Source organism: Equus caballus, chromosome 2 (assembly GCF_041296265.1).
Source record: "Equus caballus isolate H_3958 breed thoroughbred chromosome 2, TB-T2T, whole genome shotgun sequence".
Classification (NCBI taxonomy): Eukaryota; Metazoa; Chordata; class Mammalia; order Perissodactyla; family Equidae; genus Equus; species Equus caballus.
Window position 1 is genome coordinate 41,001,504 of NC_091685.1, and position 288,358 is coordinate 41,289,861.

Here is a 288,358-nt window from a genome sequence, read left to right on the forward strand (position 1 = left end):
CAGATAACAACATCAGTAAGTACTCTGGCAGGTTTTTTCTTGAGGAAATAAAGATAACATGACAAAGCCTGATTGAAGGAGCAGGCTTAGGCTGCCCAAAACCCTACACCAAATCCACAGGCCTGACTTAGAGACAAAGAGAGAGAGAAAGGCCTGGGAAACAGAATGGAACCAGACCAAGCCGAGCCCGTTGTTTAAATGTAATTCTCTGAAGTGTTTATCATGAAATAGTTGACATACAAAAAGGCAGAAAGAATGTTACCATGAACATCCATATACCCAGTGCCCAACTTATGAAGCAAAACATAACCAATAGATCCAAGCCCCCTGTACACTTGCTCCCGCTCCCGACTGCCTCCTGTCCTTCCCTCCAGAGTTACCATTATCCTAAATCTGCTGTTTCCTGCATTACCCTGGAGTCTTTTTTTCAAAGAAAACAAAGAGGAGAAAATTAACAAGGCTAGAAGGAAACTGAGTCAAATGTAATGAAACTAGCTGCAAATCTTTCTGCCAATGGGGATGCTGGCTCAGTGTGGCTGAGATGAGAATACGGATGAGTCTGGAGAAAACGTATAAATATAATGTAGCTTTTATTAAGTAGAGGAAAAAGGGAATTCACCTGCATGATACAAAGGTTCCAGTTTGATCAAATTCCACAAAAACCCTTCCCATCTATGTGATAGGAGCTGCTGCCTCCCCCATCCGCAGGGACGTGTGGAAAGCCCGGCTTCAGGCAGCTGGTTTGCGCCATCACGAACATGATCACTTCCTGGTCAGTCCCAAGAGACAAGGGCAGAGGGCATGACGGTTCTCACAGAACTACCTTACAAATAAACTCAGGTTGACTTTTTCAGGAGTCTCTTACAACACTTTAAGAGATGTGAGCAGAAAATAGGGCAAAGGGCCATGTAAGCAGTGCTGTGTGGCAAATGGAATGTCCTGGTCTATGGAATCGTGGTGGGTAACACAAGGAGTCTGATTAGGCATTGTACGAAGAGGATGACACACTGCCGCCATGGCCTGTCCAATTAGTGTGGATAAACTGTCCGGGTTTGGCTAAGAGTTCATACGTGTGAGCCCCAAAGTAATCCCGCTGAGCCTAGAAAACAAGAAAGTAGTTTGGTTAGGATAATCCAGAGGCACACGACCCTCACATACCAGCCAGGTTAATGTTTACCACCTACTCCAAAGCCTACCTGGATTAGGTTGGCTGGTAGCATTTCATGTCTGTATCCATCATAGAAGGAAAGAGCAGTGGTGAAGCAGGGCATGGGAATGCCCATCTGGACACCAGTACTGACTGCCCGCCGCCAGGAGTCCTGAGCAAGAAAAAGCCAAAGACTAGTGATCAGCCCACAGAAAAGATAACTGGTTCCATTCTAAATGACAGATTTTCATACACATCAATACTGGTAAATGAAAAAGACGCCCCCAGAGCAAAACCCCCAGAGACAGAGTCCCCACCACCCCGCTCAGGGCTACGGACCTGGCAGCTTTCAACAGCCGACCTGAAGAAGTCATCCAGCAGCAGATTCTCAAGTTCTGGGTTTCGATCAAATGCATCTTTTATTTTTCCTAGGAACACACTGAAATAATTAAGAGGGAGGAAATTAATGAACCTTACTTATAGCAGGCTGAATGCCAGCGAAAAGTTGGAAGCTGATAGATACCCTAGAGAGGATCAAAGTTACAGTTCTCACCCCTTAAAGCTGGCTGTACACTCAGTGAAAACAGAGAGCCAAAGAGAGGCAAGGCCAGTGGGCACGACAGTGCTCACGGGACTACTTTAAAAGGTGTAGCATAGACAATCCAGAATAAGTGACATACAGGAAAAAAAGTGAGATGTGACAATCCAAGCCTGTCTTGTCGCCAGGGTACCAGTGAGAGGACTAACCCCATCAGGTATAGGGAAGTGTTCACACAAGTGCCCGAAGAGCACAGTTCTCCGGCACAGAAGCATGGCGGTCCCTCCCCTCACTCACCTTCTGATGATGCAGCCGCCCCTCCACATCAGGGCAATGCCGCCGTAGTTGAGGGTCCAGCCAAATTCAGTGGCTGCCTGTCTTAGCAGCATAAAGCCCTGAGCATAAGAGATGATCTTGGAAGCATAGAGGGCCTGAAGAATGACACAAGACATGAGAGTTGCAATGAGCAGAGTAATCGCCTTATGTCTACCAGCCATGTCACCCCCCGCAGTGCAGACCCTAGAAAGGACAAGAGTCTGGGAAAATGCTGCAAATCGGATCACCCGGTGGCCTCAGGATGCTCTCCTTCAACAGCCCCCACCCCACTGCCTTCCAAGGGACCAATGACAACCGTTGGTAGGGACTGAGCCCACCTTTCGAATGTCCTCCAGGAAAGATTTCTTATCACCTTCAAACTGGATCTTTCGAGGACCCTTCAGCTTCCCGCTAGCTTGAATCCTCTCATCCTTCAGAGACGATAAGCATCGAGCAAAGACCGCTTCTCCTACATGGGGGCGGAGAGGGAAGAGAGAATATATCCGCGAAGTTCACACATGAGACAGAGGGAAAAGAATACACACAAGCCAGAGAGAATGAGGAAAAACAGCAATGGAGCAGGACTTCCAGTTTTACAGAGAATTCCAAGTCTCAACCTTAGGCCACAAAATTTAACCTGGATCAGAAAGAACTCTTATAAAAAGCTCTGAACAGTTAATTTGATAACTAAAACTCCAAGTCAATCTTCCAACATAAATATAGGTTTGTTTTGTGACTTTTTAAAGATTTTATTTTTCCTTTTTCTCCCCAAAGCCCCCTGGTACACAGTTGTGTATTTTTAGTTGTGGGTCCTTCTAGTTGTGGCATGTGGGATGCTGCCTCAGTGTGGCCTGATGAGTGGTGCCATGTCCGCGCCCAGGATTCGAACCGGCAAACCCTGGGCCACCGGAGTGGAGCACGCGCACTTAACCACTCGGCCACAGGGCCGGCCCCTAAATATAGGTATTTAACCACAAAGCTCACCATGAAATTCAAAGAGGAGCTTGGGGGCAAAAACAAAGAGGTAAAACCACTATTATTCAGAATTACTCCATGTTGGTCCATGAGTAAAACTTCAATTTCAATTGATAGGACCTTAATTTTTCAGTGCTCACCAAAGACTCATTCATTTTCTTTTAAAGCACTAACTACCCATCAATTTGAAACAACTGTTGAGAAATAACACACAGAATGACCCCTCAAAAATTCCACCTTCTAATTCTTGCACTTTACAGTATGTCTCTGATCACCATTAAATTTCACAATTTTACTTCATTTGAATAAAAAACATTTCAATATAGTATTTTAATATTAAGACATTTAATATCTTCAAAAATTCTCCCTTATAAAAGACTGTTTGCTCAACTGACAATTTGTATAATTAGAATAAATTACTCTGACCATTTTTTTTCTTTTCCCACAGACAAAATGAAGTCAAATTTCTGGGAACTTTTCTTTTTGAGGACTTTCTTTTTGAGGAAAGGGTACTAGCCATCAACTTGAGAACACTACCCAAGCTTGAAACACACCAAAAGCAGGTGCCTTCCCCTCCTTGCCCAGCACCCGCGTGGCTCCTGCGGTGCACACACGATGACTTAGCACTTCTGGGAGGAAGCTTCGTAAGACAACTGGCGCAAGGAGGCAAGTGTGGCGAAACCCTTGAGCGTTACCCAAGGGTCAGCTGAAGACTAACTTCCCCATTAGTTCAGCAAACAAAAATGGCACCCGTCCAGGGACTCGGCCTGGCCGGCCTGCAACTGGTAGAAAGGGTACAAAGTCTCTAAACCAAGAGCAGGATTCTTTCTGAGACTGCACTACTCTTCTAGTTGAGTCAGTGACAAGTAAACTGCTCCCAGCTATTGTCCCCTCAGTCCTCTGCCCAGGGTGGCACTCAGATTAGCTAAAAAGCAGCCAGCTTCCTTCTACATAGAGCCAGACTAATGAACCCACTTCCCTCCTTACTGGGCCTCACAACCCGGAAGTTCTTTGTAAAGAGGCTGAGGCATAATAATCAGGAATCAAAAGGAGGGAGGAGACGGGAGGGAGTGGCGACCTGCAGCTGGAGGAGCAAACAGGAAAATTTGTTTTATTACGAGGGGAGCCATTCTGCCCGGAGCAAAGATCAGCCTTTCCGTAAACATGCTGGGCACCTTTTCTGATTCTCCTTTTTCAATCTTGCCAGAAGTGTATCTATTTTATTCTTAAAGAACCAACTTGTGGTTTGGTTAATCTTATTATTAATTTTTCTGTTTATTTCTTTTATTATTCCCTTCTCTTTATATCTTTTTGAGTTTGATGCTTAACTCATTAATATAAAAAACATGAAAGGGAAGGGCATACACCAATGTTAGGATAATGATTTTCTTCTAAAAGAAGAGAGGTAAGGAACTTAGGAAAAGAATACTGAAGAACTTGAAATGTATACGTAATATTGCATTTTTAAAATATCTAGAGGGAAAAAAACATCCTCAGCAAAATATTACAATAAATGCTGAGTAGTACATAGGCTTATGTTATTCTGTGAACTTTTGTACCAAAAATTCCATTACAGTTGCCTTCCCCATTAAAAAGTCTTAGGCCACTGACCACATTTATATCACTAATGCTAAAACTATCTCAAAGGTCAAACTGGCTAAGACAGACAGTAATGTGTGAATTTGTGTCAAAGCTCATATGACTGGGAGAAGGATCAAAAGAAGAGATTCAGAAGCAGTTTCAGCCTCTCTCACACCGTGAGCTTTTCATATGCAAACAGAAACAGCTCGGAAAGCTGAGCAAGGTTGAACAGATTCTCTCAAGACCCGGGCCTTAGCTGCCAGTCTATATCAACATTCCAGAAGGACATCAGGGTCAAAGCAGTGAGAGCAAAGGGTACAAGTGAAAGCTGAACATTACCGATGAGGGTGACGGGAACACCGTACTCCAGGGCCGAGATGGCAGTCCACTTCCCAGTGCCCTTCTGCCCCGCACTGTCCCTGATCTTTGGCAGCAGGTACTTGCCATCGGTATCTTGAAACTTGAGAATATTGGCTGTGATTTCAATCAGGAATGAGTCTAGCTCTGTCTTATTCCACTCCTCAAATGCCTACGTGCAGGACGTAAGGAAACAATATGAGAGAAGCAAGGATCATACAGAAGGTCCCTTAACTGACTCCTTGTCTTATGTAAAAACTGACGAGTGCTCACAACTGGCTCAGCACCGAGGCTCACAGGCTCCTCTCTACTCTGCCCCGATACTTCTGCTCCCCCCAGCTGAGGCTTCCGCTAACCAAGAGTCAGTCGTGTTTGGTTTGCACCTGGTGATGCTGATTTTCTGACGACCACAACTGTTCCTTCCTGAGCACACGCTCCTCCCTCACCTCCTCAGAGGCCTGCCTGGGTCACCTCTCACACCCACGTCCTCTTCTTTCTAACAGTCACCATGAATGGGTTTTGTATGCTTTCTGTCATCATTACTGCCGGTCTCCCCAGCTCCGTGAGGGTGGGGCTATGTCTTCTCACAGTCGCACCCCAACCTGCCCGGCCTGCAGGAGAGCACTCACATCTACGTGCTGAATGAATACGTTAACTCTTATACAAACCAATTAAATATGAACACAAAAAGCAAAGCACTGTTTCTATGAAAACAAAGTTAACTTTGTTTTGGAAAGAATGATACAGGCAAGTCAATGAAACAAAATACATGGGGACGACAAATTTTGAAATTAGGAAGAAAAATGTAAAAAATTTGGAAGGATTCTGTACTGTGTACCTTACCAGTAAGTGTCTTTAAATCAGGTTCCACTTGAAATAGTTGAAACTAGAAATTCTAGATGAAAGAAAGATGACTAGAACGCAATCAGAAACACACTTAGAGAAAAGGACAACTGGTGACTGACTGTACCTTCCTGGACTTTCAATAAGACAAATGTTTGCCGAGTTAACAATGCCAGAGTATTCAGAGAAAGGAGTACTGATGTCTGTGGTTTACTTTGAAATGTACAAAAAAAGTCAAATGGACAGAGGGCCGGACAGAAACTCGACAAACCGAGTGCAGCAGAACGTTAATGGCAAAATCTAGGTATTGTGTACACAATGTTCAAGGTCAAATTCAACTTTGCTGTATATGAAATTTTTCATAGTAAAATGTTGTGGAAAATGCTTATGTTTCCCCACTTTGACGGACTTTTCTGATTAACTGTCAAAAAGCCAGTCCCAACTTGTTCAGAAAAGAAAGCTTATACCGCACCTCCCAGATGGGAACCAGGAGGATCAAGTGAGACGTACATAGTGACACAGCGCCTGACACACAGTAAGGGTCACTAAATGGTGGTAATGATTACCACCGAGATTCTTTGGGAAATTCTGGCTTAGTGACTAGCTATCATATTTTACAGTCCTGTTACTGGCAGCTTCCCTTAAATTAGACTCAGGCCATCCAGGCTACCAGAATGACCAAGGGAGAAAGAATGAGGAAGGATTTATTGTCACCGGCAAATCCCTTCTCCTCTGAGCAGGGATTACTCACTGCAGCCTGAGGACAGGGCCTGGGCCTCACCTTTGCCATCTCGTTATGCTCCATGCCCAGAACGTCTTTCATCAGATGGTAAGCTTCACAGATCAGCTGCATATCGCCGTACTCTATGCCATTGTGCACCATCTTCACAAAGTGTCCTGCTCCCTCGCTTCCCACCTGTTCAAGCGACACAGCAAGAGGCCTTCAGAGGCAGGGAGCACCCAGCAAAGCCCGCAGCAAGTTCTTGGGCCAGGCTCCCTCCCCATACAAAAACAACAAATATCTTCATAAGAGTCACTGTATAACAATTTAACACAAGCTTCAATCGAGTCCAGTGTTATTTTAAACTAACTCTAAATCCATTCCTCTAAAGATTTTTCAAAATTCCCAAATTCACTTAAAGTAGCTATAGCTCTCTGCCCTCCATATTCCATTCTTTCTCATTGTTATTAAAAGCAACTCCCCAGCCCCCACCCACAAATAAAAGAAGTCTTCTTTTTCCCCCTAGGTTACCACTTTTCTGGCAACTAAAGGTTACCATAAGTTGTCTAATTAAATCACTTGTACTTTTTATATCATTTAATAACATAAATGTATTACAGTTGTTCCTAGTGGCCACTGAAAGGTAAAATGAGCTTAGATCCCAGGTCTGGCCCTCAACCTTGTAAGCCCAGAAATGGGTTCTTGCAGGGGTCTCATAGTTGACAAAACATCGATTTATAAGAAAACTGGCAAGATGTATAAAACCAGAAAACCAGTTTATGAATTTACTACAAGAAATTTAACTATGGATTTCGGCACTTACAAGTGTTAGTCAATCAACACATTCTGCCCTACAGACGAGCCACTGGGGAAGTCAAACTGAGAACTGTTTAGTGGGCTAGGAATCAGAACAAAGTGGGTGGCAGGGGTCAAACATTTAATGGCATCAGGATCTGCAATGACATGCATCCATCTCCAAGCCAGGGGTACACCTGCCCGATGGACCAGATGTCTGGGTGCCCTGAGCACCCCCTCTCCCGGCAGCCACTGCTTGGACCGATCCACCGACGTTTACATCAGAGACCTCCTTTGTCTGTTATCACTGCTGACCTACCCCCTTCTGATTGTGACACCTTCTCTGGCCAGGAAGTAACACGGCTAATAACATCTTACTTCACACCCCATCCTTCCTGTAACTTCAAAAATGAACTAAGGAGTGCCCGCTTTTAGTATCTATACCAGTTTTTTCAATACCCTGAGACTAAGCCTTGAGGCTATGGAAAGTCAACCCTGACTTGACCAAGACACATAAGGACAAGTACTGGGGTTTTTTTCATGATTTTGTCCAAAGTATATCTAAAAAGAAGTTACTGACACTGTACTTTTATTGTAGTATTGTACGGTTAAGGAATGAAAGTTCCCTCCCCAGTCCTTCATACTAAAGAGAACATTACTCAACCCAGCCTCTCTCTACCCTACAGATTCTGACTGAACTCAATGACCACTGGCTGAAATGGAGGACCAGCTTAGTGACCAGGCAGTCAGGACTTCCTCATTCCTCATGTGCCCTAGTGCTTTTTTCATCTCTACCTTTTATCTCACATAAAACAAAACTAATACAATAAAAATAGCATATAGAAATGCTGATACAAAATTAAAGGGGATTAGGAGCTAAAGAGATCTTGAAGATCGTCTAGGCCAAATCCCATATTTTACAGACAAGAAAACTGAAGCCCATGTAAGTTTTCTGGCTGACTTGCGTGATGTCACCCCGTTAGTTAATGGAGAGCCAAAATTACCACTCAGGCCCCCAGCCTAGAGTTCTGTCCACCCATGGTGTGGACTGAGGCTCATAAGGGATAAAACTTACTTCAACAGCAACACAAAACACAGGAAGTGGAGGTATGTGTGACCGAGTCAGGCCTCCTTCACTCTCAGTGGGGGCAAAGGCCACAGCTTATTCTCTTCAAGCACAGAATACTCACATCTCAACCTTGGCAAAAGAGATTTTTCCACATCCATGGCAGGACATGTGACATAGCAACAGCCACTCAGTCCTCCTACTTCCACCCAGGCAAGCAAAGCCCACTTTTGATTTTGACATTTTCTTTAGCCATGTTACTTCATGGCCACTTACTTTACCTCATCCTTCCTGTTCCTTTTTAAGGAATCATCCTTTAGATGAATCAAGGAGAGCTGTTTCAACACCAACCTCAGGGCTATGAATGTTCAATTAAGACACAAGGACATGTACAGTCAGCACGCACTCTAGGCATTAGCCGTGCTAGCGAGTTAACGAGTGAGAAGCTCATGTCACAAAGCCAACCGCTGGGACCAAGGTGGTCCTTGCTCTGTGCCCTTTGTCCTGTCTATGCCCACGTTGCCAACCGGCTTTAAGGAGCAGCTCAGAACTTGCCCAGTCACAGCAGGGTTCTCCTGTTCCTACTTTCGCAGCGATGCCTTGGAAGATCGTCTTGATGTGAGGCCTGTGGAAAGGAATCCTGTAGTTTAGCTCCTGAAAAGACAGAGTCTGAGATCTCAATTAAATATTCAAAGACTACCCTCCCCTAATTAGTTCTTTCTAATGGGAAGTGGAAATGCCCATGAAAAAGAATATGCTGAGCCGGCCCTGATGGCCTCTGGTTAAAGTTTGGTGCACCCAGGTTCAGTTCCCGGGCACAGACCTACACCACTCATCTGTCTGTAGCGATGCTGTGGCGGCACTCACACCCAAGAACTAGGACTTACAACTAGAACATACAACTCTGCACTGGGGCTTTGGAGAGGGGAAAAAAAGAGAGAGAAGACTGACAATACAAGTCAGCTCAGGGCAATTCTTTCTCAGCAAAAAAAAGAAAAATATGCAAAGTCCTCAAGGTAAACCCATCAGAGGCTGTGGACTGATTTGAGAAGAGGGACAAAAAGGCTGGGCGGAAGCATCATCAAAGCCCCAGAAGAAACTTCTATCGCCCTATCCAAAGAAGCTGTGATTCCAGACAGCAAGCAATTCCATGAAAGCTCCTGTAGAGACCCTCTTTGATTAGTCTGGACGTGTTCCGGTACAGCATGACTGTGAATGAGAGAACCTGCAGGATTTCCAGGAGCCACATTCGTTATTATCCAGAGGAGCAGCAGTGGTTCCGCATTCCTTCCACAGCTCCCCGAGGGGAATGTATTAACTCCTGAGGCTTTTTCCTCACTATTGACCAATAAAGGTTTCTTCACAGAAAGTTTTAGGTAAAGACACAAAATCTGACAGGTTTGCAAAGCTGATGCTAGGATTAGGGGGCCAAGAGAGCTACACCTTAAGCTTTAGAATGTCACTCAGGGCTGGCCCAGTGGCACAGCCATTGAATTCGCACATTCCACTTTGGGAGCCAAGGGTTTGTTGGTTGGGGTCCCGGGCATGGATCTACACACCACTTATCAAGCCATGCTGTGGCAGGCGTCCCGCATATAAAGTGGAGGAAGATCGGCATGGATGTTAGCTCAGGGCCAATCTTCCTCAGCAAAAAGAGGAGGATTGGCAGTAGATGTTAGCTCAGGGCTAATCTTCCTCAAAGAAAAAAAAATGTCACTACGTCACTCAACTTTTACTAATTGTTTCAGGTAAAGGTGCCATATTTACTTCTAACAGATCAGTGTGAAAAAAATTAATTAATGAGCAATGGGAGCATCCCCATATGTCAATATTTTCATGTGTGTTGTCTGTATGTCTAATAGTCCACTGGGTTGGTATGCCAAGATAAATATTTTTAAGCTTTTGAGAAGCAGGAAAGCGTCAACTTCTAGACTTCACATACTGAAGACAATCTCCAGCCTTACTCATCAGGGGGGTAATTTAAAGAATAATCTGCCCCAATTAACCCTTTCCCTTGGGGATTAGGTTGGATCACTCCTTACTTTAGTGCCTAATATAATCCTAGAATGTTGCAAATCAAACTCATTCAGAAAAGAATGTTACCTTTCCAGGTCTGCCTCAAAAGGAGCCTTCCTTTTCTATTTCTCTCTCCTGCTCCATCTCTATCTTCCTCTGTCTGGCTTTCTCTTTTTCTGCAGTCTCAGCAGCAGTATTTCCTCTCAGTCTAATGTATAATTAATTATTTGTATCTTGTCATTATGGTTCTCTAGCCCACTCACCACCCCCACCCCGTCTCATCCAACCCTTCTTTACGTCACCAAAGCACCTCCCTTCCACAGCCAATCCTTTCTCATATATATATATATATATCAATCACAGGGAACAGTGTAAAATTTGTTTTTTCCCCAAGTCAAATAAAAAGTGTCCACTTCAGGGGCTGGCCCCATGGCCGAGTGGTTAAGTTCGTGCGCTCCGCTGCAGGTGGCCCAGTGTTTCGTTGGTTCGGATCCTGGGCGCGGACATGGCAGTGCTCATCAAATCACGCTGAGGCAGCGTCCCACATGCCACAACTAGAAGGACCCACAACAAAGAATATGCAACTATGTACCGGGGGGCTTTGGGAAGAGAAAGGAAAAAAATAAAATCTTAAAAAAAGAAAAAAAGTTTCCACTTCATTTCCAGGGACAAAAGAGGCCCTGTGAGATTGTTCCATTACTCACAATTATTAAGTAAACGGTTATTTTATGGCTGTACATCAGCTAAACAGGCAGATCTTACTCCCAAGTCCAGACAGTACACAGGACATTATCTGAACTCCTTCCTTAAAGCCTCTGAATCCTTTAAGCCTATTTAGAAATTCCTTTATCAGTATTGGAGGGAATAACAGAAGAAAAAAGGGCAAAGATGAATACGCACATAAATTACACCAAAGCAACAAGCTGTCTAGATGAAAGAGCCATTCCCAGCACATCCATCTCCAGCACTCAGATGCCAGAGATCAGGGCGGCGAACTGCTCACAGCTCCTCGTTCTCAAAGGCCAGGCTCCCTTGTGCCGAATGCAGTGGTGTCTTGGTACTCACCAAGCTTCCTTGTTCCCTCCTGGCATAAGTGACGGGCCATGCCGCGCCCCCTCTTCTCCACCACTAACTCCGCTCCCCACAAACAAGATGCCCTTGGCCTTGAGGTCTCGACATCGTCTCTACATGAAAGAAAAATAATTTCATTACTCTTCCATAAAATAAATTTCTCCCAATGAATGAGTGGAGATGCAAGACAGATATGGAGATCTCACATTTGACATGAAATGATCCAAGGATCCAGGAATAACCTGATCATTCAAGAAATCTAACCCTCTCAGTTTGGGAGTTAAAAAAAAAAAAATCCATGGAAGTTTAAGATAGCTATCCTGTCCCCAAAGGGAAATAATAAAACCAAACATACAGGGGCCGGCCCCGTGACCGAGTGGTTAAGTTCTCGCGCCTCCGCTTTGATGGCCCAGGGTTTCACAGGTTCGGATCCTGGGCACAGACATGGCGCTGCTCATTAGGCCACGCTGAGGCAGCGTCCCACATTCCACAACTAGAAGGACCCACAACTAAAATATACAACAATGTACTGGGGGGATTTGGGGAGAAAAAGCAGAAAAAAAAAAAAGGAGATTGGCAACAATTGTTAGCTCAGGTGCCAATCTTAAAAAAAAAAACAAAAAAACATACATTCTCATTTTACTGGAAAAGACCTTGTTCAATAAGACTCAATTAAGAGTTGGTTTAGGGGCCCACCTGGTGACATAGTGGTTAAGTCTGCACACTCCGCTTCAGCATCCCAGGTTCGTAGGTTTGGATCCTGGGCGCATACCTAAACACAGCTCGTCAAGCCATGCTACATGGCAGCATTCCCCATACAAAACAGAGGAAGACTGGTACAGCCGTTAGCTCAGCAACAATCTTCCTCAAACAAAAAGAGGAACACTGGCAGCAGATATTAGTTCTGGGCCACTCTTCCTCATCAAAAAAAAAGAAAAGAAAGAAAGAAAAAAAAAGAGTGGGTTTAATACAAGTATGACTTCTGCCATTCGGCACGCTGGATTGTACAGGGACTGCTCCCCGGATATGAGGCCGTTAGAGCAGTGGTTCTCAACCGTGTTACAAACTGATGCATCATGGATTGGTGGAAGAGGAAGGGAAGAGTTAAGCATAAACTCTCAGCCCGCTCTATCTAAGGAGTAGTCATTCCTTCAAGTTACATGTGTCACCAGTGAGAACCTCACCCATCAAGTACGTCTGAGCAGAAACAAAGGCAGAGAACAACAGCGTAAGTACCAATCCCCAAAGAGTCAGCACCACAGGACCACTCTCGTCACATGTGCAATGCTGATACTTTCTTCTAGAATGTTCTCAACCTTGGAAGAATCTGGACTGAAGAATACTTACTGTAGTATCCCTGTACTCAGAATTTCCTCCATCAATGATGATGTCACCAGTGTCCAACAATGGTACCTGTAACCAGACACTAGCATTAACGTGGACCAAAGAAATGAAAGACAAAAATAAAACATACCTTGACCAATTAAAACAGACAAGAATTTATCCTAAATAAACCCAGTCTAAAGGTATGTAATACTTAATCTTCAATAATCCTCTCTGCGACCAGAGCTAGCCCCTACTTAAAAGCTTAGGGCCAGCAAACCCAGTCAGAACTCCCCACCACTGAAACCATTCTTTAACTATTCTAAGATTTTACAACAGACAAAACCTACCTGGAAAATTCTGCATATCCAACGTGTACCACCTGCCTGGTTTATACTCCCAAAACTAGGGACTGGATGAGTTCTAAAAACTTAACCCACTTCCTCTAAATCTCTGCCTAGAACAGAGCAGGAGTCCAGTTAATATATGTCAAACGGCTTCACGTGTGAATGAATGATTTCATCACCACTGAGTGGAGATGGCAGGAAGAGACCAGGCCTTGAACGAGAATCTCTTCCTACGGCACCCAACCAGGCTGGCTTCGTTATTTATTCCAACTCCCCCACAAGGCGCCAGTTAACCTTACTTAGTATCTTCCCATGGTGACGAGTAATCGACCATTTTTCAGTCCATTCTGTCTACAGCTAATCACAGGCAGCCTGGCATCTTGCTACACAAAAAGCTTGGTATCTCCTTTCTTTATCAGAATGTTCTTGCTTTCTAGATCATTTTTTCTCTAATGGTAGCATACTGCTCACAAATTCCTCTCCCTGTAGAAACAACCCCGCTGTTAACACTACTCCTGTAGAAAAGGAATGTTCACCCCTTGCCTCCGTTTACATCACTACATTTCTCACAATAACGGCATTTCTTCCAAGTGGCTAATGCTGTGGTTTTTTCAGAGCTGTTACTGTAGAACTGGTTTTCACTATCTAAATAACTTCCACTAGTTTGCCTTCAACCATGTTTTTTTTTTTTTTTTTTTGCGAGAAAAGCACCTGGAGGCTGCAGGATACTGGCAACGAGGGCGTGTGCACTTATCATCGGTGAGGAAAACCCTCTCAAGTTATCACAGTGTGATCATTTCCCAGAGGTCTGTTGAGGGAAGGGGCCTAGAGGTGGCCCAGAAACAGCGTATAGCAACAGTGCTTCCCTCGAGTGCTGCTGACACATCCCTGGGGAAAAGGCAGCTGTCCCCTCAGCTCCTCCTCTCCCACGGCCATCCAGGCGGGGAGCGGCCATCAGTCCTTCGGTGGGATCAGGGGCAGAATGGACAACAGACGAGCGTGAGGAGACAGACTGGCAATGACCACGAACAGGAATGGGCCCACGACCCCCCAGCCCTGGGGTGGTGGAGGAAAGCCGAAACAAGGGTCAGACTACAATGTGTTAAAGAACCAAGATTAGCACCCATGTGAAGCATGGCCCTCGCAGCTGAGGATCAGGGACCAGAACTGCCACTGAGGTCTGCCTCCCAGAGACCCTCCTGGGGGGCTCAGCACTAGGGTGCCCCCTGCCCCGGCATGGCCATCACAGCCCATACACAGATTTTTTTTCTTCCAGAACAGATATACTTGCTAAAGCCAACAAATTGTTCAGTATGAAAATAAGAACCTAGGGTGCAGTTCCTAGGATTCACTAAGGGGATCTCTTGTCATTTACATTAAATTATACAACAATTGGAGAATTTTGCTTTACAGGAATACTGAGAAAAATGAAATTTATTTCTAAATTTGGACACTAAAGGTTTAGTAGTGAATAGAATGAAATGTTCATAATACACAATCAAAACTGTAAGTTTTTTTGAATACCAAAGGTCCCACTAAGATCACTATTGTTTCTCTTCTTGTTGTTAATGAATTCTTATTAAAACATGTCTTAGTGTCCTCAGAATATTATATATAAGGAATTATTACCACCCAAGGATACGTTATTACTTAATTAGTGCCAGTCAAGTTAACCAACACTGAGACATTCAAGCAAGTGTTTTGTCAGAACTGAGCAGTTCATATCCAGAAATTTAAGAGGCGGAAAAATCCTCTGAAGTAAAATAGTGAAAGGAAGGAATGAGAAAAGTTCTGTCCCAGCAGTAGCAGCCGAGAGTAGAGCTGGCCTCACCAACTTTTCGATGAAATCGTCGACAGCCTGGCCAGCCTTCACGAGCAGTATGATCCGCCGTGGCTTCTTCAGCTTGGAGACCATCTCCTCCAAGGAGTGGGCCCCAACCACCTTGGTGCCCTTTGCCTCATTGGCCAAGAAATCATCAACTTTGGAGACCGTCCTGTTAAAAGCACAGACCTAGAAGGACATAAAGGCCTGATTAGAAGATCTAGACCACACAAGACCATCAGACTGCAGACCACGTGACTACGAAACGTCTATTCAACCGAAGGTGTCTGGGACCTCAGACCCTGCCTGTGCCTTTCCGCCGCCCAAGTGCTGACTGATCACTGCAAAGGTAACTTGATTAGGATGAAATGGCAAAGAGCTGAATACCATAAGCGAAGGTCAACTACCCAGGGCATAGCAGGCTACAGCCTGTCACTAGCTGGTTCAGACTCAGAATCAAATCTAGGAACCAACAGGATGTAGACTGCTAACTGTTGTCACTGATAATCTTTGTATCTGAGCCAGTTTAGTATTTATACATAAACTTTTTACTATCCCCGCATCTCCTCAGGCAACAGAGAGAGAGCTCTGCACACCCAGCGGGATTTCTCCTCAAGGTACTTACCGGTAGGTCTATTCAGGCCTCAAACCTTCCTGCACTGACAGCTACATTTAGCTGGACTTTTCCTCCTCAGAGCATTGAGGGGTTGGCCCTGCCACACGCTCAGGGAAAGTGGTGTTTCTCCCTTCTTTGCAAAAAGGTCATAAGCATCAATAGAGCACATACAAAGAGAAACACGTTCCAGATTACATGGCATCTTTGAAATCCGCAGAACCACCACCCATCACGGCACCCAGGAACCCCCAAAAGAGTGTGTCCCTTATGACTTACCACAAAGCCATGATCATTCATGTTCAAAATTAAGTTCTGACCCATCACAGCGAGTCCAATCAGTGCAATATCAGCTCTGAAAGACCGGAAAAAGGAACAAAGAAAAAAGTGTCAGTTCCACTTAATCCGTCCCAACGCAAGGACCCGAGCTTTCCAGCTTTCGCTGTGATTAACTTGTCTTAACTTCCCCTCAACCCCACTACTCCCTTTTACACTTTAGGACGCAGCCTTCCGAGAAACTCCAGGCAGGCCACTCCCCACCGCGCCGCTTCGAGGGACCTCAAGGCCTCTCGCCGACAACTGGCCGCGCACTAGGAGGGTCTACCCGGCACGTAATCTCCCCCGCGCTCCGGGCTATCGGGCAACGACTCGGTCCAGGCGTCCGTTTCCCATCGCGGGGAGGAGCCCCTGCAGGCCGGGCCGCGCCCGTCCAGCCTCTTGCCCTCCGGATCCGGGTCTTGGCTTCCCCCGGCCACGCTGCCCCCTCCCCACCGGCCATTTTAGGAACGGGGATCCGCCCCGCCTGCGCCGCCGCGAGGGCAGAGGGGCTGGGTCCAAGGGGAAGGCGCGGCTGCGGGGCTAGCTCGGGATCGGGGGAGTCCCGAGGCCTGGGAGGGGGCTGAGCCCCTGGGGGTCCGGGGCTCGGGCACCACGAGGCCGGGCTCAGGAGACCTCCGGAGCCCGGGCGCATCGGAAGCGGCTGCGCTCCCCGCGCGGGCCCTCGGAGAGTTTCCCGGCCGCCGGCAGGCGTCACTCACTGGGCCATGGCGGCGGCAGCGGACCGGGCAGGAACGGAAGGAACCGAAGAGTTAAAGAGCGCGCGGCGCGGGCGACCGAGGATGAGCAGCGCTCGGGTTCGCCCCCCGAGGGCGCCGTCCCGGCTTTCCGGCGGCAGCCAATCGAAAGGAAGGGGCGGAGCGATGCGGCCACACCATTGGTCCTCCCTAGCGCCAGTGAGACCACCTGAGGCAAACGGGCCCGCCCACTCCCAGGGGCCAGCTCAGAAGAGCGCCGAGCACATCGATGACCGCGCCCGTGTCCGCGCAGGAGGCGTGGCGCCGGGACAGGCGGAGCGGGGTGGGGCAGGGGGGCGGATGGGGGCCGGGCGCGGGCCCGGGGATGCCCGGGACACCTGGAGGGTGCAGAACGCGGCGCGGTGACAGGCGGAGGGGGCAGAGCAGAGGACACGCGGGTCCCGGACTTTGTTCGCCGGCTCCGTGCGTAAGGCGGTGGCTCACGTTGGGCCGCGCTTTCCAGTCTACAGGCACTTGGACGCCTGTTGTCCGAGTGTCCATCACTCCTTCCTCCCATCGCCGCGGTGCATTGTGGGGTTTATGCGTCGTATGGCTCAACTCTGGGAGGGGACCAAGGTTTATTCTTCTGGTTTGTGGGCATGGGTAACGGGTACGAAGAAGTGGTGGTCCTCACCACGACCCTCTGTGGGAAACATGAAGCCCCTTTTTGCAGGTGAAGAAACAGGCACAGAGAGCAGGCGGTGAATGCACTTGTTGGATGTGATGGGGCCAGGCTCGGAGGTCGTGTCATTGAACCTCTTCCCGTACCGCTGCGGAACCAGAGGCGACGCGATGCTGAACGTCCATCCAGGGTATTAAATACCATCTCCCACGTGCAGTCCTCAAAAGTCGCCCGGTGCGCCCAGGCGTCTTGACCCTCAGCACTGAACCCTGCCGCCTCTAACAGCAGGTGCTTGTGAAGGAGGCTTAGCTCCTCCAGTAAAATTTAGGGCTTTTTGTTTTGCTGTGAATGCTTCATATGAGATGACAGTAACAACTTGCACATAGTAAGTGCTCACCAGATGTTTGTTTTTTTGTTTTAAGATTTTATTTTTCCTTTTTCTCCCCCAAGCCCGCCCCCCCCCCCCCCCCCCCCGCCCGGAGTACATAGTTGTGGGTCCTTCTAGTTGTGGCATGTGGGACACCGCCTCAGCATGGCGTGAGGAGCGGTACCATGTCCGCGCCTAGGATTGGAACTGGCGAAACGCTGGGCCGCGGAGGCAGAGCCGGGGAACTTAACCACTGGGCCACAGGCCGGCCCTTCACCAGATGTTTAATTACAAGAGTCACACAGCTAGTTAATGGCCCAGTTGTGGCCGATTCAAAGCTAAGGCTATTCCCATCACACCAATTGCACAGTTACTTTGTAATACAGTTTTTAACAGATACTGTTATAATAACTTCCATGTTAGCAAATGTCCCACTATAGCCTTTTTTTTTCCTGTTGGAAGTTGTGTTAATTAAATCACAGTAACAATATTTTTAATCCAATAAAGGAATCTTAGTCTGAAATTTTTAAATATCACAATCTTATATGTAAATATTTTTTCTATATTAGGTTTTCTTCACCAGAGGCATTCTTTATATCAATTTGTTCCTTTCCTTGAGTTCCGTATTTGCCTGTTTTGTGCCAGCCAGGTCTTAAAACTCCTGAAGGTACCGTTTTTCTTTTCGTTTTATACTCCCATTGCCTGGCGTGGTGTTCATGGACTGATGTCCCCAAGGGGCCAAGCTTAGAACAGAACTTCCTGAGGAGAAGAGAGGTCCGTGTCCCATGGGCCCTTCCCTTCATTCCTTCTTGCTTTTACTGGATGCAAGCCCAGAATTTATTTTAAAGCTATAACAAGGTGCCTTGCTCCCCTCAGCATTTCCCTGAATGGGGAAAGAAGTGAGTAGAACATGGTGAACTGATCGCCACAGCAAAAGCCCTGCACGGAGACCTGGGTCTTAATCCCAGCTCTACCAAAACAGCCGACTTCACAGCTTTGGATGAGCCAGGCTGGCAGGAATCTTGGAGCTCTCCCAACCCACTGTCCCAAACTCCAGCGTGCAAGGAAGCTTGTTAAATGTGAATTCTGATCCCACAGGTCTAGGATAAGCCAGGAAATGTGCATTCTGTCAGGACTCTCAGGTGATCTGATTGCAGGTGGTCTACCTTTGGACCACCTTTTGAAAGAATTCTCAGAGTGTTTCAGGACCCCTGGAAGTCCCTCAGGTGCTTTCAGGTGGAAGAGGGGACAAAACTATTTCCACAGTAGCAGTAGGACACTATTTGGCTTTTTCATTCTCATTCTCTCACGAGTGTACAGTGGAGATTTCCAGAGGCTACAGGGCATGTGATAGGGAAGAGATTAAAGGTAGAGGCAGACAGGAGAATCCAGCTGTCTTAAGCTGTATGAAGCCAGATGTTACAGAGGTTCGCCAAGCTGTCAAACAGTACCACTCATCTCCCTGAATTTCCATTTGTTTTGAGAAATTGTTATTCAGAAGTTTCTCAGTTTTAATTTTAAAATGGGAAATATTGACTGATATATCTCACATAAACAAACATTCTTTGGTTCCTCCATAATTGTTAAGAGTGTAAAGGGGTCCTGAGACCAACAAGTTTGAGAACCACTGGTCTAGCCCAACTCATGTTTTAGAGATGAGGAAATTGGGGCTCAGAGAGCTGGGACTTGCTGAGGCACATAGTGACAAACACTAGAACTGGGGATGGGTTAGATGCTCTCCAACGTCTCGCTCAATAAACCTGCGATTTGGGGAGACAGCCTCAGTCGTGGGACAGCACACCACTGCAGAACTCAGATCAGATGGCTTCTCAAAGGATCTGGAACATCTTTCTCAGAAGCTGCTTGATGGAGAGGGAAAGGAATGGATTTTGGTGCCACATGGACCATGGGTTGCTCCGGTTCCATTTCTTTCTAGTTATACAATTTGGGGTAAGTTACCAAATCTCAGCTTCCTCATGTGTAAAACAGGAAGGACGAGATCTCACAGGGTAGCTCTAGGGTTAAATGAAACAAATGGGAACTTGCGTTCTGATACTTAGTACCTATATACTAGCTTCTATCTTTTTTATGAAAAGGACTCAAAAAGAAGAGACATAAACTGCTTCCTGCAAAGTTCCTGAGCGGTTCCCATGGTTCAAGCTCAGCTGGTGATAAAATGGTTCATTGTTGAATTGTTTGCCATAGAAAAAATTCCGATTGGATAATGACATAACCATGAATTTCACAATATCCTGAACCAAACACACATCATCCCAGGCGTCTTCTCCTCTCTTCCCTATAGTCATTACATGTTCTACATCACTTGACGGTGGCCTAGGTAGGGTGCACCAGCACATCCTATTTTAAATGCCTTTTTCCCCCGGAGCATCCCAATACAACTCTAGGAACAAACACCTCAGACCAAGTCCACCGGGTTGACCAACATGACTTATCCAGGGGGGCGAAACAGCCCTTTCTCTGCTAGAGCTCCAGCCTAGATGATGACTTTAACTTTGAAAGACAAGCAGTGCAGTCTTTTTTTCACAATACACAACAGTGTATGACAAATACTCACCTCTGTCCTCTTCCCTTGGCCACCCCTATGCACTGTGTTCTAGAGACACTGACTGACTTTCTGGTTCCAGAACAGGACGTGAGTTGTCACCTTACTACATCCTACCATCTTGCAGTCCTGGCTCACAGGAGGCTTCCTCTATTTTCCTGAGATGACTTAGACACCTCCCCCACATTCCCGACAAGCCCAGTGCTTGTCGCTGCCTGCTTTCATTTCCATCTCCCTCAATGCACCATCAACCACAAGAGTAGGGACCATGTCTATCTTGTCCCTAAGTGCATTTCTATCACCTTCCCATGTATAACACGTAACAGATGGCCACTAACTGTTGCTATCAAATGACAGGTTTACACCAGTTTTTAAAAGGGGGCACTGGAGCTGGCCCTGTGGCATAGTGGTTAAGTCTGGCACACTCCACTTCAGTGGCCTGGGTTTGCAGTTTCCAATCCCGGGTGCAGATCTACACCACTCGTCAAGCCATACTGTGGCAGCAACCCACATACAAAATAGAGGAACATTGGCACAGAGGTTAGCTCAGGGCTAATCTTCCTCAAGCCAAAAAAAAAAGAAAAAAGGAAGACTGGCAACAGATGTTAGCTCAGAGCGAATCTTCCTCACCAAAAAATAAATAAAATAAAATAAAATAAAGGAGGCACTATTCCATGCCAGTTGGTCTGGAGCAGTCCTGGTTCACACCTGCCTTCTTGCATAATTTTAATAAGTAGCCCTTTCACTCTCAGAATTATTCTAGTTTGGATGATAAATTATATTGGCACCCTACTTTAAAATGATGTCATTTCTTCATAGCACTGTCCTTTAAAAAAAAAGATTGAAGTGTAATTTATATGCCAAGTAATTTGTACCTTCTAAGTGTCCAGTGGGATGATTTTTGATTTATACAGTTGTGTAACCATCACCCCAACATTTTCTCTTGTTGCTGTTTCTAGTCAATCTCTGCTCCCACCCCCAGCCCCATGAAACCTCTGATCCACTTAATGTCCGTATAGTTTTGCCTCTCCTGGAAATTTCATATAAATGGAATAATATGTAATTTTTTGGGTCTTTCACTTAGCATAATGTTTTCGAAGCTTATAGATGTTGCATTTATGAGTAGTACATTCCTTCTTATTGCTGAGTGGTATTCCATTGTGTACAATTTCTTTATCCATTTAGCTGTGGATGGATATTTGGGTTGTTCTAGATTGGGCAATAAAGAAAGAATAAATAATTCTGTTTTGAACATCCATGTACATAAATTGTAGTGTGAGCACATGTTTTCATTTCTATTGGGGTAGATAGATACTTGGGAGTGAAATTGGTGGGTCATATGGTAAGTGTAGGTCTAACTGTTTAAGAACTGCTAAATTATTTTGGGAGTGACTGCACCATTTTACATTCTCACAAGCAGTGTAGGAGGGTTCCAGTTTCTCCACATCCTCGCCAACACTTGATACTGTCTGTCTTTGTGATACATCCATCCTAGTGGATGTAAAATGGTATCTCATTGTGTTTTTTATTTGCATTTCCCTAATGACTTATAATGTTGAGCATATTTTCAAATGTCTATTAGCTACTTGTGTACCTTCTTTGGTGACATGTCCATTCAAATCTCTTGCTTGTTCATTTTAAATAAATTTTAGAACAGATTTAGATGTATAGAAAACTTGCACAGATAGTTCAGGAAGTTCCCTTATAGTCCTCACCTAGTTTCCCCTATTGTTACTATCTTCATATTACCATGGTATATTTGTCGCAACTACGAAACCAACATTGGTATAATATTGTTAACTAAACTCTAGATTTTAGTAGCATTACCAGTTTTCCACTATTGTACTTTTTCTGTTCTGGTCCTATCCAGGATACCACGTTACATTTAGACATCACGTCTCCTTAGTTTCCTCTGGTCTTCTTCGTGTCTCCTCAGTCTCTTCGTTTCTTCTTATTTTTTATGACCTTAACGGTTTTGAGCAATACTGGTCAAGGATTTTATAGAATGTACTTCCATTTGGATTTGCCTGATGTTTTTTCTCTTGGTTATACTGGAGTTATAGATTTTGCAGAAGAAAAGCACAGAGGTGAAGTGCGGTCTCATGACATCATATCAGCGGAACGTGTTCTCAACACTAATGATGCCGACCTTGGTCACCTGGCCGTTTCTGCGCTGTGAAGCTGCTTGTCCACTTTTCTATATTCTGTTCTTCGGAAGCCATTCACTAAACGCAGCCCACTTTTGCCTGTTTTGTTTTGTTTTGACTAGGATTGTTCGTGTTACTGAGTTTTAAAAGTTCTTCATGTCGTCTAAATACAAGTTCTTTATCAGATATATGATTTGAAAATATTTTCTCTGTTTGTGGCTTGTCGTCTCATTTCCTCAGTGGTGTCTTCTGAGGGAAAAGGTTTTTAATTTTGATGAAGTCCAATTTATTGTGTTTTTAGTGATGTATCTAAAAATCTTTGCCCAATCCAAGGTCACAAAAGATTTTCTCCTATGTTTTCTTCCACAAGTTTTATAGTTTTAGTTCTTACATGTAGATCTATGATCCATTTTCAGTTAATTTTTGTCTAACATATAAGGTAAGGGTCTAAGTTCCTATTTTTGTATATGGATTTCCAATTGTTCAAGCAACATTTGTTGAAAAGACCCCATTGAATTATTTTGACGTCTTTGTCAAAAATCAGTTGACCACAAAGGTGAGTGTTTCTGGATTTTCTATTCTGTTGCACTGACCTTATGCCAGTACCACACTGTCTTGATTACTGTAACTTTATGGCAATTTTTAATTAAAATAAGGTAATATAAGTTCTCCAACTTTGTTGTTCTTTTCCAAAATTGTTTGGCTATTCTAAGTCCTTTGGCATTTCCCATGTAAATTTTAGGGTCAGTTTGTCAATTTCTACACAAACCCTGGGATTTTATACGGAGTACGTTATAGCTGTAGGTTGAGGGAGAATTGCCATCTTAACGATACTGAGTCTTCCAATCCATGAACTTGTTATAGTGTCTCCATTTATTTAGATCTTCTTTGCTTCAGCAATGTTTTGTAGTTTGAGTGTACAGGCTTTGCACTTTTTTTTTTTTACATTTTATTTTTTTTCCTTTTTTCTCCCCAAAGCCCCCCAGTACATAGTTGTGTATTCATTGTGGGTCCTTCTAGTTGTGGCATGTGGGACGCTGCCTCAGCGTGGTTTGATGAGCAGTGCCATGTCCGTGCCCAGGATTCAAACCAACGAAACACTGGGCCGCCTGCAGCGGAGCGCGCGAACTTAACCACTCGGCCACAGGGCCAGCCCCGCAGGCTTTGCACTTCTTCTGTTAAATGTATTCCAAATGCTCCTTTTGATGTTATTGTAAACGGAATTTTCCTCATTTCATTTTCAGATTGTTCATTATTGGTACATAGAAACAGAACTAATTTTTGTACGTTCATCTTCTGTCCTGAGACCTTATCATCTGCAATCAAGTCAACTGTGAATAAACACAATTTTACTTCTTCCCTTCCAATCTAAATGCCTTTAATTTTCCTTGTCTATTGCACTGGCTAAAACCTCAAGTACTGTGTTGAAGTAATGAGGGGAGACATACTTGCCTTGTTCCTTATCTTAGGGGGAAGGCATTCAGTTTTTCACTACTAAGTATGATGTTAGTTTTAGGCTTTTCATAGATGCCTTTCATAAGGTTGAGGAATTTCCCTTCTATTCCTAATTTGTTGAGAATTTGTATCATGGATTTTCAGTTGTCTCTTTCTCCTTTCACATCTGTAAGTTTTGCCTCACGTATTTAAAATCTAATGCTAGATGCATATACATGTATAATGGTTATATCTTCCTGATGTATTGACCCCTTACAATTATGAAATGTTCCTCTGTGTGTCTAATATTTCTTTTCTTAGTCACTTTTGTCTGGTGTTAATATAGCCATTACAGCTCTCTGGTCATTACTGTTTGCATGGTAAATTTCCCCAACCTTTTACTTTCAAATTATGGGTGTCTTTGACTCTTAAGGGTCTCTTGTAGACAGCATATAGTTGGCTCTTGCTTTTTTAAATCCAGTTTAACAATCTCTGCATTTTGATTGGAATGTTTAGTCTATTCACATGTAAAATATATTATTTATATGGTTGGCTATATGGATGCCATTTTGCTATTTGTTTTATATGTCTCATGTCTTTCATGTCCCTGTTTGTCCTTTTACTGCATCTTTTGTGTTAATTTTTCTGTGTGTGTACAATTTTAATCCCTAGGTTGATTTTTTAAATATATCTTTTGAGTTATTTTCTTAGTGGTTGTCTAGGGATTATAATATGCATCTTTAATTTATTACAATGTACTTCAGCTTAGTACTAAAAATCCTAGTGACATATAGCACCTTTATTGATTATAGCTCCATTTCATCGCTCTTCCTTTTTGCTGTTACTGTCATGTATATCAATATATGTTATAAGCCCAACAATACATGTTATAATTACTAGTTTAAACAATCTTATGTTTGTTTGTTTGGTTTTTTTTGAGGAAGATTAGCCCTGAGCTAACATCCACCGCCAATCCTTTTTTTGCTGAGGAAGACTGGTCCTGAGCTAACATCTGTGCCCATCTTCCTCTACTTTATATGTGGGACGCCTACCGCAGCACGGCTTGACAAGCAGCATGCAGGTCCGCAGCTGGGATCCTAACTGGCGAACCCTGGGCTGCTGAAGTGGAATGTGCAAACTTAACCACTGCACCACAGGGCCAGCCCCACAATCTTGTTTTTTAAAAAATTGAGGAAAGAGAAAAAATGCAAGGTATTTTCTATTTAGGTGTGTATTTGTCATTCCAGCGATCATTTCTTCTGGTGAATCGAGTCATCGTCTGGTGTCATTTTCCTTTAGCCTGCAGGACTTCCTTTAGTATTTCTTCCTCTAGCATTTCTTGTAAGGCAGGTCTGATAGCACTATTTCTCTCCATTTTTTTTTCTTAACTGGGAAGGTCTATGTTTTGAACAACGGTTTTGCTGGATGTAAAACTTGGTTGACAATTTTCTTTTTCTTTCAGTACTTTGAGTATCCCATTTCAGTGGCTGTGACTGTCACTGTTTCTGATGAGTAGTCAACCATTAATCATATTGTCATTCCCCCGTACATGATGAGTGGTTTTTCTCTTGCTGTTTTTAAACCTGTCCCTTTGAGTTGGTTTTCAGCAGTGTACCTATGATGTGTCTAGGTGTGGATATTTTTGTGGTTACCCTACTGGGGTTCATAGAGTTAACACTGTAAATTAAAGTCCTTCAACATATTTAGGAAGTTTTCAGCCATTAATTCTTTAAATAATTTTTTCTGCCCTTTCTTTCTCTCCTCTCCTCTCCTCCTAGAACTCCCATTTCACATACGTTGATGCTCTGTTCAGTTTTTTCATTCTTATGTTTTTAGCATGGCTGCCTGAAGGTTGCCCTGTGTCTCCGTAACTTAGTGGCCAGTGAATGACTTGGGAAGATGTGCTCAGACACCTCAAGCCCATAAGGCTTCCACATGCGCACTGTCTGTGTGCGCACCGGGAAGTGCATTCTCAACTCCCCCACTTCTCAAGTCTCCCTGGGGTTTTACCTTCTGCGGCGCTTTCTGGAGTCTCCCCTGTGCACCTGCAGTTTCCCAGTCAGCCAAGGATGTTGTGAGAGCTTATCTAGTCCTTCTATGGCATTCTCATTCCCTGTTAAATTTCTGGAAAGTCTGCTGCTTGCCCAACTGAAACCTGAGACTAGAAAGCTGCAGGTTTTCCCCATTCATTTCTTTGAAGATTTGCTACTTTTAGCTGATAAAAAAGCTACAGGTCTCCTCCCCTGCAAACAAATATGATGAAGTTTGCACCCTTTGGAGCAAAGTGATTGGCTGGTAAAACAACTTTTCTTACTAAAAGACAGGAGGTAGAGATGGGGAGAAGAGGGGAGCAGACCCAGGTAAGAAGGATGCAGGCTCCCAGTGCTCTTACCTGAGGCTCTAGTAGTTTTTTCCAAGAATGTGCTTCTTGGTTTGTCTGCCTTTGGTCAATTTCAAGAGCCTTGAAATGTTTTTAATAATTTTTCCAGTTTTATGGTTTTTTATTTTTTGTAGAGAGCACCCCCTATCCTCTTAACCCTGCCGTAGCCAGCGCTCCCTCCATATCACTGTCCTTTTGTCTGCAGTTAAGGCATTCATCTTGAGTCCGGCAGGGAGTGGTCAGGGTCAGGGGTCTTTTACTGAAGGCACGGATCATGGGGCATACTGACATAGATCCTGTGCTGCCTCCTCTCGCATCCCTCTTTCACAGGCTGGATTCGGCACCTCAGCCTTGAAGCAAGTGAGAGAGACCCAGAATCAGGAAATTCGGGGAGAAGCTTCAAAAAGGACAAACAGACTGGAAGCTTCCCAAACTCCTGCCGCTCTCCAGGGCCGTCTGCAGGCTCCTTGACTGCAGGATACCACCTCCTGTCTGTGCTGCCTTCTTCCCCACATCAAAATGAGCTCATGTCTGCGAAAGCTCCCTGTAAACTTCAAATTGCTATACAATGTTAAGATGTCATTATTAATATTATCTAACATGACAAACTCAGCTCAGAGAAGTTGACTTTCTCAGCTAGTTACTGGGAGAACTGAACTTTAACCCAAATCTACTAGGACTGAGCCCAGCGCTCTTTCCTAATCGGATTAGCAGACCATAATCATGTAAACTCAGAGACATATTTTCCCAGTGAAGTTGGATATATCTGTATGTTGGAGCTGTTTAGTTGACTTTAAACGGAAATTAACTTTCAGTGACTAGTTTTGGAGAACAAATAAAACGTGCAGAAATTTTACAGGTAGAACTTTACACAATGGCTCCCTTCAAGACGAGATCCTTGGTGCCTCTCATACCTTTCAACTGTGACTATTAAAACAGAGTTCCTTATGTCTAAGGGCTTTAAGATGAAGCCAGGGAGCCATCAAGGAATGGGGGTCTTAGGCATGTCCTCATGGGGCAGAGCATGACCTTTTGAACTGAGTAACTGCAAGAAATCTGCAGCTCCTCACAGTGAGACTTCTGTCTCCCTCTAACTAGCTTTATCCATCATGCTTAACCAAGATTAGCTTTCTGTCACCAACCCTAATTAACAATTCTTTCTAATAAACCTCTCTCTTTTGCCTTTAAAAGCCCCTGCCCCTTACTCCCTAGCGGGACACTATTTGGGCTGCTTCCCAAATCTTTGTACCCCAAATGGCAATTCTTTGATCCCAAAATAAACGCCTCTCATTTTGACTATTTTTAGGTTAACATAACTTTGTTGCAACTATTTCCTCTTTCTGTAGGGCTCCTTTACAAGAAAGGCCTAACATCAGATTGTGTTGCAGGAACAAATTGATTGCTCTAGTCTGAGATTTGGCAACAGAGAAACTATGCTGAGTCAACGTGACTAAACATCGGGACACACCCAAGTTATTACAGAATAGGCATTATTTTAGGCAAACATGTTTAAATATCTAATCAAACAGCCAATAATTTTTTTTTATTACTAATGTTACATGCTACACAGCCTTCCCATTTCTTCGTTAAGGTGCTAACTAGCAATAAATAAATAAATAAATAACTGCTTCCCATGATTGTTGGAAAACTCCAGCAAACTGGCTTAAGGAGAGCAGGGCTGGGACAAAGGCAAGACTCTCCCGCAGATGAACGGATAAAGCCAGGGCTTGCCAGAGCTGGAGCCGGAGCTGCAGGCTGCTTCATGCTGACCTTTAGTTTTTAGGAAATCCTCACATGCTTGGCTTGGCTTAAGAAAAAATAGTAAGAATGTTTACTGTTCTCCTTAACATTTTGCCTTATCCTAACTCCCCAAATCCCAAATCAAAGCATGGGCAGGAATTCTACAAAAACAGCCCTTCTATGCAAATCTTCTAGGGCAGAGAATTCTTTGATTTATGAAGGGTTCAGAAAAGGCCTGCCTAAGATGCACCACTTTGGCATGAAATATTTTGAGCTAAAGGCAATGGAGACCCTGCGGACTCAAGAAACTTTTTACCTCTTCCTTAAAGAATTTCAACTGGGGACTTGTCCATAATAAGAGCTATTACCAGAAATAAACTTTTATCACCAATCAGTATAGCAGGACAAACCTCTAATTAGTGGGCATCTGCTCTTCTTATTGCCCCGTGAATTACTCCACTCCCCTCTGAAGCCTCAGGCCCCTATCCCATTCCTTAGCTCAAGACGGCACACGTACCTCAATTCACCTCTTTGTCTCTGACCCTCTCATGTCTGTGGGGTTCCCATATGTACAAAATTAATTAAATTTGATTTTCTCCTATTAATGTCTCATGTCAATTTAATCTTAGACCAGCCAGAAGAAACCAGAAGGGCAGAGGAAAATTTCTTTCTTCCCCACACTTACATAAGAGGGTGTGCGAGTAACATACTAGTTAAGGCAGATTTGACAATCCCAGCTCTGTAACTCACTTGCTGTATAATTCCTGTAACTGGACTCCAACGGCTTGTTCGAATGACAGGTAGAAAGCAATTCTGAAAAAACCCAGAGACTATACATTCTAAAGCTACAGTGTAAGCATGTGATGTGCTCAGAAAAGCTAAAAATTTAGGACTGTGCAAAGACAAGGACCTCCCAAGGGAAAGTGGAAAAATCTCCTCATCCAACCAAAAGTGGAATGACAAGAAAAATCAGAAAAGTAATGCATTAAATGTGCACGGTTCCATGGGACCTCCTGACAGAAATTCTGAACTATCAGCTTTCTGAGAGACACGGTGACTCGGAGAGCAACTCTAGTTAGGGATCAATCCCATATGACACTGGATGAGGTCTAGTTATAGTGGACAGACAGCTTTTAAAAAACTAATTCAATTTAAACGAAAAGTCCAGTGGAGTTCAGGAAGACATGGCCTAACGTAACCCTGAGAGGTGAGCTAACTGTTAAGGCCGAGTCCCATGGAGAAAACAACGATCAGAAGAGGCCTAGAGCATGCTCTATGGCTTAGCTGGCTGTCTGCTGGTTGCCCACACATTTTGCACTGCCTTCTACTGCCGATAAACCGGCAGTGCTCCCCTAGGATCTAGGACCTACGACTCCACTGTGTGTCAGCTCCAATCCCACTGGCCTATTGCTGGGTATCACTCCAGCAGACCCTCCGTTCTGGTTTCTTCCCATCGTCAGGTTCTCTCTTCCAGTTCATTCATTCCAATCAACATACACACATGCTGGGCTATTTCCTTTCTTTAAAATAAAAACCTCTTGGGGCTGGCCCAGTGGCGTAGCAGTTAAGTTCATGTGCTCCACTTTTGCAGCTCAGGGTGCGCAGGTTCGGATCCCAGGCACGGACCTAAGCACCGCTTATGAAGCCACGCTGTGGCAGGCATCCCATATATAAAGTAGAGGAAGATGGGCACAGATGTTAGCTCAGTGCCACTCTGCCCCAGCAAATAGAGGATGATTGGTGGCACATGTTAGCTCAGGGCTAACCTTCCTCAAATAAAAAAATAAAAACCTCTCCTTGACCCTATATCCCCTTCTCTTCTTTCCTCTCAGTAAAAATCTCTGCAAGAATTATCTGTACTCACTCTGTCAACTTTCTCTCCTCCCATCTTCCCTTGAATCTCCTCTAGTTAGGCTTTCTTCGGCACCAGTCAGGAAAACGCTCTACTCACCAAAGACCTTGCTAGAGTAGAGACACTCCTGATATCTCCTCCCATGGGAGGCCATCTCCATTACTGGAACATTCCTGCTTCCCTCAGTCCCTCACACACTCCCAGGAGGAAGTTGCCCCCAGGCATGGACAACCCAGCCACTTCCTCCCTCTCTGAGGACCTCAGCTGCCTTCAGGAACATCCTCTGTTGTCCTTCTCTACTTTTGCTACTTAAAGGGGGCCCCAGGAACAGCAGCATTGACATCTCTTGGAAGCTCATTAGAAATGCAGAATCTCGGGCCCCAACCCAGGTCTCCTCAGCCAGAATCTGCATTTTAGTAGGTCCCAAGGTGAGTCTGGTGGACGACAAAGTTCGAGAAGCACTGCTCCCACAACCCCCTAATTCTGAGGTTCGGTATGAGGAAATCCATTTACCCACAGATGTAAGCCACAATCTCCAATCGCACCTTCAATAGTAATAAGGGTGAAATTTTGATCTCCTATCTGCCTTAATTTTGTTGACTGGTTGGCTCTGAAACTGGGAAAAAGTGATGGTATTCACTGACTCTCTCCAGCTTCCTAGACCTCTCTGTTGCTAAAACCTGTACTCACTGCTCAGTTCTTATTTTAGCGTGTCAGCTGTACTGGACACAGTTATCACTTCCTCCGTCTTCAAACACTTCCTTAACTTGGTTGCCAAGTAACACTCTCTCTTCGTGGCCACTTCTCTTCATCTTTGCTGGATCGTCCTCCCTCTTTCCGACCTCTACATGTTGCAGTGCTCCAAGACACAACCCTTGGTTCTCACCAGCGACACTCATTCACCAGGTCTCCTTACCTCTCGTCTTTATCTGTCACCTTCATGCTGACAACTCACAAATAGATGTCTCCAGCCCCACCCTCTCCCCGCAAATCCAACTAGTACATCCAATTGCCTCATCAACTACACATTCAGGCAGAAATGTTGATATCTCAAAGTGAACATGGCCAAAATCAAATTCTTAATTCAGTAGCACCCCTTACCTGTCCTCTCAATCTCCTCCATCTTAGGGAACTGCAGCGCGGTTCTTTTGCTCAGGCACACATCCTTGAGTTACCTTTCTCTTATCTCTCTGACTCTACACGCAGTCCCTCAGCAAACCGTTAGCTCTAACATTAAAACCTATCCTGAATCTGACCATTTCTTCCGCCTCTACTGCTCCCACCTTGGTCCAAGCTGCCATCCTCTCCCCTGGAATTGGGGTAACCATCTTCTATTTTGTCTCCCTTCTTCCACTGGTTCCTCTAACCCCACACACAGGCTGTTTTCCACTTAGGAGTCAGAACAGTCTTTTAAAAACACACATAGGATCATGTGACTCAACTACTCAAAATCCTTCACTGGCTTCCTATTTCACTCTAATGAAATTAGTTAACCTCAGCCCTAAACCACCTGGTCCCTGGCTACTTTGTGACACCATGGCCCCCCTAGAGACAGCTCTCCCCCTTACTCCACACCAGCCTCCTTGCTCTTTTTGGAACCTACTGAGGACACTGCTGCCTCAAGGGCTTAATTTCTCTGCCTAGTGACCTCTTTGCCTGGGATTTGCATGGTTTACCCATCCTTTCATTCAGGAGTCTGCTCAAATGTCATCTCCCAAGAGAGGCCTTCCCTGATCACATGATCTAAAAAGACGCCTCCGTCCCATCCCTTCTAATCTCATGTTCTGTTTTGCTGTGTATTACTTACACGTGACATTCTAAATTTGTGTCACAAATGTCTTCCCTCACTGGAACGGCGGGGCCACAATTGCCAGGACTTGTTCTGTTTGCTGCTGAAGCATCCAGAAGGCACAGAGGGCACAGGGTGGGCACTCAGATGTGAGTTGAATGAAGCATTCCTTTTTGCCTGAATGCTGCTTTTCCCTCCCTCTTTCTGTTTGTCCTCAATCACCCAGGACAATGGTCCCTGCTCATCCTCTGCTCACAACTGGGACCTGGTGAATTAAGCCGATATGGTAACATTTTTGACCCCCCACCCAGCCCCTAAAACCCCAAAAAACACTACAGAATCACTGGTAGCTAAATAAAGAGAGGCTTCAGGAGAAAAAAGACAAATCTTCCACCTCAAACAGCCACATCCATATTTGAGAGGAAAGTACTTTTAGAGAAACAGCACCACATTAGCTTTCCTGATTAGTAATAACTGCTGTTTGGAATTATCAGCAAGGAATATGTAGGTCATAGCATCGTGACTTTTGTCCTACAAAAGTAATATTTTGCAAGTCAAGAAAAATCTTTGCGTAAATATCTTTCGAAGGGTGCAAGAATAAATGCACATCAAGAGCCTTCTGATGCACTGGCTGCACCTTTATTATTTTTACCTCGTTCACCAACAGCTCCGTGATGCAAGGTTACCATACACAGTTAGATAATGTCTGCATTGCACATCTAAGGCTATACAGCAAAAGAACCAGAATTAGTACAAATACAAGAACTATATTTACATTCTGTATACTCAAGCTCCAAACATCAGATATTTACATAATAAAACATGAAAATGAAAGTCTGAAATTAATAATGTACATTGTTGCTAATGTGCTCAACTCCTCCGCTGGGTAGAGATCAGTTTGCAAAGTCTTGGTTCAAAAAGGCCACTTATGCTTCATGGGTTTTGTTGTAGTGCACAAGGATGGTGACAAGAGACTTGAAATTTCAAGGACAAGTATTTTAGAGCCGCAAAATCTAAGACAATTCCTTAAATGTGAGAGGGCTGATGGATTCCTTAGGTGAACTGATGCCAGAATATGCAGCATGAAAAAACTTGAAGACATGAAAACAACACACAACAGCCAGGGTTTGGCAAGAGACCAACCTCAGCTCAGACTTTCCACTTGAGCATAGCCGTTTGGCTGTGTGTTTTTAACATGAAATTTGCATCAACTCTAATTTCTTTCTTTAAATGATTAGAGGCTTTCCTAGGATTTTATGGGGCTCAAATATGAATTTCATAAATGGCCTTTTGAACAACAATAGCAGATAATCTCTCAGCTGATATTTCAATTTACTAAGGAAGCACAAATCAACACATTCCTTCTACATACAGTAACGGTCGGGCCACACACTTGGGTGAATCATTATTGGCCACGGTGGACAGCTGCAGTGTGCACGAGTTAGAGTCCTATTTAAAATACATTCAGCAAACCTTCTGAGAGTAGCAGCAGAATTAGTTTTTTCTTTTAGAGGAGCAAGTTAACAGTCACATTTTAAAAAGGGAATCAAAAGGAAAAATGAAGGAGCCAAGTCAAACAAACGAACAAGCCCTGATACTGTCCGGGAGAACCCGAGTGGACACAGCACAAGGGAATGCAGAGTACCGATAGGTGCTACACGCTAGGTCATCTTTTCTTTTCCAGTCCAATGTGCAATTAATTACAGCTGTATAAATATACAAATACCTTACAAAATTAAATATCCCTGTAAATTAGACAACAAGCAGCAGGCAACAAAGTCTTTGCTTTGAAGTATGTGCCAGGAGAAGTCATTTTATTTTTAGATCCTAAAAGACCTTTCACAACGATTTAATTTATTCCTTCATCTTAAGAGCTAAAAAAGAAAAAACCCATAAAAAATATGAGTAGTTGTATAAGTTCTATGTCGCTGAAGGGAGAAAAAGAAGTGGTTTCTTCGTTGGGAAAAATCCTTTTCCCTCGCCTTCACCACGTTTTAACCACGTACTGGAATTCAAGTGCCAGCCCGCTGCCGAGGCAGCCCCTCCCTGCACTCCTGGCTGTGTGCAAGGGCTGGCTGGCCCCGCACAGCCAGGCCTGAGAGCTGACTGACTCCCAGGCAGGCGCAGAGACAAGGACAGTGTGAGCACTGGTTTGGTGTGGGCTGTGAGGCCATATTTCGCTTTGGCAGGAGAAAGGAGAATGGGGGAGGGAGGGGAAATGACTAGTTTTAACTAGTAATCATTTCTCCTTAATTTGTGTAAGAGTTTTCTTTTCTTTCTTGCTTCTTTTTTTTGGCTTGTTTAAAGGAGTGCTTTAGGGGGGGAAAAAAAAACCTCAAAAGGTGATTTCCTTAAAGGTTAAGTTCGTTCCTCAACTTTCCTGCCACTATGGCTTCAGCTAAAGCTTCATTAATAGTTCCTGCCATAAATCTTCTCTCAGAGCTTTAAAGTGGGGATAGACCTGTCCAGAAAGGGAACATCAATTCTGAAATTGTTCCAACTCCAATCTGAAGATGGACCCCTAGAGAAAGAGGGAGACCAACAGGAGCTATCCATACTGTCAGCCATAGCAGAGGCTCCTAGATGATGGAAAGCATGCCCGCCCGCGGCCCCTGCTTCCTCAAGAGACCTTACCTGCACATGTGACCAACGGTCCAGTTCGGCCTGTTCTAATATTTGACACCTCCAAAGCAAAGACTTTCCAAGCCAGTTTTGTTTTAGTTAGGAAGAAACAACAAAAGTCATTTCAGTGTATCATGTGATTTTACTCTCCCTTAGTGTTCCCCACGACCCTTCGTCACAAATATGGATCTTTTTATCAAACTTTGTAACAGCAGCAGCATCCGTGATTTAATTCTAAAAGTAACCTTCAAATTTCATCTTCATTTCCCTGAAATTAGATTTAATTCCAGTCCAGGAAGCTGTCACTATGCACCAACGGATCCTGAATTTGAGTATACACCAGAAGGGCATTTTGTGTCCTCTAGACAATGAAGAAACCTCTAACTACGTTAAAAACCTCACCTACTGCTTAGAAAACAAATAATATCGTTGTTAATGACCTATGTTTTAAGGAGAGGAAGAAAGTTAAAAAAAAATCTACCATAGAGTTTTTATTGACCATTATCTAAATAAGGTCACAGCCTGTGATTTCTATCCTTTCTTTTAGTAAGCTCTCTGTGACTCACTTTTCCTCCCCTTTGCAAGGCGATTACAATGAGCCCAACCAGGAAGTCAGAGCAAGGGTCTGGGTGACGGTGAGCCTGCCGAGCAACCTGCCCAGCAACCGTCTGCAGAGTGCATAAACCCCGCCCTTTGCTGCTGAAAGGAGAAAGTCATCCAATTCACCATCACCTGAGAGTCAGCAAGCTCAAGGCTGAGGACCCTTGGTCTCCACAAAGTGAGGGTGAGTAGATACTTTCCTGAATGCCTGAGGGATGGGCAAACAGAAAGGTTTGAGCAAGAAAGGTAAAAAATGATACAAAACAAGCCCAAGTCAACCAGCAAAGCAACTGAAGTAACCTGGAGGCCTTCTTTTCTCCACGTCATTCCTGTAAAACTTACTGGCAGCTGAAAGAGAAAGAGTATCTTCTATGATGGCTTCTGGAAGCCGATGCCCCTGTTCTGTCAGAGAAAGAGACTGTCAGCAGTGAGCTTCCTCCTTTCTCCCCTGGCAAGAGTTCCATACCCGATGGAGACAAGCAAGGAGGAGAGGCAAGGTGGATGCAAGCAACAAACCACTGGGGCCAGGGCTCAGGTGGACTCTCTTCTCTGCCCCCAGGTGTCCTTTTGTTTTGTTTTTAAGCAGTGGGAGGGGGTTGATTTTAATCCTGGGTTCCAGAAAACAAAGCCTGCCATGTTTGCTTATTTACGAGTATAGGGAGACAAGCATCACTGAAAATATTTTCAATTTGACAAAGATCATTGAAAATGACCACTGGATTCAGAAGGAGACTTTCAAGTTTATACTTGAAAGCTACATTTCTTTGATCAAAGGGAGCTACAACAAGCACAAGGTCACTATTCAGCATTATAATTATAATGACAACAAAGACCATCAAGTTCATCACCAGAAAGTGAAAGACTCCCTCCTTGCGTGATATTTGTGTATAACACGGCACTAATTCCAGACTACCACCATCAACACTAATTCCAAGCCCAGAATTGAGAAACTCTGAGAGAAGGGGTTTCCTTCCAACTGAGAAAAACAGTTCACAGGAATTCTGCTGTGAGGAACTATAAGCATCCTACTGACTGTCTGCCTTCATGGCTCACTGCCAAATCCTCTGGCCTTTTGAAATCCTCCAGCCGTATCCTTGGCTCCTCCCTTCCGACAAAGTCAATGGCAGCCAATGCACAAGCCTGCTAAAAAGTCCTCTCTCCTCTCTTCCACTAAATGAAAATTACATAACTATGTTCTAAATAAGCCCCAATTTCAGAGACTGCACCTGTCCCATTTCCAAGCTTACCACACCCTTTTCCCTGAATGGAAAATGCAGGGATTAGCCATGGCAAAAAGAGACAGAAGGGAAAAAGGTCAGTTTTCTCCTCTCAGGTTTTAAGAAGGCCAGATATCTCCTCCCTTAGTCTCTAAGCCACCCAAGAAAAATTAAAGTGATATCACAAACGGAAAAAAAAGTATTATGTTGTCTTGAAATACAGACAAAGATATCCAAAGACAGCAGTACAGACATCAGAGGTGGTCATAATGGGGACCTATCATACAAAAGGAAGCCAAATACGCCAAAAGATAATTTGGAGATTTAGTGGATCCCCTCTGGGTTGTATTTTTGTTTGTTTGTTTCTTCCCCTTTTGTTAGGCCACATGCTTTTAATAAGATTCTCAGCACAGGAAAAAAGAAAAGAATACAGAGCAATGGAGATGGGGAACAGGAGAGCTAGAAAAAGTGCGAGACAAAGGGAGTAGTTAAGCCACAGGATTACATACAAGAGTAACCGTCAAGAATCACAAAGAGAAATGAGAGGTAACACTTTCTTTATCTCTTGGAAGGTGAGTGAGGGCGCTCAGCAGAGTCGCTCAGCAGAGTCACTTAGAACTTCGGTTGGCTGGGGCATCTGCGGGAGAGTTTTGACCTATGGGTGACAAATGCAGAGGCAGGATTAGAAAACTGATCTAGAAGGTCTTCTCCTCACAGGTCTTTTTCCTCTCTGGTTCCCTCCTCGAACTTCCTCCTATCCTGCTCCACAGGCCCAGGTCTCCAGGCTCCCTGAACAAACAGGCTAGGCTGTGGTCTTCTCCATCCTGGTGACCCTGGGACACAAGCCCCTCCCCTAGGATCTGGGGCTGAATATTGGGAGACCATTAAGATTCTCATAATCTTCCCTTTACACATTTCCACAGACTCCAGCTGCAGACCCCTTAAGAACAAAAAGTCAAAGCAAGAGATTAATTGGATGCAAATGCGAGTCTCCTTAGCCGTTCAGGACACTAGATGATCCCTTATGAAAAGCTGAAGCCTCAGCACCACCCTACAACCACACTTACACTCCCGTCCTTCCTCTATTTTAAACCAGTTTGGAACAACGCTTCCTTTCCTGTTTATGTTGATGTCCTGGAACCAAAAGCCAAGGAGAGGAAGGAAACACAGGAATGACTTCTTACCGTATTGTGCCAGCAAGGAGTGGGTTAAAGGCATATAACCAGTCATTCATGTCTTTGTCATTGAGAGCCTGCAAAAGGACTCCCCGGTGCTTTGTGCACACAGCAAAGGTGTTAGGTGTCTGAAAGAGACACAAGAAGATGAGAAAGTCAGTATGGGTGCTGAGCAATGGGGACCACCCTGCCATAGTCATAGGCACACAGTACTTCTCACTGAAGGTTCAGAGAGACCAGATATAAAGAAGACATTCCACACTATACAACAGAGAGCTCAGTACTCAAAAGGGAAAGGCATGCATGGCGATGAAAAGCCAAGAGAGGGAAGAATGACCTTCACCATGGCCTGCTGGTCCTCACTGTATTCCACCTGTGCCGTGGACAGGTTAATGATGCCACGCTCCACTGGGTCTTTGTCACTGTTATAGATGAAGACATACGGGCGACGGACTATGACAAAATGTTTAGCCCAGTTACTAGAAAGTGGCTCCTTGAAATGCAGGTATCCTTTCTTAGAGACCACTGAGCTAAAAAGGACAGTACAAGAGAGGTTAGTTTCTCACAAAAAGAAAATGATCATGAGCTGAACACCATCAAAATATACCTAGGCCAAGTCCCTACACTGAACGAAACAGGTAAATGATCTATTTGGCCTAGAATCTCATCTGCCAAAGTAAAACAGCAAAAGAGTACAAAGCACCACCACAGCATGCTGTGCCAGGGTGGTAACGCATTACAAGACACATCTGGAGTGGAAACCCACCCCAGCTCCTTCACCCCAGGTTCCATTTGCATTAGACTATAATATAGACCTCATGTAGAAGAGCTAGAAGTAAATTCTTATTGCTGATTTGATCTGTCTTTAAACCAGACAGATTTAAACTCCTGGTCAATATACTACTCACCCCGGTCTAATTTCTTCAATATCTGGAACAAGATTGAGAAATTCATTTTTTCCTGCTCGGGCCAAATAGGGCGTTTCCACAGTTGGAACAATCTGAAACTGTTCAAATTCTGGGCAGGGACTAGAGGCCCTGGAATTGGCTTCTGGAGTCCTTTAAAAGAGAGGGGTTAGGAAGAAGGGGTTCGAGGTTCAGTAAGGTCAAAGCATGATGTGTACAACCATCTCACCGGGAGGAACAATGCCTCTCCCTGCATACCAGGGGCCTTGTAAACATCAGTTTCAGAGAGCTCGGCTGAGAAGACAAGCTGGTGTCAGAAAGTTAATCCCAAATTCAACTGGTGTCATCCTTTGGAAGATACAAAAGGAAATTGATCATTGATGACCACCAAGTCTCTTCTTATTGTGAAGCCCTCTGAATAGAAGTGTCTGGAATATGAACTCCATTCCCTTATATGTTTCTAATTTAGTCTCAAGGCAACACCTAGGGCAGTGGTTCTCAAAGTGTGGTCCTTGACCAGCGGCATCAGCTTAACCTGGAAACTTGTTAGAAATTCAAATTCTTAGGCTGCAACCCAGACCTACAGAATCAGGAATTCTGGGTGGGATTCAGCCATCTGTGCTTTAACAAGCCTTCCAGGTGATGCTGATCACATTAAAGTCTGAGAACCAGTGCCTTAGGGATTGGCAGAGAAAGCAAACAAACAGGAAGAACCTGGGGTCCTGAATGACCATGGAGAGCAGAGCTGCGTCACCGACCGGGACCAGTCCAGGACTGGTATGTGAGAAATAATTCCTATGCGCTATATTGTTAGTTATCTTGGTAGAGCAGCTTAGCCTAGTTAATCGTATTTCACCAATTCTAAAAAGCCCATTTTTCTTATACTTTACCATTTCTCGCATTGGGATGCATCTTAGAATTGATGGCATGTCACATTTTAATTGGCAGTACTTTTTCTTTCTCAGTGGCACATGAAATAATGTCTTACATTCGATGGCATCCTAAATTTAATTATTTTCTCCAGCCACACTCAACTGTGTCAGTGTTGGTACAGTAAGATAGACAATGAGTTAAGATAAGCAGGTGAGTTCTGACAGGTGAGCATAATGAATGGAGACAGGGGCAAAGGAATGTGATGGTGCATTGCAAAGAAGTGATTATAATGATGAATTCATGGCATCTAGAATAAATCTGCGTCACCAAAAATATTTTTTCCAAAGTAGTTTTAAAATATTTTTCCCAAGATGGGGCTTCCTACGCATGATATGATTAGGGAGACAAGCAGGGGTGGAAATGGAAGGACAAAAGGAGCAGATAGGGATTAAGAATAGAAGTCAATGATTTGCGCAGAAAGTGAGGAAAATATGATGTTAAAAGATGTCCGTAGCATCTCCCCAGTCATTGTGATATCCAGAAAGCACGCCCACATATTTCTGAAAGTTGCCTAGGGGGATGGTGCTGCCCTCAGTTGAGAACCACTGAGCTGGAGGAAGGCTGGCATTTCCCTTGGTTCTCAGATTAGCTTCTCTCAATGAAATCTGGGTACTTACTTCTGATCCAAAGAGTTGCTCCTAGAGTCTACCAGAGAAGGGCAGGTGGAAGAGGGAGTGAGGGTAGCACTGCTGAAACTGGACACAGAAGGATCCCGTCCAATTGGAGAGATATCAGACAACTGGAAGCAAACAGAACACAGCAAGTGAGACTCAGATGAAAAAAAGTCCTCTGCAACAAGGAGCTTTGACAACCAGTAACCACACTTTCATAAAGCTTCTGCTTCAGGTCATTCAAAAAAGTAAGCCTAGGGGCTGGCCCCGTGGCCGAGTGGTTAAGTTCGCGAGCTCCGCTGCAGGCGGCCCAGTGTTTCGTTGGTTCGAATCCTGGGCGCGGACATGGCACTGCTCATCAAACCACGCTGAGGCAACGTCCCACATGCCACAACTAGAAGGACCCACAATGAAGAATATACAACTATGTACTGGGGGGCTTTGGGGAGAAAAAGGAAAAAAATAAAATCTTAAAAAAAAAACAAAAGCCTTACAAATATCTTATGGCCTGAGCGTCACATTAGGAATCAAGACATTTACAAAAGAGGCAAGGGTGGCTTTTTACAGTATTGCTACTGCTCTCCTGCATTAATTAAATGACTCTATCTATATGTGCCAAGCACTTAGAACAACAGACGCTGTTCTAGGAATATGGCAGAGAACCTGCCCTCCTGGAGCTTACATTCTAGTGGAGAAGGCAGCCAATTAATCAATCAACAAATACTTTAAGAAGCAAAAGACAAAGCAGGGAAAGAGGTTACAAAGTTACAGGGAGCTGCTGGATTCACTTAGGGTCGTTAAGGAAGTCCACTCCAAGGAAACAATATTTGAATAGAAAAATAAAATAGATGAGGGAAGCAATAATGAGAATATCTGGAAGAAGATTATTCTGGGCAAAGGAACAGCAAGTATGCAAAGACCCCAAGGCAGGAATGAACTTGGAGTGTTTAAGAAATAGCAGAAAAGGTGAAGATGACTAGAATATAGTGAATGATACAGAAGTTTTAAAGTGTTCACCTCACTCTTCATCAAAGGCAACAAAATTTTATGCCACCAAGAACCTCAGGACTTCTTAGGCCCTGTTATACAATAATACACCACCCCCTAAAGAATATTCTTCTCCAAGGGATTCAGGGAAAAGCCGAAATGTTTCCCATCTGATCATCATTCTAAGAGACACAGAGGAATACTTTTATCGTCAGAAGGCAAAGTTCTGACTCGGACAAATCAAATAAATACAGGAACAGATATGTCATACATCCTCAAATACACTGCCAGTGCCCATCTCAAGCCACCCAAAAGCAGTGTAACCTGGGGACAGGAAATCTGAGATGCTCACCTTACAGTCACTGATGCTGCCGTGCACCTGGCTGAATTCTCGGTTGAAAGTGTGGGTGAGAAGTTGCAGGCACTAGGGAAGAGAAAGGGAAATGTAAGTTTCCCTGGTTAAAGCAAGCCCTGGATACAAAGCAGGAAGGGAAAATAACATGCCTAGGACCCAGAGTGGAGCTCAGATGCTGCCCAACCACCTCTAGAAATTAACTAAGCATATAGCAAGGGAAGCCTAGTATATGCCTAATAAAGAGCAAATAAAAAATAAGTGGATAAAAAGGCCATTTTCAAGACTACAAAAGTGAATTACTGCAAACACCATAGTTTAGACGTGTTTAAGATACAATAGCATCCTTTTCATTTTCAATTCGCCCTGGTATTAAAAGGCGTGAAGGGTTCTAGATGGACATACTTTCCTAAATCAACTAAAAGACTATTCGATTATTGAAACAAAACAGACACAAAATCTCTCTCATTACTATATTCCATCGTCAGCCAGTTGCTCAAACACCATATGCCTTAGAGTCATCCCCAACAAGCCCTCTGCCCTCTCCCACTACACATCCAGGCAACAAGGAATGCAATTCTACCTCCCAAATTCCCCTTCTGTAATACCCCTTACCCTTCATCCCGCAGACCCCTGCCTTAGTTAAAAACCTTTATCATTGGGGCCGGCCCCACGGCCGAGTGGTTAAGTTTGCATGCTCCACTCCGGCGGCCCAGGGTTTCACCAGTTCGAATCCTGGACCCAGACGTGGTACCACTCATCAGGCCACGCTGAGGTGGCATCCCACATGCCACAAGTAGAAGGACCCACAACTAAAAAAATATACAACTATGCACCGTGGGGTTTTGGGAGAAAAATGAAAAATAAAATCTTAAAAAAAAAAAACCCGTTATCCTTTCTCATCTGGATTATTGCAATAAAGAGTTCTTCCTGCCTCCAGTTTATGTCTTCACCACAAATCCATCCTCCTTTATTACTGCCAGAAAGTCTTTCTAAAACACAAATACCTGTTTAAAATATTTCTGCATCACTCCCAGGATACTCTAAACTCTTTAGTACAATACAAAGATCCTAATCTAGCTCTGGCCCATCTCTCCAACTCCATCTCCTGTCCCTCGGCCACGTGAATTCCCTAATACTGAGGGACACCACTAGCTCCCTCTTGTGCATCCTTCCAAGGTCAGTTCATGAGCGCCCTCCTGTGGAGGCCTCCCCTCGGGCTCCCACAGCATTCTAGGCATACACCTCTATTAAATGCTTGTCATCCACTCGCCTGTAAGCTTATTAAGGGTAGAAATGGAGTCTGATTTATTTCTATATTCACAGTGTTAGCACAGGCCTTGAAATAGAAGGCCTTAAAGGAAAATGAAAAAACTGACAGACCAGCTCACAGTCTCACAGTGGGAAAAGACGCAGCAAAGAGGAAGGGATTCACACCTTGGTAGCCAGCTCTTTCTCTCGATCCACTAGGCTTTCAATGTCTGCTGAGTCATAGCCACTGCTCTCACTGGGTGTGATGGCACTTTCAAAGGTCGTGGTTGAAATCTGAGAGGAGATGCTGGTGGAGGTGCTCAGGGTCCCACTGCTGAGGCTGGGGGACAATGAGTCACTCAGGGATTTGGGAATGCTGTCACCAAGTCTCTCACGCAGCAGCAGGAAATGGCGGGTTTTCTCCACCTAAGAAGATCAACACTATTGCCTCAGCAAACACAAAGCTCATTACAATTTTAATAAGCAAAACACTATGCCTCCATCATGATCAAAAACTGAAAACCCAGGATCATAGAGAGAAGGTACACATAAGACAGACACTTTGGAAATCTTGCCCAAAAGTTCATTTGTGCATCTGCTGCCCTTGGATACCTCGTGGAGGAGCTCCAGCTTCTCTAACTCCCACTGGTGCTCAAGGATGAGGCTGTCTCCACGCGGCCGCCAGCCTGCTAAGTTCTCTTCTCCCCGCACATACGCCACTGATGTATCCAAGATTTTTCTTCTCCTCCTCTGCATGCCTGAGACAAGAGGAAACAATTATTTTTTTCAGAGAAAAATCTAATTCCAATTTTAGCTCAAAATGAATTAATAACTCATATACATGAAAATCTAAGAGAGAATGGTCTCAAGACACAGAGGGTTTTGTTTATTCATAAAAATTCATCCCTTTTTCCCTAAAGCAACTCTCTGAACTTGTTTTATTATTTATTTATTTTATTTTTTCGTGAGGAAGATTGGCCCTGAGCTAACATCTGTTGCCAATCTTCCTCTTTCTGCTTGAGGAAGACTGTTGCTGAGCTAACATCTGTGCCAATTTTCCTTTATTTTACATGGGACTCCACTACAGCGTGGCTTGACCTTGCAGTGCTAGGCCCACGCCCGGGATCCAAACCTGAAAACCCCAGGCCACTGAAGTGGAGTGCACAAATTTCACTACCTCACTGGGCCAGTCCCTCCGAAGTTGTTTTAAAACTGAGTTTTATATTCTCTGATAATTATGAAGACGGCAATACAACTTGATAAAATGCTAAAGTTACTATGTTAAGTGAAAATATAGAGATTAAAGAGTCTGTACACTATGGTTCCAAATATATAAAAGTACATTCATAGGGAAAAAGGTGGGCAGGGACTACAAACCCATCCCCCACATTCAAATAGGTCAGTTACGGTGGCAGATGACAGGTGGCTTTAGCCCCATCACTTCCCGTTAATATTTTTAAAATGTTATACTGGTTTGACATATAAAAGACATGAATTTATGTTAATTTAAAAAATTCCTCAAGGAACTATCTGGACACTATAATTAGCTGCCATGGGGACTTGGATTCATACCAAAGTTTTCTCTGCTTTGATCTAATCTTACCTGTGGGCTCTGCCCTTTTCCGTAATGTTCTCTAAAATGATTCAAACTCACATGAATCAAATGTTTTTCAAAACCCTGACTTCTGTCTATGTTCCAGTTTACAAACACAGAAATGCAACATGCTGCTTAAGGCCGCCGAGCTGGAGGGAGAACAGCCATGCAGAGAGACATCAAAAAGGAAACGGAACAAGCTCAGCTTATTAATTCGTCTTCTAGAGCAGACGAAGTTCAAATTCTAGTTTGACGGCACCTGTAAAGTTACTGCTAAGTTATCTTTAGGGCTAAGGTGGAGAGGGAAATGGTTATGAAGTTTTTCAAGCTAAGTTCATTCTAATACACTTGAATATTTATAATGTTCTAAAGCCCAGTAACATATTATTTGATGCAGTTTTTCATAAACCAAACCATGTTGCAACTCAGAAAAAGGTAACTCCTACCACCACCACCACCACCACCAAACTGGCTTGTAAAGTAAACGAGTTTCTAAAAAATTCTGTATCTATCCTACACAGGGAGACTCTCCAATTTTTGACATAATATACTCCAAACATATGCAAAGGTAACTATCCCTTCCCAACCCATAAGAGCTTACCTGGACTACCTGTGTCTGCCATTTTGCATAAACTGAGTTCATAAATTCCAGTGACGCGATTGCTATTTGAATTAAAACAAATAGTTGCTTAATTTTGTGCAGTACAAAAACAAGAAAATCTCAAGTGTCTCTACTTAAAACACTGTCTTCTCTGTAGGGACTGCAACCACTCGCAAATATAATTACAGACATTTCTTATCAGTCGCTGTTCTTTTTCTATGCTGAACTTAAGAAGTATATCTTATTCCTAGAAGGAGTCCGTTTTCATCTCAATTTTTTGAATATTCTTATTTCAATAGGATCAATAAAATTGAATGATAAACTAGAAAATGTGTAACACAAAAGTGAATTAAAAATTTGCCTTTTCTTACCAAAAGAGAGAGAATGAGAGAGGAGAAAGTCTGACTAGAACAAAATGATGAACATTAAATTCTGGGGAGTGTGATTAGGAAGGGGTACTGACCCTTCTATTGTATTAGTAATCTTTATTTTTTAAGCTGGGTGGTGATGCAGCACGCGTATTCACTGTATTATTCTTGATGCATTTTTGCATATCTTAAATATGAATAAACCTTTAAAAGAAGAAAATCCTAAGTGATCTGTTAAAAAGAAGAGTAATGACATTTAAAAAAAATTTAGTCCCTGAAAAACTGTTTTGGAGGTGTTCACAATGCAACATTCCTTCCTTCGTTAACTCATCATCAGCCATCAATATTTTATTAAATGCCAACATTCAAGTCACTGCACTTCAGGTATCAGTTACCAAAATGGCAGCTTGTAAACTAACCCTGAAACAGCAAGCCAGGGATATCTAGAGCTCTGCTGATTCTGTATTGGGCAAACCAACTGAAAGCTAAACTTGTTGCAAAAACTTACGAGTCTGGTGACTTGGAGTAGCCACTGCCAAAGAGGCTGCGCAGAGAGCGTGGCGGTGAGATCTTGGCATCCCGGGAATAGAAGACCATGCACACATCCTTGGTGATGACAGCTGGCTGGATGCAATGATCCAGCTGAAAGCAGACAAGAGTGGGCTCCGATTAAACGCAGATGGAGCATCTGTGACCATATTTGGAAAGCTGGTCCTAGATGAGGGGGCTGGAGGATTTCAGCTCTACCAATTATTTCGATAGCAACTCAGCGGATAAAATGCGCATGGTTTGTTGGTATTCCTTGCAGATGCATTCATTTTTCTCAAATTTTTTTCTGTAATGACTAATATTTATTATTTAATAAGTGCTAAGCACTGTTCTGAATCCTTTGATATGACCTCTTAGCAACTTTCTGAGGTGAATGCTATTGTTATTATCCCTGTTTAAGAGATGAGGAAATTGAGGCACAGAGAGATGAAGTCACTTGTCCAAAGACAAGCTGGCAGTAAGAGGCAACACAGGAATCTGAACTCAGGCTGGTTCCAAGGTCTGTGCTATCAACCACTACTAGGCTCTGTCCACAACTACAAAAACAAGACGTGAAGTTTTCTTAAAATCATACATTCTTTGAAGAATGGTGATTAGGCTACTAAAGCTGAAGCTATAATAAAGCTCATGTGACTTTTTGATTAAATAGAGATCAGGAACAGAATGTAACATAGTCAGATCAGCAAAGTATAATAAAATAAATAATTTAAGGATGTGGAGGAGAAAGGAGGACAAAAATCAGCTGAATCTTCCCTGCCTATTTCCTGCTGTAACCTGCCTGCTGGCAGGGCTGGCCGTTCATAGAAATTCAAGCTCTGGGTCTCCTCACCTCTAGGTAGGCCGATAAGGTCATGTAGATCTTTTCCCCATAGGGTGTCACTCGGTTCAGAAGGAGAGAGTTATGGAGGGAGCTGTCCCACACAGCCTCGAAACGGTAGAAGGTCCTAAGGTCAGAAAGGGAAGAGAGAGTCATCCAAAAGCAGCTGAAGTCACCTTAGTTTGGGTACTGTCATTGTCAGCAATACTACAGAATCCTACACCAACCAACGCTTTCAATTTATCGAAATCTAACAACAGAGCAGAACCTTCATCTCTTAGGAGGAAAAGATAGGTCCCCATCCTCTTGCCCCAACCTATCATCAAGGAGCACTTAACTATGCTAGTTTTTTGTGGGTTTTTTTAGGCAAGACTGCTTCTCCTCTGCCTATAAACATAAAAATAGTGAGATCAATCAAAGGGATTACGATGAAAAGGATAAGTGAGTATGGACAGAACCTAAAAGAAGGAAGAAAGACTAAGTAAACTCCACTGTCAGTGAATAATGAGAGGAGGAAGCAAATCCTCAGTCAATTGTAAGCTACAGTCTTCATATCACAATCCAGTTCTGCTGAGCCTCAGAAATGTCTCATCATATTTGTGGGAGGATTAATGGAGGAAACAGATAGTAGAATTTAATTACAGAGAACCTCATTTTAAATAAAAGAACAAGAGGTTATGCTTAGCTGATGTATCACTAAGACAATGATTTTTAACACCAGAGCTAGCCAACTGCTATTTGCCAGTTTTCAAAAGAAAATCCTTGTGAAAATCAATCTCACATTTAAATAACAACTACAAGCTTGATTTAATAAATACCCTTAAACTGGTTTTTACTTTGTTCTAATATCTTTTCTCCCACTGGTACACCACCACAGACCCTAATGGACTAAGAACCTTCCAGTTGAGCAAGTCTCATCTGAAGCAGAGCAGTGAGTTCAACGCCAGTGTTACAGACCAACCGCCAACTCCGCCCCGCGCCTCCCTTCTCTGACCCACAACAAGTGCTGGGGAAGCTATCTCCTCTCCCCTTGCAGAGCGGATTTTCCATCACCACTGGCTCTCTGCACATGTAGTACACTTCACCCAATTCAACTAGAAAGAGATTTTGCACACTTTGTTCCCTCCCCAATACATTCCTCCTTACTTCTTCCCGATAGATAACTTCGCTGTTGCTCTCTTTTCTAGATTTCCTATGACAAACGGCTGGCCTATCTTCTCTCTAAACACATTCCCACGTTTCCTTCTCCAGAAACAATCAGAGAAAACTATACACTTCTAAAAGAAGTCCTTCACCGCACCTCATCCTCCAAGTGCCAGTGTGTGGAACCTGATCATGTCATTCTGTAGCTGCTTCTGGATCTAAGCCTTCTTGAAGTACTTGATACTCTCTCAAATATCTAGCTTGTGAGGCAGCATGAATGGGTCAAGAAAATTCTCCACAAAGACACCAAAGAAATACAGAAATAACTAACAAGACAAAGACGGGCAAAGTGACCAAGAGACCCAAATAGCAACCGCAACGAAGGACTACTAAGTTTTCCCAAGGCTCCTGGACTCAGCAAACAACTTTATGCATCCAGAAAGCCTTGTTTTGATCAAATCTCCATTTGAATTGGTTTAAGACAAATTCTAATATTGGGTGGTGATATCCACTACTTCAGCAGAAGCCACTGTGACCCTGAGAGCTGCTCTTCTATTGCATCCCTGTGTTTGTGGAGGTGCATGGAATGGGGCTACCTGTCGCAGTGCAAGGCCTCAACACGCTTGTGCTGAAGTGAAATGAACTCCCCTTCTTGGAGTGAGAGCATTTATTACTTTGGAGATTACTTGACAGAAATTCCTATCACTGCTGCCTTTAATCTATGATTCATCAAGTCCCAAACCATAATTTAGCACTTCCCAGTGCCACTACTTAGGTTTCATGACTCTTTCAACTGAGGCAAATGTTTTGAATTTGTGTAAGAATCCCTCTTCATATTTCTATTTTCAGGTTTTCATTTAACATACAGAGAAAATTCACTGGTAGAAACCTGGCCAACATAAAGGAATTTTTGACTCCACTAAAATCTTACTGTTTTGGGGGGAAAAAGTTTTTCATTTTGTTTTGCTTTGTTTGGTGCTTGAGAGTTACTGCAGCACATTCTTTTGGAATACCCACCAAAGGTAGCAATTCTTTTTCTTTCTTTGTTTTTTTTTGAGGAAGATTAGCCCTGAGCTAACATGTGCCAACAATCTTCCTCTTTTTGCTAAGAAGACTGGCCCTGAGCTAACATCTATGCCCATCTTCCTCTATTTCATGTGGGACGCCTGCCACAGCATGGCTTGACAAGCAGTGTGCAGATTTGCAGCTGGGATCCGAACTGGCGAACCCCAGGCTGCCGAAGTGGACTGTGCGAACTTAACCGCTGCACCACCAGGCCAGCCCCAAAGGTGGCAATTCTTGAGAGGTGGTTTAAGAAATACAACCAAGACTGGTGAGAAACGTCAACTGAATCAAGTTTGCAAGAGAATGTAGAGTCAGAAACAGGGCTGAGTCCTGAGACACGTTTTCCGATATGGCTCCTAAGGCTGTTAGGAAATAATCTCAAACGGATTTCTCAAAATGTTCTGAACAATGGCAGTGTATGTGTATCTTTTTTTAAAAAGCATTTTAGGCTACACTGTCATGTATCATATATCCTTCAGTTTTCTTCCCTAAATCAGATGAAGAGACGGGGAAAAAACTTCCTTCACTAGCAAACCAGTACTTTTTCCTATTGCAAAAGAATAAACAGATGAGACAAGCAGCCCTGGAGGGAGAAAGAGAAATGTTTAAAAATAAACAAACTAGTTCTCTTAGACTCAATTACCCAGATAGCTAAGTTGGTCTCTACTAACACACAAGACAAAGCACAGCAAACAGTGAACAATTATGCAAAGCTACAGAGCAACAAACCTTTTGAGCTTTTGACAGAGAGAGGACAGCAAAAGAAAAGAACAGAAAACAAAGCCTAAGATTCCATATGAAATGAGGGGAGTAACATTCTACTTCGTAATGTAGAAGAGGAAAACTCGAAGTGGGATAAGAATAAAATAGACAATTATGAATACAATGAGAAAATAATTAAAAACTCTACAAATCGTTTAAGAAGTTATATGTGAAGCTGTACCTATAGCAGAAAAACCCAGGGCACAAAGGGTACAGAATGAAGTCTTGCTCTATCCTAGGTTTGCATGAGGAAAACCACTAAATTAAAATAGCAGGCAAAGCAACATAAGACATAAAGCATTCTGATACATTAGAACGTTTATGTGCAAAAAAAGCAAACAGAAAATACCTAGGAATATCCTTATCAAGAAAGAGCCTGCAAAAACATAAAAAAACTGTTGTTAGTGCAGCAAACAAAAAGGAAAAAGAAGGAAAGAAAAAAGAAAAGCAGAAGAGAAAAAAACATATAAAAAAGAGAAATTTCCTGATAAGCAAGGTGAATTCAGGTGGACAAAATTCCATGGGACACAATTTGATAGAGGACTTACAATGACATGGGTCCCTCTCCTGAGACATTCAATTAAGGAAAATGCTGGGCATGGAAGGGAATGTGGACACCACCTCCATTAACATCCCTTTCAGAGGTGGCTTAGTATTGGAAATGGTAGGAAGTTGCTGCGGATTGAAGGGAAAAGCAAGTCGATCAGGTAACATAAATGTAGGACTGGGAAGAAAACGAGTAATGGCCCTTGTCAGTTACACTCCACTATCAATGTATCAGAAAAGTCCTCTAATGTGCATATATAACACATCCACACTGGAGCTCTGGAAGTTCAACTTTAACACTAGACCTCAGACAAATAGAACACAAGTTCTCTTAACCAAACTCCATTTAGCAAATTACCATATAACTTATGCTCTTCATGCCCCTAAAATATAGAGACTGACGTCCATTTCTCATTGGACATTCTAAACTAGAGAGATTATCTCGTATGCCCAGATAATTTGCTCCAAAGAGCTGAGGTGTGTGCTCATCAAGTGTCAGTAGTATTTGGTTCCACACCACTTTATGCAGTTGTATTTGTTATTATGATTACCTAATTTAATTAAATATTAGGCAAATCAATAAAATGAGGGCAAAAAATTTTTGTGTGAAACAAAACTAAGTGTGAAAACTAAGTTGAACAGTTTTTTTTTTTGCAAGGGAAGATTTGCCCTAAGCTGACATCTGTTGCTAATCTTCCTCCTTTTTTCTTCCTCCCCTGCCCCTAAAGCCCCAGTACATAGTTGTGTACAGTTGTAAGTTCTTCTGGTTCTTCTATGTGAGCCACTGCCACAGCACACCTACTGACAGACAAGTGGTGTGGTTCTGCCCCTGGGAACTGAACCCGGGCTGCTCAGGCAGAGCGTGCTGAACTTTAACCACTAGGCCATCACAGCTGGCTCTAAGTTGAACATTTTTAAAAGATTTGATAATGGTGAGTTGTTTAAAAACAGCTGTTCAGTTTGGGTGAGATCAATGTAAAAGAAAGGGGGAAATTATAAAATTTTAATGATAAATGATAAAGTTTAAAGGATTTTGCACTTAGATTTTTTTCACAGGTTTCTAGTTCTTATTCCACCAAATTGAAAATCATAGATGATGAATTTTGGTGTTGTTTTACAAGAAAGACAATCAGAAGTCCAGTAAATGAGCCTATAATTAAAGAGAAAAGGCCTTGGTCCTACAGCAAGAGCTTGACTAATGTACATTTATATAGTTTAATTGAAAACAAAAATGTTTAAAGTGTGTATATCTTCTTATTCTTAACTTCAGCCAGTTTTTTTAATTAATTAACTCTAAGCTTCTATTGTGAAAGATAAGCTGCTACTAACAAAGCCAAATTCATCTCCTACAGCCTCTAACCTGCTGCTGGGCATGAATCACAGGATTTCTGAAGGTTACTCTAATGTAGGCAAGTTTAGCACAACCAGCATTTCAACCAAACACCATCTTTCCCTGTGTACTTTCCTAAATACCCTAGAGAAATTTAAGATATAGTTCTCACAGTTGCAAAGAAAATGTGGTGAATGCCAGTTGAATACTTGCTATAAATGTCTGGAGAAGAGAGAATGCTATGTGGAGTTAATGCTGACTTCTGAGAAATAGTATTCTTCAAGATTTCGGCCAGAAATAGGCCAGGGAGCGTCAAAGCACCCATCGTTATCTCTGCCACTGCTCCTTTCAACACATACACATCCTCTCACACTCCTTCCCTGTCTCTCCACAGCCCATGCCAGCTCCTCTCACAGGCAAAAAGCAACAGACATTTGTTTCTTTTTTCTCTTTCTTATGCAAAACTATAACACAAGGAAATAAGGGAGAGAAATTAATCTTGGTCCAAACTTTTATTCTGTTTCTGCCTATTGTCTTATTTTTCCTCTTCCTCTTCCCAACATAGATGTGAGCAAGTGTTTCAGGAGCAGACAGAAGCCAGAAGTCCTGAATTGAAGGCAGTGCTCTGAGCTCACATTAGAACAGGCAGTAACTCGTTTCCAGGGCCTCACTATGTAAAGAAACAGAGTGTCTGTGCAGAATGACGGCACTCCTTTCTTGGGAAGGTAAGAGGGTCCCAGCAGACTGATTTCCAGTGTGACGTGACAAAGTAGTACAGCTGCCTACTTTAGGCATTGCCTCTCATCACTTGATTATAAAATGAAATTTTAAGGGAAACTAATTTGAAATTAAAAATAAAATAAAATTCATTATTTCTAACAGCTAATCTTGGTCAGAAGAGTTTATATTCATTTATCGCCTTTACGCATAAGTCAAAATGAAAAGCAAATACTGACAATCCTTGAGCCTATAGTGGCAGCAGCAAAGATTAAAGACCAGAGGGTTCACCATACCTTGGAGGGCATGTTTCCATGACACTTAGGACCAAGAGAACCTTCTCCACAGCAACCACTTCACAGGAAAACATTTAGTCTTAACAATAATTAATTTGTACTATTAGATGCTTGGGTAGCATGCTGAGTTTTCTTTTTCTGCTTTTTCTCTATCACTGTGCTACATCTTCTCAAACTCCATAGGGGAGAGAACACTGCCATTCTCTAAGGTAAATGATCACATACACATATCTCCAATTATTTATTTACTTATTTTTGGAGAGCAAGGTAGGCAGGGCAGGAAATAAGGACTTTTGAAGTGAGAAGGGAATCAGCTTCTTCATCTGAACAGGAGTCACTAATGAGCAAAGACTCTAACGGTGCAGCCATCAACACCCAGGGCTGACAGCACACTCCCGAGGGCCCACCTGCTAGAGCTGTGGGAAGACTTCAGGTACTTGGCAGAGACGATATTTAGGGAGAGGATGGCATCAACTGCAGCTTCATCCACCTCAGCCTTATTCCTAATACGGCCTAAAGGAGAGAATAAAGAAACCACAACATAAGTACATTTAAAAACAAAACAAACTCATTATGCCAAAAAGAGACTTTTCAATCTGTGCGTAACTTCAGGTGCTGTAAGCATCATTTGATTAACAGTAGGATGGTCAGTTTTCCATTCCTCTCCACATTGTCTTCCCTTTACTTCCCACATTTAGTCAACTGTGAAACCTTATTGATTCTTTGTTCAAAAACGTTCTCATATTCATGTCAACTTTTATTCCAGTATCACTGCCCTGATCACAAAGGTCACCACCCTCTGATCTGGGACACTACAATAGCCTTTTTTTTTTCCTAAGCAAGATTCGCTCTGAACTAATATCTGTTGTCAATCTTCCTTTTTTTTTTTTTAATGTGAGCCACCGCTCAGCATGGCCACTGACAGACAAGCAGTGTGGTTCTGCACCTGGTTACCAAACCTGGGTCACGAAAGTGGAGTGTGCCGAACTTTAACCACTAGACCATGGGGGCTGGCCCTACAATAGCCATTTAACTTGTCTACTGGCTGCTCACATCTCCCCCTTTCCAATCCATCCTACACTCACCTTATACAAACTTCTTAAGCCATTGCCTTCACTGTACCACTTTCTTGCTCAAAATCCTACACCTCTGTTTTCAAATTAACACTAGGAGATGTGGCATTGCATAGAAGTTAAGAGTACAGTCTTTAGAGCTGGGCTGCCTGGATTCAAATCTCAACTTCAACACTTACTAGCTGTGAAGCTTGGGCATACTATACTGTTCAACCTCTCTAAGCCTCAGTTTACTCATCTGTGAAGTAGGAATAACAATTCTTCCCCTATAAGATTGTTACAATCATGTTATATGTTTGTTATATTATGTTATATTAAAAATAAACTAATGTTTTTAGAGCACTCAGAAAAGCACTTGTCACACAATAAGCCCTATATAAGTGTTTGTTAAAAAAAAGATTAGCAAGTCATAGGGTTCTTCAGAGAAGCCTTAGTAACCACTGCCTCTGCACCCTACCCAATTCTTTCTTGTTGGAAAGCATCTCTTGCGTTTTGTGTAACAGTGTTCCATATAAAAATTCATTTTTAAAAAGCTTGAAAACCACTGCCCCAGACAGGAGTGAGTGTAATCTCCCTTCTGGAGGTTGCTAATCTGGTCTACAGATACTCAAGGGGTCTATGTATAGAATTCAGGAGGTCTGTAAGCTTGAATGGGGAATAAAAATTACAACCTTCTTTTCACAAACCTCTAACTGAAATTTGGCATTTCCTCCAATTATGAAGGGGAGGGACAAACCACAGGAGAATCAGCAGCACCTGTGACTCTGTCCTCAGTAGAAATCACAGACGTTTTCATATTACACTAATGTAAAATATCTTGACATTCATCACCACTTTGAAATGATAAAAATTAGACCCTCTACTTATTTAATGCATCAATAAAGAGCTTATATTACAAATTGGTTTAGTATTTTAACAATTTCAGTATTATTAGTTCCCTTTGTAATCCTAAATACTTTATTTTCTACATTTAAAAATATAATCCTGAGGCTTCACCACTGACAAAGGGATTCATGGCAATAAAAGGCTCCGACCCTTGGGGCCGGCCCAGTGGCGCAGCAGTTAAGTGCGCATGTTCCGCTTCTTGGTGGCCTGGGGTTCACCGGTTCGGATCCCAGGTGCGGACATGGCACTGCTTGGCAAAAAGCCATGCTGTGGTAGGCGTCCCACATATAAAGTAGGGGAAGATGGGCATGGATGTTAGCTCAGGGCCAGTCTTCCTCAACAAAAAGAGGAGGACTGGCAGTAGTTAGCTCAGAGCTAATCTTCCTCAAAAAAAAAAGGCTCCAACCCCCTGCTTTAGACTACCATTCTAAAGCTTACAATGTATAGTCAATGTTTCCCTCTCACTACTCCATAGTTTAATTTCTCCACTCTGGCCAGGGGTTCTAGCAATTTGCATGTTAGACATCTTTCCCGACTCTTACTCAAAATGTTGCTGTGTGTGGAAAACAAAACAAAGCAAACAAAAATCATCTAATTTCTCTTGAATCTATTCAGATCCTCTCCCATAAAGCTAATCCAGTCCTCCTGGATCCTTTTCGTTGTTAACTCTCTTAGCACCAGTCTTTTTCACTTGTCCTCATTTTGGCACTCATCAAACTGCTTTAAACATATACACGTTGTCTCCTCAACTAAACTGCAAGCACACAATACTTCTCTATGTCCTCTCACAGCCTCTAGTACAGAACCATTCCCAGGGTAACTGAGGAAAATAATGGTCAGTTGAATAACATATCCTTAATGATGGGAGCTGAGAGACAAGAGCAGTTTCAAACTCAAGGCCTCTATATTCTCCATAGTCCGTGTTCTCCAGTCCAGTCTTCTGCACATTCCCTGTGCTCCATACAGGGACTAATGATATCTCTAAAAAGCCTGGCTCTGTCCACAGCCGATGGAACGTACTCACCTACCACCAGCTCGCGAACATCTTTCCAGTGGAGCTCACTCCCCTTCTCATGGATGATGGTCACTGTGATCCGTCGCTGGATGCCCTAGGTAGCAGAGCAGGGCTGCAATTTAGCTGTGGCAATCTATTATTTCCTCTTGTTTGCTGCTTTCTGGATTGTATGGTGTGGGGCGTGCAGGAATGAGAGGTAGGGAAAGGAGGGAAATGCTGTCCACACTGTTACTCTAAACAAAGGGACATAGGACAGGGAGTGAAGAAGAGCCAGGTTCTGAAACGGCTTTAGGAACAGATGTCTAGATTGTATGTCCTAGAGTATGAGAGCCCCAGCTCCTATGCCCAGCTGGGTCATAAGCATTTTTCAGCACTGACTGAATCTACTTTTGATTTACCAAAGGGGGAACCTATATTTCATGGCCAGATCTTTAGTCCATTGAAACTTTCACCCTCTATCCCCTTTAAAAACTTTTGGCTGTGAAAGCACAGTTTGCAAACATGAAAATTATACACAACAAAATGAAAATTGTATAAAATGACATGGGAGCTGTACAAACTATGTAGTAATTGAATGAAACAAACTCTTTTTCAAAACAGCTCCTCTAAAATGTATTTATATATAAAAGCAAGAATATATATAAGCCAAGGTCTGAGAAAGAAACACTAAAAAACAAACATACAAAAAAAGAAAAAACAGGATAAGACAATGTCCCCCCACCCCTGAATCTACCTTAAATGGAGACGAAAAGCAGAAAAACAAAGTTATTATGCTTCTTATTCTGAACTTGTTTTGGTGTTCCCTCATAGGCTCTCTTTTGCTCCCTCATTAGTACCTGGTGAAGCAAAAATGTCCCCTGGCAGGGCAGGCCTGCTGTATGGTCAACCACAGCTGGGATATACCTATAAAAACAGAAACACAAGAGAAAGAAGAAAGACAGAATGCTTACGCTAACTAAGTGCTACTTCATCTGCAAGGTCTTCCCTAGCTGCTACAGTCCCCAGTGGTCTTTGTTTTTCTAAACTCCAATCCCATGCCTTTCTTACCATTTGGGCATTTAATCATACAGCCATTTGCACTTAAATCTTTTCGCATATCTGTGTCTCATCATTCCTACTAGAGACAAATGCTCAAAGGACAGTAACATCCTGTGGCTCCATCCCAGCCCCTACGTAACAGATATTCCATAAATAATGTATAACTGCAACAGCAAGTGTCGGAAGATAAGAAAGAGAGAATTTCAGATTCTAGATAGTTTTTTAAGAATCAGAAAGTGATAAACTCAGTAGAAACTATTACTGTAACTACCTTTCCCTCATAATGCAAGTTATAAGCACATTATACATCTGTCTTGGGAAAGTCAAATTTTTTAAAACAATGTCACTACAGAAAACTACATATAGGATTGGTAGAGCCATTCCTCACACGTAACAGGAATTCAATGCACGTTTCATGGAGATGATCATGATGGTGGTACTCAGCACTTATAAATAGAGGATCATTAGGGTAACATTTATCCGCTACCCTTTACATTAACTGATACAGCCTCTTGCCTGTTTCAGGAGTGGGATCTCTTTTATTTGTATTTTTTCAAAAGCGTTTTAGAGACAACTATAAACCATAATTATACTCACCACTTACTTAACACAGCTCATACAGAGAAAGCAAGCTGATGTTGATCATTTTGATCTAGAACAATAGTCCTCAACTAGGGGTGATTTTGCCCCCTAGGGGACATTTGGTAATGTCTGAAGACATTTTTGGTTGTCATACTGGAGGGGAGGTGCTACTGGCATCTTGTGGGTCGAGGCCAGGGATGCTGCTAAATATCCTACAATGCACAGGATGGCTCCCCACAACAGAAAATTATCTGGCCCAAAATAGCGCCAAGGTTGAGACACCCTGGTCTAGGTAAACATTCTGCCCCCAATGCCCTCACTAAGATTACTAAGATAAGTCTTGACTGTATGATGTGCAATATGCTTCTGATTCCCTTTACTTTGCTGCTGATCAAACATACTATGTAGGGTTTCTTCTCTCATAACAAAGTGCCATTCTCCATGATCTTGCTGTTGCTAACACAAAGGGAAATTATTACTGAATAGTAAACAATTACTGAATAATAAAAAATATACTGAATAGTCAGCTTGCTGATAAACACCTGATTCAAAGAGTAATACCAAGACCACTAAAATTCAATTCAAAACAGGAATCTGACAGTGACAATGATTCATGAACCTGAATATAAGAAGAGAGACTCAAAATTACATTTTCTATTTTTGAAAGACTTAGCCTTATTTCAAAATTTAGAAAGTTGGACTTACTCTCCTGTAGGCTCCAGTTCACTGATCTCAAACCAAACCAGAAGATCATACTTGCTCATGCTCTGGCCAAGGCTGGTTTTGCTCATGGTGTTTAACTTGGTGGCTGGAACTTTTAAAAGTTTTGAGAAAATGTCAAAAGCTGGTCTAAATCTACTAAGTAAAAGTATAAGTTCTAACATCAGTCTTCAACAACACACTTGGAAAAGGTAGCAAGAGTCAGGGGATAAATTTCAATGCAGAAGACCCAGAGAACCCTCACCATCAACTACCTTGGTACCTCTAAATTCAGAGAACAAGGAAAATGGAGAGTCAGTATCTTTCTCCCTCTCAACCAACTGTATCCAACAATGAGAAAACAGGTTTCATGCAGAGTAAATGTGCTCAAAAAACCTCCCTTAGAGTCTCACATTTGGTGGCATGCAGAGCATCGTAACCATGTGGGAGAGACCCATGTGGGTAGAGCCTCACACATCACAGGCCCTCATCAAAGCTGGTGTGGGGGAGTGGAGACTCATCCTCCAACTCAGCAGTTCCCAAACCTCCCTGTAGGTGAGAGTCACCTGGGGAATCTTGAAGGCGGCAAAGCCCAGCCCACACCCCAGGCCAATTCAATCTCAATCTCTAAGGAGGTGGGACCCAGTCCTCTGAGAGGTTTGAAACGCCCCAGGTGATTCCAATGTGCAGACAAGTTTAGGAACCACGAGTCAAATATATAAATACAGGATTCTGTAAATGTTCTTATGTTACACATTTTCTTCAGATTTAAATTCCATATTCTTAACTGTATTGATGAAATAAATTAGCCAAAAACCCAGTATTTCCAAGAATTTCAGATTCTACATGGTGGGCACTTTGAAACACTACAGAGAAATTCTAAAATCTGGCAATACAAAGACGGTCCTCTGCCCAGAATCTGGGAGCACTAGAGTGACAGTCCAATGGCTTGGGATCTAATTATTGCTCAACCACTAACTAGCTATGTGGCTCTGACTGAGTTACTTAACTTCCGGGTGTCTGCTTCCTCATCTATAAAATGAAGATCATGATATTTAGCCTGCTATCTCAAAAAGGTATTTTTTTAAAGATTGGCCTTAAGCTAGCATCTGTGGCCAGTCTTTTTCTTTTTCTTCTTCTTCTCCCCAAAGCCCCCCAATACATAGTTGTATATTCTAGTTGTAGGTCCTTCTAGTTTTGCTATGTGGGACACCGCCTCAGCGTGGCTTGATAAGCAGTGCTAGGTTCGTGCCCAGGATCAAAACCGGCAAAATCATGGGCCGCCAAAGCGGAGTGCACAGACTTAACCACTTGGCCACTGGGCTGGCCCCTCAAAAAGGTATTGTGAGGATCCACTGACACATGTATCTAAAGGCCTTTATGAGTCATACAGCACCATTCCAATGTGGAGCCTATCAGCATTATTCACTCCAGCTGAATTCCACAAGAGTTAGCCATGCTGAACAAGAAAAAAAAATAGGGCTACTGATTCTGGTAGTCATCTGAGGGTCAGAAAACAAAACCAGAAGCATGCAAAAAATAAAATCTACTAGTAAAAATCTTTACAATTAAAAATACTGTTGCGAAGAATCTAAACAAACAAAATAAGGAGCCCCTCAGCCCTAGGGTGATGTGGAAAAGGCACAAGCAGCCAAGGTGCGTCCTAAAATCTCTCTGAAGGAAATGTGACATGGTCTTGACATTGTGCTTAGCTCTACATTCAGCTCAAGGAGCAAACAGAAATGTCAGTGCTTCATACACAGAAAGCCAGGCTTTAGGACAAGCCCCTGAGGATGGTTCTACATCTAAGGCAGAGTGAATTTAGCTACTAACCATCTCGTTTAGGTAACCTCTCGCTCTGGCAGCTGGGAACTGGCAGAAAGAGAAAAGGCGGCAATGTGTCAGCCCCATCCTGGAAGGTGGCAACAGCCGAGGACGCAAGCACATTGGCGTGCTCAGAAAGTGTGTCCAACACATGCACATTCACATAGCCAGATACGAGAAATCGAATCAGTTCAATCTTTCTCTCATGGTCTGATGGCAGGATGGAGATGAGGAGGAGAGAAAGAGAGTGAGCAGGGGGTGGGGTGGGAATGTGGCAAGTGAGCAATGAGGAAAAAGGATGAAAATAAACAAAGAGAAATCAAAACAAGATAAACGAATGTGCAGAATAAATTTAATATGCACAGAAATGCCCAGTCACCTGACAGTTACGGGGAGTTACATACAAAGCAGAGAGATTTAACAGGGAGCTTATCAAAATCTGCAATAAGAAGACCAGAGATTTGGCAGGGATAGAGCCCTATTGTTTCTTACTTCTTATTTTAAATCAGGGACCAAGAATTCTAGTTCCTATTAGATACAGGAGTATGTAAGGACACACACAAGTGTAGCAGGAATTTGAATATGATTTTTATCTGAAAAGTCATTCAGAATAAGAGATGTAGTCACACACAGAACATCATGCAAAAGACAAAGCTAGAGCTCACCTGGCTTGGAGAGTGGCATGGGCGGAGGGAAGAATCGTCGAGATGGCTGAGGTGGACTGCAAAGGAAGGGAGACAAAGTTCTTCAAGACTAAAGAGCCTCATGTTGACACTAATGGCATGTTTAAATCCCCTTTAGAAACAGATCGTTTGCACTTTCAACTGTGGCATAGTATCAGATAACAGACATAACCTCACATAGTAAAACTGGGGCTAACATATTTTAATAAAAGTCCCCTTGTAAGTCATAGCTAATAAAAAAATTAACACTGACACTCTGCCATCATCCAAAAGTCTCCGTCATTGCTCTGCTCACCAATCTTGATGTCTCCATTTAGAGCTTATGATTCATAAAGTTCTGGGTGGTTAGGAGCATTATACATGATTTTCATATTATATCCCTATCATCTCACATTCCTATCCTATTCAAAGACTCTTCTCACAGAAAGATGGTACTCAGGGTCACCAGGGCAAAATTCAATCTTCTCTACCTACAATTAGTAATTAGATGGCTTAGAAAAAAGGTGGTGAAGATTCTAAAGAGAAAACACAGGGTAATATATAAAACTATTATTTAGTTATCTTAATCCCTCAAAAGATTTCTTCCTTTCCAGCAAGTGACAATAACAACATCATCAACAACAAAAACTGTTGCTTATTTGGTCCAAACCTGTTAAGCTCCTGTCCTTGCAGGTGAAGTGGGTGCTGCTGATAATGCCCAAAGACTTCAAATACTATTGGCTTAGTTTTGATGTATTCCACAAATGATTCAGTGACCTCCACTGCAATCTAATAAGGAATAAAGCCAAGCTAGATTAGAGAAAGATCTATTATAAGAAAACTCATATTTTTGCTGCAAACAGAACTTTAGCACTTTTGAGCACCCAGTATGTTCTGGGTATTTTACTATGCAGACCTGCCACACCAAAGGATAGGCGCTCCTCTCTGATTTTCATCTAAAGCAACTTTACTAAGTTTTGGCATTCAGGACCCTCAAGCATCTGCCCCAGCTGACCTCTGGCCGGCCTGCTGCCCTTCTCACACTTATCTTTTCAGCTCAGTCAACCTCACCTGCTGCTCCTTTCGCCTGCTCTGTCCCCTGTTGTGCCCGAGGATTGGCCCAGGCTGCAGCCCTGCCTGGAAGGCCTTTCCATATCTCCATACCTCTAAGTCATTCCTATACTTCAAGGCCCAGCTCAAATAGCGGCAGCAATATGGAAAAATGACTGCTGACTATGTGCCAGGTACAATGCCAAGTCTGACCCTTCTTTTCTTATTTATACTACATCCTTCAGGAAATTCCCCCACCTCCTTTCTCCACCCAACCATCCATCTCCCAAACAGAAGAAGTAACGTAAAGTATCTTTCCATTAATGGAAATAACTTTCCCTTCTCTCTACTCCCACTGCATTTAAAGAATATCTTTCTAATGTCTTTATATCTTGTACTACTGTTGTTTAAATACGCATTTTATTTCCCCTATCATAGTCCTAAGCACTTCAGGGGCATAATCATCTGTGATTGATTTGTGCATTCCCCAGTGGTGTCAGGCACAGTCCTTGAGTACAATAAGCCAATCAATATTTATCATACACACGCATGCTCATATTTATACAATTAAACATTAAAAAGAAAATAGTGCGTTTTGTGTTTGCTTGTTCCATTTTTGGAGTTGTCCCTTCCTCTTCTACTTTAAGGAGTGGATATGACTAGGAAGAAAATAAGACACCGTTTCATGTAATAGTGAAGATCCTGGATGCTAGAACTACATTTCTGTGGGTTCAAATCCCACCACTACCTCATCCTAGCTTTGCAATCTTGGCGAGTGACTTTAACTGCTCTGTGCCTCAGTCATCTCAGCTGTAATATAGGTATTATGATAGTGTATGGCATAAAGGTGAGGATTAAATGAATTAAGATACAAAAAAGCACTTAGAACAGTAACTGACAGAAACTAAGTTCTCAATGAATGTTAGCTATTGTTATGAGGATGACGACTTTTGAACAGAGTTTGAGAGAACCTTCCTAGAGGATATGGAAGGTCTGTTTTCTTATTCCATATATGAAAGAGTTGTAGGAGGTATTAACGGATTAGTCATAGCATCAGCTGCAAGGAAAACAGACTCTAAATCTTAATTTAGCTACACAAGGTATTTAATAGTTTCCACATTATTTGCAACAGAGCAATGTATCTTATGGTTTAAAGGACAATATATTAACTTTAACAAATCTCATGTTAAACATATTTTTTCTAGGAAGAAACACTAAAAACAACTCGCTACATGCAAACTGATGGAAGATTTTATTGGCAAACCAACCCCCACACTACTCACGGGACCCATTGTAATTCTGAGAAGCAGCCTGGCTGCTCTGTCCACTGAGGATTAGCTCACCACTCTGGCCACTCCCTCCATTGTCTATTCTCCCCACAGAGCTCCCCCTAGCACAGCAGCTCAGATCATCATCCTTCCTCTGCTGAGAAAGGCACACATGACGCCTGCCTCATACCAGCCGCTTCAAGGTACACAAACCTACAAAATGTTTGGAAAAAATGAACCTGTCACTTACATTCTGCACATGATAAAAGCCCAGAGGACTTCCTCTGCCATTGTTTTTGAGGGGTTCAGTGGAGAATGCTTCGTCATGGCGATGCAAAAAGCTTAATAAAAAAATAAGACACATGAATTTCACATTAAACAATTTCATCAAGATCTATGTTTTAAGAGCGCAACTTGAATCCTATGGAAAGAGGCATCCTACTTAAGCAGAGTCTTTAAGTGAGCCAAGTTATTTGTATTTCCTTGTCAAGAACATTTTCCACATCATTCAAATAGCATTTTAGATTTTATTTCAAAAATGAGTGAAAATTAACTGACCCTAATCACTTAGCTATGTGGATGTATACGCAAGAATATCTTAGTGTGAAAAATGAATTCAGTGAACTGTTCCTTTGTAGAAGTTTTTTACTGAGAACAAAAATTATGAAATCATTTTGTGTAGGAAAGATCTAGCAGATGCAAGTTTCTATAAGGCAGTACCAAAGCCTGTGTTTGGCATACTTGCCTAGAGTCTAAGACCAGCTAAGAGCAGATTCAAATGTCACCTCTTCCAGGAAGTCTTCCCTGACTCATCCAAACAGTTCTGTGTTCCCACAGCACTAGGGACCTATTTTTTTTCCATAGCAATCATTTCACTGTTTATAATAATGTATTTATACACCTATCTCCCCAAAAGAGAGTGAGTGTCTCCTATAGGGCTCAAAATACAGAAGAAACTCCTGAAATATTTGTTGAATCAGTAGGCTATATTTATTCATTCTCACAAGTAGTGAGATTTTATTGTTCTCTCTTTCTATTATTAGTCTGAAATAAAAAGTGGAGAATTAAAAAATACTCAATACAAAGATTTACTGTCAGATAGAAAATATCCATCAGAATAACATTCCATACCCAGCAAGAAAGAAAGGAGAAAAAGAAAATGAACAGAGAATAGAGGGACCAGGAGTATGAACTCCTTGTCTTCCAAGGTAGTTCAGTGAGTCTGAGGAGAGTGGTGTACTTTTGCTGGGCATTCCAAATCACCGATGTCACGTGTTGCTGGCATTGTAGCATTCTGTTACATGTACCTTTATAAAACTATTTTCTTTCTTCTCATTCTTCTCCTTACCTCTCTCCCTCTCCTTCTCTTACTTCTTACTCCTTTTTTTTTTTCTTCCAATTTTTTCCTCTCTGGACCATACACTGTACCTGCCAGAGGCCCCATGGGCATTAGCTGATCTCTGATCTACACTCTTCCACTGGTCTGCTTGGAGCAGGTACAAATATCCTGGGGTTCCACACTGGTGACACATGAAATCATTCACATTGCTCTACAGCTGTGTCTTTCTCAGAGGCCAGATGAGAGTCTATAAAAACCCAAGAAGAATTTGAGTCTTCTTTCAACAGGAGTCAACACGCCCTTTCCTCCAGAGCTAACGCCAGGTCGAGATACGGCTCTCTTAGGAAATACTGCTCTCTTAGGGAGATTTCAGGGCAAAAGTCAACACACCACTATTGCCCTTTCAGACGTCAGTTAACCAAATAGATCTTTCCCATAAAACATATCAGTTACCTGACTAGAATAATAGCGAAAGCTTAAAAAACTGATTCATCTAGCCAACTCCATCCCACCCTAAATTTAATGCTGCTAGTGAAAACACATTAAATGGGCAAAATCAATATTGGAAGGATAATATTTCAATAACAATTATGAGTTATAGCAAATGATATTAGTGGCTTACTATGCAGTAATCACTTTAACTCAGGACTTGGCTAAAATTTATATAAAGGCAAAGCTTTATAAACTGCATTAGGACCTCTAAGAAGGCGAAGGCACACACTGAGGGGAGAGGGATGGCAGAACTCTAAAGCAGCCTTTTGGTGGCAGGAGTAGTAAACTGGGCTTCAGGAATGGGGTGAGTCAGACTTCCTTTTCTTGTACTGTGGCCCTTTCTGAGTACTGAAAAGACATATTGATGTTTGGAGGTATTAAAACTTACGATTCTCAAAAATGTGTTTTCCTAGGGATGTCCTGAGAAGAAAGCATCTAGAGTATGGCATTCAAGAGGCTTACAGGCTAGAAAGAGCTTGCATGTGGGTGAGAAATGAAACCTGTCACATCTTCTCTACATAGTACCTTTTTTTCAGTTGATGTTGAATTTTACTGTTCTTTACACTATTTAAATTTTCCTTTTCCCAAGTATTAAATAGGCAAATTGGCAGCTGGATAATTCACTGCTTTCAGACTTATTTACTAATAAGAGATTTCAGCATGAAGAGTATTAAAAAGACTAATAGTCTTCTATTCTAATAAATAGCTTCTTATCTGGATTAGATCCTATATTCTTGGCCAAGGGGGACAGTCTCAAACAGAATCTTCTACCAGGATGCACGGCCATGCTCCTCCCCACAATGAACCCTGTTTCATTCCATTGTAGGTTTCCAGTTCTTACTTCCATCTTGAGTGAAGAAACCATTTTATTTCAGAGACTGGCAGTCGTTTAACTCTCAAGAGTGTTAATATCTCACAAATGTAAAGCACTCTACAGTGCGCAAAGGACGCCACCTGGGTTAAATGCTAGGAGGCAGAGCAAAGGGGTGGCTTACTTGAACTGACAGAAGATATCTGCATACTCTGGGAGGATTCCACTGGCCTGCAACACTGTTACACGGAAAGTGAAGGCACTGCCCAGTTTCAGGTGGTTGCCAATCTCTTCAGAAAACCCTTCCATTACCATCTTACCATCCAGCAAAGTGCTTGACTTCAAATCTAAAGAGGGTCAAATGAATACACATATGGTTCAAATAATGCACACACCACCTTTCAAAGAAGAGAGAATAAGGCATTCTTTCCACTCCTAGCTGATGAAAGCGACTATCTCCCTTGACAATGGTCAATATTTTCCCCCTTTGAAAATGTCCCCAATCATAGTAAACTGTCTACGCACCCAAGTCATTCATTCGGTTGATTTCTTCTGGAGGAGTGATGACTTCAGAACTCTGACCCTGTCCTTCCACAATCCTCAGCTCCTCCAAGGAGAGACCAGAACGAGTCATTGCAACTGAAGAAAAGTCACTCTGAAAACAAGGCAGGGTAGATTAATACATAGCATGGTTTTCCTCAGTTTCCTTATTTATGTTTAATTGCCTAACAAATAATAGAGACTGGAAAATTATGTGGATTAAGAGCTGCCTGAGAAAAGACAATACAATAAAATAGAAATGTTGGGCCTTCACCTTTACCACTGCGATTGTTCGACATGTCCCAAATTCTACTGAACAACCCTGTAGTTACCCATACTTGTTAGTTCTAGGTAGAAGAATTGTTCTCCAGTGTTGAACATCCTCCTTATAAACCTGTCTATTTCTTTCTCCTTCCATAAGGTTATCCTCTTCCTGGAAGCCTTCTCACCTGATTAAAGTACTCGTTATCAAAAGATATTTTAGCTGTTCCCGACTGTCGAATTCCAGAGCCATAATCAGGAGCTTCTTCATCCGCTAAGCAGGAAAAAAAATAAGCAAGGATTGAATGAGACTACAAATGGGGCAGAGGGGGAATGACTCCTATTGGATTACAGAATAAATAGGAAAGTAGCAGAGACTTAGGGTTCAAGAACTTTAATACAAGAGGAGACACTAAAGAACAAGTCTTTTGTATAATAAAGACAGAGACTGGAGCAGTAAAGTCACATGGGCTGCTTCCAACTCTAATCAGGTAAATTTACAACCTCCTTAGCTCAAATGACACTAGTGAGTAAAGAATCAGTTTTATTCTTGATTTTGCCCAAATGTCATACTTAGACATACTGATCCCTTTACTTAGCAAGATTGTATACAACAATACTCAACAAATATTTGAAAATATTAGATTGTACTTGTGGAAAATTCCATAAACTCAACACTGGTGGCTATGCCAGAGATTTCCATGGGGGAAAAGCTAAAAGGTCACTAAACACAGCATAGTGTTTAGAAATTAAAACAGAAAAATTATAGGAAACAGCCACATTCTTTCCTCGGAATGTAGGCTGGATCATGGAAAAGTGTTAAGTATCAGAATCTTGATCCATGCATTACAAAATAGTAGCCAAAGGACAGAAATGTCTAGCAGAAGCACTCTGAGAGAAAATTAGGCAAGAAAAAGTCCTGAAAATCCTTTGTTACTTCTGAAGCAGTTAAGATACATTATTTAAAATACAAATGGCTTTTATAAAGTTAATCCAAGAGTTGTTCTTAATGTTAAAGGAAATCCTTTTGCCCCATTATTCCAAAAGAGCAGTAGCCCAGACTAAACACAATCTATTTATGATACTTGGGAACAATAGTTAGAAAGGAAGCAATAAAAGCTTTCTCTGAGATAGACAAACATACCACAGTTTGTACATGTAACTGAAGTGTGGCCCATACAGAACTGGCCTGCTTTGTCCTAGGCAAAGAATCCATGGCTCTCATTTCAGAAGAGGGTCACCCACCTGCAATGGCTTGTACAGCCACGCGAAGAAATCCCCGCACTTCGCCCTTCTCGCTGACAATGGCCACCCTGTGAATCAGGGGCACAGGGTACAGCAGGTTGCTCAGGTAAACAAATGCTCTAGAGACAGAAACCGGAAGACAAACATCTGAGCATCCCACAGACAGAGAAGCTGGCTTTCAGATTTACTGCAAATATATTCATGAAACTGTGAGCTGGCTTCTGGGTATTATCTTAAGGTCAACTCTATGTTCTGTACTCAGACTGTCCCCAGCTGCCTTTTCAGCAGACAATATATAAACAAATGCAAATGCATGGTAAAGCAACTGACAAAGACCAACTGACACCAAATTACTCCCTATAAAAATTACCAACATAGGTAAAAGAGTTCACAATTGGAAGAAGACTTTCAAGATACTGCTCTATGAATACTGCTAAAGTAGGGGAAAGGGAGACTGCTAAAGAGCTTAACTTTTTAACATAGGAAATTACAAAGAGGTCTGTTTTTGTTTTTCCCAATAGATAAAACAGAAATCAGGAAACAAAAAAGGTAAGGAAATGTGACTCAAATACAGTTAATAACTCTAAAATAGACTTCAAGTCACAGCATTATGGGTCTTTATTTTTACTCTAAGAAATGACTATTATCTTTAGGCAGGGTGACTGACACATATGGGCAGAGAGGCTATGTGGCCATAAGTCTCTGAGTTGCGAGCTTATAGGAGACTACAAGGGCATCAGTATAAATGCCAAGGGAGAAGAAGATAGCTGATCCCTAAAGGGTTGCTTTTGCTCCTAGAGTCCAAAACCTAATTCAGAAATGCATATATTAAAGGTAAGTTACAGACCCAATTTTCTATTTCAAATGAACTAGCAAAGTCCTATCACATTTGTACTTTTTTTTCTTCTTTCATTATTTTGTAGCTATTGATTTTTTTTAAAGCAATAAAAACTGGTGATCACAAAGCTTAACCATGTTCATCCCAATTAGTGGATGGGAAATAAAATCTAGTTCCTGCTGTTACTCCTGTCTTCCCACTGGGTATATGCTGATCTTTGAACACAAGACAAGACAAAGAGCAAACATTTGCATCAAGAAATCAAACATAACTAAACATGACACATATGCCTGTCTGCTTCTCTTCCTGCTCTGAAGTCTACTTTAAAACAAAGAGAAAACGAAGATGGAGTGGATTCTTGGGATTTCAACTCAAAGTAATGAAAAAAATTCTGAATAGACAAAATACACCACAGGAAAACAAATGTTAATAAAACTTTAAGAGCATAAATGAAATATGAATGAAGAGGATAACAAAAATAACTGCAAGTGAACACTGAATCAGATCAAATGATGTCCACTTCCCTTTCAGTCTGCTCCAAAGGCTGGGAGGGCAATGCCAAGAAACAGGGTTAAAGCTTTGTTTAAAAAATTTAAAAATGAAAAGTCTTCTGGAAAGGATTACAAACAAGACTCTCAAATATCAACTACTGTGATAGACTTTAAAGACTACGAATTTGGTATAAGTTACCAAATGGATAATTTCACTTCCGAAGTCAGCACACATACAGACCACCTTCCTTTCTGATTGGCATTCCAGCCAGACATGCCCACTTTCAATGCCTGGGTCATTTAGAGAGCCATCAACGATGCTCTGGTCCTTGCGTGGAGTCTTCTCTGAACTCTACTACCCACCTCATGCCTTTGATTTCACATCTTCAGGTCTTATCCCAAACACCACTCTCTCATGACAGGTCCCCCCAATGTTATATGATCTCCGTGACACACATGATTCCATCATTGCTATGATTTACATTTATTTACGTGATTATTTAATTCGTCTGTCTCACCCACCAGACTGTAAGCCTATGAGGGCAGGAACCATGTCTGGGTTTGCTTGCCACTGTCTGCAGAGGGCCGGACATTACTATTAGTTACTCAGTAAATATCTGGTAAGTGATTAAATATCTATGAACATAAATGAACAGGAAAATGATTTGTCCTTTAAGTGGAAGATTCTTCAGAAAAATGGGTTACACCAGAGATACAGAAGCAAAGCCATCCAACTTTATATTAGGTTGATTTTCAAAGCCATCCTCATGTTGGATATTAACTATTTACTTCCTCTACTTTATATGTGGGATGTCTGCCACAGCATGTCTTTTCTATTTTTAAGATTTTATTTTCTCTTCCTCTCCCCAAAGCCCCCCAGTATATAGTTGTACATTTTAGCTGTGAGTCTTTCTAGTGTGGCACGTGGGACACCACCTTAGCATGGCTTGATGAGTGGTGCTAGGTCCGTGCCCAGAATCCAAACCAGCAAACTTGGGGCCACTGAAGCAGAACAAGCAAACTTAACTGGGCCAGCCCCCCTAGAAGGTGTTTAGAGTCCTGACTATACTTAATTTTTTTTTTTTCCTTTTTCTCCCCAAAGCCCCCCAGTACATAGTTGTATATTCTTCGTTGTGGGTCCTTCTAGTTGTGGCATGTGGGATGCTGCCTCAGCAGGGTTTGATGAGCAGTGCCATGTCCGCGCCCAGGATTCGAACCAACGAAACACTGGGCCGCCTGCAGCAGAGTGCACGAACCTAACCACTTGGCCACGGGGCCAGCCCCTATACTTAATTTTTATAGTTATTTTCATACTTAAAAATAGCTATTCAGGGGCCAGCCCCTGTGGCTGAGTGGTTAACTTCGCACACTCTGCTTCAGCAGCCCAGGGTTTCGCCAGTTCGGATCCTAGGCGCGGACACAGCACCACTCATCAAGCCATGTTGGGGTGGCATCCCACATGCCACAACTAGAAGGATCCACAACTAAAAACATACAACTATGTACTGGAGGCACTTTGGGGAGAAAAAGGAAAAATAAAATCTTTAAAAAATAGCTATTCATGGGGCTGACCCTGTGGCATAGTGGTTGGGTTTGGTGTGCTCTGCTTTGGCGGCCTGGGTTTGTGGGTTTGGATCCTGGGTGTGGACCTATACCACCCGTCAGCCATGCTGTGGTGGCAACTCATATATAAAGTGGAGGAAGATTGGCACACATGTTAGCTCAGGGCTAATCTTCCTCAGCAAAAAAGAAAGCTATTCAAAAGCAGGGCACTCCTGTTTTTTGTGGGTTTTTTTTTTTGAGGAAGATTAGCCCTCAGCTAACATCTGCCACCAATCCTCCTCTTTTTGCTGAGGAAGACTGGCCCTGAGCTAACATCCGTGCCCATCTTCCTCTACTTTATATGTGGGATGCCTACCACAGCACGGCTTGACAAGCAGTACATAGGTCCACACTCAGGATCTGAACCAGTGAACCCCAGGCCGCTGAGGTGGAACATGTGAACTTAACCACTGTACCACTAGGCTGGCCCCAGGAACTCCTGTTTTTAATTTTATAAAAGTTTACCACTTGAAGGCACAGCATATCATGTTAACACACACACGTTACAATAAAGTCCTATTTGAGCAAATATTAAAGACATATTCTGCCTATGGCAATGACTGTTCCAAAGGTGGAAGAACAAGAGGTACTCTTGCAGATTTCCCTTTCTAGAAAAGAGAATTCTACAATTCTATGGCAGTAGCAGGGGCACTGGCACTGTGACTACACAAGAGCACAATCACTAGACAGCTCCTTGTCCTATTATCAGTACAGAGTCCTTAACCCCAAATCAATGCTGTATAAAAGTTCTCCTTTGAAGTTTTCTAGACTGAAATTTTTACTCTGCATTCTTGAGAGTTCTTATACCTTGACCTAGCAGACTGAAGGAGAACAGGGATGAGAGGGGAAGATGTAACAGATATATTAGCAGAAAGTTCTGTGAAGTTACATCAAAAAGGGAAAGAAATTTTGTCAACATAAAGATAAGAAAAATCAGCATAATTATGGTTCTAGTTACAGCAACAATGTCAGTTCAGGTACTCAGGTCACAGAATAACCATCTTTTGCCCCCTTTTAACCCAGAAGACTAGCTTAAATATTTACATTTCATCCAAAATTATGATGGATGGTTCATAACATCCCAGCATGCCATAAGAGAACAGCTAAAGGGACAAGCTCTTTTCATTTTCATATAAAAATTCACCAGAGGCAGCCAAGGCCAAGAAACAAAATCTACAAACAGAATTTCACAAGAACCTGGAAAATTTTACAAGTAACTTTTTTTGCAATTATGTGCCAAATAGGGGAAATTCAATCCTGTGAATCACAAGAATGAGACAGAAGTTACTCTTCTTACACATACAATGACCTCTACATAACTGGGTGACGTTGCATTATTATCAATTTTGTTTGTAAATAAGAAATGTAGTTAAGGGTGAAAATAAACCGCTATCCTTCACTTTATTGATTGCTATGATTTCACCTCCTCCCCTAACCTTTTTCTTGCAAAGCAAAGTTAGCTTTAGAACCTGGGAACCCAAACAAATAAAAATGTCAATTCCTAAGCCATAGCTCCATAAACATTTTATTTGCAAATCAAAGTAAAGTTGATTGCTTTATACCTACACTTAAATGTGCTATGATTAAAATGAATAAAACTAGAGAGAATAATACATATATGTTAAGTTAGTGACTTCCCACATTAAGCGGGATTCTGACTTAAGTTTTCCACACAGCTGACTCATAATACAAATGCTTCTGAGTGGTACTCTTAACCAGCATATTCATTTTGCTAGTGTGGATGACAGAATCTGAACGATCAAAAAGATCTTTAAGGCTCTTTTTTTTCTATCTAACTCTTCATTTTACACTTGAGAATGAAGCAACAGGCCTCAGCTTAAGTTGGTTGTCCTAAGTTAGGCTCCTCCTGACAATTAGGTCAGTGTTCTTCCCATCATGCCATGTAAGATGAAGCTACCTACTCCTCACCGTGCAATGGCGTAAAACACAGTGAGCAGCGTTAGAAGCTGCGCAACTGGCACCCGGACCAAGCAGTATGGATAGAAACTTGGTTCTAACTTTCAACTCTCTAAGAAGAGGATGGAAATGTACTGAAGGGCACACATGCTATAAAATAAGGAAACCATTATGATCCCATTATTTGTACACGAAACTACCTTTCTCAATTTTAATATCAATCAGCTTCTCTGAAATTCTCAGGATCTACTCCTGGCAATACACGAGCAGAAAACAATATTCATGATTGTATTAATCCCTTTATGTTTATTCATGGAAAAACTGAATAAATGCCCCTTCGCCATTTTTGTAAAACCCCAAGAAAGTCTACTACTACAATCAATAGTCATAACTGAGGCTTTCATTTTTATCAAAAAGGCTTTCTTTTCCCCTATTCCATAACAGTGATCATCGTTTACATTATTTATTTAGTTCTCACCAAGTAACCAACACCAACTATAAGTTAAGTTTTAGAACTCATGTCTCTACTGGGTCAGGAGACTTGCTGCAATTTAACTTTTAGATAACTGGTGCTTAGCCATTTAATACTGACATAACTCCCTTATTTTTAAAGGATTCAACAATGTGTGTTCTAATGCACCAATAGAATTAAATTTAATACCTTAAAATCTGCCCATATTTTTTTGTTAATCCAGTGAGTGTTGCACTGTTGAATCTGTGATTAAAATTACTTCAGCATGAAGACTGGATCGTAGACAAAGACATCAGTATTAGGAGCATGTGCATGAGAGTTCTGCATCACTGACAGATGGAGCCAGAGACAATGCCTCATTTAGGTAAACTAAACTTGACACAAAGCAGTTTCATGGAGCACTGAACAATATCTATTGTTGATGGTGTAACAGATAATTTTACGAGATTCATCATTATAAAGCCTAAAGGTAAAATTTTAGCAGAAGCCAAAGAAAAGACCTCTAGATAGGCTCTGTGAACCTGGCCAAAGAAAGGCATCCATTTTAGACAAAGAGAAAACTTCATGTTCCTGATTCTTTTTTGGACTCATAGACTACGCAAAAAATAAACCTAACACTACTCTTGATTCCACGTTTGTCCTCTTGATTCCTGGTGGTGCCGCAAATCCTTTAGCCTAACCTTGGACTTGCTCTGCTCTCGTCCTGTTATTCCCATATGCTTCCTCACTCACATTACTACAAAAATGAAACAGCAGACCACAATAACATTCTTCGGACCTGTAACATTTGACTCCTAGCTTTAATTACTTTCTCCTCTGGAGTTTCCTCCTTCAGAAGAAAATTAGTGGGCAATTTAAGACCACGGGTCCTCCATGTAGAGTCTCCACACATTGCCATATGCTGTACCGAGTAGACCGAGTACCTCATGAACACTGCCTGAGAGCTCTCTCTAGCCAGATCAGCGTGTCAGGAATTGAACTGTCTAAAGCAAGATCATCCAAAATTGCACAAGGAGCCTCTTTAGAGCAAGAGCTGGTCCCTTTTTGCCTTTCTCACAATAACCTCACCAACCTTCCCACTAAAATGAACCATGGGGATCGGTCGTAAAACGGGTCATGCCCGTCACTGAAGAGATCTGATCCCTCCTCCGTCCCTGCGTCAGAGCCGGTGTCATCCACGAATGCCTCATCATCAAAATCCTCCATCTCATCTTGCTGTTCGTCAGCCAGCTCAGTGATGTCGGAATCGGCCGTGGAAAAAGTGGGGGAGGGTGTGCGGTCAGCAAGGCGCTCATTCACACAGCCGTGGAAAATGGGGGAGCTAGACACCAAATAAGACGCCGATTGACACAGCCAAGGAGAGAGGAATAGTTGGTTAAACAGGAAGCTATAGGTGCCAATAGGACAGAACCCACTGGGGAATCAACACAATAAAAGCAAGTGGAAAAGCCAAAAAGATAAAAATAAGCATAAATCATCTTGTTCAGGTGAAAGGGAACAAGGACTGATCCTTAGAATAAGAAAAGCAAAGGAAATACATGAGCAGAATCTCTTGGATAAATAATGCACTATAAAACGGTGATGGTCTCCATTTCACACAAAAGATCAGCAGCTGGGCCTCAAAGGAGCCATTCGACATTAGGTGAAATAATGAGTTTTAAATCTTTATTTTATGTCATCTTGGAGCAGAAAACAAAATGGATGAAATGGTATACAGCAAAGCAAATATGTGCCTTGCTTGAGTAAGATGTGTGTGGCCAATTCATCTCTTTAAGAACACTACTGTCAGAGTAGGGTGGAAAGACTTACTTCATTTCTACAAAATACTACGACTTCAGCTCCACCTTTTTACCCAGTTCCTTTAAAACTGTCAGAAAGTTTTTGCAATTGAAAAACAATTCAAATTCTGAAATCATTAAGCTCAAAACTTACATTTCTCTGCTTTCTCTAAGCCTCTAGGAACTTGACTCAATATGGACTCACAGAGGCACTATTTGTGTCCATTAAATGATAAAGTAACATATACACAAAAGAGGCTCAAGCGGACTAAACTAAGGTATAGAATTAATTCACCCTTGGCAGCCTAAAGAGAAATGAATGCTTTAAAAAAAAAAAAGTGAGGACATATCAGATCATGGAGAGGCTGCATTCTGCTAAGTTGTAAGCCATACTATGATTTCAAACTGTGCAGGATACAGACATAGGTTTTCTTTTTCTTTTAAATCTATCTTGTTCAACTGTAAAACATTTTGTGAATGAGATGAAAAGCAGGGGAAGACTGTCAATTACTTTGGTTGAAAGTTTGAGACTTAAAACAAATATGCACATTGAATAAAACCAAAGGGAAATATACCAAATGACACAGCAGCTGCGACTGACTGGCTAAGACTACAAATGGAGCTTTCTCATACTCTTTTTAACTTTCTATAATATCTGCTGAGGTTTTAAACAATTAAAATAAAACCAATCATTATTTAAAAAGAAGACATCAATAAACTCACTACATACCTTCCTACAAGTTTGAACCAATGGAACCGATCATAAAATGGATCACTGCCAGTCATAGTGGTTTCGCTTTCGTCTTGGGCACTGGAGGCCATCTCACCTGCCCTGTCATACATCTCTCGCATCAAATCCAGCCTCTGCCTATATAGTAAACATAAAGTGCACTGGGTTAATATCACAAGATTGCATTAAAATTTCACTTTGGAAGTACCTTCCATGCAAGATTAAAAAAAGAAAGCTTCTCCCACCATTTAATGATATTAAAAAAGAATGAAGGCCAAAAGTACAGAAACCAAAACACCCAGTATCCAAAGTGTCTGAGTTTAGAGACAAGCCACCAAAAGTCAAGAATAGCCACCTAACCTCTACCAAGTCGTAGGAGAAATGTAGTTCAATGGTGTGTGACATCTCAAATATACTGCAACAGCAGACAATACCCCATCATGCTAAATGCAAAGGAAGCTACTTATAACTTTCCTGTTTACTATTGATCATCAGGAGATCCAGAACAGAAAAAGATAAGTAATTACTAGATCCAGGAAAGAAAGAGATACTATGAAACTGGAACACTTAAAATGTAAGAGGCTCTATGGAAGGTAAACTTAAATTATATCTGCAAATGACAAAAAGCTGTTTGTGAAGTGGGATTCACTCACTTAGAAATAATCGGATGGATAGTACTCTCACTGGCCAACAGCAGCAGAGAAGCACAGAAAAGGGAGTAATAGTGATATCATAGAAAGGAGCATTTGAGGGCGTCCACTTGAGCAATTCATTATTATTTCCTAACTAAAACAATTAGCTTTATGAATAATGTTTCCATACTTGAGTTTCTCCAAAGACCAATAATGTGTTGCTCCGTTCTTCAGATCCTGGACTTCTACTGCCACCACCGTACGAGGGAAAGGCCTGTCTTCGTGAGTTTTTTCCATCTCAGTGGGAAGTAATTCAGGAGGCAAAGGGGAGTACAACGTGTCAGTCAGCAGAACAAACTGAAACTGTACCTAAAAGGAAAGAATAAACCATTGACAAATGGCCTTTATGTTTTTGGCAAGTAAGCTTCAAAAACGAAGGGAAATAACCACACCCAATGAGAAAGAGGTCAAGTATATAGTATGTGCTCAACAAACAGCTTGTGATTGACTGAAAAAAATGGCCACTTACACAGTAATCATAAAGAATAATTCTAATTTCAAGTTAAGCTATTTACAGACTTTGCTTTCCTAGCCTGGCACAGCGTTTTTGCATAAACTAAAATCTCAATAAATATATTTTGGTTGACTGAATGAAGACTTTTGTAAAATTTATTCAAGAGAACAAAAGGTAGACCCAAGAATGCATCTCTATTCTCTCACTAAGAAGAGAAGGTGGAAACATGTCACAATGTTCCATTTTAAATTCAGAGGATTACAACTAGTACTCTTCAAAATGTTTACTATATGTGAAGTCCTGTGCATGCCTTATGGCATTTTTTTCTCACTACCACCCTATATTTTCAGCAACAAATATTAATTAAATGCTACATACAGCAGTAACAAAAAAAGACATAGTCCCTGTCATCATTTAGTCTACACGAAGAGGGGAATAGTTAATAAATAATTACAAAATGAGACGGGTTGCCAAGATTATGAATGAAGAAGACAGCTTATCCCCATTTTACAGAACTAGAATATAGCCCTAGAAGATTGTGAATTTTCCCAAAGTCAGGCAGTCTGTGCTCTTACCTACTATGTGATATTGCCCCCCACTGTAATCATAGTAATCAGGAGACTGTTAGATAGTGGGACACACAGAAGAATGAATCTAAGAACTGGTGTGATTTGTTGGTAATAATTAAGACAATCAGTAACATTTACTGCCTTGTACCATTTCCAGGAACTATTTCAGCACTTTACAAGTATTCACTCTTTGATCCCTCACAAACTCCCTGGACAGGAGACCCTGTAGCCAAGCCCATTTTGTAGATGAGAGAATAGAGGTACGTGGCTATTAGGGTCAACACAACAAGGAGAGCTGGGCTAGGAACCTGCTGTCTGGGTGCAGAGTGCATGGGCTTGTCCACTACACAAAACTGCCTCTCAGACCCTAGAAGAGCAGGAAGCACACAAGTGCAAACTTAATGGTAGAAAACTAAAATAAAATTGAAGTTTTCAGAAACCCAAAGGAAGTATTTTTCTAATAAGCTTCTCTACCTCCTGGGATGGATACAGTCTTCTCATTTGTAAAATAAGCTATATAAAACAAGTTATTTTAAAAATTTCATTTAATAAATATTTAATTAGTATCTACTATGCATATGTTCCTGGCACATGTATTAAATAAAGGCATATATAAACCTGTTTCATAGCAAAAAGCAATTGAATTCACCCAAGAGAAAGGTTAGTTCAAGATGGGAGCCATGAATCCTATCAGGCTCAGCTTCGTCACCAGATGGTCCATGATCCCCCCTCCCTGTACCTTCTTCTTCAATTCCACACTGATGGCATTGGCCTCCTTCAGGTAAACGGCATTGCCCCAGAGCAAGTCCCTTAATGAAGTAAACTGGTGCGACTTCCATTTCCGGAAGGCCCACTGAGCCAGCTCAAATTCATGTTGTGTCCAAGGAACTGAAAGAGTGAATGAAGCATAGTTAATGGTGATTTCATAACTGTGCAGAAATCACATCCCTCCTCTAACTCCTCTCTGTTATCACATTAAGATATTTTCCAGTTTTTCTACATTTGGCTGCTTTAGTTTTCTTCTTTTCAATAAAGCTTACTAAATTCGGTTGACATTACAAAAGAAGTATACACATTTCAGGATCTAAAAAAATATCCTACTATTTATTTAAAATAGTACATCAAAGAAATAGATTTCTCTTGCTTTTTTTTTTTTTTTTTTTGGTGAGGAAGCTGGGCCCTGAGCTAACATCTGTTGCCAATCTTCCTTTTTGAGGAAGACTGTTGCTGAGTCAACATCTGTGCCAACCTTCCTCCACTTTACCAGTGGGACACCACCACAGTGCGGCTTGAAGAGCAGTGTGTAAGTTCATGCCCAGGATCTGAACCTGTGAACCCTGGCCCACAGAAGTGGAGGGCACGAAACTAACCACTACTCCACCAGGCCAGCCCCTCTCTTGCTTTTTTTTAAAAAGATATATATCTAATGTACATAATAAAAACTAGTATGTTTTACAACTTCATATATATCTATTTTTCTTTCTAGTACAGGAAAAAAAGGTTATATTTTACCTCAATATTGAAAAATAAAGAATTTAGTAAATAAATTAAGAGTTCCTTCAAAGTTAATTTGAAGCCATGAGACTACTGAGAGGTTGAGTGAAGAAATGAAATGGGATGAACGTTCACACTGTATTATAAGGCAACAACTAACAAAGTTCAAATTCAGCTAAAAAATTCTGGAAAACTTAAGACATGTAGGCATGACTAAGCAATGTGATTAGAAATCTGTCAGAAATGGCTTTAATGTATACTGATATATTCCTTCACTGGGGAATCCCTGACATAAACCATAAACCAGCAAATAGAACAGAATATCTTAAAGATTAAGCTCTATATTTATTTGCAACATATATGTGAACTTCATATGTACAGTGATATGAGACAGTATATTTACATTGCCCAAGGGATTTATATGAAGAATGTGCTCAGAAATCTTGTGTTCTAAGGAACTCTATCAGTCCTACTCTCACCTCATAGACTATAGCCTGGATTCTCAGCATTGAGCATCTTTTAAATCATCTTTAAATTGGCTCCGTAAAATGTCAATAAATGGTAGGGTCAACTATGATCAAATCCAGTTCTGATCACAAATCCAAAAGATATACATAGGAAAGTTTCAGTCTCTAGATTTTACCTTCTTCCTCCTCCTCTTCTTCCTCTTCAGTTGTTTCTGCAGCTAGGGATCGGGTCTCAACCTGCTTCTGCAAGGCCTGCAATTTACTTTCATAGTCCTGAATGAAAAGAAAGGAGATAACATGTAGGAGAGAGGAAATATGAGGTGAGGAAAAGAGAAGCGAAAGGCATATTGGGGAACGTAAACAAAGCAAAAGACAAAGAAAAGAAGACAGATGCAGGGAACAACAATAAAAAGACAAGTACAGAGAAACACTTAGGAAAAAACTGCAAAGCACACAAGATAGTCTGTAATGGATAAATGCTAAAAAAAAAATTTAACTGCAGTCTCTCTCTGCTCCCTCAGACTCAAGAGTTCTTTACTTGGGGTTGTGGCAGAGAAAGATGGGATTCTGAGGGGAAAAATGCATGAGTCCCGTATTAAATGCTAAAATATATTTAAGAAGTACCTTTGCAAATCAAGGAGTTTCAGAGAAAAAGAATATTAGAAAAGATTAAATTCACCAGTGTCACCAACAGTTCAATTATCTAGCTGTTTGGATGGGAAAAATTTAGGACTGCAGACTTCTGAAACTCCCTATGGATGAAATATTACCATTTTTGCAGCTGTAAGATGAACTCAGCCTTCAGGTAACTAAAAGATCACAGAGCAATTAGGACTGAAATAGCCTATACATCTGATTTAGTTATCCAAGAAAGATATTTTATTTTAAAATATACTATTATAATACAAAATGTATTACTATAATACAAATCAGATTTAGCCTTCATTTCTCCATCTACTCCATGCATTCTCAATGAGGGTGATTTTACCCTGAAGAGGACAAAAAATGATTCTTGAGGGATAAAAAAACTTACTTTTTATGTATAGAGTACAAATATACATACAGTATGTAAACAGATATACCATATGTCTGAGTTATTAAAATTTCATGGTGGGAAGAGATTAGGGAAAAAATGTCCAAAAAGGTTCCTTGGAGTGTTAATGAAAAAAACCTTGCACTTTTTGAAAATAAAACAAGAAGGTTAAGATAAGACACTTCACATAAGAAAATCCCAAATCACAGTACAAGTAGAGCATTTTAATATACATTGCCTGGGTTTCCTGCTTCTTTGGGAGTGACCTGATTACAGGCTGTCGTGAGACAAAGGTTTAGGTATGACCCTGTACAGTTTTCAAACAGAGCTCTCCCAGTCACAAATCAACATTCTATGCATTATAGAGGACCACTGAAAGCCTCTTAGCACAATGCTAAGAAGGATGCAAATATTCTCAAGGCTCTAGTCATTTATCATTTAGTCTCACAAAGGAAGCTTTCTTTCTAGCAGTGACCAAGAGCCAGTGACACAGCTTCATTAGATATTTAAACAAACCTTTTAGGAGACTATATACTATGGCAAAAAAAGAGACAAATATTAAAACTAGCAGGTAAATGACTTGGGTTTTGCTCCTGGCATCTGCTCGTACTAGTCTTTATAATCCTGGGAAAGTTAAATCCTCTCTACATCTCACTTTTATCATCTTTAAAATGAAGACTTTAATATTTGACCTGCCTATTGCTCGAGAGTGCAGGAAGGACCAAATAACGAACTATTTAAAAACATATGTGGGGAGGTCGGCCCCGTGGCTGAGTGGTTAAGTTCGCACACTCCACTTCGGCAGCCCAGGGTTTCGCCGGTTTGGATCCTGGGCACAGACATGGCACCACTCACAAGGCCATGCTGAGGCGGTGTCCCACGTGCCATAACTAGAAGGACCCACAACTAAAATATACAGCTATGGGGGAAGCCTGGTGGCGCAGAAGTTAAGTTTGCACGTTCTGCTTTGGCAGCCCTGGGTTCGCCGATTTGGATCCCGTGTGCGGACATGGCACCACTTGTCAAGCCATGTTGTGGCAGGCGTCCCACATATAAAGTAGAGGAAGATGGGAAGAGATGTTAGCTCAGGGCCAGTCTTCCTCAGCAAAAACAAAGAGGAGGATTGGCAGCAGATTTAGCTCAGGGCTAATCTTCCTCAAAAAAAAAAAGTAAAATATACAGCTATGTACTGCGGGGATTTGGGGAGAAGAAGCAAAAAAAAAAAAGAAGACTGGCAACAGTTGTTAGCTCAGGTGCCAATCTTTAAAAAAAAACACACACGTGGGTGCTGGCCTGGTGGCATAGTGGTTAAGTTCACGCACTCCACTTCCGCAGCCCGGGGTTTGCAGGTTTGGATCCCCTGCGCAGACCCAGCACCACTCATCAAGCCATGCCACAGCAGCATCCCACATAAAAGAGAGGAAGATTGGCATAGATGCTGGCTCAGCAACAATCTTCCTCAAGCAAAAAGAGGAAGATTGGCAAGAGATGTTAGCTCAGGACCAATCTTCCACACACAAAAAATAAATTAAAACACATGTGAAAGTCCTCGTAAATGGTAACACTATTAAAATGACAAGCAATATTTTAAAAAGTTTATTTTCCAAGTATACCTAGCACCTAGATCTTGGTTTCTAAATACACTCCCCACTAAAAGAAACCAGGGCTCCTTGAGAAAATGACTGATTCCAGGTTTGGAGCAAGGAAAGGACAGGGTGAGCCCAGAACACCTTGTGCCAAAAAGCACAGAAGTACTCAAAGACTGACAGGGCCACTTTGGAAGGAAACATACTCCCACGGGCTAATAAATAATAACAACAAAAAATATATAGCACACTGAGTATAAAAAGATCCATGAGTCCATACTGATACTGAAAGAAGAGGAGAAAAAAGGAAAGCTCTTCTTTGCCTGCCCCCCCCCCTCCAAAAAGCCAGTTAATAAATGCACAGGGAATGACAATTTAAAAACTACCATCTTGCAACCCCAAATGTAGTAACTAAATCAGGCAAGGATCATTTATAAATGCTAAAAACAACTGAGTAGAAAGGAGGATGAAAAACAGAATATTCACACAATCCCAAGTGCCACCCCAGATATCTATTAAGAAGAAGGAGAAAGAGCTGGGAAACATCACAATAACTAAATTTACTACATTTTAAACATTACTGATAATAGAACAGGTTGACAATTTGTGTCTACTGATGTGATGCAACGGAAGTATACAATGTCATCTTTAAAGCAGTATTACCAAAAAAGTTTACCTTAAATCTAATCTTGAGGAAACAATCAGACAAATCAGAATGTAGCCTAGATTCTTCAAAAAATACCAATACAACGAAAGATAAAACCAAATGCAATATATAAACCTCAACTGAAGCTTGGATTAAAACACACGCACACTTATAACATTTATATTTTTTAGACAACTAGGGAAATTTGAAAATGGACTTATATTACATGATACTGAATCTGTATTAAATTTCTTGGATGGGATAATGGTATTAAGAGTATATCCTTGATTTTAGGAGATACACATAGAAGTATTTAGGAGTAAATTGTTAGGATGTCTGCAACTTACTTTCAAATGACTTATAAAAAATACATTAATATGGGTATACAAAGGTTCACTGAACTATTTTTGCAGCTGTTCAGTAGGTTTAAAATGTTTCAAAATAAGAGACTGGGGATGGGGGAGGTTTTTTCCCCCTAAAAAAAACATGTATTATATAGGATTCTTTCAGTAAAAAGAGAAAGACTGCTGGTTTACCTAAAAAATCATCAGGTGGAAAAAAATGTTAATATTTTATCCTAAGAGTTTTTTTATTTTCATTTTTTTCCTCAATTTTTTTATTGCAGTAAAATACACATAACATAAAATTTATTATTTTAACCATTTTTAAGTGTATAGTTCAGTGTTATGAAATATTCATAATATTGCGCAACCATCACAAGCATCTATCTTCAAAACTCTTTTCATCTTGTAAAACTGAAACCATGTCCATTAAACAATAGATCCCCATTCCCCCACCCTCAGCAACCACTATCCTACTTCTGTCTCTGTGATTTTTGACTACACTAGGTATCCCATCTAAGTGAAATGAGTTTTGACTCTCTGTGACTGGCTCATTTTTTGAGGACTTCCTCAAGAGTAGGTGTACAAGCCAGTCAAACTACCAATGAAAGATCCTTAGATTCTGACTGCTGACAGTATGAGAACAACCTTCCCTAAAGGCTCTGGCTGTGCTTCAGTGGCAGTAAAGCTGACATAAAAAGACTTCCCAGAATGCTATGGACCTAACCTTAACTGCATTTTGACCAGGGAAAATTTCTATAAGCACTGACAGTCCAAATAGCAACACCATTTCTCGAATTGGCGGCCTCTTCCCCAAACCACGCTGCATAGGAGCTTCCAACAAAGACATTTTGTAGGTCACCAGAAAAATTCTTAAGTGTTGGATTTTCCTACAACAAATGGATAAAGAGATTCAGATCCTACTGTTCTGTTAATTTCATGGTAAAAACTAGGATAATTACAGAAAGTACACTAAAACATAATGTATTTATCAGTAGCTTTTTTGTTTATAAAATGTTCCACCGAGTTCAATATATGTTGTATGCTTTGAGGATTCAATGAGCTAATACCTGCAAAAAGTTTAGTGGTGCAAGTAAATGCTCAATACTATGAATTATTATCTTCATCATCAAATGCTAAACAGATTTAGTAAGATGAGGACTGAGAGAACACCCCCGGATTTGTTACCATGAAGATCTTTGGTGGCCCTGATAAGAGTGGCTTCAGCGGTGAGGTGGGAACAAGAGTCTGATTAGAGTGAGTTCAAGCAAGAATGGGGAGAGAAAACAATAAAAAGAAATAACGGGAGGTAGACAAGTGGGAAATAAGAGCAGAAAACTCTCTATTCCCATGAAAAAGAACAAAGAAATGGAGTGGCAGTTCACAGGGTTCATGGGACTTTTTTGAAACTGGTCAAACGAAGATATGTTTGAATGCTGACAGGAATCATCCAGAAGAGAAAGTGATGTTGTAAAAGAGAAGGGGTAAATGTATAGTAAGTCCTTGGGAAGGTGACATAGATGGAATGCAGGGAACAAAGGCTGGGCTAAGACAAGAGCAAGGACACTTCATCCACCAACAGGAGGGGAGCCGAAGTATTGGTACGGATGCATGATGAATGCATGCAGAACCAGAAGTAGGAAGAAAAGGAAGTTTTCTTCTGATTGCCCCTTTCTCAGTGAAACAAAATAAAAGATCAGCTGAGAGCAAGGAAAGGCCACCTTTCATTCCGAGGCACCTGGTTGCAAACTTTCAGAGCACTATGTATTTTCCCTCATGGCCTATGTCATAAATGTACTGTATAACTATTGGTGTGATTGTTTGTCCAATGGCTATCTCCTCCACAACCCTGTGAACTTCACGAGGTCAGAGATCTGTCATTCACCACTGAATCACCAGCATCTAGCACATATCTGTCTTCTAGATCAAATACACAGCCATGTATTGCTCTTTCAGTTAATAGTTCTCAAAAGTGAGTATCTTCCAGATCAGGGGTCAGCAAACTGGCCTGCAGGCCAAATCCAGCCCATTGTCTGTTTTTGCAAATATAGCTTTATTGGAACATAGCCATGTCCGTCCCTTTGCATAATGTCTACGGCTGCTTTTCTGCTACAATAGCAGAGTTGAGTAGTTGTGACGGAGACCAGGGAGCCCACAAAGCCTAAACTATTTACTTTCTGGCCCCTTACAGAAAAAGTGTGTCAACCTCTGTTCTAGACCAATGGTTCTCAAAGGTGGTTGCTGATCCAGTAGCATTAGCATCACCTGGGAAGTTAACAGAAATACAAATTATGAGGCCCCACTCCAGACTTTCTGAATCAGAAAATGGGGGTGGGTCCAGCAATCTGTGTTGTCCTAAGTCCCCCAGGGGATTCTGATGCACACTATACTTTGAGACCCACTCTTCTGGGTGATGTGTATAGATGAATGATAAAGCAAACAAGACAAAGAAGGTAGTTATTCTAGGTGTGTTTGCATTCTCAAGGAAGAAGAACCAAACAAGTAGGCAAGATAGGTTATCGTTATTAAAACAAGGAGAGTTGGCCTGGGGCAGGAAAAGTGGCACATGAGTGCAGATCCAGAAGAGGAGTAAAGCATGATGAGAAGGGATTGCACTCTTAAGGAAGTGCAAAAGCCCAGAGGTGGGAACAAACTTGGCAAGTTCAAGGAACAAAAGTCCAAAGGGCCTGCAATGTGAGAATGTTAAGTGATGAAGTCAGAGAGGCAGGCAAGAAGCCAAAACATGAAAAGTCTCACAGGCTATGGTAAGAAATTCAGATTTTAAAGTGCAATGGGAAGCCACTGGAAGCCACTGATAAGATCCGATTTTTGTTTTTAAACGATGATGCTGGTTGCTACGTGGACAAAGGATCATAGCGTTCAAGAAGAGAAGGAAAGTGGGGCCAGCCCCGTGGCCGAGTGGTTAAGTTCCCGCGCTCTGCTGCAGCGGCCCAGGGTTTCGCCGGTTTCGATCCTGGGCACGGACCTGGCACTACTCATCAAGCCATGTTGGGGTGGCGTCCCACATGCCACAACTAGAAGGACCTACAACTAAAAATTACAACTACAACTATGTACTGGGGCTCTTGAGGAGAAAAAGGAAAAATAAAATCTTTAAGAAAAAAAGAACAGAAGCAAAGAGACAAGTTAGGCTCCCATGGTACTCTAGGTGAGAGATGATGGTGCCATGATTAGGGCAGCTCTGAGGAGGTGGCACTTAAGGTAAAACCAGTGTCATCATTCTGGGTTTTCTGGTTAGGCTGTTTTTGACATCAGAGGCTTGGCTCCTTTTACTAATACTGCCTTCCTCTTTTAATGGCAGATTATAATTAGCAAGCAATAGCCAGAAGGGAGATATCTACGCCCCAGTTCTTGTCAACACCTCAATTTGCTCACCAACAGCAGCACTGTACAGACAGTCTAAGATCTATCCCTCGAGGGGTCCCACAACACCTATTCTTAGACCCGAGCAGCTCCTATTTTCTCCCAATCTCTCAGTCCCATCTTGGTCTCATTTACTTTACTTTCCAATCGTGATCCAAGCAAGAGCCTTCATCAACCTGTGGGTTGTGTATACGAGGTTTATTCCACCCATAAACTAATTCAATTCTACCTCCAAATTATCTATCAGAGTCATTCCCTCTCTACTTTCTCCCTGCCTTTGGCAAGCATCATTTCTTATTTAGTTCACACAGCAACTTCCCAACTGGAGCACTTGGCTCTGAATTTGCCTTCTTCAAACCCATCCTCCAACCCTAACTTTGGCCGTTTCTAAAATGGCCAAATGAATCTAATAATGCAATCTCCCCACATAAAATCATTTGGTACCTTCCCATCGTACTCAAGATAAAGTCCCAAACCCCTGGCGTGCCAGGATCTGGCCGTGTCACCCCAGCCCTCTCATCTTTTACGGCCCCTTGACACACAGCTGCTATTCTGACGACCCCAGGTTACTCGCCCTTCCCTAGACCTGACATGCTTCCCCCTTCCCCCGCCATTCTTCACTTGGAGAAATGCCCAGTTGTACTTTAGGACTCTGCTCTTGGCTCAGGGCTTCCTCCCTCAAAAATCTTCTCCCCTCACCCTATCACACACAACTATCACTGCACATATCATACTGCAGTGGACTCATCTGTGTCACCCTAGAAATGGTCGGCTCTTGGCAACTTTTCCACCAGTTTCTCCAATAGCAGAAAAACACAAAGTACCTGAAGGGAAAGAGCATGAGGCCTGAACATTCCTCTCAAGTTCTGAATTTCACATTAAAAACTAATGGGGGAAAAAAAAATCTCATGCAGATTTTCTTTCTACTCCATAATATATGATTGTATTGTTTTTCAATATAAAAAACGTCATGACCAAATGTTCAATAAGCCTCATGGTCCACTCCAGAAAAATCTTCTGCTTTGTCCTGTTTCACCTCTAGCATACCACCAATACTCTGGGTGGAGAAAAGCAGTGATTAAAGGAAAAAAGAAAAGCTAAACAGAGTTACTCAAAGCTTCTTAGAAATTTAGCTTCTATCTACATGAAGGGAAGTATACCACTTCATTTTCTAAAACTTCAAATCAAGATTATACAATAAAAAAATTGAAAACAGTTTAACGTAAACTCAAAGAAATCAGAAAGTGATATCTGATAACTCATTTATACTAGAAAAGTTTTTAAGTAAAATGTAGCATAAAGTAGGGGTTAAAAATCTTATTTAAGAAAGAATTTGAAAAAAAGAAAAGGGTAACAAAAGGAAAAGCTTTAAACTAATCAAGTTCATGTAGAAATATATATATATAAAAGATCTGGATCCATCTTCAGATGAAAAAGTAATAAATAAAAGTCAAGACCAAGTTTAATTAGTATCACTGTTTCACTTTTCCCTCCTCCCACATCACAGAGAAATCACACTCTTAAAAAATGATTTCAGCTTTTATTGAATGAGGACTTTATTTTTTAACATTACATACTAACTCTCCCTTTCTGAAAAGGTAGATCTTGCACTCAACAACAGTCTTCAAGCATTTTTTTTAAGAATCGGGGGAGAAATCCATAGTTTGTTAACAAGAACATCCACAACATCTTTTTACAGTAATGATGGGAGGAAACCAATACATTTCACAACCTAGAGTGGTTCAAACTATCTATAGCAGATTTAAAAATCTCAGACAGATGACATAAACTGGACAATTGTGAAAATTGCTCATAATGCAGAATCCGGCTCTAACAGTATAGAACAAATACGTGCTTTGCATTGTGCCTAAGAAGGCATCTTCATTAAGGTACACCAGGACACATTAGCTTTCCCTCCTCCCAGCCTTTTGAACAAATCAGTAAGGCGAGTCTACAAAGGACCAGTAAGGCACAGGGGTACAGCAGCTGACCAGAGGAAATCCAGGTAACTTCCTATGGTCTAATAGCCTTTAATGCAGACATGGGTGTGGCAAATCTGTGTTTTGTTTTTTCAGCATCAGCCTGCACCTAAAGCACGAGAGGTCACTTCAAGTCACTTCAATGGAATAAACCACACATTTCCAGTGAAAGGAGAAACAATTTGAAGCGCTAGAAAGAATTATGACAAAAATAAAAGAAAAGCCCTGTGGTTGAGACTTATTAGATAAACAGAATGTCTTTAACTCTCCAAGGAATACCATTTTGGTTTGTGAAACTATACCAATTAATTAGGACTCCTCTACATTTCCATTATTGTCAGATCACTGTATAATTTCAATAGCACAAACACTTTTCATTTTTCTATGATAATAGCTAGGAATACTTTAATAACATAATAGTTTAATGATGACCATTTCTCTTTGGTCTTATAGTATTTAAGCTTAGGGAGAGATACTGTCAAATTTAAAAAGAAACAAAGCAATATAGGCTACACTAATAGCTCACAAAAACAAAGCAAGGTCCTAGTTACTTATTCAGTGAAAGAGTCAATGAAATACTTTTATTCACACAAAGTTATTTTTTAAGTCAAGCATCTGCTCTGAAATGCATGAAGGGATATATATGGCAATCAATCAAACCTTGGTTCCTTTCTTCCTGGTCATGTGAAATTAAGGGCTCCTTTAGATATCTAAACATTTCAGCAATATGAGGGCAACTGGATCAGCAGACAAAGCACAAACACAAACCTAATTCTTTGGAATATCAGTGTGGGTATAGTGATTACCACAACCCACATTTCTAAGTGAAAATATTGTATTACTTTTCATTTTGCAATGTCACCTGATCACCAGTAGAAACCCATTCCCATTGTTCAGTGGAAAAGGAGGCACCTGCCCATAAGAAGATTAAAAGGCCACCATAAAAATGAAAATCTATAGGTCTATCCTATGTTACTTCAAGTTAGGGAAAATGAGAGCTCACTTTTGCTACAGAGTTGAAAGCTGAGTAATTATTATTATTAATATTAGAAAATTAAATTTTTGCAAGAAAGGAGTAGTTAACATATCTATGTCTAAGAAGAATAAAGAAGAACAACTGGGGTTTACACAAGATGCACTGAAGTGACTGACTTGAAGTAGCCTATCGAGTACATTCAGAACACATGGTACAGGAGATTGTCATCTCAATTAAGTCAACCCATTACAAACATCATTCACCCATGTCTAATCTGCCATAAAACCTCAGTTGAAGACTAGGACTAGTCTAGCTACGAAGGCAAAAATATCCCCCAAAGTTAATTGGAAGCAATTTTCTGTGCATTAAAAAAGCATTTTCTTAAAAGCAAAGAAAAAATACTATGATTAAAAATAATGTGTTCTAATAAAGCATAGTGCCCACACACAAAGGAAAAAAAAACCATATAATCACGATCTTTAAGGTTTCCTTGAATGCTAATTGCTATTTTGGCTGCAATTTTTCACACCATCTGGAAGACAAGAGTTTGACAGATGACTTAGGGTGACTTAGGAATCTTCAACAACATGAAGTCAGGCAATCTCACAGACATCTCCGGCTCTTCACACCACCTCTTAAAAAAGTTTCCGACAAGTTCAAGAGATGAGGAAGGATGTAGAAAACTATCCTTTTCTTCTCATTAAAATCCATCGTTTTTAGTGGATTCTCCCGAGAGGCAAACTGAGACCACAACACAATAAAATGAGGTATTGATACAACAAATGTTCATCAGGAAATCTCTTTCCTTGCTTGAGTATCTATGAGCATTACTACTATTAACCAAAGAATAGTTTATTATATATCATCTCCTTTATTCTAAACCCAAAGTTAATTTATTTCATTACTTCACTAACAAGTGAACATAAGCAGCACATAGTCATATGCTGTAGTGTTCTCCCCATGTCCCACCTCTTCCCTTTCTCCACCAAATAATCTCCCTATAAACTCATACACACTGCTCAAAGGAACATACAAGTATTTTGTTGGTATTTCTGTTGGCATGATTTTGGTGAATAGTTCAGTGTGTGTGTGTGTGAGAAACTATACGTTAAACTTCAAAATGCAAACCACAGACAGAAATCCAGATATGGTGCCAATTTAAAGATTTCAGTATTATGACAAATTTCATAAATATACTGATACATTCAAAAGAAAAAAAAACTACTGAATCAGTTCTATGTGAAATATAGAAGAAGAAGAAGATGTGGAAGTTCTGTGAAAGATGCAAAGCTGTGTACTATAAAATATGTCCAAAGACATTAAGTTTTGGCTTTTGAAAATTCAAATTATATTTAAAGAAAACAACAGACATGGATGAGAAATCCAAAGCTGTGCCCACACAGCTGCATGTTGTTATTTTTAAACTAATGTCTAACATTTATGGAGAAAAAATAGACATTTAGTTCTACATATTGAATTCCTCTTTTGAATGTCAGCATAAACTAAAAGGCAGGTCTTTCTGGATATCAGATCAATTTATAGGCATTATAAAAACATAAACTTACACCAAAATGAGTCTGTGTAAATAAGTATATTATCTAGGCACCAAGAAAGGAGGAAAGTGTCAGAAAAATAAAGGAGGTCTCAGTGTTTTGTCCAAAATTCCAGAAACTGCCCATGGTATACAAACAAAAGGGAGGTGTTCAAATATTTACCAGTGTTTTATGTTTTAAGAATATTAAAAATCAGTTAAAATATTTGTAGGAACGCAACATAAAATCATAATGTAAATAATAGGAACTCAAGGCCAAGGCTAGAACCAACTCAAATCATAAGCTAACATCGCCTGTTTCCTCCGCCAAGATTTCAAGTTTGTCCAGTAATTTATACTGTGGTTTCTCGACCAGCTTTGAGATTGGGTGCTGAGAACTGTCGCCTCATCCGTGGAGGTGTCACAAACTGGCTACAGTGGTTAGGTTTGTCAGTCTGCTTCTGATAGGAATTAGCTGTATTGCCCTCTAACTGACTACCAGTGTTATAATTACAGTAAGACTGACGATGTTGATGAATATGGCGCTTCGCCTGGAAAGTCTGCATATCAGCAGTAGGGTGACCACTGTGGGAGTTTAATGACTCTGAGGAGGCAGAAGCCTGGCTGCGCATACTTTTCGGTTGACCATTATTGAGAGAATTGCTTCTCCAGCGTAACTGGGGTGGCTGTTGTTGATTATTAATATGCTGCTTGCTAACTTGAATGTGGTCTTGACTTCGTGTGCCCTGAGAGCCCCACGGTAACTGGGGATCTTTAGAAGCTGCTCTACCCCCCTTTTCTTGGCTCTCCTCTTTATTTCCTTTCCTTCCGTCTTCCTCTTTTGGGATTCTAAGCTCTATAACTTCATCTTCTGTTATGATGATATGCGTCCCAGGACTCCAAGAGTTTCTGTGTTTAGGGTTGCTCTTAAAGGGAAACCGGGGCTTGCGGTTCTCAGGAGGAATGAACCTATGAGGCACATTCTGCCGACGAAGCTGCTTTGTTATCTCCTGCTGTTGCAGGTTCTTAAATCGAATTTGCTCTTGCCTCATCCAACGCAGACGTCCACGTCTAAAAGCTGGATCCCCATTCATCAGTTGGGAAACACGTTCTTCTTTCCCAAGTTCTCCACTGTCTCCTTTACTTACATCATTCTCAGACTTGCTACTGACACCAGCACCAACAGGTTCCTTTGCTTTGTGGTTTCCTTGAATTTTCTGTTCCTGAGATCCAATCAGTGGCAAGACTTTCTCCATTTTGAGCATTTTATTTCTTAAGACTTTTATCTCCTCATCTTTCATGTTATTTTGCTTTTTGACTTCTTGCAAAATATCTTCCAGCTTGTCTATATGAACCTTGAGGTCATCTACATCAGTCCCACCTTTACCACTGGCCATCACGTCTTCAATCTTCTCATCCCCTACACCAACAGTGTCCCAGACATCCCTGGCCACTGCCCTCCAGGAGTCCCGCTCATTGGGATCTTTCTTCCCATACATGGCACAAAGCTCTTTCATCTTAACAATGGCCAAGGCTTCAATTTCCTGCCGACTGTGTCTAAAATCGTTGAGAGCAACCTCGTAGCATATCTCTTTTACAGCCTGAATCTTAAGATCTGAGATGGTGACCCACTTGGAATCTTTACTGAGGCGCCTTCTCTGGGGAATTTGGTACATTTTAATTGGTTCTCGTTTCTTCCCACTGCTGGGGAGGCCACATTTTTTAACAATGGTTTGCAACTTGCTAGGAGGGAGCTTTTCTCTCAGAGAAGTAATCAGTTTCCAGCTCTCTTCACAGGACCTCTTGTCAGAATCGTCCCCGCTATCAGAATCCGCGTCCTTTGGAAAAACAAAATCAAAAAATGGCCCCAAAATAACCAAAATTAAAATATAAAAAAGGAAAATCAAACTGAAGAAAAAGCAAGCAAAAAAACCTTAACCAAATTTAAAAACAAAACCAAAAAAAAACTAAAAAAAAAAAACGAAACAAAAAAACCCTAAATGATGTGCAAGTCTATTAAGAGACAGGCATATGTAAATTATTATTAATATAAAGATTTGTTTGCTGCTTTAGTAACACTAATCCAAATTTCCACTGCCCGGTTTAAGTGATGAAATCTATAATCAAATTTCTTGGGAAGATTGACACAGTGAGTGAGTCTCTCACTCTAAGGTCATATGAAGTTATTAACAAAATGGTGTGAAATAACATCTCCGCTATCTCAAGAAAATGAAGTAAAACTTACACCCCATACATGCTAACACCCATGCAGCCACTTCCCCACATTTGCCTTGGTTATTGCTGTTGCTTCTTCCAGAAACTCTTTCCCCCATGAGTGAGCACAGATGCCATACAAGATGTGACGAGCAGGCGGATTAACAAAGGTTAGTAAGGCTGTAGGATGCCACATTTGTTTAGCTTTACTAAAAAGAGCAGCCCTAGAAAAAAGTTAGAATATAAGAAAGTAGAAAAAGAAGCAAACAGGGATGATGTTAAAAATGCTAAGAATCCCTATTAGCATTCCATGTGAGGTTTTTTATCAATCATATTTTTTCTAGAAGACGGTTTTGAAACTAGTCTTTCCATGAGCACATACTGGATTTGCTACTTTCTTGTGTCGTGTCAAATCAATCCATTTCATTTGGACATTAAAGTCTGTTACCCAGAGAACAAAGAAGCATAAAAAAGGATCCTTATAGTGGGTCTGCTATTTTGTTTTTTCACACACTTAGACCAACAAACACCTGACCTCTAAATTTTAAGAAATAAATTTCCAAAACATAAATTAAGCTAGGCAAATATACTTTCATTAAACATCATTTAAATTCCCCAGGTAATATTTTAATAAAGACAACTGAGAGATGTTTTCTATCTATGAAAACCCATGGCATTTCTAGGTATTAGAGGAATATCATTTTAAGTGACAACTCTTCCCATCAACACATAGAACACAAAGATCATCTTCTGCTTATGTAAAATGGATACACTTCAAAATGTTATCTCTAACACTGTCTTTCCAGCTATCTTTGCACTATTACCTCTTTTTCAAAAAACTTTACTTAGGCCTAAAACAGCAGCCAAAGTTCAAAACTACGTAGTTTCAAGAGCTATGGATAATAATCAATTGTTCTTAACTAACAGAAGCAAATCCTGATAACAGACATCTAAATGAAAGCAATGCTGGATTTAGAATTTCCTATGATGGACAGGATTAAGCAAGAATTTCTACTCAGGAGATAAAAGTTCCTGGGAAAAGAAACTAGCCACTAGAAGAGTAGTCCAAGGTAGTCTAGTAAATGAAAATATTCTTAATAGTCTCTTTTACTTGGCTGTGATTACCAAAATTATCTCTAGTATAGAGCTTAAAAAAAAAGAATCAAAACTGATAAAATAATATTTTGCTTTCTAGACCAAAGATTTCTATGTATTGTTACTTTCTTGGGAACAAAAAAATAACCTTTAACAATAATGACAATAACTTGGCCCCTGAATTTGGAGATGTTGCTACTGATTTGTATTATTTCTATTGGTCTGCAAAGTAGGTACTAAGCCCATTTATAACCCCCACCTATTTGAAAATTTAGCAACAAAAACCAGATAAAGCTAAATTCAGACACTATTTTTTCTTTCATCTTTAGTTTAAAAAATCAAAATGGTCAATCTTAAGTGATAAAAGATAATATTAATAAACATTACAGAAAAAGGTATGTCTGACTCCTAAAAAGCTTTTCTTGCAAATACGTATAATCTGAGTTTCACAGAACACAAACTCTGATTCTTCCCACATACTTAACTATCACTTTTTTTCCCCTGGTTTTCTTTTCCTTTTAAAATTGCTAAAGGATGAAGTGAATACTACCTAATTTGAGTAATAACAAATATTCTAATCATTGCTTTAATATTATGCTTGAGAGACAAAAGTTATGTCTTTAAATTCTAAAATAAAACATAAATAAAAGAGCCTACATAAATCCAAAAGAACTCAGATTAAATCAAGTGGCCACAATTTTATTTCTTTTTAAAATACTGTTTTAATGACTCTCTAGAATATGTTCTCCTTGTAGCTCAAACACATCATCCCTCCATCATTTAGTGACATGATACTAAAAACTCTGCATGCAAAGTTTATGTGCCAAGATGTATATCCTATCTCATGTCAAAAAAAAAGATTTAAAAATATTTAGATTCATTTATTACAGAGTTGGAAAAACTACTCATGTCTGGCCAATTTACATGTTACTAAATGATCCTTCTGTTTTCATTAAATACCAAAATGCAAAAAGGGTCTCCAGAAGACTCTATAAGAAGCTTATGCAAATAGAAGAGAGAAGACACCAAAACACATGTATAAAAAAGCAAGCTCAGAAAGGACTAAGTGTATAACAGAGCACTAACTATAAGAGAATGTTCGGCAATCTAACAATGTGACGCATTTGGGGAACTATCATAATAGAAAACTCAAGAGCCTGAATTCCATTTATTAATGCTGTCATTATGCAAAAATAATTATATATAGTAAACAGTAAATAAATATTTACTGAAAAATAATTCCTTTGTATCCTCTTAATGTTTATTCATAGGATGCATTTGAAATATATCTGTTGGTTGACCAATACAGGGTCATAAAAATATATCTTCCATTCAGTATCGTTACTGCTAGATATTCTTCAGGCTAAAGCATTAGAAATCAATTCCTCTTGAGGACAAGAAATTTAAGTGAATTAGACAGTTGGACTTATGGGAGGAAAGCAACCTCCTTGCTTTAAGAAGCTGCTCTTGAAATCCTCGTTTCCTTGGAGATACACACAGCAGATGATAACCAGAACCTGATTAGTTGCAGACTAAGTGTGTTCCCAGGAAACTAAATATGTCTTAGAGACATTTACTTTCTCTTTATTCAAAGGTCATCGTCTTTATTTCAGAGCATATATCTGATCACCAGCTCTTGGGTATAAGAGAGCACCTGCCATCATTATTCTTTGCCACCTAGTTAATTAAAGGTTGGTCCCAGGACCGGCAGCACTGGCATCACCTGGGAGCTTGTTAGAAATGCAGAATTTCAGGTCCCACTCCAGACCTACTGAATTAGCATGTGCATTTTAACGTGACTCCCAGGTGGCTGAGAAGCACTGCTTTATTGGACAGAACCCTGACTTAGGTGTTTAAGAGTGAGCAAGACAGCATTTTTTAGCCTTAGTTTCCTCAACTGTAAACTGGAGGTAATATTACTCATTTAATTTACACACACACCTACCAAAAAGCGTTGTTTCAGGAATCAAAAAAATGATGGATGTTACAGCTCTCTGTAAATTATAAAGCACTATACAAATACAAGGCACTATTGTTAATAATGAATACAGCTTAATTATACCTGTCCTTGTTTGATCTCTCACAGACCATCAGAGGCATGTTATTAAATGACACTACATTATTAAGATAAAAGGCTCCTTCATGTGTCACAAATCTTTCAAGCCCCTAACCACATTGTAGCTAAATCTTTGTTTTCATTAAAAACTAAATGCCAACTAGGCCTCCTAAAGAGACTCTTATCTATAATACTGCTATTATCTTGCTCCTAACACTTGAATTATTCTTACAGTCCATTCTTTTGTGGGCTTTACTATAATTTCCAAGATAACAGACTAACTGGTTTAACCCACTTCCAAGCCTAAGAACTGAGTTGCCCTGGAAAACGCTGCTTTTGCTCAAGTCCTTGGCTTTTCTGGCCCATTTAGCAGTAGCCTCTCTCCTCCAAAGTAGAGCATGGCTATAAGGCCATAGTGTACTACTGTAGTTTACATGCTGTATTTTACACTAAGGGAAGAAACTAGTACCCCTGCTTTCTTCCTAATACTCCCTTGTCTTAAAAGAAGTCCATAATCTTAAAAATGAGAAATTCCTAAACTGTATCCACAGTATCCAAAGATTTGTTATACCCTTTTCTTACATATCAAATGAATGCCAAGAAGCTTCTGCTAACCAGGGCTTTAACCAAAATTAAACCAAATTTGGCATTACCAAAATTGGATGGCTTTAAAAATGAAAATCTAACTAACAGATCAACTTATTTGTTCATGAGATTCAGTTTCTCTCAAACCTGGAAAATCAATTACCATCATAAAATTCTAAAGCCATTGGCGTTATAAGCTGTGACCTTTTCAGCTGCTCATCCAAACCCTTTCTCAACCCAGAGAAACCAGGCTTCTCTCTCCTATCTGACTCGGTTGTATGGCCCCTTCTTCTACTGCCATCCCATATGTCACAAAGACCCTAATTGAGAATTCAGACTCCATGCAGGGAGAAACAGAAAAGGATTAACACATGCAACTGTGCAGCAACACTTTTAGACACAGTTTAACTAAAAAAAAAAAAAGTCTGTCCAGCACAAGAACAATCCCCAAGTCAGCCCAAGAGCAGAGAATTAGTACTATCAGGTGATCAGAAACAAAACCAAGGCAAACACCCACCAAACTCAATATTCAGAGTAATTATTATTATAAAAGAACCACCACTGATGCATACTCAAAAACCACTATCAAGAGGCAAAGGTTACCAAAAAGTTCCCACTATTTCCTCAAGAAGCACTTGGTTTTGATAGAAGTAAAGATTTGACTTTAAGACATAAAAGGCACAAAAGTAGTACCTTTATGGACAGTTTTTCAGGCTAAGGCTACCAGGAGATGTAAGTTCCTTCTCCACTAAGGAAATGAAAGAATAGTGAATGGTATCAATGAGAGCTAGATAAGCATTTTGGGAGAGTGCTCATCCGTGGAACAGGGAAGGTATATGAGACCAAGCTGCCCTTTTCCTAACAGAGGATGCAAGATGGACTCCTACCAGTCTCTGCTGCTCCAAGAGAAGATCTGCTTCTTCCTTCTCCTTTTTGTACAGAATCTCCATTTCCTGTAGCCTAGAAGGAAAAGAAAAACAAGAGAGGAAAGAATAAATTGTGACATCACGGAGCTGTTTCATGAATACTACTATATGTTTAAAAGAAGTGACAGTCATGTGGCTCACATCATATTTTTACATTACCTTTTCTCCATCTCTTGTTTCATATCAATTCCTTGTTTTTCCAGAAGCTCTCTCTGGGCAAATGTCCAGTCCACAGGCTCAGAGGGGGTCTCAGCGGAAGGAGTCTTCTCCCGCTCAGCCCGTGCTTGCTCCGGATGGTTAAAACGAAACACATGGTTTTTACCCATGATGATACGGTTTCCTAGCATAAAACAGAAACAAGGTTAAGGGGCCAGCCCTGGGGCCGAGTGGCGAAGTTGGCGTGCTCCAGTTAGGCGGCCCAGGGTTTCACAGGTTTGGATCCTGGGCGTGGACACGGCACCACTCATCAGGCCATGCTGAGGCAGTGTCCCACATGCCACAACTAGAAGGACCCACAACTACAATATACAACTATGTACCGGGGGGACTTGGGGAGAAAAAGCAGGAAAAAAAACAAAAAGAAAAGAAACAGGGTTAAGAAACCATTTTTTAAATGTATAGTATCTAGGTTAGCAACCTCACTTTCCCTAATGCAAAAAGACAGCTTCTGGAGTTTTACAAGAACATAAATCCTAATGCTGATTATCACTTTAGCCTTTAAACAAGGAGTTAAAAATCAAAGAGCTGCTCACACAAGCCAAGTGTTCTTTGCTGAAGATTTCAAACCTCTCTCAGTCTCACCTGAGCGTAGCTGAACAGGCTGGGCCACTCTCTTGCCATTTACGTAGGTTTCTGAGCGTTCACAAGGCTCTAGGGTCACGATAACTAAGAGGAATGCAAACTAATATTAGCATCACAAACCAGTGGAGTGAAATAACAGAAAGCAGATGACTATGAGGATTCAGGGCAACTAGAACACATTCCTGCAACCAACCAAATGGCTGAGCATCTATATAATAATTCATTTTAGGGTACCAGTACCCACTCCAATATAAGAGGCTATTTAGGGCTGTGGTTAAGACAGAAACATTTAAATGAATTTGACAAACCTCAGAAGAAGACAGGAAATGTTAGTTTAGGTGATATCTGACAGTTCAGGCTATAAAACTGAAAACCATCAGAAAATTTAAGTACAACATGTAGGTAACAAGCAGAAACTTAAGCTCAAAGGCTAATATTTTGATTAAGGAAGGAATGAATTATATAACACAAAAATACCATTAGTTTGTCATTGTTAATAACCTGGGCAAAAAATCAAGATTGACTTTTCCTTCCCTTTTAGATAAAAATAAATTCTACTGGGTTAAGACTAGAGGTCCTTCAAATCTTTCACTAGCCAGGATACTTGTTCCCTTTTTACTTGTCTATTAAATAATTAACATTCAAGACCAAGCCTAACTGCCTATGTCCTGCTCCGTTCTTGGCAGTAACAAAAAGACCTCTTTTGCCCAGGCTATTTTCATGTAAAGTAGCTATGTCTGTCCCTGCATTTATAAGCAGCCCAAGAAATTCTGCATTTTCAAATATTAGATTGTACAAGAAAGTATCACTGAAAGAGACAGGGAATACCAAGTCTGGGGATTTCTCATAATATAGAATAAAAAGATTATTGGAAAAGCTAAGCCAAGAACTCTCACCGTCGCCACTGTTGTTTCTCTCACTCCGAAAGATACAATGCTCTTCTTTAATGTGAGCCCCACTCAGCACGATGTCCTGGCGCCGCTCAGCATCTGCTTGGCCAACCCTGAACACAAGGGAAAGCGTTTCCCAGGGAAATTCAGACACAAAAAGCACTACAAACAATGAACCTCTTTCTCCCAAAGAATATTCTTTGGTATGTACAAAAGGTATCGCCTTTTTTTTTTTTACAAAGGCTTTCAAATGCGAATTCCGTTTTCATATATGATCAACCTCCCTACATCAGAATAAGAAACCAAGGAGCAATGATACACCAATGTAACTCACACAGCATTATAAAAATACACGAGTTAACTAATCTCTCTAACGAATTCATATAACATGTTAGAAGGAAAAAATTTACATAGGATCTTTTAGAGACAAACTACATGTTAACTGGTTCAGCAGGCTAAAACACATAATTTGGGCAGAGTAGGGAGAACAGTTTGTAACTATTTCAGACAGGAAAAACAGCAAATTATTACGACAAATTTTTTCAAAAGACAATTTCCCCTTAGTTATTCAATCATCCAAGAGAAAAGAAAACGTTAAGTGACCAAAGAAGAAACAAACATACCTTGTAATTCCATCTTTGATGTAATAAAGCAGGCACTCGGACATAAGTGGGTCCTCATTGAGGTTAACAAGATGTGGGGTCTGAAAAAGGTTACAGATTATCAATTATGAGCCAGCACCACTGAGAGGGCTGTGACAGTAACAGGGACCTACAGGAGGCTGACGGCTTCTTAGATTACCCACAGTGCCTAGAAGAGGGACTTCTTTGATTCCTAGTTGCAAGTTCATAACAAACAGAAAACACTCTCCACAGACCTCCCCAAACTGCACCAATGCACTCCATTTAAAAACATAAGTTCTGGGATAAAGAGCGAGATCCAACTCCTGATAAGGTCAAAGCATGGAGAACACAAAAGAAAAATTAGGACAGGATGATTCTTTGGGTGAGTTAATCATAATTTTTGTAAACATTTGGACAAAATCGTGAGGAGCAGCAGAATATGCCACTCCAAAATATGCCACTTTGACACTGATTATTTTGAGCTGAAGGCACTTGAAAAGCAACACATGCAGGGAGAGGCTTTCTCTGAACTCCCCTCATCTGCCTAAAGACAGATGTCCAAAAGGAGTGAAACTGTTGTAGATCTCCTCCAGGAGTTTCATCAACCAGGGAAGATGGATGACTATCCCATGAGAGGAAACCAAAAGTCGACTTCACACCCCTACAAATGTTGTCACAACTATCAATCCTCCCACTTACTCTTCTAAAGGCCCATTCAAATGATTTTTAGGGATCATTTACTCTCCCTCGAGAGGCCTATCTCCTCCCTCCCCTTTCCCCATTAAGATATTTAAGCCAGAATTCTAAGCCACCTGAGGGAGTTACTCATTTTTCCCTGGGTCTCTCCCATGTAAACGTGAGGTATAGATGTTAAACTTCTCTTTGTTTTTCTCCTGTTAATCTGTCTTTTATTACAGGGGTCTCAGCCAAGAACTCAGGTTAGAGGGGAAATTATTTTTCTACCCCTACAATCTCAAGAAATATTTAATTTTTCATTTACTTCATAAAAATGTCCATACACTCCCTGTCATTTCCCTCTCTAATTTTTATCACTTCTTCCATGGTCTCAGTTATTGTCTTTAGTTTATTAGTCTTTACCTTAAAGAAGAAATTTAAATTACTGACATTCAATAATACACACATCTTGTAAAAGTCCTCTTCATCTAATATTTCTAAAATCTTTTAATAACCAACCTTCTTTGGTGAAAATACCCCACTGGAATCCAAAAATAAGTCACATGGTCTTGGGGTCAAAATCTACTCAAGACAGTGCCAGCAAATGTGGAAAAATGAAACAACAGTCAGATGAGAGGGTTAAGAAAAGAGACTGCAAAAGATGATTAAAAAGAAATTAGAAAAACCTCTCTATCTTCTCAACTAGCATCTGCCTCTAGTTTAACAGCTTTGCTGGTTTCAAAGAGTCAAAGATCTGCGTGGGCAGCATTCCTTAAAACCCATCGTGACACTGGCCTAATAAAAAACTAATCTCAGAAATAGGTTCTTTTTTTTCTTTCTTCCCTTAAAAGTATCTCCCCCTTAGTTTTATTGAAGTATGATTGACAAATAAAAATTGTATATATTTAAGTTGTACAAAATGATTTTTTTAAGGTGTACAATGTGTCAATTTAATATGTACACATTGTGCAATGATTACCACAATCGAGGTAACACATCAGAAACAAGCCCTAAAACTGAATTCGGATGTGGTCAGTGGTGCATCCCCTCCTTCCCCGAGGAAGTCTAGAAAGTTAAAGCAAGATGGGTAAATTAAAGTAAGAAAAAGCCATGGAAACAGAGACCTCAGTTTGGAATTCTGGCTGTCTATACCACAACACTTATTTAAGTTATTTACGATTTGTGTTAAATGCCATATTTTTATAAGTTGCTACATAAAAATTTTCCCCAGTTCTTAACACTGAAAGGTTATGTTATAAAATACCATTAGATATATGCAAAGTCACAATCTAAACTCTATCAAACCTATAGCTGCTAAAATTTCTATAATTATAAGTAATATAGCTGTATAAATAATGTCTTACTGAAGGAAAAACTATCAAGCTGTGAAAATTACTGATCTTTGGCAATATAAACATATAAAAGACTCCTGTTATCATTCCAGTTCTACAATACGTACTAAAATGTCTTTAAAAATCAATCTTCTTTGTTAAAAAAAACACATCGGAATTTATTTAAAAAGTTACGTGACCTTGATAGAAAAACCTAACCAAAAGAATTCTAGCAAAAATCACAGGAATATTTCATGTCACATAAAACAAAATTACCAATGAAAACTCCCTACTCATTCTATGCTGACTGAGAGAGACCATCACCACACTCTTGCAGGAAGATGTGTTAAGTCTCCAACAGCCAATTTGAGATCATTTAAAATGAAGAACCATTTATCACTGGCATAAAATATTTATTTTGTACATCTATGTAAATACATGTGTTCTATTATTGTCACATAAATAAGTGTACACAAAATAATCATTGGATAATAGTTTTCCAACATCTAACAATAACTAAGGAGCAGCTTGGTTAAAAAAACAAAAAAACACCTTACTATTCTAATTAGCTAAAAGGTATCTACTACTGAACAACTACAACTAGGTAAGTAGGAAGGTAACTACTGGAGTCATTTTTTTTTTTTAAACTGAGACGGGAGCAGGCTAGAAGGATGAAGACAGGAACTGCCTTACTCAGTGGTGGTCTACAACACAAATTGTAGAAGCAAACTGAAGCAGTATTTTTCTACACAAACCTGAACAGTTGAAATTGCTTCCAAAGAGTTACAAATCAGGGTTGCTGGCATCTGTGGGAAAATCTACACAGAAAGAGCAGCCAAACTGAAGCAAGGTATGCTAGGTTAGGGTGGGAATTTAAGAGAAAGCAACAATGAAGATGATTAAAGGTACTCAATATGACAAAAAGATACAGATTTACTGCCTTGGGTTTTATCTTGTAAACAATAAACATGACAGGTATTTTGGAAATAGGCTCCCCTTGTACTATAAGATGAAGTCAGAAATATCCGAAATTAAGCCAAGTCTCAAGATAAAAAAAAAGGGAAGAGGAGGGGCCAATCCTGAGAGACATGAAGCACCTCAGTAACTAAGATGAAACAAAAAGTGTTTCTGGGGGCCTGCCTGGTGGTGCAGTGGTTAAGTGTGCAGGTTCCGCTTCAGCGGCCGGGGTTCATCAGTTGGGATCCCGGGTGCAGACATGGCACCGCTTGGCAAGCCATGAGGTGGTAGGTGTCCCACATATAAAGTGGAGGAAGATGGGCACAGATGTTAGCTCAGGGCCAGTTTTCCTCAGCAAAAAGAGGAGGATTGGCAGCAGATGTTAGCTCAGGGCTAATCTTCCTTAAAAAAAAAAAGAGTGTTTCTGTTTGGTTGAGTTTCACAACATTCTTTCCTACCTTTTTAGGTGAAAAAACCCCCAGCGTTCCTCCATCTTCCCGAATGGCGACTCCCATCTCAGCCAACAAGGCCTCTCTAGAAAAAACAACAAGCCTATCAGAATACCAATACCAAAATGTCAAATCAGTCTAATATAAACTGGAAAATAAAGCATGCAAAGCAAAAACAACTGCCCATGTTTAAAGTCAGTAATATGAATATAAATGAATCTGCTTATCCCATCCTTAAGGAAAAATTGCTTTTAAGAGAAACAATACATTCAAAATAAATTATGCTCCTATGTTAGGTAAAGTTATATTCACCCAAATATGAACTTTGTCTCATCTCACTTCAGAGGCAGACAATAATTCATAAATAATATGTCTGCTAATATATAAAAAGGAAGAAAGGAGTATTCCTTAAGACTATACATCCAACTCAAGGAATAATTTCTTCAAAATCTAAGGCGGCAATCAGAAAGTAACTCTGATATATGGAGTATTATCTATAAATGTGATTTTCTCAAATGTTACATTCCCATGTCTACTATCATATTGATTCAGCAATTCTAACATCTCTATATACTAAATAAGAAAATTCTAAGTAATACATTTACTGTATCAGTATATTAGAACTCACTTCTGCCTTATATTCTGGGAAACTGAATTTGTTGTTGTTGTTGTTGTTGTTGTTGAGGAAGATTGGCCCTGAGCTAACATCTGTTGCCAGTCTTCCTCTATTTGGTATGTGGGATGCTGCCACGGCATGATTTAATGAGCAGTGTGTAGATCTGAACCTAGGATCCAAACCTGAGAACTCTGGGTCACTGAAGCAGAGAGCACAAACTTAAGCAAGACCCCACCGGGCTGGCCCCCAGGAAGTGACATTCTTAAATGTATATTTATTCAAATAGCAGAAGTATTATTTCGGGTTATATTCACCTTCAAGGTAGAGAACTACAAGGTTAAGACAGAATAGGGATTTTAAAGCTTGTAACTCAAACTACTTCACCTCTTATCAAAGAGGTTCTGGAAGAGAAAACTCTGAGAGACAATAGTTAGAACAGCTTTTTTTATTTGGTCTTTATCAAAGGCAGTCCTTTTGCAAATTAAAAACTCTAAACTGTTCAGTATCTTCCATTTTTATATGGATCCCTAGAAATATGTAGTATGATAACTATTTAAGCACACAACTCCCTAGGGAACATTTAAATATTGAAATTTCACTTCAAAGTGTAAATTCAACTGGCCATAAGTCCCTAACTGGATTTATTTTTTGTTTTGTGTTTTGGGAGGAAAGGTTCTTTGTTTTTAACTTCTATTTTATCTTTTCTTACTAAAAACAAATCCAAATTTCCTAGAAAATTTAGAAACATCCCCAGAGTTTAACCTCCTGACCTCTCCATTCTGATAGCCTCTGTTTTACGCAACTTCTCTTCCCAGGTTTCATTCAACTCAGCAATGATCTTCTCGGATTCCTAAGGGAGGAAGTCCACAGTTAAAGTTACAAGAGTCTTATAATTTAACATACCATTTCTAGGAAGGATAGCAAGAAGCAGATGATGCCCTTTGAGGATATGAGGCAGAATCTAATATGATGACACTCTTCTTTTCTTAATATGTAAAGTAAAAATCATAAAGACTAAGCCTACCAGTAAATCAGTCCAGATATATCAATTCTCTTAATTCCTAATAAAAATAACTTAATAATAAGAGAGAGAGAGAATGTGTGTGTGTAGAATGATGGATAAAATTAATATCCCAAAATGCAATGCACTATTTCTGACAGCCACTTCCACAAAAGAATAGTCCCTAAAGGTATTCCTTGCATTGTTTCACTATTATTTCACTGATGGGGTTCAGAACATGCTCTCCCCAAATAAGGCATACTGAATATTTCAAGCCGAAGTAAACTGAGAAATGGCAGGTGCAGGAAGGGCTCTCTGATCTCCTCCTGAAGCAGGTCATAAGACCCCCATGAGAGGTACCCTAGGCCCTATACCTGGAGGAAAGGAGCATCCTTATCTCCGACAAGGGAAAAGGGACAATTGTCAAGAGGAATCTGAACAAACAGGCCTCACTAGGTCTCCCCCAGTTTACTACTCTTAGCTCATACTCCTTTGTCCTATCACACTTTCCTATGACTTTTCACTCTTCATCAAATTTAGCATAAAAATGCTCAGGCTTAACACTTCTTTGAGTCTTCGTTTCCTTATGAAGGCTCCTATGCCACTTAAAATTTTTTTTAAATAAATTTGTATGCTTTTCTTTTATTAATCTGCCTTTTGTTACAGGGGCCCCAGCCAAGAACCTAGAAGGGTAGAAGGAAAGATATCTTTCCTCTCCTACGACACAATGCCCTCCTGAACACATCCCAACATGCAATATAGAAAGGTTTAGTACTAACCTCATTGGAAGGAATATACCTACTGAAGTAACCATTTCCTAGTCTCTTGCTGAGTGTTTACTGTATGCCAGAAATATAAGAACTAAAACATGTTTCCTGCTCTCAAGGAGCTTACTGTGTACTAGGCAGAGAGAAAAGTAATTGACGATTCATCCATTCAATAATTATATATAACCCCATTATATGCCAAGCCCTGTTCTAGGCAACTAGAGATACAGCAGGGATCAAAATTCCTACCTTCAAGAGACTTACATTCTAGTAAAGAGACTGAGACAACCAATCAATTTTAATCAGTAAGTCAAGTATACAGTATGTCAGACAGCAATAAGCGCTTTGGAGAAAAATAAAGCCAGGGAGAGAAAGAACGGTGGGGGAAAGGGAGGGGAGGGAGCAATTTGGAGCAGGGTTGTCAGGACAGAGCTCACTGACAAGCTTCTATGTGAGCAGAGACAAGGAAACGCAGGAGCTGCCACACGGGTATGTGAGGGAATAGGTGGGAAATGCCTGGAGTTTTCCAGGAAAAAGAGTGTGGCTACAGCAGAATATTTGAAGATTGTGAGCAGGTATGGTAGGGGAAAACAACAGAACAGTGTGCCAAGTGCTAAAACTGAAGTATTCACAGGTCGTTAGGGGGGGGTGAATCAGTGCTGAGTGATACTAATGAACGAAGGACAAGGAGGAACTGACCAGGTGAAAAATGGAGGGAGGAGGAGTACCAAAAAGACGGATGAACATATGCAAAAAGCAGGGGAAAATGCTAGCCAGGGAGACAAAATTAGAAAGTCAGATAATGATGATGGTGAGATAGTAAAAGTGATGATAGTAGTGGTAGTGACTGAGGATGAAAACTCTTATCATTTAACAGGCTATTATAAGACGCCTCTGGGATCCCAAAACATCACTGTCTACATAGAAAGCAACTGGGAACATGTAATACAATAAAACCCTAAGGTAGACGTCTGCTGGTATTTGGTTTTCAGAACGAGACACGGGAGCATATAAAAAACCTAAAAGTAAAGACTCAAGGCAGCAGCTGCAAAAGCAAAGGAGTACGGGAGTCAGGAGAAACAAACAGGAGAGTACAATGATGATGAGAAGGAGGATGATAAAGAAGAAAGAACAACAACTAGCTAAGCTAGGCAAAGAGCAAAACTGATAAAAGTTAGAAATAGCATGGGCATCAGTAAAGTCAATATAAAGGGGGCCACATAGGAGGTACTCTTTCAGAAAAGAAAAGACGTGGTTACAAACTGGGAGAAGGTAGAACAAGTCTGCAGCAGGGGTGAGGAGGGTGGAGGGAAAAGAGATAAAAACCAGCTAACTTGGCTCTCATTAACCCTCCAAACACACACACAGGCTGAAAGACTAAAATAGCCACCTGAATGGCATTTTTACACAGGCCTCCAATAGTAATGATTAACATGAGGTGCATGTGCCACCCCAAAGCTACGTAAGGAAACAACACACCATGCTAGAGGGCCAGCACCAAGAAAAACCCATACAACTCCAGCAAAGAGTGAGACAGCCAGGAAAGGAAATGTACCAGGTACCAAGTGATCAATAGTGTTATTTATAAAGCACCACAAAGGCTATTCACCAACTCTAACAGAGTAGCATTAAATGCTTCTGCAAACGACAGTAAAAGGACAAGTACACCATAGGTTATGACACCATAACCTATATGATACTAAGGCTTATTAAAGACAGCTGGGTAGAAACCTTTACAATCTCAAAGTAACAACTTCAAAAACAAAGGAAGGAAACAACAGGACGCCCCTGACCAAACCAGAACACCTAGACTGGTGCTCATTATACAGAGTGTAGCCCATAAGCCAGTGATATTGATTATGGAATACAAATTGACCCACAAGATACTTAAAATATTTTTTTCCCCTGGTTAATCTTCAGAAAAACATCATGTCAGAACAAAGGTTTATCTGGCTGTGTTAAAGCTATCCTATTTTGTAGCAACTGTAAACTCAGCCCAAGGAAGAAAAGTTACTGTCTAGGAATCTTCTTACCATTTTGCTGTCAGCTCTAATGTGACCTCTCTAATTTTATTTACTACCTGGAAGATAAATCAGAACAAGATCTCTTTGTAGAAAAGAGATTTATTAAGCTAGTAAGGTACTATTTTTATTTTTCATTATAGCTTCAAGGTGCAATTTTTATGTTGTCTTTAAGCTATTTTTAAAAACTCTGAAGAAAGGTTAGAGAAAATGATACTGAGTGTCATAACAAAATTTCAGTGTTGGAAAAAGCCATTTATTCCCGAACCCAGAGATAAAGAAACTGAAGACCAGAGAAGCTAAGTGATTAACCCAAGGCCACACCACTCCCTGAGCCAGGTCTAGAATTGGGTTTCCTGACTCTTAGCGTTTTTTTCTTCAAGTAAGGCAGAATTGATAGTCTTTCAAGAAAATATTGAACAAAACAGCTCACCATAAATTAAGAAAAAGTGAAGGATACTCTTTCTTCAAATATGAATAACAAACTTAGTATAAACAAAATAAAAATGCCAATATGAAGATAGCTTTCAGTCTCTGAGTCACCAACTCACTCTGCAGGCAGGCCTGGCACACTGGTGTCCAGAGCTGCCTATAACCCATTCTAGAGGCCTAATCTAAGATTAAATTGAAATTGGGATTCACACTTCAGAAACGAGGAGTCAAGATAATCTTTAAGGGTCCTTCCTTCCTAGAGGTACTACATATAAAAGAATTCCAAAAAACACAGTGACATCAGTAACTTTATTTGAAGCTTCAAGGAATGTTGGGCTGAGGTATCATTCAATTTTGGTCTCATATCATATACGTCTAGCTATTTGTAGAGCACTGGTTAATAATTATGTTCATATGGCCAAACACAATTTAATCTTTTCATCATGACTCAGTTAAGATAGCAGAAAAAGGCACAGAACAAGACAGAAATATTTCCATGAAAAAAATTACAGTTTAAATTGTGATATTTAAAAGTTTAAAGGCTTACTACATGGAACATTCCTTGAACCTATCAGATAGCCAAGGTTTTACTGTACTGAACACAGCATGTTTCATAAGTGACTTCCAAGTGTGGGGCCCTCAGGCTGCCTAGCACAGCATTTGCCCTTGCATGCTTCTGTAGTGGATATTTATAGTCTAAGCCTAAGCAATGGTACTCATGGTACTGACTCTGATGCCAGACTAATAAACAAACACCAGAGCTACCACACAGTAGCTGTAGCTACATATTTAAAACCTTACTGAATAGGAATCCATATCAAGGATACATACAGTTCAACACAGTTTGAGTTGTGACTAAAAACTGAAAGCAATTACATTTCACTCTCTTGCTGGAGAGGTTTACGGAGGGCTCAAGATATTTATGGTGGGGTAAACATGGGTCTCTTCCATATGAAAATAGGCTATTCAATGAACAAAGCAGTAGCAACACCCTGTGTAAAAGTATTCTACCAACTGATAATTTCTTTAAAGTCAAAAATAAAGAGAAGCAAAGGGAAACAAAAAATTAGAAAAATGAATCAACCTCCTCTATTACTGTCGTCCATTACAGTACTTTTCTCTAGCAATGGCTTGTCTTAGGAACAGAGCTCCTTCACACTCAGCAATGAAATAGTCCAAAAATGAGAAATTCTGAAGCATTTCTATCCTACAACCACTGCCTTGCACTGTGGATGTATGATGTTATCTGCCTGCAGCATTAAAATGCAGGTCTGCTAGAATGGAATTCTCACCATTCACAAAATAGAGCAGAACTAAGACGCTTATGCTTTGGTGACCTACCACGCTGCATTAAAAACTCAAGATTGACTGCAAAACCATAAAGAAGCTATTTTCTAAAACAGGGAAAATGGAAGGTTTCACTTATTGGCTAAAAGGAGAATTAAAACAGAGAAATTTATTTTCTGATGAAAGTAACGTAGTTTTATTTTGTTTTGGGTGGGAAGTAGGGAGTTTGGGAGGAGGGATCCCTGAATAATGGCAGTGTTATTCCCTAGAAACTATTTGGAAGACACTGAGCGACCTAATTCTTCGAGATCTGGTTAATGTCTTGACTCCTAACATTCAACGTTATTTGCAGTTAGTCCCACTTGGCAATTGATAATTTTTTTCTTTTACACCACGATGTACATTAAAGGAAAATGTAATCTAATTTTTACACTAAGACTTTAATAAGCAAATAAGATTCAAAATCCCCAAAGAAAAAGAACATTTTACATTAAATAGTAAGTGAGAGATTTCACTTTCCCTTACCACAGAACCCCTACATTTCCCCCACTGACCTGAATAGAATCCTGCACAGCAACTTGGTCACTGATGCCTATTGTAATAAAATACATGAACAAAGCCTTCCTTCAGAGGGCTTCACTAATGTCTTTATTAACATTTCAATGTCAATTTTACAACAGCAGAAATCACCCTTCAATTTGCAACATTTAATGAAAAGATTTCTCACTCTCCCTCTCAACCCTTGCCAGGTATTCAAAACTTCACCCGCTTTCTATTAACATGTTCTGAAGGAAGACACAAGATCATTACTTTAGTTTCCAAAGCACCTTATTTTAGAAGTGAGTAAAATGCCAAGGGAAAAGGTAGGCTGATTACGAAGCAGAAGCCCATTTTTCACATAAAATCTTTTTCAGCCTCATTTGAAAACCAAAAAGAAAGTATCTGCCTTCTTCAATTATCAAGCTAATCCCCTTTTAGTGGTGAAAGGCTCAGCAAACCTTTCAGTCCTTAACTGTTCAGTTGGTCACTGTTGTCACCGGTCCTTGCACGAGCAGCACCATGCAGAACACTGACTGCAACATGAAGAGGACTGTCAGCTACAGACTCCTCCCAACTTCCCAGCTCCTCAAAAAGTCTCTCTGCCCTCCTCGCTTTTCCTACCCTGGCACTCCTGAAAACAAAGGCCAAAACGTATGGATCAAGGTGACAAGCAGGAAAAAAAAAAGCATCTGTGCTGCTGTCACAGTGATTTGATGGATAGCACCCCAGGTGACAAGTGTCTGCTCTCACTGTAGTCACTGAGGGGAGAGGAAGAACCTCTGAGTCAGAGGGCTTTGCTGTTCCTAACTTTTATGCTCACTGAGAGAGACAAAAAAGTACCTGACAGAGCCAGCAACAGGCTGGAAAAGCAAACCTGGGCACCATGGCAGGTGACCTGCACATCTAAGACTCAAGCACACAGCACTAAGGCCCATGACACCAAGTGCACCAGCACAGGAAGAGGGAGCTCTTCCACAGCAGCGATCACAGGGTTGCAAGGCTTTCTATGAACTTCCAGAAGGTATCATTTCACGTGTCTCTGAATAAATCTGTTACAGCTGCTCTTTCTCTGATACAGAAAGTTCAAACTTTCTTTTGATTGTATATTTATTTTACTAACAGAAGCATGGCTCTATGTAAATTTCGTCTTCAAATGAAACCAGGTGTTTCCAACGAATTAATCAGTTTCCAACTAAATTTCTAGTGAAACAATTTCACTGTGACTTATAAACTAACTCAGAATTAAAGTACCTACTTATCAGTTACTTTACATGGCCAACCTATGATCTGCCCATGCATTTCTCCCATCTCTGCCTGGCCATATCAGACTCAAGCATTCTGGTGAAAAGAAATTAATTATCTTAGAAAGCAGCAAACTGCACTTTCAGGACACCTGTAAGAGAAAGTTCTTCTATGTGCTGAATCAAATTCTCAGTAATTATCAGTCCTAATTCTGCCTTGTGGAGCTACACAGAATACTTCTCATTCAGTCTGAAGTTTTAGTTACCTTTAGACGTTCGATGGCTTCCTCTCCTCCAGGTGTAGACATGATCCTCTCCTGAATACTGGTCACAGATGTTAAGCCCACTTGACTATTGAGTGAGCAGGAAGATGGAGATGAAGTAAGGGACCCCATGGATGCTGTGGAAAAATTGCCAGGGCGTTGATTCTCAGAGGCTAGCAAGTACCTATGCTTATTGTTCTGAAAATCTTTCAGATCTGGGAGACAGAAAGAAGGGAAAGCAGAAAAAGTGGAAAGGAGGGAAAGGAGCAGAGGAAGAAAAAAGACAGGAAGGAACACCAGTGTAAGAAAGGACAGTATTAAAGCGCCAAGACAAAGACACGTTATAATACAAAGGCAAATTATAATTGTTCTAGATGGCAGTTCTAAAACATGTCTGTCTTTAATACTGGTATCTAGAGGTTAAGAACCACTTCTGAATTTAGAAACTAAACAGTTCCAGTGTGGGCTAATGTTGTATCTGGTGGAGGGTAACCAGAACCTGAAAGGTTACTCCTTAGGCAGTCTCCCTAAACAGCCATGCTATTGTTCCTTCTGTGGCTCCAAATCTACAATTTCTTAGTTTTACACAACTCTTAAATCCCAGTAGTTTCTAACAGTTAAGGGAAAAAGATGATCATTTATTTATCAATAATAATATATATCAGCCTAGCCCAGTGTTTTATGGCATTCCCAAATTCCCAAGCAAAAATTCCCAAGAAAATTCTATAGTTGGAACAAAAATCTGAGCACTTAGTAGTGGTGTCCTTCGTATAGCAACATTTCAACATGCTAATCAAATATTTTTAAATATGCCTTTTAAAAAAGGAGAGGTAAGTGTAGAAATGACAGGAATTTTGTGTAAGTCCTGGTTAAGAACTCAGGGCCGACTGATTGCCTCAAAAGGCAAGAAGAGTCAGCAAATTAACGAATTTGGTGTAGTTTACATTCAATTATTAGAGCAAGCAAAAATTAAGGCTGATTACTTGCTAATTTAAGTAAGGCTCTTGCTTTGCCTAACAGTATGACCATGAGTCATTGGTAAGCCAAGTTCCTAGTATGAAATTCAAGTTTTAGGGACATACTTCCATTACTAAGGTCTTTAATAGAACTGTAAATTTTGCTTTTAAACCTAGTTTTGGTATAAAGAGCCACAAAAAACAAAATTCATTAATTCACTATTTGTACTTTCCTTCCTTAGTCCTCCTCAAACAAACACCAAAGGATCACCATAGGTATCGGTGCATTCCTATTTTAAAATTAGTTCATTTTAAATTTGAGAAAATCTACCTTGCTTAAAATTCATATCAAAACTAAGTAACTTTTCCTTAAAGGATACAATGCGAGTCAACACAAAGAGTCAGAAAAAATATTATTAGCTCTCTCTGGGTCTACTCATCTCTACTTAATCAAAGTCAGTTCTTGAAGCCCCTTAAAAACCAGTGGTTGCTTCAAGACAGTTTGAAAACCACCATCTGCAAATATAGAACAGAGGAAAACAAGCAAGTTTTAAAAGGACGACAGAAACTGGAGCAAAAAATTGGCCATCAGGTGATGGCAGCAAGGTAAGAAAGAGTAGAATGGACGGAGCTTAGAAGGTCCAATGGGACACATGCAAGCCCTAAAAAGAATTAAGAGTAGTAGATAAAACAGAAATTCAGAAGTAGTCAGGGCTGCTTTCCTGCACGGATGCAGAATTAAAACTTAGTCATGCAGAGCTTTTCAGGAGATTCCACAACTGCTCAGAAAAGAGCAGGACAACAAGCTGGCAGCAACACCACCTGGAGCACAAAAGCAAGAACAAGACGGTGTCTTTTCCACACCAGTATTGGTCAGCTTTGGAAATCTCAGACAGAGCTGTTCCAGTCCAAGAGTCACTCTGTGTTGGAACATTATAGCGTCTTCAAGGCCTAACCTCATCACAGAGGCCAGGGCTACATGTAGTTCCTCCTATGCATTTCCTGTCTATCAAGCCTCCTAAATAAACAAACCAATAAAAATTTAAAACTTAGAAATTATGTACAACTGAAATCTCACATCAATGTAAACTATGAACTGAATAAAAAGAAAAAAAAATCTAAAAGTTACCCCCCTAAAAATATCAAGATTCTTCATTTCTTCTAAGATAACAATTCCTTGATGAATTATCTTAAAAGGTAAGAAATTATTTCCTCACAACTTAATGATCTATACAGAGAAAACAATGAGGTGTGATCCTCTAAAGAATGTCCTCATTTCAAGCACAAATTCTAGACATTCAAGTTTTTAAAATTTAATTTGTAATTCATGAAGAAGAAAAAAAAGTGTTAACCTAACCATCAAGTAAGCTGAGGCCCAAGATATGGAGGAAACTAACTTAGCATAACCACAGGTGAGTGCTAACCCAACATGCAGAGCTACTCAATCATGGCGAGTTTGGCCAACTGGACGTGATTGTTTTTAATTATATATACACTAAAGCTCAGAATTACATAACTAGTTAAAAAGGATTTTTCTATTAAATATTGACATCCTGAAGGATCTCAAGAGGCCAAAAAAGGTGTAATAATGATTAAAAGCTAGTGCTCTGAGTTACACTACCCAATCTGAACACATAAAAACCACGGGAGCTCAGCAGCAAACTAACCACTCCAAGCAGCAGTGTCCTCACTGGTAAAATAGGCATAATGAAACTTTTTCAGTCATTAACAGGATTAATGGGATAATATATTTAAGGTACCTAGAACAGAGCTTAGCACATTATAAACACAGTAAATATGAGCTGCTGACATCACTATCACCATCTAAGATTTTGTATTCAGTTTAATCACATAACTGGAAAAACTGAAAAGCAGAAACAAGAGACTCTTAAGCCTCTTGATTTTATTCAAGCCACAGACTGAAATTCAGTGAAGACTGCTTTGCTAAATGAAGAAGGGCAAAAACAGGATCATTTCTGAATCTACAGTACGCTCTGTCTGGGATTTCCCTGTTAGGATTGCTGGCATGCAAAGCTCATTTTAAGGCTGATCCAGCAGAGGCAGATTAGCAAGTCAGAGTACTTGGAATAACCAATACATGAAATACACACATTTGCCTCCACTTCCAGAGTAATCATCGATCAATGGATCAACTGAAGGTAAGCAGGAGGGAAAATACAAGAAGGATCAAAGTTCAGGTTCAGTAGTGACACAGAGAGGGAAGAGAACAGTATTTGGCATTTGGGAAAATGAAAAAATAAACTTAGAATATAGTATCATTTTACAAACTGTATTCATCTAAATTTAGATGCCCACCAGTAAGAAGAACTAAACTAAAAGAAGCCTTGAAAATCTTATTAGAATTCCAAACAATACATCAATTTTACACTCAAAAAACAAAAATATGCTTTTAAAATAAACCCACGTACTATTCTACCTGAATAATCTAGTTAACTCACTTAACAGAACTTCTGATTAGACATTACATAGGCAGATCACTAAGGTTAAAAAAATACTCATTTTGAGATAAGACTGTAAAACAATACTCTCTGGAAGTCTAATTCTTGAACTTGATAAGGAAGTAGAGATCTTCCCCTTCATATATTCATAGGGAGTGGGGTGGGGAACATTTAATCAATTTGCAGGAGGGGAAAGATATCAATGAAAGGTATATCTGATCTGAAAGGAGACTGAAATGGTGGGTTTCTTATACATATATTACTGCTACTACATTAATCCAGAGAAACTCATAACAGAAAAACAAAAATTTCATGTAACATATTTATGAAGTGATTAATTTCTCAATGAGAATAAGCTTAACTTCCAAATAAACTTTATTGCTGATCTAAAAGAGAAATCTAACAGAAACACAAGTAGCGGAATATTCACGTTTTAAAAACTAATTTCATGAGTTCAAATGGATAGCCTGGTACATACTACATAAAGGAATTCTGAGATCATTTTCATTGGGTTTTTTAAGAAGAAAAAATAAAAAACAAAAAACCCTTTTTTCTACCATCTAGCTTAATCAAGTTCCTTAAATCTAAGTTTAAATGTAAGAACTCTGAAGAGGAAAGGTTTAGATTTTGTGCTGATCCTTAATTTACTTACTATCAATAATATCTCCTAGCCCTTGAGCACGAAGAAGGTCCTTCAGCCTTGTCACCTCCTCCTTTAATTCACGAACCAGTTTGGCATTGGGGTCCTCATTGATAACAGCATTGCATTTAATTTGTTTTGCACGATCTGCATATCTAGACCCAAAAAGAAAATTCATTGTTGCCATTCCTCAGATGCTCTCCTTTTCATAAGTAACATACCATTATTTCTAAAACAAACTGCTTGAGCATTTACATATTTTATGAGACTTTAATACGTTTGCAGAAAGCTTTACAGTACCTTATAAAGGATGGAAAAAAGGCTCAAATAAACTTAAGTAATTTATCCAAGATCATAAAGGAAATAAATACCAGAGAGGACTCAAAACTAATTTGTCAGACTATATAGCATTCCTTCCATTATATCAAAAGTGTCTTCAATGGGAGAAGAGTATGGAGTTCTGGACTAAAGTAATGGAACCTATTCATATATAGAAATATCCTATTAGAAAACCGCCTGCCAATAATTTTTTTAATGCTACATATACTCATAATTGTATTACTTCTTATGAATTCAGCATTTCTATAATGACAAACACCACAAGGGAACACTTCTTTTTATAGAAATGAGCATTATAAGAAAACTTTCACTAATATCTAAAAGTTATCCAAACACCTCACTTGGGGATTTTTAATACCTTTCCTATGAAAAAGTTCCTGCCTTTCCCAACGAAACTGAACACCATAAAGAGGTAAACTGTATTATAATAAAAATCCTTTCTTCCTCACATTCTCATTGTTATGAGAGGAATGGAACACTACTTACACAAATGACTACTGATACAGCCAAAGAAAATCCATGGCATCCAAGTCATAAAAAATTACTTGTGGTGGCACTATGTTCTATTTAGCTATTGGGATTAAATTGGAGTACCTCAGAGTGCTTAAAGTTTCATCATAGTTGATATCTGCTGGGCTCAGAGCAGCAACCATTGCAGTCCGAGAATTGCCACCTAAAAAGATAAATCATGATTATCTCAGATCATACTCATCTTAGAAAGAAGAATTTTAGTGAATACGTCAAATCAGCACGATCTCAGATCCTAAGATTTAACAAAAAGTCAACAAATTTCTTGAATGTCTCCATGCCAAGTGCTGTTACACTCAAATGTTGGTGTCTGGATTTACTACGTCCAGTTTCTCGCTTCTCACTCCAATTAAGAACTCAGCCAGGGGCCGGCCCGGGGGCTGAAGGATTAAGTTTGCGTGCTCTGCTTCAGCGACCCAGGTTTCACCAGTTTGAATCCTGGGCAGGGACATGGCACCGCTCATCAAGCCATGCTGAGCCGGCATCCCACATGCCACAAGTAGAAGGACCCACAACCTAAAAATACACAACTATGTACCGGGGGGCTTTGGGTCAAAAGGAAAAATAAAATCTTAAAAAAAAAAAAAAAAAAGAACTCAGTCACTCCATCAAAGCTGCTCTCAGTGATGTGAAAATCACTGGTGATGTAAACAGTCCAACAAGTCATTCTCAGCCTCTTCCTTCTATCAGCAACATTTGACACAGTTGATCACTACCTCCTTCTTGATGAGAAGGAGGGAAAGGGACTAAAAGAACAGTGAATGAAAGGCAGTGATGGGAAGGTCCGAAAACATCAGCAAAAAAGACTAAGGGCTGGTAATATCTGATCATCTGCTCCTCAAAGGAGCACGGAGTTTTCAAAGAGGAAGAAGGAGAAATAATTTGAAGTAGGTGTGTGGTCAGGAAGACACAGTTCATGTCCTAAAGTCAACAGATATGGGAGAAAACCTTGATTTAAAAGTAAGCAAATCCAACCAGCTTAAATCAAGAGTAAAAATGAAAAGAAGGAAGAAGCACTCAAGTACTAGTAACATGGATATCTAGAGATTCTTCTTCTCCAAAACAGACACATAGGACAATTAACCACAAAAGACAATCAGTAAACAGCTTTAAAAAGATAACTACACACCAGTGTTAACGTACCTAGATTTTCTCGAAGGAGCCAAGTAAGTACAGAATCCCTGTAGGGAATAAAATCAGTTTTCTTCTTCTTCTTACTCTATTAAACAGAAAGAAATGGCCTTAGCGTTATTAGGGAGGAATAATTCACATAAAAGGCAAGTCGGTCTAAAATTCCCAAGTAAATTAAATTACAGTAGAACTCCATCACTGTTGAAATTTAACACTCACAGCTTCAATTCTTCAAAATAACCAAAACTCACGCAATAAAGAAAATTTTTATTTTTATATTTTATTTTGAAGAAGGTATAACATATATAACAGTTTAGAGAGTAGTATAATAAGCTAACATATATCCATCATGCAGCTTCAACCATTATCAATATTTTGCCAATTAGGTTTCAATTATCCCTCAAACACTTTGCTACAGTTTTTCTTCCTGAATCATTTTGGAGTAAACTGCCGACACTATATCCTTTTACCGCTAAACACTACAGCAAATAAAAACATTCTCTTTGATACAATACTATTATCTAATATCCTGTCTATATCATGTCTTCTAGAGCTGGTAATGTTTTAAAGCAAATCCAACATTTCACCTATAAATGCTTCAGGTACATATCTCAAACAGAGAAGGACTTTTTTTAAAAAAACATAACTACAAGATCATTATCACACTTAAAATTATCAAGAATTCCTTAATATCATCTAATACCCAATTCTCAAAGAATTATTTTTACTTTTGCAGAGCGGCAAATATATGAAGGTGGTGCATTCCAGGTTGGATATGTAGGTACGAGTCATTTAGTTAATGAATTTATTTGGCCAACCCTCAAATCATTAAGTGGGTTGCTGCGTATCTAGTAACGCTTGTAAAGTAATAGACATTTGGTTTCTTTGAAAGGCAATTATGCCCCAAATAAATCCAACCATTAGTTAGGACTCAAAGTGAAAAGGTCTAAGAAAGTGATGTAATTTGCTAATGGGGAGATTTGTAAAGACTGCAAAAGATGAATTTTCTATATATATCAAGAGTTTATTTGTCGCTCTCTGTAATCCTCATTACCACAGGATAAAGCAAAAAGCACCAATGCAAAGCCAGTGCTGAAATGGAGGAAATTATATCCTCTGAAAGTAAAACTTAATGCAAATGCTTTGCAGATAATAGCTACTCCAATATCTGCTGGCTGACTACTATGTCATGATAACTCAAGAAGCTACTAAGGAGAAAGCTAAGGTTCACTGATAAACATCTCCCCTGCAATCAGTAGTTTTAGAATCCATTCCTGGTATAATCTGAGGTTAAATTAATCTAAGGATGATCTACTTCTTCCAAAGCATGGATATTCAGAAAAGGAGTACTAAGTAGCTGACTCCTGGTTTGTTGAGGAGGAAAGGAAGTAGGCAAGTGGCACTTTAATTCCATCTCTTATCAAAAATGTCCCCTCCATCTCATCTCACTCCACCCACAGACACACATTCCACCAATTAGAAAGTCATTTCCTGGGGCCGGCCCTGTGGCCAAGCGGTTAAGTTCACTCGCTCGGCTTCGGCGGCCAACGGTTTCCACGGTTCAGATCCTGGGCATGGACATGGCACCACTCATCAGGCCATGTTGACGCGGCGTCCCACATGCCACAACTAGAAGGACCCACAACTAAAATATACAACTATGTACTGGGGGGATTTGGGAAGAAAAAGCAAAAAAAGAAAGAAGATTGGCAACAGTTGTTAGCTCAGGTGCCAATCTTTAAAAAAAAAAGAAAGAAAGAAAGTCATTTCCCATAGCAGGTTCCATTTCTAAATTACACAGACCTCTAGGGAGAACTAACCTTCTCAGTCATTCACAGCTTAGTGGGACTTTCATTCCACCACAAAGTTCTTGAGGCCTAAGACTCAGTTCATCTCTTTCCAGTTCTCTACTGCACCTAAATACTCCACATTACCTACAGTTTTTACTGAAAACACCGCAAGATTTAGGCTGCCAGTTACAACGACTGCAAACAGTACTATGAAAATAAGCAAGGTCAGTTTGCCAAAAATGTTCTATTTTCATTCTTGTCAATTAGAGTAAATTTAAGGAGTATCTAAATGAAGAAGCATAAATAAAACTTCCATCTTTTCTACTTGAAAATATCCCAGAATTTTAGCCATTTCTTTTCTATTTGCTCTCTTACACAAATTAATCTCACCTGTTCTCACATCTGTAATTTTTTAAAAATAAGTGCTTCAGCAGTTACATAAAAAGCTTTACTTAGATGTTAACTTCTCTAAAAAAAAGACTATTAAGTGTGGATGATAACAATCCTGTTTCCCTCCCTAGTGGAAATAACAATATATCTTAATTCACCAAAAATTATGCTTTTCATATAAAAACTAAAATTTATTTCTGATCTGTAATTGTTATGACAGATGCAAAGTATTAAACTGGGTTTTACAAAAGCAATTATAAAATATCATTTGCAAATTATTGTGGCACAGAGCAATGTAGGAAGTATACAGATAAATACTTTGTAAACTTTCCCTTTAGCTGATATGAATGTTAACAGATGAGCAACTGAACTAGACAAGTTAGAATGATCACTAAGTTTTTCATTTTTGTTGCTATTGTTGTTGTTGTTTTGAGGAAGATTAGCCCTGAGCTAACATCTGCCACCAATCTTTTTTTCTTTCTTTTTTTTTTTTTTTACTGAGGAAGACTGGTCCTGCGCTAACATCCATGCCCATCTTCCTTTACTTTATATGTGGGACACCTGCCACAGCCTGCATGGGTCCACATCTGGGAGCCAAACTGCTGAACCTGGGGCCGCCAAAGCGGAAGGTATGAACTTAACTGCTGCACTACTACCAGGCCGACTCTCATCACTAAGTTTTAATAGTCTTCATGGTTCTGGGACCTAGATTAGATATTTGAAGAATATCCACACATGTATAACATCAAATAGCAGATAGATTTTTGAATCTAAGGCAGCTTTTTCCAATAAGCAGAGAAAAACAGAAAAGGGCATTACTTTTTATTAAATTATTTTTGAGAAGCAGGGAATAAAGAAATCTATATATTTTAAAATGTAAGTATAAAATATTTCAATGCAGATACTGCCTCTATCTCCAATGTTACTCATGTAATTCAGAATAAACTGCTGAGTGCTCTATTATTTATGCAAAAGAGCACTAATAAATTTAGAGCATCTGTACAGAAATATAAGGAAAAGAAAAACTACTATATTTGGACTAAAAAGGATGCAAATAATATGTTTTCTAGACACAATTAGATGTTTAACTTAATTCTGCAGCGTTCACTATATGTAAAACCAAAGATTAGAAAAATTTTTTTTTAACAATTTAAATAATCCATGACTTTTCATGGTAGGAAACAAGTAAAGATAATACAAAGAGGTTTAAGAAAAATATACTAATAATTTCAAGAAACCAGGTGTGTTTTACAATGCTACCCTTAAGAAATTTCTTTTGTCGCCCTTTCTAGAGGTTTACAGGAGACTTCTTCAAGTGACAGTCCTATAAATCACTAGGAGAAACATCGTAAGAAAACACAATGCAGAAGCTTCCTCAAATTTCTCTCTTGTTCCTTTATTCTGAATTCCTTCCCGAAAGCACATCATGTTCCCTAAATTAATTTTGGTGTGAAGTCTCATGATTCATGGTCACCCTAAACAGCAATTTTAAATTCCAGAGCCAGAAAACAAATAACAGAAAGTTTTTTGAAGGTTCCATTTCTACTTAGGCCTCAATACATCCTGCTGGGGATTTAAAATCATCGCAATTGATTCTACAGCTGGTTCATTTCTACCAACCCCACCGTACCTTGCTGGTGCAGTTATCCTGCAGATGAAAGCATAAAAGAGAGAAGGAGAACACAGGATAAGCCTCCAAATAGAAACTACTTTGTTTAAATTTTAAGTCATAAATTGAATATGACTTCTCACCAATAAGCAAGAAGGCATTTCCTTCTTTTTAGGGATTCAAACAAGGTACTAAACTAAATTAGAGCACACAACGACTAATGCTTCCTTAGCTTCTAACCTAAATAATGAAGCCCCTTACGCAAAAATTGTTTCAGCTTTAGTGTTCTACTGTTAAGAAACAGGAAAGAATAAAACTACTTAAAAATATATATATTATTGGCCCCCAAATCAACAGCATTCATCAAGGCAAACTGCTCAAAATGCTCCAAAAGGCACTGCAGCCTACTTAGAAAAGATTGTACAGGAAAAGAATATGTAATAAATACACTAGGTTTTTATCAGAGATATGAAATAAGGCTCAAAAAATAGTCAAAACTTACGTCTTTGTAAAGACCTAGTTTTTACTAGCCTTTACAGCTCTCTATTTACTTTCATTCTCCTTAATCTATTTTACTTTCAGTACAAAATCAAAGTATGTTATACCTAGTATCTTATCTGAAAAGCTTTCTAAAAGGAGAAAGGCAGGATTACATAAAAGGGCCAAAAAAGGACAGCCTTCATAAATAATCATAAAATATCATCAAGTACATTTGCTGAACAAATTTTCCCTTACAATGAAGTACAACACTTACCACCTCTGCCAAGGCTGAAATGACTTTTCCCAGAGTTGTAAGAGACTTATTAATATTTGCTCCTTCCTGAAATCAATAACAAACATGAAAGAATTATGATGAAAAATTTCTACTACTGCCACAACATATATAATACATAAAATACAACTAGCCATATGCTAACATTACTTGTTTATTTATGACCACAAGTTCTAAAAAACTCCTTTAATCTTCCATTTTTCCTCCCCTCCACTTGATGACATTCCAGGACCACATGCCCAACTCACAGTCCTAAAGCATCTTCAAGATATCTGTGTTCTAAAAACCTACAGATGCAGTCTTCTTCCCACAACTCACTGACATGAAATTTCTGCTGTTGTTAAGCATATCTCTAGAGAAGACCATGTTGTTCTCACATCTGTATCTTGTGTATCTTTTTCCCATTACTGTCCCTAACTTCCATCTACGCAAATTCTGCCTGTTTCTCAAAATACAATTCAACTCTCACTTGACCATGAAGTCTTCTTTAACTATTATGTTATGTAACTTAACCTTTCATTGAAGTCATAGATTAGAAGTTGGCAAAATTTTTCTGTAAAGATTTTGTGGGCCATGTGGTCTCAGCTGCAACCTCTCAACCCTATCATTGTAGCACAAAAGCAATCAGAGACAATAAATAAACAAATAGACGTAGCTGTGTCCCAAGAAAATTTTATCTACAAAAACAGGCAGTGGGCCAGATTTAGCCAACTAGCCATAGTTTGCTGACCTGTGTTATAGAACATTTATTAACTAGGCCATTTGTTTGGTAAAATAAATACCTTTAATCGAGTCCCTTTGGCACCAGTTGAATCAGCTCGTTCACTTCCCGCTAGATCCACCAAACTGATTTTACTAACCTGGTAAAGAACAGTAACTTTAGGGCAATTTGAAAATAAGCAAGGTAGGAGTAGAAAACATTTAGAGGCAGGAAATTAAAAGATTAAAGCCTAGAGAAGACTAAAAGTATTAATTAGGGCTCTTATATGGCATAAAAAGACAAAGACAACATCTACTGTAGTCAATTGGAAGAGTATGCAAAAAAGTCCACAGCAACTATCTTGATTTGAAAGAAGTAATTTTAGGATAAATAAGACCTATTTTACAATGGTGTGTCACAAAAATATATAAAACGCATTAACCCATTAGATGGCATATTAAAAATGAAGCTTCCAGGAACTGGTACTCTTACATATTGCTGGTGGGAATAGAAAATGAGACAATCACTTTGGAAAACAGTTTGACAGATTTTTAAGCTAAATATACACCTACCATAAGACTTAACCATTCCACTCTTAGGTATTTACCAAGAGAAACCAAGACAAATACCCACACAAAGACTTGTACACAAATGTTCATGGCATGTTCATTTGTAACGATCAAAAACTGGAAATGATTTAAATGTCCTTCAACAGATGAACTAATAAACAAACTGTGAGATATTTATATAGTGGACTACTAATCAGCAATGAAAATGAGTGAACTATTGATACACACAACAACACAGCTGAATCTCAAAATCATTATACTAAGTAAAAGAAGCCAGGCACACAGACTATATGATTCCGTTTATATAAAATTCTAGAAAATGTAAACCTTCCATAGTGACAGAAAGCAGATTAGGATTGTCTGAGGATGGAGATGGAAGGAGGCGTACAGTTAGATTACAAAGGGGCATGAGGCAACTTTGTGGGGTACTGGAACTGCTCATTATGTGCATTATGGTATTGGTGTTACAGGAGTACTTGCATGTGATCCAATTTTACACTTTAAATGTGTGGTTTATTTTACTTCAACAATACCTGGATGCAGTTGTTAAAAAAATAAAGCCCCAGGAAAATTTAGACAAAAATGGATTATCAAGGAAGCTATAGTTATGGGATTAAATCATTATTCTTGTAGATCTGACATTATGGAAGAACAGAAAAAATGCTTTTATGTAGGATGTTCCTTGGTGCCATTCAGACAAATACTGAGTACTAAACAGCATTAATACTGTAACCTTTGGCTAAGCAGTGTCAAGTTATTTGATCACCTATAGGAAGAATATATTTTTAAAAATAATTTTAAGCTAAAAACAAACAAGTTACCAAGTAAAGTGTGATTCTATTTTTAGTGATATTGGTATCATAAAGTACTCAGTTTATACGGCACAGGATCTTTTATAACTACCAGTACAATATGTCTAACTTCAGATTTAAAATTCTGGCTGCATACTACTTCGGAATGAAGGCAGAGCAGAATCCAACAGAAATTTATGATGAACAATAAAATTAACATTTATTGAGTGGCTACTCTGTGCCAGGCACTATTATGCACACTTAACCTATATTGATATTTTAATCCTCTTAACAATCCTACGAGGCTGGGGAAACTGAGGCACAAAGAGATTAAGTAACTTATCAAAGTTAACACTGCTAAAAAGTGGCAGAACCACAATCTAAAGCAAGCAGTTTAATTCCAAAATCTACTATATTTAACTATTGTAAAAAACAAGAGATGAACACCGAAAGGTAACTGAAGAACATCGGGACTGCTGTGCAGTTATTGTCCAAGAATGAAACATATCTTGTCTGCTGAATTGTTTGCTTAAACATTTTATCCCACAGTAACATTACCAGAACTCAAAAAAAATATATAAACATACCAAAGAAGCTAGTAAGATAATTAAGAAGATCCAGTCAAGAAGAAAAGGAAGGATTTTCTCCCCATAGACTGCTTAACTCTCTTGCATAGAGTATTTTTTGAGACCCAAAGTCTTGGATTGGTTTTCTCTTAACCCTGTTTCCTATCTCGCAATTTCACTTAAGAATTCATGCTCACAATTGGTTTCATGTGGAATACAAATGACAAGAAGAAGATATAAAATACCCTTTGTTAAGCAAAAGGGCAATTTTCCTCCCTTCCACAAAATGCAGAGGGTAGCAACAGGGACTTCTCAAAATTCCCATTCTACACAACTCAAGCCCAGAGACTAAAGTTCTCCTACCTTCTCAGTGGAAAGGTTGGTCTCAGTGTCATGTTTCTTCTGGGTGAAAACAATGGTAAACACAGCATGAGAACGGCTACTTGTTTCATTCATGTTGGTAGCTGCCACTGTCCTAAACAAACATAAAGGCGACCACGTGACAATGGAATTCTTAGATGAAAGTTAAAATGGACAGCAGGCACCACTTTTTAAGCCTAACAATCACAAGCAACCCCTTTAAACTTATTCACAGAGCACAAGATTGTCACTTACACAAATTGCTCTCAATACACCTTATCTGTGAGTCATCAAGTTATCCTCCAATGCCAAAGGTACCCCATCAGAAGCATTTTTCATACTCCAGCTGTCCCCCTTGGAACCACTGAGGCATTTAATTTTTATTGTATCAGATGCTCATCTATTCCAGAATCAACTACTACCATAGGCATGTGATAACCAACATTTTACCATGACTTGATCAAAACCTAAGAGTAAAACTTAACCAAAGTTCTAACATGTTTCAGCAGCGCATTGTTTTGATGAGAAGATACTGAATATGCTAAAGCCCTCACTTCAGCACAAAGGATCAGAGGACTCCACAATTAATGCAATTTTCATAGCTATAAATGTGGTCTCAAACCCTTAACCGTGAACAAAAGGCCTCAAAACGTGCCAAAGACCTCAGTCATTAGTCTATTTCCTACCATACCTGGCTTTGTTCCCAGCATCCATGAGGTCAGCAATGTCTGTGTAGGAAGTGACTGCCAACTTTGACAGATCCTCCACATAGGGGCCAAGAAGGGGGTGTTCACGCACACGCAAATTACCCTTGTTTTTTGGATTCAGCAAATCTCGTACTCTTTCACAGTAAATTTCCATGTAGCTCACCTAGGAACAAATTATTAAAGTGAATTAGAGGATTTGAAAAAAGAAATCTTATACATTAAAAAGATTTTTTTAAGCTTTTATTGAAAGCTCTACAATTAGAAATCAGCAATCTTTACAGTGAAATGCCACATTCCTAGTCCCTTTTATTCTATTAAGAGTATGCACAAATATCACTGAGTAGGTTAGAACCAGCCTTCTGACATCTCAGGAAAGAAAAGGAAGTAATAGGCTATCTCAGCACACAGTAGCTGCTACTTATCTTAGGCAGAAAATACATCATTTTTAGTAGCAACTTATCAATTATTAATATTTTTTTAATGTATGCTGTAGTCAACTAATTGTGGATTACAGTGGGGTTAGTACAAAAGCGTGGAAACAAGATTTCTATTGGTATTAAAACCAAGGAACAATACCAATATTCCAGAGCAAGGAAGACAGGAGATCAGCTAATACTTTAACACTGACCAAACTGTGACTGGTATGGACAAAAGATGTATCTACTAGAGGGGTCAGGGTTGGCCAGCATGGAATTTGATTGTGTGGCAGGACCTATCCAAGTCCTCAGTAAATATACTTCAGAAACTCTTGTCCCATCAGCAGGAGCATTTTTATCATGAAGATGGATATATTAGGCTATCATTTCTTCACTTGAAGCAATTAAACATTTAATCTGTCTAATCAACTCCTCTCCCTCTAATTTCACGCTCACCCAGACACCAACAGGATTCCAACAGAGGTCTGCCCACAGGAAGATAATTTGTCAGTCTTGCTAATACGACTGTTCCGATTTGGGTAATCATTATTCCTCACGAGAAAGTAACAAACCAATGTACTGGTTCCATAATGTCAAATGAGCTTCACTCAAAAGTCTGACTCGGAAGGATGGTTCTGTTCCTGATATTATCTACAAGATCAGGCTTCTAAGCAAACGAGGCTCTGAACTGGGGTAAATTCACCACAATAAGCCTCATTATCATGCTTCTCTAGGAATCAGAAACTTCTGTATCACTAAGCTACTCAAGCATACAATGTAACTTCTGCATTTTTCAACTTTAAATTTTTATAGACATATTTTCAGAGTACCTGAAATAGAACCTTATCTCTATTTCTATTGCCTTTTTGCTTCCCTCAATCTCTGATCTGACTGTATATTTATACTGTTTTAAAATCAGTTTTTAAAATATTGACAACTCTCAAAGATAAAGTAATTGATTTACTACAAAAGTAAAACAGGACAATAAATATTCTTTCTTAAAGTAGGTCATCCTAGACAGTGAAATGGTATTTTAATTTTATTTTATTTTATTTATTTATTTTTTGAGAAAGATTAGCCCTCAGCTAACATCTGCTGCCAATCCTCCTCTTTTTGCTGAGGAAGACTGGCCCTGAGCTAACATCCGTGCCCATCTTCCTCTACTTTATATGTGGGATGCCTATCACAGCATGGCTTGCCAAGCGGTGCCATGTCTGCAGCCGGGATCCAAATCAGCAAACCCCCGGCCGCCGAAGTGGAACATGTGCACTTATCCCCCGAGCCACTGGGCCTGCCCTGAAAATGGTACTTTAATCATTCTCGTGTACTTAAACTTGTACATGGACAACCACTTGCAAAAGATGAAAGTTTTATCTCATGCCATACACATAAAAAGACTTGAAGATAAGTGCTGAAACCATAAAATTCCTGGAAGATAATACAGGTAGTACATTCTTCAACACTGAACTTAAAAGGATCTTTTCCAATATCATGTCTTCTCAGACAAGGGAAACAAAAGAAAAAATAAACAAGTCGAACTTCATCAGACTAAAGAGCTTCTGCAAGGCAAAAGAAACTAGAATCAAAACCAAAAGACAATCCACCAACTGGGAGAAGATATTTGCAAATCATGTATCTGACAAGGGGTTAATCTCCATAATACATAAAGAACTCACACAACTGAACAACAAAAAAACAAAAAGCCTGATCAAAAAATGGGCAGAGGATATGAAGAGACATTTTTCCAAAGATATACAGATGGCCAATAAACACACGAAAAGATGTTCAACATCACTAATCACCAGGGAAATGCAATTCAAAACTACACTAGGATACCACCTTAAAATGGCTATAATCACTAAGACTAAAAATAACAAATGTTGGAGAGGGTGTGGAGAAAAAAGAACCTTCATACACTGCTGGTGGGAATGCAAACTGGTGCAGCCACTATGGAAAACAGTATGGAGATTCCTCAAAAAACTAAAAATAGAAATATCATGACCCAGATAGCCCCCTACTGGGTATCTACCCAAACAACTTGAAATCAACAATCCAAAGTAACACAAGTACCCCTATGTTCATTGCAGCACTATTCACAATAGCCAAGACATGGAAACAATCCAAGTGCCCACTGACTGATGACTGGATAAAGAAGATGTGGTATACATACACAATGGACTACTACTCAGACATAAAAAAGACAAATTCATCCCATTTGCAACAACATGGATGGACCTGGAGGGTATTATGCTAAGCAAAATAAGCCAGACTGAGAAAGACAAACACCATATGATTTCACTCATATGTGGAATATAAACAAACACAGGGACTGAGAAAACAGTTCAGTAGTTACCAGGGGAAGGAGGGTGTTGGGTGGGCACAGGAGGTGAAGAGGAGCATTTACGTGGTGACAGACAAGAAATAACATACAACTGAAATTTCACAATGACATAAACTAATGTGAATTCAATAAAAAAAATTTTTTTTAACTTGTATACAATCCTGAATCCCAGGAAGATATTATATCTTCTTGGAAAACCTGTCCCTTTTCACACAGGTATGAGACTAAGAGGACCCAAATAACCTGGGTAAATGTTGATGTGCTCCATTACTCATTCTCTAATATGCAAATACATCTAAAGCCATCACTATTTCTGAACCAACCATTATAGACCCACTTGGCAAATTCAATTCACTGAGTACTATTATCTTCTAGGCACTTTCTAGGCACCTTGCATACATCAGTAAATAAAACAAAGATTGCTGCCCTAGTGAGTTTATGATTCTAACAAGGGATACTGAAAATAAAGAACAAACATAAAAAATAAGTAAAATTATAAAGTTGGTTAGAACATGATGAGTACTATGCAAAAAAAAAATAAGAACAAGGGAGGAGAGATCAGGAGTGCTGGGGTAGAGGGTAAGTTACAGTATTAAATAAGATGGTCAAGATAAGCCTCATTGAGAGGATAAGATTTGAGCCAAAGACTTGAAGGAGGTGAAAAACTTAGTCAAAAAGATATCCAGGGGAAAAAATTTCAGGCAGAAGGAAATGCAAATGTAAAGGCCCTGAGGTTCCTGGTGTGTCTCAGAAACAGCAAAAAAGCCAGTGTGGCTAGAGCAGAGGAAACACTTGAGAGAAGTGGTAGAGCTCCTAGAACCATAAGGATCAACAAAGTATCAACTAGGGATCCACACTACCCTCCAAATGAGCCTGTGAACTCTGACTAATACGGGAGAAACTGGCATCTTCTTTTATGACCCATAAACTCAAAAGATGCTGTCACACTGTCACTCTCACTATGCTTTGAATTTATTTAAAATGTGATATTTTAATAAGATTAATAAAAATCTACTGAATTTTCATTTACTATACATTTAATATTCAAAAACAGTCAAGGGATAAGACAAGCTATTTAGAGAATTCACTTTAACAAAAAACATTTTTAGAACAGCACATTCCCCTTTTGGTAATGACAGTCAGAAGGCAGAATTCTTTAAAATTTATGCACCACTTTAAAGGTAGAGAAAAAAACCCAAAGCAGCTAAGTGGGTGAACTAGGAACTGTGTAAAGTCCTATGGAAATCACAACACATACATTAAAAAAAGAAAATCTAAAGTTTGCTTTAAAAACATCTTAATTTCTCAGAATAGACTCATGTTAACAGAACAATAATTTCAGTTACTGTGAAAATGAATACCAAAAATTGGCGTGTGTGAAACAACAGCTTTATAAAGCACACGCAAAAAAGTGGAAATGTTTCTCAAATAAACTCACACACATAATGTAATTTTATAGACCTTTTCTTGAAAGAGCTAGGATATACACTGCATGGAGACTAAGTTTCCAAGATTATAAGCAATTATAAAGGGGTGGAGGGGAGAAGAGATTTGATTATATATTTTTAAAACTTATGCCAAAATGTCAAAAATCATTATTAATAACATTAAAGAGTGAAGAGTTCACACAAACAAATAAGAAAAACATTGCAATCTCAAAACATAAACAGGCATATGCATAATTTACAAGATGTTCAACCACACTAATAATCAAAGAAGTTCTAATTTAATTAAGAGTAAGAAATTTTCCCTTACCAAATTGGCAAAGATTAAAAAACGAAAATGCTAGATGTTGGCAAAGGCACAATGGGTGCTTAGACCCTCCCAATGGGCCTGAAAATTGGTATAGCCTTTCTTTCTAAAAGGCCTTTGGCAATTCAAATGTATTGTTTGACAACCAAGATACATACAAAGGAAATAACTGACAATAAAGCCGTAGACTTATGAATAAGGATTTAATTGCAACATTATTCATTATAACCAAAACTTAGAAATAGCCTAAAAGTACAAACGTGGGTTGAGTAATCTATAGCACAGTCATAATTTGGAACCATTCAAAAGTAAACTTTGAGGGAACAGAGTACAGGTGCCTCTGGTTGTACTCACCTCTACAGAATAAGACATTTCTTCATTACAGTTGTCATTGATTTTCTCAAATAGTTCTTCACATAACTAGAGAAGCAGAATGAGAGAGGCATGAACAGCATAAATCAGAGAAGTACCAAGTTACCCACAAGTGCTAAACAAATTAGCAAGATCCTCTTTCTTTCTCAAAATATTAATGGTATCAACATGAAAGGTGAATGCTTTGAATGAAATAAAAGGGAAGTTTTGAATACGTTCTTCTCATCTAATCTTTTTTCTCCCTCAACAATAGTATCTCAATAATGTTTCCTTAGAAAGCAAGCCACATTTAGGGGAAAAGGAGGAATTTATATCTCTTCTAGTGGTATGTCATTGGCACATTTAACTTATGTGAATTCAACTCTTCATACTATACTGCAGCAACTGTGACTTTACCATCAGTATTATTACTGCAGTAATAAAACTACTATTAAACTGTATTTGGAACATATATTACTTACCACGATATATAAACATATATTAACAATTACTATACACATTACAAATTTATGCGTACATACATCCAGAGAGAGAATGCATACTATTTGAAGAGAGTAAATGAAGATATTTTCAAGAATAATTTTGACTCTATAAAATTTTCCCCTTTACCTCTGGTCTTAAGATTCCAACCCCTTTATGAGAGGCTACTCCACTACACAGTGACAGTTCTAATAGAAACCATCAATTTTTCTAGATCAGAAAAGTTACAAAATGTCTCTCTCCCTATACTTAGTATTTAAAATATGTACTATTTTAATAATAATAATTAATAAAAATCTGCTTATTATTAAGTATTTAGTATTAAGGCAATCAGTATAGATTTGGAAAATGAATTATATGTTTGTGATTCTCCAGAAGTCTAAACAGAATTCAAAATTTACTATAAATGACAGTCTCTAAATAATAATAATCTTTTTAAAAATCCATGCTTTTGCATTAAAATAAAATATCCCAAAACTCTACCAGAAAAGAGATACATACATAATTACACAAGAATTCCAATACAAACAAATTAAAATTAAAGGAAAAAGGAGGAGAAACTAAGTCTGGTAATGCGATAAAACAAAAATAACTAGTATAACTTTAAAATTAATTCCAAATATCATTAATAAAAGCAAACCATGTTCCTGTTATTAACAAATAAATTTTTTCTGATAATCTTAGTCACAACTCTTCTCCATTCCCAAACAGTACAAGATCAAAAGACTAACTGCTCTTAAAAAAGGAAATCTTAGGCTGCTCAAACTTAAAGTGATAGTGTTAAATTAATAAGATAAAAGGAAAGTATCTCTGAACAAGGCAATCAGAAAACAAAAGTAATCACATTCTTAGGAAGTGATCCATACAGGGAATTTGGGAAAAAATCAGACCAACGTTCACTAGGTGTCCCCAGGATTCAGAAGAGAGTCTGGTACATACTATCACATTTTTAAGAAGCTGGCAACATTGTTCAAAGATAAAATAACATGACATTGAGCATACAGCAAAACCTCTACAAAACATCAATCTTCCCACCCTTAACGATAGACACGTATACACGTCAGTCTTTTCCATCAGACTGTTAGCTCCTCTGAGGGAAAGGGGCAGAGGATTTATCTCTGTGCCTCACATATGGTAGTCCCTAAATAAACGTTTGCTAAATAAAAATAATTGTTAAAGCAATTGAAGACTAAGAATAATGATGAACAGAGGTTTTTCATTGTTTTGTTTTTTACCTGTGGAATGATGCCAGCCTGGCTTTCTTCTTGTTTACCCATCATTGTATAAGACTTCCCAGCACCAGTCTGCCCATAGGCAAAAATACAGACATTATATCCCTCAAAGGCATGTAAGAGCATTTCCTTTCCAATATCATTGTACACACGGTTTTGAGATGCAAAACAGGGATCTTCAGGCTGTAAAGATTAAAAGGAGAAATAAATGGCATTTCATTCATATTCTTTCCTGTGCTTATCTGATTACTTCTATAATAAATAAAAGAGTTTTTTACCAGAAGTTTAAGTTCCCTCTACACATAGTTTATTTTTCTCATTAAACATACACACACACACACACACACACACACACAGAGGCACTATTAGAGTCATCCAGGTCAGCCATACATGAAAATATCTACAAGAAATTATCTAGCATGATTCCATTTCATTTTTCATAATTTTAAAAGTATCATGCTTCCATTCATAGGGAGGTCTAAGAAAATTTTCCTAAGTGGAAAATGAGACTAAAAGATCAAAAGTCCAGTCCACATATAAAAATACTTCTTTGAACCAGCTCCAGATAGTGTGGCTAGTTCTCAATAAACACAGCTTTCAGTGAAGAATGTTTTCCAAGCCCTTTCACAGGCCTTTCTCTTGGCAATTAGGCTTTGCCCACAGTGTAAAACATCTCCTACTCCAACACAAAACAGGAAAAAAAAGAAAACCCTAACAAAGAGATGCAGAAGCAAACTCTAGTTTAGGAACAATCCCTAGAAGCCAGCAAGATATGCGGTGCTGTACTGAGTGAGGATACTATGAAGGACCCTACTCTCCATTTTCCTACATGTCGGTAATCTCTGTTTTCCTTGTGGACCTGCAGGCTCTTTCAGAACGTTCATTGTTGTACTATGCTGCACCATACACACACTTACCGAGGTGTGAGACCAGTAGGAATAGTCGAAGCTGAAGGACTTCGGAGCTTCCTTTGGGTTTTTTGGGTTAATAATACCTAGAGGATGAAAATGTTGTGATTTTATAAGTCAGTTACACATTCTTTTAGCTCAATATGATGTAGTGCTGTAAATTCAAAACATCCAAATCAGTAAATTCATACCACTGAATGTGAATAGGGCAACCCAAAAACAAAAATAATCACAATTTTAATAGGTAGGATCTATGTATAGAACTTCAAAAGAATCAGACCAACCACATTCACTAGGCATTACCAGGATTCAAAACAGAGCCTGGTACATAGTAGGTGCTGAGCAAATATCTTGTGACTGGACCCTAGGTAAGTCAGCAGCCAAAATTTGGAAATGGACCATTTTACTATTTCAAGGTGCTTCATAAGACTTGAAATATTTCAACTCATCAGAAACAAAAATGAGAAAATTACTGAATTAATCCAATCACTATTTGAAACAAACTTTTTAAAGATCGTATTATCTACTTCAGAACAGCATTTGGTAATGAAGCATTCATTGGAAAGACAGTCTTATTTCTGAACTCCACAGGTGATAATAATACATGTTACTATATACATATTTGTATGTGTGCATGAATGTGTATACATACGTATACACTGGAATCACAGACCCCTAAATTATCTTCTGGATGTTATAAACAGCAAAACTACTTTTTGACTGAAAAGCATCAAGTCTCACTGCCCATATGAAAAGAGATTTCTCATATAATTAATCCAGTTACACTATACTTCAGGGACTCTCTTCCTTTCTCATACGCAAAGCTTTAGCTCCTCATATTTCACATGGAATAGAATCTTTATAACATGTGGTCATGAAATCCTCAAAGACCAGACATCTCAACCAATCCACTTCTCTAAAGCAGGGCCACATCCCAGGCTATCCGCAAGATCAGGATTAAAAAATAAATCTGTCAGGAGCAGCTGCTGCTCAGGACACAAATAGCAACAGTTGCTACGGTGCTTAGTTCTCTCTCTTGCTGGATTCCACTGGGTATGGTCACACACTTATGTTCCAGCCTCAAATGCTGACAGAGTATTAATAAGGCTCACACTGCCCAGAATCATGTGACAAGGAGACATGACTCTAGAAAGAACATCTCCCCACCTACAAATGGTAACCTAAACAAAGAAGTATGCTTCTAACCAAATGGCACTACATACAAGATTTAAATAATAGCCAACATTCAGGGAGCACTTACTCCAGAGCTGTAAGTACTTTCTGCGTACTAACCTATTTAATCCTCCAGACCACTCAACAAGGCAAAAGTTTTACTACCTCCATTTTATAGATTAAAAAAATCACAAAGAGGTTAAATAACTTACCCAAGGGTACAGAGGTAGCTAGTGGCATATTCAGGATGTGGACTTGGAAAGTTTGGCTCCAGAGTCCACACTCTTAGAGAAGACATCCACCATTTAAATGCTTATTCTCTACATGCAGAAACCGCCAAGGCAAACACAGTAAGGCGTTTTTATGGATATGCATACAAATGCGTATGCGTTTGCACATGTATATGACCATCCCTCTAACATGGTTATCAAAGGCATTGCTTAAAACTCTCTTTACCTATTTAAAACTAGGAACTATGACGATTACAGTTCCTAAAAGATGAAAGACCACACACAAACTCTACTAAGAAAAGGGAAATTAGTGTCATACTGCGTGAACCAGATTCCAGGTTTCAGTGGCTCAGCAATAAGGCCAATGACAAGATGTGGGATACGACCTCTGAAGGACTCTTCACTACTCAAAAACAAGGTTAAAATAAACATTTCTAACCTCTAGAAAATTTGCTGTCATAAAACTTTCAAGCCATTTTTCATTCAGCCTTTTAGCTACTCACTGGTGGAACCAACTGCCCCATGAACAGCTTAAGAAAGGGCTAGTTCTCACATCCTACCCCTTTGTTCTCTTTTCCCTGGTAAAGAAAAACACCAATGAGCAATTTCCTGGATTCACATGAAATCCTTTTCTTCTTCTTCAATATTCCTTTCTCCCAAATCTTTGAAACTTTTGAAACTAATAAATTTTCTGAACTCCCAGCTTAGAAACCAAGCTGCCTTTTAAATAACTGCCTCTAGACAACAACAACAATCTTTTTATTTTAACATAATACGTAAATCAAAATATAATTTTAAAGAGATATTCATATAATAGTTATGCCAAACAAGATGAAATTTATCCACAATATTTAAAACATTTTAATTCCTAAATGAAAGATATTTATAAAAGATACCTTAGACCAATGCAAAATTCAATATCATTACCTGTTTTAGGAGGAAGTATAAATAGAAATAGAAAGTCTCAGAAGACATAGGTAATTTCTATCTGTAGATTGGGTAGTAGTTACAGAGTCGTTTGGTTTATATTATTCTTTATACTTATATATACATTGTATTATCTTGAATACATGAAATATTTCCTAATAAAAAATTTTAAAATTCCAGAATTCTGCAAACGAAAAAAAACTGTGACACTGATAAAATATTAATGACAACAGCACTTGAGCTCAACAGAAGCCCATGAACTCTACCATTACTTCCATGAACAATGAACTAATGTTTTCAAATGTGCCAAAGGATTTTTCTCTCTGAACTAACAACAGGTGAGATCTAACTCACTTGCTTTAACCCATCCTGTTTAAGAAATGGGAGGTTTCCAACCATTAATAATAGGGGGGAAGGGAGAGACAGTCTATGTAACAGAAAAGGTATAGGACTTGGAATCAAAGGACCAGCATCAGTGCCTACATATTGCTATCTTTTAATATCCTAAATACATCAAGAACAATTAAGAAATATACAATTTATATTTTTTGTGACCTTGGGTATTGTTACACTTTTGTGTTCTCTCTAAAAGTGAAATAATACCTAGTTCACAGGATTAAATGAGTAAAACACTACACAAATGTCAATTTTCAAAAATACGAATTTATCATGTTTGGTTGGGATGATAACCATATTCCATGGTCTTTAAACCAAAACAAAAAAAGTTCACTAATTGATAAAATAAGCTAAAGCATAAATAAGAATACTATTTCTTGGCAAGAGTCCAAGTACCACACTGGGATCCTTTAGATGTGTCATCAGATCTCTGGTATCCTACCACATTATAAATCCCTTTAGTACACAGACCATGTCTGTGGCTCCTCTATACCTCTACAATGACCTACACCAAAGACATTCAGATGAACGTCCTCCCTATGTCATGTATAATTTTAATTTCACTAAATCCTGTACCATTTTCAGAAGCATAAAAAGAAAAAGCCAAAGAGTACATACCTATACAATATATACATAAAATACCAGTAAATTTTATCAACTTTCACAAAAAGAACATAAAGAGAACTGTGTTACTGAAAGATTGGGCAATATTTAACACAACAGTTCTTGTACCAAAGTCAACTGAGCTAAATACAGTGTGTACGACCTCTAATTTGTTTCTCAGAAAGCATGCATGTAAGAACGGAACTATAGTAATTAATGAAAATGTTCAAAACATAAACCACATTTTCACCAATGTAAAAGTTGTTACAAATATAGCATGCCTCCCATGGTCATGTGTCATTATCGTGCAGGCTTTGTCTAGGATAAATCATTACTTTTTCTTCAAGGAAAGGACTCCAGACATATTTTTGAGGACTGGAGTCAGAACATACTCTATTTTAAGGGCTGTATACTTCATATTGCTTTATTTCCTAAAAATCACGTTTTCACGTCACTTTTCAAGGTCCCTTTTAAACTTCTGCACCTAAGGCCGCCTTTTATATCAAGATTTCTCTGCACACAGAGTATACTCCAGACCTGGACCCATCTCCAAAAGCAACTTTTCACAGATGATCTTGGAGTCATCTTTGACTCTTCTCTCACCCTCCACTTCTGATCTATTCTGTCAGCCCTAATTTCAAAATGTATCCAGAATCCCACAGCTTCTCACCACCACCTCATTACTACCCTGGTGCAAGCCCTCTCTCTCACCTGAATGACTACAATACCTCCTAACTGGGCTTCCCACTCCCCCCCAGACCCCTGAAAAGTCTCATCTCCACACTGCAGGCAATGATTCTTGTCAAATGTAATCCAGATCACACCCGTCATGCCTCTAGTGAACCTTCCAATGGCTTCCAATCATACACTCCCTCTCTGCCCTCCTCTCCAAAGACTCACCTCTCACTCCAGTCCCACTGCCCTTGGTACTAAAAACACGTTCTTATTTCAGGGACTTTATATTTACTGCTCTACCAGGAATGTTACTCTCCAAGGTATCTGAATAGCCCGCTCCCTAACTTCACACAAGTCTCTATTCACACATCACCTTATCAGATGGCCCTTTTCTGACCATTCTATTTAAATCAGCATCCACTTTACTCTCCATCCTCTTACTGTGCTTTATTTTTCTTCATTACACTTATGACTATCTGATTTATTATATGAGTCACTGTAATGTAGGTTCCATAAGACCAGAACTTCTATTTCATTAACTGCTATATCCCCAGCTCCCAGGACAGGGCCTGACACATGGTAGATACTAAATATATACCTAAAGAGCCAATGAAAATGTTAGTTTTATCTTTCCTTATAGATGATCACTTCTTTGTGGCTGGAAACCATGACTCCTCTTTGTATGTCACTCACAGTGCGAACTTCATAAGTAGGTGATGCTTATTTGTGAACTGGAATGTAGCTCTCTCAACAACACTTGCTTCCTGAGGTTTTTCTCCCTGAGCAGCCAACTTAATTCAGGTTCTGTCAAGAAACGTTAATCTCTGGGAGAGGAGGAATCTAAATTTCAATCTCGAGAGTAGCAATACGACTTTTAGGAAACAGCAGTAATAGGTAAATAGGGGACAGGAGGAAAGATAACCAAGTTTTAAGTAATATAGGGAAACAAAGATGTGCTGACAGAGGTCACCAGGAAGGGCAAGGATAAAGGTAAATACAATGGAAGCAGAAGAGTGGAATAGGTATTGGAAATTCCTCTTCTTCTCCATGTCTTTAGAACTGTCTCTTACAGTTTCTATTTTGCAGGAAATATGGAATCTCATGACAGATAGAGGTACCTTACCATTAAAATATATTGCTGCAAAGTTTTCTCCAGTGTTCTAGATATGACAAGCTTGCCTTGCATAAAGATTCTTGTGTAGGTATGGAACAGATTCTTGACCTCACACACAAGACACACAGCCAAGAGGCACTGCCACATGGTAAACACCAAAAGATGTAAATAAATGCTAATATCCTCAGTATTCATTTTCCCAGGTAGTTCCCCTTCAATTAGAAGGGTGAGGGCTCAGCACCTGGCTCAATGCCCAGCACAGAGCAGGGACTCAATAAGCACTGGGTGAATCATTGATAAATATCGTAACTACATCCAGGATGGTACATCACTCAGACCTTCAACAAAAACACTTTGTTACGACGGCATCTACCCAGACAAGCCCTTTTCCCTGATCTTTCTGCCTGTCACCCAACAGTCTCTGCCCCTTTGCCCTCTGTACTTGTACTCAACGAGCTCAGTTCTCCAAGTCTCCCAGTTAGCTTCCACGCTAACATTAATCATTCTCAAAGGAAAGGTTATTGCAAAAGATCCCAAGATCCTATTTTAAGAAGGGAAAAGTTAAATGGCACTTTCATTCATTGGGCACATTCACTAAGCACATTTATTAACTACAAACTATGTACCAGGCACTGTGCTGGGGATACAATAAGAAGCAAAAAAGTTATTTCCGCCCCCTTCTAGAGCTTACAGCCACTGGAGGAAACAGACATATAATCACACAAAATAAATACATGCTTCCAAATTATGATGAGTCATGCTAGGTACGCAGGGGGTCCTATAAGAACATATAAACAGTAACGTATAAAAGCAAACATATACAAAAGAGATGATTTTTGAGACAATAAACTCTGATATGGTGAAACAGAGAAGGCTGGGCTGAAAGAAAAGTAGGAGATAGCTAGGGAAGGTGGAGTGATAACAACAGCAGCTAACACTGACTGAATGCATACTATGTTCCAAGCACTGCGCTAAAGCATTCCATGTACTCACTCATTGAATCCTCACAATAACTTCATGAAGTAGACAGTGCTATCATCTCCATTTTACATTTGGAGCACCTGAGACACAGAGATGAAGACACTTGCCCAAGGCCAGAGCCTAGTCTGAAATCTGAACCATCTGGCTCTAAGGATCTGAACCACTGGGCAATATGTGGCTTAAGCCAGGGAACTGCAATAGGAAGTCCTGGGGCAAAAAGAAGTGTGTGACATCCAGGTACTGATTTGGCAGGTGTGACTCAAGTGCAATGAGCCCCAAAGGGTAGAAAAGCACTAAAATCTCAGGGTCAAAGAGCTGGTGAACACCTGAGCAATGAGAAGCCTAGAGTGACTTGATTACATTTATAGGCTACAGTGTAGAGACCAATTACAGAGAAGACATTTGTTGGAGCAGGGAAAGAAAAAGGCCCATTCCTATACCAAAAGCGCTGGATCTCCTGACCCAAAAGTGAATTCTGTCTTACAATTTGACCCAACATTCAATGATCAAAATGTGAGTTGAACTAGAAAATATTTCTAGAAGACATTTTCAAGGATTTTAGTAATGAAGGAAATAGAATACTATAGAGGCTTTAATCTAACCCCACCCGAAGTATCCAATATCATCCTAGGGTCCATCTATAACTTGGGCACATAACAAACTTGGTAAGCCTCAATTTTCTTATCTGTAAAATGGGTACAATAATAATAGTGCCCAACTTCATAGGATTGTTGTGAGGATGAATGACTAATCCATGTCAAGAATTTACCTCAGGGCCTAGCCCAAAAGAAATGTTCAAAATATTCTTTCATTTCACAAATATTTGAGTGCCTCCCATGCCTCAGGCCTGAAGGTATCTAGTGAAAATCAGTCCCTGCCTTCAAGGAGCTTATATTCTACTCAGGAAGTCAAATAATTAACCAACAGAGATAATATAAGCTGCAGAAGAAAAGTAAGGAAGAGTTAGGAGATATAAGGTGACAGTGGAGGTGGTAGGGGCGGCTATTTTAGATAAGAGTGGGCAGGCTGCCACCTCTGAGAAGGTGATATTTGAGCAGGAAGCTGAATGACATTTAAGGAACTGCAAGACCACCAGCATAGCCAGAGGGTTAAACAATGATGAGATGTGAAATCAGAGAGCCAGAGGCCAAATTCTGTGGGGCCCTGTGGCCAAGGTGAGGATTTTTAGTTGTATTCTAAAAGTGACAAGAAGCCAACAAAGGATTTGAAGCAGAGGGGTGACATAATCTGATTTGCATTTCTAAAATATGACTGACTACTGCATAGAAACAAGAGTAGAAGCAGAAAGATAGGAGGCTACCGCAGTACTGACTTGGACTAGAGCAGAAATGGTAAAAAGTAACCAGATTCAAGACAGATTGTGAAGGTAGAGATTACAGGACTTACTAATGTATTACAGGTGGCCTGTAAGAAAAAGAAGGCAGGGGCTGGCCCCGTGGCCAAGCAGTTAAGTTCGCGGGCTCCGCTGCAGGGGTCCCAGTGTTTCGTTGGTTCGAATCCTGGGCGCGGACATGGCAGTGCTCATCAAAACACTCTGAGGCAGCGTCCCACATGCCACAACTGGAGGGACCCACAACGAAGAATATACAACTATGTACCGAGGAGCTTTGGGGAGAAAAAGGAAAAAATAAAATCTTTCCAAAAAAAAAGAAAAAGAAGGCAAGAATGACTCCAATATTTTTGGTCTTAGAAACTAAAAGAATGGGCAAGCATGAAGGAAGAGCCACTTTAGGTAGGCAAGGAAGGGAAAACAACAGTTCTGTTGAGGACATGTTAAGTTTGAGATACTTCTTAGGCTTTCAAGTAGAGTTAAGTTAGCAACTGGGTGGACCAGTCTAGAGCTCTACAGAGAGGTCCAGGCTGGAGAAATAAACTTGAGAGACAACATCATCTCAACGACATTTAAAGCCTTGACCCTGAATGAAATCACGTAGAGTGTCTGTCTTCTCTGGAGACAGAGAAGAGGCAAAGTCCTGGTGCACTTTCAACATAGGAGGTAAGGAAGAATAGAGAATGGCCTGTAAGGAAGGCAATCAGGAGAGCATGGGGTCCTGAGAGCCAAGAGACGGAAACGTTTCAAGGAGGAAGTCTAGCTATGTTAGCTACAATTATTATAATGCTTATTATCAGAAGCATCTTCTGGACTCCCCAAAGGAATGAGTTTTTGTTCACGCTATCTATCCCCTGACTTCCCCAATAACTCATTCTGCTCACCCTCACCTCTGGGCCTTAGCTCCCATTGCCATTCAGATCTTGTCTGGTTTCAAGGCTGTTTTTCTGAAGTTCCCCTTCATAAATCAAAAAGGCAGCTTCAGAACTGAAGATCTGATTTTATCTTTTCCCAAGACTACAGGGAAGATGACCCCACATTTATCCTCTCCCTACACCTTTCACAGCTTTTTCCTTTTGTCTTCAAAGGTTTATTCCTCATGCTGTAGCTGACATTCATTACCTTAATAGAGCTGGAGAAGAGTAAACAACGAACAGGACAGCATCTTTCACGTAAAGGCTTACTTGAAGACCCTTATCCAAGATAAATGCAAACGCCTTTAAAAAGACTATCACAAAACGTTCCACAGGTTTTAACTTACTGATGACCCACAAGACCATGTTCTCTTTTTCGAGTCCCTTCAAGTCAAAATTAGCCTTACAAAGTCTTATATTAAGACCCCCAATTTTAGCCCCCTTTTCCTTGCCTTCTTTCCAAGTTTACTACCTCAGCATAAGGATGCAGAAACAATGTTTTAATTACTAAGCCCTGGAAAACAAGGCAGTCAAAACAAGATTTGTATTTAAAAGCCTTTTTATTCTCCAGAATAAATTTGTTTATCTAACATCTCAAAGTCTCTATGTAGCAATTATACTGTTGTTGGCAAACTACTGAAGATTTTGCCTGCAACTACAATTAACATATCATTGTGGCAACACTGTGACTTTTTATTAACTTTTCTAACACAGCTCGCTTGGGGCTTGTTAAAAATCCCAGTGACATCTTCAGCATAAACTTCCTCTCCCAAAAGCTTCTTGTACCCCAAATTTAAAAAAAATTTGGCACACAATAAAAGTATTTTGTACACCATTTATATTCCAAAACCATAAAACCAAAACCCATAAGCAGCCCCCTCCCTTACTCAGAATAATATATTTCTGGAAATATATTACAATGGCATAAAGCAAATTGCCATACAGCAGATTTGAGCAAAAGATTTCCAATCATAAAGTTCCTTAATCATTTAAAATAACAAACTTAGATTCCAAATTTTATAAACAGGATAAATGTATCGTATGTGTTCACTATTTACTCAATCCCAGAGTATTAAAAATAAATATACAATAGGAAAAAAAAATTACCAACTTTGTAGTGTCACAATGTTATCAACTGGGTATAAAATAAATACGCTAGCTATAACAAACCTTAAATTCTCAATTAACAACAAATCTGCTCCTCCTAGGCAAATTTTGAATGGTTTTGAAGGGAGACGATTTCGAAGGCCTAGCTGTCGTTCAATCTAAGTGGCACAAAGATGTCTGAACTAATAACAATGCCCTTTTTATTCACAATTTCCCTGCATCAAGAAGGGACATCAAAATAAATTTTAATCTAAAAGTTCAAATTAGACATAGACTTTCAGTATTACTACACACAATAGTAAAACAATAAATGTTTTGAGAGGCAATACGTATAGCACGGAGGTTGACAGTGAGGGCTCTGGAGTCAGACAGGGACTTCCTTTTCCAGTCCTCCCAGTTCCTAAACGTGTGGCCCCAGGCAAATTAGCCAGTATCAATGGCCTCATCTGTGAAATGGGGAAAATAAGAGTATCTGCCATGGGATTATCGCGAAGATTAAACGAGTTAAAATCCGTAAGTGCCTAACTGTGGCTGGCACAGTTTAAGTGTTCATCGTTGTTGTTGTTGTTAATCACTAATCATGGTGTTCCCCTCCCACTCAACCAAAAGGCAATTTAAAAAGTAAAACCTGCTTTTGTTTTTCCCTTCATCCATTTTGCCTCCTCAGGTTTATTAACATTCACAAAAGGAGCCCTTCAGTATCAGACCAGAACACTGTCACAGGGAAATAGTAAATACAGTCAAATCATTTCCTCATTTACACAGCTTCTGCTAATTCTGGCCATACAGTCTTCTGTATGTTCTGCCAAAACAAAAAGGCTTTCCAGACATTCCCTACCTTTTGCCGCCAAACCCCTCCCTCTATTATTTAGCTGTCTCTCGTCAATGCTTTCATAACAGTCACCACACTTCTTTGATGATTTATCTCTAAGACAAGACTAAACTCTCTGAGAGCCCTGTGGCCTCCTAGCCCACAGTGGCTGAACAGCAAAATCCTAATTTCCTATAGATGCTCTCAAAACCTCAATTCACATTTCTTATTCCTACCACCTATATGTACAGACCATTCATCCCTAAACAATGCAACTAAGAAGAGTTCTTAGCCCACTAGAAATGTTTTTCTTAAACTAAGCACAATTGTTCATATACTATTAAAAATCTCTGAATACCTACTTTGCCGACTGTACGACCGGAAGTAGTGGTCCCTTTCACAGTCTCACTAACTCCACTGCACTGCAGACTTTGCTAGCTCCCATTACAGCGCTTCACACTTCACTGGGCAACTACCAAAAGCAATCAGCATCGTGTTATTGGCATGGACTTGAAAAAATGACTCCAAAACATCTCCTGAGAATTGCAAAGAAGGCATTTAAAAAAAGAAAACCTGGGTAAAGTTACCTTCCCCTTTGAAAAAAACAACAAATGCACATATAAAGGTTGCATGAAGTACAGTTTGGATTTAATTAAGGCAGCCTCAAAAGACTAGAACAATAAAATGCAAAGCAGCAAAGAAAAAGGACTGACTAGCGGCCCGCCTGGTGACGCAGTGGTTAAGTTCGCACATTCCGCTTCTCAGCGGCCTGGGGTTCGCCGGTTCACATCCCGGGTGCGGACATGGCACCGCTTGGCAAAAGCCATGCTGTGGTAGGCGTCCCACGTATAAAGTAGAGGAAGATGGGCATGGATGTTAGTTCAGGGCCAGTCTTCCTCAGCAAAAAGAGGAAGATTGGCAGTAGTTAGCTCAGGGCTAATCTTCCTCAAAAAAAAAAAAGAGGACTGACTAGGTTTCCTGCAAGATTTTATCCAATCACCTCTCTTTGCTGTTTTGGAATCTAGATATGAAAACAACTTATTTAGGTAACTGAAGAAATTTAAATTATACACTGTAATAAAAAGCAGTTCCAAATACACTGTACCAAAGGCCTCTTCCAACTTTGTGATAGGTTCAATTGTTTCTGCCTTTAAATTTATATTCCCATTGAAATAACAATTTAGGGACCAAAACTAACCACAAAAAACAATCTAACAAATAATTTTTCAAATACCATTCTATGCTGTACACCCAATCCCACTGGATCCTCACAACAACCCTGGGATAGCAGGCTTGGTAGGCATTAGCAACATCTCTAAATGAAGAACCTAAGGCTCACGTGTCTTATGATAAAATAGGATGAGCTAACTAATGTATAATTCACAAACTCGACAGAATACCATATAGCCACTAAAATCATGTTGTTGAAGAATACTTAAGACACGGGAAAAACGTACCCAATACACTATTAAGTGAAAGACCCAGGAAGCTACAAATGTTTGACAAAGTGAGAGGGGAGGTCACTACACAGACTTTAGCTTTTATTCTGAGTGAAATGGGAACCATCTCTCAAGTTTTGAGGAAAAAAACAGTCCAACTTCTACTCTAAAAGGATCACTCTAGCTGCTGTTGAGAAGAGACTGCTGGAGGACAAGGGTTGGAACAAGGAGACTTGTTAGGAGGTTACTGCAGGTGGTGGCAGGAGAGGGAGTGAAAAGTGGTCAGATTCTGGATATATTCTGAGGCAGAGCCCACAGGACTTTCTGATGGATAGAGTTTAAGAGAGAAGTCAAGTATGCTTATACGATTTTTGCCCTGAGCAACTCCAAGATAGAGCTGCCATTAATTGAGTTGAGGGAGGGGGCTGGCCCCCCCGCCTTGTGGTTAAGTTCAGCACACTCTACTTCAGCAGCCCAGGTTCAGCTCCCAGGCATGGACCTACATCACTTGTCAGCAGCCATGCTGTGGCAGCAACCCATATACAAAATAGAGGAAGACTGGCACAGATGTTAGTTCAGGGCAAATCTTCCTCAAGCAAAGAGAGAAGGACTGGCATCAGATGTTAGCTCAGGGTGAATCTTCCCCAACAACAACAACAAAAAGAGCTGAGGGAGAATGCAGGGGAGCCAGATTGGAAGAGGATATATCAGGAATTCAGTTTTGGATATGTTGAGTTTGAAATATTTATTAGACAGGCAGGCAGGGACACCAGGTAGACAGGTACAAAACAATTCCTTCCCCACTTGTGTGGGGCTTGCTTAGTCTTCTTTACAGCAATCCTAAAAAGTAGTTTTAAGGCCCAAGTGTCTGGTAATGGGAGATTTGCTAAATAAATTATGGTTCATAAATCAAAAGAATACTATACAGCCATTAAAATCATGTTCTTAAAGAATACTTTAAAAAATGTGCTCAATAAATTAATGTATCTCAACTAGAAGAAGGTGTAGTCCAATGCCCTTCTTTATGACTGTAAACTTTATCCCAGTAGAAGAAAAACATAAGAAATACAGGGAGACATCCCAGAATGTCAACTTAATAAGTTGCTAAACAAAATTGTGTCAGATATAGAAAAAAAGACAAAGTATGTTTTGGGTCTGCGGAAAATGAAGGTAAAAGCTGCTTTTAACAACCAAGAGGCAGCAGAAGAATGGTCAGGGTATAAAAAGGTCCACAGCAAAGTCAATGGCCAGCAGACAGGCCTGTGCTAAAGGGTGGATTTAGAGATCACAGGCTTCCCCAATCCTGACACTGCTGAGGGACTCTGCCATCAGCTTCCACCAATCTCCTTACAGGGAGAGGAGGACAGTGACAGTGCAAGATCTGGACCTTCCCTTTACCGACTCATTCCAAAAGTCATTCTAAAGGACAAAATTGGTTTCAATCAACTCCAATTAAGTAAATGTAGTAGATGCTATTATGGAGTTTTCGATTTAGTCTGATCTCACTAATTATGTCCTACCTCATCCTGGAAAAGACTTAAGGAGACCTTATTCTAATTCTAGGCTAGTGCTTCTTAACCCTTTCTGGGGACACAGATCTCACGAAAAATGTATCGAAAGTGATTACCCCCTTTCTAAGAAAATGCATAAAACACATTTTGCATATAATTTCAAGGGGTTCCCAACTTGATAGGCACTCAGAAGTCTATCCATAGGCCGCAAGAAAAGAAACTCAGACTAAAATGCAAGTAAGAATTAGGTAATACTAATAGGAGAAAAAAACTAAAGACTAACAAAAGACTAGAACACAAAATCACATAAAGATTCTACCCATTTAACCTAATGGGAACAACAACAACAATGCATCAAAACGCAGCAGTAGGCTGTCGTAAGGAGGTAAGAACAGACGCGACTTTTCTTTGCCTCTTCTTTATTTTCCAGAATGTTCATAGTCTAAATGCATTCATATTTATTTTCATGTGATTTTATCAATTTATGCTGGAAAAAGCATAAAGATTTAAAAGAATTCCTTTCAAGTCTTCCTTTCCAAACCTCCATTTCATCCCTGCCCTTTCTCCATGCCAAATTTTCATTAACGGACATGAAGTCACTCTGTGTACCAGTTGTGACGTGCAGCATTTGGTTTAGAAATGCACATGCGTAAATGAAAAAGCCTTTAAAAATGTACAATGTAGGGGCCAGCCCTGTGGCCGAGTGGTTAGGTTCGCGCGCTCCGCTTCGGTGGCCCAGGGTTTCGCTGGTTCAGATCCTGGGCGCAAACATGGTACCACTCATCAAGCCATGCTGAGACAGCATCCCACATGCCACAACCAGAAGGACCCACAACTAAAAATATATACAACTATGTACCGGGGGGCTTTGTGGAGAAAAAGGAAAAAGTAAAATCTTTAAAAAAAAATGTAAAATGTAAACAACAGGAAGAAAACAAAAACAAAAGAAGGTTCCTTCTATCCCACTAAGACTTGGGTACTGGAAAAAAAGATACCCTGGACAAAGAAAGACTGATAAATACACAAAGGAGACTTAGCAAAGGGCTGGAGACAGATTCCTGTGGTTAAAGAAGCAAACAATCACAATTTCATCACCTGAAGGAGTGTTTCAGAATCAGCTTTATCCACCTCCTGTTTTTCAGAGGGGAATTTAGGCAGTTTCGAAGTCTCCAGGTTTACATATGTAACCTAACCACAAATGTGAGCAGTTAGAGTATTAATTTTGCCCCACTTTCCTTTTTAAAATTAGACAACAAAAAAGGCTTCCAAAGTGGGAGAAACTTGGAAGATAATGGCACATTACTAAACAAAGCCATTTGTACGCACTCAGGTCTCCAAAATGTCAAAGCAGTAACATTTATCTGTGCCATGGAACACAGTCCCTCCAAGATCAGAAAGCGCTTAAATAAAAAGGCTACTACTCAGTTTTCAGATGTGGCACATTCCCTAAAGTACTCTTCACCCTCTCAGACTTTTTCATAAGAGAACTTGTGGCAGGAACATTCCACTGCATTCCATGAGCAATCAGCTATAATCCCCGTGAGCAGCAGTCCAGGCCGGCTTGCCAGGAGAGCAGTCTTTTAATGCAGCTAACACATGTGGCTACAGCAAACTCACTTCATTTTCTGCCACCACTCTAGGTTCAGAATGCACGCTCTCTCCCAGACTTAAGCCGAATGGTTTTTTTTTTTTAACAAGCCATTAATACTTTCTAAACATAGCAGCAAGCAGTTCACTTAAAAACACTCATTAAAAAATTACTTGAATTACATATTAGTCAAATTACTAAGAAATTGCCATATAAAATAGAAAACATTACAAGAACGCCAAAAATTCTAGAGGAAAATGTCTCTCATACAATTAGATAATCAGCTTTCCAAGAACAAACACCTTTCAAAAGAACCAAAACTACCCCAAACCCTCTGAGCCATGACAAAATATTTAGCTATAAACTAACCCTAATTTTTCTAAGGCTGATTCATCTAATGAGGATTTTTGTTTCAATAGCCTAATATTAATTTAAAAGCCACAAATTTCTCTTGCTGAATATCTATGTGCAGAGAGGCAATGTGTTATAGCCACATGAGGGTGGAGAGTATCAATACCCACTTACAACACTAATAAGTTCTATTAAACTACAATTCTGAAATCTCCCCCAAAGATACTGGATGTTTAGTTTATACCTTACTTATTCCTCAAGGTCCAGCTGAAATGCCCTATCATCTATGAATCTTACATGTGCCTTTTACCAAACTCACATCTGCACTTTTTTAAAACCCTTTTTATGGCAATTAGCACTTTGATCACTTTTACTTTGTATAGACATTATTTTAGTACGTCTTGTCTCTCCCACAATAAACTTTAAAAACTTCTATGGTACATACAACTCTGTGATCCCCACAGAGTCACATTATAGCAGACTCTCAAAAAAGGAAGGGAGGGGCTGGCCCTATGGCCAAGTGGTTAAGTTTATGGGCTCCACTTCAGAGGCCCAGGGCTTCACCAGTTCGGATCCTGGGCGCAGACATGGCCCCACTCATCAAGTCATGCTGAGGCGGTGTCTCACACAGCACAACCAGAAGGACCTACAACTAGAATACCCAACTATAGGGGCCGGGCCGGTGGCACAGAAGTTAAGTTCGCATGTTCCACTTCAGCAGCCTGGGGTTCACCGGTTTGGATCCCAGGTGCGGACACGGCACCACTTGGCAAGCCATGCTGTGGTAGGCACCCCACATATAAAGTAGAGGAAGATGGGCACAGATGTTAGCTTAGGGGCAGTCTTCCTCGGCAAAAACAAAAGAGGAGGATTGGCAGCAGATGTTAGCTCAGGGCTAATCTTCCTCAAAAAAAAAAAAAAGAATATACAACTATGTACTGGGGGGCTTTGGGGAGAAGAAGAAGAAAAAAGAATGGAAGGGAAAGAAAGAAAGGGCAAGGCAGAGCAGAGCCACTTAGCCTGTTCTCTAGAAAGGTTTTGGACAAAATATGACGGAAAAACCAGTGGTAGCTCAGCACTGTGCTTAAGGTGGTCCACAGCTTGGTTTTTATAGAACTAGTACAATATACCTAGGCCTATTCTAAACAAATTACTACTTTTAATAAAAAACAGACATTCATTTTTAGTATTTCATCAAAACACATATCAGTATTTTCAATAATTCTGGAGAGATTTTTGTGGGAGATAAGCAATAATGGGTGACCAGAACTAATATCTTCACCAACTCCAAAATTTATGGCCCTATTCTGAAAAGGTGTTCAACTAGGAATCGCATTTTCTTCTTCAGTTTGCTATCCCTTTTTCTTTTACAATTATTTACAGGATATAACTCAGATTCACTGGCACAACTGACAAAGAAATGTAAAATACAAACAATGGTACAACAGTTTAGACTCCTACTTTCGAATCTTTCTTTTTAACAATAGATTGTTCCAAGTTCTCTTTACCAAGTTCAAAGAAGTGTATGAGCAATAGAAAGCTCAAAGTTGTACATGAGGAATCTGAAAAAACAGTCGAGCTCATATTAACAGAGAAAAGAATGGTGGTTACCAGAGGCTGGGGGGTGGGGGAGGAGGGAAGATATTGATCAAAGGGTACAAACTTTCAGTTATCAGACGAGTAAGTTCTGGAGACCTGACGTGCAGCATGGTGACTATAGTTAATAATAACGTATACTTAAAATTTGCTCAGAGAGTAGATCTCAAGTGTTCTTACCACAAAACAAAAACGGTAACCATGAGAGGTGATGAATCTGTTAATTAGTGTGATTGTAGTAATTATTTCACAATGTATACATATATCAAAACATCACATTGTGCATCTTACATATAGAAATATATAATTTTATTTCCCACTGGTAGAATCCTCTACACAGAACACTGGCAAATGGCCCATAAATAGATGAGATCAGAATGGTTTCCCCAACAATTCGGCATTAACTTGTGTCTGAAAGAACGATGATTCCGTTTTATCACAAAGTTACAGGTTTCAAAATGGTAGAACTTACCACTATTTTAAGTACTAATTTGCCTACAGATCAATTTCAAGTAATTATTCATGCAAATACAAAAGAAACCAGCTTAAGTCATTTTTCACCTAAGTAATTATATAGAGAAACAAGCTAGGAAACCATTAGGACTGCTAATTTTAGTAATAATTTATAAGTTTACTATCTATTATAGCTACATCTGTTGTTCACCTCAAAGAATCACTGTCAGGGAGCAGAGTAAGTTTACTATCTATTATAGCTACATCTGTTGTTCACCTCAAAGAATCACTGTCAGGGAGCAGAGTAAGTTTTAAGACCATCTTGGCAACCTCGAGTGCTATTTAAAATCAAGAAAGAAAAATCATCCTGGAGCCTCAAAAGGCATATTTCATGTCATCATTTACTAAAAATCACTGCTTACACCTTTAGTATTTATCATTAAGATTTCAACTTAACACTACATAAATTAGTTCAGTTCTCCAGGGATTTCTCAATTGTAAAGAACAAAAAACAGTCCATATTTAAACATGCTACAGCAAATATCACAGGGGGAAAACATTCAATGGATCATTCTGTCCAGATGTTCATTTATTCTGATCACAGCAGAAGGAAAAGGAAGGATGGAAGCTGAGTATAACTGATACAAAACAACATGTACTCACTGGTTGAGTTGCCCTGCATCTGAATGATGCACCTGGACTCTTTGCTGGTCTCTCGAGAATTGAAGGGCCGCACGCGAACAGCCACCTTCACTGAGGCTCCCGACATTCTGATGGTCTTGCTATATATACGTAGTCCAGAAATAAAGAATCAAAACTTCTTTTTAAGTTACGTTCAAGTTTCCTTTAAAAAGAAAAAATTCCATACAAGGTAGTCAGAATTAAAGAATGCACGGGCTAACTTGAGCTAAGAGCTATTATCTTCTATCTTAGTACTATTTCTGTTTCCATTTCTAAAAACCTCATCCCTTTTCTTCCCTATAAATCTTATATTCTCAACAGTAAATTATCAAACAGAAGTTAAAGACTGAAATTTGTTTTCCTATTCCATTATCTCTTTATCATCCCTAAAAAGTCCCTAAACTTAATCATAAAAATATCTCTGCAAATTAACGTGTCTTTCTTGCTGTTTTTCCCAATCGATCTTCAGTAATACATGAAAAACACAAAAAGTTTATTTGTTAGAGTTCTTACACAAGCAACTTCCTATCTGCAAAACGACTTACTACTGTGACATTATCTTTCTTTGAAGAAAGGCACTAAACTTTCTATACTTTAATTACAGCTTGAAACATTCAGTTACGTGATATATAATTCAACAGCAAAGGACAAAGACAAGCTCTAGCTAGCTCCTTTAACTTCTAAGCATCCAGGGATTCCTTTAATATTGATAACTCCTTTCACGTGTATCTCATATGACCCTCAAAACCATCCTGTACAACAAGCAGAGAAGGTTCCAAGAGACTCAGCTTCTATCCTCTGATGTGCCCCTAACTCATGGCAGAATCAAATCACTACATTTCACTACTGAATGAAGGCACAGGAAAAAATGTGAACATTTTTCAGAGGAATAGATTCCTTCCCAACAGAACAAAACAAACACTATTCTGTGAAAAGAACCCACATAAGTAATTTCCACAAGAAACAACAAATCTCAATCTGTACTCTATGCATTACATAAACATCTTCAAGAAGAACGAAACAAAAGAAAAAACTAAGAAAGAAGAATACTTAGAATCCAATTACCAGGGTACCCCAGCAGAACTTAAATCTGACCAATCTTTTTCCACACAATTAAGTAGAGATGAGGAATGCTGATCTCCAGCTACATAACTACTAATGCTTTCCATAGGAAAAGGCAAAAATAAATAAATAAAACAAACCAAATAAAAACCAAAAAGCCACTCTCTACCTCATTACCCTGTTTTAGTTTCTTAACAGCACTATCACTGTTTGAAATTTTGGTCTCTCACACCAACAAGAGGATGCTCAGAAATCTTGTCTGCTAGCACTTAGAACAGTACCTGAAGAAAGAGCTCAGTACATGTTTGTTGAAGGGATGAATTAATGAATTATATTTCCCAGTTGTGACAATTATCTGTTCAAGTTCTGTGCCTGGTTTATGGACTATTTTTGTTTTTGTTTCAAATGATTACAGTATTTATTCATACTAATCTTTTTATATTTGCTGCAGTGTTTTTTCCAGTCTGTTTTCCATTTCATTTTATATTAAACAGATTGTTCTTTTTTAAATATATCAAACATTTATTGTGAACACATTTATCAAATCTAAGCTTAGTTATTAACGCTCCCAATCAATATAGCATTACATATAGTCACTAGTTGAGTACTCTGCCAAAAGAGAGCGAATGAAGCATTCAGAAAAAGCAAGAAACAGAAGATATTTCAACCTCCCAGAGTTCACTTTGATATACAGCCAACATCTCAACATTCAACATGTCCCATTATCTTCTACCCGAAACCAGCAACCTCCACCAATCTTCCCTTCTATGTGGTCCTATACCTTAAATCTTGGTGTCATCTTTGTTTTTCTCTTTGAATCCTTTTATTAGTTTTAACACTATTAATGAAATACCATAGGAAAACTTTTGAAACATAAATTTGCATTTTTCTATCCCTTCCTTCTTCTTATTCCCATTGCCATTACCCTATCCTTGTCCTTACTACCTCATGCCTAGCATACTTGGAATAGTGGAACTGATCTTTGAGCTTTTAGTTTTAATCCAATAGGCCTTAAATATGGTTGCACAAAAGAGAATCACACAGGGGTCTTTTGAAAAGCAAATGAGCCTAGACTCCCCAAGCCTGGTATTTAATGGTTTTAAGACAGACCCCAGGTATGGGTTTCTTTTCTCCATTTTCAAAAGATTATGCTGCAAATCTCCAGCTGAGAACCCTGCTTTATGCAACTGCTTAACCCTGCTACAATATTAACTTTTCTAAAGCTTTACTTTCAACTTCACTTCCAGACTCAAGAATCTTCTCTTATTCTCCAGTGTTCACAAGATCAAGACCAAAGTCAAGTTCTGTGTTCTAGTCAAGCTCCTTCACTAGCCCACACACATGTTCTTTCACATCTCCTAACAATTTCGCCCCTACAATGGGTATACGAATTTTTATTTTCTCTTCTATTTGATGGCCCAGTTCCAGTCTTACCTCTTTCAAAATGACTACTCAAACATCCCAAGAATCACTGGTATTTCCTACAGTACTTATAAGCCCCCAACTCATTATGAGAATATCGCTATCATTTTACATGACTGCATCCTCTCTTGTATTATTCTTTAATAGCTTCCCAAAGTGAAAATCTTTTCCTCTCAAAAATCTCTTTGAAGTTGAGCTCCCTGAAAAAATTCCAAGTCTGGGCAAGAAATTTCAAGACGATCCTGGGACATTTTAGTGTGACTACAAGCAAGAAACCTATCAAAGATGAATGGGGTCATGGCAAAAGGACACATGTGCCAGCTTAAAGGGATTCCCACTGGCCAAAGATGAGATAATTAGAGCATAAAAATACACACAGACAGACTGCAAATGGACTGAAAAATGTCAAATACATAAAGTCATGAGTTCATAATGATACTTTTAAAAACCTCATTATTCTGAAAACTGGCAAATAAAACAAAAGAATTGACCATACATCCAGTTTCTATATCCTGTGTAAACTATATTCCAGGATAGCCAAATAGTCAAGTAGGACAAGGTCTTCTTTACAGAAAAATTCCAGCTAACAAATGTAGAAGAAACGACAGAATTAGCACGTCACCATTTTCCAATCCAACTGATATAAAGGTTCTCTGCAACAATCATCACTAGCTACTAAAAAAGCCTTAGACAACAGGTTGGTTGATGTGAGAACATTATATTGTATGGATTAGGCTGACAACATCTGGCCCAAATATGACCAATCTTAACTTACTAAAAATGGGACATGTAGGTGGTCTGTGCCTCCTGATGCGCTCCAACGGGAAACACACAGTACCACCTAGTAAGTATTCTTATCCTACCACCTTAAAAAAACGGAATAGAATCAAACCTCAAAGCTAACCGTCAGTTTACAGGACATAGAGGGAGCAAAGAAACAATTTAAATGACACCTAAAAGATGCAATCAGCCAAACCCAGAATATGAAAAAATCTACACGTCAAGTGACCCAGTTTCTTCAAATAAATAGCATAAATTGGGGAGGGGGTAATAAAAGAGACTTGTGTTAGTTACCAACTAAAAGCAATGATTTTTTAATCAAGAAAATCTGTAAAAAGACATTTTTTAGATAATCAGGTAAGTCTGAACATGGACTGGGCATCAGATGATATTAAGGAATTTGTTAGGGGAAGATACAACAAACAAGCTTGCCAAAATTTAGACAATTATTAAGCATTATAGCTATTTAAATTTAAAAAAACAAAACTCTCTTCTTTTGTGTTCTATTCAGGCCCCATAAAGAGTTGAATGCTGCTGACTGACCTAAAAACAGACAAGAAAGGCTGAAACCTTCTTGCTGGGTTTTAGATATTAAGTAGTATGCATTTGTAACTAGGAACCAAAACATTATCATGTCTAGTATCTAACGTCCCCCCCACACACACTTTTCAATAGACTGACTCCTCTACCTAGTTATCCTGTGAGCATTTCATTCAACCTAACACAACCAAAGCCAAATCTCTCCCCACCTCTCCCAAACAACACCAGCTCTTCTGCCTCTTTTCTATTTCTTTTAATGTTCTCACCATTCCCCTGTTCCCACAAAAGCCAAAAAGCTTGCTTCCTCTATCCATCTAATCAACTGCCAAATCACACGGCTGCTTCTACCTATAAAATCTCTCTTCCCATTTCTATCACCAACATCCCTTTTAGGCCTTCAATACTTCTCACTCAATGCTGTTAACCTTCTTAATCACTTTCTCTTTCTTCCTCCTCCTCCAACCATACTACACAATACTGCCAGATTCATCTTCCTGAAGCACGGGTCCGTTCACACCACTGTCAACTTAAAAATCCTCAAAGTTTCTCTGCTGTCTACCAAATAATGTCTGAACTCCCCACACTGGCCTTCAATGTGTTCTGCAACATAAACCACCTATTTTTACAAGCCCACAAAACATGCCTTCCATCTACATTCCTTAACCACCCACCACAGGGCTTCCCGAAAGCATTTCTGGCCCTGTGTCTTTTCTCCAATGTTCCCTCTACCCACTGTGCCCTTCCTCCTCTCCTGTTCTCAAAATTCAACTTATTCTTCCAGAACTTTTCATAGGCTACCCATCTCTAAAGACTTCAGTCAAGTGCTCTACCCCTGAGCTACACCCCGAAGCCCTTTATATACATAAAGAACTCATACATTTCAACAACAACAAAACAAACAACCCAATTAAAAAATGGGCAGAAGATCTGAACAGACATTTTTCCAAAGAAAATATACAGATGGCCAACAGGCACATGAAAAGATGTTCTGCATCACTAATTATTAGGAAACGCAAATAAAAACTACAATGAGGGGTCAGTTCCATGCCGTAGTGGTTTAAGTTCAGTGGGCTCTGCTTTGGTGGCCCAGGTTCGCAGGTTCAGATCCCAGGGACGGATCTACACCACTTGTCAGCCATGCTGTGGTGGCGACCCACATATAAAATGAAGGAAGACTGGCACAAATGTCACTCAAGCAAAAAGAGAAGGAAATTGGCAACTGATGTTAGGTCAGGGCAAAAAAAAATTTTCCTCTGCAAAAAAAAACCTGCAATGAGATATCACCTCACCCTAGACAGAATGGCTATAATTAACAAAACAAGAAACAAGTGTTGGAAAGGACGTGGAGAAAAAGGAACTCTCATACACTGCTGGTAGCAGTGCAAACTGGTGCAAACACTATAGAAAACAGTAAGGAGATTCCTCAAAAAATTAAGAATAGAACTAACATGCAATCCAGTTACTCCACTGCTGGGTATTTATCCAAAGAACATGAAAATAAAAATGCATAAAGATATATGCACCCCTATGTTCACTGTGTCACTATTCACAATAGCCAAGACTTTGAAGCAGCCTACGTGCTCATCAAGGGACAAATGGATAAAGAAGCTATGATATATACACACGATGGAATACTACTCAGCAATAGAAAATGATGAAATCTTGCCATTTGCCAGAACATGGATGGACCTTGAGGGCATTATGGTAAGTGAAGTAAGTCAGAGGGAGAAATTCAAATACTGTATTATCTGACTCATAAATAGAAGATAAAAACAAAAACAAACAGACATATAGAGACAGAGACTAGATTGGTGGGAAGAGGGGAAGAGGAGGGCGAAAGGGGTGATTGGCACATATGTATGGTAATGGATGGTAATTAGTCTTTGGGTGGTGAACATGATGTAATCTACACAGAAATCGAAATATAATGATGTACACCTGAAATTTATATAATGTTATAAACCAATGTTACCTCGATAAAAACCATTAAATTAAGTTAAATTTTAAAAAGGAGGGGCCGGCCCAATGGCATAGTGATTAAGTTCACATACACCGCTTTGGAGGCCCAGGATTTGCAGGTTCAGATCCTGGGTATGGACCTACACACTGCTCACCAAGCCATGCTGTGGAGGTGTCCCACATACAAAATAGAGGACGACTGGCACAGATGTTAGCTCAGGGACAATCTTCCTCAAGCAAAAATAAATAAATAAATAAAGGAGGAAAAAATAATAATGCCTTCATAGAGTCTCCTCATCTCCCAAACCAAATGGAAATGCTTCTCCGTTTAATACTTTTCAATTCCCTGACCTTACCTTGGGCAGAATAAGTTATTTGCTTTTTTTTATCTCTGCTGTAGATTTTAAGTTCCTTGAGGACAAGAACACAATCTTAGTCATGTTTCTAATTCCCTCCATCAGAGGATCTTGGATACAGTAGATGAAATATTTTGGTTGAATTCCTAGCTACTGTATGTCAACAAACTGATGTTTGAATAGCATTAATAAAAACATAAGCTGTTCCAAAATAGAGACAGGTCATTTGATCAAAAGAAAAAAGGATAAAATTAATTTCAAATTCCTTCCTAATTAAAAAAGCTAACAGTCATTCTTTTCTGGAGGTGATATATACATTTTAAAATTACTTTCCCAAAACAACCTGAATCTAAATATATATATTTTCTGACTTAACTGTCCTGTGGTAAAATTGCAATCCTCTTCACAAATGAGTTAAAATTTTACACAGTAATAGGAAACTAAGTGGACTACAGAAAGTGTTACTCTGTTACTTTCCTACTACTATAAACAATATCTCTCTTATAACAGACGCCCATCAAAGAATTACAGGTTCAAAACTTCCTGATTGTTTAAAAATATTACCAATTATATAAATCTGAAATCAAATTTAAACTCCAGTGAGAAACAATAATTACAGAATATTTTTAAGACGTTAAAGGAAAACAATACTTCTTATAATCAGCTTTTATAAAAATACATTTTCCAAGTTTTGAAAACGCAAAGGAAGAAAGGTAGGTAGGAAAGGCAACCATACATACTCTAAATCACTTACACAGCCTCAGTTTTAGACTGTTCCTCTGACCAGTTTTCCTCCCTTATGACATAGAATTAGAAGCATTAGGAAAGCGGAATGGAGCAAAAATTCCAGACTCATTCACTAACAATAAAGGGACAATAAAACATTCAGGTCTCATTCATTTGAATTTTTCTAAATTTTTGCCCAAATGCTTAACTTGGATCTTATGCAATTCTCACTTGCCCTCAGAAGTACCCTGCATTATTAGGAGCCTAAGAAGACGGCTAATTTTCAAACTGACCTTTCAGCAAAGTGAATCAACAAGAACAAAATAAGACTAGTTTTTTGGTTGGTTTGTTTTTGTATTATCTCTTTTCTACAGAAAACAGCCAGGATTATATTCCTAAAACAGAGGTCAGTTCATGTCACTCCCTCTCCTTAAAAACTTTCAACTGGCTTCCATCCCTCAGAACATAACCTAAAATTCAAGGGCCTCCACGGTCCGACCTCTGTCCCTCATCTCTGTTCTACTGCCAACCTTAAGCCTTCTTCTCCACCAAGCGTCCTCACCGAACACACGACCCCTGGAAGCTCAATCTCCCTTCTCAACCTATTTGCAAGTACATATCTTTTGAGGACAAGGTCAAATGTCACCATAAGACAGGAAGCATTAAGTCATCCATTCCTTAATGTCCCTCTTTCTGAGCCAAAAGTCATACCAAAATGTGTTGATTCCTCATTTTTCTCCTTAGTTCAGTCTGTCTTATGTTGCAATTAGTTCACTTAACTCTCACATATCAATACTTTATTCAGTACATGTCTGTCACAATTGAAAATAGAATTTAACCAAAAAATTCAGTCTTTTAAATTCAATATTCACACAATTTGCAACACAGCAGCAAATTTACAATATCAACAAGCATGCTATTTAAAAGATCATCTTTTCCACTGAATTACATTCTAAAGAATGAATTATAACTTAAAGAATGAGTGGGTACCCAAAAGTAAATATTTGTAACTAGTGAGCCCATTTTGAGATGCTATGAAAATTCCCTTGTTATTATAAATTTTGCATCTCTCAGTCCAATACGTTCCGTGAGCACTAAACAGGTTTCAGGACCCAATATTTGTCAGTGACCATGGTTATACTGATAAAATGGCCCAAAAAAGAGTAAGAATTTTATTTTTGTGTGTGTATGAATTACCTGTCTATTCTTGCTCTTTGATTCTATGGATAAAAATCAGCCATGAGCCAAGCAGTGAAATCTCAAAATGGATCACGTTAGAAAATCTTCCTTCTGAATTCTAACCCAATACCAAAAATCAGACTGCTCAGGAGGAGTCTCCTGACAGATCAGATTTTCAGTCTCAAATAGGGCTAAACTATAAACTAGCTCAGTCAGGCTCCCCAACTGTTTTCTTTTAACTACTATTTAAAATAACCTGATACAATTTTTAGATTTATTAGACACGTGTCCTCCTGTCACTGCAATTAAGAAGTCAAGAATCCTCCTTTTCACTGGCAACAGATTTTACTCCCACAAACCAAGAGGTACATCAAGAAACAACAGCTCCTATGGCCTAGGGCTTAAAACGAACTATTCTAATTGAAAAAGATTTTTTTCATTTTTTCTTTTCTTTAAAAGTTTGGATGGTTAATACTAAACTCTATCTAGTAAGTCAATTCATTCTAACATCTGAAGCTACATCCTATAATTTTATTTTGGCAGACCCACTGGGAACTCTGCCACTCAAATCCCAACATTCCACTGAAGTTCTTGCATTGTCAAAGTGGATGACCACACCTACTCCTGGAATCGTCCAGGCCAAAATGAACTCAGTTCAGCTATGGTGTAGAAACATTACGTTTCAGAGGTTAACTCAAGCTTCTTTCTTTCTGCAACCTTTGCAGCTACTTGCCTGGGCGGTAGCTCAGTATCTGGGCAAGAATGCAGGTCACCCTTTTCCATGTGTCAACAATGTGTCAACTTTGCCACATGATAAACCGGTACCCAAAGTTTAAAAGGTATGTTTTAATTTAGATGACAACACAGAGCACAAGTATTCCAGGCTCTCACCAGGGTTAAATAATGAGTTTTCTCCTGGGATACTCAGCTTTATCTTCATATAAAGTCAAACACCTGAACCACATTAGTCATATTCTTCATAGAAAAGACTTTAGTTACATTTTAAGGTTTTATTCTCAGTTTGGAAAGCAAGTCGATTACTTTTTTTAAAAACATCTTTGAAGAACAGTTCATCCTTTCGTTGAAAAGATTTAGTACGTATGTCCTTGTACCACGATGTTGGTAACACTTTTCTCTTAGAATTTCTTTAGAATTTATTACCAGAGAGAAAAAAAGTCTCTGTTGACGAACCAGTAGGCTTTCTTGTACTAGAAAGAAAATTGTATAATTTATCTTTCCCTTTTTACCTTGACTTCCAAAAGTTTCAAAACTAAATTACAATAACCACATTATATAAATTGCTGCAATTTGTATATTTATTTTTTCTCCTTTTACAAAAATTTTTGTTTCTTACCCATATATATATATATATATACACACACACACACACACACATATATATACAAATTGTTTTCAGTGAGGAAGATTGGCCCTGAGCTAACATCTGTGCCAATCTTCCTCTACTTTGTAGGTGGGATGCTGCCACAGCATGGCTTGATGAGTGGTGTGCAGGTCTGCACCCAGGATCCAAATCTGCAAACTCTGGGCCACCAAGCAGAGCACGTGAACTTCACCACTACGCCACCAGGCCGGCCCCTCTTATCTATATTTTAACAGTCTCAGTGTATATATGGTATTTGTAGTAAACTGTTCAAATCCTTTTTAGAAGCGGTTTTTGTTGTTAGTGCCATCAAGTCAATTCCAACTCCTAGCAACCCTGTGTACAGCAGAGTGGAACCCTGCCCAGCCTTTTTGTGCCATCCTTTCACATTTTGGCGCTCCATCAGATAACACTTTGCTGCTCTTCATAGAGTTTTCATGACCAATTTTTTGGAAGTGGGTGGCCAGATCCTTCTTCTGAGTCTTAGTCTAGAAGCTCTGCAGAAACCTGTCCACCATGGATGACCCTGCTGGTATTTGAAACACCAGTGGCATAGCTTTCAGCATCACGGCAACACACAGTTATCACAGTATGACAACTGACAGATGAGTGGTATAGTTCCCTGATCAAGAAACAAACACAGGCCACAGCAGTGAGAGCGCTGAATCCTAACCACTAGAACACCAGGGGTGGCTTTAGAAGCAGTAAGTGGTACAAATTATAAATAAATAAAACTTCCCTGTAATAGCCTATTCTGCTATTTATTTCAACATTGTGAATATGTAGTCAAAATTTTAGTTCCTAAAAACAAAGTAAGCTTCTAAAAGTTATACAAAAATCTGTGTTGAATGAATTTGATGGCTGTCTGAGTGGCCAGAAAAGCAGGAGGCCTAAGAGACTGAAGCCAGCCCCACCAAAACAGAAGCAGACAAATGTTCAATGAAGGCAGGAGTGAAGTGAGCAATACTTTCAATACTGCAAAGGTGTGAAACCAGCCCCGAGGCTTCAGCAATAAAGGGCTGGAAACCAAAGCAAGAGGAGTCAGTGAAGTGAGGGTCACCGAAGCCAGTTTGGCGGGGTGGGGAGTAATTAGGAAGCAAGGACGTGGAAATGCAACCAAGTATCCTCGCGGCAGAACCTAGCTGTGAGGGGCAAGAGAGACAGCTCGGAGGGAACAGGAATGGAGGGATTTTCCTCTCCCCCCATCCCTTGTTTCTAATAGAAAAGACTTGCATGTTTCTATACTTTATTCAGCAGCTGTTTATTAGGTGCCTGTGATGCGACAGGCAGTTCCAGGAGTCTGGGATAAATCAGGGAACAAAAAAGATAAACAACTCCGCCACGGAGGAGCTTACATTTTGGTAGGGGGAATGAGGGCATTAAAATAATAAGTAAGTTATACAGAATGTTAGGTGTTAACAACCTTTATGAGGAAGGGAAAGTACAGCAAAGTCAGGGGGCTCCGGAGTGCGGTGGGGAGGAGGGCTGGGCAGGTGCAGGAGGTCAGGGCAGGCCTGCTGAGGTGGGGAGGGTTAAGCAAAGACTTGAAGGCGGTGAAGGAGTTAGCCAGGCAGATTTCAGGGGAAGTGTTCCAAGCAGAAGAGTAAGTCAGAGCAAAGGCCCTCAGGTGGGACAGTGCCTGGTGTATTCAGGGAACTGTGGGGAAACAGTCAGTGAAAGGGGAAAAGGGGAATAACCAATACAGTAAGTCCGTAAAGAAGGCAGTGATCTCCAGAACACAGGCCAAGGGATTAGCTGAAGTCAAGGAGAGCAACCTTTACTCTAAGACTGGAGGAAAGAGGGTAAGAAGCAAGGCAGAGAAGTCTGTAAGCAGAGGAAGAGGAAGCTGAGGGAGCTCATGCCTTTTTTTCCTGTGAGGCAGTAGGTAAGGTTTAATGCCAAGCTGGGGCAGAGGGAGGCTTGAGTAAAGTGGTCATGATTTTAGAAAAGCCACGGTGGAGAACGGGGGAGGAAACTGAGCAGAATCGTTTCAACAGACACCAAAGACAGACTCAGGGGAGACCTAAGACCACACGTTAATTGTGGCACTAATCCCCAGCACTATGCGAGGTTTATCCAGGACAGAAAGTAAAAATAGAGGGTATGGATGGCAGGAATGATGGAAGGCTGGCATCTGCATAGTGGGTTTTGCCAAAAAAGAAAGAATTAAAAACTGCAAACGCAGGGCTGGTCCAGTGGCAAAGCAGTTAAGTTCGCACATTGCGCTTCTCAGCGGCCCAGGGTTCGCCAGTTTGGATCCCAGGAGCAGTCATGGCACAGCTTGGCAAAAGCCACACTGTGGTGGGCATCCCATATATAAAGTAGAGGAAGATGGGCATGGATGTTAGCTCAGGGCCCGTCTTTCTCAGCAAAAAGAGGAGGATTGGCAGCAGTTAGCTCAGGGCTAAACTTCCTCAAAAAAAAAAAAAAAAAAACTGCAAATGCTAGTAAGAAAATAGCTGAGGGTTGGGGTCGGCCCCGTGGCACAGTGGTTAAGTTCGCACATTCCACTTCAGCAGCCCAAGGTTCACCAGTTCAGATCCCAGGTGCGGACCTACACACGGCTTGTCAAGCCATGATGTGGTAGGCATGCCCACATAAAATAGAGGAAGACGGGCACAGACGTTAGCTCAGGGCCAATCTTCCTCACCAAAAAAAAAAAAAAAAGTGAAGGATTGGCAGCAGATGTTAGCTCAGGGCTAGTCTTCCTCAAAAAAAATTAAATAAATAAATAAATAAATAAATAAATAAAGTCCTTAAAAAAAAAAGATCTGAAGGTGAATTTGAGATTTGAAGATAGATCTGAAGGTGATGACATGTTAGCTGTGGCCACAATACTGAGTTACCAAAACAGAATAAAGCCAACATTTACTTGAGCTGAAGTCAAAGAATTTTAGGGGTAAGGGCTGTTACAAAGGAAGTTCAGCAGAGTGATTACTTTACTACTTCTAGTGACCTCGGGGAAGTCACTCAGCCTCTGTCTCAGTTTCTTCATCTATAAAATGGAGATAATAGTATCTGTTTTATAAGGATTGCTGTTATAAGGTTCTCATAAGGATTAAATTAGTGAATAAATGTAAACTGCTTAGAAAAGAGCCTGACACAGAGCTCAATATAAGCACACTATTTTATCATCGTTGTTCTTGTTTACAGTCATTGACATCCACCAGGATGATGTCAGAAATCTGGATGGAAAGGAGAACTAAGCCAAGTATCAAAATCATCAAACAGAACAACGCTAAAAGATGGTATAGTTAAATGATAAGCTTTGGTGTAAAGAATATGATATTAAACAAAAAATATTTTAAAATCCATCAGACATTTATAATCTTGTGATTAAAAATATCTACAAATAACCACAAAACAATCATAAAAGTACCAATTGAATTATTAGATAGTAAGTATTATATGGCAATACAAAGGGGAAAAAGACTGACTAAAAATCACGGAAACCACTATGGTGGTACACTAAATTGTATTAAAACAGGAAGGAGGGGCTGGACTGGTGGCATAGTGGTTAAGTTTGCATGCGCTGCTTCAGCAGCCCAGGGTTCACAGGTTCACATCCCGGGTATGGACATATGGACCATCCATTGAGCCATGCTGTGGCAGTGTCCCACATACAGAATAGAGAAAGATTGGCAATGATGTTCGCTCAGGGCCAATCTTCCTTACCAAAAAAACAAAAAAACCAACAACCAGAAAAGAGCCGAAGTTAACCTTATCTTAGCATATCTATACATAAATGGCAAAGCATAAGCTCCTTGAGAGTAAAGAACTACATCTCTATATGCGCTCTCAATTAACTGGTAATGAATGTCGTAAAAGTGAGCACACATGAATCACTGGGCCATTAAGCAAAAAGTCCAACTCAGAGAAAAGTCCAAGGCACCTTTTGCAGGTTTTCCCTATCACCTATCACAGTCACATGTGTTTCATTTGTCTTCTACAGGGATGAGTGGCATGGAAAAACAGTTCTAGAACTATGTGTGTGTATATATGTATTTTTTTTAATTGAATCTTTATTTTACTTATTTGGTTACTTGTCTTTCTCTACATTCCAGACTATATGCTTTTGTTTTTTTCTTTTTGTGAGGAAGTTTGGCCCTGAGCTAACATCTATGCCCATCTTCCTCTATTTTATGTGGGATGCCGCCACAGCATGGCTTGACAAGCAGTGCTAGGTTCATGCCCAGGATCTGACCTGCAAACCCCAGGCCGCGGAAGCTGAGCATATGAACTTAACCACTGCGCCACCAGGCCAGCCCCAAAACTATGTATACTTATACACACTCTTATATGGACTCCAGAAATTCACCAATATCTGTTCCAACAAGGCCATCTTTCAAAGAGATCTATACAAAGCAGACAAGCTATATACCTTTCAGTTCAGAGCCCTGTGAAATTATACCATATTAGTTTACAAGACCAAAGAGAGATGCTCATGCATGGAAAAGACCTGCTGTGATTAGCAGCCTGGGAAGGGGTTTACAAACAAGAAGGCAGGGAGCCCACTGCTGCCCTTTACTCTGTACCCAGGACAAGACCAGAGCAGGGGACCGGGCTAGAAAGCTTCACCTTGGAGAGTCTGTTGGCACATTTCTCAGGAGTTTATTCCCTGCACAAATTCCAAATGGGAAAGAGGAAAGAAAGAAAAAAGGAAAACTGCATTCATATCCGGTCTTGAAAAGGAAAAACAGTCTGTTCTAAGCCTTAGAAGCTGTACCTAATTGGACACATTTTGGAAAAACATTCATCAGAGCAGAGCTGCACAGATTCATAAAATCTTGCCTCCAAATCAGATTCACAATCAGGTCTGATTTTACCAAATGCTGAAACTATATTCAACCACAACTCTTCAGATCTTTTTACTAATAGAGTAACAGTAAAAATTTTAAACCTAGAAATATTTCTTAACTGGGGCATGGAATTTTAAAGCAGACATTCTGTATTTCTCTCACATTAATGTAACACAAAAAACACCAGCTTCTGTTGAAGCCAGTTTTCATTAAACAAGTTTTAAAAGGAAAGCTTAATTATAAAAATTTTAAAAGTGCTACGATTTTTCTTAGAAAACCTTATCTGAAAATTTTTAAGCACTTCAACTTAAGAAGTTACAGGAATTTATCAAGAAATGGAGTTTGAATGAAAGCAAAGAGCACAAAGAGGGTGGGCAAGCCACTCTCCAGGTCCTGTCCACATCCAGGATGTAGCAAGAGACAGATTTACAGGCTCAAGCTGAATGCAGTTATTAACCATTTCCAGATCTGCTTTACGATGCCAACATGTGCGCAATCTACATATTCCATCCTTAAAGCAGACATTACCAAGTCCACCTGCCTCCTAATTCAGCAACCACATCAAGTCAACTAGAAGGCATCACTCACTTCTCAGAGGGCAACCCGAGCTAAGATTTTATTATGACTAAGCTCAGCTGACAAAATGCCAGCGTTTAAATAAAATATCCACCATGATATCACTTCTCAAGAGCTAGCCCAATCCAGTCACCTTACTTTCCTTGGGCTCAGATACATCTGTGACACAAGGCAACATGTTCAGCGTCGGCACAACAGCTGCCGAGGACAGTGAGGGAGACGTGAGCGAGGGATCCGCTGACAATCTAATTTCAGCTACCTCGAGATTCCACAAAGATGACAACCCGCGTCCTCAGAATTACTGCCGCCAGCCCCTGCCGCTATCCTAAGACTCCGACTTTACTGCATCTCTGCACGCTGCGCTACTTTGAAAACCTATCCATCCAGTGCAATACACTAACTCGAGGCCTCCGTACTGGGCAACCTGGCTTCAGCGGTCCTCCATCTGCCTCTGTACGTGTGAGGCATCACCAGGCATCCCGTGTCCACAGCACGGGCCACCGAACAGAAATACCGAAACACAGCATTTCACCCCAACGAGAAGGGGATCTTGAAGTCACTCTACCTCGGAAGCTCATTTAGCAATTTACCAACGAGAAGAAAGTCATCTGGGAGTTCAGCTCTGGCTGCAGGGCCGGGAATGTTTTGTGTTGCCTGAACAATGACTGGCTTGCTCGAGCAGCCTCCCAACCCCCACAGCTTGGCTTCTGGCGCGGCTAGTCACCCTGAGAGCTGCCAGGGCTGTCACTCGGTGCCTTCCAGAAACCGGACTTGGCTCCTAAAGGATTTGTCAGATCATCCTCCCAATATGGCTGCCAGAGTAATCCCGGGCTGCCGCACGCCTCGACCACAGCAGCCTTCCCCCAGCTGGCCGGCAGCCACCAAGCCCCCTCCCTTTCCGTCGCGCTCCCCTCTCCAGTCCCTGCGCCATCGGCTCCCCCCACCCCCGCCACGCGATGCCCTTTCCCACCGTCCTCCGGCAGAAGGGCACAACCACATTCCCAGCCGAAGCCCCGATGCCAGCCACAACGGGCAGAGGGGACGGGGGAGCAAGAAAGGGTGGCTGCGAACCCGAGCACCGCCGCGGCCACACGCTGCAACGTGCGCAGAGCGCCCCGGGAACGGCCCAACAGCGGCGGGTCTGCTGACCGCCGGGCACGGCCGGAGCCTGGCCGCTCAGGGGAACCGGAGCTGGTGCGGGGCACCGCGGGGGACCCAGCAGGCCGCTGGACCCAAGCCCGGGGCGCGCCGCGCCCCTGCCCCGCCCGGGGCCACAGTCGGGCAGCGCCCTCCGTGCCCGCGGCCCCCGCCCGGCCCGGCGCTTCCTCCGCCGGACCCCGCCCGGACCCCGGCCCGGCCGCCCCTCCCCCGCGGCGGCCCCCTCCCCAGCCCGGCGGCGCCGCGCCGCCCGCCGCCCACCTTACCTCAGCCGCGCTGCGGACCACCGGCCGGCGGGTCGGGTCAGCAGGCGCCGCGGCGCGCGGGGGTGTGGGGGGCCCGGCACCGACGCTCCTCCGCGTGAGCAGCGGCCGCCGCGAGCCGCAGGACGCCGCTCCGCAGTCCCATCACGCAGCGGCCCGGCCCCGCATCGAGGGCCGCGGCGGGCGGAGGGCGCGAGCGCGGGAGGCCGGGGCGCGCCGACGGGCCGGCGATGGCAGCTGCGGCGGGCGGGGAGCAGATCGGACTCGCGCTGGCGCCTCCCAGGACCGTCGCCGTCTGACCGCCCCGCGTCGGTCCTCGCGAAGCTCCTCCCGCAGCCGCCGGCGCCGGACACCGCCCCGAGCCCGGCAGCCGCGCGTCACCTCGGCCCGCCCCGGCGCCCGCGACTGACACGGGCAGCGGCCAATCGGACCGCAGAGTTCGGGGTGGCCGGCCAATCGCAGGGGGAGGCGGAGAGGGGCTGCGGCGAGAAGCTGCGGAGACGCCGGAGCGCCCCCTGGTGGCCGTGAAGCCGGCGAGGGTGCGGGGCGGGCGAAGAGGGCGCCCAGAGGCCCCTCCCGAGTGACCCCCGCAGGGCGTCGGCCGGCAGCAGCAGTGCCTAACCAACCCGATGACCAGCCTTGTAAAGGGACAAAGCTTGGCTAAGTGGGGCGGGGCGGGGCGGGGCGGGACCGCGGGGGTCCCGACGCCTGCGGAGGAGCTGAGATGAATGTGGAAGGCCACCGAGTGTGGAGTCATTGTCCGTCTGGGAAACATCTCACACGTTGAAACCGCGCGTCACAGCGCGGTCGGAACTGAAACACGCTAAGGGATGAGTATTATCCCTCAGAAAACTGCCAGGCCTATTCTTATCGAGCCCGATCACAACACCTCCTACACGCCACCTTGGGAGAAAAGGCGGAATGAGTAATAGAAAAGCATGACTTAGTAGACATTCAACTTGTCTCCTTGGGAGACCGAGTAAGGGCCGTGAGTAGACCAACAAAATGCTTTGTACCGCCCCTGAGTTAATGAGCCGAGCTCTCTCTCTGGGAGATGCCTTTGAAGGAGCGATACTGGAATTCAGAAACCTGAAGAAGACAAGCGCTCAAGCGGCGATTTTTAAAAATCAGATTTAGATTCAGCTAAAAAAAAAAAAAAGCCCACAAGTGTTCATGAGCGGTCCGTTTCAGTACTTAGTAAAACAGAATATTCAACTGTAACATGTGCAATTGTCATGCCAAGCACCATTATTTCATAAGGTTGGGAAATGATTTTTCTATATACTAGCAAGAATTGAAAGTAAAATCATATTTTCCCCCCTGATTTCAATATGTACAGTATTGGGTGTAAAAAGCCTTACTTATAAGCATAGACACTAGAACATCAAAATTAATTTTCTACACTAATGATTTTCCAAAATCTCCACCCCGACTAAAGTCCTCATACTCTCCATTCAGTCAACATTTATTGAACATTTCTCGTTTTATTTAGAATTTAAACTCCACCTACCTGCAAAAGGATTTGACATAGCTTACACTGAAGCAAACAAGCAAAAGTGTATAGCATTTAAAAAAGAGTAAAATTAATAACAATAAAAAATGTGATAAAAGACTATATGGGGAGGGGGCTGTGTGAACAAGGGGAGCACACAGAGAGAAAAGCAATGTTAAGAAACAGAATCAAGGGAATGTGCTACCATTGAGTGCAAAACTCAGCTCTTAGCTTCCTGAAGGCCGAGACAAAAATGAAACTACAATGGTTATTAAACAGAAGCTCAATTCATCAGCAGACACCAACTTTTTCCTAGGTGGGAGCTCTTTGTGGAAGTACTATGATAAGCACCATGGAGAGTTACAAACACCTGGATAGTAGTTAATATTGTTTGAACTGTCAATGCAGCTGAAAGGAAAAGGATCTAAAACAGTGAAAGGAATGTGGTGGCAATTGGCTCTAGGCAAATTAAGCAAAGGCACACAGAGAAAGGTCAATAGAGGCAGATAAGGCTCTTCAAGCTTTCAAGGCCAAACTAGCTGGCGCCAGATAAGCCTTTTGCCCCTCTGACAGATGGTCACTCTGCAATGCCATTTAGTTATTCACATTACAGATTTTATACAAAGCCATCTCTTAAAAATTGTAAAGTGGGGCCGGCCCCATAGCCACGTGGTTAAGTTCGTGCCCTCCGCTTCTGTGGCCCAGGGTTTAGCGGGTTAGCATCCTAGGCGCAAACATAGCACCACTCATCAGGCCATGCTGAAGTGGCATCCCACATGCCACAACTAGAAGGACCCACAAATAAGAATATACAACTATGTACTGGGCTATTTGGGGGAGAAAAGGGAAAGAAATAAGATCTTTAAAAAAAAATTGTGAAGTAGAGGCCAGCCGGGTGGCGCAGCGGTTAAGTTTGCAGGTTCTGCTTCCGCAGCCCAGGTTTCGCCTGTGGGGACCTACACGCCGCTTGTCAAGCCATGCTGTGGCAGGCGTGCCACATATACAGTAGAGGAAGATGGGTACGCATGTTAGCTCAGGGCCAGTCTTCCTCAGCAAAAAGAGGAGGGTTGGTGGCAGATGTTAGCTCAGGGCTAATCTTACTCAAAAAAATAAATAAATAAAATAGAAAAAAATTGTAAAGTAGTCGAATATTGAATTTAGCCATGGCCAGGTAGAGTTACCCCTGGAATGCAAGGAAAGAACATCAAAAGATTTATTAATGTGATGCAAACAGCCACACTACTACAACTGATAAGGTTTCAGGATACAAAATCAGTATACAAAAATCCAAAGTGTTCCTTTTTGTTAGGAATAGCCCATAAAAAAAGTGAATTAAAAATATCCTATTAAAAATAGCAAGAAAACAATTAAACATTTAAGGATACATTGACAAAAGATGAGAAAGACCCATAAGGAAAAAATTATACAACTGTATTGATGAAACACATTAAAGAAGATCTAAATAGATGGAAAAGTATTCTTTATTTTTGGACAGGAAGAAAACATTACAAAGATGTCAATTCTTTCCAAGTTAATCCACAAACTTAATGTAATTTCCTTTTTTTCCGTCCTCCCCAAAGCCCCAGTACATAGCTGTATATCCTAGTTGTAGATCATTCTAATTCTTCTATGTGGGATGCTGCCACAGCATGGTTTGACAAGCGGTGTGTAGGTCCACATCCAGGATCCCAACTGGCGAACCCTAGGCCACTAAAGTGGAGGTGAACTTAACCACTCAGCCACCAGCCAGTCCCCGCAACTTAATGTAATTTCAGTGAATCTTTCAACATGATTTTTCATGGGATTTGACAAGATGATGGTAAAATTCAAATGACAAATCCATTCCATGTCCATTTAAAAAAAAATGCATATGCTAGAACACAGCCAAGAATACCCACAGCAATTTTGAAGAATGAGGTGTGAGGACGCACCCGTAAGTTAACAAGATTTTCTGTAACATGATACTAATTAGAATTCTGTTACATTGGCACAAGAATATACAATACAGAAATGGAACAGAATAGAGACCACATGCGTATGGGAATATAACACATGGCAGCATTGGCATTACAAATCAGTGGGGAAATGATAAACTACAAATGATAATAAATGACACTGGAATGATTACTTAAGTGTATGGTGAAAAATGTGATCCTTACATCACACTATAAAAAAAATAAATTTCAGGTAGATTGAAAACCTAAATGAGAAAAGTAAAGCTTTAAATATTTTAGTAAGAAGTATAAAATATTTTTATGACCTTGAGATGAAAAATATCGTAAACAAGGGGGGAAAAAGCACTAACTACAAAAGACTGATGAATTTTACTATAGTTTTTTAAAAAACACTTCTAGGGCCTGCCAGGTGGCGTAGTGGTTAAGTTCATGTTCACTGTGGTTATCCAGATGTTTCAAGGCTCAAAGAGAAAAAAGGAGAAGGGATGATAACTCAGAGACTAGAAACTTCAGGAAGGTGCCATACGCCTACCATTGGGGAGAAAGAATGAGGAAGGGGTCTTACCAAAGCTGGGAGACTGAAAGAGGGGTCAGGGCTGAAGCTGGGGGTGTAGAGAAGAGGTTACTGTGTCAGGAAAAAGCACCAGGAGAAGGGAAAGAGCAAAAGCGGGGGGAAAAAACCAAAAAAATAAAACTATGACTTCTATCCTCATCTCAATACCTCTTACTGGCAGAATTCAGAGGGAAACCAGCTAGCAAAGAAGCTTGAGAAATACAGATGGAAGAAGGGTGGGTATGGGGCTGAGAAACAGTAGGTAAATAGCTAGCACAAAGACTAAATTTCAAAAACATAAAGCTGAACAAAAAAAATAAGCACTGCAGAATAATGTGTGCAGTATAATGCCATTTATACATAAAGTTTGAAAACATGGAGAAGAACACTTCACTGTTTAGGTCGACGTTCATGTATAATGAAGTCCTAAAATATGCATGGGAATGATAATCACCAAATTCAGGATAGAGGCTACCCTAGGAGAGAGAAAAGAAAGGAATTAGGAAGCAAGACACAGGAAACTTCAACTGTATCTGTAATATTTTATTTCTTGAAAAACAGAAGTCAGGAGGATGGAAATGTTGATAGAGTTGGATGGTGGGTACACGGGTGGGTACCACTACATTAGTTTCTTTATTTGACTGCCTGTGAAAAAATATTTCATCACCTGAAAAGAATATTTGTCCGAAGGCATCCCAGCTGTGATCCTACCAGTAATCCTCTGCAGGCTGGGTCAGCAGCTGGATCAGAAGGGCCAGGACTGACCTGCGGCAGCTGGGCTGGGCATGAGGAGCTGAGTGGGCGGGAGATCGTAAGCCATAATCCTCTCTCTGACCTGGTTTTTAGACGCACTGGTCTCACAGCCTGCGTCGTAAGAGGCCACTGCATCTTGGCCAAATGGTTGGCCTTCCTGACTCAGAGTTCATGTCCATTCTAAACTGCTCCAGGCTGCCACTTGCACCGACAAAAATACAGGAAGAGCCCATTTTTATTTCTGGGAGAATTAAGACTGCAGTCCTCTGCAGGAGTATCCATGCCCATAGAGAGAATTATTTCCTGGTTATTTTAATGGAGATCAGGTAACACATGTACCTAAGTCTTGGGTCATGTTGCACGTTTAAAAATAGGAATTGCTTATATTTTTGGACCTAGGAGGCTACTATGTTGAAGCTAGAAAGCATCTGTTTTTTTATACAAAGTCCTTGTAAATATTAATTAGTTAATGTCTATTTGATAAGTTTGTACAGATTGTATTAAACACTGTATTAAATAACAATACAGAGCTCAAGATAAATCAATAAATCTGTTTCTTTCAGTGAATACTTAAACAGAATGCAATTTGGTTTAACGCATTAATATTAACACACAGTGACACCACTTATGCTGAGGTTACTTGGAATCAGAGAATCAAAACTGGAAGATGCTTTAAAATGGGTCAGTTCACCCTGTTAGGAAACTGACCAGCACAACTAACCTCTAGTCTTCCGAGGACTGATTTTTATTTGCTGACTTCAACTACCCAAAATCCAGAAGGCAGGAAAAGAAAATCAGCCAAAATAAATGCTACAAAACTTTTGCATCTTACTCGCCAGAAAGTTCCTCAAGCCTGCATTCGCTGTCTCTTTACTTATATTTCATCACTAATTCTAACAAGCTCGACTGCCTGAATCCTTAGCTAACAAGATTGGTAGGAACAAATTGGAAATGGTGGAGTGTGATGCCAGAAGAAGCGAGGCTTATTCCTACAAAGCTTACAATTTTAAAAAGCGTATGTAAAATCTCAAAAAAAACAGCTATGTGACAGCATTTGTATCCAAATGACTTTTGGCTATTTTCAAAAGCCAGATTAATACAAAAAATGAATTCCAATACTGGCTAGAGTAGTCAAAATCATGCTATAGGATATAAACACAATTCTAGAAGAGTAATTCCAAAAACATTTGAGCAAAGGACAAAGGTAACACCTTTGAAAATAAGTTTCTAAAAAAAAAGAAAAGAAGTTTCTAGTCTTCTAGACAGTGAAACTTCTGAACAGTTTCGCTTCTAGACAGTGAAAAGAAAAACAAGTCTCTGCCTGGACCACATTTTCTAAAATTCCTAAAGGCAGTAGCAAAATCAATTGGTGTTATTTTTTTTCCTTTTCCTCCAATGCCCAGTTATACTTAAATGAATATCAATTTAACACGTAATATATACATCACACTGCAAGTTAGCAAATTGCTGGGATCACCTGGCCTGAGAACCATGCTAAACAAACAAAATGCTAAACCAAATACTAAACAATCCATGCAGAAGTAATGAATCAAGAACCAAACACTGATATTTCTACAAAGACTAAGAGAATGGGGAATTTGAATTCGGTGTGTTCTCTTAGTTCCCAATGTTGAGTGCCCAAGATTTTGTTTTAATCAGCTGTTGGCTCTTCACAAACACGGTCAGCTATAATCAGTGTGTCTGGCTGTTTCCCGTGGTCATGACTGGGGATCTATCATTTTGGCCAAATAAGAACCCTCTGTGTAGATTTCTTTCTTCTGAATTGCAGTTTATGCATCACTTTTCTGTAACAGGCATTTTTACTAATTAGGAACAACCTCGCATCCATTAACTTTGGTCTTAAAGCCGTGATTAAAGAAACCAAACTGTTGTTTCCGGGAATTTCTGTGCCAGTGACAGATGGCCCTGAAACACATGGGCAGAAAATAGTGCCTGAAATGGGCTCCCTACAGCTCCAGAGAGAGTCCAGCTGCCAGGAGGGACCCCTGGGCCACGAGAATGGGGACATTCTAGGCAAAATGGAAAGCTGGGAGCACAATATGCATAGCTGAACGCTGCTCAGTACAGTCATAACATCTCAGACGACCCTGTCATCTTCACCGTTCTTGAATCTCCAGTCCAAGGAGTCTATCCTGAAGATGTAGCTTGCCCCCAAGCTCTAGCTCTCAGACAGTGTCTCGTGGGAACTGCATTTTACTGCTCTTGCTTCGAGCACAATCACTTGCGATGAATATATAATTCATGCTGAGAGAAAGGATCTACTGGAAAGAGCGAGTAGAGAGGGGTTAAGAGCACCTGCCCTTTACAATCGGACTGTTTGGATGCTAATTCTGTCATTTGCCGTGTGCCCTTGAGCACATCGTCTTCAGTTTCCTTATCTCTAAAATGGGAGTGAAGATAATACTTAAATCGTTCTTTACATTGTGAGACTCAAACGAGGGTGTGTTTTTTTGTTTTTCTTTTCTTTTTTTTCCTTTTTCTCCCCAAAGCCCCCAGGTACATAGTTGTATATTCTTCGTTGTGGGTCCTTCTAGTTGTGGCATGTTGGACGCTGCCTCAGCGTGGTTTGATGAGCAGTGTCATGTCCGTGTCCAGGATTCAAACCAAGGAAACACTGGGCCGCCGGCAGCAGAGCGCGCGAACTTAACCACTCGGCCACAGGGCCAGCCCCTCAAACAAGGGTGTGAGTGTAAAGGACTACGTCTGGTGCACCATCACGGTAATAATAGAGCCACGGTCTCGTCAAGTCAGGAAACAAGCTCGGGGAATCTTTATTCTCTCTCTCCTTCTCTCTAACTGACCCCTCATCACTCCTTTCCTTTGCTTTCCCTAGCTACAGATTACAAAGGCACAGTATCTAAAGTGTTATGATGAAATAAACCTGCTTCATCCTAGCAGTGGGATCATGAGCAAGTCAATGTCTCTAGGCTTCAATTTTTGATCTATAAAATAAGGCAATTAGAGTAGACGAGTTCTAAAGAATGCTCAGGTTCTAATATCTTAACATTCTTTACTTACTGGATTTTTTTCTTCCTTTCCAGAGACAGGGAGAATTTAAATAGATGGTGGTGATGATGATGGTGATACTGATGATAGCACTGGTAATTATTGAGCGTTTACTATAAACCAAGAGCTCTAGTAAACACTCCACACTAATCGTCTGATTTGATCCTCACAGCAGTCCTATAAAATTGGCTTGCTCATAGTTGGAAATTCACATATAAGGAAACTCAGAGAGGTCGTGGAGGCTGAAAAACGGTCCCCCAACGATACCAGGTCCTAACCCTCGGAATCTGCAAATATCACCTTATATGAAAACAGGGTCTTTGCAGATGTAAACTAAGGATTTTGAGATAGAGAGACTATCCTGGATTATCAAAATGGGACCTAAATGCGATCAAGTGTATCCTTTTAAGATGGAGACTTGACCAGAAGTGGAATTGGCAGTGCGACCAGAGAGGCAGAGATTGGAGTGACGCAGCCACAAGCTGAGGAACACCAGCAGCCTCCAGAAGCTAGGAGAGGCTCCCCCCTAGAGCCCCTGGAAGGAGCACAGCCTGGCCAATTCTTTGACTTTTCGGCCCACTGATACCAGTTTTCGACTTCCGGCCCCCAGAAATGTGAGATAATGAAATTCTGTTGTTCGAAGTCATCCAGTTTGTGCTAATTTGTTACAGAGGTCACAGGAAACTCATATAGAGGTGAAGGAATTTATTCATGGTCACAGTTTCTAAGTGGTGGTGGAGTCAGGGTTCAGATCCATGGACAGCTGGCTCCAAAACCCACGCTCTTCAGCACAGCACTGTATGCCCCTCATAACACAGAAACAAACAAAAATGGACTGTGTTAACTAGGAAGAAAGTAAGAAGAAAAAAACCAGAATTCCATCAATAGCAAGATAGCGTTCTAAGCGGTTGATTCAACCAAGTTCATTCTCTCTACTGTAAACATCTCAGCTTTAGAAGCATTACTTTAAAAGTTCATTCTCCCACACACTTTACATCGAAATTAGGTCATATCTGCATCACAGCCAAGTATGTGTGCACTTCAGCAAGAAGACACAACTTGCAAAAAGAGAAAAGACGGTATATTCAGTTCATAGCTAAAGAGGTTACTTGGCAGCAATTTCAGGCTCTTAGTCCATTCTTGGCAATCAGAGAAACAGAAGCTGCTTATCTTTTTAAAAGGTCTTTTTCCTTCTTTCCCCTTCAATCGAGACTCTGTTTTCAATTTTCTCAAAAGGAAAATGAGTAAGGACTAAGAACTTGATTTTTATTCCTCTCACTTGCTACCTTCCTGACTGTTTGAGTTCCCAGGCAAGTCAACTAATAGGAAAGTTGGATCTGGGGGTTTAAATTTAATCCTAATATACAACTGAACCCACGTTTGTCTCTGTGGAGCAACGGGACACTCAGTTCAAACTCTTAACACCCGTTAAACCTTCTAGTTTATACTCTGAGCCTCTTATAGTCATCAGTGCATGTCCCCATTCACCAACTTTATTCTTCTTATCCTCCAACCCTTTTATTGGCCATTTAAACGGATACGCAGAGAGTTTTGAGATAAGTGGTCATGATACCAGGATGGTCTGCAATGCTCTAAGTTAAATGCTGTTCTCGTCCCAGATTTATGGGCACAAAGCAGTAAGCATGCAGAGAACTGAGGATGAGGCCCCCTTGGCTGCCAATCATCCTAAAGAAATCAACTGGAAAAGAAAAATGTTTATGTGCCCCTGAGGGCCTCAGTAGGTTGTGGTTTGAAAGGATGAGAAAACACAGGCTTCTAAGACAAGACGTCTCTAAGGAAGAAGCTAAGCATTTAGATCTATAATATTTGTATAAATAGCTGACTCTGTGTTTATAGCTAAAAATTAGCCCTATTTATTTGTAATGTGCTTTTCTTTATAAGCACTCAAAGTGGTGTTTTTTTTTTAAAGCCATTACATCAGCAATTTCCTTCCACCCATGTAAGATTGACAGGTAACATGCTCGTTTCACAAAGAGGCTGAAAGGTACAGAAATAGTTTCCAAAGGCTGTAACCCCAGGAGCGAAGTGAGCAGAGAGACATGGTGACCAGACGAGCTCTGACAACCAATCAATCAGGTCTCCCTCTTCCTCCCTCTCTCCCGCACCCTTCCTCCTTGCCTCCCTCTCTCTCTCTCTCTCTCTCTCTCTCTCTCTCTCTCTCTCTCTCTCTCTCTCTCTGTCTCACACACACACACACCCTGCACAAAAAGAGCTTCGAGTTATTACAGGGTTGGAGAGACCATGTCTTTTGAGCACAGTCCAGTCTGCCCGTCCCCTTTCTACCTTTCAGTTAGTGGTAATTTATCCAATGTGCTTAGCTTTCAACAAAACAGTATAAATACTTTAAACCAGCAGAAAAATTGATAAACCATACAAAACGACGGAAGATTTCAAGGAGACTGTTGTCTGGAAATCAGCAACACCCCGGTTCATTTATCCATCCCAGGATCCCACGGGGTTTGGAAATAACTGAAGCAAAGCTCTTGCCCACATTTCTTTATTCTTTAAGACAAAATACTCCAAAGCTTGCCTTACAGCCTTCGCGGGCAGGGAGAAACGGATGAGCCTCAGTGTGTTCACTCAGCAGCTGTATAGTGGCAGGCATGTAAGGTAACGCCTCTGTGAATTTCAGTTTCTTCATCTGTAGAATGAGGTGGATAATAGTACCTACCACACTCACATTCTTGGGAGAATTAGATGGGGCTGTAATTTGCACCACTGAATGCAGCCGTGGAGAGGCCAGAATGGAGAGGGAGGTGGATGAGACTGGGAAACCATATGCAAACAGAGAAATCCATGAGGAGACAGAAGGTGATGGCTCTGGGACAGGAGGTAATGGCAGCTTGGAGGGCAGTGGAGCATGGTTGTGGGTGGAGCGGAGGCTGGGGGTGAGCTGTGGGGTGAGTTGTGTTCCTTTTCCTCCCCACGTTGCCTTAGGTTGAGCTCTCCCCAGCCGTGCAGCACGAGGTGCAGGGACAGTTTAGGGAGGCTCAGATGGTGGTTGCGGGAGGAACAGGCAGCACACATTGGTGGACAGCCCGACCCCAGTGTTGCCTTCTCCTCCATCCCCTGAGACCAGGTGATTACAACCAAGGAAAAGGCTCTTCTTAGAAGAGCATAGAGCTAGGGAAGGTACAAGAAAGTTTCTTGAAGGGCAGGGTGACCTGTGGGGATGACAAATAGGGACTTATGTGACCTATAATTTAATGCCACCAACTCTGCCTTCTGAGACACAACCCCTCAACACACAGACACACACACAGACACACACACACACACACAGGAGGGCACAAACCAGGGCCTGAGCTTCAGCCTTGCTCAGTACGCATTTGATCCAGGTAGCTTATAAGTCCCAGGGGAATGAGAGCCCATGAGAAAATAACAACACATGTAAGGAGTCAAACAGCCATGATATAAATCAGAGACAATAAACTGAACAACTTTTATCAGAGGAAACAGAATTAATGGACTAGACACAACAAAATTGTCAAATAAGCATAATAAATATCTTCAAAGAGTTAGGCTATCGGTAACAAGTAATGAGATTGAAACAGTTATTTAAAAAAACTAAGTGGAGATACAGGGCTCAATAAGAAAATGCTTACAAAGAAGGAATTTGTGAACTAGAAAATCAGATTGCGAAACTCTAGAAAACACCAAGAAAGGACAAAGAGGAAAAATATTACAAAAATATGTAAATATACATATGTAGAAATGGCATCATAGTTATAATGCTGAATCACTGAATTGAGCAATATAGTGACTTTGAAAACTGGCGTCTCAAATGTAGAGAAAAAGTAAGTGGGGAAGTTACTAAAACCGGAAAAAGAAAGAAAACTGCCGGGGCCGGCCCAGTGGCGCAGCAGTTAAGTTTGAACGTTCTGCTTTGGCGGCCCGGGATTCACCGGTTCGGATCCCAGGTGCAGACATGGCACCACTTGGCACGCCATGCTGTGGTAGGTGTCCCACATATAAAGTGGAGGAAGATGGGCGTGGATGTCAGCTCAGGGCCAGTCTTCCTCAGCAAAAAGAGGAGGATCAGCAGCAGTTAGCTTGGGGCCGGTCTTCCTCAAAAAAAAAAGAAGAAAAAAAAGAAAAGAAAATTACAAAGCAATACCCTTTGTGATACAAATATTAGATATAGATAGATGTGAAAATTCTTAACAAAATTTTAGCAAATTGAATCAAATAATATATAAAAAGAATAATACTTGATGTCCTAGTGGGATTTCTTCCAGGATTGCAAGTTTTGTTTAATATTCAAAAAGTAATCAGTATAATTCACCACATTAACAGCCTAAAATAAAAACTGTATTTGTATCTCAATAGCCGCAGAAAATACATTTGACAAAAATCCAAAATCCAAAATCAAATGACCCTGAAAGATATTCAAGAATGCTCATAGTCACATTATCTGTAATAGTCCCAAACGGTTAACTAGCCAAGTACCCAACAATAGTAAAATGGATAGGAAATATTTCGGTATAGATCTACAGTCTGTATAGCAATGAAAACGAATGGAGCATGGGTAGAACAGCAATGCTAACTCTACTCACTCCTATGGTGTAATATCAAGCAAGAAAAGTCAGATTGAAACATATTAAATTTAAATATAGTAATATAACATTTTAAAACAGGCAAAATTAAATGATAGTATTTAGGGATTTATACTTAAGTGACAAATCATAAGGAAAAGTGGGGAAGTGATTACCATAGAAATCAGGATAATGCTTACCGATGGAAGGGGTTGGGAGGGTCACGACTGGGAACAAGCACTCAACGGGCTTCTGGGACACGGGAATGCTCTATTTCTTTGCCTGAGTGGTAGTTACACAGGTAAGCTTTATAATAATTAATTAAGTTGTATATCTATGCTTTATGCATTTTTCTGACTAGGTGTAATATTTCATAATAAGAAGGTAGGGGAAAAAGAAAGATCTACTAGGCAAATATTAACCAAAACAACACCAGAGTCGCAATTTTAATATTAGGTAAGATAGAAATTAATATGAAAAACTTCATAAGAGACAAAAAGATGGCAAAAGGAAGATAACCAAGAAAATATAATAATTATGAGTATATTTCCTTACAGCATAATCTCAAAAGATATAAAGCGATTACAGATAAAACAATAGAGAGAAATAGAAAGTCAACAACTGGAATAGAGATTTTATCATAGAGTCTTGGAAATAAGTAGATAACCAGAAACCAGACAAAAAAGTAAACCAAAGGGACCTGGAGCATGACCTAGTGGTTAAGTTCAGTGCACTCTGTTTCGGCGACCTGGGTTGAGTTCCCGGGCGTGAACCTATACCACTTGTCAGCGCCCGTTCTGTAGCAGCAAGGCACATACAAAATAGAGGAAGATTGGCACAAATGTTAGCTCAGGGCAAATCCTTATCGGCAAAAAAAAAAGTGATCAAAAATAGAGAAGATTTTAATAACACAATCAATAAGCTGGAATTAATAAATACATGTAGAATTTTATACCTGATAAACAGAGAATACACATTGAGATACATGCAACAGTTACAAAATTTAGTCATGTACAAGGCCACGGGGGAGCCTTGATAGATTCCCAAGAATCAACATCATTTTGACAATTGTTCTCAGAGCACAATACAATAAAATGAGAAATAAATTTTAAATTGATTTTGGGGCCGGCCTCGAGGCCAAATAGTTAAGTTCGCGCACTCTGCTTTGGCAGCCTAGGGTTTCACCAGTTCGAATCCTGGGCACGGACATGGCACTGCTCATCAGGCCATGCTGAGGTCCCACATTCCACAACTAGAAGGACCCACAACTAAAATTACACAACTATGTACCAAGGGGCTTTGAGAGAAAAAGGGAAAATAAAATCTTAAAAAAAAAATACTGCTAAGTAACACTTGAAAATAAAATCATAAAGAGAGCATAAAAGACATAAATGAATAACAATATAAACACTACACGTCAAAATTGGTGGAATACAGTTAAAACAGTTCTTTAGAAAAATGTATAACTTTATGGCCTACCTCAACAAACAAGAAAAATCCCAAATAAATGATCTAACAGTGAACCTAAAGGAACTGGAAAACGAAGAACAAACAACGCCCAAAATCAGCAGAAAGAAGGAAATAAGAAAAATCAGAGCAGAAATAAATGAAATAGAGACCAAAAAGAAAAAAAGAAAGAAAGAAAAAATTAATGAAACCAAGAGGTAGTTCTTTGAAAAGATAAACAAAATTGACAAACCCAGAGCTAGACTCATCCAGAAAAAAAGAGACAAGGCTCAGATACATAAAATCAGGAATGAAAGAAGGGCAATTACAACACACACCTCAGAAATACAAGAGATTATAAGACTACACTATGAAGAGCTGTATGCCAACAAACTGGATAATCTAGAAGAAATGGATAATTCTTAGAATCATACAATCTTCCAAACCTGAATCAAGAAGTAGAGCATTTGAATAGACCAATCACCAGTAAGGAGATGGACACAGTAATCAAAAACCTCCCCAAAAAATGGAAGTCCAGGACCAGACAGCTTCCCTAGTGAATTCTACCAAACATTCAAAGAAGACCTAATACCTATCTTTCTCAAACTGTTGCAAAAAATTGAAGAGGAGAGGAGCCAGCCCTGTGGCTGAGTGGTTAAGTTTGCACACTCCGCAGCAGGCAGCCCAGTGTTTCGTTGGTTCGAATCCTGGGCGTGGACATGGCACTGCTCTTTGAGCCACGCTGAGGCAGTGTCCCACATGCCAAACTAGAAGGACCCACAACGAAGAATATATAACTATGTACCGGGGGGCTTTGGGGGGAAAAAACAAAAAAATAAATCTTTTTAAAAAAACAAACAGCACCAAGCTTAAAAGAAAATGTAAAATACAGGACAGTTGGATTTAAAAAAAAAAAAATTGAAGAGGAGAGGAAGCTTCCTAACTCATTCCACAAAGCAAACCAGACAAGGACAACACAAAAAAAAACAAAATTAAAGGCCAATATCATTGGAACATCAATGCAAAAATCCTCAACGAAATACTAGCAAATTGAATACATCAATACATTTAAAATATCATACATCATGATCAAGCGGGATTTATTCCAGGGATGAAGGAATGGGTCATCATCTGCAAGTCAATCAACATGATACACCACATTAATAAAATGAAGAGTAAAAATCACATGATCATCTCAATAGATGCAGAGAAAGCATTTGACAAGATACAGCATCCATTTATGATAAAAGCTCTAAATAAAATGGGTATAAAAGGAAAATATCTCAACATAATAAAGGCTATATATGACAAACCCATAGTTAATGTTATTCTCAATGGAGAAAAACTGAAAGCTATCCCTCTAAGAACAGGAATCAGACAAAGATGCCCACTTTCACTACTCTTATTTAACATAGCATTGGAAGTCCTAGCCAGAGCAATCAGGCAAGAAAAAGAAATAAAAGGGATCCAAACTGGAAGAAGAAGAAGTGAAGCTGTCACTATTTGCAGATGACCTGATTTTATATATAGAAAACCCTAAAGAATCCACTAAAAAACTTTTAGAAATAATAAATGAATACAGTCAAGTTGCAGGATACAAAACCAACATACAAAAATCAGTTGCATTTCTATACACTAACAACAAAGTATGAGAAAGAGAAATTAAGAATACCATCCCAGGGCCTGCCTGGTGGTGCAGCAGTTAAGTTCACACGTTCTGCTTCGGCGGCCTGGGGTTCGCTGGTTCAGATCCCAAGTGCAGACATGGAGTCGCTTGGCACGCCATGCTGTGGTAAGCGGCCCACATATAAAATAGAGGAAGATGGGCACAGATGTTAGCTCGGGGCCAGTCTTCCTCAGCGAAAAGAGGAGGATTGGCAGCAGTTAGCTCAGGGCTAATCTTCCTCAAAAAAAAAAGAATACAATCCCATTTACAATTGCAACAAAAAGAATAAAATACCTAGGAATAACCTTAACCAAAGAGGTGAAAGATCTGTACACTGAAAACTATAAAACATTGTTGAAAGAAATTGAAGAAGACACAAAGAAATGGAAAGATATTCCGTGCTCTTGGATTGGAAGAATTAACATAGTTAAAATGTCCATACTTCCTAAAGCAATTTATAGATTCAATGCAATCCCTATCAAAGTTCCAACAACCCTTTTCACAAAAATAGAACAAAGAATCCTAAAATTTATATAGAACAACAAAAGACCCCTAATAGCCAAAGGAATCCTGAGGAAAAAGAACAAAGGTGGAGGTATCACACTCCCCGATTTCAAAATATGCTACAGAGCTATAGTAACCAAAACAGCATGGTACTGGCACAAAACAGACCACACGGATCAGTGGAACAGAATCAAGAGCCCAGAAATAAACCCACACATCTATGGACAGCTAATCTTTGACAAGGGAACCAAGTGCATACAATGGAGAAAGGAGAGTCTCTTCAATAAATGGTGCTGGGAAAGCTGGACAGCCGCATGCAAAAGAATGAAAGTAGGCCATCATCTTACACCATGCACAAAAATCAACTCAAAGTGGGTTAAAGACCTGACACCATGAAACTTCTAGAAAAAAACATAGGCAGTAGACTCTTTGACATCGCTCTTAGCATTTTTTCAAATACCATATCTGACTGGGCAAGGGAAACAATAGAGAAAATAAACAAATGGGACTACATCAAACTAAAAAGCTTCTGCACAGCAAAGGAAACCATCAACAAAATGAAAAGACAACCTAACAACTGGGAGAAGATATTTGCAAACCATGTGTCAAATAAGGGGTTAATATCCAAAACATACAAAGAACTCATACATCTCAACAACAAAAAAAACCCAGCAACCCAATTAAAAAATGGGCAAAAGATCTGAACAGAGATTTCTCCAAAGAAAATATGCGGATTGCCAACAGACATACAAAAAGATGTTCAACATCATTAGCTATCAGGGAAATGCAAATCGAAACTGCAATGAGATATCAGCTCGCTCCAGTCAGAATGGCTATAATAAACAAGACAGGAAACAACAAGTGTTGGAGAGGATGTGGAGAGAAGGGAACCCTCGTACACTGCTGGTGGGAGTGCAAACTGGTGCAGCCACTGTGGAAAACAGCATGGAGTTTCCTCAGAAAATTAAGAATAGATCTGCCATATGATCTAGCTATTCCACTGCTGGGTGTTTATCCAAAGAACTTGAAAACACAAAGGCATAAAGATACTTGCAGCCCTATGTTCATTGCAGCATTATTCACAATAGCCAAGACTGGGATGAATGGATAAAGAAGATGTGGTATACATACTCAATGGAATACTACTCAGCCATAAGAAATGATGAAATCTGGCCATTTGTGACAACATGGATGGCCGTTGAGGGTATTATGCTAAGTGAAATAAGTCAGAGAGAGAAAGTCAAATGCCATATGATCTCACTCATAAGTAGAAGATAAAAGCAACGACAAACAAACACATAGCAACGGAGATCGGATTGGTCGTTACCGTAGGGGAAGGTGGGAGGGAGGAGGGTGAGAGGGGTGATTAGGCACACATGGGTGGTGATGGATTATAATTAGTCTTTGGGTGGTGAACATGATGTAATCTACACAGAATTCGAAATATATTACGATGTATACCTGAAAGTTAAGCAATGTTATAATCCAATGTTACTGCAAGAAAAAAAGAGAAAAATGTATAATTTTAAATACCTTTATCAGAAAATAAGACAGAAAATATATGTGTTCAACTCAAGAGGCTAGAGAAAGAACAAAAGTAAACTCAAAGAACAAAAAGAAAGGGAATAAAAAGGTTGAGAAGAAAGCATACAACAAACAAAATTAAGCAAATCAAAAGTTAATTCTTGTCTGGCTATGGGACCACTCTTGGGGACTGGACAAGAGCAGGAGTGGGCTCTGCGGTGCCAGTGATATTGTTTATTGATCAGATGCTGATTGCATGGTTGTATCCATGAAGGTCACTGAGCTGCACTCTTAGGAAATATACTTTTGTATGTAAGTATATATATTTCTTATTCTTCAATAAGAAATACAATAGCTGGATCTTTAAAAATATTAGTAAGCTAGAGAAACATGTGACCAGAATAACAAAGAAAAAGGATGTAAATAAATACAATTCATAATGAAAAAGGGCAAATAACTACTAAATATCTATTAAATATAACAAAAGGGAATCTTATGTTCAACTCTTCATCTACAATAACCATTAAAGAAAGTGAAATGTTCCTTAGATCGTCCCGTGGCCCCTAACTGTATTCCACACACAAAAAAGCCCCAGGGTTACATTGTGTTATGAGAGTTTTGCCAAAGTATACATGATTCCTATCATTTACAAGTTGTTCCAGAAAACCAAAAAGAGAAGATCAAACGTCATCTTCTTAGTGAGTCTTGCCTGTCTACCCTAAATAAAACTGAAACTCACTCACTTCCCTCTTCCTTATTTTATTTTTCTCCTTAGCATTTACCACCATCCATCATACTCTATACTTTACATATGTATCTTGTTTATTGCCCGTCTCCTCTCACTAGAAGATAAATTCCAGGATGACAGGATTTTTGTATTCCAGCCCCTGGATCAGTGTTTGGCACACAGTGGTTCTCAGTATCTTTTGAATATTGATTCAATGAATAAAATGTCCTCAACTAATTTTACAAAACTAGTAACATCTTCAATTCCAAAACTAAATGAGAAGTAAAAGGAGAAAAGCAAAGCATGGGTTCATTTCACCTTTGTTCACAACAGCAAGAATCCCAAATAAAATCTTAACCAGATGAAACTAATCAGGTAGGAATGCAAGAATGGTTCAAGAATTTGAAAAAAACTTTTAGAGTGTAATTCTTAGCAACAGTAGTCTAAGGGTGAAAATCACATGCTTTGAAGAAAAAGCCCTTGGTAATTTTCAATATCTATTTAACAGAGAAATTTTCTTAAAATAAAAAGTAGAAGGAAACTGCGTAACTTTATAAAGACTATCTCCCCCAAACCTACAACTGTCACATGCCTTAGAAAATCTTTATATGCATTCCCATTGGTTCTGGAACAAGGCAAAGATACCTAGTATGACTTTTTCTGTTCAACAGAGTAATGAAAGCCTTCACCAATGTAATAATAGAAGAAACATAAATGGTATAAAAATTGGAAACAAAGAGGCAAAACTGTCTTTATTCACAGATGATAGTTTTATCTACATAGGAAACCCAACAGAAGCCCAAAATTGATAGAAATAATAAGATTTCTGAAAGATTGCAGGATACAAGATAAACTTCAAAAAAATCATAATATATCTCTACACCAATAATATCCAACTAGAACATATAATAGAAAAGATATCTTTTATAATAGCAATAAACCCTATAAAATAATTAGGAAATAACCTAACAAATGTACAAAACCATTACAGAAGAAAATTTAAACCCTTAAATATTTTTTTTAAAAAGGGCAAACAAAATAAAAAGTATTTACTATGCTCCCAGATAAGATAATGTAGCATTTGTAAAGTATGAGGATGATTCTCAAATTAATCTCTCTAATCTAGACCTCTGCCATGAACTCCAGGCCCAAATGTCCAATTATCTATTTGACTTGGCCACTTGGATGACGAAAGTCATCTTCAATTTAAAATGAACAAAATGAAGCAGCTGAATTCCCTTACCCCCGAGTTCCTCTTCTTTCAGCGTTCTCTGTGTCAGTAAACGGCAATTCCTTCTCTCACGTCAGTCAAGCCAAAAATTTTTGGGGCCAAATTTAATCCCTTTCTTTCCTTCCTTCTCCACATCTAGTCAATCAGCAAAGCGAGACGTCTCCATGCTTCACCACCTCTGCTCCCACTGCCCTGGTCTAAACTTCCACGACTCCCTTAAATTGCTGTACCAGCTTTCCAGCTGGCCTCCTCATTTCCGTGTCTCCACTGCTAACCGCCCACTTTCAGTCTGTTGTCTATAGTAGCCAGAGGTGATAACATTAAATGAACGTCAAATAATGTCACTCTTCTGTTCACACCTTCCAATAGCAACTGCTCTCATTCAAGGTAAAAGCACAATCTTTACAATGGCCTACTGTGCGTAGCCATCATCTCTCCACACCTCTCAATTTCTCTAACGTCGTCTCCTACTACTCACGGCCTTGCTTGTACCCCCCAGCACATTGGCCTCCTCGTTACTCCTTAAACCTCTCGGGAGGACTCCGGCTGGAGCTGCTGCATTTGCTGTTCCCACTGCCTGGACTACCCTTCCCAGAGATCTTTGCAGGCCTCTCTCCATTACTTTCTTAAGTTTAAACGATGCTTTTTCAGAGAGCCCTTCCCTGATCACCCCCTCAAAAGAATTTCTCATACATTGATGGCGAGAAAGTAAACGGGAAAATCCCAGTGGAGGGCGACTGGGCAATATGTGGCAAACTTGAATTTGTATATACTCCTTGAGCCTCCAATTCCACTGCTAGGAATTCATCTTGGGGTATATTTGCACACATACAAAATAACATATTTACAAGGTTGTTCACTGTGGCACTCTTTGAGGTAACCCAGATTGCAACCAAAGTGTTATCAACAGGTGACAGGGTAATGATAGAATTTATGTGCTGCTGGAAGAAAATAATGGATTCCAAGATATATTTTATGTGAAAAAAGCAAGGTGCAGATGGTGTACAACTACTATTTCTGTTGAAAAAGAAAACTGGTAACAGTGGAGGGGTCTTGGGAGGCTGGAGGACAGGGGTGGGAAGAAAGAGGCGGTCCTTTCTCTCAATATTCTTTGGTATCTCTTGCGTTTGAAACTGTGTGTACATATTTTCTATTTAAAAGATTAAATAAAAAAATTTAAAGCCCTGAAAATACATCTATAGTTTTGAAACTAGAAAGAGCTGGTCATTGCACAACACTGTTAATACACTAAATACCACTGAATTGTACACAATAAAATGGTTAATTGCATGTTGTGTGAATTTTACCTCAATAAAAAAATCCATGTATAAAAATATAGAGATATATATAGCAATACCAAAATTTAGAATCTCTATGAGAAAAAAAGGAGATCACAACAGAGAAGTCATAGAGATAGCAGATTGGAAGAAGATATTCCCAACATCTAAACTCACTAGGGAATAAGGTCTGAAAATACAAAAGAATGCCTACAAAACAGCAAGAAAAGGGGCAAGAAAACAAATAGATAAGGATAGACAATTTACAGAAGGGAGAAATCTGTGTGGCTGATTATATTTTCTAAGATGGCTGCAACAATAGCTCACATCCACATGCTACTCTTAAAAATGTGACATTGACAGGGTCCCAGTGCCCAGTGGCACAGCAGTTAAGTTCGCACATTCCGCTTTGGTGGCCCAGGGTTCGCTGGTTTGGATCCCAGGTGCAGACCTATGCACCGCGTATCCAGCCATGCTGTGGCAGGCGTCCCACATATAAAGTAGAGGAAGATGGGCACGGATGTTAGCTCAGGGACAGTCTTCCTCAGAAAAAAAGAGGAGGATTGGTGACAGATGTTAGCTCAGGGCCAATCTTCCTCAAAAAAATAAAAAATAAAAAGGTGACTTTGACATTCCTGCCATTGAGAAGTGGGGTCTATGTTCTCTCTGCTTGAACCTGGGCAGGCCTGTGACTGCAGCAGAAGTGATACCATATGACTTTGGAGGCTGCCAGGTCATAAAAGACCAGCTTCTGCCTAGCTCTCTTGGGGTGCTAGCTCTTAGAACCTGGTCGCCTTGCTGTATATGGAAACCAAAAAGCCCTGGAGAGGCCGTGTGTAGGTGTTCCAGCCAAAAGCCCCAGCTGAGGTCCCAGCTGACAGCCAGATGTGAGTGAGGAAGCCTTTAAGATGACTCCAGCCTCAGCCACCATATGATTGTAACTGCACGAGAGTCGCTGAGTGAGAACTGTCTTGCTGAGCTCAGTTCAGCCCAGAACAATGATAGACGATAAAACAAACAAACAAACAAACAGATGCCGTTTTAAGCCATTAAATTTGAGTGGTCTGTTTAGCAGCAAGATTTAGGTCCTGGAAGTGAGTGTGGTTGTAACAGAGCCTAAAACACGTGGCGTTGGCTTTGGGACTGAATGGCAGGCAGAAGACAGAAGCGCATTGAGAAGACTGTTCATGAGGCCTAAAGGACATCAAAGAGGCTTTAAAGGTAAGTGAGTAACTGCTGTTGGAAGCTGAAGGAAAGGGGACCCTTGTCATGCAGTGGTGGAAATTTTGGCAACACTGTTGTGTGTGGCAATGTGGAAAAGAAGAAAAGTAGCTAGTGAACTCAGTGATCTAGGTCAGAGATTTCAAGGCAGGATAATGAAAATGTCACTTGGCTTCTTCTCAGTGCCTATGGAAAAATGGCTTCTGGGCAGAAATCACATACAGAGCACTGTCAGGAAAACATCTAAAGATGAGGCCAATAACGTGACGGTGAAAACTTTTGTTAAGATCTCAGAAAGATTTAAGGGTTTCACAGGAAACCTCAAATAGAAAGGAGTTTATCTCAAAGAGATTTGTGGTTGTGGCTTTCGTCTAATAGAGTAAACCCCAAAAGGATTCACAGAAAACTGACAAAATTTTAAGAGAATTGTTCTGAGGAGAGTATCGCCAGCTTAAATGAAAAGGGACAAAGCACAACATAAAAAGAGACTTTCGAGCCTAACCTCTTTTTATTAACAGAAAACAAACCAGGAAGGGTACTTAGTTGCAATTCAGTTTTCTTATGCAAAAAGGAAGAAAAGATTCAGAAGCAAAAACCAGGAGCTCAGAGGGTGCAACTAAGTGCCTTGGTGAACAATTTCCAGGCTGTAGGATTGACCCCTGAACAGGGAACTGGCCATGCGGGCCGAGCTGGATTTTGGAATTACTATGGCCCAGTGACTCCTGTGTGTGCTCATTTTCCAACTTCTTGAACAGGAGCATCTAGAATGTTTTTTCTATGCCTGTCTCATCATTTTATGGGGTGTGTGTGTGTGTGTGTGTGTGTGTGTGTGTAGATAACTTGTATCTTTAGTTCACAGATCTTTAGATGCAAAAGAATGGCATTCAAGGGACCACACCCAAAGAATCACCTCTGAGGAGCCTCATCTGCACCTCGTCTTGATTTGGATCATGAGACGCTGGACTTCAAGCTGACGCCATAGTGGAATGAAATTTGGGAGTCTTGGGGGAAAGGTTGAATATATTTTGTATATAGAAAGGTGGTAAACTGTTGCCAGAGGCGGAATGTGGCAGATCTCATTTTGCAAGATGGCCAGAACAGTATGTCCCATCCCAGACGCTCTTCTTACAGGGTTCCACATTCCTTCCCATTAAATCCAGGTGGGTTGTGACTGAGGCAGAAGTGGTACTCTGTGACTTCCAAAGTCTAGATTGTAGAAGACGATGCAGCCTCTGTCTGTTCCTCTTGGATGCTTGCTTTTGGAACCTCCAGAACTGTGGGAGATAAAATCACTGTTATTGTATCAAGCCACTAAATTTGGGGGTGATTTGGTTATGCAGCAATAGTTAACTGATACCACTGGAATGGCAAACAAATATGTGAAGAGAGAATTTACTCAACAACTATATTGAGATTTATTCTGTGCCAGGCAGGCAGTCTTCTAGATGGTAGGGAGACAGAACGGACTAAAATCTCTGCCCTCAAGGGGTACACTATTTTGTGGGGGAAATAGACTATAAAAAAGTAAATAATATAGTCTGTTAGATAATGATAAATGTTAAGGAGCAAATGCACAGAAAGGGAATAGCAAGAAACAGCAAAGGTGGGTGAATGAGTTACAATTTTAAAGGTGGATGAATGAGTTACCATTTTTAAATACTGTGGACTCACGGAGGTAGTATTTGGTAAAGACCTAAAGCAAGTAAGGGAGTGAGTGATCCATGCAGTTATCTGTGGTAAGAGGACTCCATGTAGAGGGAGTAGCAAGACAAGGACCCTAGCAAGGGTGCAGAGCGTGCCTACAGTTCAAGGAGGGCAATGAGGCAAGGACGGTGCAGGAGTTGGAGAAAGGGGAAGGTGTAGGACATGAGGTCAGAGAGATAATGGGGTGGGAACATATTGCCTTCTAGGCAATTGTAAAGACTTCTTTTATTCTGAGGGGATTGAAAAGCCATTGGAAGGTTTTGAGCATGGAAGTGACATGATCTTAGTTAAGTTTTAACAAGATGGTTCCAGCTGCTGTTTTGAGAAAGGAGAACAAAGGAGAAACAGGGAGACCCAGTTATGATGCTATTGCAATAAGCCAGAAGGCTGCTAACAACGACTCAGACCAGTATCAGCAGTGGACCTAGTGAGAGAAGTGGTTCAATTCTGGGTACACTTCGTAGGTAGAGCTGAGAAATTTGTGGACAGACTGGATAGGAAGAGTGCAAAAGAGGAGTCAAAGATGACTCCAAAGTTTTTGGCTGAGTGACTTGGAAGGATGGAGTTGCCATTTACTGTGATGGGGAGACCAGGAGGAGCAATTTTAGGGTGAAGAATAAGGAATTAACTTGGGTATCTTCATTCTGAGGGCCTTTTAGACATCTGACATCTGGTGTCTGCAGTGCAGGAGAAAGGTCTGGGCTGGAGATACCAATTTGGGGGTCAACAGTGAGGGGCTAGTAAGGAAAGCCACGAGACTGAAGTTATTTACCCATTTATAATGAAGGTTGAGGGGCTGGCCTGGTGGCGTAGGGGTTAAGTTTGCACGTTTTGCTTTGGTGGCCCAGGGTTCGTGGATTTGGATCCTGGGCTCGGACCTATGCACTGCTCATCAAGCCATGCTGTGGCGGCATCCCACACACAAAGTAGAGTGGCACGGATGTTAGCTCAGTAACAATCTTCCTCAAGCAAAAAGAGGAAGATTGGCAACATATGCTAGCCCAGGCCCAATCTTCCTCATAAAAAACTAAAAAATAAAATGAGGGCTCAGTCTAGAGCTGACACCAAGGCTAAAGCCCCAAAGCCCTTTCCAGAGTGCCATCCTGTGTCTTCATCTCCTTGGGCATTCTGAACTCGGACCATTCTGGAATACTGCTACACAGCAGGATTGGTGAAGGGGTCTCACTCTGAAGCCCATATGGCCTAGATTTGCACGCCAGTTGCACTGCCTGACCTCCTTCATACAGTTGTTGAGGTTAAACGAATTACTACACAGAAGAGTGGCTGGCACACAGAATATGCTCATGAAATGCAAATTATCTACAACCAAGGGGGGCTCCCTTCAGGCCAACGCTAGCTGACACCAACGTCAAGCTGACAGGGCACTGTGGGTGTTTCCTTCAACCAAAAACTTACCTAGTCAGATGGGGCCTATTTATGGCCCCTCAGCACTCCCAACAAAGACACTGAAATTCACTATTTTATGTACCAAACTCAAAGGTTATAAAACCTGAACAAAATAATCTGCTCAGCTATTTTTTTCAAAAGGTATTTTATCCACTCCTTTAAAAAACCCACACAAGTGAGTCACAAAACGAGTAAGAAGTTATTTTAATCATCTTTGTCTCAAGGATCATTTCTCTTCTGTGCATCTGGTCTCCAGAGCCTCCTTCCTATTTGACCATCTTCCTGTATCCAAGACCTACTTTTAAAATATTTTGGAATTTATTTTAATACTTACAATTAACAGATTGAAGGCAATCACAATTTCTATAAAACAGTAACCCTGAGACTCTAAAAACAGAAACATGAAACATCTTCCCCCTAGAGACAGTACAGGCAGGAGACACGCCCTGCCCACCCTGCCCACACAAGGTCCCTGAGAGCTCCAAACTCTGAGTATGCAAACCGACGACTGCACGTGAAGGGATAAAGCAGCATCCTATTACATGCATGGGGACACACGGGGCATGCAGATAATACGACAGAATCTGTGCCTGTGAAGAGTTTATAATCTGGTTGGAGAGCAAGCAATACACATTCATGAGATGGATATACCGATAAAACTAGGCCCAAAACATCGTAATTTCATAGGCATATACATATACAAACTTAGTAAATTAACAGAATTATCTGCATGGTGGGATTGCAGGTGATTTTCATTTTCTTTGTTTGTTTGTTTATTGTCTAAAACTTTTGTTACAAAGAATACAGTATATTTTTTTGGGAAAAAAAGTGGTGTAGTACAGGGGCTGGCCCAGTGACATAGTGGTTGAGTTTGTGCATTCCACTTTGGCAGCCCGCGGTTTGTGGGTTTGTATCCCAGGTGGGGACATATGCACTGCTTGTCAAGCCATGCTGTGGTAGCAGCCTGCATACAAAAAATGGAGGAAGATTAGCACAGATGTTAGCTTAGAGCCAATCTTCCTCACCAAAAAAAAAAAAAAAAAAAAAGTTTACAAATGTGCTCAAGATAAGTAGTAGCTGTGGTGGCTAAGGGCATGGGCTCTGGAGCCTGGACACCTATTCTTCCACTAACTGACCAGGTGACCTTGGGCAAGTCACCTAACCTCTCCACAACCCATACCCTCACCTGTTTAAAAAAACAAAGATAACAGTATCGTCTTCTCAGAGGATGAAGCCATAAATGTAAAGGCCTCGGCAGTGTGTGGCACATAGGAAATGCTGTATAAGTGCTCGCTATTATTATTTCATGAGCTGATAGGTACGGTTTTGTAAACTACAGTGGCTAAGAAAATGCTGATGAAATGGGTTGGACTTGAGTAAGAATTTTAAAGGTCAGGGAAAAGATATTTGAGAAAGGGCAACAATTTGAGAATGGAAGAAACTGAATGCGACCAAGCTTAACCCCCTCAAACAAGCAAACAGTGAAATGAGAACCAAATGGAGCATCAAGACGGACACAAATACGAAAGTTTTATTGCAAAAATCGCAGCTCCTAACCGGCCCCAGAAAAGATAATCCAGCATAGGCAAATTCATTGGGCTCTTGTTCTTTACCCACCCCTTTGTTTTCCACAAAAAGAAGAGACTCAAAGAAGATTCCTTCCGAATGTGCATCACCATTTATTGTAGTTTGCGTTAGGAATTGAACAGAGGACATGGTCTGTGGAGGGGGAAAAAAGGAAAAGAAAAGGAAAGTATGTTTTTGTAGACTTAATTTCTTCAAAACACTTTATGGTTTCAAATCCTTTTTTACCCCAAAGGAAATTCAAGAATTCAAGTATGTTAAGTAGGGAGCAGTAATACAAAACGTCTCATGTTTGCGTGCGTGTGTGTGGGTGTGTTTGTGTGTGTTTTTACAAGCAGACATACTTCCACATTTCTTGCACCCCTTTTTTGCTTTGGTAAGGCCAAGCCCCAAAGGACACGTCATACAAATGACCCCTGCCTCGAACTCACAGACCCAAGGGTTGAGGAATTTATTTACCTTCATAGGACAACTGGAAAGGCTCCGAACTGTCACGTGGCATTAGAAACACCAACCCCCCTCCCCGCCAAAACCCTAAGTCACGTAAATCCTGACGTGCTTCAACACCTCCTTTGCTGCCGTCGCTCCTCAGATTCCTAACAGAGGGCCTATTACAAGGACCAGAGCAACAGGATTCTCTTCATTTTGTTTAGAATAAAAAAATTTTAAAGGGACATTTCAAAAGAAAAAAAAATAAAAAACTGAAATTCAAATTCTGAAAATATCTTGCCTTTTTTATTAATCATGTCATCTAACACCAATTAAAAAAACAAATATGTGAATATGATATAAAAATACGATCCCAGGATTAACACTTCGTCGCAGGCACAGTTATCTCACAGAATATATGTTGGAGGGGCCAGGGATAGGAGTTTATTTTTGTTTTTGCTTCTCTTAAAAAAATCCACAGCAGTGCAAGTAGGGTCAGGAAGAGAGAGGGCGGGAAAAAGATTCTTTAGCAGCAAAATGTCCAAGGTTCTCTAATCACAATCAAATCAACGGATACTGGATTTAGGGAAAAAAAAAAAGATGAAGGGGATGCTGCCCAGACCCACTCGTCATCAATTACTAAGACTTCTGTTGCAAAAGCCCCAAATTGTGACGTATGAAGGACGTGCTTTCTTACACAAGTAATCATAAAATGTGTCCCTCAAGCTTTTGACCAAGTTTGTCACTTAAATATATGTACAGGAAGTGGGCTCTTCTTCGCATTCACGTCCTTGCAGATCTCCGCCGTTTGGTCCCTCCGGGGGGCTCTCGGGGTACACGGCCGCATCTGGCCTCCAACGCTGGAACAGCATTCTCACCACTGACGCTGCATCTGCTTCCTCGCCGGCCTCGGCTGCTTCTGGCAGAGGGCGGGCCAGGGGCACGGTTTAATGATCACTGTTCTGCTTCTCTCTCATCCAGGCATGAATCTGTTCTTTCAGTTCGGGCACTGAGAAAAGAAAAGGAGAGGATTAATGCCCCAGATGGGAGGGCTCTTGGGAGAGATGATGCTTGTAGTTCTGCATAAATGGAAAGAAAAGGCCATTCATTCCCTCCTTAAACTGAAGATGGAAGAAGAAACAGGACGTGGAAAGGAAGGCCTAGACTTCTATAATGAAGAAGAGCAAAGAGTGGTTTCTGTCTTTTCTATTAAATGTCATAAACCATGCAGTTTCTGGACTTGAGAAATGTCCCCCTCTGATCCGTCTCTGCTACACGATTTTGGTTCCACTGCTTGGTACTGACGTAGGCGCTGCAACTCAAGCTTCGCCCTCCTCTACCTGGTTCCAGCATGCTCTCCGTCAGCGTCTGTCGATTGAAGGGGTCCGTGGGGGAGTTCAGCAAGTGTCGCAGGATGATGGAGCGGTCCATGATGGTGCCGGAGGGCAGCCGCACTGGGTCAGTCATCAGGGTGTCCATCAGAGGGTCTAAAGAGACAAAGCAAACTCTAACAATAGAGCCCACAACTGAAAAAGAACACAAAACAAAGCCCCTCCTATCAGTGAAAAATATATCCATAGGAACAGCAATCAAATGGCCCCTACGGGGCCCCCAAGTTTAGAAGGATATGAGCGTCAGATAAAGGCACAGACACTGCCTTTTGTAGAGGGGAAAGTACCCTTTTGTCAGCTACCGCTGGGAGGAAAGAATACAGAAAAAAGAGAGCAGGACAGACAAAGCCGCAGGCCCTCAGGGCTCTGCAGCTAGGACTGCAGGCTAGAATCCTTCATGCCAGGACTTCTCAGAATTCTTTGAAAATTCAAATCCCCACTTGCAAAGGCAAGGCTGACCTTAGAATCTTCAGGGTTATTATCTGGCTTAAAATGAGGCTAAGGACTTTTCCCTTTTAATTTACCATATGAACTAAAAGTAGGCAAATGAAATTTCAGACAGTGTCTCAAAAAGTAACTATATTAAAAAAATGAAAAGCACAGAATATCCTCTTTTAATGTCACATACTTCAAGTTAACTCAAATCAAAGAATTCAGCATGGAAAAGAGGGCCTACTTGCCTCTGAACTCGTCTGGCGCGTCACTGTAGTCGATCTCCGCGCGCGCGTTCTTGGCCACTATCTCCTCCACTTTCTCAGCAAGAAGTTTAAACTTCTCTATTGCTATCGTTGATTTGATGCCTGCTTTCCGCATCTTCGAAATAACTTCTTCAAACAACTCTTTGCTGTAAGATCTCTGCAAATGAGGAAAGACAATGTAAGACAAACATATTTTAAGTGGAAAAACGCAAGCCGCAGAAAATATCCAAAGTATGATTTGGTTTTTTTTTTATGTATATAAAAATACTTTCACATGGCTATAACTACATAAAGACTGGGATAACACACATCAAACTGTACAAGGTCATTACTTTATTCTGGGGACGGCTTCAGGATTGAGACAAACGATGGGAATTTTTAAAGTTTTGAATTATTTTACGGCAAAAATGCATTTCTATTAAAATTTAATTAAAAAGAGGAGGGGCCGGCCCCGTGGCCGAGTGGTTAAGTTCACATGCTCCACTTCGGAGGCCCAGGGTCTCACCAGTTTGGATCCTGGGCGCGGACATGGCACTGCTCATCAGGCCACGCTGAGGCGTCATCCCACACGCCACAACTAGAATAAACAACTATGTACTGAGGGGGATTTGGGGAGAAAAAGCAAGGGGGAAAAAAACAAGAGAGAAGGAAATGTAGTCTATTTCAGTCCTTGCAAGGCACTGTGTCCTAGCAGTGTATGAGAGGAGCTGGGTGAAAACAAGCCAATATAGTTCATAATCAATAGGAGCTTTCTCCCATTCACTGTCAATCTTTAAGATGTTCCACACTATTAAATGTCGGGTGCTCTGCTGACAGGAGCAGAAGCGATTTATGGCTACAAAAGTAGGAGGGAGGGTGTAGAGGACAGATGAACCTTGACTTGAGTTCTGGCTTTACCATCTACCTGCTGTGTGGTCTCAGGAAATCCCTAACTCTCCCGAGCCCGTTTCCTGAAGTGTAAAATGGGGGTAACAACATCAAAGTCTATCATATTTTGCATTTATGGGAAGAACACTGGCCACTTGTCAAAGCAGAGACAATGATGCAAACCTAGGAGGGGAATGATCAAATCTGAGCCTCTGAAGGACAGGACCATAACCTGTGACCTGTTACTTCCACACAAAGATTCACACTAACATCTTTAGGCTGAATTCATCTCAATCCTGGTCTTCTCTGAGAATGCTGGATTTTGAAATTCCTCAATCTTTCTTCTTTCCTTTTTTACCTTCAGCTTCTACATGAGTGCACATGCTTACCTTCTCTCTCCACACACTCCCACAACCCTTATTATACCCATGCCGCTGAGGGGAAGACAGAGGACAGGGCCCAGCAGCGACAATCCTAAAGCCATCTTTACAACCCTGGAAAGTGCAGAGAGCCTTGCTTATAGTTTTTTGAAACTAAATTACTACATTAATTCAACAAATACTTTATTTGGTGCCTACTTATTATGAGCCAGGTAAGTGGTAGTCTCCATCCCTTTGGGAAAGGGCACAGGGGATAAATGACCAAAAGATGACAGTAAGATGTTAGAGGGGCAAAAATGCACTGGGAATTACTGAACCTTGGGCATTGCTATAGACACTACTGAGAAGATTTCACCTTGAACTTCTCTTTGTAACAAGGAGCCATTCCTAGCCCACTTGTCATCTTCATAAAACATCACCTACTCTATTTCTCAAAAGATGACTTTTAACCAACTGACTTGTGCTTGTAAGTCAACTTCCAAGACAGAGCAGTGCAGTGGGAGCATTATCGGAAATCAAAAAGTTCCTACGAAAAGGGGACGTGGCATTCAGCCTCAAAGAACAGTATCGATGCATCGAACAAATACGTATTACTGAGCGGCTGCTTCAAGTTTGGTGTGGGCGGGTCAGAGGAGAAGCAAAGACGTTCCTGACTTCAAGGATCTGAAAGAGTGGTTACAAAGTTAAACACAAAAATATCTGCAAGTCACTTATCTGAGAAAGGTGTAGTATCTAGAATATGTAAAGAACTCTTATAACTCAACAAAAAACACAAGCTAATTTAAAAAAATGGGCAAAGGACTTGAATAGACATTTCCCCAAAGAAGACGCACAAATGGCCAACAAGCACACAAAGAGGTGTTCAACAGTATTTGCCACTGGGGAAATGCAAATCAAAATCCCATCACCGTGGACACCGCTTTACTCCCACTGGGGTGGCTATTTAAAAAGAAAAAACAAAACAGAAAATAACAAGCGCCGGCGAGGACGTGGAGAAATGGGACCCTTGTACATTGCTGGTGGGAGTACAACAAGGGGCAGCCGCCGCCGAACACAGTTCAGCAGCTCCTCACAAAGTTAAACACAGAACCACCACGTGACTCAGCAATTCCACTTCTAAGTATGTACCCAGGAGAAGGGAAAGAGGTAGCCAAACAAACACCTTTCTATGAATGTTCCTAAGAGTGTTAACTACAATAACCAAAAGGTGGCAACGACCCAGATGTGCACTAATGGGTGACTGGATAAACAAATCATGGTATATCCATGGAACAAAGTATCATGGAGCCGGAAACAAGAATGAGTACGAACACACACTACAACAGGGGTCACCCTTGAAAACATCATGCTACGTGAAAGAAGCCAGTCACAAAAGGTTGGACGCTGTATCATTCTGTTGATGTGAAATGTCCAGAATAGGCAAATAGATACATCTAAAAATAGGTAACATACAGACAGGAATTGGACGAGTGACTGCCAGCGGCTGGGCTGAGTGGGGAATGGACAGTGACTGCTTAATGGACATAGGATTTCTATCTGGAGGACTAGAAAATATTTTGGAACTAAACAGAGGTGACAGCTGCACAACACTGTGAATGTACTAAATGCCACCAAACCGTCCACTTTAAAAGCGCTAATTTTATATTAGGTGGATTTCACCTCCAGAAAAAAAAAAAAGGAAGATTGCACGAGAGAAGGGAGACTTCCGATGGGCTCTTTACCATTTATTTTTTAATGGAACGTGGTGTGAACAGACAGCGCTTCACAAAAGTCACATCTCCAATGCCCCCACAGAGCCGGAGTCCGCCCGCAGAAGCACAGCCGGACGTGGCCACCACGCGGCTCACCGAGTCCCGCTAAGTCCCTCTCCTGGGCCCTCTCAGCTCCAGGGAGAACGGTCCTGCTCCACACCTCCCCGGGCAGGGGCTCGCTCCTCAGGTTTGTGAGTGTAAAGCTCAGCGGCTCTTCGTGCTGCTGCCTTCTGTCAGCTCTCCTGGACACCTGTCTTTAGTCCGCTCTTGGTGCGCACAGAGAGCAGTCTCTCAGTTTCTTGCCTTGCACTGCTGCCTTCTTCTTCTGGCTTTGTCTTCCCAGGGAACAGGACACACCAGAACAAACCAAGACCCCGGTCCCCAAAGGAGAAAATAAAGTTCTGCCACCTCTCCTCTGAAGCTTTCTAGCCTTCCGTCTTCCTCTCCCAGCCCCACAAACCCTCTTCCAGAACAATCAAATCAGCAGGCCCCTAATCAGCTTACAGCCAACACAAACAAAAAATGCCCAAGAACCAAGACAAACACTACAGCGGAAAAGGAAACAAAAAGTCCACTTAAAATCTGTTTTTCTCCACATTGTGTCACTGGCAGTTGTGCATGTTTGCTTCACGGGTCTAAGAGCAGGGCTATTTAGACATTCCAGAAGACCCACGGACCACTGAGTGGAAACTGCTGTCTAGGAATCAAGCCAGGTGCCACAACAGGCCACCACCGCAATCCACAGGCATTACCCGAAGGGGGGACGTTTTGTTGGTCACCAAGAAAGGGAGCTGGAGGCACTCCTTTGTCACCCACTTGGTTTTCACTGCTTCACTGGGTGTGCTGCGGTCATCCACACTGCAAACTTTGTGTTACACTAACCGCTTGCGATGTGGCAGCCACAGCAATACGTGCCAGGAGAAAAGGGAGCACTCCAAATGACTCTTCCAAGTCTCTTAGAGTAAAAATGGAAGAGTCCCTGGGACGTTCCACCCCCGACCTCTTCCAGGCTAGAGAGGCCCAGCTACACTCTGCCTCTGCCGGAGGAAGATGACAACCTCGACTGGGGAGCATTTCCATTGCCTTTCCCTCTCTACACGCTACAACTTATCCTCCATTCTAAATACGTGCAGTATTATATAGCTGTAGGCTAAAAAAGCATTTTAGTATCTCCCCAGAATAACTGCAAACTCCTAACCTCCTCCTTTACCACTACTTTTTATGGAAAAACTGCTTTAGACATACGTGGTTTTATTCATTGCAGGCACTTTGTCAAGACCACACCTCTTGTTTACATCTCAAAGTACCTAGAAATGTGAATTATATCTCAATAAAGCAGTTATTTTTAAAAAAGTAGTCACAATTCCCCTGTTTTAACCCTTGGATGAGATATGAGTAAGGAATCTCCTTGAATGCCTACTGATAGTTAACCTGAGATGTGAATAACATTTGGATAGACAGCATGAACAAAGATGGAGAGACAGAGATGAGCATGGAACTTTTTGGGTGTTTTTTTTTTTCCTGGTGAGGAAGACTGGCCCTGAGCCAACATCTGTTGCCAATCTTATTCTTTCCCCACACCACCCTCCCCGCCGCCCCCAGAAGCCCCAGTACATAGTTGCATATCCTAGTTGTAAGTCCTTCTGGTTCTTCTATGTGAGATGCTACCTCAGCATGGCTTGATGAGCAGTGTGTAGGTCTGCACCCAGGATCTGAACTGGCAAACCCTGGGCCACTGAAGTGGAGCGTGTAAACTTAACCACTATGCCACTGGGCCGGCCCCGTTTTTGGGCATTTTAGGTGGAGAACAGAGAGACTAAGAATATAGGCTCAGGGCTAGACTGCCCGTATATGAATCCTGCCTCCACCCTACACTAACTCTGTGCAAGCTGTTTAACCTCTCTGTGCCTCATTTTATTTTAATTTTTATTTTTTTGCTTTATCTCCCCGAACCCCCCTGTACATAGTTGTATATCTTAGTTGCAGGTCCTTCTAGTTGTGGGATGTGGGATGCCGCCTCAACGTGGCCTGACGAGCAGTGCCATGTCCGTGCCCAGGATCCGAACCCTGGGCCGCTGCAGCGGAGCATGTGAACTTAACCACTCGGCCACGGAGCTGGCCCCTGTGCCTCATTTTAAAATGAGGAATCTAACTAAACCTCTATTACAGGATTTTGTGAGGATCACATGACTGAAAATAGGAAAAGTGGTTCAAACTTCGTATACAGTTAATAAACATTAACTATCACTATGTTGAAATAATGCAGGACAGAAGAACACGGGGGAGGAGGAAGGCCTCTATGAGAGTATTGGAAAGTCAAACACTGAGGCTGGCAGGGGCAGCCTGGACTAAACTGGCAGCTGTGGAAATGAAAAACAGAAAACTGAGAGGATCAGGAGGGACACAAGGAATAAAGGTGGGGGAAATGTCAAGATAACCAGACAAGGCTTGAAACCTAGAGCCACAAAAGTAACAGCAGCGCTAAAGCAGCGGACTTGGGAAGAAGATCTGGATTCCCTGAGAAAACCTGGGAATGTAATGGGTTTGTCAAGTAAGGCCCTTAGCAGGATGGGTTAAGAACTCAACTAGAGACAGATCGGGGAGGCAAATCTGCTCTTTACCCCCAAAGGAAAACAATCAATTCATCTCCATTTACACCAGACAAGTTCCCCTTGCCACTGTGGTCATTATTTCCATTTACAAATTAAAAACTTCTCAAACCACATTTTGAAAAGTATCACCTTCCCTCATTCCAAGTGGGGAAAATCCAGGGAGAGATGGATACGTAATCGCACAGGGTCTGCCAGGAAATCCAGAGAGAAGCAAACCCAGGTCACCCAGTGGAGCAGCCCGAGCCCCAGCCTCCCTCTGAAACCGCCTGCTCCCTTGGGCACTGACCTGGTCGTCAGCAATGGCTTTAGCAAACCGAGCACAATCCAGCTGCAAGTAAATATCTGTGAGTTGGTCCAGCAGCTTCTTTGGTTCAAAGCCGTATTTCTCAGGGTTTTCAACTTTCAGGTCACGGCACTTGGGACCACAAAGTTGCTGGAGATTAAAGTTCAGCATCGCAGCCAATCGGGGTCCAAGTTCCTAGGAAATCACAGGATAAAGGACAATTCATGCTGTTGAGACAAGCGAGAAGGACCAAAAACTCCCATTTCAGTGGAGGCACAGGAATTGGCAGGATTAATCTTCAAAGAATCCCTTACATGTGCTGTGTATCAGAAGCTGAAGAAGGATATTATATTCAAAATTTTCTTTACTCGCCATCTCTAATCCAGTAATGCTAATATTTAATAGGATGTTGCATTTTGATGGAATACTTATAAATATCAATGAAAGGCAATATTTTCTTTAAATTCATGCTTTCAATTATAAAAACAAGGATCACTCCAAATTTGTTGAGAAACAGATAAACAAGGGGGAGTTATTCTTAATTCCATCATCATAACACAAGTCACAGAAGTTTTAGAGTATGTTCTTTCAGTCATCATTCTGTGCATTATTTTTGTATAAATTTCAGAAGTCCCTGGCAGTTCAGGCAGTGTGCTCTGATGCAAAGAGGGCAGAAATGCGAAAGAAAGAGAGAGAATTTATGTCTTGATTAGTTTTAAGTCTAGCCAGTGAGACAAAGCAAACTTAAATGAAACAACTAAAAAATAATTATCAAATAACATGCAATAACCCCACAAGATGACTCCTCACCTAGTACAGCTGGGCACACAGCACTTTAAGCAGACCTGAGACGGGAAAACCTGGCTTAGATGAGAGAGCGCGAGAGTAAACACCGGCCACAAAAAAGGAGAAGTGAAAGCTTTTCTAAGTAACAAGGTTTTCACTGAATTTAGTGATTGGATTTACACAAACTGAACTCAAACCCTGCTTTTCAAGAACCTGCTTCTACACAACGTAGAGTACTCTTGTATTTAATTCTTAAGAAATTGTGAAATAATGGAGTGATAAGAATAGGATAGAGTTGGTATTTTTTTTTTGAAGTGGGACATTTTGAGCTAGCCAGCAAATCAGTGTAGCAGAGGAAAAGGAAACATCGAAGCAGGCCAGCAAAGACTGAAGGCAGAAGACTACGGCCAGGGGTATAAACAGATCAATGAGAAGGCCTCAGAAAAAAAAAAAAAAAAAAAAGAATTTTGGGGGCCTGCCCAGTGGCGCAGCAGTTAAGTGCACATGTTCTGCTTTGGTGGCCCGGGGTTCAGTGTTTGGATCCCAGGTGTGGACATGGCACTGAATGGCAAAAAAGCCGTGCTGTGGTAGGCATCCCACATATAAAGTAGAGGAAGATGGGCATGGATGTTAGCTCAGGGCCAGTCTTCCTCAGCAAAAAGAGGAGGATTGGCAGCAGTTAGCTCAGGGCTAATCTTCCTCAAAAAAAAAAAAAAAAAAAAAAAAAAGAATTTAAATTGACATGAAAACATTAGACTTAGCTTTCAAGAATTTCCTTTATAAAATGAAGAATTTAGAACTAAAAATAGGCTTTATGATAATTTAGTATCAAGTAATTTTTACAGTTTCCTACCTTCTAAAAATCAAATAGCACTGCCATTGGAGCCACTGAACACAAAACGAAACACGGTTTAGTGCAGGGATCGGCAAACTGTTAGCTGCAGGCTAAATCCGGCCTGAGGCCTGTTTTCACCAAGTTTTACTGGGACACAGCCACACTTGCTTGTTTATGTGTTACCTGCGACCGCCTCTGCACTGCAACAGCAAAGTTGAGTAGCTGTGACAGAGACCGTTGGCCCACAATGACTAAACTATTTGCTGTCTGGCCTTTATAGAAAAAGTTTAAAGAACTTCCATTTGCAAACTTTTACGGGAAGCAAGTGTCTGAAATACCTTGTTTAAATTAGTTGCAGTGTCTTATGCTTTCAATGGTGAGCTCTGTTTTGTTTCAGGTTCCACTGCTCTTGTGCTGAAATCTATCTATGAAGAGACAAGGAATGCCAAGGGGAGCGAGGAGACATCTCTGGAGTCGCACACAGGCTGGGCTGTGGTGACAATGTTCCAGGGAAGAGTGAATACGGAAACTGAAGGACACGTGGTAAAATTCCACCCCATTGTAACCTTGTCTCCGTATAGCCAACTAACTACCGAGTCTCAGGCTCCTTGCCTTCTTCACTACCCTCGTCCTAGCCACACCACCACGCTTCTCAACGGTGTGTCGGGCGAGGGAGGCCGAAGCAAAGCGGGGATCTTCAGTTGTCGCTGTTTCAATTTCTGAAACAGGACCCAGGCTTTAGAAATCATGTCAAGGCCAAACATTTTGACTACCTTTGATCTATCATAGACTCAAATTATGGCTCTCATTAACCTTTGCCTTCTTGAGTGTAACAAAGCTACCCCTAAGAGAGCCAGAGATCTTACACATTACCAATTATTTCTACGTAGTATACTCTAACTTCTAACTGATGTTATCTTATACTTCACCTATAAATAAAATATAGGAACCAACACCGATAAAAACATGTCATAGCTTCAACATTAATAATTCAACGTGCTGCCTAAGCAGAAAGTGAATTAAGTTATCTTCGAAGTGACCGCTCGCAGACTTTAGTCTATCAACAGAGCGCTGTGTGTATCAACTAGCATAACCGGGAACAGAATCAGTAACGGAATTTCACTTTCAGTGACCGCAATGCTGAAATGTCCAGGATTTCTACAACTCTATTTAGTTATAAGCGATAGAATCTGAATGTGGAATCCAACAGACAAAAGAAACACCCTGAGTTCTACTCACTGGTCTGAGGAACGGCTTCTGGACCTGCTTCGTGAGGATATGGAACATGTCCACGGTTTCTGTGGCCAGGGCAAGATAGGAGCGCGAAACACGCTCGTCCTGAGCAAGCTGAGACTGACGGGCCTGCTGCTGATCCTACGAGACATTGAACAGAAGCCAAACACATCTCAGGACGGGTCGGCAACTCACCAAAATGCCAAGTGCAGAGAAAAACACAGTCAGCTCATAACTGGAGAAGTGCGTAACAAAGCCAGCATTCTTACAGAATGACCTAACAACTCACACCAGCGAATCTTCCAGATAACTCAAGTTTATTCCTTTCCGCATCAGAACTCTTTAGGACTTTGAATAAGGTGACCGTGGCACATTATTTAACTCACAGGAGACTCAGTTTTCCCAATGATAAAAGAAGTCCCCATCAACGTCTACGCAGGATGAAATAAGCGAATCTTCGTGTCATGCCTAATACACACTGGCACTAATAAAGGAGAGTTCATTTCCCTAAATAACTTTTACTCAGGCAGCATTAGTTTAAAAACATGTGATGTGTTACGCTATGACACTAGGTCTACAGGTTTTGCCCTCACATCAAGCGCCTGTAGACTGCTAAGCTTTTGAAGTTTGTCTTTCCACGCTGTTAGGCTGTCACCCCTTCCAAGTGTCAGACTGCGTGCTTCTGGCACCATCCTCCTCCAATTCTGCCATGGGCTGGGAAACAAGATGAAAAGCTGTATTTGACTTACGGGTAAAATAAAGTAGAACACTGAAGGCTCTGAGATGGATAAAATGCAGGAACATCAGTAAAGACTCAAATCCTCCATCTGCTCAGAGGCCAGTTTACTTTATGTTGGGGGAGGGGAAACAGCTAGAACAGCTGAAATTGCCAAACGAGTGCCCCCTGGGTAAGCGCCTTCTGAGTACGTGCTCGGCGGAGATTCTGCAACAATTCTGCTGGGTGACCTGTCCACTGCCCCTTGGTCAAGAATGCGCCTACTGAATGGAAGGCTGAACCAGGGAAGACACAACAGCAGCAAGGGGGGAACTACCTAAATGTGTGTCTGGGTGTCTCATTTATTCATCGATAAATGTTATCCATCCCCTTCTACAGACCAGCCCCTCCTTCAGGCACTGGAGATAAGAGTACAGAACAAGACCAATAGGGCTCCTCGCCCTCATGGAGCTTAGATTCCACATAGGGAGCCAAGCAATAAACAGACAAACACCCAAACAGATACATAATAAGTCTGATAGTATGAAGAACTAAGCACATAAGGGGAGAGAAACGGTGCGCTGGGGTCAGGGGATGCTATTCTGGAAAGAGTGGTCAGGGAAGGTTTCTCTGAAGAGGCGACATTTAAGCAGATATCTGAAGGAAGTGAGTCAGCAAAAATCTGGGGGAAGACTGCTCCAGGTACAGGGAACAGTAAGTGCAAAGGCCCTCATGGGTCGGTGGAAGGGCAAGGAGGCGAGTGTGGCTGGGCGGAGTGAGTGAAGGGAAAGTGGCGAGGCTGATACTGCAGCGTCCTCTAGGCCACTCTCTAACTCTGGATTTCACCTGGGAAGGGAAGCCGGAAAGGGTTCTGAGCAGAGTGGTGATAAGGAGTGGATTGAGATTTTATCAGGGTGGAGACTGAGATCAAATAGGGGGCTATTACAGTAATAAAGGTAGAAGGTGGCAGTGGCCTGAAGGTGGGGGGAAGAGGTCAGATAATGGATATATTTTAAGGTAGAGCCTAGAGGCACTTGGGGGGGAGGGTGGGGGGAGGAGAGAAAGAGAGAAAGAGAGAGAGAGAGAGATCAAGGAAGACTCCAAGGTGTGAAGCCAGAGCAATTAGTGGAATGCAGCTGTCGTTTAGTGAGATTGGGCAGACTCAGAGAGCAGACCTGGAACAACACCAAGGGTCCAGTTTTAGACAAGTTTGAGATACTTATTAGACCACCAGACAGAAAGACACGTCAACAGCTGGTTTTGTAGGTCTAGGATCAGGAGAGATCTGAGCTGGAGAAGCACATCCTGGAGTCTTCAGAATATAGATTTAAAGCCTCGGAAAAGATGAGATCACCGAACAGTGATTTTCAACTTGGGGCATCAGGTCATGTGTGGGAGTGTTTCTGGTTGCCCAATGACTTAGGGTAGGAGGGTAACATCACTGGCATTAAATGGGGATGAGCAAGAGATGCTAAATGCCCTGCAATGTATGGCGCAGTCTCTCAAAATAAAGAATTATTATGACATAAAATTCCACTATGCTCAAAATACCAACTAGACCCTCACTGAGTGACCACCCTAGAGAGCAAGTGTGGAAAGAGAAGAGGATAAGTCTGAGGGCTGAGCACAGGAGTCCTCCAACGCTTAGAGGGTGGGGAGGTGAGGAGGAGCAGGCAGGCAGGAAGTGGCTTCAAAGTCAAATAGAAATAGCACTTGTTAGGGATTATTTACGCCCTTTCCTATCCATTAACACAGAAAAATCAATATACTTGTTTGGTTGTCTCATAAACAAATGCTATTAAGAACTGACTGTGAACGAGATAATGTGCTATAATCCCTGATATGGGATTACATATTATAATTACATAATACATATAATTATATATAGCACATGTACAATATAAGCTGGTCCAAGATAAGAATCACGAGTGACATAAAGTGGGCACTACAAAAGTGTAGAGAAAGGTGAGACTCTGCAGCTACACTGACTGGGGAAGGCCAACAACGGAGGAGTATTTGGACAAGACCTTACTCAAAGAACAGGCAGGGGGCTGGCCTGGTGGTGTAGCGGTTAAGTTCACGCACTCCGCTTCGGCAGACCAGGGTTTGCTGGTTCGGATCCCAGGTGCAGACCTACACACTGCTTGTCAAGACATGCTGTTGCAGGCATCCCACGTATAAAATAGAGGAAGATGGGCACAGATGTTAGTTCAGGACCAATATTCCCTAGCAAAAAGAGAAGTATTGGCAGTGGATGTTAGCGCAGGGCTAATCTTAAAAAAGAAACAAAACGGGTAGGATTTTAACACATAAGAATAGAAAGTAGAGCATTTTGGACAGGGGATTGTCTCAAGGCAAACGAAACAGTAGGAGCTACACATCCCGAGCACTTTCCGTGGGACGGTCCTGAAGTCTAGGCCATCTTCCGCCTGTCCTCATCAATCTCTGGCAAGGCAGGAATTCTCTCTGATTTATGGGTGAGGAAAGAGAGATTAAGCAACTTTTAATATGTGGCAGTGCTAGTTCTCAAACCCAGGGCCCTGGACTCCAAAGCTGGGGGCTCTTTCACCAGGGTCTCATCTGTTTCCCCAGCACATTCTGAGGGCCTGGGGACTGGTCCAGATGAGTTGACTGACTGCAATGGAAGGTAAGCTTGGCAGGATGTCTCAGAGCCACCCTGGGGAGGCGTGGAGCATCAGGCCTGGGGCTGACTCCATCCTGAGGCAAATGGAGAACAACGGGAGGGAGGTTTTGGAGGCACAGTAACAGGATAGTTTAAGGTGCGTTTAGAAATGAATATGAGGGTAGTGGGCAGGACAGACTGTAGACGATGCCAGTACAGCACCGATGAAAAAGAAGACAACCACTACCCTATCCCAAGAACACAATTAGAGGGGCTCAAGGAGCATGGTGTCATGGACACAGAAGAAATCTGGCATTCATGGAAGCCCCTCGAAGGGTTTAAGTCTGTAGTTTAAGTATGTTGGCTAGAGTAAGATGTAAAATTCTCATCAAAGCTGCAGAAATACTTGAAATGAAAACCCTCCCTAAACGTGTTTCAATACATTACTTTTAAGATACTTTTTGACTCCACAGCATTAGAACCTCAGCAATACTTTCATTTTAAGACTGCTACTGCAAGTAGAGAAAAAGTAGTCTTCCCATATCGTACGTGAGAACTCCTTCTGGAAAGCAGGTCTGATTTGGAGACTAACCACATCAGGAACAGAACTGACTAAAACACGAAGTCACCAGCAGCTGTCAAGGGCCTAGAAACTGGCCAGGGAACCATCTAAACGGATGCAGTAAACGTCAGGAGAGGGTAGTATGCTGTCACTGGCACAGCATGAATTTCTTGCAGAATCTGGCAGAACAAGCCTCTTTTCAATTATTAACTGAATATAAAAACCAAGATCAATGGAAAGGAAAAAACTCCCCATGAGAATCCTTAGTTATTTACAGTATTTGTCTAAAGAAGATCATAGGAACAAATCAAATTCTTGTCTAGTAGACAGACTTCTAGAGACTTATTTCCTAGTTACTTTCCTAAATCTTAACGAACATATTCAAACAATAAAAGCTCTTCTCTAAAAAAGCCCTTTAAAATTAAAAAGGTAGATAAAGTTTTCTGGACACATTTTTGAAGACTTCTCAACTCATTTCTGAGCTTTAGGTCAAGTGTTTAAGTTTTCTCCTATCCCCAACCTGGGATATAACTGCATAGAAGCACACAGTGGGAGGTCACAGGTACAGTCATGTATTGTTTAACGACTGGGATATGTTCTGAGAAATGCGTCGTTAGGCGATTTCGTCGTTGTGCAAACCTAGATAGGAGAGCCTACTGTACACCAATGCTATATGGTACTAATCTTATGGGACCACCATCATATATGCAGTCCCTCGTTGACCAAAACATCATTATGCGGCACAAGACTGTACCGACAAGTAATTTAGATCTAAGTCATCAGACCCACAAATGCAGCCCCTGAAGCAGAGCTCTGCCCAGGTCCAAAGGTAGCTTCCCTGCAAAGCTGGGCCAGTATCTGGACTATGGCCTCACCCGGGGCAGCTGGTCCCACTGTTCTTTGTTCTTCATCTCTTCTTGCACTTCGTGGATCCGCTTCAGAGACTCCAGACTTTCGTCGAGCAAAAATGTCGTGTCATTTATCAGCATGTTTATATAGCGAACAAACTGCTTCCCAGAGCTGAAAAGCCAATTACATGGTCCATGGTCATTCATCTCCCTGAAGCAAAACACTACAGCAGATCCCAGAGAAAACGGGCCTCCACCCAACATGCCAACCATCTTGCCCTACAAGACTGTCTACACCTTAGCACAACTCAGGCACTGCAGAGGTGAGGTCAAGGACTACCAAGTCTCTCCTTATAATTTGTTATTCTTTTAAATTAATTGTGATAAGCTCATTGCAGTAGAGTGCTGAAGACACCATGCATGGCTCATAAGAGCCAACTGCTAATATTCTGGAATCTTAGAAGTAGATTCCCTTGGCAGCTTAAATTTGGCAGCAGTGGAAGTATTTACATCCCAGAAAACCAGCAAATGCTGCAATTTTTTTTTCTCCAGAGAGTAGGTTTACCAGCACGCCCCTGGCTCCTTCCCTCAAGGATTTTAAGTAGAGAAAACATTCCTCCAGACTAGAAAAGAAAATATGCTTAAATTCACCAAGATACAAAGAAGACACAAATAATTACCAACATATAAGAGATAAGAGAACTACTGATACAGTTACTCCTCATTATAAAGAAAGACACAGTGAAGAAAAATTAGAAGCTGCAATATTGATGAAGTAGGATATTAACTTATTTTATAAAGCTCGAAGCTTCCAATCTATGGAACCGTCCTGCATAGCACGTTGAATGGAGCACTTGCTGGTGACAGGCATGGCTTCGCCTATCTCTGTTAGACTCTGTAACTGTCAAATTAGCAGAGAAAAGAGGAGCCACGCTTCAGGATCTGCCCCTGTGTAATCAGGGGGTGGGAAGCCCATGCCCAGGGAAGGAAACTCTTATGAACAGGAGTGGGAGGCCTGGATTTCAGGGACATGGGAAGTTCCGGATGAGCTCTCCCAATCAGTACCATGCAGATCACACCACGGGCCTCCCTGGTCTAAGCTTGCGCCAGGCTATTGTTGGAACATAATTCTGACTCTAAGAGCTGTTCGTGGAAACAAAGAATTAACCTAAAGAGTTCACTTTGCAGAAGGCTATAGAACAAGCGGTTATTCCACTGGTAATACGTATACTATTGACTAATAACTCAGTTAACAAGTGACAGCTAGACTTGATCAAAGGTTGCCAAAGATCCAAGTAGATGGGATAAAATTTCTTCCAAAGAATAATTCGAGAGTTCAACATTTTCATCTACCTTTCTTTTTAAAGCACTTTTCTTTTTTAACTAATTTAAATGCAATTACTAATGTCCAGGTTTAAGTAGACGCTGAAACTTCAGGCAAGTGATGAAAAGTCCCTAATCAAGGTTTAGGGCCTTACTCCAAAGAAAGAAGCTTCAAATGACAACCCTAACTTAAGCGCTTCTAAATCTAAAGTCCTCCTACCACTCTTAACTCTGAAGCTTGATAGCATACCCAAGAACACTCCCTCTTTTCAGTCATTCTGACAACTTCACTTAAGACTGTTACCACAGAAACATCAAAAACACTTAACACATGATCTCAGAAGAGTTACAGATTTTTTCTTTACGTATCCCATCCCCAAAGTATCTTGGCAAATCTAAAGTTCAGCAATATCTCAAAAGCACAGACATTTAGATAACCCTGCTTACATTTAGCAGTACCATCTGGAAAACTTAGAGGAGGCTGAGCCCAAGCAAAGAGTCAACAAGAACCCAGCTGTGAAAGCTTTTAAGCAGCCACTTTACCTGTGATTTGCAAGAGAGCACACTGTGACGTTAGGGGCCCAATACTCACTTGAACTCTTCCATAAAGGTGCCATGGTGAGCTATGTTTTGCCAAAGGCTTTTAAAAATGGTGCTAATGTGATAGCGAATGGTGAACTTGTCATAGAACTCGCTGGTGGCTCCAGTATGCTCAACATCTACAGAAGAAAGACAAAGGGATTGAAGGATATATACTTTCTTAACCTTTCTAAAAGCAGTTATTGCTGCTACAATGTTACTGAGTGAATACAAATCTGAAAATTCAGAGTTGAGATAAAAATTCACCTATATCTCACATGTAAGGCAGGAGAGAAATTATGAGGTGGTTTTGAAAACAAAAGTTTCACAATCAAGGTCTGGCAATGACACAGCCAACCAGACAGCTAGAAAATGGCTTGGCATCCTTGAGGCAGCATCAACTCACCAAGGACCAGAAGCTGAATTATCATACCTCCCCCAATTTTAAGTTATTAATTTATAGAAATTCCATAGCACTGTTTTTTTTTTTTGGTGAGGAAGTTTGGCTCTGAGCTAACATCTGTTGCCAATCTTCCTCTTTTTACTTGAGGAAGATTGTCCCTGAGCTAACATCTGTGCCAATCTTCCTCTATTTTGTACGTGAGATGCTGCCACAACATGGCTTGATGAGCGGTGTGTAGGTCTGTGCCTGGGATCCGAACCTGCAAACCATGGGCCACTGAAGCAGAGCACAAAAACTTAATCACTATGCCACTGGGCTGGCCCCATCCACAGCACTTTAAATGAGCATCCCTGAGCAGAAAGAAAATTGGGTTAAATTCTATTAAGGGCCAAGTGCTTATTAAAGTGATTATTACTGTAAATATTAAAGTGTACAACCCGAAAATAAATAAAATAAAGTGGCTAGTATTTTAAATACTTTTGTCTTAGGGACATTTTCAAACATGTACCACAACAGAGAAAAGCAAAGTGAGTCCCCACATACTCATCACTCATTTACCAATTACCAACATCCATGTACCCATTAAAATGGAGCAAAGATCAAACTTAGTTGTCCAAACGACAAATAGCTTCAGCATGAGAAATTCCTGAATTCATGACAAATTTTAAAGAGAGGAAAAACTGTCAGGTAAAGACGATAAGGCTTAAGAAACAGATAAAAAAGTAAAATAAGATGCCGTTTTTCACCTATTAAATTGGCAGACGTTACAAAAATGACAATACTAAGTGCAGATGATGATCTGGGGCAACAAGCACACTATAAATGCAGGTGGGAAAGAATGGTGAAGGTAATCTGACAAAATGTATCACAAGCCATCAATAGGATCATCTCTTTGACTCACCAATTCTATTCATGAAAATACGGACAGATGAACGGATAAAGAAGACGTGCTATACATACAATGGAATGGTATTCAGCCGTAAAGAAGAATGACATCTTGCCATTTGCAACAATATGGATGAACCCTGAGGGTATTATGCTAAGTGAAATAAGTCAGACAGAGAAAGACAAATACTGTCTCATCTCACTTATATGTGGAATCTAAAAACAAAACAAAAAAACCCTACCAACCAAGCAATCAACCAACCAAACACCAAGCTCACAGATACAGAGAACAGACTGGTGGTTGTCAGAGGAAGGGGTTGGGGGCGGGTGAAATGGGTGAAGGGGGTCAAAAAGTACAAACTTCCAGTTATAAAATAAACAAGTCATGGGGACTACAGTGAATAATATTGTACTGCGTATTTGAAAGTTGCTAAGAGTATATCTTAAAAGTTTTCATCACAAGAAAAAAAATTAAACTAGACTTATTGTGGTGATCATTTCACAATGTACACAAATATCAAAGCATTACACTGAACACCTGAAATTAATATGCTATATGTCAATTATACCTCAACAACAACAAAAAGCCAGAATCTCTTTTTGAGTGACTAAAAAACCACCCAAAGAGCCCCCCCATACAGGCATGTTCAAAGACTGATCTCCAAGGATACTCGCTAAAGTATTATTTATATTAGAGAAAAAAATATAATAATCCAAATGCCCAAGAGAGAACACAGAAAAATAATTGTGATACGTTAAGTAAAAACCACAGGTTACCAACAAAATATACAGTTTGGGTCCAATCATATTGGAAAAAAAAAATACACACACACACACATATGTATAATATATAAACTGGAAAAATACAGAGCAAAATGTTAACAAATTCTCTCTTGAACGCAGAGATTATCAATGATTTTTATTTTCTTCTTGGTATTTTCTATATTTCCTAATGAACACATATTTTTTTGTGACTATAAAAAAATAGCTATTTAAAAATAAAAGGAATAAGATAATTAACACCTATCATACAAAGACCTGAAAGCACTTATGTATATCCATTTGGTCAATGTTTCTTTAAGATGAACTAAGTGTCATTTTATTAATTGTATAAAAGTGTGAACTAAAGTGTGAAGAGCCGATTTAGCAGAGTCTACAGGACACAGATCCCGAGGGGCTGACACAAAGCCTCTTATATCCTCAAAATTGCCCATAATACCTATGCCGTATGCCAAACACAGCAGAGGCTAAGTAACCCTACTTAACTTATTCCGCATCAAAATACATCTCTCTTAATGTTTTTTTCCCTTTAAATTCACTCCTAACGTTCCCTCAAAACCGCATCAGCCCAAGCTCAAATTCCTAAGTCCTAGTTCTGAGAGTGAGCCAGCCCTGGGGGTCTAGTGGTTAAGACTCCACGATCTCACTGCTGCAGCCTGGGTTTGTTTTTAGGTCAGGGAACCGCATCAGCCGCCTGTCAGTTGTCCCACTGTGGCAGCTGCGTGTTGCTGTGATGCTGAAAGCTATGCCACTGGTATTTCAAATACCAGCAGGGTCACACATGGTAGACAGGTTTCCGTGGAGCTTCAAGACTAAGACAGACTAGGAAGAAGGACCTGGCCACTCACTTCCCAAAAACTGGCTGTGAAAACCCTATGAATAGCAGCAGAGCACTGTTTGATAGTACGCCAGAAGATGAGAGGACGGCGTAAGAAGACAGGGCAGGGTTCTGCTGTGCTGGACTCAGGGCTGCTAGGAGTCGGGATGGACTCAATGGTACTAACAATAAAGCTCTAAGAGGCCTGGGATAAAAATAAGACCCCTGCAGAGCTCACTACTCTCCTCACTCACTGGGCTCCCACCTTGCAGGTCTTCTTGCCTGATTCATTAAGCTGCCACAGGCCACAGGGCCTTTACACTTGCTGCCCCCTTCCTACTGCCTTGTGGCCTACCACCTTGAGATCTTCTTATGGTTCACTCTTTTGTCTCATTTTCAGTGTTATTCCAAAGTCATCTCCTCAGAGATTTTCCCTGACGACACACGTGTCTTAAAGTAGCACCATGCCCTCCTCCCACGCTCACTGTGTGAAAGTATCTTATTTATGGGTCTGGTGTCTGTCTCCCAACGAGAACGCCTGACCAGGAGGGCAGGGATTTTGGTATCTTCACCGCTGGGCCCCAGCATCAAAAGCAGTGCTGACACACAGTAGGAGCTTCACAATTATTTGTTGAATTAGTGACTGAATCTACTTGGGCTAAGGCTGGCTTGGCTGAGTCAGATCAGCTCGGGGAAGAGGAGTCTTGAAATAAGTCTTGGTTATCAGTGTTCTCCCAAGTTCTGACAGCTGGTCCTTAAGGATCTGACTGCTGTGACACAAATAAAACACTCTTATTTTGAAACTTAATTTTATGTTTGAAACAAAAATTGGATCTTGAGAATTTTCTAAGCTACAATACTCTTTGAGGGTGGAAAAGAGGAGCTTGTTCCAGACACCCATCTCTACTTCACGTCTGAGAGTCAGACACGTTCAAGAGTCAGGACTGAGCACGGATTCGACGGACATGTGGGGAGTGTCTGTGACGCCCCCCTGCAGGGGCCTCTCGGCGCCGGGCCCTTGGTAACGGGAGGAGGAACAGCGCAGCCCTCAGGAGCACCTGTGCTCAAGTCCAACTGCTGAGGTTGCTGCCCCTTGCTAGCTGCTGACCTTCAGCAAGCTTCTTGACCTTCCTAAGCTCCAGTTTCCTCATTTGTAAAATGGAGATATTTATAGCACCCATCTTGAGGACTCCTGTGCCGATTAAGTGAAAGGATTAGTAAGTATTCAGTAAGTGGTGGCTATTATTAGCTCGGGTATCATCTCTCCATGACTACAGAGGTGGTCCAGGGCCAGAGGGCACACTGCTTGGTGGCAAAGGGGAAACAGAGAACAACACCCACCCCTGGCTCCTGGGACCTTACCCGCCAGGCCCCACTGGGCTCAGCCCCATTCCACACGCCTACACACACCCCTGTCCTTCATCCTGGAGCCACAGTGACCCGCCCAGGGCACCAACTGAGTACAAAATGCGTTTCAGTAAACATTTTTTGTTTTTAACAGTAACAATACATGTTTACTGTAGAATAATTAAGAAGTTCAAATAATTTTGAAAAAAGAAATTAAACTGTTCACAATTCTACCATTCAAAAACAACCAACTCACTGTTAATACTTTGGTGTATATTCTTCTATACCTTTTTCTATCACATGTGTATTACCAAAATGTAGTCATACTTTAAATATTGTTTCATTACTTGGCATTTTTTTTAACTTTTTATTACTAAACCACTTAATGTAAATAACACACTATTTTTCATGGCTCATATAGATCCCCTGTATGGACAAACTATAATTTACCTAATTTATCCACAGTTGGCAGAAATTTAAGTTGTTTTAAATATTTTCACCACACTCATTATAAACAATGCTGTGGTGAATACTGTAATAAACATTTATATACATTTATAATTATTCCCATACAATAGATCACTAGAAATTAAGTTTAGATGTAAGAGGGCTTGTTGGTCATTTAGCTGCTGTCTCTCAGCCCCAAATCCACTTTCTATACTTGGCTTTGGGGATGCTGTGGCTGGGACCCTGTTTGCCAGCAAGCCCTGTTAGGTTTGCCAACAGGGGGTGCTGCAGAACTGGAAACAGGAGGGAGAAGGGCCTTGGACCTCTGGTTGGTTTGCTGCTCCTGTCAGCGAGGATTCTCTGGCCCAGCAGCAGCAGCTGGTTCCAGTTCCTAGCTTGGTTCCACACTCGCAGGACAAGCAACCTTGCTTGACCTCAGAGACACCAGCACCAGCTGGCCAGTGTCCTTCCCCAGAGACCTGGGTCCCAGTTCTATCCAAGTCCTTATTTGAGCTGCTAGATTCCAATAACCCCAGCCTCCTCCCCTGGACCCCCAGCCCCAGGGACAGGTGATAGCTGCTTCCCACACCTATAATCTGTGTTACCCAATGTTCCTACTTGCATTTTCTGTCTTCCAATACCTATCTGACAAGCTCCTTATATTAAATTCTCTCTACTAAAATAACTGGCATGTTTCTGTTTTCCTGACTAGACCTTGATTGATATACAGGATATAAAAAACTTTAAGGCTTTTAGGTACGGACTGCCAAACTGCCTTCTAGGAAGGCTTTATCAATTTACATTCTCACAGAGTTTCATAGCACTACTTCTGCACCAAGATCTACAGGGGGATGAAATAGGCTTTTGCAGGTTAGTTTATTTCTCTACAACCATGTCAGCAGTAGGTATTCTCATCTTAAAAGTGAGTCTGACAGGAGAAAAGAGGTACCCTCACCACTATTTTAAGAAATGCAGAATTATCTGCAGTTTAACTATGCCTGATATGTGCAAGGCACCATATATATAATGCACCATTGGTACCTGAATGACAGATGGTTATTCACTACTAGAGCTAAAAGAGAAAAGAGGAGAACTGGGGAGCCAAGAAGGGGCCTTTGAGCCAGGAGTGTTCTCTGCTGTTGCCAAAGTGAGGATGTTAACAAAACTTCAAAGGGCTTATGTACTTGCTTTAGGTTTAAGAGGATATAGGTAGGCTAAGGGAAGGAGAGAAAACTCTTAGAAGATGCCACAAAATAATAGTGACAAAAGAAAAAGAAGGTAGACAGAGTCCTGGACCCCCTAAAAGTGAAGAGAGAGATGACAGCACCAGCCTGAAACGAGCAGGAGCAGGTCTTGACTGACAGGGAAGGGATGGCTGTCACGGAGCACAGACGGATCCCCAAACTGCTGTTGCTGCTGTGAACAGCAAGGGAAGGTGCTCCGGGCGGCCAGTGCCTCTTCCAAGGGCTCAACGAGCACAGTCTACTAGATGTCAGACACTTACTGTGGGCCCAGAAGGTACCAGGTTCAACAGAAGACAAGACAGACGAGACACACCTCCTTTCCTGAGAAATATATACACCAGAGGGAAAATGTTCCATTTGCACAATCCTGTGCCTTCCGTAGAGGACAGGTGAATAGGCCCCATAGGTAATCAGCTTTATGAAAACACATTCGCAGTTCAAAAGCCAAATTAAAAAAAAAAATGAAAACTTGGAATATAATTCAACAAGAAGAGGAAGAGCTCCTTGCAGAGTGTGTGATGTGTTTTCAGAGCCTGGCAAATAGTAGGCACTCAATAAATGGGTAGAATTAGTGAATGAGTGCAGACTCCCAGAGATCCTGAGTCCACTGGTTTGAGGGGGGGGCACCCAAAACAAGCATTTTTAACAAGCTCCCTGTTTTACCCACAGTTTTGAAACTCTGGGTTAGTAAGGTGGTGTGAAACTAATGCCGTAAGTTCAAAGTTAAAATGAACCAGCCCTGATGGCCTAGTGGTTAAAGTTCGGCACACTCCGCTTTGGTGGCCCAGGTTTGCTTTCCCCAGGTGTGTAACCACATCACTCATCCGTCAGCAGCCATGCTGTGGTGGCGGCTCACATAGAAGAACCAGAAGGACCTACAACTAGAACATACAACTCTGTACTGGGGCTTTGGGGAGGAAAAGAAAAAAAAGAGGAAGATTGGCAACAGATGTTAGCTCAGGGCGAATCTTTCCCAGCAAAATGAATGAGGTAATTTCAGTTAAAAACATCAAGTTGTGCTGCTGATATCAAGTGGATCTCAGTATTACCAATCTGACTTTCAACGGATCCTGCTGAATCACCAGGGACCAGTATGTAGAATGGTCAATGTAATATTTCCACAACTCAGGAAAAATAACCAACAGTACATGCTCTGTTGGCAGTTGGTTAGTAGGTTATACTTATAAGCGGACATCAGGGGGCCGCCTCAGTGGTGTAGTGGGTAAGTTCACAAGCCCAGAGTTTGCAGGTTCAGATCCCAGGCGTGTACCTACATATCGCTCATCAAACCATGCTGTGGTGGCAAAATAGAGGAAGACTGGCACAGATGTTAGCTCAGTCACAATCTTCCTCAAGCAAAAAGAAGAAGACTGGCAACAGATGTTAGCTCAGTCACAATCTTCCTCACCAAAAAAAAAGAAAGAAAGAAAAAGAAAAAAAGTGGACTTCAGGATTTTAGGTAACAGTTTAGAGTAACTTTATCCACTGGCTTTAGACAACCTTGCCCACCTGTGTACCCAGGAACCTACCTGTATAAAACTTCATCAGGGAAGGGACCAACAATTTGGTGGAGAGAGGATGGTTCTCAATCATTTCGAAAAACTTCTGGGTTCGTGGCTGAACAGCAGGATTGGTCATAAACATGACTTCTACCAGTTTGGCCACGAGATACGGATTTCGGATGTAGTTCTGGTTACACAACATCACAACGAGGAACATCACAATATCCTGAGTACAGGGCTCATAAAGCACCTGAGGAGAGTATCTGAAGAGGCGAGAAGAGCAGGAAATAAAGCTCTGAGAAACTCAACTTGGGGGGATGCTGGTGTCATTAGTGGGAAAGGGGACAAACAGGTCTAGGAGCCAGGATACTAAATTCCCTTTAACTTGCTGAGTTTAAAGGGACTGTTTACATCATAACTAGATAAATTTAAAACCTATTGCATCTATTGGCCATAACATGCTATATTTTAGAAAGTAAAGCAAAGCTTTGATTCAATCATAAAGTGAATTTCACATAAGATCTTCACTACCAAAAAGACTTAAAAATTTTTGATGGAGTTGTTTTAATTTAAAAACAATCTCAAGTATCAGTAAAACTCAAACCATTTCTTTGTAAGCTCTCTCCAATTTTACAATTGAGAAAAATTTTGGTACAAAATATAGACGTGGGTATTTTTGGCTTTTGAATGTTCACGCAGATATTTATAAACTGTTTGCTCCTTCTGTTTCTCAGAAACACATACTCGATTATTAGAAATCCAGCTCAATTTTCACAGAATACATATTATCAGCATTGTTAATCCTGCTTCTGTCTTTGAGATATTATTGGAATTGGCGTGGTGCCACAGTTGGGTTTATTTTTCCGGTCTCCAGGCAGCATTCTGTTAAAGCAGTTGTATAAAATTCCATGAATAAAATGGAGGTTTGTGATACAGTTTATAATATAATGCACATATTACATATAAAAATATATTAGGACTGTGCAATATGTTAAAGGTACTTACTGTACAATAAAAAATAAAAATTCAGCAACATCTTCTACATAAAACTCAGGCAATGCTGCAAATACCTTAGGGACGTCTGAATTTAAAGGCAGTGTTACACTGTCAAAGAGAAGAAAAGCACAAGTCACAAAACACTGTTATGGCACATCAAACTACAAGAAATATGGCACTACCATTCCAAATAAGCACTTTATTTGGGGAAAAACCTCACCCTATAAAACAACTATGAAAAAGTACACAGGCAAAGAAACCACAACCAAAAATGAACAGGGAATAGTGAATTCAGCAGATATGCTAGGGTGTGTGTGAAATGTTTTCCCTTCCTTGATTTCCTGTTAAGGCTAATAAAATGGGAAGGAAATAAAAGGGTCATATTTGGTCATTTTATGCAACTCAAACAGTTTGAGACAACAGAGCTCCACATATACTTTAAATACTTTCCACTCCTGCAGAAGGCTTGGGCCAACCCCACCAACATCGTGATCCAGAGACTTCATAATCACAATAAAATAATAATAATAATAATAAATAAAATAAAAATGGCTGCCTGGAGGAGACATGCAGTTGATGATGGAGATCAACAACGTTCCCAGCTCCTTCTCCGAATTGGCTAAGTATCTTCCTGGACCCCATGCTCAGGAGGACCTAATATCCAGTTATCTCCACCTTTCAGGTTCCCATTTATAGCTTTCCTTTTCTATCAATCAAAGATTTTATAGCCGATTTTTAAAAAGTACTATGTCAAAATTAAAACAACAGTGTTGATGTTCCCTCATTACTGTAACTAATTACAGGGAAAATATTAAAAGTACTAATTTCATAGTGTCCATAAGTACAATCTGGAAATTTAAAAATGAATTCTTGATAAAGTAAGGGTTTTGGTTTTAGTTATCAACTTTGAAGAACCATAAAGACAACGCAGCCCAGACGAGTAGAGACAACGAGGTGAAGCGGAAAGAACACACTCACTCGGGGTAGGCAGGGTCCAGGATGCGGAGCAGCAGCTGAATGAGAAGGCCATAAAAATTCAGACATCTTCTCAGGAAGCTCTCGTCAAGTAAACCAGCGTCAGCACAGGCCTTGCATCGTACCAGTTTCTGTGGAAGTAGGTATGTCCCCACCCAAGGTTAGTCGGCAGCTGAGTACCTGCGGTGTGACCGGGCAGGGGATGGGCCAGGAGCTGGAAGTCTAGGTTCTAGGGCTCGAGAGCTTCACCTCTAACTAGCTCTAAGATGCTGGTCATGTGTCAAGAGCTTTCTTTGTTCTAAGAAAAACAAAAGTGATGCCATGCAAACCACGGGGCACCAAGCCCAGCACACAGTTAGTGCTCAGAGGCAGGTTATTACCGTCCTTTTTAAATAACTTGACTGGGAAGGGGGTTGCCAGGGGAGGCCCTTTGGGGCTCAGGGGTAGTTAGTGGGAAAAAGCCAGACAAATCTGCATCGGAATTCTGGGTCACAACGTAGGAGATGCCCTTGGGCAAAATGCTTGTCCACTAAGGATCTAACACCGATCTCAGAGGATGGCTGTGAGAATTAAACACACACACGCGCACACAGTGACATATACATTTAAACAGTTTACAGACTCCTTGAAACAGACCCATGGAGTAGTTAGGGGGTGTACAGACCTCAAGTAAGAGCCCCTGGTTTACTCTGCATTTTGAAGAGGTCTAGTATATTAGTAAATAAAACTGAAATCTTAACTTGTACCAGAAATCTAAGTCAGGTAACATTCCCATATATCATCTTACTGATCAACAGAAAACACTATCAGCTAACATTCAGCTTTATAATTTGAAGATAAACCTAAGAAAAATGCATACATTTGCTATCTGTGCTTCCCTTGTTCAACTTCAGAAAGCATTTGTTTCTCTCTCTCTTTTTTTTTTTGGTGAGGAAGATTGGCCCTGAGCTAACAACTGTTGTAAATCTTCCTCTTTTTGCTTGAGGAAGATTGTCGCTGATTTAACATCTGTGCCAACCCTCCTCCACTTTGTATGTGGGATGCTGCCACAGCATGGTTTGATGAGCAGTGTGTAGGTCCACGCCTGGGATCTGAACCCACAAACCCCAGACTGCTGAAGCAGAGCGCGTGAACTTTACCACTAATGCCACCGGGCCGGCCCCCGCATTTGTTTTTAGCTATGTCTCATAAGCAGAAATCTTCCCATCTATAGTTAGGTTCTGTGAGATGGATCATTTTCAACTAAAAATGAAGAGTGAGGAACACAGGAAAGAGATTTTTCTACTACCACAAACCTACTTTTTTTTTTTTTTAAACAACTGTTGCTAGTCTTCTTTTTTTTTCCTTCTTCTTCTCCCCAAACCCCCCCAGTACATAGGTGTATATTCTGGCTGTGAGTGCCTCTGGTTGTGCCCACAAATCTACTTTGTCAAACATCACAAAAATGCATGGCTGTATATACTGGAGTGTGTATGTTTTGGGGTGCAGGGTTGGGGGGTAGCAGTTGGGGAAGATCTTGCACCAGGTAAGGTGATGTTAAACTGTGGATGAAAAAATCCATTAAGAATGCATGTTATCACTGGCATAAAATATATGCATATCCTGTCTTGAGAATTAAATATTCTATATAGATACATGCAAAGTATCAACAAGTTTTTAAATGTATCATTGTATTTTGGGGGAAAAGAACAATGAAGAGAAAAATAAGGACACTAAACTGCTCGCTCAAGGCACTTACTCCCGCGGGAACATCACTGTTAATCCCAGTTAACGGCACAGACCTTAAGCTGAGTCTTGCAGCGCTTCAGCATTTCGCGGTGTCTAGTTGCCAGTGGGGAATCTTTCCATTGGCTTTCATTATTTTTCAAATCTTCCACAGTTCTGAAATCAAAGGCTAACAGTCAAATAAAAGAAAACACACAGACACATCATCCATCTCATCTATTCATTTTGACCATTTCATTGACTCTCAGACACACATTCCCCCCCACCCCATTTTAGCACCAGTAAAATCATTACAATCAATGGCAAGTTATGTTCTAATTGGCAGCACTTTCCTTTCTTATTGGTTCCTAAAATAATGATGTCTTAAAATTGATGGCACTTTAGATTTGATGAAATGTAGTAATCTCTTTTGGAAGGAAATACATTGTTCCCTGATTTTTCTGGGAGGGAGAAAAAGAAGTCTCATGAAAATTCAAGGTTACTATGCCTACTCAATTACCCAAAACAACAGGCTACTTCACTGGTGGCATTTCCTTCTCTTCTTTTACAATCTTTCCCTCTGTTTGGAATGCTCTTCCCTGGGATTGTCTTTGCAGCTTCTTCCTTCACTCCCTTCAGGAATCTGCTCAAATACGACCCCGCAGCGAGGTGAAGTCTTCCCTGATGACGTAATATGCTGTGTATTTTAAAGACGGGCTCACTTAACACTATTTCAACCCCTTGCTACCAAGACATTGTGTAGAAAACTAGAGGGTGATAAATTTGTTAAAACTACATTTCCCAGATTCCCTTGCTGCTAGCATTTCCGCACATGACCTAGCTTCCACCAAGAGGTGAACCCGCGCTGAAGGCAGAAGCGAATACTGTGAAGTGGCAGGCTCTGGAAGCAGCGGTGGAGGGGTTTTGCCTGAAGTGGTGGCAGAGGCTCTACTGTCCAGGTGAACCCTGAAGCAGCTTCCTGCCAGCCCAGGTTCCAAGGAGAGCTCTGGGAGTCCTCTTTTCCAGCCATTCCAATGATTCAATAGACCCAACAGTAACCTTTAATACTCTTCTTTCTGCTTATCCCACATAAATTGGATTCTTTTATCTACAACTAGAACATAAGCACGGTAGACACAATAATACCCGCCCCCCAATCCCCCCGCTCCATGTCACTACTAATCCTCAAAATCTGTGAATATGTTATCTTACACAGCAAAGGGGACTATGCAGATGTGATTAAAGGTATGGACCTCAAGATGGGGAGGTTATCCTGGATTGTCTGGGTGGGCCCAATATCATCACTGTCCTTCTAAGAGAAAGGGGGAGTCAGAGTAAGACAAGGAAATGTGACAACTGAAGCAGAGGTCAGAGAGACGGAGAAAGGAAGATGCTATGCTGTTGGTTTTGAAAATGGAGGAAGGGAGCCATGAGCTGAGGAACGCAGGCAGTCTCTAGCAGCTGGAAAAGGCAAGGGAAGAGATTCTTCCCTAGAGCCTCCAGAAGGCGTGCGGCCTTAATTTTAGGACTCCTGACCTCCAGAACTGTAAGGTAATAATTTATGTTGTTTTAAGTCACAAAGGTTGTGGCAATCTATTGCAACAGAAAGAGGAAACTAATATAAAGACCTATATGCTTATTGGCACCACAAGAGGCTCCAGGCAACAGCCTTCAGGAAAAATGGGCCTCTGAGACTAGTTCTTTGATGGGGCTGGCTTGAAAGTGGTAAAGACTCAGTTATCATGTGAGCACAGAACACTGGTAGCCCAAGGTTCTCAGTGGAAAAACAGTTGCATAAATGATCACGAGCAATCTCCTGGAATGAAGAGATGGAGCAGCTACTTCTAACCAGCCTAGAGAGCTTACAGAATAAAATGACAGGTGCAAGATTTGGAAATCTCACCTCAAAGAAAAGTCAATGAGCCAGGGAGGGTCTAAGATGACCACAGAGTAGAGTCTGGTTCTACAAAGCACCAAATTATAACACAGACGGAATTCATATCCTTACTGGGTCTCTTATCTGAAAGTCAGAGCAAGACTGGGACTCCAAGAATGCAAATGGAGGACTGTGGGAGGATTTGATGACTCCAAGGCCCCACATCCCTAGAGCCCTGAGCCTTGCTTGCTAACAGACGCGGCTCCCGCAAGGACTGCACCTGAGGTGGTTATGCTGCAGAGTGACGCCCATTTCCCTTAGCTTCCAACTAGCATTCCTCCTTGCCTCTAGGACCACAGGTAGAGTGAGATCAGTGACTATGTTTATGGCTCAATTACAAAGTCGCATGCAGGAGAAGCACACATATGAAGGAAAAAAGGGTAAGATTTGCTAATGTGTTATATTAGTTTCTTGCTGCTGCTGTAACAAACTATCACAAACTGAGTGGCTTGAAACAACACAATTACAGACAGAGTTCTGGAGGTCAGAAGTCTAAAATGGTTCAGCGTGGATACATTCCTTCTGGAGGCTCCAGGGGAGAGGTCACCCACATTCCTTGGCTCGTGGACCCACGTCACTGACATCTGCTTCTGTCATCAAATTTCCTTCTCTGACTTTCACCTTCCTGCCTCCCTCTTATTAGGATCCTTGTGATACACTGGCTCCACCTAGATAATCCAGGAAAATCTCCCCATCTCAAGAGCCTAAACTTAATCCCATCTGCAAAGTCTCTTTTACCATGTAAAGGTAACATATTCACAGGTTCTGGGGACTAGGATGTGGATATCTTTGAGACATCATCATTCTATCTACTATGTATGTAGTGACAGAAACGTGGGAGTACGTGTGGGAACGGATTCTGAAGATGCTTGATCAGCAAGAGAGGAACATGCTAACATATTTCTATGTAGGGCTAAATTCATTGACATGACTACACCTACCAGAGATTCTGGATTCAACATTATCCTGAGTAGCTAGGAGGGATTCTCATTGTGTGCCCAGCTAATTGACTGAAACTTGGAATGGACAGTGACCTACTCTGAACAAAGCTGAGTTGTCAGGAATTCCTTGATATAATTCAGAGGAAGGAATCCAAAATTTAAGAAGCTGGGAGTATTAATAAAGATTTATCATACATGACTAGCTCAGATAACCACCCTCTCAAAACACCCCCCCCCTCAAGAATGTCCTAGAGGACACATCTTGTATCACAACATTGAAAAATACACAGGCCAGGGGAACATCAACATCTCTGAAAAGCACAATGGTGACTCCACTGCAGGCTCTGAGTGAAGGTGGCAGATGGCATCATTGAAATGTATCCCCCAAAGTCAGTGGGACTGAAGGGACCCCTGGATGGCATCCATTCCAGGAGGAAGAAACAGACAAATCCACAATCATAGTGTGAAATTTTTATAAGCCTCTCTCAATAACTGATTTTATAAGCTGATAAAATCAGCAGATATAAAGAAAATTCAAACAAAACATGAACAAACTGAACTTAATCGATATATATGAAACAGTGCAATAAACAATACAGAAAGCACATTCTTTTCAGGCCTATATGGAACATTTACTAATGTAAATGTTAGGTGATAAAGTAAACCTCAAGAAAGTTGAAAGGACACAAATCAGCATATGTCTTCTGGCCACAAAAGAATTTAGCTTGAAATCAATAACAAAAGAAAATGGACAAATTCCCCAAGAATCTGGAATTTAAACAATATATTTTTATATAACTCACAGGTCAAACAAGAAATAATAAAAATTAGAAAATGTATTGAACTGAACAATAAAATATCACATACTAAAAGGTGCTCAACATGACTAATCACCAGGGAAACGCAAATCAAAAGCAAAATGAGATATCACCTCACACCAGTGGGAATGGCTATTATCAAAAAGACAGGAAACAGGGGCCAGCCCCATGGCAGAGTGGTTGAGTTCATGCGCTCTGCTTTGGCGGCCCAGGGCTTTGCTGGTTCGGATCCTGGGCGCAGACAGAGCAGTGCCCATGAAGCCATGCTGAGGCAGCGCCCCACATGGCAAAACCAAAAGGATCTACAACTAGAATATATAACTATGTACCAGGGGGCTTTGGGGAGAAGACGACAAAGAAGAAGAAGAAGAAGAAGAAAAAAAAAAAGACTGGCAACAGATGTTAGCTCAGGTGCCAATCTTTAAAAAAGAGAAAAAGGGGGGTGGGGTGGGAGAAGGGCACAAAAGGTGAAGTGGTGCACCTACAAGATGACTAACAATAACATACAACTGAAATTTCACAAGGTTGTAACTACCATAATCTTAATAAAAAGTAAAAAAAAAAAAGAAAAAAGACAAGAAATAACAAACGTCAGCAAGGATGCAGAAGAAAAGGGAATCCTTGTGCACTGCTGGTGGGATCTAAATTGGTACAACCACTGTGGAAAACAGTATGGAGGTTCTCAAAAAATTAAAATTAGAACTACTTCATGATTGAGCAATTCCACTTCCTGGGTATTTATCTGAAGAAAATAAAAACACTCATTTGAAAAAATATATGCACCCCTATGTTCACTGTAGCATTATTTACAATAGCCTAGACACAGAAACAACCTAAGTGTCCATCGACAGATGAGTGGATAAAGAAATGTGGTATATATACACAATGGAATATTATTCAGCCTTAAAAAGGGAATGAAATTTTGCCGTTTGCAATAACATGGATGGACCTTGAGGGCATTGCATTAAGTGAAGGAAGTCAGACAGAGAAAGACAAACACCATACGATCTCACTTATATGTGGAAGCTTAAAAAAAATCCAAAAACAAAAACTGAGCTCATAGATACAGAGACGACATTGGTGATTGCCAGAGGTGGTGGGTGAGGGGTGGGTCAAATGGCTGAGGGGGGTCAAGAGCACATATTTCCAGTTATAAAATAAATAAGTCAAGGGGATGCGATATACAGCATGGTGACTGTAGTGAATAATACTGTACTGCATATTTAAAAGTTGATAAGAGTAGATCCTAAAAGTTCTCATCACAAGAAAAAAAAAACAACCGTATGTATGGTGATGGATGTTAACTAGAGTTATTGTGGTGATGATTTCACAATATATACAAATATTGAATCATTACACTGTGCACTTGAAATACAATGTTCTATGTCAATTACATCTCAAAACTAAAACTGACATACGAAAAATGAGGGATGCAGCTAAAGCATGCTTAGAGGGAAACTGAACAGCCTTAAATACATATACAGTCAACCCTTGGTATCCGCACTGGTTCCAGGACCCCCCTCAGATACCAAAATTAGAGGCGGCTCATATCCGTGGATGAGGAACCCACAGATACCGAGGGGTGACTGTAGAAGAAAGGACTGAAAATAAATGATTTAAGTATCAATCTCAAGAGTCAATAGAAACATCCACAAAAAAGCAAATTAAACTAAAAGAAAGTAGAAGGAAATAATAAGGACCCTACAGATATTAAAATGATAAAAAGAGGATATTATGAACAAATTCATGCCTAGCAATTTTGAAACTTTAGATATCATGGGAAAACTGACACAAGATGAAATGAAAATATAAATAGTCCTATATCTATTAATTGAATAAAATACATAATTTTAAAAACCTTTCCACATAGAAAACTCTAAGCCCAGAGTTCATTCATCAATGAACGTTTCCAACATTTAAGGAAGAAATAACATACTTCTTATATAATAAACTCTTCCAAAGAATATAAAAAGAGAGAAGACAATCCATTCCATATGGGAAGCATAAAGTTGATACCAAAATCTGGGAAGGACTTAACAAGAAATGAAAATTATAGGTCAGCCTTTCAAATCCTAAAGGGTATTAACAAATTGAATATCCAGTGAGATATAAAAGAAATAATATAAAAGTTGAGTTTATTCCAAGAATGAAAGGTTGGTTTGATATCAGAAAACCAATTGATACAATTCAACCACATTAACAGAATAAAGGAAGAAATGAATATCTGATCTCCTCAACAGAAATGGAAAAAGTATTTAAAAAAATTTGACTCCTGTTAAAAATAAAAAACTTTTAGGGGGTGGCCCCGTGGCACAAGTTAAGTTTGTGTGCTCTGCTTCGGCAGCCCAGGGTTTCTCCAGTTTGGATCCTGGGCGCGGACAAGGCACTGCTCCTTGGGCTGTGCTGAGGCACTGTCCCACATAGCACAACCAGAGGCTCTCACAACTAGAATATACCACTATGTACCAGGGGGCTTTGGGGAGAAGAAAAAATTAAAAAAAAAAAAAAAAAAGAATGATTGGCAACAGATGTTAGCTCAGGAGCCAATCTTTAAAAATAAAAATTAGAAAACTAGAAATAAAAGGGAATTTCCTTAATCTGACAACAGAGGATATACAAAAAATCTTTCCCCCATTACTTGGAATAAGAGAGAAATTTCAAGGTTATTTCCACTCAAGATTGTAGTAGAAATTATGGCCAGGGCACTAAGGCATGAACAAAAAAGCATATGAAAGAAAGAAACTCATCATTTACAGATAACATGATTATGTGTAGAAAGAAAATCTTAAAGAATCTACAGAGTAACTATTAGGATTAATTAGTGATTTTAGCAATGTAGATATAGATATAGAATTATAGATATGACACACTTTCTGTCATAACCAGACTATATTGGTCCTGGACTAAATGGTGGAAGTGGCCATTCTATTACTATTCCAGATGACCTGTTCAAAAAAATGTTCGCATCCTACTCCTGTGACTTTTGTTTGTTTAGAGGTGCTGGTACATGGGGAGAAATCCTTAGATTAAGAAAAACAACAACGGTGTTAATTAATTGGAAATTGAGGCTACATGTGGCCATTTTGGACTCCGTATGCCACAGGACAACATGCACGAAAGTGAATTAAATGCTGGCGGGAGTAAATGATCTTGTTTATTAAGGGAAACCAGAATTACTGCTTCACAGTCCAGGGAAGGAGAGGTATGTGTGGAATCCAAGAGATCCTTTAAAATGCCCAGTAGAAGTTAATGGAAGTCGGTAGTAACCACATACCCAAGGGTTGAGAACTCTAAGAAACCAAAGTTTGGGTCACTTTACCACATAAAGAGCTCTGGTCAACTGAGGAACATGGACGTGGTAGTGGAGGCAGATGGTGCACTGGAACACACATACCCCCCACATTCAAATCTGCTGGTCACAAAGGAACTGCTTGCTCACAAAAACAAGTGGTGACTCAGGCAGTCTCAGGACATGGCATCATGCACTCACCTATTGAGCTCCCGGATGGCCCGGAGTCTGCGGATATAGCGACGGCAACTTGGCAGAATAGACAGGTGGTGGGCGTGCAGGGTAAGAAAGAAGCATTCTGTAGGGAATTTCGGCTCAGAAAATGGAGGCTGATCTCCATCTAGGAAAAATAACATAATCCTCTAAATAAAGTCTATTACGTGACTAAATCAGAGAAAAATCACAATTCAGAAAACAAAATTACACTTGAATTTTCAAAAGTTTAAGGATGCTTTTTAAAAATTATAGACTTAAGTAATACAAGAAAAAGAATTCCTATAAGCTCCATTTAGTTACTAGGTATTCTGCCCCATCTGATTAAGTGTTTACATAGATGAACACCAATCATCTTTTTTTTTTCTTCTTCTTCTCCCCAAAGCCCCCCAGTACACAGGTGTATGTTCTAGTTGCAGGTCCTTCTCGCTCTTCTACGTGGGATGCCACCTCAGCATGGCTTGATGGGTGGTGCTAGGTTCGCGCCTAGGATCCAAACTAGTGAAAGCCTGGGCCACTGAAGCAGAGCATAAACTCAACCACTTGGCCGTGGGGCCAGCGCTCAACCATCTTTTGTGATATATTTTCTTCATGTATTTTATACAACCATTTCCATTATTCGACACAGTTCACAAACATCATTTTAAATCTCAAAATTTTAATAAGCTACAGATACCATAGCCATTTCCCTACTGTTGGGAAATGTTCTTAATTTTTCTCTATTAGAAATAGTGCTAGAAGGATCTATGTATAAAAAATTACTCTCTCACCCCCTTAGCTTTGGACGCATATTCTGGAAAGTGGAATTATTGAGAATTAGTATTATAATTTTTGTTATGGAGTCCCAGAATTCACTTTAGATAGACTGAATAAATTGATTAAGTGCCATCTATTTCATCATAAACTGTCACTCTATCTTATCACTTCATTTTTGGATAATTTATAGCTGTATATTGGCACTTGAATTTCTTTCAATTTGTATACAATTCCTACAAGTATACATATTTTTTCCTACAAGTGTATTTTATTTCCTATGACATATACTAAAAGAAAACTGTCTCTTGGTAGAATTTAGCTTTGGCCTTACACATTTATAACAGTTCTGTATTTTGAATTGTATGATTTTATAAATTATGCAACTGATATTTCCCTCCATTCTTTTTATTTTACATATTTATTTTGTCTTGTTCTATAAAAGGTGTGTTTATATACTAAGATATATACATACTGTCTCTTTATTTCTTAAATCATTACAAATTTCTCTCTCTTTAATGGCTGGGTCAAATCCTCTGTTTTTTTCAGGTTTTTTTAATGAATTTTTTAAATTGTTTAACCCTTTGATTCTTCTGGAATTTATCAGTTTGTGAGGTTATTCCAAGATTACATCAATTACTCATTCAAATGACATTAACCAAATACTGACTTTACTATTCATCAGACACTTAGTTCTTATGATAGTTTAAATCTTTTTCTGGAATGTGTATATCTGATCATGATGCTGCCACTGTCAGGTGAGCAGGGAATCTCTATCCTATTCCATGAATAACTTTATCATATTTAAAAAATAAATGCCATAGTGTTTTTTAAATTATTTTATTTTAAGATTGGTCCCTGAGCTAACATCTGTTGGCAATCTTCTTCTTCTTTTTTTCCTTCTTTTCCTCCCAAAAGTCCCCGAGTACATAGTTGTATATTCTAGTTGTATGTCCTTCTGGTTCTGCTATGTGGGATCCTGCCGCAGCGTGGCTTGATTAGAGGTGCTAGGTCCATGTCGAGGATCCAGACTGGTGAAACCCTAGGCCGTCCAAGTGGAGCACGTGAGCTTAACCACTCGTCCATGGGGCTGGCTCCTGCCACAGTGTTTTGATGTCTGCCATAGTGTTTTGATCAAATAACATGTTTTATAATATGGAGGAAAAGATCAATAATCACAACACCTTCAAAATATTCATAATTTTATTCCATCCATTCATCAAGATCTATGAAATATTTCATGAGAATTTTAATTGGCATATATAAAATCTATATAATAACTAAGTCACTGCCATTATTTTTATTATATATATATATATTTAAACTCTGAAGAATATATTTCCTTCTATTTGTTCTATGTGTCTATTTGATTTTGGCTAACTCAAATAAGTACTTTTTTACTGTATTAACTTTTACTGTATATCTCTAGCTCATAAATTCATTTTCTAGAGAGGTAATAACAATTTGTGAGGAATCACTAGCATCCAAACAAAAGAAAATATTTTTTCTAGACTCTATAAACTCGAACTTCTCAACTGGGGCAGCTGTAAACCAGCCATCCACATGAGCTGGGTGTGGCTCACTGAGGTGAATGAACAGCATGCCCTTTATTGACAGACGCTTTGGGATTACACCTAAACAAAAAAAATGCAAAAGCAGAAAGTCATTTTTTCCCAACTTAGGAATCACTTGCAAACCCAGTATCATTATTTTTGAGTTTTTGCAACATAAAATATGGTGCCCATTTCTCTTGCATTTCTACTTTCTGTTTTCCTGATGACCTCTCTCAGATACTTCTTATCTGTCACAAGCTTCCAGAACTTCCCTTTGCCTGTTGTCTTTCCTTCTCTTCTGTTTCCTCTATCTTTACTCCTTCACATTCTCTCCCTCTGCATCTCTGGACCTCTCTGGGTCACGACAGCATTTAGCCAAGAAAGCAGCTGAGGCAGAGCAGCATAGGCTCTCTTCTTCATCCTCTTTCCCACAGACGCTCCCTCTAGAAGGGCCTTCCTCAGCAAAGGTCTTCCTCAGCGCCAGCCTTTCTCTGGGCAGCTTGCTCTCTGGAGAACTCCTCTGATCTTCTCCACAACCCTACAACTCCCCCAACCCCAGCCCTGACCCCAAAAGCCCAGATACTAAGTCTGGAGTCTGCCTGGTTTATCTGAAGTCAGGTTTCCTAAGTGAAACAGAAATTTCATAAAGAATTAGGTTGCTTCCTTCACTACTGACAAATATGAGAAACTGCGACCAAACTAATGAAACATCCAGAAGGTGGAATTCACACCAGGCAGTGTGGTGGAGCAGAAAGAGCCCTGGACTTGGCCCAGAAAACCTGAATAACAGGCTAGGTGAGCTTGGCACCTTTTACAACCTCAGTCTCCTCATACTTAACTAGAAGACAGTATAGCTACTATTACGATATTCATTGAAGTTCTTTTCCTGATAATCCCTTAAGCCTATAGAACGTAAGGGAAGGTCAAAATGAAAGGCACACTAAAATCTCCTATGCTTTGGTTAAAATGTACCACGGCTTAGAAATAGCTTCCTACTGGCCAGTAAAATCTGGCCATAAAAGAGTTATGACTCGTAAATACCAGTAATGTTGACTCCCTGAGCAAGACAAGCAATCAAGTCCTTAGACATACTCCTCCAACCACCACACTCCTCACAGAGTGAGCCTGAGGAAGGTAGAGGAGGCTGAGTCTGATGTCACAGCATGCGGGAAAAGGAGTCAGGGAAAACTGGCACTAATGACAGAGGACAGGAACAGGGGGCAAGAGGGAGCAAGGCGGTGGGGGCAGGGAGGTGACAGACAGGCTGCTGCAGTTGGTGTCAAATACAACTGCAGGATGATGCTCTGAGTCCAATTATATCCTTCTGATAGAGGACGTATATCCCTTCTATTTTTTTTAATTACAAAAAAATAAAAGCACAGTGTCTTAATGACTAATAATGAACATGTCACTCACAAAGTTCAGTCAGCCAGTCGTTCACATCCTCCATCGTTGCGTTCACTCTCGTCTCATCATTGGGAAGAGTGATCCGACACTTTGGGTGGAATATATACGTGGGATCAACTGTCTCTAACTTGATCTTTGTACTTAGCTGCTGCAGCACCCAAAGGAAATTCAGCATACATCCATCTGTAGATACCAATCTATCATCTGTCTGTGGAATGCGAAAGGAAGCATTTGAAATAATGATTTGAAGAGAAATTTTGGCACAACTTTACAAGAAAGGAGACCAAACTTTCATCCTTAAGTCAATGAAGGACATTTATCGTCACCACTGTCACTCTATTAGCAGGGGCTATTTGTCGAGTGTTAATCATTATGTGAAGCATTTTACGCTCTCTCACCTAATCTTCACAACAGCCCTTAGAAATCAGTGATCCTGTTATTCACATTTTATAGAGGAGGAAACTAGGGCTCAGGGAATTTGAGCGATTTGCCTAAGATCCTCATAATTAGTAAGCAGAAACACAATAAATATTGCTTCCTGTCTCTTCATTTCCCCTCAAGAGCATCAGAACAACTAGTTTTACTGTTACCCACCTGACTAACAGTTTCTCTAGCCAAGAGCATTAGCAGTCCTGCATTAATAATGTAACAATCATAGTAAACAGTTAACATTGGTTGAGTAATCACTACTTACTAGGCACTATTCTAACAGCTTTACATGTAGTAAACCCACAAGTGAGATACTGTTATCATCCCCACTTAACAATGAGGAAACGGAGACACAGAGAAGTAACTGTCTAAAGTCTCACTCTTAGTAAATGATGGAACCACAACTGGAAATCCAGGCAGTCTATACCAGGTCCACACTCGTCTCTATGCTTGCTTTTTTCTTCTGAGTAGAAATGTCACATCATTCATTAATCATACAGGATGGATACCCTTTCCACTTTTCTATTCTGGCAAAGTCCAAGCCGGCAGCCTCCTTCATTAGGAATGGTGCATGCATAACCTGGCAACCAGTCTCCTTGGGTTGGCTCCTGCCCCTCCTCCCACTTTAGTCCATTCTCAGCAAATTTGGTGGTTTCCTTGCTGAAAAACCCTCCAATGGTTTCGCATCACAGTTCTTACCACATCAGCCCAACGTGACAGAGCCTCTGCTAACCCTGGGAGCCCATGACCTGCCATTCTCTTCCTGTTCACTATCCTCCAGCCACAAAAGCCTGCATGTGGGGCTTGTGCCAAAGCTGGTTCATTCCCGCCTTAGTGCCTTACATGTATCTAGAAAGCTCTTTTCCCAACCCTACAATGGCTGCCTCTTTCACACGAGTCAGGTCTCTAATCAAACGTCACCTCCTTAAAGGGGCCCTCCCTGCCATCTGAGCAAAAATCACTACCATACCTTCCTTCGGGTACCTGCAACGGTTACTCTCAAGTCCTCTGCCTTGCTTTATCTGCTTCAAAGATTCTAGGACTGTCTGAAATAATATATTTACATGTCTACTCAATTACCCTATAGAACTTAAGCTCCAAAAATGTAGGAAACTTTTCTATCTTGGTCAACACTGTATTTCCACTTCCCAGAACAATGCCTGGTAGGTACTGGATAAATCTAAGGTAGATGAATGAACTTAAGGAATAAATAAAAGTAGCCTTCAGGAATCCTACCTGCAGCTGTGCTTTCTTCATATTGGCGTTGACAACAGCTGCCATGTAACCAAGAGCAGCCTCACGGGTTTCACCATTTAACAAAATACTATGCAGAATCTTGAAAAGCTCTTGCTGAAATTTATTTTAAAAAGAAAAAAAAATTAAAACTTCATTTTAAAATTATCCGTTTTTGACATCAAGAAAAGCTAGCCTCCCTCCCACTTTCTCTCCTCTCCCACATCCACTCATTTCAGGAGAGCCTGACTACAACAGGAATAGAAGAAAAGTCCACATTCAACTGTGGCAAGATAATTAGCATGAAAACAGAACATGGAGTGGAGGAGGTAAGTAGTTATAGTTTTAATAAAATAGCCTTTGCTATTTCCTTTCCAGGATAGGACCAAATTACCTCAATTACACTACAATTAGCCTATAATTTTGCTGCTTTTTAAGTTTCAGAACTGAAGACATAGTCAGCCTTTGGATTCATTTTCTGCACACCTACCCTTCCCAGCTCCAAGTAATGCTGCAGTGACTGGCTAACCACGCGAGTGTTCTCCAGGGTAATGGCAGGCCCTGAGAAATATTTTTCAACCACTTTAGCCTGGAAAGAAAAAGGAAAAAATTCAATCAACATATAATGTACATTTGAGAAGGAATCTGAACATAAAAGCGGCAAAGTGCAAATGGCCGCTGTACTTACATCATCTTCTGCAAAGACTGAGAAGCTGAAGAAAGCCCCCAAATAAGAGAGTCTCTGCAGCTCCCGCCCAGAGCCAGGGCTTAAGGATTTAGGCAACCACAGCGGCAAAGAAGCAACCTATGCAAAAAATGGAAGGGCAAATCAAGCTGCTAAATCAACGAGAGAGGTAAAAATGTAATCAATAGAGTTCTCAACCACCAACCTCTTCAGCTAGTTCAGAGCCCAGTACAACAACTGACACTTAACTTCCAAAAACATAAGCCTCACAAATATCTGTGGAGCCCTATTGGCATTTTCTAATCTCAGATGGAAGAAAACCCTCCAACTCCTCTACTACAGCTGCATAAGATCTTCTTCTTCTTCTTCTTCTTTTTTTTTAAGATTTTATTTTTCCTTTTTTCTCTCAAAGCTCCTCGGTACATAGCTGTGTATCTTTAGTTGTGGGTCCTTCTAGTCGTGGCATGTGGGATGCTGCCTCAGCATGGCCTGATGAGTGGTGCAATGTCCACGCCCAGGATCCGAACTGGCGAAACCATGGGCCGCCCAAGAGGAGCGCGCGAACTTAACCACTTGGCCACCAGGCCAGCCCTATAAGATATTCTTTTAATTTTTATGTTTCAAGATATTCTTGGATAAGAGTGGAAATGAACTATTCTTATACTACCAAAGGATTCAAGTAAATTTTTCCCATAGGACTTGTTATTCTAGTTGTACAATACTTACACACAAAAAAAATCACAAAAGCAAGTAAATAACTTCATCCCAGGAAACAATGTATAGGATGACAACTTAACAGTTGAAAGCCACCCACACGTTACCTATGTCTAAATGTCCTCCAAGAGACATTTTTCAGAAAACGTTACTTAAGGAATATCTTCCAGTTCTAAGTTCACTGAAAATGAGCACGCCTATCAGGGAGGCACTTACCAAATTGCACACAGGGTGTGTCTTTCCAAACTTGGTTTCACAGAGTTCACCTAAAGCCTAGAAGTAAGATCGGAAGGAGTCATTTAAATGCATTTCATCTTAAACTGACTGCCAAGTATAACATCAAAGAATAGCTTTAATGTTGCTATAAAGATAAATACATTCCCTCCAAAATACTAACAGCTTCATTGATTTTCTGATGAATAAACTAATATGTACATATTGTAAAAAACTTCAGATAATACAGAAATATAAAATGAAACTAAAAATCACTCATAAAATTTACCCTAAGAGATAACCTCTATTGATATTTTAGTTAACAGCTTTCAATACATATTTTTGTGCATAGAGAGATAAACGTGCATATCTTTTACAAAAAATGATTTTTTTACTTGACATCTTTCCACGTCAAAAAGATATGCTTCATAAACTTTAGATGAGTAGTCTTGCTGGTGCTAAAGAGGACTATAAATAATTACAATTTAATAAGCTATCAAATTCAGAACATTTTTAAAAGTATTACTTAGTTTCCAGATCTCTTGTATTTTTGAGAACTCCAATATTTTCTTTTGGCGCTCCAATCATTCTTAAAATTAGAGAATCAGGAAAAATAGCTTTTAGGGATTTTAACATAGTTTAACATGGCCATGGTGATCCAATAAGCCCCATTTTAATAGTGAATTTAATTTTCTCTGTGATTTGGACACAGCTATAAAAGTTGCTAAAGCAGCTGACGGAAACTTTTGGGTCAATGCATTTAGGCACTGACACTTCTTCAAGAAGCCAGGGAGGTTCAGAGAACCACTGAGAAGGAAAGGTTCTCACTGCCTAGTAGGGGGACGGGGGGGTGTTGCTAAACTTTGCTGCACATTAGGATCACCTGGGAAGCCTTTGAAAAGCCCAATGTCAGGCCATACCCTTACCACACCCTGGATGAATAAAATCACAACGTCTAGAAGCCAGGCATTGGTATTTTTTAAAGACCCCCAGGTGATTGCAAAGTATAGCAAAGTTGAGGTCCACTGACCTAGAGAATAATCACAATTGTTTCTGATTTTAGCTCTTCTTCCTGCCTCTCATTATTGTCCTTTCTCGCACTGCACTCTCATTGTTCTACAAGCATCAATAATGGTACAAAATAAAACTCTTGTCTATCTTAATGGAGGCCTTTGTCTTTTGACCAAGAACATTTTGTTGATATCTGACACTAAAAGCTCTTTACTGAAACATGAAGCTAATTCAAACCACAATAGAAAAGTCAACAATTCCATGAAGGAATATTTACGTGATACAGTAATAATTAATGTGCTCTAAAATATTTCACCACTGAACTCAAACAATCAGATTATTCCACTTCCTTTTATCTGCTACAGATAGAACAATGCATAAGGATTAACAGAATTTTATTAGGAACCTGAATAACATATGCAATGGAAAGAGCCCTGACATAAATCCATTCAAAATTATTTTTAAAAGAATTCCCCTTCGATCTTCTAATTTCCCAGCACTGTCTCTTAGCCTTTTAGCTCAGTCTTGATTTTTTAAAGCAGATAAATGCACCCTTTGTGTACATCTCTCTGTTGGCATTGATCTCAGTGTAATTATCTGGCTGTGTCGTTCTGGTCTTGATTTTTGCAGTCGATTATGAGCACCTTAAAGAGAGGCAGTACCTTGTCTAATTAGTTCCTGTGTCCCGTCCCCCAGTGTCTGGCATAGAATAGGTCCTGACTAAGCAAGGAATTAATGGTAAGATGGAATTAAGTCAGTAGAACGAGTTAAAGGAACAACTACGGTAAAAAATACCAGTTTAACCAAGGCCTCAATTTACACAAGGTGGTATTTATACATAGTTAACTAATTTCATATTTTGATATTTTTCCTTCATATTTCTAGAATGAAAAATATTCAGTAATACTTGAGAGTATTTTTCTCCTGAAATTTCAAAGCAGCCAATACAGAGAAGAAAAGAGCCTCTGATTTTCTTTCTAGTTCCAATGTTTTCACAACAGTCGAGGCCCTTGATGTGAAGCTGGCTGGAGGTCTGTCTAGGATTTATGCTTGCTCTAACTGCCTTAAGGACCTAAACAGATCTGTGTTTTCCAAACAAAGCTTGAAGTGAAGTGTACAGCCTCAGGAAACCGGGAAGATGAATAGGAGAATTACTCTGAGAGTTTCTGGAGAAAGTCACTACATAAAGATAAAATCGTATCACTTTTCTTAGTGTAACTCTGCTTTTTTATTTGCATTTGTAATAGGTTTTTTTAAATAGCATAATTTTATCCCAAATATGGTATGCTCATTGCTAGGAGAATAGGAAGGATACCACCAGTAATGATGGTTTTCCTAAGTTATACAGTAAGGCGAAGTACGTTTTACTGACTGCACCACTGACTCCTGTCTAGGACTCGAACGAGTGAAACATGTACCGGGCTGCTAACTGTCTTCAATGATGCATCTCACTGCACACCAGACACTGCATGGCCAACACAATGATGGCATGTTTTAAATCTGAAAACAAGGTTGATCATGGACCTGAAAGAAAAGTGTATGTTAAAATAATCTGGAAGAAATACATCTATTGAATGAGTTAAAGAAAAAGAACAAAGTTTTACCATGAGGGGGTATTTAAAGTAGTCACTATCGAGGGAGCACTCTTTGGCAGCAAGAGCCAGGCCTTGTAAAATGGGGATAAAGATCTATAAGGAAAAAAACACAACAAAATCAGAAATGTAAGTTTAAGAAAATCTAAGAACGGGAGGCATGTCAAAGTACTGAGTCTGAATGTCCAGACATTTTCACTCTTTCCAAGGAAAAGCTGTTTTCCATATAAAGGAGTCGAGAATTAGCCACAGAGTGTTGCTGTCTTTTTGATAAGGTGACCCATAAAGTAATGCAGCTGAATTCTCCAGAAGTAACAGGATTGGTGAACCCTAAAACTCTGGCAGCACCCCCAGTCATTCAATAGAAACTCACAAATTTGGAACCAGCTGTAGGACTCCCCAGGGGCCTGTGCTGTAATCAACTAAATTTTGCACATCTCAGCAATGAGTTTGTTTCTAATTACCAAGCACCTATAATCTGTAAAGAAACTGAACTAAATGTTCTAATATTTTCTCAACTCTACCAATATTTTTCAAAATTCTTTGTTGCCACCCTCCCACCTGCATCTAATTCTTTCCATTTTTTCCTTGTTTCCTTCTTGAAGAGAACAAGAAAAACAGACCAATAACGGATATTGTTATTATTACATTAACTTTAATTATGTGGAGCAAAGAGATAGCTGGTAAATGTTGGAAATGAAAAAGAAGACTTTATTAGAATGCCGTACCTCCACATACGGTGTAATTACTATAATAATCTGATATTGGAGCTTAAGGGCGCTCAGATGTACTTTTACAAGTTTACCATTAACACGAGGGCACATGAACACTATGCCAGATTTGCTCAGCACAGCTCATCTTCAGTTTCACAATGCACTCACTGATCAACCCATTTAGGGAGTTGGCTGGGATTCAAGACTAATAACATTAGGTCGAAAATGTTGTAAACAACAGCTGACAATCTGAATGTCAATAAGTCGAAAAAGGGGGTGTTCTATAAAGCCACTAGAAAACCTGAAAAATTCTCTTTCCTACTAATTTCATCCCATTGTACTGAGCGCTTGTCATTTAAGGAGCACAGTACAAAAAAAGGGGCCCAGGATTACAAAGTGCCTTGGAGTGTCCTCAGATGTCAACACAGCCCTGGAAGAGATCATTCTAGGTTTTACAACTCAAGCAATCAGGGTAGGAGTAAATATGCTGTCATAAGCTAGCGAAAAATGGACAGGTAATACTTAGGGGTGGGGGTGGGGAATGCCCAAATTGCAATCAAGAAAAAAACAAACAGAAGTTCTAGAATCATCAAAAATAAATTTCATAATTGGTTATCCAGTAAAATCTCTAAGCATTTTTTTCAGAAATGCTATAAAGTAAAACATCTTTACTCTTTCTAGTCGAGTTATTTTCTTTTGCAAGTAGAGTTTAATTTATAATAAATAGACAAAATATTACTAAGCATAATATTTTTCAAAGAGCTAAACTTTATGCTACTTGTGTAACTTATTTTAAATAATTCTCTTATTGTCAAACAACTACCTCCCAACACTGATAAAAAAATGCCTTACAATATTCATCTCTAATCCTAAATTCTAGATGCTATTTACTTCTGTTTATTTATCTGTGAAGACCTCAAATATCAAAAGAAGATTGAAATCTCAGATAAAAGATTTAATTCAAATTTGCCACACTCTTAAGACAAAAAGGTAAAATGCTGTTTTTCAGTTTGGCAACTCCATTTTACTCATCATTTCTCTCTGGAAAAAACACATGATAATAGATAAGAAAAGATAAGGAGGGTTCAAGACTGAGTGGCAGAAAAAGCATGAGAATTCTGTGAGTAAAAATAAACAGGTCTGTGCTGGTTGCACAACATTGTGAATGTGCTAAATCCACTGAACTGCACACTTTAAAATGGTTAATTTTATGTTATGTGAATTTCACCTCAATTTTAAAAAACAAAGAGGTCATTTCAAAACCTCTGTTAGTTTCTTTATGAATAAAATAGGTATAACATATCCCTTTCAGCTGATCACTGGGCTGATTCTATATAGTTAAAGCTGCTCTGGCTTCCTCAAATGATGTATTTTGAATACAAGTATTCTAATTAATGCATACTACACATATAATATAATGTATCACATAAACATTTCAAGACAGTTATTTATTTTCGTCAGAGCTCACTTATCTTTCTAGAAAAGAAAAGCTCACTATGCTGCCTTAAATATTCCCGGAAGTCAACAAGGCCATCATCTAAGGTAAGCAGTTAATGAATTCCAGATACAGAGTACACACACAACACCAACTGGGATTTTTATTCGTGAATTCTTCCTTTACTAATATTTTGAAAACTACTGAAAACACAATTTCTGAGAATTCAAAGGCCTTGAAATTAATAGTTACAAATAACACTAGGTATAAAAACAGATTAAAAGGAATCATATCAATTACAGCTGTTGCCTTTGTTATTCTTCCTAGTCACAAAAAAAGAAATGATCATACGACAAATTCTAAGAAAATGTCATAAAAATCCTTTCATCAAGGGAAATAGCTTGTGTGAAAGTTCCTGAAGTAAAATGTTTACTTTGGAACACAAGCCATAAGACAACAATCAAAATGTAATGCCCACGTTTCACCTTGGAAGAAACCTTAAAGTCTAAGTAAACAGCTTTATTGTTAAGTATTGCATATCTGCATTTTCACTTAACTTTAAATAACGAGAAAACCAAAATGTATGAATACCGAACGAACAAAGTACTCGTAAGAGATGAGACATCATTCTCAGTTCAGTGGTGAGAAGACAAAGATTCTTTGTGGCTGGCAGACTACAACTGAGCTAATTTGGCTGTTAATTTATTAATCTCCTTTCCGTAAACTCAGAGAACTAACTTTCAACACTACACAGCGGGCAAATTCACATCCTGCCTTGTGCTATATCTTGGCATTCTTGTGTTACAAGCTTCTTGAAATCTAGGAGAGGGCCTTATATTTCTTCTTATCTCCCAAAGCACTGAGCACAGACCCTGTTTAAAATACTCAATGCTTGACTGATTAGGTGAAATGGACACATGATGGGAATAATGCAGCTGTCAACCTGACTTCCTCAAGAAAGGGATCTCAGATAGGTCTCACTGAGCAAATAACACGTGCACGTTCGAATTCAGGAACAGAAGTTTCTCCCATACGGTGTATTCAGAAATCAGCCTTGGCATAGAAACTTCTAGGCTAAAAGTTTCAGTAGCCACTCACAAAACTTTACCTGCTTGAACACTTCTTCATCCTGATGAGTGGTTCTCACCAGTTCTTGAATGAAGCCATATGGGAGATTCCTACATAGCATATACGGCACCAGGAAGGACGGCTGCTGCATGGACCTGTGAACCCACAAAAGTCAAGGACTGCGATGAATCAACTCATTACTGCATAACAACAGAACATATGGAACGTCACACTGGCAGCAACTGTCCAGTCAAAAGGCAAAGTCTAAATCTCCCAAATATTCTATATTCTACACAATAGTTTTAGGCAAAAGATCACCCTTCTCATGGTTAATCATCACTTTTTGGTCTTTTTAATGAGACTACAGAAAGTTTCAAAAAATCCATCTTTTCCTACACATGGCCCTTTAAGAATAAAGTGTTAACAAAAAAAATGAAGCATTATATATCTCTTTTACTTATTTGTTTATGCCTCATTCGATTAAAAAAAGATTAGCACTGGCCAAGGACTTTTTAGAATTCTTATTAATTTTAACAATAGAAGATTTTTTAAGGTACATGCATATCATTTTCCTGCTTTTTGACAGGTTTCAAAAATATACGCCTATGGTGCAGAAAATAATGTAAGAACATCCAGAATGAATAAACATACCTTTGTCATTTTTCCTTTACATATTTTTCATAAAAGAAATAAAATATACAAATGGTCTTTTATTAAACTTGAAACCTGTAAGGGACTCTCAGAAACAAATAATTAACAGTGTAGTACTCTGGGTGATTCCCAAATTATCCGTTCCACCACTCTTCCTTATTACTAAATAATACAAATCGACTGTGTGATACATGGAAAGTGATGATCGGCACATTTTATCAAAAACCTCCACTGATTTCAAGCAGTGGTTTTTAAACTAAATTACTAATTTCCTGCCTTGATGCTGACATGTTTCACCAATGGTCAATCTCAATAAAGCACACAGAAAGTGTTTTATTTTCAGAGTACTTTAGAGAAGGAAAGTAACCTCAGAGGTCATCTAGTCAACCACTTTCATTTTACAGGTGAAGAAGTGAGTTATCCAAGGTGGTGCAAAATGGCTGGGCAGCCTGATGTCCTCTAACGAATAGGGTCCTCTCCCTGCTAACATCAAGCACAGAATGCTTTTTCATACCTTGGTTGTGTGAGGGAACCTTGTAGTACTAACGCAGTGTGGGATATGCACTGTGAGCGGATGTTGCTCAGAAGCTGGCTGACTGCTGGCTGGCTGCACATCTGAAAAGAAAGGTGGCGGTTAGGACTACAAAGAGAAAATAATCCCAGGGGGCTGAAAACCGACACGAGTCAGAGCAGATGGCTCTCCGGAAAATGGCACGCTTCTCTCTTCCTTAATTCATAACGAACAAACTAGAGAAACTGTATCAATCCAAGTACACTGCCTCTGCTGAAATCTACAGTTAGAGAAGAAAGAAGTGGATGTTTGAGGTGACCACTCAGCATCTCGGAGATGCGCCCAGCGCCCTCTCTTTGCTTCTGCTGGTAAGGTTAAGCGCAACAAACCCAAAGAGACCCTTCACAAATATGAAACCAACAGGTGCACAAGCAGATTGGTTTCTAATGGAAAACTGGAACTAGAAAATGAGTGAGAATATAATGAGAAAATAATGAAGTCAGTCAGGAGTAAATAGTAGAAAAAGTGTAGCTTCCTGAATTTAAACCAAGTTTTCCAACTTATTCATGTGATTCTGGACAATCACTTAATCTCTAAGCAAATCTCCATCTGCTTATTCCTGCAATGGAAAAAACACCTATCTGCTGCTGGATTGCAGTGGATTAACTGAACAGCAGTGAGAACTGAGCTAATGCAGACGCAGCACAGTGTCTGGCAGTCTACAGGCACTCCACCAATGCTGGTTATTACACTAATGATTACGACAGACTACCAGCAATTATCAGGGCCATCTAAGTTGCTGGTGGCAATGGCACCTGGCCCTGTCACTTCTTCCCTCCACTACGATGAGTTCCACAAGTGCAGGGATCGTCACTGGTTTTGTTCACTGATACACACCAAGCTCCTAGTACAGCATCTGGTAATAGGAGATGCTCAATGACCACTTTACTGATTGACTAAAGGAATGAATACTCCTTAGGGGGGATATCAAACAAATGACCAGGTTTTTAAAAATGAATCTATTTCATATTACCTTTGGTGCTTTTTTTTCCTCTATTCCAACTCGGTCAAAACACTCGATGAGGTAGTTCAGCATATCTGTCTCCTTGCAGGTCTCAATGGTGAAATGGTCACTGTAGGAATCCCAAGTACTTGCCCCACCAGAGGCTCCCAAACTTTGGAGAAGAGAAAAGAAAGTTGATGATTTTTACCTCTTCTCAATGAATTACTTTAGATAGAGTTTGCGTTTCCGCAGCAGAAAGCCTGTTAGAGCCCCGCACCCAGGAAGAAGCAGAGACCCATGCAGCCAAGGTTGGAAGTGACTGCCTGTTTCACCTGCTCCAAGTCCAGCAAGAGTAACTTTTAGTAAACATTTTATTGACCTAGGAAGAGAGTCTGACCAGAAACCCAGCATCTCATCTTATTTGGAATGGCAACTTACAAAATGAGGAGGACTAAGAACTGCCACCAAGCGCTGGGCATTTGAAGGGATGCCACACGTACTTGAACCAAACTGGCCAGGTTCACCCAGGTAGACTTGTAGGTGAAAGCCACACTATGCTATCACCGTAATCAAACTCTTTAGTGGGGAAGTTATAGGGACTAACAAAATACCCCTCCTCCTCAAGACTCTAGCACAGATCTCGAAAGCTTTCATCCAGCATTTGGCAACAAGACCAGAGCTTAGTTAGGCAAACCATTCAGTTAGAAGGAGACATGAAAATATTTGTTATTAACACAAAATTTTCCAAAACTTTTAGGGAAAAAGGCAAAGTAATACAGTAAAAACAAAACAAAAATCCTGCATGAGGAGTAACCAACTTGGGTTCTCTTCCCAACCCTGCTGCTTGTAACTGAACCTAGAACCTCCCCTCCGGGGCAGAGGCTTAGATGAAACCATGTGGAAGTGCTTTGTCAAATACAAGCAGGATACAATGTGAGGCACTGTTAGTATCAGTCATAACTAGTCTCCGAGACCAAAGCCAAACATTACCACAAGGGTTAGGGTGAGGAAATTAAAGTTTGGATCACCCACGAACCGGTTACATCTGAAATCTGATGTTTAACTCATAATCGATTTGATATACACAGAAGATACAAAGAAATACATCACGGCATAGGAAGAAGCCAGGAATTTTGAAATGAAGAGGAAATGAAAAAACATAAACTTAGCAAAAAAAAATTGCATATACAGGATGGGAAGAACATCAGGAACTCAAGAGACCCATTCCTACTTCACCACGGGGCCGACGATTAAAGGCTAGAAACTAACAGGACCAAGAGGAATTGAGATATTAACAATGCGTTACGCAGACAGATGCAGAGATATCCATAACTAATTTTGGAGTACATAGATAGCTGACCTTAGAATTTTAGAAAAATATACACAATTGATCTCAAAATGAAAGTACAATATTAGAGTATTTCAATAAAAAAGATGAAAACAACGCCAGTTTTAAATCCAAGACTTCCAGGCCAGGGTCCAGTAAACTTAAATTCCTATAACTTACTACACAGGCCTGACAGAAGGGAAGGGAGGCGGCGAGGCCAAGAGGCGGTCAAAGCCACAAGGCAGCCAACACCCTCCCAACTGGACAGGTAATTGAGCCACTCACAAAGCGCCTCACCAGAGTCATGACAAAGATGGGCGGGCCAGCATGGGAACCCTCAAAAAACCAACAACAATTAATTGTTGGGTCTTCTTCTCAGTTAATTTTGAGGCACACTTCATTAATAGCAAGATCTGGTGTCTGTTAATTGGCCTGATAACAGAAAGATGAGTACTGTAATAAAGCACAGGAAAAAAAAAAACCAAAACACAAGAACAAAACAGAAAAACCCACCCACAAGTATAAGAAGTGCAGTGAATCCTCCGAAGTGGAAAGCGGAGAAAGATGCCCGTCTTCACCTGCAGCAATCGTACTTTTAAGCTATCTGCTCTTCCTCCCTCTTCCATCTGACATTGGTGACTCAGTGTCTATATTCACTGCCCCTCCTAAAGAGGAACTTTGTTCATACAGGCTATCCCTACACAAATTAAGGTTAATTTTCCTCTGAGCAGCTTTCACAGATGACAATGAAAATAGATCTTCCTCATGAAAATGAAAACATTTTAAACTATACACTCCCTTGATAATAAGGCTCATATTTTTCACATTTTCACGTTTCTGAGATGAAATCATTCTATATTTGCTGTCAATAGTCCTCGCCAGTTGCAAGGAGTCAGCCTGACACAGTCCCCACTGCCGGGATGTGAACATCTGTATGAAGGCAGCACGCTTAGATGGTATCTGCTCACGCACTGAAATGAGGTTCCACTCTTAACCAACACATTCCATTTAATTTTAACTTAAAGTTGGATGTCTCAAAGTCAATTGAAGTATCTTCACAAATGTCGCACTAAGACATGAAAAGTGACAACGTATGTGGAAGACTGCTTGTCTCGTGCCAGGCAATGCAAAGAATGGCGCTCAGAATATATGAGAGAATTTTCAAAGCTACAAGAGGTGGGTGTATTTCGGTGATCATCTGTCAGGCACCAAACAACACTTCCAGCTGACTTTCAAGAGAAGGAGGAAAAAAAATGAAACAGAGGTTTAACCAAATAGAAATGTAGAATAAACGCCAGTATTCATCAATATATTTCAAAATCATAAGACTGATCCTAAGGTGGTAAAGTAGGTCATGACCAAAAGTGTGGAAAGTGGCCAGACTCACCAATGCTCTGCGTAAGTGTCAAAGGTCAAACCGATTTACAAGGACCCTTAGATTCAAAGTAAAAGAGTTAGACTCAACCTTTGAAGGAGCTACTGAAGGAGAAAGTGGTATACAGTTCATATGCATAAATTTATGCTATCAATAGACATTCTAAAATGTTTGAAAGAATATTTCATTTTTTCCTAAAAAAGCTGCTACAAAATTCCTGATGCTTTTACAAATGTGACATGTGGAAGATCACAGTGGAAATATGTCATATTTAAGTCCCAAGAGTCTCTAAAAAATTATACCTCCTTCTGGGAGAATATGTGAATTATTTTCTGATAACTGCAGCAACAGTCCAATTTAATAATATCATTGATTCGCATAAGAGAAGTATAGTTGAATCCTTCTGAAAACACAGTGAAAATATTCCTGGGGATTTACATATGCATCAAATCTGTGCAAACTGAATCTCATTTTAAGTGCACGACGAACACTCGCTTCTTGAAAGGATTCCACTGTAGTTTCTTTTCTACTATAAGGGGAATAATTACCCTCTTATGTACTCATTTTTTTTTAATGCACACTCTGGAATTTTGTATTTTCTCAGTGCAAGGTCAAGTCAGAGCTGTGTAGGTTTAAGCAATGTGAATTCGTTGAACAAATGTTCAAAGTGTGCCTTCTGTATTCCAGGTCCTGGGGGCAGTGCTGAATCAAACAGATCAAGACCTCGCTCATACGGCAATTACATTCCAGAGGGGAGACAGAAAGAAGTTAATATAGAAGTGCCATGAAGAAAAACAAAAGCTGAGTACGAGTGACAGAGAAGGGCAGAAAGTGTCTGCATGTGTTTAATATTATGTTTAATACACGGGGTCAGGGAACACCCTCTGATAAGATGGCATTTACACACAGACCTGAAGGAGTGAGGAGCAGACCACACGGCTACCTGGGGAACAGAGGTCCAAAGAGAGGAAGCGAGGGCAGCGGCCTAAGGCAGGAGGGAATATGCTGAGCGAGTTCAAGAACAGGATCAGTGTGTGAGCGAGAGGATACACGCAAGTGGAGGGAGATGTGAGAAAGAAGGAGCGTGTGCGCACGTGTGTGTGTGTACATGTATGTATGTGTGTATGAGATGCAGGGTCTTGTAGGCCAAGGTGAGAAGCTTTGGGTTTTACTCTGTGTGAGAATGGAAATCGCTGTAGGGTTTTGAGGATAGACAAAACGGAAAGGTTTCTTTTCGACCATTTCCATGTTTCATCTCCAAGTAGAGACAACAGCAGAAATAAGAGGGCAAAGGTCGATGTTTTTCACTATTCGCTCATTTTCCCTTTCCCTATTCACATAGGCTCATGACTTTCAAGATTTGACCTCCTTCACTGAAATATCTAAGCAGTAAAAAAACCCCAAACACCATTTTTCTAGTCATCAACTTTCTAGGAAACAATCACATTTTTCCTCAGTTACTCCTCTGTTATCTTTATTGCAAGAGAATTCTCTTACTTTCCTTATTTCCACTCCTGCAAGTGGTTCCTTATAATTCATAGAGCTCTTGTCACAGAAGACTGCAAAATATTATAGAGGGAATCTTTTACCTTTCTTAAATTTTATCATCATCACTATAAATAGTTAACATATCAAGGTATGTCCCGACTACCTCCAAAAAGAAGCGTAAACCATCAACTCCACTGAGCAAGCAGAGGGCAGACAGAGACGACCCACTGTTCCTTCTTCTACGACATCAATCTTACCAGGGAAGAAGGAGGTGTTAAAATTGCTTACTTCAAAGTAAACAAAATTCTGAGAAGATCAATTAAAAAAGGAGGAAGAGCGGCCAGCCCCGTGGCCTAGTGGTTAAATTCAGCACGTTCTGCTTCAGTGGCCCAGGTTTGGTTCCTGGGTGTGGACCTACAACAGTCACTGGTGGCCATGCTGTGGTGGCGACCCACGTTAAAATAGAGGAAGACTGGCACAGATGTTAGCTCAGGGCAAATCTTCCTCAGGAAAAAATTAAAAGGTGGGGGAAGAAAAGGATTTGCTGATCGCTCAAATTAACAAAGTCTTTTGCTGCCTTTTCCTGGTTCTGACCCTACATGCATTCTCAAGCTCCTCTCTATTTGTTTAATCAGTTATGTATTTTTATCCATCCTTTTACATTCTTTTTGATATCTATACAGAATGTATAAGTTGCCAAAATCTGGAAAGATCAGATTTCATTTTAACAGCCAGCAAAGGACCTGCCAACTGACTGGAATGGAATTTTGTAATTAAAGAGTAAAATGTTGGCATTTCCTTGCCAAAAAACAGAGTAGATGCATAAACATTCGGCAGCAAAATAACTAGTAAGGAACGAGAACACCACAAGTGCCATTGGGCAAAAATGGAAAAGCCAGAGATGGCACAGTACGACAGTGAAGCACGTGAGTTCTGAACTCGGGCTCTGCCACAGACTAGTTATGGATGAACCTCCCTGTACCCCAGTTTCCTCCTAGAAGTGCTGCAGTGAGGAGTAGAGGGATAATGTGAGCAGACTGCTGACACAGTATCTGGCACATGATGCTCAGTAAGTATTCGCAGCTATTATTACACAATCAGCAAGTTTTATTTCTCCTTGTAAGTATAGAAGGTAGATCTGAGACAAGGTTGGGATGTTAGAAGTCTAGAAAGAGAGGGGTTAGTAAAAGCAGCACACAATCTGATATTGTTAGAGAAAGTTGGAATTAAATAGTCCAAGGAGAGAAAGCATTTCTCCCACAATAATTTACAGTCAAACAGATAACAAAGCACTTTTATCAGGTATGGAAATTGATTCCTAACAAGGATGCCTGCTGCTGTGCCATAATCATGCAATAGGATTTTATCTGTATGAAAAAGATACTTCCACCTTTGGGAAATTTCCTTGAGAAATAGTGATAAAAGCTTAGACCTAATATAAATATCAACTTTTGTGAATCAATATTCAACCTTGCACCAACATTCCTCACTCTCTTTATATACTCTCTGATTCTTCTGAACACTGTCAAATTTAATGAAGTGTATCTAACTCCTACTGCTGTCTATTTATAGCCTGGAGTTATTTTTGGACAGTGTTGGGCATAAATACCAACTCAGTCCAGAGGAAACTTCAATTTAAGAGCAAAATTTTAAGACCATGAGTCAGAAGGTCAGAAAGAAGGTGCTATTACATTTTCTTACTCAAAGTCACCTAGAAAATCCAACTAGTCTTTTTCACTTGGTTTTTGGGGTGAACACCATGAACAATGTTTTAGCTTCTGCTGCCATTCCAAAGGCCACCTCAACAAACAGGGTCTAGCTTCACTGAGGTCGAGGGGGTTATTAGCAAAATTTAAGTTTAGAAGTGAAAGTAGAATCACAGTTACACCAGGCAGTATGACCCCATGTGTTCTTCAATGGACTGCCCAGGCTGAGCTGGGGCAAGACACACATACACGTGTGCACACGCATGCGTGCACGTTCCAGCTCCTAAATAGCAGCAATCCGTGTAACTGTACATAAGAAAACATGCCTCACAGGGGACATGTTGCTCATGTCTGGTAGCTCATAAGAACACTCTGACAATAGATGGATGAAGGGTCCCTCATCTTAGATCTAAGGGTGAGTGAACTTGACGACTGATCTTTAACCTGTTGCTCATGTTTCTGACAAATGATTATACAAAAGTTTTCCTCCAAACTTACCAGACAACAACCGTCAAAATTTTCCTATGTGTAACTTTACCCCATGATAAGGTCCTAAAATTTCAGTACATGCAAGTTCTCACATCTTGACTCTCCAGGTCGCCTCATCTGACCCTAGCCTGTTTGGATTCAAAGCATATCTCTAATCAGAGCTTATGACAGTTAGTTCCTAAGCACCTATGCACATGCAGGGGTAAGACTCCACTCCTCTGATACCTGGACCCAAACTGGACACAAGAAAACTCATCACCACCACCACCACCTTCATCATCACCATCATCATCTTCTTCATCTTCGTCACTACTGTCCCCAGAAAGTGCGAGGAAGAGGAGGGAGAAAGGGCTGTCGCACATACTACCACAACAAAAGCAAAAAAGGTCATCAGGGAACAAGGGAAAAACAAGAGGGGGAAAGCTTCTGCAACTGTTGTCCCTTTTTAATTAAATCTTATGCTAAAAGTCCTGTCTACTGACATGCAGGAAAATAATTCACCGACATTACAGAAATGCATAGGTACATTTGAGAGGAAGGGCACTGGATTGATGGAATTCTGACACTGCTTCTTTCCAAGAGGCGGAAATCAAAGTGTCAAGGCACAAACTCTGGCCTAGCCTCAGTGACCAGAGGTAAGGGACACCAGGCCCAGATTTGCTCCCACAACCCCTTGCTCTGACTGCATTTCAGCTATGATTGGCAACATTACAAAAAGTTGAAAAGTGGTCCTGTGAGCCCCAATCTCAAATACAAACTGCCCACAGTCTCTGAAACTCATTTGTAATGAGGAATGACATGTGAACTAGATTTCAAAAAACTAAGTTACTTTTCTTTGTACAGGAAGGAGGAAGAGTGAAGAAAAAAAGAAGGGAAGAAAGGGACTCAAAACAGAGCAACCCATACTTTCTCATGTTATCAAAGCTGGCAGAAGAATGGACTTGGGTGCGGTGTGAGCCTACCAAACTAGTTAGACACACGGGTTAATCACCCAAAACAGAAAAACACACGTAACTGAGGTCAGTGTCGCACAACAGTTCTTCCAAACCATGTTAATCTCCTTTGCCTGCACTGCAAACGCACACCCAACTCTCCTGCTGAATAAATACCTAGGAGAAATCCTTAGGGAGGAGGGACGTCTGCTCACAGCACTGGGTGAGGCGGACAGTAGAGGTGGCCCCATGCTGGTGGGTCTCTGTCTGGAAGAGCTGGCAGGCACTGCTTGAGGGCTACTAGCGAGGGCAGGGAGGCGTGGTAAGCTAGACAGAATGGAGGTGCCCGAGGACCGCGTGGTAGGAGAAGTTGAAGACCCCCAGGGGTGGGTGACAGTGTAGGGGCGATATCGTGGAGACGAGGGCTGGCTTCCTGCAGCAGTCCCGGAAGCAGCACTATGAGGACTGAGGGAAATGGACGGCACAGCCATGTGGCTGGCTGCACGGGAAGGTGAGGCAAAAGAAGGACGCATCATTGGCACAGAGCTCCAGAAACTCATACTGGAAGCTGGGCTAGTTTCATAGAGGCTAAATTAGTAGAGAAAGGGAGGAAAGAAGAGAAAATTGAAGAAAAACTTGAGATAAATAACTAAAATGGAAAATAAAGCTTTTACAGGACTGTATCGTTATACTTCATATTGTTGAGTATTCAAGTATATAAATCTTTCAGATACTTATCTAAATAATTATAACTTAATTACTGTACTGATCTAGAGGCCACACATAAAATATAATAAAACCCTCTTTCCAAAGAATAATGTACTATATTCAGCCATTTGTTTCTAAAATTTAATATACCAATAGCCTAACCATAGAAAGCCAGAGACCAATCTGGAAAAGACAATACCTCCTGCAATGACTACATCCATGCCCCAAACACGATACATGCCATAACGCATGACACAAGCCCGTGCATGAACGCTCCCTTCTCTTACATACTTCATGGCTATTTTACCACCAATTAGATGCGCAAAAAGAACCACACTGACCTAGACAAAGAGCTGGCACTGAAGGAACCCAAACTGCAGAACATCGGGCTTGTTCCTGGATTGGAGCCAGTATTCAGCATGAGATTTCTGTCTGGTGACCGAGCTGCCGCTGCAATTGGCTGTGATGTGGCTGTCAGACTGGCAAACGGGTTTTCATCTCTAGTCTGAGTGGACATCATTAGCACTTCCATTAAAATCTGGCCAATCAAGTCCTTAAAATCAGAGAACACTGTTGGAAAGGCAGAATAAAGACGAGATTATACATGGTTCTTGACATATACAGTCCTTGAATAAGCCAAAGTGAACCAGAGGTTCAATGTGGTACCCAGATTGGATTCTGGAACAGGAAAAGGACATCAGTGGAAAACCTGGTGAAACTCAAATAAGGTCTGGAGTTTAGTTAATAGTTTTGACAAATATACTCTGGTTATGTAAGATGTTAACATTAGGGGAAACTGGGAGAAGCATATACAGGAACTTCCTGTATTACCTCTAAAACTTTTCTGTAAATCTGAAATTATTGTAAAATACAAAGGTTATTTAAAAAAAACTGGAGCATAGTCAATAAGTGTCACTGCTGATATATATTAACTATAGAAAGAAGCTACTCTCAACTACAGAAGTTAGTTTATCATACTAGAAATGCAAGTGGGTTATTATTTCTTTGCCTATATATGTTTGGTATACAGTAAAACTATTAAGTACGAATTCAAAATACTTTATGAAAGGTCTAATATTAGTCACAATCTGGCTTCCTGGAGCAGATTCTATTTCCTAGCTTCTTTCTTATTCTTGGTAGCTCCTGAATGCTTTACTGAACGTCTTCACATACTTTTTAAAAACGGCTAAAGTTCTAACCCATGTAAATCTTATTTGGTTATTAAAAATTACCAATTATATATGTACAAGAGAGATTTGAGAATCTTAAGATTTACAATAAGAATAATAACAAGTGGCAGGGTTTTGAAACACATGGTTGCTAAGCTCACCTCTATAACCAGTTAATAAGAAGATCCCAGTAAAATCAGAAGTTAATTATCCAAGTGCCAGGAACATAGGGGACTATTTTTTTGCCATGGAAGATAGGCAGCAGAGGAAAAGGAAAGGCAATCTCCTGGATGTTCATGCATTCATTTAAAATACATTTATTGAGGGATTGTTAAGTGCAGGGTACCCTTTGAGGCACTGGGGATACATCAGTGAGCAAAACAGACAAGAATTCCTGCCACCAGGGAGGTTATATTCTCATGATATGCAAAAGAACACTTGGACACACCTCCCCAACCTCTTCTGTATTCCAAATGACTGCCATAAAGAAAAGTGACAGTGCCATGTAATGCTCCTATCTTGCTAAGAGTTTTATTAATTTCTTTTAAGTGTGGTTTAGTATAATCTCTTAAAATGGAATCATGGAAACACAGCAAAATATCAAAATGTTCTATCTTGCTAACCAATTTAATCAAGCAGATTTACTCAACTGTCTACACATGACCTGGTAGGCACTGAAAGCAGGTACAGGTCACACACAGCGCCCCTCTCAGGATCCCTGGAGACTACCCAGTACACTCCCACTTTATAAGAGGCACTAATGCTCTCCAAGCACCTTATTATTGAAAACGAAAAACTTCAACCCTGAGACCATAGAGAACATTAACCTTATTTATGTAGTTTTCCTTTAGAGAAAATATGAAAATAACTTGTCAGTAAGATCAGTGGAAAGTGGCCAAATAGCAGCGCCCTCATCAAGAAGTACCCCGTAATCAAAAATACAACCCCACAGCAAGATACAGTGAATGTGGATAACAGAGAGGGACAAAAGTTTATCTTCCATTCTTGTTTCTCCTAAGTACTCCGAAATAAGACAGCTGAGATAGATTCCTACCTTCTTTTGGGTTCTGCTTAAATTGTGCAGAAAGAGAAGAAAGAAAGATGACATCTCTGTCCCGGTCCTTCCAGGAGACACGAAAGATCTTACAGACCAGCTGCAAGGCCTGTTCTTCAGACACTTCAGAACCTGATGAAGGCTCCTTGTAAGGAAGAAGATTTGGAAGTTAATTTCAAGTAGTAGGAGGTATGAGTTAGACTTCAATAGAAATACTTAATTCTGATTTAACTCCTTTATTAATGAGGATATTTTAGAAACACATAAAACTATTCATCTACTGATTTAGGGGAAAATAAACTTGTTTCTATGACTTCAAAGTTACATGTAGGTTACATGAGCTGACAACACAATCTACAAGGGGGAGTATAAAAGAGCAAGAGCATTATCAGGAATCGCCACAGAGGAAATGTGGTAAAGAAGGTACACAGATCATATTTATTTACTTTTCTGAATGCCAAAGGACAGGTTAATATTCTAGGTACATAACTAATTTTCCTCCAGAAATTCTTCCAGAATTTAATGCTGCTTACAACTTTCCATCACAGATAAAATATCACATATAAAAGAAATTTGTAGACATGAAAGAACTATACAAAATAAAGCATTGCACCACCAGGAGGCTACAGTCCAACTGCCAATGATCATCAACAACTGCTGCTCATCACTGATAATTCACTGAACAGAAAGTGATGCAATTACCTATACCAGTTCTACACCAGCGCACCAAAAAAAAAACCCTTTTTCTAAATACAAGGAACTAAGTTCAGATTATAACAAAATATAAAGACCTCATGTTTTCAAAAAGCTTCTACTTGCTACTAGATTCCACATATTCTTTTTTTTAAGTAATTCTTTTTTTTTTTTTTAAAGATTGGCACCTGAGCTAACAACTATTGCCAATCTTCAGCTTCCCAAAGCCCTCCAGTACACAGTTGCATATTCTAGTTGTGAGTGCCTCTGGTTGTGCTATATGGGACGACACCCCAGCAGGGCCTGATGGGCGATGCCATGTCCGCGCCTGCGATCAGAACCGGGGAAAACTCGGGCTGCCGAAGTGGCCGAACTTAACCACTGGGGCCGGCCCCTCCACATAGTCTTGCTTCAATTCCCAGTCATTTTCCTCCGAATACGACCAAAGGTGTGAGGAGCTACTTGCTTAAGCAAAAGACCGACAGAAAAAAATTCAAAGTAGCTCTAAATTAATTCCCATTACAAACTAAATTCACTGATAAAAACATACACCTGAGACAAAGATAACTGAAGGATTTTAAGACTGAGTTATACTCCAATTAACAGGGGCAATCTAGGCTACCTATTTTTCCTCAAAAGAAAAAACCAATCACCTAAATGGGATTTGCTGATTTGGGGGGGGGCATTCTAACAGGCTCTCCAGATGCAAGATGTGCAATAGTGTTTATTTATTTTACCTGTACTAAAAACAGAAGCAAGGGCTTCATCTCTTACCAACCTTATCGCTGAGGCTCCTTTTTTCTCTTCGATCATTTTCATCAACCTCCATATTTTCAATTCCTGAATCCACATCCACCTGGGACATGCTTTAAGTATAAAAGACAAGTAAGTCTTTTACCTTTTATAAATCCACCCAATGACATAGCTGCTGGTTGAGGAAAAGTTTTAAAATATCAATCAAAATCAGTTAGGAAAGCAAAATAATAAAGGTTCATCTTTTTTCTCATGAACTTTTAAGAGCTCTTCATATGTTAGGATATAAACACTCTGTCTATTGTACTTGTTGGAAATATTTTTCCCAAGTAGTCGTTTTCTTAGGCTCACTTTGAAAAAAAAAAACAACTAATAATTACAGCAGATTTTCTATACACATTATTTTTAAATGTTATACCATCAGTCAGAGCCTAATTATAAAATCTGGTTAAAAATATATATTATTTTTCCCCACATTAAATAAATAATTGTCCTAGTACCAGTTATGGAAAAGAGCATCCCTTTTATACTAATATGAACTCCTCTATGTCATATGTGTGTGGGTCTATTTCTGGACGCTAATTTCTGTTCCATTAGACAACTTGTCTGTCCCTGAGCCAATACCACTCTATCTTACTTACTAAAACTTCACAATAAGTCTTGATATCTCCTAGGTCAATGCCTCCACTCTGTTCTTCTACTTCCAGAATCTTGGCCATTCTCAGCCCTTTGCTCTTCCATACATACTCAAGAATCAGCTTAACAGGTTCTTAAAATTCCTGTTGGGATTATGACTACAATTTCATTGGCTCTATTGGGGAGAAATGACGACATTATGTTATTGAGTCTATCGATGGAGAAGGTTTCTCCCCAAGTATTTAGGCCTTCCTTATGGTCTTTCAGTAACCTTTTAAAATTTTCCCTATAAGTCTTTCACTTCTTTTGCTAAATTTGTACATAGGTACCATATATTTTTTAATGAACTTGTGAACAGTACCTTTTCAAAAATTAAGTTTTCTAATTTTTTTGTTGCTAGTACATAGTAATCTAACTGACTTTAGATGTAGACGTCTTACAAGCAACTTGTTTACTGATACATAGGGTTTACTAGGTAGACTATCATTTTATCTCCAATAATAACTGTTTTGTTTCTTCCACTCCAATTCTTATTTGTTTTACTACACTGGGTAGGATCCACATGTGGAACAGAAACAGAAATAGCAGTCACCCGTGTTCTTATTCCTGATTTTAAAGAGTGTTTCTAATTTCTCACCACTGAATATGAGAGTTGCTACAGGTTTTTGGAAGATTTCCTTTATATTAATCAGAATAAGATAGGCCCTGCTGTGGTAACACATACACTCTGAAATCTTAGAGGTTTAACACTGTAAGGGTTTGTTTCTTGCTTACGCAAAGTCTGATGAGAGTGAAGCATCCTTACTCCATCTTTAATCTATGCCATCTGCAATACACAGCCTCCAAGGTCACTGGAGCAAGAGAAGAGAGGGATGGAGGAGGAACATCGGCTCAAGTGCCTTCGCCTAAAAGTGACACATGTCACTTCCACTCACAGTCTACTGGACAGAATTAACGACTTGGCCCCAATCTAACTGCAAAGGAGACTGGAAACGCAGGGGAACAAATAGGATATTTGGTGAACTCTCTGCCATACTGTCGGTTTAAGAATGCACCTTCCTGTTTCCTGTTTGCTAGGATTTTTATCATGAATCAATGTTGAATTTTATCAAAGTTTCACAACTCCCATGATTATATGGCTTTTCTCTTTAATACGCCATGTAGTGAACAATATTTATAGATTTTTCTAATGGTAAAGCACCCTTGCATTCCTGAGATAAACCCAAGTTGATCACGTAATCTTGTTATATCAAACTAAAATTTTAATTCAAATATCTATAAGGAAATGTGCAAAGATGACCATAAGTATTTGGCTGAACAGTCTCACAAAGGAGACATACTAATGTAATCAGCACCCAGATCAAGAAACAGAACATTACCAGCACCCCAAAAGCCTCCCTTCTGACCCTTCCAATCACTATTACACTGGCCCACAGTAGCCTGGCATCTAGCCCCATAGATGTTTTGTCTGTTTTTTAGGTGTTGCAGTATTTGATTTATCAATATCTTAAGATTTTCGCAAAGATGTTCATGAATATGATTACCATGTAATTAACTTTCTTCTTTTATATTATTCTTGTCTGGTTGTGATATTAAGGTCATACAGACTCATAAATTAAACTGGTGAGTGTTCTCTATTTTTTAAAATTATCTGGGAAAATTTGTGTAAAGTTGGAATGGTAGAACTACCTATAAAACCATATGAGGAAGGTGCTTGCTTTGGGAAATTTTAAAATACTGATTCATCTCATGTTTTTTGATTATTCAGGCTCTCTCTTCTTGAGTCAATTTTGGGACAATTATGTTTTTCTAGGATTTTATTTTCATCTGAATTTTCAAATTTATTTGTACATTTACATTTTTCTTGGAATTCTCTTTTTCACTAACAATTATCACTGAGAGCCCTTTCTATGCAGGCATTGTTCTAGGTGTCTGAGATGTCAATGAACAAGAGACCAAAAAATCCCTGGGTCACGGAGCTCACATTCTAGTTAGAAGGAGAAAGATAATAAACAATAAACATAATAAATAAGCAGAGCACCTAGTATAATGATAAATACTATAGAAAAATTAAAGAAAAAAAGAGCAGGGAAAAGGCAATTGAGAATGCAGGGTTTTCCATTAAATGGGGTGAGCCTCACTGAGAAATGCCATAGTGGTAAAAATATGAAGGAGGGTTCACCAAGCACATATCCAGGGGAATAGTATTCCAAAGAAAGGATTTTTATTCCCAATATTTATTTGTAGTATCCTCTTTTTCCTTTTTAATTTATTATAGCTTTATATTTTCTTCTAAGGACCACTTTACCTATAATACACAAATCATCATATGAAATATTTGTTATTGTTCAGTTCTAGATACTTTCAAATTTCCATTATGATTTCTTCTTTCACCTGTATTTAGAAGTATCCTCCGTTTTTAAAATTTCCAAACGTATGAGAGTTTTTGTAAAGTTTTTTCCCTACATTGATTATCTAACCTAATGTACTAGTCAGAAAACATGATCTGTATGACTCTAACTCCTGAAACTTTTTGGTTGATGGGTATCAGAAAAGAATGTATATTTTCCAACTGCACAGTACAAAGTTGTGTATCTTCAATTAAATCAAGCTTGTTAGCTGTTGTTTAATTTGTCCATATGCTTACTGATGTGTATTCTCTTTGATCTTTCATGGCTGAAAAGTCATGTTAAAAATCTCCCATTATGATTATGTATGTGTCAGTTTCTTCTAGTTCTACCAATATTTGCTTTATTACATATTGCTGTTACGTTACCAAATGCATATACTTTGGAAACTATTACATCCTACTGGTAAACTAAACACTTATTATATAGTGCCTACTTCTAGCTTATTTCTATTCTACTTTGGACGTTAAAGTCTAAAGTATTAAAATGTTTACCCAAATTTTCTTTTGTTAAGTATTTGCCTGGTATATTTGCTCTTTCTTTTACTTTCAACCTTTCTGTAACCTAATGTTTCAGGTATGCTTTCTGTAAACAAGGATAAAGCTGGGTTCTATTTTGTTTTCAATCGAACCTATGTCTTTTCACTGTGATTTATTGTGATTACTGACATATTTTCATTTCTTTTAACCATCTTATTTTGTGCTGTTTGTCTCCTTAAAAATTTGTGTTTCTTTCTTCCCTTTCTTTGAACTGACTTAAATCCCCAAATTTCCTCACCTCTGTTCCATATTTTCCCTTTACTGGTTTGGAAGATATATTCTACTTCCATTGTTTTAATGGTTACTCTTGAAATTTTATCTAGTATTCTTAACTAAAACTAAAAGCTGGCCAGTCTTTATCCCTCTCCCAAGTATACAAAGATCTCAGAGCTCACTCTCATCAGTCCCCTTCTGACTCACCTGCTATTGCTCTCTAGCATGTAAGACCTACCCAATATTTTTTACTTCTCTTCCCCAATATTATTTTATACACTATTATTGTTTTATACCATCAGTGTTTGTTTAGATTTACGACGTTTATTACTTTCTTCACTCATCCTTCCTTCTTGCATCTCAGACATTAGTCCTGAGATCATTTTCCTTCTTCTTAAACTACATCTGTTAAAAGTTGGGGTCTTCTGGTGGCAGACTATCAAGTTGTTTTTGTTTGTTTGTTTGTTTGTTTTTTAAATCTATAAATGTCTTTATTTCACCCCTGCTCTTAAAAGATTTTTATAGGCGCTGGCCCTGTGGCCGAAGGGTTAAGTTTACACGCTCTGCTTTAGCGGCCCAGGGCTTTGCCAGTTCAGATCCGGGGCATGGACCTAGCAGTGCTCTTCAGGCCATGCTGAGGCAGCGTCCCACACAGCAGAACCAGGAGAACCTGCAACTAGAACATACAACCATGTACTGGGGGGCTTTGGGGAGAAGGGAAAAAAAGGAAGATCGGTAACAGATGTTAGCTGTTAGCTCAGGGCCAATCTTTAAAAAAAAAAAAGAAAGATAGTTCCACAGGGGTACACAATTCCCAGTTGACAGTCACTCTCTTTCAGCATTTAATGCTATTATTCCACCATCTCCTGGCTTCCATCATTGAGACATCTAACTGTCATTCTTTTATAGATAAGCCCTCCTTTCTCCCTGGCTGCTTTAAAGGCCTTTGTTTTTGCCATTCTGCAATTTTACTATAAGATGTCTAGATGTGAACTTTTCTGTTTAACCCACTTGCAAGTTGCTGGGTTTCCTGAATCTGAGGATTCCTATCACTTATCAACTCTAGAAAAATTCTCAGCCACTTATCTTTTCAATAATGGCTTCCAAACCAGTAGAGTAAAAAACGTGGAATAAGGAGGGAGCTGGGGAATCTCTCCAAGTCTCTCTAGTTTCTCCTTTCGATATTTCTATTAGATATATATTGGATCTGTGTCCTCTATATTTCTAAATATCTTCCATCTCTTTTCTCTTTGTGGTGCACTCTGGAAATTCCTTCAGCTCTATCATTTCATTTGTTAATTGTCTCTAGCTATGTCTAATCCACTGTTTAACTCATCTATCAAGTTTTCAGTTTGAATTATCTTTTCATTTCTAGAGATTGCTTTTGGTTCTTTTTCATACGTATTGGTTGTTTTTATAGTCGCCCGCCCCTTATTCTTGTTTTCAATTCCCTTTCGAATTTATTCAAAGATACATACTTTATATTCTGTAACTGATAATTCCAAAACCCCAAAATCTCTAGGTGAATAATTCTCGTTGTTAGTGATTCTGCTGACTCTTACTCATGGTAGCTTTTTTCTAGCGTGTTTTGTGATTTTTTTGACCATGAGCTCATATTTCTTGGAAATTTTTCTAAGGAAATTCTCTGAAGACATGAGTAATTTATTTTTGCTTCTCCTAGATGCCTAAAGGCAGTGCAGGCCTGGATCCATTGTATGACAATTCTTGGCTTGAGGTTTTTCAGACTATACCAATAGTGTAAATCTAGGTGCTAAACTCATATGAAAGTCACCTACCAGCCATGAAATTGGAGAGTTGACTTAATTTTTCAAAAATATGTATACTCAGAGCAAAAGTAATAAAAACACAATCGTTTTTATTCTTGGGGTTGATTTTTTTCTACTTCCTCTTTCCCCTGAGAGTGTAGTCCTTCCTGAATTCTTGCCTAATGTGGGTTTGTCTCTGATCTGGCCCCTCGCCCCAAACCCACCAAGTGCTGAAGCTCTATACCAGTGCTTCTCAACCTTTTTCACGTCATAACACACATAGAAAATGATATTTGTCTGGCCCACTGACATAAACAGAGGGGGCTGCCTGAGGGTAGAGGAGACAGGTCCTGAGGAAGGTCTGGCTTGCCCAAGGAACAAAGGTATCAACACGCAGCTACTCTATCACTCATTCTCAGCACACTTGCGGCACAGGAAGGCTGTGCTCGAGGACACTCTGATCCTGATGGCGCTCCGAGGGTATTTGGCTTACCTGTCTGTACCATTCCAAACTTTTTATATTTCACCAACCAATAAAACTGTGAAGAAATGTTTAGGGACTGACATATGCTTGCTAACTTTCTATTTACTAAATAAGGACATTAAAAAAAAACCCAAACATTTTTTACTACCTACACCATTATTTCATAAAAGACATTTCAACACCAAAAACATACAAAGGCATAAAGAATATTTCAGAACAATACAAAGACCTTAAAATGTAATAAATTTCGCTCTCATTTGCTAAGGACTGCACGGATCTCTGGCTGGCATTTGAGAGTACTGGACTAGAGACTAAAGTGAATGGGTCCTTCCCTTTCCATAAATAAAATAACTTACTGGAAAATTGGCTTACTTTACCTTTTCTCACAAGAGACACCGTCGATATCCATGCTCTGGGAACGAGACAGAGACTGAGATTGTGTTTCAAGGCTATTGGAGGGCGAGCTGCTGAGAGAACTGACTCCTTCACTGCTCTGGCTTCGATGGGCTACTCCTACACAGAAAAGACACGAAAGATTAAGTTCCAGGTGAAATAACATTAAAGCCATTTGTATGGCAACAGGAAACACAACACAATCAGCACTCATACCATCACGATAGGCAACAACCGAGGAATTTCTATCAGAAGATTACACTACATGCGGAAGTAGTATTAAAGTCATAGGAACATTAGCAAGAAATCATAACTTATCAATATACGTCATATGAAGTCAGTAACAGAGCTACATCTGATAGCTAAAACTGACTCCCCATCACCTTTCTTTCACCACTTCAAACTATGGTCCCTGAATACAAATTAGCTTACGTGATATTCCAGAAAAATCCCTGAAATGTACCAAAATAAGATACATGAATGAATGGATATAGAGACACATAGATGGAGAGAAGTGTGATAAAGCAAACAGAGTAAAATGTTAATGGTAGAATCTAGATGGTGAGTACACGTGTTCACGTCAAAATTCTTTCAACTTTGCTGTATGCTTAACATTTTCATAATGAAATGTTGAAAACCTGTAAATAGACTCATATAAATCATATCCTTAAATACAGTCAATCCACTTATTGACTGAACATCTTATCTGTGATAGTTCGAGGAAAATCAAAAAACCTGACACTCTTGCCCTCGCAGAGCTCACAGTGTAGTGAACCACTGCCATGAGTGCAGGCACAGATAACTTCTCATCAAGGTCTTTACAACCACGTTTTGCACAGAATTTCAAAAATTACTTCAACTTCACGAATATCCTTCCACAAAAAAAAGAAAAGTTTACCTAGGTATTTGCAAGTACTTTTAAAAAATATATACCTATGTTATTGAAAGGAAAATGAGACTCACATGTTTTAAAAAACAAAGCAACCTGAATTATCATTTGTAGCTGATACAACCACCAAGTGGATAAAACTTTAACTCTCCCAGCATTCTAAGGAAGTAAACTTGCCACCCTTTAGTGTCTCTCCATTGAAGAACATTACAAAACATTTATGCATTCCTGACAGCAGGCTTTACACGTGATTGTTTATTAAAACTTTGGCAGAACTCATGAAGGAAAAGAGAAACTAAATTTTCACTATTCCTAGGTAGGTAGACTCAAGTAAAATACCAAAAGCATCTAACATAGTGAGAATCTGAAATAAGCTTATAGAAGACGGCAAAACTTTAAATTCACTAATTCAAGAAGCGTAACCCAAAGTAAGCTCTCAATAAATATTTATTGAAGGAATAAATAATATAGCATCAATAACGTCCTTAGGAGAATGTGAGTTTACCTATCACAATGAAAGGCCTGACAATTTTTTTTTTTTAAAGATTGGTGCCTGAGCTAACATCTGTTGCCAATCTTCTTTTTTCTTTTTTTTTTCTTCTTTTCCCCAAAGTCCCCCAGTACATGTTGTATATTCTAGTTGTAGGTCTTTCTGGCTCTGCTGTATGGAACGCCACCTCAGCATGGCTTCATGAGCAGTGCTAGGTCCGCTCCTAGGATCTGAACCGGTGAAACCCTGCACCACCGAAGCGGAGCGTGCAAACTTAACCACTCGGCCACACGGCCGGCCCCTTGACAATTTTTAATTAAAATTAATCAATAATAAAGTTCAATAATTTTTATGGGATATCAATTAAGCAGCTTTAAAATTTCTACCTGATAAAACCAGTTCTAAAATAAACTTATAATAAGTTGTTTGAAAAACTGTATTTGTAATATATTATGCTATATTATGTGTACAATAATCCTATAATAATATATTGTCAGAGTATACCATATAGTGTAATATACTGTAATTGCAATATTTTTAAAAGACATCAAGGATATCATCTGAATTCTTTTTTTCTTGAACCCTCCATGTGATCTTCACATTCTGTGTCAAGTAGGGCAATTATCTCCAGAATTAACTATATAGTGTTCCTCAATCTCTGTACACGATGTGACCCCACGCCTTTCTTAAACTTAAAAAACAGACGGTCTCTTTGACTTTATTTAGAATCAATACAAATTAAATATGGTGACTAAAAACAAAGCAAATGTACAAAATATTGCTTTGTTTTCAAACCACACACACATACTTTTGTCATCTTACCCTCTCCCACCCCTAACTTGTGAAAGCACAGTCAGGAAGCCAAGTTTTAAAACACAGATTTCTTTTCCCCCCTCTTTCATCCTCATAAAGCCAGATATTAAAGAGTTACAACACAGACAGAACCTCTTTTGATCCTCTTTTAGATGATGAATAAAATCTCTACATATCAACTAAAAACCAAATTTTCAAAAAGTGAGGGTGTGTAACAAAGAATGAAGAAAGCCACATCTGCTTAATATAACATGAACTACAAACTTTCAAGATGGCAGCTTTCCAAACTTTTAAGACTGATAAGAGCTTGTTAAAGGTAAATTATGCATGCTGTGTGAGAAGGTCAGAATTTCAAAGAAAATAAGACGGATTTTATTTCTGTAAGATTTCCTCCTAGTACTGTAATATTTCCTGAATGATATTCTCTTTCAGGTATAAACTAGACCAAATGCCTATTTTTAAACTGTAGCATTAGATCTATTCCAGTATTTTACATATACACATGCACACATGCACATAAGCTTGCCAAATTCTAGTATAAAAAGCAGCACAGAATTGCCAAAAAGGGCCTTAAAACCTCCATAAAGCTGTTTAAAAAGGGGAGGGGGTGACTTGGAAGATCTTGTCCACTCCTCTTCTTTTACAGATAATACTGAGATCTGCAAAGTCTAAGAACTTCCCTTAGGACCTTCAGCAAGTAAGAAACAGAGCAGATATTAAAACACAGGTCTCCTACTCCAAAGATAATACTGCTCTTTCCTCTACTCCACATTACTCAACAGTTCTTTGATCACAGCTATTTTAAACCAAAGCTATATGTTTTAAACATTCTAAAATTACAAAACTAAACTTAGAAAGATATTAGTGCTATAAAAGGAATCATTCATTCCTCTAATAATCAAAATTCTAAAGCTTATTTACACAGATCTTGACAATAAACTAAGCTAAAGGGTGAACATTCATGGAAAATACAAAGCGTACTCAGATGGTATTTGGCCAATATCAAACCTTATCCCTCAATACTACTTATAATGAGCATATTCTATTCCATAAAGCACACTGACATATTTGGTCAGCAGCTATTTCGTGGTGAAAACATTTTATTCTTGTGAATAAACACAAATAAAATGAAATTTCAAACCTTTGAAGAAAAATAGTACAATCTAAAATACTGGGACAAGAAAACCAACAACTCAAATTAGAAAACTGCTTTCATCTTCATATTTATGAGATACAGGAGTCCTTTCCTTAGTGTCAAAAGGGGGAATCACACAGAGAAGCACCATCTGGAGTCAAAAGACCACGAATGCTCCTTGGAGAAATGGCTGAATCTAGGGTTGGGGCAGGGAATACACAAGATGAGACTGGACCATTTCATAGTGCCAGAAAGACAGGACTCAAAAAAAATAAAAGGATGGGCATGGCAAACATGGAGTCAACCCGAAAAGGCTCCCAGTGGCCAAAGCTGGGACAATTTGTGTAAAATAAATAATGCAAAAACAAATCTAGTAATCTGGATTACAACTCAAAGTATAAAACAAATATACATGTGTTCATACTGATATAAGTAAGAATTAAATAAATAACCAGAGAGAAGGGATAAATGCTCTTTACAGATGAATTCCAAATACTACATGTAGATATCCCCTCCTCCAGGAGGGAAAGTTTAATCTCCACTGCCTGAATAGAGGCTGGACTAGGAACTCCAGAGAAGTGAGGAGGAAAAAGGAAAAATCCTGCCTGCACACTGCAGAGACCTGGTGAACACCTGCTGAACCACGTGGTGAAGGTGAGCATCACCAGGGATGCTGTGTGGTCAGCACGCGCCCTGCGGCGATGTGATGAGAAGGGCACTTCACCTGTGTGACAGTCTTCCCCCAAACCCAAAACCCCAGTGTAATTGCAAGAAAAACACCAGATAAAGCCAAATTAACGGACTTCTACAAGGTATTCTTCAAAACTGTCAAGATAAACGGGGCTGGCCCCGTGGCTGAGTGGTTAAGTTCGCGCGCTCCGCTGCAGGCGGCCCAGTGTTTCGTTGGTTCGAATCCTGGGCGTGGACATGGCACTGCTCATCAAACCACGCTGAGGGAGCGTCCCACATGCTACAACTAGACAGACCACAACGAAGAATATACAACTATGTACCGGGGGGCTTTGAGGAGAAAAAGGAAAAAATAAAATCTTAAAAAAAAAAAAAAAAAAACTGTCAAGATAATGAAAAACACGGAAAGACAGAGACTGCCACAGACCAAAGGAGTCTAAGGAGACTGACGTTTAGTTACCAGTAATATGCCAAGGTTAATTTCTCAGTCAGTTATTTTTAAATTTTTTTAAATTAATTAATTAATTATTATTATTTTTTTTTTTTTGAGGAAGATTAGCCCTGAGCTAACATCTGCCGCCAATCCTCCTCTTTTTGCTGAGGAAGACAGGCCCTGAGCTAACTAACATCCGTGCCCATCTTCGTCTACTTTATATGCAGGACGCGTACCACAGCATGGCTTGACAAGCAGTGCCATGTCTGCACCTGGGATCCAAACCTGTGAACCCCGGGAGGCCGAAGCAGAACATGCCAACTTAACCGCTGCGCCACCAGGCAGGCCCCAATTTCTCAGTTTTGACAAATGTACCAGATAGTACCATTAGGGGAAACTGGGTGAAGGATATATGGGAATTCTCTATACTATCTACGCAACTTTTCTATAAATCTAAAAAATAATTTAATAATAATTTTTGGAATAACCAAAATAAATGCTTATTTTACAAAAAGTCTAGGACTGGAACCCTGATTCCATGACTTCTACTTATGCGACCTTGAGCAAGTCACCTTATTAATATTTTCACTTACAAACTGGTAATATTGTATCTGTGCAGCCTACTTCATAGTCCTGTTGTGAAGTTCCAATGAAATAACAAACGTGAATGTGTTTATAAACTAAACAGTCATACCTTTATGCATCAAACAAGAACGCAATGAGAAACAATGGCCAACCCCTAAGTTTAAAGAACAAGTTAGCCTTTGTTAACTCCATACTTGTTCTGGTCTAGTCCATTTTCAGCATGTCTAAGTACTAGATTAGAGATGGAGGCAAACTTACTCCATCAGTCTTCAATGACTTTTATCCCCAACCTATCAGTTCAAAGGATCGCAAGAAGTGTAACTCCTGCTGATCCACTGATGCTTCTATACTTAGAATAACACTTGTTTTAAAATTTCAAAATGAACAGATAATTGTAAATTATAGTCTACCTAACCCTTGTAGTTTAAAAAGGATATACACATATAACTGGATTTTGAGTTCCCTGAAATCAGTCACTACACCTCAGTACCTTTCACACTAGGTATTTAATAAATATTCACTGACTACAATAGGGCTTTAGAGGATGCTTTCCAAACTTATGGCTGCAGCATCACACGGGACAGATGCTGTTAGTGAACTAGGTAATTTGTTAAGTCATTTAAGTTCTGAGTGCCTCCGTTTCTCTATCTGCAGAACGATGGGACTGAAGGAGAAAATCCCCAGCCTCTTCCAGTTCTATTAAAGTTAGAAAATAATGTGCTCAGTTAAAAATAAATGCTGCATAGTTTACAATAGCAAATCAAAACACTGTATTATTCATCCCCCTCCTAAAACATATACAAATTTCAGAAACAAAAGAAACCAAACCACTACAACACTGCATGGCTGACACTTTCTGAGGGCTTCACAAAGGCTCTCTCTTCACAAAGAGCTCGTTTCCTTCCTCTACCACCTTCAGTCACCTGATTTAGAACAATTGCCCATAATCAAGAGGCCTGGGACGATAGAGGCAACAATATATTTTATATCTTTCTTTAGGATCACAAAATCTCATGTCACTGGGAGAGGCAGAAGGGAACAAAGACGTTCTGCTGAGTTAAGGAAAGGGATGAAGGAGGCAACACGGAAAGGGTGTGGCTCAAGAGTCCACTTCAAGTGCCGAATCCTGCCAAACCGGAAGGACACAGCCTTGCTGGAGGCTGGTGAGCACTCAGAATTAAAGGCTCTTAAAGTGTGAACATTCAACTCTAAGCATCAAAGGTGACAGACCCTTCTGCACTCAAAGATTTCAAAACCTTAATTTTTCTTAAACTCATTCCTTTAGACTCCAGTTGGGAGACCAGAGGGAGATGGCAGGAAAAACTCCCAGCATATTCCCAAATCATCGGACTTTCCAGATACCTACTATGAGCTCACCAGATAAAAGAAATACAAGATAGCTTTATTCAGTTTCAATCTAGTTAGGAAAACAAGATAAATGCACACAAAACTAAGAATGGTTTGTGTGGCACAATCTATAAGGGTTATAAGCATCCTGGGTCGAGCACGAAGTCTGGGATAGGAACAGAGAACATGCTCTGAAAATCAGGAAATGGAGTTACACCAAGAGCGGGGAGCCTGATCACAGAGCACCTTGAAAGCTCTTGGACTAGATTATAGCTGGAAATAAGGAGACAAGGAAGGCTTTTGTGCAAGTGGCACATTTTCTCTCTCCTACTAAGCCATAAATTCCCTAATGGACAGGGATCACATTTTGCAGAAAGCACTCTCACACACAATATTTACTCATGTGCCTTGCCTGGACTTGGAAGCATGACCCAGGGAATGAAAGCAGCACCGTCCTAAAGGTCCTGTCCCACTGTGCGGGCAGAGTGCTAGTTGGTAGCTTGGAGCCAGATGCACCAGAGGTCAAAGGACAAGGTTGGCCTAAATGGGGAGAGAGGGAGAGAAGGAAGGGAACAACCCCATGTCAAAACAGGAAGCTAGGAGCCGGCCCAGTGGCGGAGCAGTTAAGTGTGCACGCTCCGCTTCTCCCGGCCCGGGCTTTGCAGGTTCGGCTCCTGGGTGCAGACATGGCACCGCTTGGCAAAAGCCATGCTGTGGTAGGCGTCCCACGTATAAAGCAGAGGAAGATGGGCATGGATGTTAGCTCAGGGTGGGGCTTCCTCAGCAAAAAGGAGGCGGACTAGCAGTAGTTAGCTCAGGGCTAATCTTCCTCAAAAAAAAAAAAACAAAAAACAGGAAGCTAATTCCCAGAGCTACACACATCTCACTAACAAGACATCAGCACTTTTTTCTAGATTCACAAACTAACTGGCATGATCCTATAATAAAGCTATATAACAAAGCCCATTATAATAAAAACACATATAAAACGTCCCCCCCCTTTGCTGCCCAAAATGTGTAAAAAATATCCCCCCACTGGGTGGCCAAAAGGCCCCTCTAGGGAGGTGAAGTAACCAAGCCAGCTTAGGACACAACTGTTAGAACTCAGAGAACTAAAATGAACAAGCTAAAAGCAAATGATTTCAAGCAGGACTAGGAGCCTCCCGGGCCCAGGCGCCTTTTAGGGTCCCACTTGCAGCCCTCTGGCCTTGGGGCTTCTGCCTGAGGCGCCGCCTTCAGCCAGCTTCTTAATCACCCTCAAACCCTCTCCCTCTCCCAAGCTGTAGACCAAGTGGTAACAATAGAGCTTCTTTCTGAAGAAGAATAAAAAGATTTTAACATAGGATTAGCAACCAACGATAGGACGAGGTTATAATTTTGTCATTCCTGATAGCACTCTTAGCCAATTTACTATAAAAGAATGATTTTGATTTTATTGAAATTCCTACAAATGTACTACCATGCAATAATAATGTTCATTACCAAAACTGGAGAAGGAAATTGAGGGGAAACTGAAGATGACTGCTCTACCCCAGGCCTTGCAAATCATCACCACGCCCGTGTTTGCCACAGGACCTTGCATCTGTTGTCCCTTCTGTCTGGAAAGATCACCCCACAGATACCCACCTGGCTTGCTCCCTAGCTTCATTCAGGCCTCTGCTAAAGCGCCACCTTCTTAATGAGGCCCACTGCTGACTATCTTATTTAAAACAGCAATGCCTTCCTCCTCCCAGCAGTACCTACTCCAACGTAATTCTCTATTTCTCCACAACAATTATCACCTCCTGACAGATTTTATGGTTTTTTAAAACCATGTTTCTCTTCCTTCCCTAGACTAAAAGCAATGTGGCCTAGAACAGAACCTAACAAACATATGGGAGGATTTAAATAAACATGTATTAAACGAAGGCTGCATGAATTTGCAGTGTGCAGGAAATCACTGGTAACAAGCAAGATAAACTAAAATGTAAAACAGATAATAAAACATATCAAGCAAATCTGGAAAGATAACGATAACAATTGTAATAGGTTATGGAAGGATGTTCCCTATTTTCAAAAGGAATAACCCTGGTTTTGTTTTTTTTTTTAAAGGCAGAATTTTCAATCAGATAAATACTTGTATGAAAATTCTCCCAAAAACCATACCACCAAAGCTGTGAGACAGAGGCAGTGGCAGGACAGCGCTCCAGCACGGAGAAGTCTTCACAAAGCCATTGCCTCCTGCGAGAGAGCGAGCCCCTCGAGGCCCCTAACGGAGACCCACCCATCTTTGTATTCCTAGCTCCTAATACAGTGCCTGGTAAACAGAAGGCACTAAACAAGTGTCTAAATGCACGAATGGAAGCGGAATACAGACCATTTGTAAATATACATTAAAGAAGAATTTAGCTTAAATTCCTACTATGTATATTAAAGACTAGCTGTCACACAGAGGAAATGGATTCTGTGTTCCTAATCAAGACCCCAGAACTACCCAGAGACCAAAAACATCACTTGGCTTCTTACTCGTTCTAAACAGCCTCTGTTGTTCATTCTTGCTCCCAGAGTAAAGGTTACTTACCACAGATGGAAACAGACCTCAGGGGGTAGAAATTACAGTAGCTATTTGACTAGCTGCTAGATCTTTTATTTAAAGTGTTTAATAAAGAAGCACATAAATTACTATATCAAAATCCTCAAAAATATTTTGATAACTATATTTCTATAGCATTGGTTTCCTTTGTAATCCTGTATTGTTTTATTATATGCATGTAAAAATACATTTTGAGGGGCCAGCCCTGTGGCCAAGTGGTTAAGTTCACGCGCTCCACTTCGGCAGCCCAGTGTTTCACCGGGTCAGATCCTGGGTGCAGACCACTGCTCATCAAGCCAGGCTCAGGCCGCATCCCACATAGCACAACTGGAAGGACCCACAGCTAGAATATACAACTATGCTCTGGGGAGAAGAGGAAGAAAAAGGGAAAGGAAGGGGAGGGCGAGGGAAGGCAAAGGAAAGAAAGGAAAATAAAAATATATTGAGAAGCTGATCAAAGGCTTCACCAGTTTGCCAAACAGACTCATGGAGTGACAGCAGTTAAGAACTCCACTTCTAGAGGACAGAAAAGGCAAGTAGAGAACTTGCTCCACCTAATAATTCTGTCAAGATGAAACTGGCTGATAAAGTTTCATCAGGGGACTCTTGAGCAAGAAGGACCACATCTTCGGAGAGTTCACAACAGCCAGGAGGGGTAAGGCTTTAGACGGATATTTTCAAGACGTCCGACGGGCAAACATCAAAGGGAACAGCGGGAAGACAAGCATAATTCCAAAACAAAACTGTAAAATAAAATCACTCAAGAGTGTTAACAATTTCTGAAGATGAAGCAATCGCAAAATGATCTAAAGATGGGGAAGGAACTAAGAAAATCAGTTTGTCCTCCCAGGAGTTTAATAAGCATAGATTTTCTTAAAGGAAACGAAAGAATACATTCTCCCCTACTGGACTGTAAACTTCCAGGAAAGAAACTGAGTCTCACTCATCTTTGCATGCCCATGGCCTACCACTGTGTTCAACCTGCAGTAAGCCCTAAACAAATGCTGGATGAACTGAAATAGAAGACTAACATAATCAATAACGACTGAAAAAAAGTGGCAATCACCTGTAAGGAAAATATCACCCATATTTATAAAGCTCTAAAACAGGCAAAAGCTACGTCACATTAACAATGCAGTAAAAAAATTTAGAAACGTCTAAGAATGACAAATGCAAAACTCAGACCAGCAGTAACCTGCTAGGGGGAGGCGGGGTGTGGAGAGGCAGACATTCCATCCGGGGGTTCACAGGCGTTACTATGTCTCATGTATGTTATCACGTATGACTGGACTATTTGGTAATAATTTGTTTGTGTAATTTTAGAAGAAAATGAATAGGCTTAGGGACTTTTAAAATTTGGCTCAGAGCACCAGAAAAAGGAGAGACAGACCTGCTGGTCATGGTGAAAGAGTTAGGGTAGCAAACGTTCTCTAAACATAACTCAAGTCTTACTTTGCTTCTAACATTTCTAACAAAAAACGATTTTTTGCGCTCATTTAGTCATTTAACTAGCGGCATTTACAGAGTAGCTACTATGTGCTAGCATGGTTCTGAGGATAATGGAATGAACAATAATGACAAGCTCCCTACCCTAACCTTAGGTTCTAAAGGGAGGAGGGGACAAAGATTTAAAAAAAACAAGTACATAAATGATATTCCTACTGGGAAGCAGGGTCTTTGCAGATATAATCAAGTAAAGACGAGGTCATACTGGATTACAGTGGTCCCCAATCCAATATATGCTGTCTTTAGAGGGACAGGGAATCCTGGATACAGACACACACACAGAGATGGTCATGAGAAGAGAGAGGCAGAGATTGGAGGACACTGTCACTAGCAAAGAAACATCAAGGATTGCCAGCAACCAAGAGAAGGAAGGGCCACGGATTCTTCCTTAGAGCCTTTGAGGGAGTGTGGCCCTCCTCACACCCAGACTTCAGACTTCTGGCCTCCAAAACTGTGAGATAAGACATTTGTGTTGTTTGAAGTCATCAAGTTGGTGATACTTTGTTATGGTAGCCCTAGGAAGCTAATACAGAAGCAGATGGCATGGCAAGAAGCTGGGACTACAGTGAGAGAAGCCACCTGCAGGGCTCACTACAGCTTCCCAACCCCTGCTTAGTCACTCGCAACTGAAAGCCTCTCAACTAAGAAGGCTGCCATGTGACTGCCAGGTCACTCCTGGATAAGGAACTCCTTACCATGCATGGCAGCAGCTGTTCTCCGTTAGAAAGCACTTCTTGATTCTGGAACAGAAGTCTCCTCCACATTCAGTGGATAATAAATCTACCCACTAGCCCTATGTCTGCCATCTAGGACCAGAGAAAACAAGCACAAGCCATCATCTTCCTCATGGCAACTTTTCACACTTTTTTAACGGAAAGTCATCACATCCTCTTGAGATTTCTTTTCTTTAAGATACACATGTCTATGTTGTTTTGGTCATTTTCTCCTGGGATTCATTTATTAATTCAGCAGATCTTTATTCAGTGCTTACCATGTGCCAGGCACATTTAAGGCACTGGGGATACAATAGTGAATAATATGGACATGAGTCCCTGCCCCATGGAGCTTACCCTCCAGCAGGGGAAGCTGAGAGAGCAAGATATACAAGTAATACACATGCTATGTCAGATGCTGATTAAGAGCTGGAAGGAAAAGTATCTATGTCAAACAAAGCTGGAGGCATCACACTCCCTGATTTCAAAATGTACTACAAAGCTATAGTAATCAAAACAGCATGGTACTGGCACAAAAACACACACACAGATCAATGGAACAGAATCAAGAGCCCAGAAATAAACCCACACAGCTAATTTTCAACAAGGGAGCCAAGAACATACAACAGAAAAAGGAAACTCTCTTCAATAAATGGCGTTGAGAAAACTGGACAGCCACATGCAAAAAAATAAAAGTGGACCATTACCTTCCACTATACACAAAAATTAACTCAACATGGATTAAAGACTTGAATATTAAGACCTGAAACCATAAAACTTTTAGAAGAAAACACAGGCAGTACGCTCTTCGACATCAGTTCTAGCAGCATATTTTCAAGTATCATGTCTGACTAGGCACGGGAAACAACAGAAAAAATAAACAAATGGTATCACATCAAACTAAAAACCTTCTACATAGCAAAGGAAACCATCAACAAAAGGAAAAGACAACCTAACAATCGGGAGAAGATAGTTGCAAACCAGGTATCTGGTAAGTGGTTAATATCCAAAATACAGAAAGAATGCATACATCTCAACAACAAAAAAACTAACAACCCAATTAAAAAATGGGCAAAAGATCTGAACAGACATTTTTCCAAAGAAGATATACAGATGGCCAACAAACTCATGAAAAGATAGTCAACATCACTAATTATTAGGGAAATGCAAATCAAAACTACAATGAGATACCACTTCACACCCATCAGAATGGCTAATTGGGGCCGGCCCAGTGGCGCAGCGGTTAAGTTCGCACATTCCGCTTCTCGGCAGCCCGGGGTTCACCGGTTCGGATCCTGGGTGCGGACATGGCACCGCTTGGCATGCCATGCTGTGGTAGGCATCCCACATATAAAGTAGAGGAAGATGGGCATGACGTTAGCTCAGGGCCAGGCTTCCTCAGCAAAAAGAGGAGGACTGGCAGTAGTTAGCTCAGGGCTAATCTTCCTCAAAAAAAAAAAAAAAAAAAAAGAATGGCTATAATTAACAAGACAAGAAATAATCAGGGTGGGAGAGGATGTGGAAAAAAGGGAACTCTCATAGACTGCTGGTGGGAATGCAAACAGGTGCAGACACTATGGAAAATAGTATGGAGAGTCCTCAAGAAATTAAGACTAGAACTACCATATGATCCAGCTATTCCACTGCTGGGTATTTATCCAAACATAATGAAAACACAAATGCGTAAAGATATATGCACCCCTATGTTCACTGCGGCACTATTCACAATAGTCAAGACTTGCAAAGCACCTAAGTGCCTACCAAGAGATGAATGGATAAAGATGTGGTATATACACACAACGGAATATGACTCAGGCATAAAAAAAGATGAACTCTTGCCATTTGCAACAATATGGATGGACCTTGAGGGTACTATGCTAAACAAAATAAGTTAGGGGGAGAAAGTCAAATACTGCATGATCTCACTCATAAATAGAATAAAGACAAAACAACAACAAATACATAGATACGGAGATTAGACTGGTGGTAACCAGAAGGAAAGAGGGGGAGGGATGAGAGGGAAAGGGGTGACTAGGCACGTGTGTATGAGGATGGATGGTAACTAGGCTTTGGGTGGTGAACTGATGTAATCTACACAGAAATCAAAATAAAATGATGTACACCTGAAATCTATATAATGTTATAAACCAATGTTACCTCAATTAAAAAAAGAAAAGGTATCTATGTCAGATAGAGGCTGCGCTTTTAAGCAGGGTGGCCAAAGAAGGTCTTATTGAGAAAGTGACACTTGAATAAACATCTGAAGAGCTGAGCAAAAAAGCCATGCAGATTTTAGGGCATGGGCATTCTAGGCAAAGAAACAGAAAATATAAAAGCCCCAAATAGGGATCATGCCTGGAATGTTCCAGGCACAGCAGGGAAGCCAGTACGGCTGGAGCAGAGGAGAAAGGAGAAGAGTGTGAGAGGAGGTTGGAGCCATGTGGGGCCAGGTCACATGAAGCCTGGGTCGTGGAGAGGACTTTGGCCTTCGCTCTGCATCAAGGCAGGGAGCCAGTGGAGGGAGTCAACAGAAAACTGACACGACTTGTCTTATGAGTGGTTTGTTTTCTGTTTTGTTTTGTTTAAACTTGTGTATTTAATAAATTCATGAAAATGTGTTTATTCAACCTGCCAAGAGCATGGCTAATAATATCTACCTATTTGCGATTATGAATAATGGTGATTATGGGAGAAACATAATCAGGACTGCACAGCATAGAGATGCGCTGCCAAGAACTAACCATTTAGATTGCCCAAGTCTTTCTTTCAGTTTGTGACAGCAACATACAAGCCTGCTGTAAAGAACAGCACTGCTGTTATACCAACTTGAGCCTATGCTTTAGTGGGAGCCATCTGGCTCTACGCTGAGAACAGACTGAAGTGACGCAAGGGCAGACAAGGAGACACGAATTAGGAGGCCACTCCAACAATCCAGGCAAGATATGCTGCTGCCTTGGCCCTGGGTGGTAGCAGTAGAGGTGGCGAGATGAGAAGAGGTGGGGAGAATCTGGTCCGGTTCTATTTTGCTCATGGACGTGGAGCAGGGGTCAGCAAGCTACAGTCCACGAGTCACATCTGACCCACTACCTGTTTCTGTAAGTAAAGTTTTATGGGAACACAGCCATGCTCATTTGCTTACATACCATCTATACTTGCTTTTGTGCCACAGCAGCAGAGAAGAATAGCTGTGGCAGAGACTGTACAGCCTTCAAAGCCTAAAATATTTACTATCTGGCCCTTTACACTGTGTTATTGACCTCCAATCTATAATATGAGGTAAAGAGAAGAGATAACGTTTTAGGTTTAAGTAACTAAAAAACATGAGTTGTCATTTATTGAGACAGGGTCCGAGGAGAAGATGAGATGTGAGGAAATATCAGGAGCCTGATTTTGGACATGTTAACTGAGAGATGCTTATTAGACGATGTATGAGTCTGAGGCTCAAGGAACAGGTCTGAGCTGGAGATATAAACTTAGAGTCATCAGATTCGAGTAGTAATTAAAGCCAAGAAACCAGATAAAATCAATAGGAGAATGAACCTAGATGGGGAGGATGAGAGTTCAAATATTGAGCCCTGGCACCCTAACATTCAGAAGTCAGGGAAATGAAAAAGACCCATACAGAGAACTAAGAAGGAACAGATAGAGAGAGGATGAAAACCAGGAAAGTGTGTTCTGGAAGGCCAAAGAAGAAAGTGTTTTAAGGAGAAGAGGGTGAAAGCCACAGCAAATGAAGCTGACAGGTCAGGTCAGACAGTGACTCAGCACAGAGCACAAGCGGCGTCACCTGACTGGAGCTGACTCAGCGGAGGGAGCAAGGGCAGGAGGAGGAGACAGCGCAGGCAACTCATTCCAGAAGGTTTGTTGTGAAGAAGTGCAGAGATTAGGATGGAAGCTAGCGGGGGAAAATGAGATCAAGAGAGTTTCTTTTCATTTATTCCCATGATGCGAGAAGGAACAGCATGTATAACGGCTGTTAAAAAAAATAAGTTTTCCACTTGAGATGGAAAACCTGATGAAGCAGGAAAGAGACGGCAAGTGCTGGAGCAAAGGCTCTGAGTAGGTGAGAGGAGATGGGAACTAGAGCATAGACTTCAATAGGGCAGGGACAGCTCACGCATAACAAGAACTGGCCACACATACAGGCAGGCAGGTGGATGCAACGATGGGAGCTTAGGGAGGCTCCCTTCTGCCTGCATCTGTTTTCTCCATGAAATAGGAAGGCAGGCCACGATCTGAGAGTGCGTATAGAGAATGAGTTGTTGCTGATTGGAGGAAAAGGTATGAAATAGATTAGCAGAGTGGGAGAATGAACCGGGGAATGTGGTATAAATTACCTGCTAGTATTGAGAGTCCACATGTGTTTGTGATCATGAATCTGAAATGAGACAGATAAGCATCATTCTGGGTTTTTCTCTAGCCTTGTTCCACTGCATGAGACAAAGTAGCCAGGGTATAGGATTTCAGATCAGGATCATGGCATAACCAAGCAAATAAGACAAAGTGAGAGACAGAGGGAGGGAAGAGAGTGACAGAAACGACTGACTACAGAATTAAAGCAGGGTGAGGAGGGAAGTGAAGACGTGAAGGAAGGAGTGAAGAAAGTGAAAAAGTGATGGAATCAATGGATTGTAGCCCCCAGTGAACCTGAAAGAATACTGGATTTGGGCACAGAGTGGGTGAGCTAGAAAGCTAAGGTGGTAGTTAGAAAGTGATTGAGATTGAAAGGTCTAGAGTATGACCATGGCAGTTGAGTGGCTGAAGTCAGGAGAAAGACAAGGTCATTGGAGGAAAGGAGCTCAAGAAAGGAGAGGTCAGAGACCTGGAAGGGTCATCTCTGTGGCTACTGAGGTCATGCTGAATCAAGACAGAAATGGTGTTGGAGAGAGACAGTGGACAGAACGAGGTAGGCTGAGTGGGTTCAGAGTACAGCTGCTACAAGGAAGGGACGCAGGGAGAAAATCCATGTGTTCTTAGGGAGGAGGAAAGATGGTCTCGAAGAGGAAATAAGAGAAACAGAGGAAGAGCACAAACTCAGTAAGAGCACCAAGGGGAAGGGACGGTCACAGAGCAGGATTTTGCTGTTGACTGACCAAGAGAATTTCAGAATTGGGGGATAGGTGGAGATAGAGTCAGAAAGTTATAGTAACAAGTCACGTAGAGGATAAGAGATGAGGACCTGGGACTGGTGGCTGACATAAGCAGGGATAAGGGGCATACACAGATTATTCCTGGTGGTCCCAAAGAGACACCGTGCTGTAACCAGGAGTGCTGAGGGGCTTTCCAGGAGCAGGCAGAGTGCTGGGTCTCCTGCCTAACCTGTGCTGATACAGTGAGGTTTTAAGCTCCTCCCCACCCCACCAGCTATCTCCTGGACAATTTCCAGCATTCCAGTTGGGGCCTGATCATGGTGAGACAAGAAGCACTGTCAGTAGCTCTGTTTCTAAGGAAAAGGTGAAAAAAAGATTAGAATCCTGAACTCTTCTCCTACAAGACGACCGTCATAGCTTGTCAAAGAAGGTGTACAGAGAAGATATTTCAGGCAAAGGCATTGTTTATTACCAAACTGACATTTTGGCCTGAACCTCTCTCACTTTTATAATTAAGAGAATTCATTTATATTTACATGGGGAGGAGTCTACTCCTACCTAACAAGAGTTACAATAATAGAAACAGCAAATACTTTTAACTGACAAGTTATCCTAGATCAAGAAGACGGATTATCTGGGAGACGACTACAAGAGACTGCATTAAATGACTACAGAACGACCAGTCAGTCATATATTAAATTGTTAGATGACATGATGATCCACACAGGTCTCAATGCCCGCTTTTTCATAATTAGAATCTTAAGTAATTATAATAATTATTATGTTTGATAGAAAAGTTCAATTACAGGAAGGACAGATAACTTCAAACATATAGTATGAGTCAATATCATCATTTCCCAAAAAAAGATAGTTGTGGATATCAACCATGAGCTCATTAATTGCAAAGAAATAAACTTTTACAATAGTTAAATAATTGTCAATGAGACAGTTATAAAACATCACATCCGGTGAACTTTTATACTCCGAAAATTTAAACAAAGAGTTCGACGCCAATGCAGAATAAAGACTAGGAAATCCCTAATTAGAGGCTTGTTATTTTGACCATTGTTTCAATCTTGCATTTTCAGATTATTTTACCTTAAAAGAAAAGCATCAACCAAACTCATAAAATCCTCAGAACCAAATTTAGTCTTAATCCCCTTGCCATCAGAGATAAGACCTGACTCAAAAAAAGGACAAAAGCTATATAAAGGAAAACAATTAGTTTTACCAGATTACTATCAAAATGAATAGATATTAACAAAACACACTGTATGACCTTAATCTTTAAACTACTGCTTGCAAGATTTTAAAAAGTTGCTTTCTAATTCATTTTATCCTGTTGTGGAAACATCACAACTGTAAGTTTAACAGAAAGCTGGAGTGGAATTATAAACGTGTCCCAGGTATGAACGTAAGGCTTACCTGATGCACCTATTGGGGAGGTAGCTGGGGTCATGTTGTGGACATTGAGACCAAGACTCTGGGAGCGGCCTGGGGCTGATGCTGCTATAGGAGGCCCTGGAGGGTTCTCCCTCTGGGGAGAGGTGAGTGGGGTGGTCGGCTGGGAGGTCTGTCCACCAGCAAGTCGTGCAAGGCGCCTCCGTCGGATCTACAACATGAGAGGAAAAGGACATTCTATAACTAAACAGCAGAAATACAATTCTGCCTAAGGATAATGACAACGTTATCAATGACCATCAATAACCACACTAGAGCTTAACAACTAAAGATGCCTTGAGAAAAAGTACTCATTCGAGACAAGTAATAACTCGGTGTACCAGTATTTTTACAAGCTACCACCTCACTTTTTAAAAACTGCATCTTAACTGCCTTCTCATCTGTTTAAATCACACCTCCTTGACTGATACTCTGAATTTACAATAAGCATACCACACTTTTAAACACAGGAAAGCCTGTTGTTATTTTAATAAAACTATATAACTTGGCCATTTTAAATAGGAGAAATTTAAAATAAATACCCAATTTAATTCAGTAAAACAATGAAAGTAAGAGTTACACTAAGACACAAATTTTACTATCACTTTCAAGAGCAAAAAGATTAGGTTGTTCTTATTTAATTTCGATAAAAATATAATCTACAACTTTTTCTTTATAATAATACCCCAAGTGATTACAAATTATCTACCACAAAATCCCAGTGGATCACAAAAATGTTTCCCCCACATATCTTTTTTTTGAGGAAGATTAGCCCTGAGCTAACATCTGCAGCCAATCCTCTTCTTTTTGCTGAAGAAGACTGGCCCTGAGCCAACATCCGTTCCCATCTTCCTCTATTTTATATGTGGGACACCTGCCACAGCATGGCTTGCCAAGCTGTGCATAGGTCCACAGCCGGGATCTGAACTGGTGAACCCAGGCCGCCGAAGCGGAACGTGTGAACTTAACTGCTGTGCCACTGGGCAGGGCCCTCTCCCACGTTTTGACAGCCATTAATTCATAACCAGTCAATAAACTCTCACTGACCACCTGCTGTCCCAGGCAGTGAGGATACAGAACAATTGTGATAAGGCTTCTGGCTCTAAGTCAGCATCAAAGAAGCAAACCAACTTGGCTGCTCGTATTCTTTCCATTACAAATAAGAAAGACGAAGAAGTTAAGTTACAACAAATGCTAACGGGGACAGACCGCATCTGAATGAAGAATCTCATTCTAAAATTGCAGAAAATCTCCTCCTTCCACTGTCCAGACAACAAGAACATCTTGATTCTTGACCCCAAAGTTCAGAAGCCCCGCTTTGTGGCCCTGCTGTAAATACATCTATCAATGAACTTAGACAAAATCCTGAAGTTGTTTTGCTGCTCATCTATCTACCTAACTCGACTAAATCTCTTAATGGAAAGGATTAGGTCTTATTTATCTAAGAAGCACTGATGTAGCACTTTAACTATCTTCCAGCAATGTTCCAAATACTTTACAAATATATACTTACTTAATCCTCATAATCCCCATTGAGGTAGGTACTTAGATTATCTCCATTTTATATATGAGCAAACTGAGGCACAGAGAGGTTAGATATCCTGCTTACTGAGTAAGTGGCAGAGCAGGAATCTGAACTCATGCAGTGTGGCTCTAACATCTGTGCTCCTCCCACTAAATCAACAGTCTGGGCATCTCTGGGGGTCTCCAAGACCCTTTCAGATGGTCTGTGAGGCCAAAACTATTTTTATAATAACACTAAGACATTTGCCTTTTTCACTCCTATTCTCTCACAAATGTCCAGTGGAGCTTTCCAGAGGCTACATGATGTGCAATGCTGCAACAGATTAAAGAGAGAGGTTAATACGAGAATCCAGCTGTCTTCTATTAAGTCAGACACTAAAAAGATTTGCAAAAGTGAAAACAATGTCACTCTTCTCACTCAATTTGTTTTGGAAAATGTACTTATTTTATTAAAAACATGTTATTTATATTAACATACAATGCCTTTTATTATTTTTTAAAGAATTAATCAACATTTTTTTAAGTTTCTCAGTTTTCATTTCTAAGAAGTTAACTATCAATAAATATAACCCACCTAAACAAAAGTTCTTTGGAATCCTCAATATTTTATAAGAGTGTAAGGGAGTCTTGAGATCAAAACCTTTGAGAACCAAGGCACTCCACCGGGCGGCCTCTCTCTTACTCATCTGTGGCTCCCTAAAATCTAGCACAGCACCTGGTCTGTAACAGGCGCTCCGTGCTCACGACCTGAACTGAACAGAGGGGAAAGGGAAAGTCATCACACATCATCCAAGGAGAATTGGTATTATGATGAAAAACTCACTGAAAGAAATTAATGAACTATTTCTTGCATAAACTCTTAACCGGGGTAGAGGCTGGAGGAAGTGGACCAAAAATTCCTACCCCCAATCTGTTCCCAACCCAATTACTCAAGGCAGAGACCCAGAATCCGTGTTTACTGCCTCCTCACTTCCTTTCATCTCCTCAAACACACACAACTTATCAGCAAGTCCTATTCCTTCTACCTAAGTCCACCCTCGCCGCTCAGCGCCTCTGCCACCACCCTATTCAGGCCACCATCCTCTCTCACCAGGACCTCTGCAAGAGCTTCCTAACAGACCTACCTGTGTCCACTCTGGCCTGGTAGAGGCAGAGGCCCCATATTGCTTTCTTTAAACACTTCCAAAGTTCTAGATTTCTGAAATGCAAGTCAAAACCACAATGAGATAATATCTCACACCCATCAGGATGGCTACTATCAGGAAAACAGAGAATAGCAAGTGTTGGCAAGGGTGTGGAGAAACGGTACCCTCGTGCACTGTTGGGGGAAAGGTAAAATGGTGCAGCCACCGTGGAAAATAGTATGGTGGACCCTCAAAAAATTAAATAGAATGACCACACGATCCAGTACCTCCACTCCTAGGTATTTACCCAAAAGAAGTGAAAGCAGGTATTTGTTCACCCATGTTTACAGCAGCACTATTTGCAAGAGCCAAAAGGTGGAAGCAACCCAAGTAGCTATCAATGGATAAATGGATAAAATGTGGTCTATACATACAATGGAATATTACCCAGCCCTAAAATGGAAATTCTGACACATACTACAACACGCATGAACCCTGAGGACATTATACTAAGTGAAATAAGTCAGTCACAAAAAGACAAATACTGTATGATTCCACTATATGAGATACCTAGACTAATCAAATTCAGAGAGACAGAGAATGGTGGTTGCCAAGGGCTGGAGAGAGCTTAAAAATCTAAGTATAGATAAAATTCTAAATGATAAGAAAGCATGTTATCATAGTTTCCCCTATAAGCCACTCTCCTCACAGCAATCACAATAGTTCTTTAAAAACACAAATCACTCTCCCCTGCGTAAACCCTTCACTGGCTTCCTACTAAGAATGAAAACCAAGTCCTCACCCGTGCTCTACAGAGCCCAGGGCCACCGCTCCACTCTCATGGGGTCCCATGCCAAGCGGTAGTCACACCAGCCTTCTGACAGTTCCTCCAGAAACTTAACGCTTTATCTTATCTCTGGCCACTTGCAATTCCTTTAGCCTAGGAGCATTTTCTCTAATTCTTGGCGTAGCTGGTTCTTTCTCTTCCTTTTATTCTCAGCTTAAATGTCAGGAGGACTTCCCTGGCCACCATATCTGGCACAGCCCTCCCCGCCACACTCATTTGATATTACAGCCCTCTCTTCACATCCTTAAGCACTCTTCACAGTCTGTAAATATCCATTTCTTACTTGATGTCTTACTTACTCCCTTTTTCCCTAAAAGAATGGAAGTTCCATGAGAAAACCGTGTCTCTCTTGTTTACTGCTGCATTCCCAACACTGAGCACAATACCAGGCATGTAACAACTCGGCACATACAGAGCGATGGGAGAAATTATACATGGAGTCCAGGGAGGCACAGCATTGAAGCCACACGCAGAATGGTTAACTGAACATTCAAAGCCCAGACAGTGTTTCAAACTTCCGATACTGAGTCCTCTTCAGATATTCATTCATTCAACAAACATTCATCAAGTACCACAGTAAAGTACCACAGTAAACAAAACAGTCCCTGCTTTCACGGAACTCAGCTTCTAGTGGACGCCAAAAGGTCAATAGCCAAACGAACAAAAATGATGCCAGGTGGTTATGAGAACTGTGAGAAAAATAAAGTCAGGGAGAGACAGCAGGGCATGCTGGGGGCAAGGCACCGCAATTTTTACCTAAGGTGGATGGAAAAGCCTCTTGTAAAGGGGGCATCTGAAAACACCTGATGGAAGAGAGGAAGCAAGCCACATGGGGATCTGGGGAGGCTGGTGGGACTGTGCTTGGCATGTTCAACAAAACCAGTGTGGCTGGAGCAGAATGAGTTGGGGGGAAGCAGAAGATGAGCTCAGAGGCGAGAAGGTGCCTCGAGGGCCACTGTAAAAGCACTGGCTCTGGGAAGCCACCAGGGGGCTGTGATCAGAAAAGTGACATGATTTGACTTACAGTTCTAAGTTACTATTTTGGCTGCTATGGAGGACAAATTGTAGGGGAGAAAGGGAGCAGGCAGAGGGACTATTTGGGAGGCTGCTGCAATAATCTAGGGGCGGATGGACGATGACTTGCACTAGGGTGGGTAGCCATGAAGATCATGGTAAGTATATTGGTAAGTACATATGAGGTATATTCTGAAAGTAGAGCTCAAGCTTACAGGATGTGCTGATGGATGAGATGAAGAGTAAGACACAATCAGGGGAGGTAAAGACGTCACCGAAGTCTTGGGCTTAAGCAATTTATCAGATCAGTATACTGAGATGAAGAAGACAGTAAGAACGGAGGGGGAGAGAGATAAAAAATTCTTTTAGCTACATGATTATTAAACGTATTATACATGTATGATACATGATTATTAAACAGATGGAGCTCTCAAGTAGATATATGATCTGATACGCAGGACAGCGGGCAGATCAGCACGACAATTTGAGAGCTATCAGCTTCCAGATGGCATTTAAAGCCATGAGATGAAGTGAGACCACCTAGGTAGTGAGTGTAGACAGAGATTAAGCCAGTCTGAGGATGAAGCCTTACAAATACTAACAATCGAAGATGGCGAGATGAGGTGAAACCAATAAAGGAGACTGAGAAAGTGGTGTCAAGAGACCTCGAAAGCTAGTTCTCCGGGAGAAGTGTGACTGGCTTCCTAGAAACCAAACAGTATTTCAAGAAAGAGTGATTAATATACTCTATTTATAGGTTGAGTAACATGAAGACTGAGAGTTGACCATCAGATGTGGCAATGAGGTGGTAGTTGAAGAAACTTGTCAAGAGCTATTTTGATGGAATATTGGGGATGAAAGCTTGATTGAAGTGGGTCCAAGGAAGAACAGGAGGAAAAAAGTAGAAACAGAAAGTACAGCCTTCTGAGGATTTCTACCATTAAAAAAGAGTAGATAAATGGCGGGGGCGGGGGGGGGGGAGTCGGAGTCTAGGGAAAGCAGGGCCAAGAGTGGTTATTTGCTTGTTTGTTTTTAAAGATAGGAGAGGGGGCCGGCTCCGTGGCCGAGTGGTTAAGTTCAAGCACTCCACTGTGGCGGCCCAGGGTTCGGATCCTGGGCGCGGACACGGCACCGCTCGTCAGGCCACGTTGAGGCGGTGTCCCACATCGCACAACTAGAAGGACATGCAACTAAGATATACAACTGTGTACGGGGGGGTTTCGGGAGATAAAACAGGGGAAAAAAAAAAAAGATTGGCAACAGTTGTTTGCCCAGGCGCCAATCTTTAAAAAAATAATTAAAAAAAAATAAAGATGGGAGAGGACAGCATGGCTGCATGCTGACAGGGACATGTGGTGATGCAGAAGAGAGAAAGGACACTAGATGTGACAGTGGGAGCTGGCAGAAGCTTTCCTCTGATTGCCTTTATTTTCAGTGAAATGGGAAACAACGGCATCAGCTGAGAGTGTAGAAAGAGGAGTTAGGGGTTCAAAGAGAGAAGAGAAGGTATAAAGTATTGATCTAGAAGAGTGAGAGAATGAATGTACTAAGGAAGTAAAGTAGAACTCCTGGGCAGCACTAAGCAAGCTCATGACCACTTGAGACTGGTGGTCATAAATTCAAAATGGACCAATGAAACCACTCACGAAGGTGGTATATCTGTCTCCAGCCACAAACGGCTTCATGAGCGCAGAGTGGGCAGAAGGCTGGGTTTACCCCCAGGTGTGGCTTTGCCAGGCAAGCAGGTTAGCGGGAGAGAGGGATAAGGGAGTTGAGGGGTACGCACAGGAGTGATTATGATGAAGGTCCAGAGGCCGCTCTGCTAAGAAGCGAAGTAAGTAAGGACACGCACCGAGTGCAGACAGACGGGCTGGAGATCCCAGCGGGGTTGCATTTAAGAAGCAATAAGAAATGTGGTTTAGTAGAGTGAAGTGGACCTAAGATCAGTCAGAAACCATGCATGCTGGGGCCCCACAGACTGGCCGTGCTTGCTGTGACGTTGGGTAACACACTTGACTCCTCAGAGGCACCGTTTACTCAGCTACAAAATAAGGATAGTAAATTCAGCCCTAAATAGCTTTCACGGGTAGTTGTTAGAATTAAATGTGATGGTATATGTAAAAGTACTTGAAGAACTATGGGTAAAGATAAATTAATCGTGTATATTCCTACACTGGAATCTAGAGAGCAATCAAACGAACGAACTTGTGCTTTTTGCAACCACCTGACAGACTCACAAATATTGAGCAAAAGAGGCCAGATGTAGAAAAGCACATTGCATGATTCCATTTACATGAAGTTCAAAAGTAAGAATAACTAAACCATAACATTAACCAGGAATAGTGCTTCCCTTGGCGGGAGGGGTGGGGTGCAGGGAAGATGACTGAGGGGGCACGAGCGGGCTTCGAGGGTGCTGGTAACGGTCTTTATTTTTTCTTTTTAACTGGATGCTAGTTTCACAGCTGTGTCCACTTTATGAAAACTCATCAGGTTGTATACTCACAATTATGGGTAGTGAGTTCACTTTATTATTCTTCATAATTTATAGCTTAGTCCATGTTTCAAATAGGATGTAATTTTAAAAATAACATTATTACTTCTTATCTTTCAAGGCACATCAGAAATGCTACATTCTTTATGAAGAGTCTATGATTTTTTTAATTTAGTGTAAATTAAAAGGCCTTACACAAACACTGCTTACTACCTGATACTGAAATTAAGGCAGTACTTTAGTTTTTTAAAATGTGTTTGTGTACACACACCTATACAACAGAACATCTGATGAAGGGAGACTTTAAACTGTCAGAGAAAACAGCTTTTGGGGATTTGCTGGAAGTTAAGTTTCATTACCTTAAAGGCAGCTAAATTCAGGAACCCATGCTTGATTTCAAACTCAAATTCAGCCTTTACTACTTACGACCTAGGTAGGCTCAAGATAAGTCACTTTTAACCTCTCTGTGCTTGTTTCCAAATCTGTCCAACGAGGATAACAAGAGCACAGCCATCCCTTAGTATCCGAGAGGGACTGGTTCCAGGATCCCCCATGGATATCAAAATCCGCAGACACTCAGGTCCGGTAGCTGGCCCTCCGTATCCGCAGATGCGGGTCTGATGGGCATGGAGGGCTCACTGTACCTTCCCCATAGAGTTGTGAGAAAACCACCACCCTTGCCCTGTTCTCCACTTCATTCTTCTTCATGGCTCTTGCCTGACCTACTACACATGTGATGTTTATTTGCGTACTGCTTATTCACCACTACCATCCCCACGTTTCTTTTTTTTTTGGAAGATTAGCCCTGAGCTAACTACTGCCAATCTTCTTCTTTTTGCTGAGGAAGACTGGCCCTGAGCTAACATCCATGCCCATCTTCCTCTATTTTATATGTGGGACGCCCACCACAAAAACCACAGCATGGTTTTTTGCCAAGTGGTGCCATGTCCGGACCCGACATCCCAAACCCAAGAATCCTGGACTGCCAAGAATTGGAACGTGTGAACTTAACCGCTGTGCCACCAGGCCACTCCCCCCCCCACCCTACGTTTCTTAAGGCAAGGATTTTCTCAGATGTCTCACTGTGCCTAAAAGAGTGCCTGGCACATAGTGGGTGCTCTTTAAATATCTGCTGAATGAATGAAAGAATAAAAGAAAAATACTAGAAAATGCATTGCACAAAAAATTTACTGTTTAAGGAATAATATTATCAGTGTTACCTTTGAAAAAGCACACATTGTTTTTGGAAAAAATATGAAGCCACTTTAAATCCGGGTGCCAAGTTCAGGCTGAGATGTTAAATTCAGATGTTCTCCTCAGTGAGATAAACA

General features: G+C 40.5%; 3 protein-coding genes and 3 long non-coding RNA genes across 43 annotated transcripts in view; 3 read left to right on the top strand and 3 right to left on the bottom strand.

Moving 5' to 3' along the window:
- Positions 1-573: 573 nt before the first annotated feature.
- Positions 574-17,136, bottom strand: PGD (phosphogluconate dehydrogenase). 3 transcript variants are annotated; one of them, XM_070260964.1, is made up of 13 exons: positions 16,023-17,136; positions 15,810-15,885; positions 14,927-15,106; positions 12,773-12,838; positions 11,420-11,538; positions 8,894-8,963; positions 6,538-6,672; positions 4,896-5,085; positions 2,339-2,469; positions 1,983-2,116; positions 1,487-1,586; positions 1,197-1,319; positions 574-1,099 (listed from the first exon to the last, which is right to left on the bottom strand). In XM_070260964.1, the coding sequence occupies exons 2-13, from the start codon at positions 15,852-15,854 to the stop codon at positions 980-982; spliced, it is 1,413 nt and encodes a 470-aa protein (XP_070117065.1). In that variant the 5' UTR covers positions 15,855-15,885; positions 16,023-17,136; the 3' UTR covers positions 574-979. The 3 variants fall into 3 exon arrangements, with proteins under 3 accessions (XP_070117065.1, XP_023491582.1, XP_070117064.1); XM_023635814.2 differs by having other exon boundaries at positions 16,568-17,126; XM_070260963.1 differs by having other exon boundaries at positions 16,071-16,598.
- LOC102150876 (uncharacterized) lies at positions 16,902-28,457 on the top strand. Of its 2 annotated transcripts, XR_011436552.1 has the most exons (4): positions 16,902-17,030; positions 17,277-17,610; positions 24,677-24,948; positions 26,447-28,457. It is a non-coding gene; the product is annotated as an uncharacterized lncRNA (long non-coding RNA). The 2 variants fall into 2 exon arrangements; XR_289876.3 differs by lacking the exon at positions 16,902-17,030 and having other exon boundaries at positions 17,119-17,610.
- Positions 28,458-32,120: 3,663 nt separating this feature from the next.
- On the bottom strand, positions 32,121-166,778 carry KIF1B (kinesin family member 1B). 31 transcript variants are annotated; one of them, XM_023635819.2, is made up of 50 exons: positions 166,385-166,749; positions 150,163-150,343; positions 132,289-132,365; positions 131,375-131,554; positions 129,642-129,707; positions 124,763-124,941; positions 124,075-124,186; positions 121,868-121,945; positions 121,068-121,133; positions 120,335-120,352; positions 116,537-116,612; positions 115,460-115,538; positions 114,539-114,681; positions 113,539-113,580; positions 110,475-110,608; positions 103,691-103,770; positions 102,314-102,389; positions 98,893-98,972; positions 98,276-98,382; positions 97,380-97,463; positions 96,738-96,918; positions 96,540-96,612; positions 78,403-78,499; positions 77,005-77,153; positions 75,373-75,551; positions 74,551-74,688; positions 73,115-73,363; positions 66,723-66,841; positions 65,666-65,751; positions 65,202-65,331; positions 64,861-65,023; positions 62,285-62,375; positions 60,387-60,505; positions 59,720-59,775; positions 59,064-59,102; positions 57,237-57,345; positions 55,748-55,814; positions 54,921-55,005; positions 52,346-52,451; positions 46,092-46,206; positions 45,222-45,355; positions 44,346-44,407; positions 42,763-42,908; positions 42,337-42,576; positions 40,900-40,971; positions 39,567-39,688; positions 38,020-38,169; positions 37,449-37,641; positions 37,121-37,239; positions 32,121-36,591 (listed from the first exon to the last, which is right to left on the bottom strand). In XM_023635819.2, the coding sequence occupies exons 2-50, from the start codon at positions 150,266-150,268 to the stop codon at positions 36,549-36,551; spliced, it is 5,415 nt and encodes a 1,804-aa protein (XP_023491587.1). In that variant the 5' UTR covers positions 150,269-150,343; positions 166,385-166,749; the 3' UTR covers positions 32,121-36,548. The 31 variants fall into 31 exon arrangements, with proteins under 31 accessions (XP_023491587.1, XP_023491583.1, XP_070117041.1 ...); XM_023635815.2 differs by having other exon boundaries at positions 110,475-110,686; XM_070260940.1 differs by lacking the exon at positions 120,335-120,352 and having other exon boundaries at positions 166,385-166,758.
- LOC111772452 (uncharacterized) lies at positions 62,172-66,466 on the top strand. Its single transcript, XR_011436553.1, has 3 exons — positions 62,172-62,237; positions 64,279-64,351; positions 65,638-66,466. It is a non-coding gene; the product is annotated as an uncharacterized lncRNA (long non-coding RNA).
- Positions 133,341-141,237, top strand: LOC111772451 (uncharacterized). The gene is made up of 3 exons (XR_002806327.2): positions 133,341-133,549; positions 134,790-134,947; positions 140,818-141,237. It is a non-coding gene; the product is annotated as an uncharacterized lncRNA (long non-coding RNA).
- Positions 166,779-193,079: 26,301 nt separating the features above from the next.
- The window catches only part of UBE4B (ubiquitination factor E4B), a 122,745-nt gene continuing 27,466 nt past the window's right edge, over positions 193,080-288,358 (bottom strand). The window contains exons 2-29 of one of the 5 annotated variants that reach the window (XM_014737657.3): positions 280,013-280,199; positions 262,309-262,444; positions 255,911-255,998; positions 254,440-254,584; positions 252,558-252,786; positions 251,686-252,096; positions 250,802-250,939; positions 244,222-244,363; positions 243,192-243,292; positions 242,067-242,181; positions 238,823-238,906; positions 236,211-236,267; positions 235,284-235,400; positions 235,086-235,184; positions 234,599-234,712; positions 232,943-233,141; positions 229,209-229,347; positions 222,101-222,200; positions 220,323-220,450; positions 219,354-219,452; positions 218,376-218,611; positions 210,937-211,063; positions 209,049-209,193; positions 204,280-204,414; positions 201,423-201,614; positions 195,509-195,683; positions 194,778-194,924; positions 193,080-194,446 (exon numbers count right to left, since the gene is read on the bottom strand). In XM_014737657.3, the coding sequence (XP_014593143.2) occupies positions 194,385-194,446; positions 194,778-194,924; positions 195,509-195,683; positions 201,423-201,614; positions 204,280-204,414; positions 209,049-209,193; positions 210,937-211,063; positions 218,376-218,611; positions 219,354-219,452; positions 220,323-220,450; positions 222,101-222,200; positions 229,209-229,347; positions 232,943-233,141; positions 234,599-234,712; positions 235,086-235,184; positions 235,284-235,400; positions 236,211-236,267; positions 238,823-238,906; positions 242,067-242,181; positions 243,192-243,292; positions 244,222-244,363; positions 250,802-250,939; positions 251,686-252,096; positions 252,558-252,786; positions 254,440-254,584; positions 255,911-255,998; positions 262,309-262,444; positions 280,013-280,199 (4,047 nt within the window). In that variant the 3' untranslated portion in view covers positions 193,080-194,384. Of the gene's footprint in view, positions 194,447-194,777; positions 194,925-195,508; positions 195,684-201,422; positions 201,615-204,279; positions 204,415-209,048; positions 209,194-210,936; positions 211,064-218,375; positions 218,612-219,353; positions 219,453-220,322; positions 220,451-222,100; positions 222,201-229,208; positions 229,348-232,942; positions 233,142-234,598; positions 234,713-235,085; positions 235,185-235,283; positions 235,401-236,210; positions 236,268-238,822; positions 238,907-242,066; positions 242,182-243,191; positions 243,293-244,221; positions 244,364-250,801; positions 250,940-251,685; positions 252,097-252,557; positions 252,787-254,439; positions 254,585-255,910; positions 255,999-257,295; positions 257,373-262,308; positions 262,447-280,012; positions 280,200-288,358 lie in introns of those variants that run through there. The other 4 variants (XM_070260965.1, XM_070260967.1, XM_070260966.1 and 1 more) reach the window with 4 other exon arrangements.

Coding starts and splice junctions, on each gene's coding strand:
- PGD (XM_023635814.2), bottom strand. Junction 15,107..15,809: donor TGAATGATCATGGCTTTGTG/GTAAGTCATAAG, acceptor ATGTCCTTCTAG/GTCTGTGCTTTTAACAGGAC. Junction 12,839..14,926: donor ACGATTTCATCGAAAAGTTG/GTGAGGCCAGCT, acceptor GTCTGGTTACAG/GTACCATTGTTGGACACTGG.
- KIF1B (XM_023635815.2), bottom strand. CDS start 150,268: ATGTCGGGAGCCTCAGTGAAGGTGGCTGTTCGCGTGCGGCCCTTCAAT. Junction 115,539..116,536: donor GCTCCTTCGAGAAAATCTAG/GTACGTTAACAC, acceptor TTATCTTTTTAG/GTGGCAATTCTCGGACTGCA. Junction 38,170..39,566: donor AGCAACTCTTTGGATCAGAA/GTAAGTACCCAG, acceptor TCTCTTTTAAAG/GACTCCAGAAGCCAATTCCA.